Below are 273,601 nucleotides of genomic sequence, written 5' to 3' on the forward strand. Positions count from 1 at the left end.
CAGGGTAGACTGAACCCACGATTGTGGCAGTCTTTCTGGGGCTGTTCAGAGGATGCTGGAGAGTGTGGGGGCTCCTGGGGCTTGGGATGGGCAGTCCCAGTGTTGGTCCAAAATGTCAGCATTTACCCAGACCCTAAAGTCATTTTCCCAATGGGGACTCTGAGGTCCAAAGGATGAGAGTGACTTCTGATTTAATAGGGATTCGTCTATGAGGCCTCCTTACTGTTGGGGAGATGAAGCAGGACGTACCAGTGGCCAGCATAGGAAAGAGGATTGGCTGTAATCATTGGTAGCTGAGGTTAGACTCACCTTGTTTGGTCTGTGCTGCTACAGAAAGACAAGAAGGGGCAGAACGGAAAGGTGTTTTATTAGTGTTTCCTTGGTTGGTTTTATTTGTTTGCTTTAAGACAGAATCTCATACTGTAGCCCAGGCTGGCCTCAAGCCTGAAGCAATCCTCCTGCCTCAGCTTCCTGAGCTTTGGAGGAGTGAGTCTAGTTACTCAGCTTAGAAAGGCTCTTTTACTGAGCACGGGCAAGGCCACGTTTAATCCCTAAAACCATCTTGTTTCAGAGGACTCAGGCTCAACTAGGGGCAATGACCAACCCTGACTTCACTCCTGGCAATCCCAGACTCCCCTGGTATGTGCCAGAACTCTTCCTCCCCAACTAAGGACTAAGTATGTGTTCCAGTCAGAGGGTCATCTCCACCTCAACCCTTTGTGAGAAGAAAGCTGTAAAAGAGCCGATAATCCCAGCACTCGGGAAGCAGAGGCAGTCGGATTTCTGAGTTCGAGGTCAGCCTGGTCTACAAAGTGAATTCCAGGACAGTCAGGGCTATAAAGAGAAACCCTGTCTCGAAAAAAACAAAACAAAAACAAAACAAAACAAAACAAAACAAAAAACCCCAAAACAAACAAACAAACAAAAGAAAAAGAAGAAAAAAAAAAGAAAAGAAAAGAAAGCAAGCAAGCTGTAAGAGGCCTGTGGAGCAGAGACATCGCCTGTCATGCTAGCCCTCCTCCATGACAAGCCCCCCAAGGTGGGAGATGGGGCTCCCATTTTGGAGCAGGTAGTTTGACAGTTTGCTGACAGCATCAAAGAGGGAAGAGATGCGCGTCTGGCCCCAACTTGGCCTCTACTAAAAGCATCCCGGTGTTCGTGCACTCTTCATCCTAAACCGATGGACTTCAAAGGCTGCGCTGGAGGAGGTGAGGCATCACTTAATGGCATCGCAGGCAGAACTGAAGAATTCAGAGACTGCTGCTATGGTTGCCTTCCTAGTATACCTGGTACGGTTCCCACAGCAGTCCCAGAAGACTGGAAGCCCCAGGTTCTACCGCTCTGTTAACCCAAGGATTTGCTTCCCCACTACTCCGGTGTCCCAGACTTTGGCCCCCTGCGGGCAGCGGACAGTGCTGCTGGAGCTCGCTGCTGCGGAGGGCAGCACCACCTGGACCGACGCACATGCGCGGAGCAGCCGCCTGGCCCTGCCGCAGCAGCCCGTGCCCCCCGCCGCCTGTGCACGGAACGCGCGAGCAAAGCAAACAAAGACGTATTGGTTTCTGCTCTATTAGAGGCGCAGGAGGGGGGAAATCAATGTTTAGTAAATGGGAAAAGAGAAAATCGTTCAGGAAAGACAGTCTATTTCCAAGCCGGAGAGAGGTTCGTAAACAGCACAGGCCATTGCGGAGGAAGCACGGCGAGCCATAAAACTCCCCCGAGCGGAGGAATGTTCACTTAGCGCGGCCGGCTGGGCAGGGTGCAGCGCTAACCCGGGTGCCTTAACACTAGACGCCCAGGACTCCTCCAGTAAGCAGAGATGGAGGAAAGGTCCTGGCTTGTCAGTGCAAAGTCCCACCTGGGCACCTCTTGTGTACTGCACGGCTTGCCCCTAATCCCTTTCATGTTCCACCATTGCTCACTGTGTCCTCTCTTAGCTTACTGGAGGCTGCCCAGAGCGGGCAGCGACACATCGCCCTGACTCTCCTTCACCAGCCTCGCCTCAAAACTCTAGTCATCCTAACCTGAACTCGGTTGTGTTCAGAAGGGTCAAGACTGCTTTCCAGAAAGGAGAGTTTAAGCTGGACCTTACTTCTGCAACGTTCTCCAAGTTAAGAAGGGAAGGGATGGGGACCTAAAGTGAAGCAATGTCCTACACAAAGGCCGAGGTTCTTGAAAAGTGATCACAGGCTGTAAGAGGATGAGTCTGGCCCGGGAAGGAGTGGTGTTGCTGGAGAAGAGGAGGCTTGGATTGGAGAAATTAATTGAAGTGGGAGTTGGCATCTTGGTAGTCGGAGGTACCTCAGCCCACACTTGGCCAGGCTGCAATAACTCCAAAGCAACTAGAAAAGCATCATCGCTGGATGGTGTGTACCTAAGGGAAGCTGCAGATATGAGGGTGAAGCTCGAGCATGTCCTGTTGGAGCCTCTTAGGATAGGATGGGTGTTGACCTCCTGCGATGGCTGGGACTCTGCTCCTTCCATCCCCACTGGGTCTTGAGGCTGGCATTCCCTTGCTTTAGAGAGGGAGGCTCAGCAGCACGCTTGCGACAGAGCCTTTGTCCTCTCCATTCATCAAGGCGCAGCAGGCTGCGCAGAGAAGTATTGAATTTTAGCTTAAGATGGATGGCACGACTACAGTCTCCTTTACAAATGAATTATATTTTGTTTACCATTTGTGTGTGTGTTTGTGTGCATGTGTGCCACGTGGGGGTATAGGTTTCAGGTCTATTCTGGTGAGGGGCATGCTCCCACCGGAAGACACAAGTGCTTAGGGATAGGAACTCAGATAAGAAGGAGCAATGAGAATGTAGGCAGCGTTTGCAAGAAATTTGATAAAGAAAACACCCTCGTGGGTGGGGATGAAGGAGGAGGATTTAGGGAAGGGAGGCCATTTTTACTATCAGTGTTGCTGCTACTGCCATATTGTCTCAGGACCACTCTCCTAACCAAGTCCCTTCCAAGTGAGCCCGCTCAGGGCACCGTGTATGATCAGGCCTGCTATTGTCCCATTTCCTGAGGAAACGGAGATCCGGAGAGGTAAGGTGACTCATCTGAGGTCACAGAGTAAGAGACCGGAGCAAAGCTGGATCAGGAAATTATTTCCTTATGGGAAGATGGTAGGAAGAAGGAGAGGGGAAGCAGAGGAGAGAGCTAGAGGTAGGAAGGTAATCGGGGAGGACAGGGAAGAGATGGAGGGATCACAAGAGACTGGTACTCCTCCAGACAGACTATTGAGATCTTGTTTGCACTGGGCAAGAAAGAGCCCTGCAGTGGTGGCACATGCCTTTAATCCCAGTACTTGGGAAGCAGAGGCAGGTGGTTATCTATGAGTTTGAAGCCATCCTGGTCTACATAAAGAGTTCCAGGACAGCCAGGGCTATAAAGGAAAAAAAAAAAAAAAGACTGAAGAGGGATTGGAACCAGGCAAGTGATTTAGGTAGGAGGTTTGCCTTGAAAGCAGCAGGAGACTCCTAGCTCTCTCTAGGACTTTGCAACCCATCTCTCACCAAGGCAACTGCTTGCATTTCACTCCTGTGGGCCTCTGGTCTTTGTCTGCACGAGACACCTACTCTGGGTTACAAAACACTGGTAGACTGTTGGGCCTCTCTGGGCAATATGAGTACATGGAATTTTTGAGGCCAATGGGGTCCATAAGAACAAAGTATTGAGTCCAAGATGATAGAGTATGTGTAGACATGAGCAACCTCTTGGGGCAGGGACATGCTGTGCCTGGCACCCAATATAGTGGAACACAAATGGTCCAGAGAAGGTCCCTGGACTTCACGGCTTAAATGTCCACTCTCATAGCATACGGAAATGCATCCTGGCCCATCTGCTTGGAGTGGGTACAAATGAAAGCGCTTTCCTTAAGCTAGGGCAAGCAGAGGTGGAGACAATAAAGGAACTTCAAGGTGAAAGCCAGAAACATGGGGCCCAGGCTTGGGGGATATGCTCAGAGCAAGAGCATGTTATGAGGAGTAGACTGAGCTAAGGGAGCCTGAGGAGAGAGGACAGAGGGAAAGGTCACCCTGGGGGTCAAATCACTGACAGCTCAAGAGATGTATGGATATATAAGAGCATATAAAGGTATGGAGGCGAGTTCTTGCTCAGTGCCTTTGGGAGCCTGGAGGAGTCATGGACCCTAAGAGACACCCAGGTTCCCAAATTATTGTCTAGCATGGATTCCCAAGGGAGGTAATCATGCTAAATAGTCAGGAAACACACGTGCTGAGAGGAAGGCAGGGTCATGCCTCTGCCAACTGCAATGCTTGTGGAGACTCAATCAAGAAGGGGATGGGGATTCCTGGCACCAGAGGCTACTCCTCTCTTCAGTGTAGGCACCTTCAGCAGATGAGGTGCTCCCAGGCAAGGGGATCAGGCCACAGCACTCCTGAGCCTACTTTCTGATGGGTAAGCAAGTGTCTAAGTCTGAGCCCAATCAGGGCCCATCTAACCAACCTACTTCAGTGTCTCAACTGCCATGGTTTAAGGTCAATCAGGACCTGGCACTAGCCTGTGGAGGTGGGAGCTGTTGGATGAGCAAGGCAAGGGGTTGCAGGTGGTTCTCAATCTGTGGGTCTTCACCTCTATCTCCCCAAATATTACGATTCATAACAGCAGCAAGCTTACAGCTATGATGTAGCAATGAAAACGTTTTATGGTTGGAGCTCCATCACAACAGGAAGAACTTTACTAAAGAGTCACAGTGTTAGGGAGGTTGAGAACCACTCCTTTAGAAAGACAAAAGCCCCAGAATTGCCTGGTCCCTCCAAGGGAGTCCGGGCTGCGTGTGATTATAGGGATGTTTTCTGCCACTCTGTTCGGGGACTCTGTTTGCCTCATTGGATCTAATACCCTCATGCTCTCAATCCAGGAGTATATGGCTGCTTAGTACCTGGCCTTGGCCTTAAGGGGTTGTGGACCTAAGGACAGTATTTCCTAGTGGGAAATGCTGTCTACAAAGAACATAATCTGTCTACCCTGTATTTAGGGCTTCAGTCTATTAGTTTGTCTCTGTCCTTTGTGTGGACACTGCCTAGACAGATGCCTCTCCCGTCTTTCAGTGGGAGAGGAGACCACGAGGATGGGGAAGAAGAATCATTGTAGAAGGTCCCTGGGCAAGGTAAACTGGGTTATGATGGGGACCTCAGTCAAACACAGACTCAGGCAGATAAGAGGGGGCAGAGTCTCTGGCTGTGAAGTGGGGGCAGAGCGGAAGGAGCTGGATGGGAAATGTCCATCAGCACCACGGAGAGCTCCAGAGCCAGCGCGATCCAGGTCCGTCAAGAGCCCAACCACAGCCTTCCACTTGTGAGCCAGTGCCTACTTCTGGTGAGTCTCCAAAACGCTGTGTCCTGCCAAGAGATAAAGCCTCCCCTTATCTCCTCCCTCCTCACTCTGTCCAGGGTAGATCTCAAGGCTCATGTGTGTACTGAACAATGATTTCCTCAGAATACCTCCACCGTGCCCCAGGCTGCTCTCGGATCTTAGGGACCATCTTCCTAGACTCTATTTCCTCTCAAAGTTTTAATTTAACCAAACCGTCCTTTCTTCTCCCTGAAGAATCAATATTTTCTCTGTCTTTTGACACTTATTTTATTTTATTTTTACATGCGGCCTCCCAAAGGCTGTAATTTACGACTAATACCATGCAATCAGAGACAATGGCTAGGCGCCTGTGAGCGGGAGCAGACAGGCTCCCTGCCAGGTGCCCCTACCCTCTCTTGGGGGTACCCATAGCTGCAAGACCTCTGGGTGCAAGGCCCACAGGCAGCCAGAGGCAAACTCAAGCTAAGCCCTCAACTCTTATCTAGAAGGCTCAGAGGATGACTATGAGTGGGAGGTCGCTGGGGAAGCTCAGGGGTCTATGGGTTCCTGTGGGGGTATGATCTTGGTGGAGAGACAGGCGGGTGCTCAGATCCCCCTACAGGGCTGGTTTTAACTGCAAAGAACTCTCCACTCAGATACCAGGGCAATAACTCTAGCCTGTATCTCCTTAATCCCCTCCTATTCCTCCTCTGCCTCTGCGGTGCTGTGGTGCTGAGCCCTCGTGGCTCCCGCACTGTAATCTACAGCGCAGTTGCTCTGTGTCAGTGATTTAAATCCTCAGATGGAGCTGGTGACAGCTTAAATGGCTGCCATCTCCTCCCCATATCCACCGGGCCCTGACGAGGCCCCATGGGGAAAGCAGGGTTTGCTAGGTGGGGTTCAGACAGTATTTTCCAAGTTTGAGGGGTGGTCGGGCTGCTGTCCCTTGCTCCTGTGGAGGGGAGGGAGCCACACACGCTCTCTCTTTTCCTTCACCAGTGATCAAGGAGAGAAAATAAAAACCTCCATAAATACCAAGGAAACAGAGTGTCTAGAACCTGGCGCCTGTGCTGTCCCACCTGCACACAGGGGAAAGGAGAGTGGAGAACACAGGAGCGTGGCACCTGGGGTCCCTCTCTGCAGCCTGTGCTCTATGACAGCAGGGGACAGGATGGGACTGGAACTCATCTTCGCTCAGGCCCAGTCACCCCCAAACACTACCGGTGTTTAAACGCAACCCTCTTGGGCCCCCTTCCCTTCTCTGGGGTCTTTACCACTACACAGATCACTCATCCCTCACCTCCATCTTTGTTCAGAAACTCTGTCTATATTGAGATACTAAGGTGTACAAAGGTAGGGTTTGCTAAGGTTGCCAGTGGGTAGACATCTAGAGAATAAAGATGTCTTCTCCTCCTGGGTTCCTCTCTGTCACTGGGCTGAGGGTGGAGAGTACAGAGGCAGAACAGAGTGCCAGTTGTTACAAAGACTTCCTTGGCCCAGTGCTGTTTGTTTGGTTTTGTTTTGTTTTGTTTTGCTTTGCTTTGCTTTGCTTTGCTTTGCTTTGCTTTGCTTTGCTTTGCTTTGCTTTGCTTTGCTTTGTTTTGCTTTGCTTTGCTTTGCTTTGCTTTGCTTTGCTTTGCTTTGCTTTGCTTTGCCTTGTTTTCCCTCCTGCCTCTTCTCTGTGTAGCCCTGGGCTGTCCTGGGACTCACTCTGTAGACTAGGCTGGCCTTGAACTCACAGACATCCATCTACCTTTGCCTCCTGAGTTCTGGGATTAAAGGCATGCACTACCACCTCCTGGCTTGGTCTTCTGGTTTTAAGATAACTTAAACCAATAGGCCAGACGATATAACTGCAATGCACCTGCTGAAAGACCAGGCTGCTCCAATTAGGAAGGTCCGAGGACTGAGTTGGAGTGGCGCAGGTCTCAAATGGAGGGGGAGCAGTCTCTGCACTGCTTGAAGGGTATCAGAGACAAAATTTGACCTTTCTGGGACCTAAGTTTGATAGGGGAAGATGAAGCTTTTGTTAGCACTGCGCTCCTGCTCCAGATTTAAGGAGGACCACTAAAACAAACAAACAAACAAACAAACAAACAAACACCAGAGGTCTAAAGGAAGGAAAGGTGGAATTTTCTAGAAGAAGGACATGTGGAAATGATAGGTATTTTAGCCAGAGAGAACAGCATAAATAGAGCTGCCCTTTCAAGGAATCAGAGCTTATGAAACCTGGGGGAAGCATGACAGAACTCTAGCTAAGGAAGAATAAACACAGATCTCACGACCTCTCCTTGTCTTGTGTGAGGAGGCAGACTAAAGCACCCTTGTCTTCCAGAAGCGAAAACTGAGGTTCAGTGGGAATTAAATGACTCGTCCAAGGTCAACAGTTTTTGAGTGGCTGAGCTGTGACATATGCCCAGGTCCCAGTGCCATTTTTCAGCTCTGACCTGAGCCAGGATTCAGACTAAACTCAGGCTTGTGGCTTGCCAGCCTCTGAAACCCTTGCAAATCCCTCCTGGGAGTAGGAAGTGTCAGAGGAGTAATTAAATGATTGAATGAGCAGGGCCAGTGACTGGAACGAGGCACCAGGCCACACCAGGTGTCCTTCCAAAGAGCCACATGTCCCCACGTGGGGGCTCCAAGAGCTTGCACTGTAGGGGGGCCTGTCTTCCCATCACAGTGGGAGTCAAGCTGACTCAGTACTCTGTGCAGAACTATGGAACAGCAGGCTCAGGGCTTAGTTGGGCAAACTTCCCTATGCGTAACCAGTTCCTGCCACCAGACTGTTCATAGCATGGAGGGTAGACTCTGGACAGACTGGTTAGTGGCCAGCTGGGCTGGGGGAAGGGGGATGACTTCTCCAGATCCATTCTCAACTTGAATTAGTTCCTTAAACTAAAGCAAGCTTGGGGGGAGGTGGGAAACATACCTGGGGTTTCTTCCCCTATGCAGAACTCTGACCCAATGTCTTAGCCTAGCTCTCCCCCTCTGCCTACCATCCCAACTGCGTTAATGACTTTTTAATAAATTGAAAAATTGTTTCAATACCAGATGCGATCCTGGGACATTGTTCGTGACTGTATTGAGCTTAAGTCAAATGCTTTGCATCCCCAAATCCGACTGATTAATAATTACGAGGAGAAAGTCTGTCTTTACTGTAATGTGTTTAGGAAAACTGATGGATTTAATTTTTTTATCGGCCAAAGTAAGAAAATGTAATCTTTCTGAAAGTATCTAATACAACAATGCACCATAATTAGTTTCTCTGGAAACAGGCATAATGGAATAGAATAATAAATCACTTCTCCCATCCCTTCCTTCTGATGGAGAGAGATTTCCTGTCTGTGGGGCTGGGAATACAGCAGGGAACAGGGTTGGTAGGGACGAGGTGGCCATGGCTGTGTGGCCTCATCTCCTCCCCACTGACTGGGCAGATGTCGGCTCTACTTTTCCAGGGTCACGGGGCACCGCTTCCTCGTTCTCAGGTCAGGCTCCAAGCATTTTGTCAGAGGTCAAGACCCAGGATTTAGGAAGACAGTAACTCCTGCCTGTCTCTTGGCTCCATGTGGGCTGTCTTGACTACCTTCCTTGTCTAGGCAGCCTGGATACAGGGCCTTGAGAGGGCAGTAGTGAAAAAATGATTATTTTGGCTGAGTATTTAGAGATCCTGAGATGAGGGAGGTGAGGCAGGTGGGCAGAGGAGGGTATGTAATTCACAGCTGAGATTGCTCACAATATCTAACCAGCATGGTCCTTAGCCTGAGTTCTTGTGGCAAAAGAGATGTTAAAAGGAGGGAGGGGTAGAAGATGGATCCATCCCATCCCACTAAGAGCTATATGAGGAATGACTTACCCCCACTTCTCCAGGGGTGGCTTTACCAGACAGAATTCAGTCTTCCTGGACCTTACTCCCACTCTGGGGCAGCCCTGCCTGGCAGCTCAAGTCTTTAGTCTTCATCCCCTGCACCCCAACCCTGGGCCAACACCCAAAGTGTGTACTGTTTCCATCAGACTCTGGATTATAGCCTGCCCGGACCCCCCTCCCCCGCCCCCTTTGCTGCCGACAGGCCGCAGGCCTGCAATCAGTAATGACAGGATAATTGTTTGTTTTATTGATCATGGCCACTCTTCTGTGGCTCGGTGATGGATGATGTGAGAGGGGACACACCCTCTCGCTCTCGGCGCAGGCACCCTTCATACCAGGAGAACTAGAGATGCTTTTTCTTGGTCCTATTCAGTTTACCACCTCACTTCCCCCTGCTCTATGACAATGGAGCCTCGAGGCTGAGCCCTACTATCTCAGATCTGCAACCCAATTCCTTCTTTCTCCCCACTCTCTATCCTCGGATTTCTCCCTATAGCTCACACTTCAGGGGGACCCTTACCTAAGTTAGAGGTCCAGAGGAGCAGTGTGTGACTAAGGTATCCCAGAAGGTGTGTTACAAATGCCTGCAGACTGCAGGGTCCGTGAACTTCCCTCTTGAACGCTCTATACACTCTCCCAGCTGGTTTCTGTCTCAGCCTCTCCCATGGTAGGTACCTTGGCTACATTCTGGGCCAAATGTACTGCCTGAGCCCAGGTGAGGCTGCACCTTCACCAGTTCCATTTCTGGGAGACCCTTTGGGAACAGGACAGGTGTTCAAGTGTGCTCAAGTGCTATTCTCTCCTAAGCCTGTCCCCAGAGAGACCTCTGCTCTAGGAATCCCTGAGCCTCCTTGTCTGTCTACCTGAGTGCAGTTTACATTTGAGAGCCAGAAGTGAGAAAAAGGCTCACACAGGAAGATTAGGGACATCTCATTTCACCCCTCAGGATCCTGATGGACCAGTGGCTGGAGAAAGTGGGTATCCAGGACTGGGGGGGGGGGTAAAGGGGAGAAGGAAAGGGGGGGGTGTCATTTGATGCCCTGTCACTTAATCACTTTGCTCAAACTAAAAGTAGGAGTGCACCTTCCTGCCCCCTGGTGGTCAGGTGAGGCTGCATGGTTGGCTCTAGCTATCTAGGCAATGAGAGCAGTAAACAAAACCTGTGCTATTTCTAAGCTGGCCAAAGAATTCATCAACTGATGTGAGTCCTTTAGAGACCCCATCTTCATCTGCCATGACAACAGTCAATCTTCCAGGCTTAGCGGTTTGGTCAGCCCGCTCTCCGTGTGAAGATGGCATGGAGCAGAGAGTCTCAGCTGACCCATGAAGGACATGGAGCAAGGAAAAGAAATAAACCTTCATTATTCTAAGTCACTAAGATTTGGATGACTGTTATTGCAGCCTAACGGAGTCCATCCTGGCTGACATAAGAGGGAAGGTAGGCCCTCCTATATGAATCAGCCTATCTCCACCATTAATGGGCATCCCTCCCTACGCCTTGGTTTCCCTACCAGTGACCTGTCTGTCTTTTGGGACTGTGGGGAGAATCAGATAAGGGGAGAGCGTGAAGTCCTTGAGTCATGGAAGAGTGAACACGGTGTTTGTAGGTGGGGAAGGTGGCAGTGAATTATTGACCCTGGTTGGAAGGTGCTGTTGCCGCTGTGAGAGTGACACAATGTAGTGATAGTCACACTATGACAATAACAGCAGCTCTGAGCTGTTAGTAGTAGTAGTATTGGTGATACTGTTTGTGCTGGTGAAGAGGACAAGATGCACACATAGCCTTGGATGGACGGGAAGGCCTGGAACATTGATTAATTACCTCCACTGGACTGGCTAATTGTCCACTGATCTCTGCTGTTCAGGCACCCTGCCTGTCTGGTCCTGGCAAGCCTTCCAGAGCAGGATTGCATGGTGTCAGGGCAGAGGTTTTCAGACCCAAGACCTCTTTATTTGCCTTAGATGAGCATATCCCAGTGAGCCCAGAGCAGGCTTTTCCTGGGGAGCTGGGTGCTACCTGCCTGGGCAGCTGTACAAGGCATCAGATGGTGTTTTCTTAAAAGCTGATGGGTACAATATGGAATTGCCATGTGCTGAAGGTTTGCTCTGTGTGCAGACTGAGAAAGCGGGGGTGGGACGGCTAGGGGCTGGCCAGCAGAGCCTGCTTCCAGAGCTGCTTCCAGAGCTCAGGGAAACTGCCTTGTACCCATCAGAACCTTTGTCCTTTGACTCAGGATCTCTCATCAGTTCTGGGCAGTACCACAGACTCAGGAGCGATTGCCCTGACTTGCTATCTGGAACTCTCTGGCTACTAGAGGAGGGGGTTCTGCATCAGACACACCCAGAGTGACACATTTGACATGGTTATCTGAGTGAGGGCCAGGACAGAGTAGGTCTTTGGCTATACTTCCATCCCCAACCTACTTCTCTGGTACTGATGGGCAAACTAGGGTCAGAAATGGGTGAGGCAGATTGTGAAGAGCTGGGCCAGAGAGCTGTGTTCCTGCCTCCCAGTCAGGACACCTCACATGACACCTGAGTATGTCATTCTAACTTTTGCTGGAAGATACAGATGAAAATTAGGGGGTAGGAGGGAGAAACAAAACAAAACAAAATCAAAAAAAAAATCAGTACATTCTATTTTTGCTGAGTTGGCATTTCTGTCATCCCATTTTGAGGGGCATGTCTTGTCTGCTCTGAGGAGGTGAGGTGGGAGGGAATAACTCCATTTAAAAGCAGAACTAAAAGAAAACATCCACAGGCCCCATTTCACTGCACCAGACACGATGAGCAAACCATGGTCGTTAACATGATAAAAGTCACTTTGTCTGGGTGTAAAATTCATTTTCCCCATTTAGCACATGGTGCATTTGCCTCCCGCTGCAGTTCCTGGGCTGCAGTCTCTCCCCAAGAACATCCTGAGACTGTCCCCATTCCCATTAGGCAGGGTGCCTAAGACCTAGACCTCGCAAGGCAAGGACCCCAACTCCAAGAGGAACTCACCATATAGTTATTTCTCGGCCACAAGGCAGCTGCCCCACCCCTGAAGCCTTGAGAATGACCTTTAACCTTCTGATTCTGCCAGATCGGGGAATACTTGGCAGGACAGATATGTGGAGCCTTTGAGGACCCCAAAGACCTCCAACTGGCTGGATTGTTGACTTGGTTCTGTCACAGAGCACCTATAGGAGCTTTTTCTGCCTACCATGTACCCCAGCCTTTGCCTGTTCTTTATTAGCCCTGGGGGCCTGCCCTCAGTGTAGGTCTTCACCCCGCTTCCAACTCTCAGAACAGAGAGTTACCAATGCCTTACGCATGCTAGGCAAGGCCTCTATCACTGACCTACATCTCAGCCCCTGGAGGCTCCTTAAACAGTGTATCAGGGTCTCCACGTGGACTTTTCTGGAAAAATAGGACTCCGGCAAGCTTATGGCCCAACCTCGGGAGACCTATAAATTGTCCCCACCTCATCTGTCTGGGAAAAGGGGGTCCCTGTTCTTCAGATTCCACAACTCGCATGTGAAGGAATAGCCCTGGACTCCCGAGCCAGAGGAGCACAGCTCTCAGCTTCAGGGCTGGAGCCTGGGGAGCGAGGAGGCCCCAGCCCCGGTGTCAGGGTGCGGGAGGCGCTGTGTGCATGGCGGGCGGGGCCAGCAACAGCTGTTCACTTACTGAAGCTATTTTATAATATTGCCGGAGCTTTTAAAATAATCCCATTTCTGCGGAATATTCCCAGCTAATTGGAGCTGTCTCTTTCTTATTAAACAGAAAGGTTATAAAAATGTGTGTTGAGGGTTTAAGAGCAATACCTCTCGGCTGCTCTCATTGTTATGACAAAGATCACATACCGGAAGCCTGCACTTGGCGGGCTAGGCCAAGCAGGCTCTGGTAGCTGGGCTGGTATGGAGCAGGCACAGGGGCAGGGGCAGGGGCAGGGGCAGGGCAGGGGCAGGGGCAGGGGCAAGGACAGGATCTGTCAGAATCTCCCGGTGGGACCTTGCACAGCACCGGCTTGAGGAATGGCAGCCCTCCACAGAACAATTGCTCTCTAAACACTTAGGCTGCTGTGACAGGGCTGTCCATCACCCAGGCCTCTGACTGGGAGAATTCGAATAATTTACTGAGAGTCAGAAGGAAAAGGGGGAAAGTGATTCCAATTAGCTGAGCCAGGAAGCAGATGAGCTCGTCAGAGCCTCAGCTCTGGAAGACAGATAAACAGCCTTGGCTACACGATGGGGTGCAGTCCCCAACATCAGTTCCAGCAACTGAGAGACAAGCAGGCCCCGGGGACCAGGAGCCCCCCATTCTTCAGATGGGAGTGTGAAGCCTGCAGCTGCACAAAGGTTACCCCAAGGTCACTCCACAATGAGTGAAAGATGAAATGACTGAGGCCTGCCCAGGACCAGACTTTTCTTGCACCCCAGTCTGGTACAGAAAGTTCTACTTGACTCTGTTCTGGGAACCTTGGGACCCCTTCATTTCCTCCATCAGAGTAACCCCAATTACAGTCTGTCATATATTGGAGTCTTCATCAAATTTAGTTCTAAAAGAACTTCCCTGTTTTTTAAAAAGCTGGGTCTTTGAAGAGGCAGAGCTAATCTCTGAAGATCCGCTTACAGCCTGGCTGTTGTGCTATCTGCCCATGTTCTCAGGGGCAAATATAATCAGTCCCAGAGACTCTCCCGGAGCCTTGCTAACAGAACATTCTAGACTGACCTGGACCCTACCTCCTGGTCCTAGTCTCTTATTTCTCTGTGGGAAACTTTTTGTTCCAACTTCCTTCCCCCGTATTCCCCAACAGCTCCTAAGGTTCTGCCCATGGCTTCCCCTTGACTGAACAGTCACTGAGCAGTATATCCAAGTCCTGGTCCAAGTCACTGCTTGGGGCTCAGTTCCACATTGTCTGAGCCATGGGTGGCTCATGGCATGTATGCAGTGTGTGCAGTGTGTGCAGGGGTGGGGACAGTGTTCATAACATCATGACCCTGGAACACATCAGGAGTATGAAGGTCCCATGATGACTTCCAAACTTATCAGTAGGTCAAGCCCCCAGCCATCTACCAGCAGCGTTGAGAGCCCACTTTCCCTCCAGGAAGACTGGGGTACAGTGATGTTAGGCAACAAGCTCAAGGTTACCTGGGCCCAGTAAGATGCTCCCCTGGCCATGAATCAGAGCAAAACACTAGGATGACTGTCCTTTCCACCCGGTGCTCAAGGGACATTTCTCCCATGATTTGCGGCCACAGCTTGGATGCAGCCACTCGCCTCCTGGCCTCACGGCTGGCAGACTCCAGTGCAGTGGGCTCCTTTATCACAGGGAAGCTTCACTCCTCACAACAGAGCAGACTCTAAATGCTTCACCGGCCTTCTCTGGGGCAGATCTTACCTTGATACCTTTAACCAGCTGTCCAAGGTTCTCATCACCTCAACTGTTCTTTCTTCCACTTCCAGAAAGCAAAAGCAGGAATCCTTAAGCTTACGTTCCTCAGGAGGCAGACATTCAACTCTGCTAGGCTGGGGTAGGATGTTCAAAGGCCTCCTGACTCATTCCTGGGAGCTAAGACCTGTTCACCAACTACACGACATCAAATCCCCAACTTTCTTCTGCAAAGTCCAGCCGACAAGTACCTTGAGCAGGCAGAGCACAGAAGCTCACTGGGGAGGGCAGACTGTCAGATCATTGGTAAAACCCAAAAAAAAAAAAAAAAACAAAAACCCAAAGGCTGCACCGCCACCCTGGAAGCAGGCAGGAAATGCTCATTTGCATGCTATGTGCATAGTTTTGCATATTGAGATAAGATGGGCTTATTAAAAAAAAAAAAGATTACAGCATGCTCCTCTTGCATTAATGAAGGAGGAGCTGAACCGAGAGCCAGCCTATCTACTGCCTCCCAACCAGCTGGAATAAGTTGCTCAGAGATGCTGGAGCCTCAGTTTACTGATCTGCCCAGATGGGCTAATGCTATCTATTCAGAAGGCTCTTTTGAGAATTGGAAATCTTCTGGTTCAGTCTTGGTAGTTATAAAGATGGAGGGATTGGAGCAGAGTGGAGAGGAACGGTGGGTGGGATTACTCTCTCCTCAGGAGGAAACATCTAAGATTCATTTTAAAAAAATATCCAGGGTTGGGGGGGGGACTGTGCTTGGGTGTCAAGTGAATATGTAAATAAATTAATAGAAAAAATATGCCTGTGTGACCAGGACCTCCAAATATGTCACTGAACTTGCTTTCTGTTTACCATCTACTGCCTGCTAGTACACACACACACACACACACACACACACACACATATATATATATATATATAGAGAGAGAGAGCCTGGTTTATAGCCTGCTATGAAGACAGTTTCCCTAGCAAGACTCCCTTGGAGAAAACTAAATTTTCATTTGCAAGTGGTTATCAATTCAAAATAGTTTCTAGGTTAGGGGTGATTCTGTCCTGGGAACCTTGGGACCCCTTTACTTCCTCCATCAGAGCAACCCCATTTCAGTCTGTCATATATTGGAGTCTCCATCAAATTTAGTTCTAAAAGAACTTCCCTGTCTCTTAAAAAGCTGGGTCTTTGATCTCTGTAGACCCCCTTTTACAGCTTGGCTGTTGCTCTATCTGCTCATGTTGCCAGGGGCAAATATAACAGCTCTAGGACCCCATCTGGTGCCGACCCATGCAGGCCCTGTGCATGCTGCCTCAGTCTCTGTCAGTTCAAATGTGTGTGGATCGTGCTGATTTAAATGGCCTTGTTTCTGTGGTGTCCTCCACCCCATCTGACTCTTATATTCTTAACCTCACTGAAGTGGAGGTAAGGTCTTCAGACACTGCTGAAAGCAGATCTAGAGGAGGTAGTCACACAGGGTCCAACCTCACCCCTCAGGACCTCCCAATCAGCCATTCTACCGTTTACCGTCCTGGAGCTACAGAAACCTTCTCATGGCCTTATTTAGCATGAAGACATTCTCTGCTGGTCAGAGACGGCCATGGTTAGCCCCCAAGTCAGTGGCATAGGCATGGTCTTAGAGAAGCCGCTGATTCACGTGTGCTTCTACAGAATCTCTGAGGCCTGGTTAACCCTGTTGTGGGAAGGAGTGAGAGTCTACAGAGGCACTGCTGTTCTTTGAAAGGAATGGTGAGGCGTGGTCATCTCTAGAGTGGTCCAAGTGTTTCCTATCTGCCCATATTCAGGACACGGGGGAGATGGGACCTAGAATTCTTACAAGCCATGATTATTACAGGGCTCATATCCTGACAGTCTCCTCATCCTCACGTCATACCGTCCGAGGCATCCAGGGCCTTCTGTCAGATAGTCTGCTCTAGGGACAATGCTGAGCTAAGGCCCTGACCTCCCCACCCCCACCCCCATTTTTAACTTGGCCACTTTCATCCCTCCTGTTTCCTGCCACACATGCTGCCTGAGATGTTCCATTTGCCCAAATGGGTGCTACTTCTCTCAGGTAGAGGGGGTGGGAAGTGTGTTTCCAGTGGGAAAGGGAAGTCACAGCCCTTTTGACTTTACCCCTTTGTGTGGCCTGAAGAATCAGAGCTCCTGGCCCTGTCACCTGCCTTGACAGCCCATTTCTCTTAGGTGTTGCTCAACTCCTCCGAGTCCCCAAGGTAACAGAGTAGCCCCAGTGTGGCATGACCTTTCCCTGCATGCCCTGGTCAGACATTCCCTTTTTGGACCAGCATCACTGAAGAATTCATGGTAGCTCAATGGAAGAACATTTGTCAAATATGCCTCACTTTCAGAAAGTGTATCTCTTCACTTGTTTAAGCTCTTGTTTAATCCCTTGTGCCAAACAGCAACAAGAACAAAATATATGTCATGGGAGCTGGGGCTAGGAAACATTCCCTTCTTAGGAGGGCTCAAGGGAGTGCTAATAAGAATCCCAAGTTCACTTGAAGTATGTGTGAAGTTGGTGTTCTGGCTCTGGGACAACACACCAGACTGAGGGTGTTCCAACCCTTCAGGGGAGTCCTGTGCTTCCTCCTTCCTGCCTCTTCCCTACCTTACCCCTCTTTTGCCTCCTCCTTTCTGCTTCACCCCATCTTACTTTCATTTAGCCTGTCCGAGGGATAGATGTGAGGTTGGCAGGTGGGACTGAGACCGTAGCAGTGCAAAGCTCCACCTGACCTTAGTACGAAAGCATGTTCAGTTATGAGCTGAGAATGTACCTTCTTGGCTTTGACCCGTGTTCAGAAGAGCCAGTACCTAGCTGGTCAGTGGTGGTGCATCCCTTTAATCCCAGCACTTGGGAGGCAGAGGCAGGCGGATCTCTGAGTTCAAATGCAGTTTGGTCTACAGATCAAGTTCCAGGACAGCCAGGGCTACATAGAGAAGGCCTGCCTTGAAACATAAAACAAAATGAAACAAACGAAAAAAAGAAGCCAGTATAAACCCCAAGAAGTAGAGACCTTACAAATGCGGCAGGGCTGGCTCCAACCTTTTACAACATACCACTCCTACAAGCCATGCTGCCATTTTAAGCAGCCTCAATTTTCCCTCCAGAATTAAAACAGAAGCCTCCAGCCCCACCCATTTGCAATGCTCAACAGATAAAATACTACCAGCCTCTCTCATATCATCAATTAAATGAGCTAATGATGGAATTGGGTCCTGCCCTCCCTTTAACTGGCTTTCAAAGGTCAGAGGTCAATTCACTAAGGGACTGAAAAGCAAAGGCCAGCAGACATGTCCAGCAGACGAAGCAGACAGTTTTAGGAATTTTTCCCAGGGCACCTCCTCCACCTATTGCTGGGGGTTGCACTTCCTCTTTCCTCTTTTTTTTTCCCTCCACAGGTTCTCATGCAGCGCTGGCTGGCCTGGGACTCACTCTGTAAACCAAGCTGGCTTCAAACTCACAGAGATCTGCCTCCGGAGCACTGGAGTTAAAAGCATGCCACCATCTTGCCCCATACTCAGATGCCATCCTCTGGTACCAAGGGGAAGGTGGTTGGTGTGGGGTATGGTTCTGTCCTGGAGAGGCCCTTTTTAGGATGGGGGGGCCCTCACTCCTGCTGCACTGTGCAGAGGTGGCTCATTCAGGTGACACGTCCCTAACTTGTTGGCTTCATCCACCCATTTGTCCAGGTCCTCTTTGCCTCATTTTCTGCACTTGCAAAATGAGCACATCAGAATAAAGCATTTCCAAAATTACTAACTGGGTGCTAGCAACCTGGTGAGGACACAGTCCTGCCCAGGATGAACCTTCTTACCCTTGATGGGGACAGTACCTCACCCTCTTCTGACTGGCATGGAAGGGCAGTTGGTAGAGGCGGGGCAATTCACTGTGGCCACTGGGCAAAGGCACTGATGGGACATTAGGCAGTGATAAAACACTGCCTCTCTCAGAGCCTGACTTAGCCTACCATGGATACCGCTCACTTGCACCTAGAGGCAGAGAACCACATCTTGCAGAGAGTTAGAGCTGCTGTCAGCCTCGGCCGGGGGGCCTGAGGAGACTTTTATTTATTCGAAAACCGTCCAGACACCTAATGCTCTGCTGAGGGGACAATTTCTCTCTTTTATTTGTCCTCATTTTCTCTTGCCAGAGTGGGATGAGGGTCAGAGGAAAGTGAGCGAGACCAGCGTCTGAGCCTTTCTGCCATAGCAGAGAGACTCAGCAATGGTGCCAAGGGCCCCTTCCCACACTGGGCAGACATTGTGCTCAATATCCTCCTAAGGACACAAACTCAAAAGGTCCCAGTAGCCTTTAAGGGAGGGGGCCTAGAGGATAGACCCAAACCTGGGATCATGCTCTCTCTCTCTCTCTCTCTCTCTCTCTCTCTCTCTCTCTCTCTCTCTCTCTCTCTCTCTCTCTCTCTCTCTCTCTCTCTCTCTCTCTCTCTCTCCTCTTTCTCGGTGGTGGTGGTGGTGGTGGTGGTGAGCTTGAGCTCACAGCCTTGCTGTTAACTGGCGAAATAACATTGTAACACTGAGAGAAACATTGCATCACTGAGAGAAATATTGTATCACTGAGAGAAACATTGTATCACTGAGCCACACCCACATCCAGACTGGGCCTTGGATCTTTGTGTTTACTAAACCCTTGGATGAACCCACCTTTCCCTAAGCCTCAGTTTCCACAGGTGTAACATGAGGCATTCTTCAGTGAGATCTTGGTCCAGAACGTCTGCTGTAGGACTACACATGTAACCAAGACAAGAGCTCCCAGGCTATATAACCAAGTCTGTCTATACAGAACCCAAGCTGGGGTGAACCCAGTTACAATCATCCCTAAACTTGCACAATGATTGACATATTTTTGCTTTCCTTCTTATGGATGAGGCTGCCCAGGGTCCTGGAGCCCTGGGTATGATGGTAGACTGCCTGCCTTGATATCTTATCATATTCGCCTAATGCTGTCTATGAGACCACACTGTCTATCTTCCTGTCTCTGCTAGGGGCTCAGTCTTGGTGACTTACACTGCTTTCCTTGGAGAAAGAGTCCAGCTCGCTCCTCCTCAGGCTCTATGCAGTCCGTGTGCCAGACATGTTCTTTTGCCCTCCTTTCTGCAGACTGCACATAGTCTTTCCTGCCCTTTTGTGCCTCATTAGGGATCGTCCCCTTTAGAACACCTCTCCTGGCTGCCCAGGCCTCACAGTGCTGAATAACCATACACATGTTTGATCATGTGCATTTTTAAAACTCATCATGCATGTTTGAGGTGTTTGTCATGTCTTTCCTGTGTGCCGTGGTCCCCCTACAAAGTAGGGAGTTTCCAGGAACAAGCCTAGGCTCTACCTAATTAGCCAGCATTCTCCATTGTATTCAAATGTGGGGCCCCCTTCTGGTTACACGTGGAGGTTACAGTTTATCTGCCCCATGCTTAGACTAGGGCATTTTGGGGAGCATATCCCCGCTCACCTGGCAAGGCTGAGCCATAAACTCTCCTCACTTCCCAGGAAGCATCTACTTGCCTCAGTGAAGAGTCTGCCCTTCCTAGGGGATGTGTGAAACCCGTGTCTTCCTTCATTAAGCACTTGCTAAATGCTGAGTCTTGCCCTCAGGGTATTACATGCTTTGGGTTTTGAGACTCCTACTGCCAGATAAGGCTCAGGTTTGGCACTAGGTGGATGAAGACACAGGCTCACAGAGACGAAGTAGACTTGCCTACATAACCCGTAATGCCTGTTGGCAACATTGATCTGTCTCATTCCCAGGTCAGATACTCTTCCCGAGCATAGCTCTCAGGCTCCTTAACCTGCCACCTGTTTGATTTGTTATCCCAAAATGTCTTTGCTGTCTGAAACGGCCATACTCTATCCTATATAGGACCTGAGTAAGGACTATAGGTGTGTTTCTGACCCCAAGGCAGAAGCCACTGTAGGTATGTGTGACTGTAGAGGGAGCAGGAGAGATAGAGAGGCCCATGCAATTGTGGAGAGGCTTTTTTAGGCCCTTCTTGGTATGAGCATTTGATGGGCTCATGCGCATCCTGGGTCCAAATGGTAGAGAAAAAGGAGCAGGCCCCAGGGAGAAGAAACTGCAGGAGTAAGGCCACAGGGCAAGGGTTTCCATTGAACAGGTTGCTGTCCAGCCCTCAGGCTTGAGTAGGGTGGGGATCTTGCTGCCCTGGCATGATAAACGTTCCTGATAGGCTCCCTCTTCCCTTGGGTAGTATGGCTGAGCCCAGGACCTTCTTAGCACATAGTAGGTTCTCCATAAAGCTCTGTCAGCCTCTCTGGATACTGAGCTGATGTCCTGTAGGCTTACACATGGAGATGGCTCCTACCAGGTCCCCTGCAAGGATGGGTTCCTTTCTGCTGACTGCAATGTTACATGCCCCTGCCATGCCACCATCACTCAGGACAGACACCTTGGCCAGGTGGGTGGTATTAGCCGTTTCCTGCTGAACCTATCTGCCTGCTGTGGGCATCTTATTCTCTGGTAGGCCACAATTTCCCCTCCCGAGACCTTAACCTGCAGCTGGAGCCAGCTGCCAAGAGGCTGAGGATACTGTGAGCCTCCAAAGTTGGAATGTGTAAACTCTTACTACCCATTTACTCTTAATTACCTCCCCTCCTTATTTGTCTTCCTTTAACAGCCTGTCAACCAAAATCTCCCGCCTTTCCCTCGGCGCTAGCGGCCTCAATTAGGTGCACATCTGCGGAGGCTGGGATGGAGACGCTCAACCTCCAACGCTCACTGCCGAACTGACTGGCCCCAGGTGCTTGATGGCCTGGGTGCTCTCCAAGGATAGCACTGGCATCTTTGTATCAAAGGTCAGCCAGCCTGTCTCTGACATGTGTCAGGACATTGCAGTCTGCCTTGGGAAAGTACCCACCCACCCAGAAGGAGCTGCGGACATCTCAGGCCAGTCCTGCCTGCACATGAGGGATGCAGATGTTAGAGACAGGTGTCAGCAGGACAGGAGAGGACTGCTCAGCCCAAACTTACTGACTCTCCAGTGCAGGACACTCTCTTTATCTGTCCTGGTGATGAACTGTTCTGTCCAGATCTGGGGACAAGGAGCGGTGGGTATTCGACATAGTCACACATCTGGCTCAGTGACACCCCTGCTTGCCTCCCTGTAGAGCTGGCCTGATGTGGCCTCCCATTGTTCTCTAGGCCCTTCCAGACCACCAAGTCCCAGAAACTATTTGGAGTGTAGAACTGAGGGCCCTTTTTGATATCGCTGATAGACCCTTATAGTGTTCAGTATAATATACTGAATCTGGCCCGGGAAACTTCACTCAGATCTAGAGAAGAGGAAGATGTGCTCTTGTCAAGCCTTTATTTTTAGGAGTGGGGAAAGATGGGAAGCCCACAGCAGAGTTGAAAGTCAGGAAAGGTTGTCTGAGTCTATATCACTTCTGTACCCCTTGGCCCAGAGGCTACTGTTCTCTCCTCTCTCTGGAAAGTCGGTTGTGAGTAGATGTTGGGTGACCTACCCAGGCATGGGATGAGAGTCCTTGGACATCTCTGAACTGAGCCACCAACCAGTTAATAAGCCCTTAGTGTCTTGTTTGGCAGAGTCTGTGGGCAGCCAAAGGGGGTCCTGTGGCAGGGTGGCAGGGAGCATTCTCACCACTGTGGGTCAGCGTTGGGGGCTGGCAAAGTGGGGCTCAAGGGCCAACCTGAGCAGGTCCTTGGAATGCTCTTCGAAACTGTGAGTGCTTCTGCTACCAGACATTCAACCCCTTTCTCACTGCATCCTGGAAATGGCACTGCAGCCTTACAGGGGTATTCCTATGAAAAGGGAAGGCTCTGAGAAGGTGGCCCACACGCTGAATGTTACACACAGCTCATTGTTGTAACTACAGCAGGAAGATGCCAGGTCCCACCAGGACAAAAGTGAGTGGTTTATGCTAGACTGAGCTTCCTGCCTCTAGACGAGTCTGACCCGAAGCTGTGCAAGTCCAGGGAGCGGAGGCTTGGGCTCCGTGGCCCGTGTTGTCTGGACAGTAAAGTGGAGCAAAGCAAGAGCTGAGGTATCCCGCTTCCTTCAGTCCCCACATCTGTGCCGCTGGACTCTCTTCCAAGGAACTAGGAGAACCAAGATCCGTTTTTCTGCCAAGGGCTGCCCCCCCCACGCCCCCAACCCCCTCACCCCGATCCCCACAGAAAGAAATCTTGAGGTAGCTGGAGCTTCTTCTGTGGGTGTGACAGGACTGCCATTCTCCTCTGTAGTCTGCAGAAGCCTGCCATTCCACCATTTAAACCTGTGACTCCAGGCCTTAAGCCTGTTGAAGGTCGAGTCCCAGAAGGGTCATATGTGCAACTGCCTAGGGAGAGTTCCCACTCGCAGGGCCAAGAGGAGTCCCCCGGTCTGAGGTGTGGGGGCGGGGACGTGCACTGGGCGCTGGGACCACGGCTGGGGCTCAGGACTCGCGAGCTTGGATTCGGATCGGTTTGCGCGAGCCAGTAGGGCAGGCTCCGGGGTGAACGGGGACGAGGGGCGCGCGGGCACAGGCGGGCGCGTGACCGCGGCGGGGGCGCGCGGAGGCGGGCCGGCCAAGGAGAGGGAGGGAGGGAATGAGGGAGGGAGCGACAGGGGAGGGCGGCGCCGGCAGGTTGGCGGCGGCCGCTATTTGAGCGCAGGTCCCGGGCCAGGCGCTCAAAGCGCTTGGAGCCAGCGCGGCGGGGAGATCGCTGCGCGCAGCCCGCAGAGGCGCTGCGGCCAGTGCAGCCCCGGAGGCCCCGCGCGGAGAAGGAGGTGGAGAAGAGGCCGGCTTTCCGCCCGCCGCCCGCGCCCCCCCACCTCCATCCCGCCGCCGCCGTCCCCCCTCCCTCCCCGCGGCGCCGCATCTTGAATGGAAACATGGCGGTGCCGGCTCGGACCTGCGGCGCTTCTTGGCCCGGCCCGGTGCGGACCGCTCGCCCCTGGCCCGGTCGCGGCCCCCGGCCCTGCCCTGACCCCCGGGGCCCAGCGTCCGGGCCCGCACGCCCGCTCTTGCTCTTGCTGCCGCCTCTGTTGCTTTTACCGCTGCTCACCGCCCCCGGCGCCTCTGCCTACAGCTTCCCCCAGCAGCACACGTAAGTGGCCTCAGCCGGCCGCGGGACCCCGCAGAGCCCCGCGCTCCCTTGCGCCCCTCAGCCCGCGTCTGCCCCTCCACTCTCCACTCCGGGTGTCGGGGCGGGGGCTCTGGTTCCCATGGCATGCTGCAAGTGAGGGTGTCGGCTACAAACCCCCGTGGGCTGGCAGCCAGGGTCCCGGAGCTTCTGGCTGCGTCGCGAAACTTCCTTGCGGTGCCCTGCTTCCCATAGACCGCCCCCACCCCACCCCCTGCAACGGGACAGAGCAAAACATCTTCAAGCTTAGGGATGGGGTGGGGGTCGAGTCTGCCAGTTTATACTCCTGCCACTGTCCGGTGATAGAGGAGCCTGAGGTTGGTCGAGAGAATGGCCAACGACCCCTGCCCGGTAGACTTGGAGCCAGGCATCTGCCCAGTGTTTTATCCCTGGTGGGAACCTGGCGCTTTAGAGTCAGACGTGGGGTTACATCCACACCTGTCTTCTTGGGCCTTTTCCTTGGGGGGGGGGAGCGATACTGGATGCAGAGGGTGCCAGCGCCTTCTTGCTTCGGTCAATGTCACCTGTTCTTGATCGCCCACCTGAGGGGACGTCCCTGGATAGCTCAATAAGGAGGTAAAGGTGCTGGGGTTGGGTCAGAAGGTGAATGACAGGGAGGACCCCTGCCTGCTCCTGATGCTGACACTGTCGCTCCTGCTACCAACTGGGTAATAGCATTTCCAGGTTCTGCCAGCTCTTGCTAGTGGTTATTATGGTCAGTCTGAGCCTCTTCACCTTCCCCAAGATCTGGTAGAGTCGGGCAGATGTGTCTGGATAAGGAGTGGGTATTCTGCATGTGGCCTTTAGGACAACATCTGTTTCTTGACACCGTGCCTTAGCCATATGTCAGTGTCCAGACACCCTTTGGGGCATGGCAACCACCGTGCTTCTGTTTCCTGTCCTCAGCTTTAAGGAGCCACCTGTCCCCAGACTCCTTCACGAATGTCCTGGCCTAGGTTTGGGCATGAGAGGGAAGGGTCTGGCCCCAGAAAAGAGCCTGACTAGTCTGCGTCACAAGAGCAGTTCTGCCCTTGGGTAGGAGACCCCGGCTCTGCCACAGAGCCTGTCTACTTCAGCTGGTAGGTTCTCTCAGATGAGGAGAAAACAAACTCAGATGAAGCAGGGCTCGGACTCAGTCTCCCTGTCCTCTCCCTTATCATCACTCTCCTCACACAGCCCGGCCGTGTCCAGGAGGGTGATCAGTTGGCAAATTACAGGTGCCGCACGGACGTGTCCTCTGTCAGCTGTCTGGATTTTTCATGAGTGGATGGGGGGTGGTGCGGGGAAGTTCAAGGGTTGGTGGGTCGTGGTATTGTCTTTCATTTGCTGCGATGAGACTGGATCGAAACTATAATGTTTAGAAAGAGCAAAAGCATGTTTTTTATTGTTCTTTTTTTTTTTCTCAAAGCCAAGCCATTTTTTTTCTTTCCTAGCCATTTCCCAGTCCCTCCAGTGAAGGTTTAAGTAGTTATCTCTTTCTCTCCTCTTTCCTGCGCGTACACTGTCTCCCTTAGGACAATGTCAGACCCCGTTCACAGGGTACACCTGTCCCTCTGCTCTTAGCCAGAAGATGTTAGGTGGGTGTGACTACAGCCGCACATTTCCAGCTGGACACTCTTCCCTTGTTGATGTACTTGGAGTTAATTTGAGGGTTTGGGACATGCCTTGCAAACCATAATTAGGGGGATGAGAGAGGGGCTGAGGCTCTTGGGTCTAGCTGACAAATGTGTGACATCCAGGAGGATTTGCCATGACAGGCAGCGCCCTTCAGCTGCCCTGGTCCCATGAATGCAGATCTCTATTGATCCTTGGAGGGAGGAAGGGGACTCTTGTAGACCCCTCCCAATGACTGCGCTGGTTCTGGGTTAGGGCTTTTGTTAAACTGGCATAAAAGGCTGGGGCTGCTGCCAGGGCCACAGGGCTCTCTCTATGGGCTGCTCAGGGCTGAGTGGCACCCCTTAGCCTTTTCTTGGACCAGAGTAGCCAGGCTAGGAGGACACTGATACAGGTGGATTTTCAAGATGGAAAGTAGGACTGTCAGCCTCATGGTCCCGGGGTAGCAAGCCTTCCATGGGGAGGGCTCTCAGTGATTAAGTATACTCTCCTGAGTGTGGTGCCGTGGGAAGGGAGCTCAGCTTCTCAAACTGCTCGGTTTTAATCAAATGCGGGTTTAGGATCTGGTGGCCGTTATCCCTGTGATCGCTCTGGCAGCGTGGCTGTCTGCTATCGGGTGAAATGAACCAAGCCATTAGATTGCAAAGGGCAGAGGAGTTAGCACTGGAGGGAGGACGGGGACTTTGGTTTTAGGAAGAGGGGCCTCTCTCACCCTACCTGGATCCGCATGGGGGTTTCAGATGCATGTGTCATGCATGGGTGTGTATAGTCTCCTGTCTCGGAGGATGGAGCCCTAGCGTAGCGCACACTCCCTTTTACCTGCTTCGTTCTGTTCCCATTTACACCCACCCCAGTGGTCAGGCCAGCCAGTGCTGCTGGCTGAGAGGCAGTTCTTGCTGCTAATGGCCCTGATGTATTCTGTCTCTCTTTGTTGCCCCACACTCCAGCTATGGGGTTCCCCCCCTTCTCGTCTTACCTCCTCTTACCACTCTGTACCTAACCTGGCCTGCTTGCCTTTTTGTCCTTTCTGTTGGGTTCCTGTACCCAGTCCTGTGCTATCCCTGGGTTCTCTGTCCCCTGCTTAGTAGAGTAATGGTTAAGTGCTGATTAGAGTACCCGCCTGGCTGCACCTCTTCACCTAGCTCTTCTCTAGTGAAGTGATAGGTTTGGTGCCTCCCTTCCTCTGGCATGGTTGGGGAGCAGTGAGGGCCCCCCCCACAGAGGCTTGCACCCCTAACAAATGAATGTCTGTCAGAGTACATAAGTGCTTCTCTTCTGGGTGGGCAAATGAGGAGCAGCGCTGTGACAGGGCATGCGTCAGTCTAGCTACGGTTAATGGTGGGTGACGCGTGTCTGTCTGGGCCTCTGAATAAGTCTCCATCTCTCTGTGGCTCTCCCTGTTGGTGGGAGGCAATATTACATGTGTGGATCCCCCCCCCCCATCCTTCTAACAACCTGCCGCAGCTTTCTCAGGAGGGAGGGGTGAGGCTTCCAGGTCTGCTGTCGATAGAATGCACCACTGCCAGGTGCCTGCACCCCCTCCTGGGGTTGAGAATTTGGGGGAGACCTTTGGTCTTTCTGCCCTCTTATCAGGCTACTCCTCCTGGCTAGAAATGTCGGGCTAATCTCCTGAGAAGGGAAGAGGCCCACTTTAAAGTGGGTATCTTCATAGTCTGAGGAATCTTCTTCCAGATTCCTCACCACAGACGTCTCTGGGGAGACACTGACTCCAAAGTAAAGCGGGCACCACAAGTAGATCAAGTGAGCCCTTCAGCAGTCAGCGTCTCCTTCTCCACTCCACTTGAATGGAGGTGGATGCTACCAGCTCCCAGTGCCTCACAGGCATCCAGTGGTTCCTGTCAGCTTCTTGGAGGACACAGTTTGGAGGCGGGCTGGGTGTCAAGGATAAATAAGCCTTGCATGCTCCATTTTGGTCATCTTTTGAGATGACCTTGCCTTGATTTTCCATACCGAAATAATACAATCTTAAGAGGCTAGTGGGGAGAGCCAGTGGGGGAAGGGCGGCCTCCAGTGGGCAGCTACAACTCAACTTTCTTGGGCAGCAAGGCAGTGACTGTTTATCTCTGCATCAAGTTCACAAGCCAAGGCTGCAGAACCTTAGCTGTCATTTACAGTGCCCCCCTTAACTATTTTTTAATTAGATTTATTTATTTATTTATTTATTTATTTATTTATTTATTTATTTATTGAGACAAGGTCTCACTCTATAGACCAGTACATATGTAGACCTTTGAGTACTGGGATTAAAGTGTGTGTCACCATGCCTGAGTCTGACTTTCTTCCTGTCTCTATTCACCACCACCCTCCATGTCCAACTGTCCTTGGTGACCGGTGGGGGAGGATGCTATGAGGCTCAGGGTGGATTCCCCTCACTGAGCCCAAGATGGGCTGCTTGCCTGTACTACCAGCGTGTCCTCAGAATCCCCAGCCTGGGGTACTGAGCCGCACAGAGAGAAGGACCACCCAAAGCCCACATTTCCTAAAAGGACTGAAGGGCGATGTTCTGTCAACCCCAAGGGGATGCTGGGATGGGAACCCAGGGGAGGTAAGGAGAGGAGCTAAAGACCCAAGTGTTTTAGGAGGAAAATGAAAAGGAGGAGGATGTGGGAGGTGGGTGAACCCTCCCCGTCCCCCTCCACTTTCTCTCCTCCCCTACCACAGCACGCCTCTGTGACCTTGCTTGCTTTGTCCCTCTTTCTCCTCTGGGTCTCCTACAAGCCTGAGGGGCCATCTTTGGCCAAGGCTACCCTGCCAGCTCTACTGTACATGCCACCCTCCTTGTGTGCATGCTGGCCATCATGCAATGGCCCTGGGGCCCAGAACTGTCTTTGTCCTAGTGCTTTCACTGTGGCAAAGCCTGCCGATCAGGGTGCTGAGCCGGGGTGTGTGTGTGTGTGTGTGTGTGTGTGTGTGTGTGTGTGTGTGTGTACTCCATTTCCAGATTCTATTATGATTCTAGAAGGAAAGGTCAGGGGGCTGGTAGGGCCTGGTTTTCAATGCATATATGAAGTTGGAGCCTCTCAGTTATTTTTGCCAGGCCCACAAGACTTCAGAAGACTCTGGCCTTTTAGGTGCTTGAGAGTGTGCTGTCTGCACACAACAGGTGGGGCTGGGGTGGAAGGCCTTAGGTTCTTAAGGAAGGGCCCATTGATATTTCGAGGTTACCTGCAGCTTTAGGGGTCAAGGCAGGCAGGCCCTGCACAGTAGCATTGTGTATGGTATGAGACTGGTCTCTTTCTGGGAAAGGTCCTTTCTGTCTTGCAGCCCTCAACCCATTCCACAATGGCCAGGGAACCCTTGATCTGTGTCTTCCGGTGATTGGGTCCTAGCCCCGGGAGGGGCGCTGGGGCCTAAGGTTCCCAAGGTCCTCAAGGTAATAGTGATGGCTTTCCCATCACAGATGCAGCCTTGCAACTTGCTGAGGAGAGCCTCCTCATGACAGGTTTGTTTTTCCTGGGGCCCACTATCTAAACACGAAGCTACAGAATCAATATTCGGATCCCCGGAGGGAAGCGTATGTGTGATTTGTACTTCTCCCTTTTTTTTCTTAAAAAAAATTTTTTTTTGTTTTGCCTTCCCTTTTTCACTCATTCTTTGCAACCTCAAGAACCGCATTAATGTCACTAAGGACCTCAGGGGTGGGGAAGGTGTCACTACCGATGACCACTGAGACTGAAACGCCCACAAGTGCTTCTGGAGTCCCTGTAGAAGGTTTCTGGGGACTTCCTTAAGGACTCAGGAGTTCTGTCCCTTGGATGCACACAGTTTGAGCCTGACCTTATGCAGACAAGTCCTGTCCTGCTTCTATGAGACTCATCAGTTCATATGGTTGTCCCCATCCCTCAACCTGTCCCTTATCCTGGTCCTGTTGTTCCCTATGGCCCCACAGACACCCTTAGCTAACTGGTCTGGTCTGATTTTCTTTGTCCACAGCTACTGTTCGTGCTAGAGGCTGAGCCTGGTGCCAATGGGGCTTACTAGGAAACCTTGCTTAGCTGTGTGTGTGTGGGGGGGGGGACTCTTTACTTTGGTTGGGTTGCAGCTGTCAAGAGCAAACCCAGCAAACTCAGCCCAGCCCTTCTCAGAGAGCCAGCTTCCTTGGTGACCTTGGGCAGAGGTCCTTCCCTCCTGGGTCTCAGTTTCCTTTCTCCTCAGATCTCTCGACTCTGACATTCCAGCACTCTAAGAAGACAAGTGTGGGAATCTGTCTTCTGTCTCCTTTCTGCACTCCATTCTAGCAGGGATGAAGTGTGACCCACCCCAATCTGGCCCTGCTCTTTTTGTGTGCATGAGGTTGTCTGGGCCTGGTACCTTGGGTGCCTTGAAGTCTCTTTGCTTCTGACTGACCCACTTTGGGTTAGATTAGCCTAATTGTTTAGCAGAGAAAGAGGAGAGGAAATCTTTTCTGTTGGTCATTAACCATCTCTCCCAACCTTAAAAATGATGCTCATCAGACAAAGGGAACAAGAAAGGAGACCTCCCCACCCCAAACAGTCTCCCTTCCATCTCCTTAGATCCTGGACCCCTTGTTTCTACTGGGTTACTCCTTCCCGGATAGATTCTTTCTGAGCAATGCCCTCTCGGTATGTCCCTGAGAGTGCCCCCTCTAGGAGTTCATGACCTTGGGTACTTGCTAGGCTTCTCTGGGTTTTTGAGGTCTCTGTGCTACTTCCTTGAGTAGGGATGGCATGGATCATGAGGGATAGACCTACTTCCAGGCCCTGGATCTAGGAGGGTACACAAATACGGCTGTGCCTGCCCTGAGTGCACCTGTCTCTTTACCTATAGCATCCACTATTCAGTCAGATCCTATAAGGGAACAGCCTGGGGCCAGTTATAGTTTCTGGGGTTTTCCTGTTGTACAGGGAGGGCCCTTACTTTGGCCTGAGTGTATATGTAAGCTTTATGTAGGATTGCTTATATATGTATGCTCATGAATGCCTTTGCAAATGTGTTGGCTGTCCATCATACTTGTTTACACGTCTACTTGTGTGCCTGTGAGTAGGTGTGTGCTTAGGTGTATTTGTGCTAGCAATGGTGTTTGTATGCACATGGGTAGGTGTGCATATGCATACGTGTTTGTATATGTACACAGGCACAGGTGTATGCACACAGGCACATATGACCTCATGCCTCTGTGTGTGTGTGTGTGTGTGTGTGTGATGCAGGCACATGGCAGTTTATCTCTGCAGCCAGAATGTGCTTGCCGTGCCCACCTCCTGTACCTGCCTTTGATGTGAATGCCAGAACTTGGTGGGCGAACGCTGGCAGAGAGAAACAAAGCCCCCTGCTTGTGAAGACCCGTGTTTTGCAAACTTTTATGTCAGGAACAGCCTGAGTTAAGGCTGAGCTGGAAAGTTTGATCATCTACCAACTGGCAGGATGACAGTCTGCAAAGAAAACACACAGAGGCTACGTCCTTGTAATTCAAATTTCTGCGAGCTGAATGGCATTCAGATTCACTGGAGGACTCGGAACTCAGAGGCGCTCTATGCGGCCTTTGAGAAGTGAAGTGTCTTTGTAAGTAGCCCTTGCATGGAGAAAGTCTGTAGGGGTCACGTGGAGAAGGGCAGGGTCCTGGCACTTTGGAAAACCTTTGGCTGTGTGACCTTAGGCTGGTGGGTTTCCATCTCTGCACACTTCTCATTTGCACCCTGAAAGGCAAGGGGCATCTGTAGCAGGTTTCAGGTCCACGTCCAGTGCAAGATGTCCAGGAGGTCAGCAGTCGCCATTCAGAATCTAGACTTGAACCTGTGTGTTCTATTCAGTGTCTCTAGTGAGATTCAAGGATGCATTTTTTTTTATGTGCTGAATCTTTGTGAAATTGGCTGTCCTGGTACCCTACATTAAGGCACTGGCCTTTGGGGCTATCCAGATTGTGGCCCGGTGGTCCTGATGTCTGAAAGAACTGTAAGTTTAATTTTATTGGTGTTCTTAATGTCAGTATGTTGGGAGGTGAGCTGGCCCAAGATTCTATACAATTTGAGAAGTGGTAAATGTAAGGAAAGGCAAAGGTGCCTACAATGGCCCAGGAGCCTTGTGGGGCAGGGGTTTCTCTGAAGGGGCAAGGAACCTGGGTGAAACCGGCTGAGCACTGTGGGCCGTGCATGCATCCTGGACTTAGGAGGGTCACAGCTACCAAAGCTGCAGGAGAGCCAGATGCCCCCATCTGAGGGAAACTGAGGCCCAAGGAGAGGGAGCGAGTCTTTAGACACACATTTATGTTGTGAGCTCAGGCTCAGCACATAGAGCTTGAAGGATGATCCCCCATGTGGCCATCTGCACACTGGGACATGTGGTCATTTGTCTTAAATAGCCATATCTATGGCCTGGGGTGAGAGAGCAGCGGGAACCAACCAGCTCTCCTTGGGCGCGCTTCAGTAGAGGGCCTTTGTGGTGTGATCCTCCAATTCCTAATTTGATTTGAGGGGAGCAGGGGAGGCAAGCACTTGGAGCCAATGTCCCTGTGCTGTTTCAGGGTCACCTAAGACTTCTGGATCACCTTGGGAAGGACGTCTTTGCCACAAGGCAGGAGGGTGGGCACTGAGGGACAGGCGTGTGCTGCCGACAGGTAGAAGCCCCTGCTCTGCCTCGAGTTTCCAGCCTGACGTGGCATTTCAGCCTTGATAACTTCCTTCCGCAGCTGCGTTCTCCCGCTGGCGCTGCCTGAAATGCTGCATTTGAAGCCTTAAAGGTCAGGCTCGGTGCTGCCATCAGCTCCAACAAACAAACAACCAGGCACCCCACTCTGGCCCTGCCCCCAATTTCAGTTATAAGAAACGTGAAGGAGCTGTCAGAGCCTTCAGAAAGATCCTTTCCCTGTCTTCTCTGTGAGCAGGGGCTGCGTGGGCTCCCCTTCTTTCCTGGGACCCCTCCTCCCCATGCTTCAGTGTCCCCTTATGAGGATCAGTGGTGACCTACACTCCAGAAGTCGGCTGCTCAGTCTGGAATTCAAATCCTTGCCAAGGCTGCCTCTAGCCCTGGAATCCCTGTTCTCCAGCTAGGTAGAGCCACTTGCGGGTCCTAGTAGGTTCTCCAGCCTCCCTGACTCCTGGCCTTCACCCGGACATCTCTACTTACGGGGTTTCTGTAACCATGGCAGTTGGTCTTCTGGATGTCAGTGCTGGGGTGAGGACCATTCCTGAACGATGCCCTTCTGCTCCCCACACCTTGTGTGTCTCTCCTATAATCCTACACCAGTAGTGTGCCAATAGCAGGCTACTTTATGGGACCCGTGGAAGGGAGGGGATTGTACTGACTGTCACTACCTTGGACACTGAGTCCGAGGAACGTACGTATTTGGCGATGGAGATGAGGAAACAACACTACATCTGTGTTCACCTTGGCAACCCCTAGATGAGGTTTTCTCTTGTGGCTAGGCCTTGCCTCCTCTGACAAGGTTGCTAAATATGGGCTGTCAATGAGAACCGAGTCCTCCCCTTGGGCTCTGCCTGGCTGGGCTTACTTTGGCTATGGCTGGCTATCTTTGGTCAACTTCCCTAATGGCAACAAGATGGCTGCCACAGCTCCAGGCATCATGTCAGACCCAGATTTTATGTATAGAACAGGAGATATTTCCTCTGAGTTTCTCTTAAGAGGAGTGGAAACCTTGCCTAGAAGCCCCCAGCCTACTTTCCCTTACACCTCATTGGCTAGCACTGGGTCACATGCCCACTCTAAACCAATCACTGGCAGCGGAGAAGGCACTCTGTGATTGGTTCAGGCTAATCAGGATTTACCCTTGAGCTGAGGATGGGGTCACCTTGGGGCTGGAGGAGGAGATTCTGCAGACAGACTTGGGTTCTGTTAGCAAGGAGGCTGGCGTGATGGAAGATAGGAAGACCGTGGCTGCTACAGGCTTAGGCAAGAGGTGCGGGGAGGTGCTAAGAAAGCAGGAGAGGTAGAGAAAAGACGAGATGAAAGGAGATGTAGTCAAGAAAGCAAGAAAGTGGTTATTTTATCCACAACATCGGTTTCTGAGAGCCGGGCCCTGGTGGTGCGTTTCATATATACTGTCCAATGAGGCCAGTTCACATACACCGTGTTTCACACACAAGAGAATGGGGTTCTCGGTGAGGCTAAGTGATGCTGTTGTCTCACAGATAGCAAGTGATGGGTTGGGGTTCCCTTTCTGCACTCAGGACCCAAGCACTCAGATACTCCAGGCAGCTGCTAGCTGCAGGACCTTTGGGGTGTCACCATAACACCCATGTTGTGTCATCACTCGTGGGCATCTGTGAGGGCTGACCCTCTCTGATGAAAGCAGCCCTAGAGATGGAGGCATCTCAGAGATTGAAGGACCCAATAGGACAACCCTGCTCTCACCTGCGGTATAGCCATGGGTCAGTGGCATTTACTGGACCAGCTTGTCCTCTTTAACTCCTGTGTAGATAGAGAAACAGAGCCCTACTAAGAGACGATGCTTGAACCTTCCAGCAGTTGAGGCATAGCTAGACCCCAACCCATCAAGATACTATGTTTTACCAGTTGACGTTGGCCAGTCGTGGCCTGGAGGTCATTCAGACCATTTGTGTTTCTCTGTCAAGGTAAGGACAGGCCATTCTGGGCAGCAGGAAGCTGCTGGGTATTATCACAGCAGAGAGGCATATGCTGCTGCTGTAGAGCCAAGCAGCTGGCCTGCCTAAATGAGCTGCCATAAGTATGCCATGGCCATGACCACGGGGGAGACCCAGGCTTCACTGGGTACTGTCTATGAGACTTCTTCCTCCTTTAAGAGGGAGGGCAGCTGCAGGATGGGCTATAACTGTGTCTATAGTGGGACTGTATTTGTGCCTGGGCACTGGGAAAAGCCTGGGGTATCATGGATTGGCTCTCCGGATGAATAATACACTCTGACAAGCCCTGTTCCCGTGAGCTGATGCCCGCTTTCCCGTTTCTCTCTAGGCTCTTCATTGCACTAGCCCTTGTGTTCTTCCTGGCTCCCGGGTTTGGGTGCCCTTCAGGTTATCGCCCCCCACCCCCCACCCACCCCACCCCACCCCCGTCACATGAGGGTATGGTTCTCCGAAGCTGCTTGGGGTCCAGAGAGGGAAGGACCTGACCTCTGCTGGTCACAGCCGCGAGTCCTGTTCACTACAGGCCTCCTGTGATCCACACCTATTTCTGACACCTGCTGGAAGTTGGTGGCACTGTGTGCATGTGGAGGGAAGGGGAAGAGCTGTCAAGGCTCACTTCTAATTACCCACCTCCATCTCTACCTTTCTCTAGTCCCTCTGCTCCAGGTTGTACCCAGCATCAGGCAGGCAGGGAGGCATGCAGGATGTGAGGCAGCAACCCGATTCCTTAAACTGGACCCTGCTCAGACAGGCCCAGCAACCCCCAGGACTTGTGTAGGAGCATCTCAGGAGTCCCCTCTACCCCTTTTCTCCTGGACCACTTTAGCCTCAGCCTTGCCCAGCTGACTGTGGCAGTCTATGGAAGCCTCCTGGCTCCCTCCTCCCAGCCTCAGGGGTCTCAGCATTTCTAGGCCCTTCCAAAGCAATAATCCTGCAGCAGGTGAAGATACTCTTCATCTGCATGCCTGTCATCTGTATCCTGCCCTGTAAGTTGATGTTCAGGGTGCCTACAGTCCAGGAGTCTGCTTCTGGAAGACACAGGTCTGGGGGGTAACACAGGAGAGAGTCTCTGTCTACTAGGGTACCAGATACCGCCTTCCGCCTACTATGAAGATGGGCAGAGGTGAGAAGGACTTTAGAGGGGCCAACCAGCCCGAAGTAAGCCCACCTGTGGTCCAGCTAATGTCTGCTTGTTTCTTAGTGCCTGGCAAGGAATCACTGTCTGAAGCCTCCCACATGTCCCTGTGAGGGCCATGACAGTCCAGAGTACTTCAGAATCCCCTTCTTCCCGTGTGTGACCATCAAGGCTGCGTGCCCAGGGCCACTGCCTTCAGCTCCTGCATCCTGACTCTCAAGTGCTCAATAAATGTTCACAAAGCAAGTAGCTCATGGGTGCTACTGCATGGGTGGTCCCAGGGGCAAACTCGTCATGTCTGTGAAAACTGGAGCAAGTTTATGCAGGGTTTGGGATGGGCCCTCCTGTAGGCCTGGTTTGGCCGATGGTAGTACAGTTTGTGTCCTGAGTGCCCCCCCCCCCCATCTCTCAGTGATGTTGGTGCAGTGGCTGCTCAGAGGGTGAAAAGGAACTGCAGCATTTAATGTGGGGGTAGGGCATTAGCACGTCCCCCTTTTGTTTGTTTAGAGACAAGGTAGCCCAAGCTGGCTGAAGGCTTCAGACTCACTATGTAGCTAAGAATGACCTTGAACTTCAGGCCCTCCTGCTTCCACCTCCAAGTGCTGGGATTACAGGCATGCATCAGGACACCAGGCTGCTGTGGTGCTGGGGACCGAACACAGGGCCTGATGCATGCTAGGCAAATGCCCTGCCAACTGAGTTTCCTTCCCAAACCAGAACCAGAATTTTTCTAGAGCCCTGCAGGTGAGCCAAGGTAAAGAACTGTGTCCTGAGGAGAAATCGGAAAGTAAATGCCCTGCTGCTTAGCAAGGGTGAGGGGGTGGTGGTGAGCTGGCTCCAAGGAGCTTCCCTGACCACGGGAAGAGGTCATGCTGTCCCCAAATCTCTCTGCATTTCCTGGGGGGCACGGATCCTCTGCAGTGATGCTTGCCCAAACCCCTTCTGTCTTGATGAACACATGGACTGCCTGTCTTTCTAGATTCACCTCCTAACTACCTTCCCCACTTAAGCCCTTCACTGTGTGTTGAGCTAACTGGGTCCCTGCTCTCTGGAGCTCACAGTCTGTGGGGAAGATGGACAGCGTAAGCGTAGCTGAACAAGGGATACCCCTGAAAGGCCAGTACATCATGGGATACCCAGGGAATGTGGAGACATCATACTCTAGGCCACCTATTGTCCCTGGCCATTCCAGTGGCCCTAGACCTTCGTCAGCTGAGGTTGTGGAGGCTCTGGGAAATTACACGGACCCTCCTTCCCTTGAAGATTTCTTGTGGGGCAGGCAGAAAGCAAGAGTAGAATCTGAGGTATACCTCGTGCGTGACTCCAGCCCGAGGTGCTGAAGCCCCTAAGAGGCTGGTCCATCTCTCTTCCCTTGCTCTTAGACACTGCTGCCCCTTTTGGGCAGTTCCTAGAAGCCAGACCATGTGACTGGGGCCAGCGAGCCTGCTGCCCCACAGTCCCGGTTTCTGAGCACAGAGCTTCTGGGAAGTGGGTGGCAGGGAACAATCCCAGAGGCCATTAAATCGAGTGATTTACATGGCTCCTGAGCTAGTGCCGGGAGAAATATATTTCACAGGTGATTTCCAGACTGGTGGCGTACGGACGGGGCCATTACTCTACACTGAAGAAGGGTGGAGACTTCATGTACCCATCTGGAGGGACCTGTAGCTTTGATTTTTGTTTTCTTTGGTGTATATACCTACTACGTGCTAGAAAATCTGAAGCGTGGGCAAGGACTGGGGCGGAAAGGAGCAATGGAACCACAATGTCAGCCTCATAAGTTATGGAGTTCCAATTATTCAGTGTTTTATATCATCTTTAAGAGGGTATTGGATTTTTTTTTTTTGGTCCAGTCATTTAACCCTGTTCTCAACAGCTGAGGTTTTAATGGCATGTAGTTCTTCTGTGCCTGGCCACCATCCTGGAAGTGCCGTTGGAAGTGGAGCCCCTGGGTAGCCCATGAAGCCCCTTCTTGATATACCTCTAGATCCCTAGAACTCTACAGAGGGGATTCACATTGAGTACCAGAAAGTAAGGGAAAAAATACCAGAAAATGCCTTCTGTCAGTAAGAGGGGCAGCAGGGTAGAGTGTAGAGAATAATAGTACTCTAGGCTTGGAATGTAGCTCAGTTGGTAGAGCGCTTGTCTAGCATGCATAAGGTCTTGAGTTTGAGTCCCAGCACCATGCAACCTGGGCATAGAGGCACAGACTTGCAACTCCAGCCCTGCGGATGTAGAGACAGGAGCCTCTGAATTTCAAGGTCATCCTCCAGTATGCACAAAATTTGAATCCAGACTCTGCCACCTGGATGGAGCCTCAGTACCTACAGCCCCCACCTCAGGAATCATGTGACTAGTTACAGAGTATAAGCTGCAATGTTGAAATGCATGGGCCAGCGGGCAACAGTGGGGACCATTTGTAATGTATTTGTATTCTGTGGGGCGACTGAAAGAAGAAATGGAGTCCACTCCTGAGACATGGTGTCCTTGACTGCCAGCCTGTTCATTCCTCCTGACTCAGAGGACCTAGCTTTGTGGTATACAATGGACTGAATGTTGCTGGAGCCCTGTCTAGCACCTGTCTACGTTGGGTACCAGGAATTGATAGGTTCTGAATTTACTACCCTCTGCTTATGTCCATTGTCCTAAGACTCCAACCCTTGTACTTGAAGGTTGGGCTTCTTAGGCTTCCGTGTGGGAGCAGGCTGCTTTGGTGCCATGAATGGCGGGTAGGTACTGATGGCGCATCACTGGGCAGAGCTCACTCGCAGCTCCGCAAGGCCATGCCCTGTGTGCACCGCCTTCCCAACCTGCCCTGGGCTAAGGTCAGACTCCTAAGTAACCATCACGCCGCTGCCCCCCGGGGGGGCTTTCAGGGCCTCTTCCCACCCCATCATGGTCAGAAGTCTTCCTGCTTGGATTCCAAGCTCCCAAGGGCAGGCCTGCATTGCTAACCAGAGTCCCTCCCTTTCGCCCATAGCAGGTGCTCGCTAACCATCCCGATGTGTGGATTAATGGTGAATGAAGCGTGAAACTGCGAGTTAGGACTCTGCAGAGGGGTGGAGATACTGGCGAAGTATTCGGCCAGTTTTGAGTTCTGCCGGTTCACCTGCTTGCCTGTCCTTGAGTCAACCCTGAGGGACAGCATGGGTTCGCCAAGCAAAGTGTTTCCTCTCTGGTCACTCCTCTAGGGATGCCAGAGGAGGAGGGACCTGTGTGAAGTCCCTTCCTCCTTGTGGGTGTGCATCATCGATGCGGGTCTCAGAGGGAGGCTCACACGGAGCTCCCAAGTCGCTAACTAGCCAGTGGTACACAGCAAGGCAGGAGTGGGCTCGTGCTGCTGGTGGCTTGGCTCACTTAGAGAAGCCAGCCTAAAAGGAAGCAAACCCAGAGGAAGTGGGTCTTCTGCATCGGGCTCCTTCTGTGGATTTGGAGGTGCTGTAGAGCAAGCTCTACCCTGCAGAGGCAACACTCACTCCATAACCCCATACATCCGCTGGGATATGAGGAACGGCTTCTTCATTATGCTCAGCTTTGGCTTAGCCTGAGGAGACAAAAGTCTCTGCTGTAGAGATGGAAGAGGTAATCAAGGAAGGACAGCCTTTAGCTGCTCCTCTTCCTTAATTTTAGCTATTGAAAACCACCTTGAAGTTAGAAAGAGGTCTGTAGTCTCAGGGCAAGACCAGGACTCTGAGGCAAGACTTTACCAGGTTCAAATCCGGCTGTACCAACTAGCTGTACATTCTTGGGTAAGTTGGCCCCACCTCTTCAGGCCTCAGAATCTATGTCTGTGAAGTGGGCATGAGTTGGCGTGCACCTGGCGTTTATCTTAGTAGTGATCACAGAGAATACCTAGCACGCAGTGGGTGCTTTACACCCCCGTCTCCTGGGTGTCTGGGTGTTTGCTGAGGGTGAAGCCTCTCTCCCACTGCAGAGGGGAAGGGGTCAGACCTGATACCAGTTTGGGAAGACATCTGTTCCCAGATGTTTCCACAAGACTTCTTTGCTAAACTCTAAACTATGCTCTACAAGAAGGATGGTTATGGACCCACAGACTGCAGTCTCTATGTTAAAATATGTTTAGGACTGTGGATTTGTAGGTCCTTGGTGGTGGTGGTGGTGGTGGTGGTGGTGGTGGTGGTGGTGCTGGTGGTGGTGCTGGTGGTGTGTGTGTGTGTGTGTGTGTGTGTGTGTGTGTGTGTGTGTGTGTCAAGAAAATCCAGGAGGGCTTTCTGGCAGAGGTGACTGGGCCGGATTAGAGGAGGCACAAAGCTAGAAAACAGAGATGTTCTTGACAGGCTGGCCTCTGAGACCTCAGCCTGGGCTTCCCTCTGTACTTGAAGGCCTCCAGGGGGCCTAGGACCTGAGGAGAAGTGAAGGATCTGGATGGGGGTCTCTGTCCTCCTCAAGGCGTGAAACCACACTGAGGACAAACAGAGGACAGCTATTTGTAGCTCAGTGAGGAATTGACTCATACTGGGGGAGGGGAAGAACACGCAGGAGGGGAGATGGGGACGGGTGAATCACAGGCTCTGACCAGAGTGGCTGGTGGAATGTGAGGGGGGTCTGTCCTGACACTCCTAGGGAGGCTTGAGCCCCTGGGTAGGGCAGGGATGGGACGGTGTCACACATGCGTCGCCCCTGGCTCATCCGGTGACCTCTACAGGTGTCTCAGACCGGTTCTGTACCTTCTGAGACCAGCTAGGCTAGCCCATCATGGCGCCTGGCTAGGCACACAGGGCGGTGGCCATATGGCTACCTCCTAGGAGCCAATTTGAGGGACCTCAGCTTACCAGTTTGTGAAATGGGTGTGAGTAGGGCCTGGCGGTAGGGAACACACCCACAGAAGGGGTTTCAGTGCTTGTTGCAGGTAGCTGCAGGCCTGGGAAGTCTGTGACAGAAAGTCGACCCCCAGGAACCATGGCTGGAGTCCTTTGCTCTGTACTGAGGCCTCAGTTACTCCCTGGGTGGTTCTTGCTCATGGTCGAGTCCCAGCTTGGGACTGACAACTTCACAGATAATGACACCTGTGCTGGCAGTCATGAGCCACAGCTACCAGGGAAGTGGCTGGCTTTTCCCAGGACCTCAGGAAAGGACCCTACCCTTATGCAACGGGCTATAAGTCACACACAGATCAGGACCCCTCAGCACAGTGCAGGAGAACTAAAGCATGTACAGCTCTAAACAAGGCGCTGGGGCTCCACATAGAATTTAACTGGAGCATAAAAGATCCCCACTGCCGGGGTTCTTGAAAACCACTCATGTGGCCCAAACTTATCAGTCTGCAGATGGGAAACTGAGGCACAGACAGGAGAGTATGTATACTTGCACAAAGCCAGTACATTTGACTTAGGGCACCAGAACCCAAGTGGACATGAGAGCACCTTGGACCATTGGGTCGGTGAAGGCACGGAATGGCCTTCACTAGGGGTGGGGTCACAGGGTGGAGGACCGTCTCTGTCTGGACGACTTCTCTGCACTTTTCTTTTTGCTTCCTGGAAGAAGTGTCTGTGCCAGCGCACCACCCTTCTGAGAGAGCCATGAATTATGCAGGGAAGCCACAGGCCTGGGCAGGCCCATCATAAATGAGCCTTAATAATTCATACAGAGAGGAGCCAGGGGAAGGGAGGGCCTCCTGGGCTAGGTCCGAGGCAGCTTCATCTGTGAGTGCGTAGAGCTGGCCTCTCACAGGCTGGAGCAGGTCAGCTGGGAGGTCAGCTGGTCTCAGGGGAAGTGTATTTGCTCAGTCAAGGACCTGTTTCTCCAGGCCAGAGATCTGGAACGGCTACCCTCAGGGCTCACAGCCCAAGGCAGAAGCATCTGCAGAGGAGAAAATGGCTAGTGAAAGCACTCACCAGCCAGGAGGAATGGAGACCAGTTGCTGCTAGGGGAGAGATTGCATTTTAAGATGGAATTAAGGGGGCTTTACTGAGCTAGCAGGGTGTAGGTAGAGAGGTCTGGTGGCCCGGAGAGGACTGTGTGCTATTGAGGAGACTGTTCTGGGCTGAGGGAGCCGTGTGTTTTAAGACATGTACTGTGAGCTCAAGGCTGTGTCCAGCCTTGAGGGATATATGTGGTGGCTGCTGGTGAGCTTTGGCTTCTCCTCCAGAGCCAGGAACCAAGCTTGATGCAGACAGGAGGAACACCATTCCTAAAGGATACCCTGGCTGTGTGTGATGAAGAAACTGGGGGGATGAGACGCCAAGGCAAAAGCTGGCAACCAGTGAGCTAGCTGCTGCCAGTCCAAGGGAGACGATGGTCCCCAGGCCAGATTGGAGGTGGGGGCTGGGGGTGGAGGCAGAAAGGTGGTTGGTGGGGATGGGAAGGGGACATTGTGAAGGGAGAGCTGGTAGGGTTTGCACAACAGGTTTGATGTGGGTATGAGAGAAAATAGGTTCCCAGTCACACCCAAAAATTTGGCCTAAATGGAGGGGGTGACCATCAGCAGAGGTGAGAAGCTGAGGGGTGGGGAGTGGCCCCAGAGGCAAGGTCAGGGTCTCAGCTTCATACATACTCAGAGACTTGCTAGATGCCCAAGTAGCCATATCACACCAGCAGCTGGACACTGAAGATTGGTGTCTTGTTCCCCTCTGAGGATTGAGGACAGGGGTTTGGCTGCTGTGGAAGTTAATTAAAACAATCAACAGAGTCTCTGGGAGACCCCTGACAGAAAGAACTGCATCACACTTCTTGATACATGAATCCTCAAATGGTCTGGAGGGCCTTGGGGTACCCCTGCTTGATTAGGAAAACTGAAATTTGCATGTGGTTCATAGATAATGGCCTGCGTTATGGAAAAGATTGGAAGAAAGATGGCCCCTGGTTCTCTACCCACAGGGCTATCACCTTGGCCTGTCCTCTGTCAGAGCCAGGGCCCCTAACCAGTGCTTCCTCACTCTCCCGCACCCCTGTTTTCTTCCCTGCTGCAAACCTTCCTTCTCCTCTGGGTCATCTGCCTTCTCCAGCCCCTCTCCCACAAGTGTCACAGCTACTCTGTAGAATTGCTCTGGAAGCTAGAGCAATCCATTTTAGGGGGTCTCGCAGTGTTACTAGAAAACCTCATCGAGACATGAAAGAGAGGATTAGACCTACACCTGGGAAAGCAGATAGACCTTCAACACCATCCCTAACTAGGCCTTCAACACCACTCCTAACTAGACCTTCAACACCACCCCAACTAGACCTTCAACACCATTCCTAACTAGACCTTCAACACCATTCCTAACTAGACCCTCAACACCACCCCTAACTAGACCTTCAACCCCATCCCTAACTAGACCTTCAACACCATCCCTAACTAGATCTTTTCAACCATTCTTAACTAGACCTTCAGCATCATTCCTAACTAGACCTTCAACACCATCCCTAACTAGACCTTCAACACTATCCCTAACTAGAACTTCAACACCATCCCTAACTAGATCTTTACAACCATCCTTAACTAGACCTTCAGCATCATTCCTAACTAGACCTTCAACACCATCCCTAATTAGACCTTCAACACCATTCCTAACTAGACCTTCAACACCATCCCTAACTAGACCTTCAACACCATCTTTAACTAGATCTTTGACACATCCCTAACAGCCACTGGGAAATCTTTCTCAGTTCCCCTGTCCCTAGCTAAGGTCTTACCCAACTTTCACACTTCTTTCTGCTTGTGAATCAGCTTCCTTAATATTGGTGGTGAGAGACGGTGTTATGGTCATTTGCTCTGTGACCCTGGCTCTCCTCCATGTCTCTCTGGGCCAAGTGGGCCACCTGGACTCTTCTGGCCCTGAGTAAGGAGATTCCCTGGCTCCAGCCCTTGTTCCTTTGCCCCTCCCACCAACCCCCAACAGGTTATTATGAGTAAATATTGGGTGGACCCAGTGCCCTAATTAAAGCTGAAAGACTATTAGTCTGGGGAAGGGTGGGGGTAGGGTCCAGGTACACGTTTGCTGCCTCCCAGCCAAGCACCAATTAGAAAAAAAAGTTCTTTTTCAGCAAAGAAGAGGAAGGGACAGCCCCATAATTAATAACCTCATTAAGGAGCAGTATTTGGGCAGGGTCCCAAGACACACGTAGATAAGTTGACAAAGCGGTGGATTTGTACTAATTCAAGCATCAGCAGCAACCGGCCTCTGCCAACGTCCCAGGGTCTGTGAGTCCCCAGTGACAAATGGACTGCACCGGCTAGGGGAGGTGAAGGTCCCCTTGAGTCACAAATAGGTTGGTGATTTCTAGTCCCTCTTTGAGCCTTGTACCTCAGTTTATCTGCTTGTGAATTTGGAGCGAGGGTGAGGGTGTAAGATGGGAAGTCTTATACCACTGTGATCAGCCCAGCACACATGCTCCCATCTTTCTCTGGCCTCATTCCCACTGTGGCACATGCTGTGTGAAGCCGGTGCCACATCTCTGGTCTTAACTGTCTTTGACAGCTTTGCCCACCTGGCTTCTGGAAAACTAGCCACTTTGACTGGCCTGTTGCCCTCTGCCAGCTTTGTCATCCACAAGAGACCAAATTGGGCTGGGGCCCCCTCCAGTGCTGAATTTTGAAAACTGCCGCAGCCCAGTAGAAGGAAGAGTGCAGTGGGGCCAGCAGTACCTTCTCTTCCCTGGGGCTTTCAGAAACAGGACACAGGGAGGGTGTAGCCTTCCTGGAGGGTGACTAGAAGGCAGGAAGATGACCCTGCAGCCAGAAAGCCTGGAATAGATACATGAGTATATGGGATAGCTGTCCTTTTTAGAGCACCTTGCATGAGGCCAACTTCTTCCACTTGCTTTCTCTTTGGGCCTGGGAGGTGAACAGGACAGTTGGCTTATTCTTCATTTTCCAGATGGAAAAACCTGAGAGCACACATCTGGCTGAAGAATTAGAAAATCAAGGGCTGGACCTAAGCATTCGGGTATAGCCGAAAGTCTGCACACCCAGTGTGGAAGGATGCCAGGGAGGTGACCCTGAGGATGCCATGATTCTCGAGGACAGCCTTGAGTTTCTGCCACCTGTAGTAGGGGTGCAGCCTGGGAGAAGGGACGTGGCTCATAGCTGCTATTAGAGCTCTGAATACCACTGAGGAAAGTCTATCCCTCATGGCCATCACGGAGTCATAGACTCCCTGAATGCCACCTGCTTATCTTCCCCAGGCCAGATTAGCCTGGCTGGGGCTCTTCAGGAATCTTTGGTCGGTTTTCCCATCTCCTGCTCTCGGGCTTGCCCTGTCTTTCTCTCTTCCAGAAGCCTGTGAAGGAGATGAGGTGGAGGTGGCAGGCCAATTGAAATATAATCAGAATAATTGAATAGCACTTTATTTTAAATCGTTGCCTCCCCCAAAGCTGGGAGAATAATTGGCTAGCCTGTCACGAGAGAAGCAAGAGACCTGGGGCCTTTACCAGTGCCAAGCTTGGTTCACTGTGCCCTTGGCAGCCAGAAGCTTCAGCTGTAGCTGCTCCCTCACACCGTTGCCTGCTCCAGCTGAGTGGGTCCTAGCACCTGCCTTCCTGCTCCACTGCTCCACATGCTGTTCCACCCACAGCACGCACCCCTCACTCTTCCGAATGATGGCTGTTCTGCTCAGTTGAAGCCCCTGGTGAAACAGGCTGAGTGGCAGGGGCAGTGGGGTTTTGATGGGGAAAAAAAATACCTCCAAGTGTGGTGAGAAAGGCTTGCAGAGGCAAACTCAGGAGTCTGAGTCCCTTACTCCCCAGCAGGCCTTGGCCTCTTCTGGGCCTGTGTCTGCTCTTGAGCGAAGCCCCCTCCCTCCTTCCTTTCTGGTCCCTCTGCGGGGTCCAAGCTGCCCACGCTGTCCATGCCCTCTGAGGGTGAACCTGCAGTGTCACCTGTCTCTGGTTTTTTGATTTGTTTAATTATAGATGAGTTTTCTGCATAATTTATTCCAAAAGCCTGGATTATACTGTACAATTAAATCACATTCTGATCAACAACTTCACATATAAAATTAACAACCAACAACAGTTTAATCTATGCTTGCTGCATCTGCACACGGGCTCTTTCTGTTTCCCTTGTCCCTTCCCTGCCTCCTCTCCTCCTCCATGCCCTCCTCTCTCCTCCCCTCTCCTCGGGGTGAGCCTTTGCAGCTGGCCCCTGAGCTGGGTACCCCCACCAGAGGTTGGAACTAGAACCTCCCAGCCTTCCAGTAAGTGGGTTCTGGATGGTTCTGCTTACTTAAAGGCTTCTCGGCACCAGCACTTCACCTCACATGTGGTTGACTTTGCTCTCTTGCCTGATGGGGACACTTCCTTCCCTCCCTCCCTTCTCTCTTCTCCCTGCTCCTCTTGGTTCTAGACACCTGAGGCCTGAGGTCCACAGCTCTAAGTAGCAGCTTCTTTCCTAATGAGCTGAGTCAACCTGCCATACCACACTCTCCCTCTGTGCCCCACCATGCCCTCAGTGGGCCCTTAGATCTTATAAAGATCTAAAGGTCATACTGTATGGATGTCTAGCCCTTAGGAGACTGTCCCGTATTGATTACTGCTTATCAAGGGGCCCTGTAGGTGTGTTCTAGCCTGGTCTTGAACTTCTGATCCTCCTGCTTCCACCTCCTGAGTTCTGTCTGCAACTGCAAACATGCTCTACCACAACCGGTTGATACAAGGCTCGGCAAACACTCGACCGACTGAATTCTATCCCCAGCCCTCCCCCATTACAGTATTTAGACAATTATTATTATCCTTGTTGACAGGTGGGAAGGCTGAGATTCCAAGGGGACAGGGCTCTCCAAGACTGCACAGCTGACAGTAGCAGCCTCTCCCCTGAGGCTCCTCAGGAGCTGCCTTGTCCTGGAAGGAGGGACAGGTGGACCCAATGGAGCCGGTTTCTTTTTAAGTGTATGTCCCTATCCCCATCTCACCAGATGTCTTTTTGGTTTTCTTATCCGTAAGGAAGGGCTGCTGTGCCTTTACTCCCCCCCCCCCCCCCAGTTCAGGCACCTGGGAGGACAAGACATAGTCGCCATCCTCTCTGGTTCACGCTGGTCATGAAGTGCTGCAGCCCGGCTGCACGGCCTCAGCCTCCTCCCTCAGACTCACCAGCCTGCTAATTTGGCACTTACAAGCTCTTAGAGATAAGCAGTGTCAATTCATCGAAGAGGATGGAAAAATCCCCAGGATCTGGAGCACTCTTTGTTGGAGTATGACCTGTGAGCAGCACTATCTGGCCAGGGGGCATGGGCATGAACTCAGAGGTCTCAGTCCACAGGAACACGGGCAGGATTTGATCCAATTACCTTTGAGTGAGTGAGACTATGGATTCTCATGTATCTCTCAGTTCTCCCAGAGCCCCCATGCCTTTCTGTGGGATTAAGCCCGGCTATGCCTCTGTCCCGGTTGAACTTGGCTTAGTGTGTGGTTTTTCTGGCCTCAGGACAGGAATGCTTCAGGCATGCTCACTTCATCAGGCTCCTCAGTATTGTGTATCAGCCTCCATCCCAGCTAGCACTGGCCACTGGCCAAACCCTAGAACCCACAAAGTCATATCTCTGTGACAATGAGATGGATTATCTGTCAGGTCCCTTTTAGCTCCTGGACACAGATATTGCCTTCCTAATTTGGCTTGGTTTGGGTGAAGAATCACTTGTTTTCCTTAGCATTGCATGGATAGGCAGGAAGCTAGGGCTACAATCTGCCTCTGAGGCCCAGTATACCATACCACACTAAGAACCAAAGCTACTCCTGAACCCCAGAGAGTGAGGTGGGAGAGACTCAGAAAGAGGGAGCGTGTATGCATGCCCTTTGGAAGAATTTGATTTTGTCCTAAGATTTGGATCTTCTAAAAATTATTTTACTGTTGAGATAGCCTTTTTACACGAAATGATGGTGATTATATAAATGATGTGTCGTCTAAGCAAAGTAAAAACTTGGCACCCATACCTGCTCTTCCAATTAATTGTCTTTTACTTATCTGTGAGATTCCGGAAACAAGGACCCATCTGCATACTAGCAAGGAGTCCATACCCAGGTGGACTCATTGGTGAATTGGTAAATGTGGTCAGTCTGAGAAAAGCCACAAGCAATGAATGGATGGCTCTTAGGGAAGGGAGAATTGGTTTGCTTGAAAGGTGTGATCCCAGGTAGGTGGACCACACTGAGATGGACGGCCCCACACCCCTGAGAATATGGGCAACACAAATGAGACTCACTGAGTTATTTATAAATTAGTGAATAAAAGAAAGACAGGAGAAGAGGAGCCAGGCTGGTGGAACACAACTTTAATCTCTCTGCTCAGGAAGTAGAAGTAGGTGAATCAGATCTGGTCTACATAGAAAGTTCCAGGCTGGCTAGAGCTACATAGCAAGACCCTGCCTAAAATTAAATAATAAATAAATAGGTAAATAAATAAATAAATAAAGTCGGGAGGTAGGGATAGATATGGGAGGAGGTGGAGGGGTAAATATGACCAGAATACATTGTAAGAAATTCTCAAAGAATTTCAAGATGCGTCTCTGTTTGCCACTGGGGTGGGGGTTGGGGTGGGGTTGTGATTGCTGGCCTTTGCCTTTTCCTGTGGTGTAAGTGTCCCCTCTGCGGCTGATTTCAATCACTGAAACTGATGTGCTGAATTGGAAAGAGATGAACACGGTTGGCTCTCCTGTGTCCATTCCTGAGACTCCAGAAAACTGTAACGAGTCTCATGCCCACCCCTTCCTGAATGAATGACCTTGGATAGTGTCTCAGCTTCCTCACCTGGGATTTGGGGATTTTGTTTGCCTCCGTGAAGCTCGAAGCTGGTACTGTGCTTTGTACATAGTGGGCACCCTTCTGTAGACTCATGCAGGAAGGATTATGATGGATAGTCTGTGTCCTAAACCAATGAATGGACGAGGTCAGGCTTAGGGTCAGGGCAGAGCCAATGGGTCTTTTTGAAGCTGGGTCCTTGACCCTGCCCGTTCTGTCCAGATATAGGACGGTGTGAGACTCTGTCCCATTATTAGCCCCCAAGAGTCTGTAGTCTCGGGATTACAAAAGAGCCACCTGCCACATTGTCCAAGTGCCACCAGGGCCAGAACATCAGTGCTGGCGGGCGGACGGGGGTCAGGCTGAGATGCTGATGCTCTCTGGTACCTTTCTCTCCCGGGCTGGCAGCTGAGCTTACAGCCTGTCCTCTACACCAGTTGAGGTTAGATGTTTTTTTCCTCTATGGTGGGGAACAGAGTTGGGGAGTCAGGCTGTGGCTCAGCCCACAACAAGCTGAAGCTAATGCCTCTTTCTTTTGATGTTGATTTTTTTTTCCCCATCACGGTCCTGACATTCAGCTTGGCAAATTGCAATTAGTGATCTGCCCGCCTCCTGCTCTGAGTTCCCATGCCAACCGACCCGGGCACACACAATGGCATGAGCCCAACCCCCCAGCACAGGCCTGAGAAGGAGTGTGGGACAAGGAGCCAGAAGAGAGTCCTGGCCCTAGGTGACCTTAGGGGATGCTGTTGGTCCTAATTAGGTTTTGGGGGACAGTTGCAACTTTTCTGACATCATCCTAGTCCACTGTGGCCTGTGAACCCGTGGCTTCTTTATGTCTCTGTGGTGGGTCCCATATGGGGCTCCAGCATGCCAAGACCATCCAGACACCTGTTCGTCTGGTCCACTTACAGAGATTCCTTTACAGCATCCTTGGCTATATCCTCCCATGGTCTTATGTTTTCTTGTGCCACTCTAAGAGATGACCCCAAATTATCTCCACATTCCAGAAGAGGAAGCTGAGAGAGACAGAGATGGTGTTAAATGGTCCTGTGGTGGTACCAGCGTACCTGTCCAGGCCTGCAGTTCAGAGCCTCTGCTTGCCAGATCTCCAGAAAGGGATGGGATGATTCGTACTGAAACCCTGGGTGGGCTCACGGCAGACATCCAGCCTTGGGTCTCTGAGGAACATCTCCTACTATGGAACTAGAAAGGCAAGGACCATCTGAGTTGGAAGTGCTCTGTCTTCTGCTCAGGTGAGGCCCAGGAGGCAGGTTACCTCTACCTCCTCCTGTTTACATAATGGGTTGGAGGTGACAGCAGTATCCCCTCCCTTTCCTCAAACTTCACCTGTCTTGTCTCTGTCCTCCCTGGTGTCCCCACTTTCAGAACAGACACATCTAAGGACTTGTCTTTATAGTGAACAATAGTCTCCCTGCAGGCTTCTTCCAACCTGCTTAACTCCCTTGGCTAATCCACAATGCCCTTTCCTCTCCTCCCTGGCTGCCAGTCACAGTAAGGAAAGCCTAGGCCACCAGGCCAGACTTCAAAGGGAAAAAAATCACAGGCTCACTCTGGTTCCTGTGTCTGTTCCCTCTCTGGTGAAAATTGAGTTGAGTGAGTAGCTGTCCTGGTCCCCCTGGGTGGCCAGGAATTGGTTGTTGCAGCTGCAGCTCCAGCAGGCCCTCCTGACATCTTTCTCCTCTGGATTGCAGGATGCAGCACTGGGCCCGGCGCCTGGAGCAGGAGATTGACGGTGTGATGCGGATTTTTGGAGGCGTGCAGCAGCTCCGAGAGGTAAGCCTGGTGCACTTGCTTTCCCGCGGAGACCTTCTTCTCAGCGGGAATGAGGGAAGGGTACATAATGCGGGCGTAAGGAGGAGGTGACATTACTGAAGTACCAGATCTCATGGTGAAACCTAGAGTCTCAGTCTGACCTTCCGATACCTGTTGGAATTGTGGTCCACTGTCATGAACCTGGTCCCTGAAAGGGTGTCTTGGCTTTTCAGTTTTTAAGGTTGGTGAGCTCTGTATTCGAGGTAGAGCCTTGAGTGGGAACCCAGAGCCTTGAGGGGCCACAGCTACAGGGTGCACAGAAGTCCAAAAGTCTCATCAGGAAGTACATAGTATGACCAGACCAAGCAAGACCCGGGAAACAGGATGGGAGGCTGGTATTCCAGGCACTGTAGTCTCCGTGGAGTGGCAAGTCTATCTCTGCTAAGTGTCGGGATGAGGGATCAAGGTGCAGGAGGGGTGATTGATTAGGCGCCAGCGACCACATTCATCCTGAGAGATTATGTTAATGTTTGAAATAGCGATGTGAAGAGCAAGCCATTCGTCACCCCCAGAAGGCTGCAAAATGTGTTGCTGTCAGGCTACAGGCTGGAGCTCTTTATGTGGAATGCAGAGGCTCAGAGAGCCAAGATCTTCCAGTAATGGAAGACTCTAATAGGATGGTACCTCTGCTGGGGTCTGTGAGGGAGGTCCTGGCCAGAATCAACGGAAGAATTAATGGAATTCTCCTTCCCATAGTTGGCCTGGGGACAGCAGTGTGACTATTGAGGGTTCAGGTAAGGGTCTAGGCCCAGGGTTCAGTAATTATTGTTTCTGACATCCCCTTGGCCATTGCCAGGGTGAGGAGATGTAACCTGGGGGTGGGGGTGAGCAGGATAGGACCACCCTCAGCTTGTCAGGGTTAGCTTCTATGTACCCAGGAAGTGGTAACTCGGAGGGAATATATTGACATTGCTTATGGACATAAGACCCTTAGCATAAGTGATGCTAATCAGAGATGGCTAATTAGTGGGCGGCATGGTGAGGAGGGCACCCAGGCCTGAAGGTCTGAGCTACTAGCTTGCTCATCGTTCCTCCTGAGATCGCTCAGACCTCTGTTCCTCCCTTTCCTGGTGCTGGGCTTGAACAGCAGTAGCCCCATCCCACTCTCCCTGTGAACTCTCCATGACTCAGCTGCTCTTGGAAGCCTCCAGAGCTTCCAGAGAAAGCACTGTAGGAAAGGCTGTTCCAGAACAGGAGTCAATTTAGGCTCAGGAATAGCACTCTGCACTAACCAGGCTATAAGTGGGCACTGCCAAGTGCAGCGGTGTAGGATAATGGAGGAATGGTGGGTCCCTGGAAGGTGTGGTGTGTGCTTTCCCAAGTTTCCCATGGGGCGTTAGATGTACCAGTGAAGAGCCCTCCAGGATCTTGCACTTATGAGCAACTCAGAGCATTTGTTTATGAAAAAAATAATGTACACACCATGCATGAGATGTGGATCTGTGTGGACTACTGAGCTTCCTGGATGGTGAGGACCAGACGAGAGTCAGTAAACCTGCCGTATGCACCTCTGAGAGACCTGTATCCGTGTGATCCTCCTTCTCCGCCAGGAGGTTTGCCTGGAAGATAAGGTAGTGACAATGGCAACCAACAAACCAATTACACCTCCCCACTCTCTACAAATCAGCAGTGTTTTCTTCATTGGTCATTTTCTCTCCTAGGGCTGTTTTCTCTCCCTTTGGATGGAGTGTGAGCATATCTCTGACTCTCACCAGCTCAGAAGTGAACAGGCTGCCACAGCTGGCTTGTGGCAGAGCTAGGGCTCCTGACTCCTGCTTCAGCCAGTCCTCTGGGTGCATGAGGGATGCCTGGGGCTGTGGGGACCTGGGCAGGGATGTGTTTGGTATGGCAGGTGGGCAAAGAAGTGCTGACCTAGCGTCCCTTTCTCTTGGCAAGCGCTCCGCTGCTCATGGCTGCCAGCTCTCGGGGCCTCTGTCCTGCTCCAGTTTTTCTTACCTGCTTCCTCAGCCTCTTCCTGCTGACAGCTCTGGGACTGCTCCTTGGCACAGGATACGCTGCCAAGATGTGTCTGGGTAGGGTTGGGGGTGGGGGGGGACAGGTGTACAGCTCTAGAGAAAGCGAGCAACCCCGTGGGAAGAGCAGTGACTTAAACAGTGAGCCCCCCACCTGCTCCACAGCTTAAATCTGACCCCGACACTCACACCTTTCCTCTGGGTGAGGGCTGGTGTACCCTGCTTGTGTTTGGCTCTGATGGGCCAGGAGGATGGTTGGTGCAGAGCTGTAAACCAGCTGCCAGTACTATCCCTCTTACTGGTGCTGCCAAGCTGACAATTTAGCGCCCCCCCCCACCTCCCGCACCTGGGGCTGCCCCTCCTCAGACTTCTGAGGCCCCCAAACTCCTGCCACTGGGGTGGTGAGAGCCTCTTCCGTGGCTCCACTTCTTGCCTGCCCTGCTCCTAGAGGCCGCCCCACCCCCCAGAGCTTGGAGCCTCAAGGGCTGGCAGCTGCAAGAGAGCAGAAACTGCAGACAGTGGCATTTGGGAGAGTTTTCCTTGCCTTGGCATTTTCCTCCTCCCGACCTTATCACAACCCCTTGGGGGGCATGGCTGGGGGCAGACTGTGACCCATTTATAGGTTAGAAACCATGGCATACCACAGGGTAAGGACCCCATCCCATTTCCTCAACTGACCCTAGGCCACCTAGTCTGCTCTCTCTGCTCCCTTAATTTAGCCAGACACCCCTGAGCTATGCTCTCTTGGGCACTGTAGCCCCACCCCAGCCCTTGAGCATGCTTGCCTTGTACAGTCCATGAAAGTAGGGACTCTAAGCTGTCTGTCCCCTCTACAGCCCATGGGACTGAGTGAGGTCTCCTGAGCCCCTTCTCCACCCTCCCCCATCAGCACCATATTGTCCCCATCCTAGGGGGGGCAGAGAACATATGCTTGGGCTCAGAGCTCATTTGCATAATGAGGATATCAAATGAATAATACATCAGGTGCCTGGGGGTGTTGCAAGGAGAGGATGAGGAGAAAGAAGGACAGGCCTCTCTTGAAGCCTAGGTCAGGGACATTCCCACTTCTGAATGGATGTCCAGGGTACAAGGAGAACAACTCTGAGGCCCTTGTGAAAAGCGAAGCAGGAGAGTTCTCACCAGGCATGGGACAGTCACCAGGGTCACCAGCCCCGGGACAAGTTTCTGACCTGGTGAGATACTCCCTTCCAGGGGAGAAGACCCTTTGCTTAAACTAGAAGTGAGGAGAAACTGTTGACAGAGCTGGCTTGGAGCAGGGGCCAGAGATGGCCATGTCAGAGGGACCACAGCATATCTTCTGAGAGCATACCGCCCATGTCAAAGTTCACGTACCTCATTGGCTGATCAGGGCAGAGTGCCTATGGCCTTACCTGTATCTCAAACTGCTTTCACCCGCATGATGATCTTAGCCCAGGTGCGTGCTTGCGGGTTATCGTCATAGGCCTATCAGTAAAGAAGGAAAACCAAGGTCCTGTCAGTCATCTCTAGCAGTCAGTCCTGTCCTGGAGTTCAGACAGGCCAGCACGAGTGCTGGGGGCCAAATGGACCAGCTCAGACAGCAACTCCCCAAACTACGAAGCATTCATCCACAAAGAACAGGCTCCCAGGTTTGGAAAACCCCAGTCCCAGTTTCCTTCTGGGTTCCCCCAACTAAGCTGACATCCTTCAAACCAGGTGATTCTGGTGTCTGTGGTGTCGGCCTCTTAGGAGAGCCAAAAATAGCGTTCCTAACCCAGTGTCAGTGGCACCATCCTGCTCCGTCTTGTCCGCCCCTGGCTATTCCTCCTGTTCATCAGCTCAGTGCTCCCAGGAATGTGTAATTAATATTTGCAGAGTGCCACATCTGGAGCTGGCTATCAGCAGGGACCAAAGTCTGAAACCATCCAGGGTCCTCTGTAGATGCCGCTGAGAAAACTCACCCTGTCCCCTCCCCACCTCCTCCCCAGCTGGTGCCTCTGCAAACTCACACACTGGCTTTAGCATATGCTGAAGATGTGCCCTGTCCCCGTCTGAGGAGCGTGCACGCTGGGCATTCAAGGCAAGGTTAGCAGTGCCCTGGGGTGGCATAGAACCTCAGGATCACAGAGCGTGGGATCAGAAGAGGAAGGAAAAAGCTTGGGTGAGGAGAAGCGCCAAAGGTTTGAAAAAGTCCCAAAAGGGCCAGGCAAAGGCAGAGGTTGTGACCCCTGGCCCCACAGTGGGTCCTTCCATCTGGACACTGATTTGTGTGTACCTTTGAAAGGCTGGCAGCAAGCATCTCCTTAGGTATGCCATTCGCTGAGAGTCTGCTGGGGGGGGTGAGGGAACCCCCACACATCCCCTCCCAGATCCTCACTAGCTGCTCCCCCCTCCTCTAAGAATCATTATCCTCGTGGCTGTGGCTCTGCACTTGCTTATCACGCAGACCCCCACCCCTCCATTGAGCTGCCTGCCTCCCGTTGGGGCCCAGTGACACCCTCCTCTCTCCTGGCGCAGATGATGATGTGAGGCGCCGTGTCGTAGTTGTGGGAGGTGGTAAGGGGCTCGGGTGTGAAATATGCCGCTGGGTAGGGATTGCTGTCGCTTGCCTCCCTAAAAACCCACATATATTATTCTTTAATGGAAAGTTAATTGTCTTATTATTCCCTCCATATGGTCCTCTTGCTCGGCACCCAGCGGGGATGCATGGGGCTGAGGGGGGGGCTCCTGGGAGGGCGTCTGAAATGTGATGAGGCCGCCGCTCGAGCGTAATTGGTTACAGAGAGACGGGTGCATCAGAGCCTGGCCAAGCCCTGTCTGGACCTAGCCTTTTCCCTACCTCTTCCCTTTTTCTTCCCTCTTTCCTACCTTTGCTGTAGCAACTCTCCCCTTCCCCCTCCCCCTACATCATGAAGTCTGTAGCACGCTTTCCTGAGTGGAGATGTGTAGTGTTGAATAGCTGCTCTTCTGCTCCACCCGGAAATGCACATTCTCCAATGAGACATAATGGAAAACGATTCCATTTTTGAAGAGTTTTTCTAAAAGCTGTCATATCCATGGCAGGCTCTGCTGCCTGTGGGCCAGCCAGGCTAAGGTCTACTCCCAGCCCCAGGCCTCCCCCTCTTCCTTTTGGGAGTGTGAGGGTGCCATGCCAGAGCTGCCTCAGCAGGTGGAAGATACAGTGACAGGAAAACCCAGAAGGAGCCTAGGCACGATCATGCACCTGCCCTTCACCCCTGGGGTCTCAACAGGGTAAGGCTGAGGCTGGGAGCCTTGCTAGGTGGCTTCTAGGATTCTGGACATGTCTGCAGGAAGGTACTGCTAAGGTTTCTGGGGATCCATAGACACTGAAGGGTCTTGAAGGGAGAGAGGCCTCTGACTTCTAGCTTTTGACAAGAGGTTGCTGTGGAACACATCCAAGGTCAGCTCTAGGGCATGAGAAATAGCTTGGAGTGAGAGAGACGTGTTAGGTGGTTAGTGTCTTCTGAAGGCAGACCCCGCCCTGGGCTCACACTCAGGCTGAGCTGGGATGGAACCTAGGGTCTACGCCATGAGCAGAAAGGATAATGTGGGCTGGAACGACAGGCCTGGACTGTGACTATGGGACCTGGGACGCGTCCTCCTGCCTGTTTGAGCTTCTACTTCCCCCTGGGAAATGGAGATCCAGTCTGTCTTCATGGGAGATGTAGGAGCCTCAGGGGAGCAGAGACAAGGGAAGGTGTGAGGGAGCCCTGCAAGAAGGGATGTTGTCCTTCGGTATGTCCAGAACAAATTGATTGCAGTTTCAAGGGTTGGTCACAGATTTTTTTTTTTAAATTCGGATATCAAAATGTCCTCTCTGCTTTTGAAAATTGGTTTTCTCATCCCAGCTGATCATGACATATTTTGTAGACGTTTTACTGAGAAAAGCATACAGCCACCAAGTTTGGGTAAGGCTGGAATAAATAGCATCTGTGAGCAAATGAAGGGTAGTGGTGTCCTCAGCCAGAAGCCCGGGGCGCCAAATGCAGAGACACCATGGGGAGGAGATAGTAGAAGTTACAGGGTGGGACCCTTACATCCCAGAAGACACTGATGACCTGATTTATCCAGTTAGCTAACAAGTCACCTGCTTGCCTCCCAAGCCCTATAAGAAGAGTATGGCAGCTTGCTTAGCATAGAGTCAGGGACAGTACAAAGCCACCAGGCTCTGGGACAGTCTGGAGGTTGGTAGGTCAGGCCACAGCTAAGATCAGGGGTTCTTTAGGTGGACACTCCAGGGATCTCAGGGTCTCCTGTAGGGGTCCCTCGTCTCAAGGAAGAGACATTCTTGAAAGATATGAGCAGAACCTTCCAGATAGACAGATCTTCCCTGAACTGAAAGCCCCTCGGTCCTGTTGTCTCAGGGATTCTGGAGTTGCCTACCGATACAGAAAGCCTACCCAATGGCTATCTATAAAGCAAGGCACCCCTCAACACACACATACATGGGGAGAATGTTCTGGTGAACACATGGGCTCCCTTTGAAGATCCCCAGAGAGGCCAGCTCTGTGACAGGACAACAGGGCTCAGCGTCTATGAAGACCCAGCCCTTGAAGCTTGTACTCTGGAAAGTAGCCAGGGACTCTGCTCTTCACCCCTCCCCCAGCTTCCGCACTCATCTTTGAAGAGTGACTGAGCTGCTACATCTAGAGCCAGGGGGGAGGGGGGCGCAGGGGAGCTGGTCTTGGTGATCCAGGGTGGGAGATGGGAGATGGGATGGGGGGGGGGCCTATGGGTTTCCATCCTGGGCCATGGGGGACAGTTGACCCAGTCTATATTCCTCCCCATTCCCTTCTTATCTATTGCTGGATCAGTGGCAGCCATGGGGGCACTTGACTCAGATTCGTGGAGCCCCAAGCACTTGGCAGAAGCAGAGAAGTAATTGGTTTTGACAAACCACAGCCGGCCCCCAGGGGTAGCAGAGACAGCGTTTCCCACTCCCCGGACGAAAATGGAGGTGTCCTCTCTTCACCTCTCTTGAGTACAGCTGTGCTCTCTGTATGTGTAGAGATGGCGTGTTTGTAGGAGAAGGTGATGCCACAGATGTGGTCTTCCCTACATGTCTCTCTAGCCTGGAGACCTGGAGACGCTGAAGGGTGACTTATTATTTCCCACAGAGGGAGGAGACCGAAGTGGCTGGATCCTGAGTGGACCCCTAAGGCCCTGTCTTGTCTATCCTTGGCTGTTCATAAGCTAGCCACATGACCGGCACTTAGGCTTGGGTGCCTAGTTTCCAGGTGCACAGCAGGATGAGAAACAGGCTATGCACACACAGGACTCCTGTGTATACTATGCATGCAGGTACTGTGAGGACAGATGATCAACTAATGACCATTCTGTGGATGGATAAGCAAAGGTAGGCAAAGATGGAAGAAGCAGCTGAGCTCTGGGTGTCCCACAAGGCCTTGCGCACCACATAGCCCCTACATGAGGGAAGCTAAGTCAGTGCCTGTATGGGGATGCCAAAACTCAATCTACATACGGGAGGCCCTGGGTGCTTTCTATGAGGAAATGGGCACTGGCTGGGAGAGGCACGCTGGAGAAGAGCTGGCTGCACAGGGTTGCTGGCATCTGCCTGAAGCGAGGGAGCAGGGGCCGTTCTGGAGTGGTGTGCAGTCTTAGCTAAGGGGGAAGCTTCACACAGAGGTAGCAGGAAGCTTTGCTTAGGCCTTTGGGCCTCCCAGATGCCCTGTGCCTGCCCTTAACCTCATTGGACTCTCTTCTAAATCCACCTGCTATCCTTCCTCCCTCACCTTCTCCACCTCTCTGCTGATTTAAACACAGGCCACAGCTCTCCTCTTCCAGAAAGCCCTCTAGGTCAGTGCCAAGGCCCACACTGCCTAAGACTTCCCACCCCCATCAGCTTTTGCATCTTTAACGTACACATAGGCTGCCAGGCACATCTGGGAGACCCGGTCTTGTGATTTCATTATGTGGAGTACAGAAACCATGGCGGGAGGGTAGGGTTATGCCCAGACCTTCCAGAATCCACCAGAACAAACAGGAAGACCACGAGCCCTGGCAACTCACTAAGACACAGTGCCTTCATGCTGTGACTGGCATGAAGTGGCACCTGGGTTGACCACTGTGTACAAAAGGGAGGATAAGATCGGCATGATGCCGAGCGGGAGTGTGAGTGTGCATGTGTGTTCATACTGAACAGATACCTGTGTGTGAGCACTACAAGGGAAGCACGAGCAAACGAGTGTTTGTGTGTCCATAGAAGGGAGTGGCCCTGCCTGCCTGCGTGTATCCCACACAGCAAGCGTGACCAAGCAAGTGGGTGCATGTGGATCAACGCACAGCTCTGAGAGCAGCCTGTGGAAGCCTGTGCAGGCACAGCACAGGGCAGGGTGGGCCTAGAGGAGGCAGATGCCAAGAATTCTGTCACCTAAGCAGGTGAGAACTACTTAACTGATTTGTTAGCCAAGCTGAGAAGTCTCAGTTGTGGCTGAGGCACACACGTTACATACACGCTTTGCCCCCCCTTCTCCCCTCCCTCCAGTCATTTCCCGATAGTGTGTGCATCTTCCCTGCAGTGGGACAGGATGGCATCAGTTGTCCGTGCCCAGGATGAAATGACTCCACAGTGGAGATCAGGGGCTTTGTGTGGGGTAGTTCTTGATGTCCTTGATCCAGTACAAAGGCTGGACCTTGTCCCTGGGAACTGGCCGATCAGAGGGGACAGACAGGTTCTGTGCCTCCCAATGTGTGTAGGGGGCTCTTTAGTCAGCATGCATTGCTGGGCGATTCTTCAGTCAGTTCTACCAGCCCATCATGCTGTCCCTGAGTTAATGCCTGTGCTATCCTATCCCTGCAAGGAGGGCCCCTTACATTTCCCAGTAACCGTAGCCCCACCCTCCTTCCTATGGTTGTAGCTGCTCTGCTTTACCCCTCCCATTCGAGAACAGCTCCGAGACGCTGGTGAGCTCTGTCCCAGAGTCCTACAGTCTGGGTTCAATGCTAGTACCTCCTCCCTCACTCCTCAAAGACCCCCCCCCAACCCCACCCCAGTACTGGAGCACATCATTGCGTAGTCAGCCTGGGTAGCTGGGTCAAGAGGCAACCACTTGCCTCTTGATCAGGTGTTGACAGAAGAGCTTTCATTATGCTCCATCTATAGGCGTGGAATAAATTGGTGTGCAGTGAATTTATTCTTTTTTAAAGAGGGACTTTACCACTGGGGAAAACTTTTAAAAGGAACATTTATATAAAAAGCAATTACCATGCCAGTAATTTTAATGTATTCTCCCCCTTCCATCCATGCCTTTGTGCTTGAACGTGACCGCCTCCTGGGCAGCTGCAGCCTGGCTCCATGGCAGCCTTGCTACAGCTTCCTGCCTGGAGGAGTGGCCTCTTCCAGGAAGGATCAGCACACAGGGCCTGGGCCCAGCAGGGGTGGGAACTCCAGAAGCGTGGCTGGGTGGATTTGTGTTCCAAACTTGAGTCCTTTGGAAATTTCCTCCAGGGTGCTGTTTTGTCCTGAGGTTGCTTCAGTCCCTGTCTCGGGCCGGGCCGGGTACATCCTCTCTTGGCAGCTGCTGAGTACTTAGAGGCCCTGCTTCCCAGCAACCTTGCTGGCCAGCTCCTTGAGGGAGAGGGCACTGGTGCGGGAGCAGGTATTTCCCCTCCCTGGGTGCCACTAGGGGTGCCACTCTAGAGCACCCTGCTTTCCAGCCATTATTGCGCTCGCATGCCATGCCGTGCATTATGTAAATTGTCTCCATTGCTGAGTGGAGGGGGGAGATGCTCTGGGGGAAGGAGGCGGTGGGGTCTTGAGCCTACTTGGGGGGGGGGGGGTGGACGGGAAGCTGAACCCTGAAAACTGCTTTGCTTCAGGGAGGGTCTGAAAGGTTTTCTTTCTGATTAGGACCTCCAGGAGCCTGCACGCCATTTACACCTCAGGGCACAGCTTTTGGGGGCGGAAACTAGGGGTTCCCTGGAAGCTGAATGAGCTGCCTCAATAGATGAGACTTCCCACCTCAGACTAACATCTCCGGTAGGACATATCCCCCTTATCCACAGGGCCACTATTAGAAACTCATCATGTAGCCATGAAAGGTTCAGGGCCGGGAAGATGACTCAGTGGGTAAAGACAAGCGTGAAGAGCTGAGTTTGAATACTCAGAGACCATGTAAAGCTGGGTACAGGAATGTGGGTGTGAAATCTTAGTGAGGTTGAATGCAGCAACAGGAGACTCCTGGGGGGACCACTGGCCAACTAGCCTGGCATCCCCGGCAAAGAAGAACAAAGAGACTATAGCTTGAACAAGATGGAAGGTGAGGTTTGGTACCTGGGGTTGTCCTCTTACTTCCATACATATGTCATGACATACGTGTACTTGCATCATACATGAATGAACACATACACTAATAATGATGATGGTGGTGGTGATAGTGATGATGGTGATGGTGATGATGATTATAGTAATAAAGTTTTTTAAAGGTCATATCTAGCCAAGGAGCTGAGTCATGGGATCCCCTCTTCCATTGAGCCCCTATGAACCACCAGTGACCATATAATGTGAAAAGGTTACTATTTGGGACAATGCCAGCATCCTGGGGCATCAGCAGCTGTGAAGGGTCCTTGTTGGGGCTGTGGTGCCACCAAAGCATATGAGGGCATGGAAGTGACCAGCTCTCATAAAGGCTAGGGCAATGATGGGGCTCTGGAGTAGCCACAATTCCTGTTCCTTTGAAACATGGTCTGCTGTTGAGAACTGAGCCCAACAGTGGATTGGAGTCCAGCGTGTCAGTGCCTGAAGTGCTCCGAGTTTTTTTCTAAAATGCTCATCTGAGCCTGAACTTGGCCTGAGGCTCTACCAGTACAGGCCACATCCTGCTCCTCCTGTCCCAGGACCTGAGCGCCCACTCTGTCCCCCGAATAAAAGGCCTTGAAGTTGAGGGATGGTGAGTTTGTACACTCCCTATACATCATGCAGAATTTTCATTCCACAAGGACTGTGGGAGTTAACAAACTCCATCCTGCTTCCCAGACAGCCACTCTACTTCCCAAACCCTTCCCAGGCTGGATTGCCTATGAGTCTGTATGAGATCTGCCTCTTGACGTTGGTATAAGCTCTGACAGTTATGAAAGCCTTGGGGTGTCTCCAGCCTTCTTTGGCACTGTCCCTCAGCCCCTTGAAATGGGTGGCGTTATCTGCCAGATCACTCCTGTGGTTGCTAGCCCTTTCTGATGACTTCCAACATTGGGGAAATGTAAGCAAGGAACCCCCAGAACAGAGGCCACAAACACCAAATTGGTCTTTTGGACTGCAGAGCCTCGTCTCTATCTGCGGATGAGAGAATGAAAACATCAAGTTGCCTTCACTTTCACACTGAGGAAAATGGTTAGCTCCACCCCTTTTGCAGCCCCTGTCCTGAGGCCAAATCTAAGGTCAAAGTAATTTCCTGTCTCTCATCCTTCTACCTATATTATTTGCTATCTTCTTTCCTTCGCTTTTCTGCCTTCTCCACCCCCCCTGACATTTCGAGATGGATTTCAAAATTTAGGGTGTTTTAAGTCTGCATTACAAGGCACCTGGTGTAAAGTAGCGGTTATGCCAGACAAGCTGTGTTCGCACAGCAGCCCCCTCTGCATTTCCAACTCCCCAGAGGCTGACACTTCCACTCTCCGAGCTCCAGATCCCAGAGTGACATACTTACGCTGCTTCTGTGTAGTTGTTCAGTTTTAGAATTACCACGGGCACCTCACTCTGGGAGATGAGAACTTGCCCCACTCCCAGTCCTGGCCCTCCAGTGTTATTGTGTGAAACCGTTAGATTTGAACTCACTGCTGACCTTATCCTGACCTCGCAAACGCTGTTCAGAACCCTATGCCATAGCACACGCAATGCTTTAGTTGTTTCTAAAGGCGACAGCTGTTGGGGCTTTGTTTCTTCCATGCTTAGTCTTCTGTGATCCTGTACTTTGTTCTGCCTCTGCCTCAGCCTCCTGCCATTTTATCTGACTCTCCTTTCCTTCAAACTGACACCTCTAGGTTCTATTCACAAGAAAAGTTCTTGTCTGAGCCCTTCCGGCTTACCTCCAATGAAGAATGGCTGTTTTCCAAACTGGCAGCCCTCAACACTGCTCGCAGGTCTTTGTCTCTGGGATTTGCTCGACTTCTCTAGGAGGAGTCCACTCTTCCCTGGGTCCTGTGACTTCTTTCTTCTTCCCTGATTTCTTGATTTTTTTTTCTTTTCTTTGTCTGGCAGAGAATGTTCTCATTGCCTTCCTGAGAAAGGTTCGAGAGACGCCAACTCTTGGCTTGCAGGTCTCAGCCTTCCTGCCTCTGTACCCAGCACGGGAATCAGAGGTGGGTTAGTGTCCACCTGGAAGCCCTTTGCCTCCAGTGTATTCAGGCAGTTCCTTCAGCCTCCCTCCTGAGACAGAGTCTCAAAGCGTTCAGAGTCCTGACCTGTTTTGTTTCCTTAACCAGAAAGATATAATGTCCCCTCCGTAGGGTGTTCAAGCAATTCCACACTCACCTTAAAGGTATTTGCTTTCATTCTTAAACTTACACACTGTATACTCATGTCCTTCGCTCTGGGGATTTTAAAAAAAAATCTTTCTTTTGTTTGTTTTTGTTTTTTCGAGACAGGGTTTCTCTGTGTAGCACTGGCTGTCTTGGAACTCGCTCTGTAAACCAGGCTAGCCTCAAACTTGGAGATCTACCTGCCTCTGCCTTCTGAGTGCTGAGATTAAAGGCCTGCACACCAACTCTGGGTTTTTGAGGGTTTCTTCAATGATTTCTTTTACTCTTTTCTTTCATTCCTTTTCTTTGTACTTTAATTATTTTGTTTTGTGAGACCCCTTAACTCAGACACTTCTCTCCCTCTAAGGCTCTCCTCCCCCTCCTCCCTTCTCCTCCCCTCCCCTTCTCTCCTCCCCTCCCCTCCTCCCTCCTCTCTCCTCCCTCCTCCCTCCTCTCCCCTTCCTCCCTCCTCCTTTCCTTTTCCCCTCCTCCCTCCTCTCCCCCTCTCCTCCCCCTCCCTCCTCCTCCCCCTCCCTCTTCCCTCCTTCCCTCCTCCTCTCTCCTCCGTTCTTTACTCCACTCCTCTCCTCTTCTTCCTCCTCTCTAGTTTTCCAAGTCTGTACTTTTGTCTGGCGATTTCTCAGTTGTGTGTTCTATCTTGCTATCAAGCTTTACCTTTTACCACCATGTTTTAAGTTTCTCAGAAGGCTTTTTGCACCTTTTTAAAAATAACCTCTTGTTCTTGTTTCATTGTTGCTGCTGCTCGCAGTTGTGTCCCTTTTTTAGAAAACCTTTTTATTTTGAAAAAAAAAAAAGATAGAAAAGAAACACTTACTGGAGAAGTTGGAGAGACCGTGCAAAAAGCAGCTCTGATGCTTTCCCCAGTTCTTCCAGTTGCCTCGCAGATCCCCAGCACAAATGTCAACCAAGACTCCAGGCAGCACCGCTGGCTGCCGCAGTGAAGACCTGCTAGAGAGCCTTACTAGCTTTTACTAGCATGCCTTTTTCTCTTCCAGGATCAAATTTAAGATAGCCCAATATATTTAGCTGTCCTGTTTCTGTAATCTCTTCTAATCTGTAACAGATTCTAGATCTTTACTTGTCCTTCCTTACTTTTTTTAAAAATTTATTTATTTTTACTTCAGGTGCACTGGTGTTTTGCCCCTCCCCCATCTATCCCTCTGAAGATTCTCCATTATTAGACCGAGGGATTACACTTTACAGAGACATGCGCCCTTCTCGGCATGTTGTACTAGGAATGCATGGTGTCCATATGTCTTGGTACTGGTGGTGTTAGTCTTGGTCATGTGGTTATGGGGGAGGCGGTAGCTGTGTGCTCCCTCCAAAGTGAACTTGCTATTTTTCCATTTATAATTTTAAAAACCTTTCTTGGAGGACATTCTTTGAGGCTGTGCAAATATCCCATTTCTCTGGGACTTGCGCCTGTCAGCTTTAGCCTCCCGCTGCTGCAGCTGGCCTGCAGCGGTTATTACTGGAGTGCTACGATGGTGCTTTCCTATTTCTCTCGTTCCTTCTGCATGTATTAACGGGAATTCTGTAAGAAAGAGCTGTCTCCTTCCCTCTGTTTATTCTTTCAGTTATTTATTTCAGTGTGGACTCCACTGGTCTTTGAAATCTATAGATATAATTCAATAGTATTGGTATTAGGTTTTGGTTTGTTTGTTTGTTTGTTTGTTTGTTTGTTTGTTGAGACAGGGTTTCTCTGTGTGGCCCTGGATGTCCTGGAACTCACTCTGTAGACCAGGCTGGATATGAACTCAGAGCTCTGCCTGCCTTAAAGGCACACACCATTGACATTACTGCCCAGCTATGATTATAGTGTTATTGGGCACATTGCTCTCACTCTGGATCCCTTGCAGGCTGGCTCCTGTGCCCTTTGGGAGTGCCCTTATCCTTGCATGAGCCCTTATTTTAATTTCTGCCATCACAAGATGTTCAAAGCACATCTTGTGTTTTTTCTTTCCCACCCTTGGACTCTGCACTATTCCATCTATTGGAGAATATTTAGACATTAAGATCTGGGCGCTGTGTGTGCTTACTGCTATTGTGTGTTATTACTGCCTCTAGGCCCCTTTGTGATTAGGAGTAGGAAATTAGATGTACATACACACACACACACACACACACACACACACACACACACACACATTCAGCCCAAGTCAGCACAATATCCATAATTACACCTATATCTGTCCTTCACTACACCTTTAAATTGTGAAGCCACAATGGAGTGGCTCCAGTATAGCAACCCAGTGGCTAATTCAATTCTGCTTCATTTCCTTGTAGAGAATTCTTTCTCCAACAGCAAGAACCCAGTTCTCAAGCACAGAAACGCACTTGTTAGTCCAGCCCCGGTGCGCATACTTTATAGCACATCTTGTGTACCTGTGCTTGATTGGTCTCTGGTTCTGAGGCACATCTTCCCTCAGCTTCATGTTGGGGTGTCCCTTGCTCTGTACATCTTTAAGCAGATAAGAGAGATCGTGTGATACAGGACATGACACTGACACAAGCCTAGCGATCCCAAGTCAAATACTGCGAAATGCTGTGTGCAGGAGCTTTGGGTGTGGTGGGGTGGGTGCTCATTGAGTGAAATCTGGACAAATTGCCATCCTGGGCTGCAGGTCACCCCCACCCCCACCCCAGAGAAGATTCTTCTAACATCCCATTTGGGCCTCAGGGTTCCCCAATACTGGGGTTCCCCTGATTCTGGCAGAAGTGAGAGGCAAAGGGCAGTGCCAGCCTTGGAGAGACATTTAGACGGCTTGCTTTTCTCCCTAACTAAGGTCCAGCCCCCTGAGTCTCAGATCCCTACGTGCAGAGAAAGCCCTGACAGGCCTGGCTCGTGCACTCAGTGGGCAGGGCTTTCCTAGAAGAACCCGTTCTGCCTCCGATGGCAAGGCATCAGCTGTTCTTGGGAAGCCCCAGTGTCCAACACCTTTGTAACTATAATCTAGCAAGTAAGACTCCCACGGCCAGAAGCCATTACCCTTTAAGGCAGCTCCCAAATCCTCAACCTGGTTCTGAGTGACCAAATGACAGGTTCTCTTTTCAGTGCACGCGATTCTCTGAGCCCCACCCAGAGCCATCCCTTATCTGAACAATTCTGTCCTCCTGAGAAACTGAAGAAGTGAGGTTGGATAGGGTCTTAAGGATGGCCCGACCAAAATCAACCACTCAGATCAAATGAGGTCTCTGTGTTCTCATCTGTAAAAGGGAACATTGTCTCAGCCCTTGGAACCATGTTGAGACAAGGAAGGAAGTGATGTCACAGGTAAGAGAACCAAGCTGCAAGTGTGTAAAGGCAGTCCAGAAGGGCATGGCACTACAGAGGCAAGAGCTGAAGATACGGCTACACTGAAGCACCCACGGCCTACGGGCAAGTGGGAGCAAGGTGGAGGGTTCTAGGAGCCAGTGGGAGACATTCCTCACTCTCATACAGAGGGCTGGGCTGGCTAGGTGGAGCAGCAGTCTGTTCTTGAAAAGCTCAGAGCTAAGATAATGGAATGAGTTTTTGCAGGCAACCGCTGGTTACAGGGAAAGATGTTTAGAAGGGAAAGAGCCTTCACTTCCAATTTCTCTGATGGCATTTCCAGAGACTGGGCTGGCTGGACCACCTGCCAGAGCAAACTTTATTGCTTTTTGTCCTAGCTTTATTCTGTAAAGGATGGAGGAGGGGACAGAGGCATTTCAGACCTCTAAAGAGGCAGTGCTGAGTGTTGTTTGTTTAGGTTGTGTGTGCGTGTGTGTGTGTGTGTGTGTGTGTGTGCGTGTGTGCGTGTGCGTGTGCGTGCGTGTGTGTGTGTGTGTGTGTGTGCATGTGCGTGTGTGTGTGTGTGTGTGTGTGTGCGTGTGTGTGTGTAAATAAAACCCAGAGCCTCACCTGCGCTCACAAGGACTCCACCACTGAGTTACCTCCCCAGCCCAGCAATGATCTTCTGGGGGAGGCTGTTGTGGAGGCGTGGGGTTGGGATGAGAGGCCAGCCAGGCTCTACTGTGCTCTGCCTATTCTGACCTCTTCATGGTAGGTTGGGGTATCTGAACTGTCTCTCCCTGTTTTTGGTTTTGTTTTTGTTTTTTTTTCTCCTGCAAAATTGATTGGTGATATAGAAGCCACTGTTGTGATTTATGCTCCGGGTCTGGGGTGGTTAGCCACAGAGGAAGGACAGGTGGACAGAGTCAAACTAGGTGGGACTGTGTAAGGAGAGACAAATGGAGGAGCAGACCTAGGGGGGCAGCAGGAGTCCTGATGAGTCCTGGCATGACATTGGGGAACTGTCCTTTTGGGGAATTGGGGTCCAGAGAGGGTCAAGACAAGCTCTCAGTCACACAGCAAGCCGGGGCCAGAACACTAGATCCAGAATCGCATCCCAGGTCAATGGGTGAAAATGATGCAGTCAAACTGTTGTGCTAGTTGCTGTAGGTGAGATACATCTGTATGACAGATGCACTCAGCCGTGAAGGGAGCTGGCCCATCCTGTGAACTCCTCCCCTCCCCCACCCAATAAGCCCTTGCCTTTTTTTGCCCTGTGTTTTATGGGAACCAACCATGAAGACTTTGGTTCAGTGCTTTTTAAAAACCACCACCTCCTGCCTGCCAAGCCCTTCACCTTTGTACCGGACCTTCTCTGATGAGTGCAGCTCTCCGTGCCTCAGTTTCTTCGCCTAGAAAGCCGGGTCTAAGGGTACATGCCCTGATTCTTTTCTGGGGTGTCTCGAATTTTAAACAACACATACTGTTCTGGGCTGATGACAAGAGGAAGTACTGGTCGGTGGCTGATGGACATCCACCATGGTGGCAACTGGAGGGAGGGGGAACGGACGTTGAAACCCTGCCCTCCTGGAATCTGTCGCATGCACGCACGTTGACAATGCTTGGCACTGGGGACAGGCTGGGATGGATGGAGCGGAGCGTGAGGAGGAGTGGGCATGCAGGCCCGAGTGTCTGTTTTGCTGATTGCTCCTTTTGCTTTCAAGGAGATTAAACTATTTTTAGTCCATGCCTACTGCTGGTGAGACGCTGGAGGAAGCCTTTCCATCGTTGAGATTTTCTGGAAGCTGCCAAGTGTGGTCTTCAGCTCAATTCTGGGAGCCTCCCAGAGTGGGAGGGAGGAACATTTCCATCTGGGGGCTTCGGGGACAGGCTAAGATCTTCCCTGGGGTCCTTGCTGCGCTGGCCTCCTCAAACCACGCTGCCTCGGCCTGCATAAAGCAGTAATCTGATGTGCCCGATGTTTGTAACGCTGTGTTTAAAAAAAGTAATTTATTTTCTAATTATTCCTTGTCTTGCATAACCATGCATTGCCAAAGTGTCGCTATTTAAAATATTTATCTCTCCACGCCGCAGGAGCAGCTCTGGAGCGTGGAGGGGGAAGAAATAAAAGTCCGCGTGCCAGTCGCAGGCATATTACTTTGACTCGTCCTGGTGGCTTTGACGTCTCCCTGTAAATACATTTATTTTTCATTAGGACGTTTCTGAGCTTGTGGCCCCCGGAGAGCGGAGTGATTACGCTGTTCATCTGCAAGCGATGCAATAGAGGGGTACTCGCAGAATGACTTCCGCCCAGAGCATCCTGCGCCTGTCTGTGTTGGCAAGGGCCCGGGTGCGGGGCTTGAGGTATATATTTCTGAACTTCATGTGCACTGGATGGACATGTGGTCAGAGGCATTGAACTTCGATTTATTGGGGAAACTGAGGCCCAGAAAGGGACCGCTTTGGAGAGGATTCAATCTTACTGGCAAAATGGGCAGCAGGCCACTGGCCTGTCCTAGCCCTGATGCCAGAAACCTGTCTTTGCAGCTGGAAAGGCTTCTGGGTTGGGGTCAGGGAGATCCTGGGAGATTTCAGAGAGGGCTCATGCAGAGCTCAAGCCGAGGGCCTGAGGGTGCTGCCAAAAAGGCTTCCAGGAGCAGGTCTCCCAACTCTCTCTGTCACTTATCCACAGCGCGGATTTGAGCCACAGCGCAGGGTCTGGTCCAAGCATCCCTCTTCCTCTTCCTCCTCCTCCTCCTCCTCCTCCTCTTCCTCCTCCTCCTCCTCCTGGTAGCCCATTGCCAGCAGAACTAGACCTGACTCCTCCCTCACTAACAGGCTCTTTTCCAATTAAAAAAAAGAAGAATTTAAAAAAAAAAATTTTTTTTTTAGCTCATTGAGTCAAAGAAAGAGTTTTATGCTGAATTTTAAAATACCTTATTTTTTTCCAGTCTCTAAACTGCTAATCTCCCAGGCTAAGGGATTCTGGGACAAAGGCAAGGCCTGGAAGTGGAAATCTGTAAAATTAGCTTCAGCGGTATTAGTGTTTGCAGTTGAAGATTGAAAAACTGCTTTCCCAGGGCCTGATTGGAGGCTCCACTCTCCTCCAGGAAGAGGCAAGGACTCTGGGCTGGCACTGAGGACAAATCCTGGGAGGCTGCTATGGGGCCTGGGAGCCAGGCTGCCTTGTGCTAGAGGCCTAGAGAGTGTCTGTGTCCCAAGTCCCAAGCTACCCCCAGCAGCTAACAGCTTTTCCAGTTCTCAGGCACAGCAGGTGCCAAGATCACGCTCTGGAGTCCAGCTGGGCCCCTTCCTCTTCTTTTTTTTTTTTTTTTTTTAAGACCTCCTGGACACTGTTCCTCTCCCCCCCCCCGTGACCCCCCCCCTCAGTTCTCAAACACGTGAGGGTTGGGGGAGGGTTCCACAGCCAGAGAGAGGGGCCAGCTCTGGTGCCTGTGGGTACGCCCGCCCGTATGGCCCATCAGGCCTCTTGTGTGCTTGATTGCCTCTGATTGGCTGCAGCTGAATTCAGCAAAAGCTATTATTTGCCCTTGATGAGCCAATCAGATGGCCTCATTGGCCATTCAGAGCAGGCACCGGAACCTGAGGGTGGGGTGGGGGGTGGGGGATGGAGATGGGACTCAGTGAGGGGGTGGGAAGCTCTAAAACAGATGCAGGACCTGAGCCTGTCTGTGTCCACCACGACCTTCACACAGGTCACACCCCCTTCCCCTGACTTGTCACCCCAAACCAGGGCTTGTTGCCCAACCCCACCTCACAATTCCCTCACTCTGTAACACCTTTCCATATACCTCTGCATGTCTAAACCCAAGACTTGCTCTATGAAATCCATCTCTCCAACCCAATGTAAGCTAGTTCCTCTGAGGTGCCAGAGTCCCCTGGACAGCCCTCTGGCTTGCTCCACCAGCAATTACAGAAATCCTGGGTATAACAATCAGAAAAATAGTTCAACCTGGTGACTCAGGCCTACAATCCCAGTTACTCTGTAGGCTGAGGTGCAAGAATCACAAGTTCAAAACCAGCCTAGGCAACTTAATGAGACTGAGTCACAAAAAGTAAAGAGAGAAGGTGGGCATGGTGGTGCACAGACCAGCTTCAAGGTCAGCCTGGTCTATGGAGTGAGTTCCAGGACAATCAGCGCAACACAGAGAAACCCTGTCTTGGAGAACAGAAGTAAAGAGAGGGCTAAGGCGATATTACTCAGTGGCAGAGCCCTTGTCTCCCATGCACAAGGTGATAGGGCCAATCTTCAATGCAGGAGGACAAAAGCAGCAGCAGCAGCATCACCACCATCACCATCATCATCATCATCACCACCATCAGACTCAGATAGACTTTCAGTCCTCTTTCCTGAGACTGTGGACTGGAGAATTCCTATCATAAAATTCTTAGAGTTTTCTTTTCCTTGCCTGGACAAGGGCCTTGTAATCAAACCTCTCTGAAGGGGATGTGACCTAGTTTGGGGCTGGGAGATATGAAATGCAGGCCTAGGGAGTAGGGCAGAGGTCCCACAGCCCACAGTTCTCCAGCCTCTCTTGACTGGCTGAGGGTTTGACAGTCCAGGGTCTCTTCCCAAATAAATACACAGGTGATATTTGAATGTCAAGAGACCAGAGCATGTAACATGCTATAGACGGTGTATGCACATGTGTGCGTGCAGGCATACATGTGTATATGTCACAGAGGTTAAGAGGACCTGGTGGGATACACAGACTAACTACTAGGGGGTTAGGAGGCTCTGGAGGCAGCTAGGGCAGAGAGAAGATTTCGTCCAGTGAGAAGCCTGGGCAAAAGCCTGAGAGTGAGGATGGAAGAGAGTGTGGTGCTGGCTACGCAGCGATGTGTAGAGGGATCAGAGGGAGAAAGTGAAGCCTTTGTTTGGGGTCATAGTCCTTAGAAATTAACTCCTAGACATGGGTACAGGAGGCCTTTCCAACAAGTCCGTCACGGGAAGTCTTAGCCTTTCGTGGAATGGTGTCTCTTCTATAGACTCAGAGTTTATGGGACCTCAAAGTTCCCAAGTGCAGTGACCCAGATGCCCCATCCCACGACTCAGGACTCCAGTCTGAGACCTGGCTGTTGTGTCACCGACCCGGTGGGATTGGGACGATAACCCCCCTCGGGATCCTTGACTGTTATAATTAAGCCCTGTGCCTGACCCTCAGCTCCTCTGCCTCTGGCTGCAAGAGATGAGAGAGTCTTTTTATATCCTGCCAAAGGGGCTTCTGGCTTTCACATTTCACCTTAAATTCGTGATTAATCGCACTCGTTCTTTGATTGTCTCTCTCCAAAGTACCAATAGCCTACAGCAACAGTCACCCCATTCCACAGTCCTTATAATTACACTTCCCTGAGCCTCTCAACCGCCTGAAATATTGCGCCCATTCGTAAGTATCCCACCTCTGTTCACGACGAGTGAGCATTTGATCAGTTGTACCTGTCACACGCCAGAATTGCTAGTGCCCTACCTACCTCCACAGTGAGGTTCTCGTTGACAGTTAGACAGTGCCCACTATAGGATCTGCCTTCTGCCACCAGCTATGGTGGGCCAGTTCCCTGGGGTCAGAACTCGAGGTGAAGACGGTCTGCACAGTTTACTTGCTTTGAAGCAGGGTTGATTGGGTAGCTGAATAGGTTTGACTGTGATGTACTCTTGACCAAAGCCTGAACTGGTTCCACCTAGAATGGACCGAGCCCTCAGAGATGTTCCCAGATGAGGCCAGGGGGACCGAGCCTTTGTCGTTTTTTATACTACCCAGAGCACAATGGGTCTGCTCTCTTCTACTCAGGCATGGGCTAGGGAAGGAAGCAGCAGTGTCCCTGGCATAGCCGGGGGCAGAGATGGGCATAAGAAGAACTTGACCTGATAGGTAACTCCTGTCCACATTCTGGATTGTCTCTCACCAGCTCTGAGCCTTCAGGTGAGCCCCTAGGGTCCTCTCAGCCAGTGGCACACATTTCAGCGGCGCACTGCCATACCTTCAGTTCCCAGGATACAGTGAGATCTGAGAGTGGTACCGGAACATGGTGTAAGCTCCGGGCTGCACACACATGGGCCAGGGTCTGAGCTTCATTGGCGGTGTAGCTGGGAGTCTCCTCATGCAGCTAAGCAAGGCCAAGGGCTGTCTGGATCTGAGGAAATGGGAGATGCGAGTCAAGTCTGTCTTGCCAACAAAGCCAAAGTTGTCTGAGTACCCTAGAATCTCATTACCTGGGAGGCAGATAGAATGGTGAGTTCCTGCCCAGCCCGGGCTATAAAGAAATTCTCTGACTCAAAGAAAAAAAAAGTTTTCTGAGTGTTCAGGGAAGAGTGTGTACCGGGCAAGTGGGGAAGTCTGCTCAGCCTGTTCTCTGTGGGTTAATTAATTAGTGGCAGATGGAGACTGGTACTAGTGACACTTGCTCCCCAAAGTGATCAAAGAGTAAAGAGTGGTTAGGTAGCCAGGGAGCTAAGCTTAGAAAGAGCTCTCCCACCCCCCGGGGGTCTGGAGAGATGGCTCAGCGGTTAAGAGCACCGACTGCTCTTCTAGAGGTCCTGAGTTCAAATCCCAGCAACCACATGGTGGCTCACAACCATCTGTAATGGGATCTGATGCCCTCTTCTGGTGAGTCTGAAGAGAGCAATGAGCAATGGTGTACATACATACATACATACATACATACATACATACATACATACATACATACATACAAACAAGAGCCCCTCGGTAAGGAGAAGAATAATCATGATTGGTTAAAGACACTGAAAGCTACCAGAGATTGGTCAAAGAGCCCTTGCCAAGGCCATGGATGGGTTCCTTTGGTTGAAGCCTTGTGAGCAAGGCAGATCTGAGCAGCATGGGCTTATTCCTTGTTTGAAAGAACCCTATGCAGGTCTGAAGGTGGCTCCCAGGTACATCCCATGTCTGTGTTTGGCACACTGGCTATGTATTCCTACAGCATCAGCCTATGACTGGTGTAGAAGGGCGGGAGCATAAGGATTCCTGCCTTACGGGTGTGACCGCGAGTAGGGAAACCTTGGCATTCAAGAGAAAAGGAAAGCTCTGAGCCGGGCATGCGCAGGCTGGCATGCCAGTTGAAAACCATCATCAGACTTAGTGTTCCAACAGCCTCTCTCACTTTGTAAAAGCCTTTTCTTTCAAAAAATAAAAGGAAATTGGAGGCAAGTACAATATTTGGCTGTGGCGGCTGTTAATTTGGCACTAGATGTCACCTCCGCCTTTCTCTTCCAGGATGCCAAGTGCGCCTTTCCCAGCTCTGGGCGGGTGGGTGGGTGAGGTGATGGGGGTGCAGGGCGGGCTCCCTGAGCCTCTTAAGATTCGAGATTCATTTCCTTAAACACACATTGTCTCACTCCAATTTCACGTCCGAGCGGTTCTGGCGAGGAATTAGCAGCCCCTGGGAGAGAGTGCAGGCGGGTTCTGTTTACACGGGGAGGGCGGAGGGCGGGCGGGCAGGCAGGAGGTGAGGGTGCAAGCAGGGGCTTGGGGCTGTTTGCACAAGGAGCCCATGGACAGCCTGGGTCCTGGGTTGAGGCTGCCTTCCTTGGCCAGAGGCTCTCAAAAGGACCCATGTGGTCTCCTATCACAGAACGTGTTAAGTCCCACCCATTTCAGGTGCTTAAAGGAAGACACCGGGCCCTCAAGTCAGAAGGGACCATTCAGCCCAACTGTCAATCAAAGACCAGATAAGACCAGAGGGTCTACTTCTGGTGGACTGCCTTCTGCTTGTGGACTTAATATGTCTAGAAGTCATTCCTTCCCCTGAGTGCAGCCCGTGCCTCCATCTCCATGTCTCCTTTGTGGTCCATGCCCTTGAGAGGCTCCAGACCTGTCATTGTATAGGAGAAGCAGCTACAGGGCATAAGCAGACCCACAGGACCCGGCATCAAGGCCCTCCCTCTGTCTACCAGTTCCTGAGTCCAAGGTGCCATGTAGCAGGTGTGGAGAGCATGACTTGGGGCTCCAACTTGTTTGCTTTCCCCTTCAAAGTCAAACAGCCACAGTACGTGTTGGAAGTGATCCGAAGGGGGTCTGAGGAGGGCTGTGTTCCTCCCTACTCCTCCGTCTTAAAGGTGGCTTTCAGGCTGTGCATGGTGGTGCATGCCTTTAATCCCAGCACTTGGGAGGCAGAGGCAGGCGGATTTCTGAGTTCGAGGCCAACCTGGTCTACAAAGTGCGTTTCAGGACAGCTAGGGCTATACAGAGAAACCCTGTCTTGAAAAACCAAATATATATAAAGGTGCCTTTCAGACAGCAGGACCACAGACAGAGCCTTCCTTCCATTCTACAGGTACACACCCTGGGCTGGGCTGGGCTGGGCTGGGCTGGGCTGGGCTGGGCTGGGCTGGGCTGGGCTGGGCTGGGCTGGGCTGCCCTTTCTGTCTTCCACTTGCCCATAGCCTATAGTCAGCCTCTACCCAAAACTCATATCCCTCTCAGCCTGTCAGACTCGGGTACCCAGAGAGACCAGACAGGGCTGGGCCTGAGGCATGCTGTGAGGGAGGTGGCCCACCCCCCCCAGCTCTCCTGGCCTGCTGCTCATTCATCACCTTTTAGAAGGGAGACCTGCTAATTTGTTAGCCCATTAGCTGGGCACCAGCAGCATATGGGCCTGATTCCTGCTGCCCTTCTCCTGCCTGCCTGCCTGCTGCTTGTCTCAGATGTCATCATCAGGACTCATGGCATTGCAGGCTTGTCATGGGTTGGTGGGAGCTTTATCTTATTCAGATGCGGAGCCCCTCAGTGAGGCATCAGAGCCTTTAAAAGTACACTCTGGGGTTCAACAAGCCTACACTTGGAGTTCAGTGACATCTGCAGTTGAGACAGAGCCTCTTCTAAGCTGTGGACTAAGGAGGAGCCTGCTTTGGGGAAAACAGTCCTTATTCGTAGCGTTCAGAGAAAGGTGGTTTTCTCTAGCCCACCACCAGCAGGCAGCCATTTCCATGCTGTTTCTATATACTCTTGTTGGAAACAGGGGTGGTAGGGAGGATGTTTTGTCTGACAGGTCCTTTATTGTGTCCTGCCCTTGAGTTTCAGTGATAGGGCTCTTTTGCAGCCTGGCATCTTTAGTGGGAGATTCTGAGTTACCTGGAACTGCACATGTGGCAGAGGAAGAGCTCTTGTCTCTAAGACAATGGGTAGAAAGGAAATCGACTCCTGGGTTTGTGCGGAAAGACTCCAGGACATGAGGCTTTGCCCATGGAAGGAAGGATTCCTCACCTGTCAGTCACAGATGTTTTCCCCAGCATGCATAGATGAACCTGGATACAGACACCCCAGGACACACATGTATCCAGAGACATGCATCGTGGCTCTTCCAAGTACCTAAGGCCCACATTCACTGGGACATTTGTTTGGCATGTGCTGCCCACTGAAACATCATCACTCTCCTAATGTACACAAAAGTGTGCCCATGCTGCTAGATACTACCCACACGGTGTGCATTCAACATATGTGTAATAGCCAAGCTTATGTGCAAGTGTGCAGGCTCCGGAGGGAGCACACACACACACACACACACACACACACACACACACACACACACACTGGCTCCTCTATTATCTGGGTTTATGGTGGAAATAAATTTGCAGTTTAGCAGCCCTAAACCTGCCAGGAGTATAACCATAAAGAGCGGATAGCCTGAGCTCCATTGAGCCTCGCTGAGAATGCACTGCACAGGAAGGGTTTCCCAGCCTGCTTTTCGTGACATCCTCCAGGGCAGAATATATATATATACCAGGTCTAACCGGCAGAGGGGCCTATGCAGAGACTGCCTACGTTATGCTGAAGGGAGCGTAGAGCCCAGGCTGCAGGTCACCACCTTGGGACTCCAGCTTGGGACATCTCGTCCTAGGATGGGAAGTGGTAACTGTAGCTCAGGCCGGAGGCAGGACAGTCTATAGGCCATGCGGGGAGGACACAGATGGCCTATCTCCTACCCTGGTTCTAAGGACTGAACAGGAGGAGTACTGGGAACAGTCCTGAGCCGTCCTCTAGTTGGGGATGTGACAGGGCAGACTACAGCTACATCCTGGAAGAACTTCGGGGCCTCTGGTGGCAGAGGTGAGAGCGAAGGGTGCAGCCCAGCCCAGGGTACAGGCAGGAAAGCCGAATGATTGGCTGAGTCCAGCCCACAGCCTTCTCTGGGAAGATCAGGTCACAGACCCTGCTTAGCACAGCTCTTAGCGGGTCCTTTAGGGGGTCTCCCAGCGGGCCCAGTGGGAATGAGATAAGGAAGGACACAGCTGTCCATTCTCCCGTGCCTGCTAAGGAGGAAATGGGGCCGCCTTACATAATTGGGGCAATTTGTTCCACTCTTGTCCTCCTGGTATCATGGCTATCACCCCCTCCTTGCTCAGGGAGTCCTTGATTGAGCGAGAAGCTCAGGCCTCCCTCTCTCCCTCCTGCTGGGGGTTGCTGAACAGAGGGTGTAGGAGCCATAGGCTCTGTCACTGCTGAGATCTGCCAGATGTCTAGGCCAGGAGAAAATGGAAAGGGCTAAGTCACAGCATATGTGGCCACTCAGGCCTATAGCCCCAAATCTGCCTGGTAACCCATTATGTCCCCAGAGAATTTGCATGGGCGGACACCCTCATGCCGGGTCTCAGTAAGGGAAGGGGTGGGAGGCAAAAATATCCCTCCCCACCCTGAATCTCCACCCCCTCCCCCCAGAAACTGACACTTGGCCTTGTCTAAGGATGGGTTTTCCCAAAATCCTTCTGAAAAAAACAGAATTTCAAGAGTCACTCCCTCCGGGTCTCAGCCTAGAACATATGCAGTATCCCCTGACGTCCATAGGGGGAGCCACTGAGCAGACCAAGGCTTCAGCGGATGTCCTGATGAACAAGGACTCTTTGATGTGAGGAGGTTGGCTTTCTGTGGACTATTTCTTCAGCTCTCTGTGAGGAGCAGCTCTCTACAGGATGTTTAAAACGGGATGGACTTGCAAACCCAGGATGCAGCTGTCATAGCCTGAGACAAGTGGCCCAAGATCTATGGCTGAGGGGCCAGTTGAGTGGTTTCCTGAAGACTAGTTGGTGGGGATAGGGCTGGGTCTGGGGCGGGGTCTCTGTCTATGTGCATGGTTAAACCTCATGGTCACTGAGGCGATTAACTGTGTGTCCATTGTCGCATCTATGAAGCAGGGACAGCAACAGGGGATCCTGTGGATGTGACACAGTGAATGACTAAAATGGAGGTTTGCTTCTGTCCTGCCAATATCCCTGCAGTAATCATCAACCCCTTTCAGCTGTCCCCAAAGCTGGATGAGGAAGTGGTCCACATGGAATGTGGGGGTGGGAGAGTGCATAGCATCTGTTCTCCTGAGTACCGCACACTTATTTAGAAGTTCATGACCATTCAGGCTGAGGGCCTGCTAGTGTTTGCCAGCATGTCAGGCTGACAGTCCTGTTTGCACAGTTGGTTTGCATGGCAAACACTGCTCAGGCCCACGGAAGGTAAATGCTGGCTCCGGGCGGTTGCTGGAGGTCTTGCATTCATAGAGAAGGAAGCTGGAGCCACGGGTGTCTGGTGTCCTCCCGCTCCCCGGCAGTGAAATAAGGGGAGACTGAGGTGCTGAGCAGGAGCTGAGCCTGCTGAGGACCCACCAGACGCAGGTCTGCAGCTCACCAGCCCCCGGCTCAGGAAACCTTTGAGTGATGGGCACCAGCATTTTCCAGAATCAGGGTAGGGAGCTTCCTGAGAAGGTTTAGGAAGGCTATGAGTGATGAGAGGGAGAGTGCATGTCCCCTCTGGGTTTGTGTCCCCACTGTGTGTGTGTGTGTGTGTGTGTGTCCTGAGTGCACTCATGTCCCCAAGTGCACCTGTCCTTGGCATATCTTTGGTATGTGCAAAAGGCCCCTGTGTCTGGGTCCTATTGGTTTCTTTGTGCTTTCAACTTGTTCTGCGGAAGATGTAAAGGCACTTACAAGGATACATAAAACTCAAGAAGAGCTATAAACTGAGAGTGGGAAAGAAAGAAAAAGTGAAAAACGGAGCTGGGAGGTACTGACAGAGGAAGTAAGCACCATGGCTCAGGTGTGAGTGCTCCTTGTATCAGGTGTGAGTGCTCCTTGTATCAGGCGTGACTACTCCTCGTACACTCATTAGCACCCTTCATGTGGGCAGCATCAGCTTGGCCCTGGTGCCCGCTGCCTTATTGCTAACTCAGATTTGAGCTATGTGATCAACCTGCATCGAGGACTTGGGGGGCAAGCCCAGTGTCTGCTGGGACCCAGCTCAGAGGCCACTGCTGACTGGGTCATGTCTTTACTCCCACCAGGTCCCCCACATCATTAGGAGCCTCTCCCATAGGAGGACTTAGGGCTGTGACCTTCGGGTAGCCCTGGCCCTCTGGAAGCTGCACCGCTCCGTTGTTTAAAACACTGTCCATGGTTTTGTTTTGTTTTTGATTTATTTATTGTTATACATAAGTACACTGTAGCTGTCTTCAGACACCCCAGAAGAGGGCATCAGATCTCATTATGGGTGGTTGTGAGCCACCATGTGGTTGCTGGAAATTGAACTCAGGACCTTCGGAAGAGCTGTCAGTGCTCCTACCAGCTGAGCCATCTAGCCAGCCCCCTGCCCATGTTTTAAGGTGGCTTTGGAACACCTCTTGAGGTCTGGATTGGAAGAGCCACAGAGCCTTACCCAGGCCTGGGGCTGTCAGCGACAGGCATCTTCTGTCTAAACACAAGATACAAGCGGAATCTGTCAGTGACTCCCTCGGTGCCGGCTGTGAGGGAGGAGTTAAAACCGATATGTGACGTAGGCTCGGGTGTGTGTGCTTTTCTTTCCTTATTTATTTATTTTTTGTTTGTTTTTCGAGACAGAGTTTCTCTGTATAGCCCTGGCTGTCCTGGAACTCACTTTGCAGACCAGGCTGGCCTCGAACTGAGAAATCCCCTGCCTCTGCCTCCAGAGTGCTGGAATTAAAGGCGTACGCCACCATGTCCAGCTTCTTTCCTTAATTTTTAATCATTTTTTATGTGTACCAGTATTTTGTTTGCATTTATGTTGGTGTACCATGTGAATGCCTTGGCTACCGTGGAGGCCAGAAGAGGCTAGCAGATCTCCTGGAATTGGAATTACAGACAGTTAAAGCTTCCACGTGAGTGCTAGGAACTGAACCCGGGTCTTCTCAAGAGCAGCAAATGCTTACAAATCTCTCCATCCCCAGCAGGTGTGTTTGAAGCTGTCTGTGGAGATAGGTGTGAGACAAAAACACTGGGGTGGCCTTGCCCCAGATGGACCTCTTGACGCTGTGTGGGAAGCCGCAGCCACCACACAGGCTTACTGCTATCTCTGCTTTTATGCCCCGCTGTTACCATGTGAAGATCTCATATTTTCACAAAATCAGCCAGCTCCTAGGCTCTGGCAGCCTCTCTCTCACGACAAAGGCTGCAACAGATGTAGTCACTGTTTAGTGACACCTTAATCAGTAAGTCTTAGCAGTAAAGGATAGCCTTTGAGACCAGAAAGTTGGTCCTTGGAGGACAGCGTGTGCAAAGAAGGTCCCTAGGGCGTTGGAAGCAACCCTGCAAGGAGGCCTCACAAGAAGCCTCCATGATCCCACATTCTGACCATCAGTCTTTGAGGAATGTTTGGAGCAGCCGGGCTGAGAAAAATGAATGTCCCTCCTAACGAGCAGGGCTGGAATTCCAACTCACGTCTCTAAACATTCTAGGGCATAGGAACGAGGGATGGGGAGACTTTTCCCTTTGGACAGACTCTGACCCCTGTGGCACCTCAGTTTCTTCATCTTTGGGACAACAAAGTAGCTGGCCTTGTCACCAGTTATGATAGAGTATGAACAAGAAAGCCTAACTGGGGGGGGGCTCTCTCCAAGCAAGGTTTGTTTCTAGCCACTCTAGAGTCTCTGAAGGACTCTTCAGAGATGGTGTAGAGTGGTACACCAGCCCCTGTACCACTAAGTCCCCTCTGCTGGATCATCCCAGTAAGATGGAGGTCAGGCAGGCAGAGGCAGCAGGTCCTATCCTTTGCTCTCTGGCTTCTAGAACCACACATCAAGCCAAACCTCCAACCCATCTTATGTAAGAGTTCCCAGGGTGAATTTCTGCTCACTTTAGGGCACGAGAAATGGGCATCTCCGATGAGATCTGTATAGCCAAGGGGCTTCTCAAAGCCGTCATTTTGAATGAGGTCACATCTTGGATCTAGAAAATAATTAGAAGCCTCCCCAGCCCACCAAGGGCACATTGAGCATCTACCCACCCCAGATCCCAGACCCTTCCCAGCATTCTGCTCCTAAGAGGTCATAGAGAGGCCTCCCTCCAGTCCATTTCATAGACCCCCTCAAGAATGAGGCAGAGAAGAGAAAGGGTTAAAAAAAAAGCCGAGGCAGCAAGGCGGTCATGGGGCCTGGACTCTCTTCTAGGGCTGTCAGTGGAAGAAAGCACATTCCTTCCTCTGAGGGCAAGGTCCTCATGCAGAGGTAAGCTGAGGCAGGGCCACTCAAGTGAACGAGGGTGTACAGGACAGACCTGACTCATCTAGCAGCCAAGAGAATAGCAATGTACCCAGGGTGAGCAATGATGATGGTTCAGAGAAGTCCCCTGCCATGCAGGCATCCTTTAGAGTTTCCAGACAATATACCTGGGTCCCAGATCCTTGATTTCCTCAGCTGTAAAGTGGGAGTAGTGGCCATGGGATTGTTGAGGGGACTTAGGGTTATAAGTCCAAGCCCTGTGGAGCTGCACAGAGGACCTTGTCACCACTGTCACTGTCCTTCTGTGGCTGTTATGATTCCCATGGGAAGAAAATTCGCGCCAACTGGATGGGAAGGCAGTAGGAGAGAGTGCAGCCAGGGTGGGTGGCAAGGGGCCACAGATGCCGACACAAACAATCTGTTTCTCATAAACATGGGCACCCACACCAGCCGGCCGCCACCCGCGACTTGTACGAGTTGGGAAAGTGCGGGTATGTTTACTCTCACTCCCCCGTGCCAGCTGGTATGCTGGGCACAGCTTCACTCCCAGCTGCCTCGACAGCCGGCAGCTCCCAGCTCAGGGAGGGGAGTGTGAGCAGGGGCCCCTGGATCTTGCCTACAGTTTGGTTCACCTCGGGCTTGCGTCGCTGATATTTTCCCAAGACAAAAGTGGAAGACAGGGTGCTGAGAGTCTCCTTGGCAGTCGGTCACATGACTAGGCTGGGTCAGAGCTGGGTTTCTGGTTTTTAAAGCTCCATCTGGGGCTTCAAGGTACCCCTGTATTGAGTTTAAACAACAGGTGCCCCTCCAGTGGGGTCTGAATCCACTCCTTCTATACCTCAGCTACCTTCTTGGCATCTCAGCACCCTCCAGACAGAAAGGTGCATGCTGCAGTAGGTGCTCTGTTGTTGCAATAGGTACAATAGGTGTATGCATGGGCTCTGCTGTTGAGCCCATGTCCTGCGGATGCTGAAGGATGTGTGTTTCCGGTTCTCTGCTCTGTGAGCATCATCTAGACGGTGTTATTGGCAGAAAGACATATCTGCTGAACCCTTGAGGTTGGGCAGATATCCACTGTGAGGTATCCCCATGTCACTGCATCACATACCTCCAGGCCCAGTGGAGAGTTTTGAGTCAAAGAATGGTGGGAACTTGGAGGTAAGGGCTCAGGGATGCTACCCAGGACCTCCTTAGCAAGCATTAAGTGGACCATACTAGAGTTATTGCTTGTGACCTTGGATTTGGGTCATGAGTGGCTTTGGCCAATTAGAATTTGGTCTTGAAGCTGGGCCATGATGGCTCTCACCTTTAATCCCAGCACACAGGAGGCAGAAGTAGGCAGATCTCTATAAGTCTGAGACCAACCTGGTCTATAAGAGCAAGTTCCAGGATAGCCAAGGCTACACAAAGAAACCCTGTCTTGAAAAATCTAGAAAAAAAAAAAAGAAAGAAAGAATTTGGTATTGAAATACACTAAGGTCTACTCTCACCCTATTCCTCAAGGACCGGGCCATTTGGGAGGGTTTGTTATCTTTTTAGTAGAGACATCCATACTTCCTCTCTCAGTTCTGGAGAGATAGCTAGGTGGTTAAGAGTACTTGTTGTTCTTTCAGAGGACCTGAGTTCAACTTCCAGCACCCACATGACAGTTTACAATCATCTGCAGCTCTGGTTCCAGAGTATCACTCTCTTCTGGCCTCTGTGGGCACCAGACACACACATGGTACACAGACATACATGTAAGTAAAACACATACACATAAAACAAAACTAAATATTTTTCCCTCAAGTTTCTTTCATCCTTTGCCTGTCCCAGAACATCCCCTCGGTACAAAGAGAGCCAGGATGTAGGTAAAATTTAGTCACACACTTGAGTATCACATAGGCATATGGCCATGGGAGTATGTTATCTAATTATAGTAGCCTGGAGCCAAGCCACCATGTTGGGTGACTCTATTCGATCCTTTAGCCTCCTTGACAGCCAGGCTTGCATTAGTTCCAGTGACAGGGAACATGTTACTCTCTAAGCAATGAATGCTTCCAGGATTTGGGAATCTTGGATTGTAAGAAAGTTCCTTTAATTTTCCTGGGGTGAGATGGGTTCCTCTGTTCTCAGTAACCCTAGGAACACTGGAGAAAGGACCTCTCATTTTGGAACTCGGTGGTGGAAGCCAAGACTTTTGCCACATGAGATTCAGGCCACAGTAGACAATCAAGTTTACCAAGACTTTAAAGTCATAGTAAGACTGGTAGGACTGAAAGGGTGGTCAATGTCTACAATCACAGGACTTGGGAGTCTAAAGTAACAAGACCAGGAGTTTGAGGGCAGCCTGTGCTACAAAGTAGCAAGGATACTGTCTCAAAAAAGAAACAAACTGAAAATAAATCCCTGTCAAAATCCAGACTTGTTTCGAAAAGCAAAAACAGGGCCACACCCAGGAATAGGCTCTGCTTCCTCTATCCATGTGTAGGGTAGGTCAAGGAGAGGGACTTTCCTAAAGCCACTTTAGGGACATTTCCTCAGACTGGCCCAGGCTGGGATGATTTTTTTTTCCGGTTTATTGTTTTGTGTTGGATTTTGTGTCTTTTGAAAAACAAGAGATTGAGCCTTTTTATGACATGGATTTTACAGCTTAACGAGGCAGCGTAATTTCCCATTCTCAGCGGCAAGTGCACTTTTTACACTAATTGCATAATTAGACATAATGTACTAATTGCAGTAATGGATGACAGTCAACTAAACTTTAACTTTAAAAACAGGGAGGCGTTGCTGGGGGTGGTTGGAGGGACTTTATCCCCCCTCCTTGAGTTTTGTGAAGGAGATGGGGAGCTTACCTATGAAAGGTCTTAGCAGCTGCCTCTTAGGGCCCAAACCAGAGAGCCTCTGGGCCCTTCTCCCCTGCCCGGGCTCACGGAAGAGTATGCCACCAATGTGGTGTGCCCCCTCGGGAATGTGGGCTGTGCAGGTAGGGCAGAGCCAAGAAAGGCATCACCTGTGGCAGAAAGCCCTCCCCTGTGTGCAAGACTGGATTATAATGGGCTGGCTGCATCTGCCTGTGATGTCCTCTAGACAGTGTCCCCAGGCAATCTCTACTCACTTGTTAGCAGCGTAACAACCAATGTCACAGTATACAAACCCTGATTGTGACAATACACCGTGTATGGCTGACCCACCATGGAACCAACCCACCATGGAATGGTGGCAGTTAACAGTTGTGAGCCTGTTAGTTAGGAAGTCTGGTGAGTGGCGCAGGCTGGTGCCCAGACACTGACTGTGTATTGGGGGCTCCAGTGGCTCCTTGCCCTTGCCTGAGTGTAAGTTCTGTCCCTGGCAAGTGAAGCTGCCTGGAGAGTTCTCAGTCACAGACACAATCTAGTCAGAACACCCTGCATTAGGGCTTTCATGTTCCTAATGTGGGGGACCCTCTTAGTCCCAATAAGATGAGGCCTGTACCAGATCTGTCTTAGGTGATTACGTGGGAAAGAACTCCAGGTGCGTGGCCGTGCATCTCTCTTCCCAGTCAATGGTGATTAGTGGGATGTCCTGACTCTTGATGAGGATAGGATCTTGGTTAAGCAGCCTACTGGGGGTGAGGTCAGGGGCTTCACTCTGGCTCTGGTCTTAAACTGGTCACTGCCTGCTCTCCACTCTTCTAACCTACTTGCTGGTCTTGGGCTATCTTTTTTTTTTAAGATTTATTTATTTTATGTTTATGAGTACCCTGTAGCTATAAGGATGGTTGTGAACCTTCATGTGGTTGTTGGGAATTGAATTTAGGACCTCCAGCCCAAATATTTATTTATTATCATAAATAAGTACACTATTACTGTCTTCAGACACACCAGAAGAGGGCGTCAGATCTCATTACAGGTGGTTGTGAGCCACCATATGATTGCTGGGATTTGAACTCAGGACCTTCGAAAGAGCAGTCAGTGAGTGCTCTTACCCACTGAGTCTTCTTGCCAGCCCAGTCTTGGGCTATCTGTGACCCTCACTTTCAGTTTCCCTAATGTCTAGCACACCCAGCCTGGCAGTCAACACCGATCCTTGGTGGCCAACTCCAGGAGCCTCTTCCATAGGAGTGTTAGCTCTGCCATTTACAGTCCATTTCCTGCCCTCTCCATTAGGAACATGGAAGCTTGAGGGGCTGGGTAGTTAAGACACCCACCGTGGCTGTCAGAGATGTGGTAAGAGAAGGTTTAGGGAACGGCTGCTCACCTGGGGAGAGCAGGCTCTGAGTGGGGGCTGGGAAGCTGGAGCACCTGGCTGGGCCCCACGCTGAGCCTGAGCCTTTGAGGAGACAAACAGAAGCGAGGCAAGCCTGCATCAAATCTTTCTTGTTCCATTTTCTCTCTGATTTAATTTTCCAGAGATTAGGGCTCGTTCACCTTCACTGCGGAGAAGCCTCAAGAGTGTGCCTGTTTTTACTCCCAGGGTTATGTGGTTGGTTAGAGGATCCAGCTAAGTCTGCCAGTCCTCTGCCCCCTCCCCTCTGGAGTGGCTGGCTTCCCCCTGCCCCAGCTCTTCAGTATCATCACCATCTTGTCTGCCCCAAGCTCCTTTCTGGTTGGTCAAACTCCCCAGTTCATCTCTTCAAACCCTTATGCCCCCTTTCTCAAAAGTCTTACCTTCAAGTTTAGAGATGGATGCAGAGGCCAGAACTGTGAAGCACCCCAAGGCAAGGGCTTTGGATCAGATGAGCCCCGTTCTGTTCCTAGCTCTTCCATGAGCTTCATTCCCTTCTCTTTGGCTGTTGAATGGGGATGACAAGAATGGACTGTCTTCCAGGGGCCATCGTGAATCGGTGAGGCCAAGCATGCAAAGCACCTGCCCCAGAGTAAGCCAATGGGACACCTTCTATGACCTCCTCCCTTTCCTCTCTTTTCCCTCCTCCCTCTCCCTCCTCCTTTCTCTCCCTCCTCAACCTTCTCACCCTGGGCAGGTTAGTAGCTGGCTCAGGCCTAGGCGCCCCCCCACACACACTGTTGCCAGCTTTCTGGGACTTTATATAGTACCCCTGATGGGGTCTGTCCATGATACTTGTCCTGAGGTCTTTTGTCGCCTGTGGCAGCTTTTTGAATGTCCCTGGCGTTTGGGGATGAGGCTGACTCTTTCTGTCCTGCGGGTGTTCAAGTTTCCCATCCAAGGGTCTACAGGTTCACTTCTTGTTTATGTAGCTGCCCTGGGAAGCAAGAGGTTGAGCAGAGGGTTTGGAACCCCTAAAGGGACCACAGAGCTAGCATGAGTGCCCTAAAGGGAAGAAGGTAGCCCTACTGAGTCACGACTATAGGTAGGAACTGAGACGATGTCTCATAAGCACAAGCATCTGAAGTGAAACTCTAGCACCTTCGTAAACACTGGGGACACTTGTAGAGATGGGAGGACCCCTGGGACTTGCTGGCCAGCCAGTCTATAGTCAAATCAGTGAGCTCCAGGTTCAGTGAGAGACATCCCCCACCTCCACATGAGGTGGAGAGTCACTGAAGGTGCCACCTGGTGTTGGCCTCTGGCCTCCACATGCACACACCTACACATTTTTAAAAATAGTGGTTTGAAAGTACATGGTAAAGGATGGTAGAGGCTCATGATATGAGGGACTCCGTACAACCCCATAAATTGTTCCTTCTGCCTTAACCGTCCCTGCTGTTCCTCAGGCCCTCTGCCACTGTCTCCTTCCCTCCCCCACGTGCCTACATGACTCTGTCTGCCTCCCTGTTCCAGCATCTTTCTTCCATCCCCTGTGGGGTGAAGTCTCTTTGCTCTACTAACATGGATGGCTTAGAGTTGCAGCAGCTTGGGTACCCACTGGTGCCTTTGTTCAAATCAAACCAGCTATCTGGATAAAGGTGAGGACCACTGAGGCAGCGTTGCCATGGGAACTATTACGTGTGGTTTTTTTTCCAAATAACTCTCTGGGACAAGGAAACCAGCAGGCATGTGGTCTTGCTGTGACTGAGGCCTTGCACCTTGTGCCCTGGCCTTTCTGCCATGTCCCAGTTGGTCCCAAGACTAGGGGTTGGTGTTGGTGGGAAACTAGCTAGCAGGATCCAAGCGCCACACTTTCTCTGGTCTCCCTCCTGGGTCCATGCTGGAAATCAGCTCCCTGGACCACATCAATGTGGAGATGACCTATCTCCTGGGTAGGGGCACCTGCTGCACTGTCATTTGGATCTCCCTTGGGCTCAGGACCAAGCTCAGAGCCCTTCCAGGGAACAGAGCAGCTGGAACAGGCCCAAAGGAATCTTGGAAGTGTGAGACACCAAGGGCCTGCCATTCAGGAGTCCCTAAAGGGCTTCATTTGGGAATGGGAGCTGACTGGGCTGGCAGCTTGAACAGCCACTAGGATTCTGTCTTCATTACACCAAAAACCCCTTACAATCCATTTCCTCACTCTAGGCAGGATTTAGAGCTCATAGGAAGACAGATCAATCGGGAGAGCATGGCTTCGAGGCCTGCTAGCAATAGTCCAAAGAAGCCTCAAATGCAGCCACCAGGGCAAGCGGCAAAAGGACCCTGTGATAGGTCCTTGGCAAGAAGTGGAGCAGGAAGAGAGCCTGGCAGAGGCATGCAGGGATGAAACCCATGTCCCAAAGCTCTGCTCTTCAACATGGAATCGGGCATCTGCCTTTGCTGAGTGTCCTCTGCACACAGACATGGTGCTTGGGGGGACAGCAGAAGAGCTAGCTGTCTCTGTGTGCTATCAGTGGCTCCCTGGTGTCTGGGCTCCTCTGTTATCACCTCCAGGGCCGAGAGTGAGGTGTTAGGGAAAAGGACAGGGTGGCTGAGGGAGAGAGTTGAGGGTGTGGGGCCGGACTTGGGTAAAACTCAGGAGAAGGAGGTTGGCTAGCCAGGAATGAAAGCTGATGTCTTTCGAAAGCTCTCAGCGGGCATATCTAGCAGAAGAGTGGGGGCAGGGTGGGGGCTGAAACTACTCTCAGCCTTGGTGATAGTAAAGGCAAGGGCACAGGGTTCCAAAGACATGAACTGGGCTGTTGTTCTTTGGCTTGCAAGGACTCCCATTCTCACACATATATCAAACACTGGGGATTCAGAAACGGTGACTTCAGGAGAACCTCAGACTCCCAGCTCTGTGTCACCTGTTGGGACCTTGGAGTGTGGCCCTGACACCAGATCTTTTCTGGCTACTGGATCCAACCCAGTAGTCACGTAGACTTCAAAGTGTATCCTAAGCCCTAGAAAGGGGTTCCCAGGCTTTTCAAAAAGACGTGCAGTCTTTGGGAAACCTGTGCAGTCCAGCCTCAGAGCCTAGGAATGACCTTGACAAGCGAATCTAATGTGTTGGAACGTCATCCCTTGGCCCTGACAAGCCAGGCAGCTGCGCCCCCTGCTGGCACAGATCGGCTGGGTGCTGCTTCAACTGTGTAGCCCAGACCGCAGTAGTAATACAACCAGACTATGCTCCAAAGCATGGAATGGGGTGTGTGTGTGTGTGTGTGTGTGTGTGTGTGTGTGTGTGTGTGTGTGTGTGTGTGTGTGTGTGTGTGTGTGAGATGTTAAACCTCCAAACCTGAGATGAATATATCAGGGAGGACAGAGCATGTGGCTTTGTCACTCAGTCCTTTGTCCAGAATTGTGTTCGTTTGTCTGATTCTTGGTCCTCCTAACAGGATTCTCTGCTTGCCTTTCCTTTGGTCCCCTGAGGGCCTTGGTCCAGAGGCTGAGCAAGGGTTCTATGGAACAACCTGCCCTGGTGTCCACTCAGCACCTCAGTCCTCCCTGGCTGTACAATCAGGCCTGCCACTCACCCCCCTAATTGCCACAGCTCTGTAGGAAGGAGCGACTTCATACAAATTATTTTGTTCTAAGAGAAGAACAAAAAGAAAAGAAAGCAGAGAGAGAGAGAGAGAGATGGGGATGGCGGGAGAAGATTGCCTGAGCCTGCTTTCTGTGGTGCCTTAACCCTTGCACTGCCAGGCACTAGGCAGTCAGCAGAGCTGAAGCTCTGGCAGCACCGAGCCTCCAGCCCTTCCTCCTGTCAGATGGCAGCGTCCTTATCTCTGCACGTCTTCTGTCACTCTCGACCGTATCGCTCCCTGCCTGCCTGTCTCTCATCAGGTGCCTCTGTCACCTCCTTATGGTCCCCTCACCACCAGTTCTTCCTGTCTCCCCATGCCCCCACTTCTGCACAGCCTGGTGTCGAGGCTCTGTCAGGGTAGCGGGCTTATGACCTCTAATGGTGAAGGTACCAACTTAGGGTACAGACTTCCTGGAATTGTTTGAATGGGGGCACAGACCAGATCAGGCTTGGAGACACTCTCAGGTGTAGAACGCATGCGTATGCATGCACATACCCCAGACCCCGAGCATGAACAAAGATGTCTGCAGAAATCTGCTGCTGGGATTCACATACAGGCTCCCAGGCTACAGCTAGAGGACCCAGCCACACCCAGCCCCAAGCCCACACGCTGGCATGTGCACACAGATGGCAATATCAAGCCATGTCACATACTAACCATCAATTTACACCAACACATGCGTGTGTACTGAGACCGCGTCTCCTAAGGAGGAGGAATGGGCAGATTCATTCTCCCTACCCGGTCTCCATCAATATTCTGTGCCTTGAATGGCAGAGGAGCCCTGGGGGCTCCTAGAACTCTCCGTAGTTTCTGCAAATAGCCCAGGGCAGCCCCCGCAAGAGGAGCACAGCTGCCTGAGGCTATGTGCTAGAGTAACTGTGAGTATGCACACGTGAGAGATACGTTCGCGGAGATGTACATATATGTGTGTGTGTAGGTGTGAGAGCATCCTCATGTGGGGATGTGGTTTATATTATATGCTTTGCGGCTCCCCCTCACTCACCACACACCCCGCCTTCTGCCTCCCATCCGGCCTGCTCTTCCCTGCCGCTGCTCATAGCACACAGGGGGTTGCAAGTCATGACCCCTGAGGCCCAGACAAGGCAAACTTCCCATCAACCACCAGCACTAGCCACCAACTAGCCTATACACTGGACCCTCAGCCCAGATGTAAGCTATAGAGCCCAGGCCTGCATTCCCCTCCCCTGAGATCATGAAGGCCCTGGATTCTGTGCTTGTTGGGGCCAAAACCAATGTCCTCCAGGGATAAGGGCTGAACTGAGGTATGCATACAGCGAGTAGATGAGACCGTGGCGTGGGAGCGATGGACCATTCTGGCCTCACCTTTAACCTCTGCTTCCTTCTAGATCTACAAGGACAATCGGAACCTGTTTGAAGTGCAGGAGAATGAACCACAGAAATTGGTGGAGAAAGTGGCAGGGGACATCGAGAGCCTGCTGGACAGGAAGGTCCAGGCCCTGAAGGTAGGCCAGTGTGTTGGGAGCTTGAGAACATTAAGAGAAGGCAGGGTGGAGTGGCCTTGACTGAAGGCAGTGCTCCAACCCTCGCTCTCACAGAGCACTCGAATCCCTGAATTCCAGCAGGAGAATCAGCAGCAGGCAGTGCTGTGGGGCTGTGGGCAGCCGTGACCGCTTTAATTGGGTTTGGCTGCATGCAAAGTGACCTGGCAGACCTAGGCTGTCCTGCCTCTCCCTCCCGCAGGGCCTGGAGTTTTCTCATTCCTCTTGGTCCCCTGCTTGTCTGTGGAGGGTGGAGTGAGTACCAGGTCAGAACAGTGGCTTGTTGGTCGAGTATGCCACTAGGTGGGCTGCAGGATCTGGTGGGGAGGGGAGGGCACAGAGGCAGCCACAGACAAGGGACGGCTGGAGCCCCTGCTCTGCCCAGATCTTAAATATTTCTCTGCCTGTTCCCGGGCCTCTGTCTTCCCATTTGTACTCAGAGAGGTAGCAGCTCACAGGCGCTGGGTTTTCATGAGTAGTAAGACCTGCCAGGTTAGCCTGATAAAGCAATCAGAGCCCCTGCTCACTCCAAGGACAGCAGGTGGGGAGGGCCCTCAGGAGCTACAGAGACATTCAGAAATGGGCAAGAGGCATCCATTCTGCCCATAGATCAGCAGCCCATGTAGAAGATAGCAATGTCTGGTTGAAAGGAAAGAAGGAAGGAAGGGAGAGAAGCAGGGAGGGAGGGAGAAAGGAAGGCAGGAATAAATATTTTGATGTGCTCTACAACATGGATAAACTCAAATGAATCCCACCAAGTGAAAGAAGCCAGTGACCAAGGCCACGTATGTGATCCCATTTCAATGAAGTATCCAGCAAAGGCAAACACATAAAAATGGGAAACTAGCTTACTGATTGCCACGGGCTAGTGGGGAGGAGACACTGCTGGTGAATACAGGGTTTCTTTTGATGGTAATGAAAATTTCTAAATTTAGATTATGGTGGTAGTTTGCATGACTCTAATTATACTAAGAACCACTGAAATGCGTGTTTAATCTGACTGGATTTGCTGTCAATTAAATCTCAATAAAGCACTTTAAAAAAAATTAGTACATCCATCCACAACTATGGCCAGGGTCAAGGCAAGACAACTCACCTAGATCCTTCATATCTAGACCCGATGGAGAATGAGTCTCCTTTTCCAGTAGCTGGACCCTGCTGTCCCTCACAAGCTCCTTTGTCTTAAGTGACCTATGTGTATGGAAGAGAGTAGTGGGGCTGACCTCTGAGTTTAGAAAAAAAAATGGTTTCTAAGGATCTCCCTATGATTATGAACCCAGCAAACCCCGAGCCGTGCCTAGAAAGCCTAGTCTCATCTGATTTGGGGGACCTCCTGGTCACAGATATGGGGAGTCAGTTGGAATGCAGGCTGTCACAGAAGGGGTCAAAGGTCTCTACCTACGAGTGTCAAGCCATGTCAAGTCTACCCAGCCAGCACACCATCCCCACCCCCTGCCTCTCCCGAATGTGTCCCCTCTCATCCTGTTCTGTCTCCTTGCCCCTCACTCATCCCAGCCCCTGAGTTTACACATTGCTTCCTAGGTTTCCTGCCCCTTCCCAAGTTACAGAACATAGTTGCCTTGTTCAAACTTCTGTTTTAGATAAGTATTTCGTATGTAGCCCAGGCTGGCCCCAACCTTCCAGTCTTCCTACCCCGTGCCTCATGAGCTGCAATTATGAACATATACTTCCAAAACTGGCTTGCCAGCCCAATTAGAGTCCTTCCCTACCCCCTTAACCCAATACTATAAGAACAGCCAACCCTAACAACAGACGAGGTTGGGGCATGGTCAGGGACCTCTCTTTTCCTGTACCCCACATACTCATCCCTGGCTGAGAGACAAGACAGGTACCTGCCTCCTCTCCTCTGAGTCAGGAGCACCAGCCCATTCCCTGGTATTTGTCAATGACAAATACAAAATGATTTTCAGCGGAAGGATGATGGGGCAAGGCGCTCACCACTTGGTCAGCCTATCATGAGCCATTCTCTTGGCACTTCCCATGGGAAGTCTGTGCTACTCCATCTTCGAGAAGGAGACATGAGGCTTGCACGTGTCATGTATCAGGACAGGATGCAAGAGAACCAGAATTTGAACTCAGGGCTTCCTGACTCGGATCCCAGTCTGTGGCTTCCCCACTTTCCTGAGGCATTCATTAAGGCTACAACCCTGGCTGTCCCAGCCCTGTCCTGGCCAGTGTGTTCCTACTACAGCCTGATTCTAGGATTACTCTATATCCCCAGAGAACAGAAGGGCTGCCCATTGCCTTGGTTCTAATTGTTCAAAGTCAGCTTTGAACTTGATTATGTTTTAAATTTGCTTTTAATCAAGTTCTGGTCCTTTTCTTCTTTTCCACATTTGTATGCAGCCTGGACGCAAATGAGAGGAGGAGTTTGGGGGTCTTGACCCTCCTCCCCTATTCCATTGTTCCTCCCTCCCTGGACCCCCATCCAGTAATCCAATTTAAAAATCCCTTGATCCAGTCTTGAATCTTAAGTTGGGGCTTGCAAAGAGAGAACTGAGCAATGCCGGCCACAAATATTGTCCAATCAGCATCGAGCAGATGTCTCTTGACCTGAAGTCAAGAGTCGGCTAGAAACGGGCCAGATCAGGGCCTTGCAAACACAGACGAGCAGTGTCCCCAGGTCCAGGAACCATGCTGATCTTTCTGCTTGGAGAACCTGTCTTGAAACCTTAACTACCCAAAGAGATGAGGCCTTTGAGTCAGGGCTTTCTAGGCTCTTGAGTCCCAGAAGGCACAAGAAGGTGCCTGGGTTCCTGTGACACGCCGTGAGAACTTGGGCAGAGTTGAAGTACAATTGTAAGGTCCCCATCCTCTCAACTGAAGATTTGGAATACAGCCTCTCTTGGAAAGGTTATTTATTCATTATTGTCCCCCTCCCCTCTCTACTCAATGCTGTCACCAACGTTCACTTGTGGCCAGTTATGTGGTAATCTCTGTGCTGGTGCTGAAGGCACAGTAGGGAAGGACATCTCCCTGCCCTCATGTGCCCATGCCTTTCTATCTCAGACCCCAGCTCCCTTCTCTGTGCCACTCGTGCGTGTTACTCAGGAGGCTATGGTAAGAGGATTGCTTGAGTCCCAGAGTACAGAATCACTTGTCAACATCAAGAGGCCATGTCTCAGAAACATACATTAAATCAAGGGCTTGGAAGGGCTTGAGGCTCCTCCCTGTCCAGTACCTCTGGGTCCCCAACTCCAGGGGCTGTCGTTCACAAAGGACAGCAAGTATCCTTGAGTACTATGTTACCACCCATCCCTGGCATCTTTGCTATGTGGCTCAGAGGAGAGGGTTTGGATGAAGTGAGAGACAAGCCCATAGATAAAGCTAAAGGACTGTGGCTCACTGGTTCTCAGAGAATGGGAAGGCCAGGGCCAGGGCCCTTGGGACATGGTACCTAACTCAAAGATGTTACTGTACACATCAGAGTGGAAACCTGCATCCTGCTCCAGGAAGTCTTTTGCCTTTGCCTTCCAACTCAGACAAGCCGGGGGCAGGGGCCTTGCTGGGACTCCCGAACCTAGAAACTCAGGCCACACAAACTGGCAGTACCTTCATATGTGCCACCATTTTATGGCCATGTGGCCTTAGCCATCTACAAAAGGCCAGGACTAAGGACAAAGAAGATGAGGCATTGGCTTCCTCTGACAAGGCCGTGACCTGTGATGACCTAGTGACCCTGGACAAATCTCCACCCCCTCACTTTCTTTCTTAGACAATAAGTGTTCCTTCCAAAGTCCCCTACAAGGATCACGTGGGTGGGGCAGAGAGAAATGCAGCCCTTGGATCTGAGGGTTCCAGTGGGCAGCACCCCCGCCATCAGTGGCCTCTGGAGAATTAGCGTCATTTAAAGAGTAAAATTAAAAACCCTTCTGTGCGCAGTCGCCCTGCTTTTGCCGCTAATGGCCACTTAACCCAATTAAGCTGACGCACGTTGGCAGTGTGGCCGGGTCTGTTCAGGAATGGAGCTCCGAGCTGGGTGTTCAAAGGCTGGAGGTAAAGGGCAAGGGCTCAGGGAGAGGCTACTCTCTCTGTCAGGAAGAAAAGGTTCCTCCCAGTTTTGACTCCATTGCCGCTTCCTTTCTAAAGCTGTGTCTAAAGCAGAGCCTCCCAGCACCAGAGGCATCTTGAACTAGATCAGCCCTTGCAGTGGGGCCTGCTCCGAGCCCTGGAGGGTGTTTGGTAGCATCCTTGCCCTCTACCCACTAGATGCCAGTAGCATACCGCTCTAACAGTTGTGTCTCCAAGGATAGTCTACTGGTCAGAGGCATAAGCGATGTGACAGTGATGAATACAAGTCCCACAGAGAGTGGGACAGCGGGGACCTGAGAGATGTGCAGATGCCATAGGGCAGTTTCAGCAAGAGGAAGATTTCCTTTCTTCTAAAAGGGCAATCGGGAAGATTGCCTGGAAGAGGCAGCAAGGGGATGATGGTTGGGTACTGAGGCAGCTGGAGGCCAGTTCAGCTAGATCCAGTGGGGCAGTCATTGATGGGGGTTCAACAAATAGGTTGGTCCTGGGGAATTCAGGCCAAGAGTCATCCACCTGGCCTCTAGTAGAAGCTTTGCAAACATTTGTGAAACAGATTTGTGTTTCCGGGTTCTGCTGGAGCTCAGCTTCTGGGGTCATGGTTCCGGGTTCTGCTGGAGCTCGGCTTCTCAGGTCAAACTCCAGTTCTGGGAAGCTGAAACTGGCACAGTAATGGCGGGCTGACAGACAAGGGAGTCTGTAGCACCCGCTGCCTCCGCCCACCCCTTCTCCGAGCAATTAAAAGGTGTTTATGTGGGGCTGGCAGTGGCTTCTGCCTCCCTTCCATTACGAACATTAAGAGATCTTGACCCTTCCACTTTCCCCGCTCTTGAAAGGAGCTGCAGACACGTGGAGCCAATTAGGCGCACGCGTGGGCGCCAAGGGCCTGAGCAGCTTTTTCTCCCTGATTGCGGCGTTTACAGCTGATTATTCTCCCCTCACCCAAACAGTGCTGCTTCCTGGCAAGGTGCCACCCAGAGGAGCCGGCTGGGGGCCCCTGGGGACAGGGGAGGACTGGATTAGTAAATGGGCATCTATCGAATGGCTTTCATATGTGTGGCTGGAAGGGAGAAGGGTAGGGCCAGGAATGGTGGCAGCAAGGGCCCAGGTAGCAATGAGGGTTCTTCTAACCCACCATTTAGGGATAGCGATCAGAAAAGGGCCCTCGAGGAGGTGACCTAAATGTGTGTAGAAGCTGACGGCCACTACACACACACACACACACACACACACACATACACAAGCATCCTTGTCCTTGGAGTCGGTCAGCATGAGCAAGAGAAAGATGTTCCCAGTGGCCATGAGAGTGGAGCCCTCCTCCCTACTTACATCCAGGTTGGATGGCCAGGAGATCCTGAGATCCTTCAAGACTCCATGCTGCCCTGGTGGAGCCAAGAGCTAGTCTCCCCGGGTTGTTAGAAGGACCATGCAGGTCTAGTATGGCTATACCCCAGCCAAGGGTCCTCCAGGGTCTCTTCGTTCCTTGGCCTTTACCTGCCCAGTTGACTCAGACCTATCAGGCCTTCGGAAATGCCAGGTTGTCCGTTTGGATCTGGTCCCCTCGGGACTCAAGTGGCCTTTGTGCAGCAGTCTGCTCACCTGGGACCTGCAGAGACGAGGGCCACTGCCATGCTTCAGCATCTGCTAATCAAAGGAAGGGGTTGATGGTTGGGGTGCACCGCTAAGGTCAGAAAGGTGAAACACATACACCCTGGAGCTGAGTTCTCCTGGCTATCAGAAAGGGGCTGCTGGCTTGTAAGTATGGAGCCAGAACCCAGGGGTGGGGGGGTGGGGGGTGGGGGGTGGGGAGTGGGCTAGGGCCAAATGGAGGAAATGACACCAGACACTCTATTCCACTCACTAGACAAGGCCTATGCTTAGGGGAAGACTCCCATCTACTTGGGCCCACACCTCTGAGACGGGTGGGGGTAGGGAGTCCTAGCTGGCAAACGGACAGATCCTAGGAGGTAGAGGGAAAGGACCTACAGGTGCCACAGGGACGAACCAGACTAATTTAGGATCACAGAAGTGAGAAATTTAATTGATTTTTAATAGCATGTGGCCCTTTGTTCTGAAATTATTGTGTGACAGTGCTGGGGAGGGTAGCAGTGTGCCAGCAGGGCTGATCCTGGCCCTCTGGGCCCCAGATTTCAAGGAGACAGACAGTAACCTTTGGGGTGTCAGTGTGCAGGCTTGCTACCATGGGACTAAGAAGTCTAAGAGGACAGCCTGGAGGAGGTGGCAATTTAAACTGAGCCCTAGAAGACAGGTGCAATTGTCAAAGGCAAAAAGGAGTATCCCAGTAATGTCTAGTCCAGCACTGACCCAGTAAAGAACATGAGCAGAAGGTACAGCCTGTGCCTCAGTTTCTACTGCAGGGAAGAAGCGATGTGGCAGAGGTGAAGCGCGGGACAGGACTCAGTGCCTGATGTCTGGAGTGGTTCATGTACATCCTTAAGCATGGTCCGCTTTCCCAGCACGCTCTGGGAGCAGTCTCACCTCACTTTTTTGTTTGTTTGTTTGGTTGGTTTGGTTTGGTTTGTTTTTCAAGACAGGGTTTCTCTGTGTTACCCTGGTTGTCCTGGAACTCACTCTGTAGACCAGGCTGGCCTCGAACTCAGGAATCTGCCTGCCTCTGCCTCCCAAGTCCTGGGATTAAAGGCGTGTGCCACCACTGCCCAGCCTCACCTCACTTTCTAAGCCTCAATCTGTGCAATAGGCAGCGCCTCCCTGGTGACAGTGGCTACCCTTGGGAGAAAGCACTGGTATTAAAGTTGGTGTCACGGTAGACACAGGGGCAGTGAGAAGGGCAGGGGACTGTGGCTTATCATGTCACAGGATACACGGCGTTGCAGGCGCCTGGTTCAGCTTCTGTTTACTGAGTACTGAGGACTTGTCCTGTTGTGTGCAGGCCCAGTCCTAAGTCACCAGGAACACAGGAGTCCAGTCTGCTGACAGTGACAGTGTTGTGATCCGTGTCACCAAGTATGGAACGTGGGGCTAAGGAAGCCCAAGGGACCCGGGGAGAGGAAGATTTAGCCAGGGAGAAGGAAGGAGAGGAAGGAAGGAACACAGAAGTTCAGGGACCAGAAGTCGACTTTCAACCCCACCCAGTCCGCCCTCACTCTTCTGGGGCTTTGACAAGGAACCCCTGTTCCCAACTTGCATCTCTGTGGCTCCCAGTGTCCAGGCTCCGCACTCCTTCCCTCCTGGCACAGGCTGTGGGACTGGTGTTTGGGAGGCTGGTCATAGCCGCTGGCCCTTTGTAGCATCCTCCTCGTGTTTGCCCACTCTGTTCCTCAGTGGATGGGAGTTGTCCAGTGTTTGCCGTGTCAACACCAGCTGGAGTCCAGCTCTGGAGACATGAGGCTGCATCCTCCCGCCGCCCAGGGACCAGGGCTCCGGCCTTTACCTGGCAGGCTCAGGGTCCGTGAGCTAATGGATGTCTTTTCCATTACACAACTCATGCAGGTCCACAAGAATGCCAAGTATAATGAGGCGGAGACCTGGAGCCAAGGAAGGCAGGCTGTCCTGTACACAACTTGGGACTTCAAGGCATATGCAGTCTTCAAGGCCGTGAGGCTAAGTCCAGGGTTCCCTAGCCCTTTGTGCAGGGTCCCACTGACTTCCCATGACGACAAGACCTTTCCTTCCTCCTGTGTGTCCCCAGTCACCAGATCCAAAAGCCTAAAAGAGGTCTAAGCAGCAGGCAAGTGACTAGATGAATAGACAGACAGTAATGAAGAAGCAAGACGAGGGGCAGAGACTCCAGAACTCCAGGAGGCCAGGAAAGCCAATGTCCGTACAAGAGCTGTCTAAGCCCAGCCCAGAGGGAATGAGCCGCTGCCCCAGGAAGGGTGCCGAGGCTTGTTCTCAGAGACAGATGGGAACAGAGGACCAGAGAGCAATGGAGGAGTAGGCTTTCCAGAAGTGTCTTGGAGATGACTTGCTGAGAACAGCTCCTCTGGGGCAAGACCAGGTACCTGGGTAAAGAGGCAGGTGAAGTCGCAAGTGCAGCCCCACCGCATTAGCCAGCATCGGGGAATCCTGCCAGGCGGTTCGTTTCTCTGCTTGGTTCTCTTACCTGTGAGATGGGTGTGGTGAGCCAACAAAGTGGGTTTCCTGACTGATCCCCTCTGACTGAGACTCCACAGAATTGTGCCTGTGGAGATGCCTGGAGGGAGAGTCTTGTGGGCTTTTCTGAACTTACATTTAGAGGCCTGATGAGGAAGGTCTCCTCACTTCACTTTGAGATCCTTCAGAAAGGTGTCCCAGTTTCTTAGAAGCACAAAAAAGTGGCACTGAGCCCAAGGCTAAAGAAAAGAAGGCAGTTTGTGGAGCCTCCAAATATTAATCCTTGGATTCACCAGAAACAAACAAACAAACAAAAACAATTCCACCATTCTGGGCTGGATTTGAAGCAAACTTTATTAAATATTGACCAAAAGATGGACTTTGGTCAGGACCATTCCCTGGAATTTTCCAGCTAAGTGGCAACAAGACATGTGCAACAGGAGTTATAAACACAAACCCATAGGCTACCATACTCTCCCATGAAGCTGCTGTTATGTTCCAAAAACAAACAAACAAACAAAACAAAACACAAAAAAACTACAACTCCCAGCACCCTGGGAGGTTACCTGGTCCTCGGGCATGTGGAGCTTATAGGATAACTTGGGGCATTACATTTGTCCCTCAGAGAGCAGGGGAAAGATTCTGAAAGAGGAAAGAGCCTTAGGATAGTAGATGACCCAGCTGAGTCCAGGACGACTTCATTAGAAGAGAGGAGCAGAGCTAGGTGCCTGAGCTCTAAAGTGAGTGGGCAGTTAGTCTCCAACACAGAAAGTGGGGCACTCACGGGAAGTGGGGCTACTCAGGGGAAAAGAAAGACGATCATAGGTGTCAAGAGAGGGGTTGAAGGCCTACAGCCTTATGTGGAAGAGGGAGGAACCTTAGAATCAAGTGGGGCCTCATGAGTGGATTGGCTGCAGTGGGGCAGGGAGGTAGGAGCCTGGGACACTTCCTGGGGCTGACATGTAAAAGGTAGGAGCGTGGGCTGCATGGTGAGACCTTCCTCAAGTGCCTGCTGGTCTCCTCACCAAGAGGCAAGCCTGGAGCTTATGGGGTGTAGCAGTCGGGCTTTCATGGGCAAGGGGTGGTGAGAGCATAGACTCTCAAATCCCAGGGTCTTGTGTAACTTCACAGTGAATGCATACAGTCTTGCCTGAAGTTCACAGGGCCAGCAGCCCTCCTGACCCCCAGAGCTGGGGGACCTCAGGGTCCTGCTTCTAGCCAGTTTTTAGATAGGCTCTAGGGTCCTAGCAACTTGGAGAGAGTTGGAGCCAGGAGGTCTATGGACTGTAGAGACAACCCAGATTCGTGACTATGGTCTAATTCAGGAGGCCATTGCTCCCGTTCTCCAAGCCTCAGGCAGGAATACCAAGTTCCACAATATCCCAATGACACCGACCTTTTCCTTCCATTGGCCTGCACACCTGGGCTTCCTTTTATCCAAGGTTCCTCTGCTAACCTCATCTCTCTGTGTGACTACCATGTAATTAGTTCATTTCGTAAACTATTACATCTGTCATATTTTCTGTTCACCTTTTTCTCTTCCAGGAAAGGGTGGAAAGGGTTAGGGTAGAGAGAGACTTCTGGGTGTAGGAACATCTCATAGGTCAGCTTTGCCTCCCTCCCCCCACAAGCAGTGACACCCTCCCCCCTTAATACATTCCAGCCCCAGCCTGCTAAGTAAACGGAAATCAGTGAATCGAGCTGAAGATGTCAGAGCTCAACTCATGCCAGGAAAAAGGGACTGCACAGACCTCATAGAGTCTCTTCCCAAGAGAATTTGCCTGTTTTATTCCCACCCAGGCACTGTCCAACTGCAGGGCTCAGACTAGTAAAATGCATGGTGGTGTTGCCCACTCAGGATGCAGCATGTGAGAGATGAGGGTGTGGCAGGCAAGGTGGATGGAAGTAGGCAGAGGTGACAGTTGAACCCTCAGGCAGGGGCTGCTTGGAGCCATCGACTACGGACAGGTTACCCTTAGAATTCCACAGTGGGTGGCATGCACCTAGGCCCTTAGCCAAACATGACATCTCCAGACCAGCCTCATTGTCCTGGGATCAGAAATGTCTGAGGCTAGGCAGAGGGAACAGTTTAAGACCTCAGTTTAAGCTGATTGGTTTTTAATATTGTTTTGAAACAGGGTCATCCTAGGTAGCCCAGGCTGGCCTCCAGTTGGTGATCTTTGTGCCTCAGCCTCCTGAGTGTTAGTAATATGTATGTGCCATCATGACCGGCTTTAAGCTTTTAATCAGAACTGTCTCAGGCCAGCGATCAGAGCCAAGCCCTTCCCTGACTAAGGCTGCGCTGCACAGGGCCCAAGCCCACTGAAGCTGTGCAATGCACAAGGCAACTGGAAGAACTGGTTGGAGCTTTAGCTGGCATGGCCTACTTTTCTGCTCCCTGCCCACCCCTTGTCTCCCCGCCTTTTCTTGCTGTGATTCCCTCGGGATGTGAATCCTTTTAAACTTTTAATTAAAAACATTCTCTTTTCTCCCTTCAAGGGTTACTTCCCCATGACTTCCCTCTTAGAAGATAGAATGGGGGGGAAGGCAAGGAGTGGAGGTCAGGACTGTCTGGGTCTCCTCGGGTGGGTCCTGGGAACCAAGCCCTAGCCCTGAGGAGGCTGCCCCGCCCCTCACCATAGCTTCTCAATTCTGCCAGGGAAATAATTTCCAGTCACGTTCAGTGTGAAGCTTCTGGAGTCCTTGTGTGTGCCACCACTCCGTCCTGTATAGACATTCAGGGACACAGCATGTGCCCATTAAACAGGCCGGGACTTCCCTGAGTAAAGGGGCCACCTGCTTCTCCGTGAAGGTGCTGTTGGCTTGGTGGCCTCAGGGTCATATGTGAGTCCATGGCTTGCAAACTAAGGAAGTACCCACCAAGCAAGTTACAGCTCAGGACTGATACCAGGAATCTCAAGGTCACCAGTGAGGTCACCACAGCATCACATGTCAAATTCCCAAGTTAGAGCTCAGGGGCACATTATCAGATCTTGGCTCACAAGTTCAAGGCCCCGGGGATGCTGAAGATTCAGGTTCATGACATCAGGGAACCAAAACAGAATCTTTAATCACTAGACTGGAGGGGGCTGGTCCAGCTCTTTCTCCGGGCAAGTGACCTGTTAGTCTATGCTGACTCTAGAGGGAGGTGCCACCATGTCTCCAGATCCCTGCTTCACAGTTAGAATTGTTTAAAAGTTCTTTCTTGGGTCAAACCATGATTGCACTTGCTGAAACCTAACCGGTTTCTTGGCCCCATCTCTAGAGAATTTTGGTATAGATACTCTCTCCCAAAAGCTCTTTATCCCAGGAAATGGAGTTGAGTCTCCACCCCCATACTCCTAGTACTCCTCCACACCTCTGCAGTTTGAGTGAGTCATGAACTCACAAATTTACCCAGGGATATCCAGGTATTACCCTGAGATGTTCCCAGTAGGTTCTTTGTCTCTTTGCCCTCAAGGCAGAGGCCCTCCCCACATAGGTCCCCAGATGCCTAGAAACTCCAAATTCAAGCCAGGCAGGCCCCAGCCATGAGAGGAACAGAGGAATTATCAAAGGTTGGAATGCCTTTAGGGGACCCCTTTCTTCCCCCTCCCTCCTCTACTCCCATCTGAAGCAATAGCAATAGTCAAAGCCATGAGGTCCCAGAGAAGGGTCTGAGATGGAGGTATCAGCCCTATGGAGCTATGAAATCATGCGCACACACACACTCACATATACACACTCACTCACACACACACACTCACACACATACACACTCACACACACACACACTCACTCACTCACTTGCCTTCTAGGCTGCCCTCGATATCCCTCCTGAGACACACTGCATGCCTCCTGCTTAGCAGACCCCTGAGAGCACCTCACCTCACCTGTGAGTGAATGCTAAAGGGGATATCTCCACAGTAATAGGGAATTAAAGAAACCCGGGGGCCATTTAGGAAAGGCAGAAAGCAAGCACGGCAGCAAACGCCTGCTATACCAGACCGTGAAAGGTAAAAGCCGAACAGTTAGAAGTTCAAAGTCATCCTCAAGAATATGGTGAGCCGGAGGCTAGCCTGAGCTATTTATTTACTAATAAATAAATGAACAGGAGCTAGGGAGATAGCTCAGTTGGCACAGCAAGCATGAGCACCTACGTTAAGGACCCTGGAGCCCATGTCAAAGGCCAAGCAAGGCGGCACACACCTGTAACCCTGCAGTAGGAAGGTGGAGGCAGGAGGATCAGTAAAGCTTGCTGGTCAACCAGTCTAGCCAATAGGTGGGCTAAAGGTCTAATAAGAGACCTTATCTCGAAAAATAAGACAAGAGACCCAACCATAGCTTCAGGAAGGACAAAGAGGAGCCAGGTCCCAGCTGACTTGGGGAAATCTGGTCTAAGGCTGGGGCTGTAGCACAGCCTAGTGTGTGTGAGGTCCTCTGTTCAGTCTCCACCACTGGGGTGGGGGCGGGGGGACTGGTTCAGAGTGAGCTGTAGCCATAGCAGGGACAAGGGTGCAAAACGAGGGTGACTGAGCTGAAGAGGCCCAGGGATGAGATGGAGAGGAATGGCATTCTGGGCAGAAGGAATGGTCCATTCGAAAGGATAAGGATATCAAAATGTATCCCAGTACACAGACAGTCAGTGCCCCCTGTCTCATACACGTCTAGGCAGCCAAGTCCCTTCTATCCATCCAATCATTTGTTTATTTTTTCTTAAGATGTATTTATTTCATTTATATGAGTACACTGTAGCTGTTTTCAGACACACCAGAAGAGGGCATCAGATCCAATTACAGATGGTTATGAACCACCATGTGGTTACTGAGAATTGAACTCAGGACCTCTAGAAACAGCAGTTGGTGCTCTTAACCACTGAGCCATCTCTCCAGCCCTCATTTGTTTATTTAAGAAGAAATAGTAACTGGGCATTGAGACCACTGTGATTGAAAAGAGGGGGAGAAATACCCCTGCTTCTCACAGAAGGCAGGAAAGATGGCAGAACAAAAAGCTAAGTCCTGTGAGAGCTTGCTAGCATGCAGGCACCTCACAAGCCCTGAGCGGAGGTACAATGGAGACACGTAGAGCCCTGAGAGGGTCTAGCAAGGTCTGGGCCCTGTCCCCAGCTTGTCATTATTTGGTGTTTGGTAGCTCACTTTCAGAGGTTCTCGTACATGGGAAGGCCCATGACAATCCAGGTGTATACCGTTCATTATAAAAATGGTATAACTGCAGCCCTGGACCTAGAACTCAAGTCTCTGGTGCTCCTGTAACAGGAGTATAATTCTATTGGCAAGGCTTTTCCATATCCAAATCCAACCTTGAAGAGGCTCCTGCCGCTCTGCACAGCGCTCCCTACAGCCCAAAGGTTGAATTGCAGGCCTGAGAGGTTCCTTTTGGGGTAGAGCCAGCCCTGGCTAGACACCCTGAAATGGAGATCCAGGGCATCCTCCGGTCCTCCATGGACCCCCCATAGAGTGGCAACATGATTCCTAGCTTGTCTGTCATACTGGGCAGCTGTGAAAGTGGAGAGTGCCGGCTCCTCTGCCCTGTGCTCTTTCTGTTCAGGGGGGCATAGAGCCTGCCTACCTTGTGTGGTGGACCAGTGGCAGGCTTTCCCTCCTCCTCAGTGGCCCTGAGGCCATCCGTCACTTACAAATTCTCTTCATTTCTAAATAAAATGATTTGTTAATTTGAGTGAGTGATCGCCACTCGTCCAAGCCTCTTTGCAGGCCCAGGAACAGCTTGTGGGCTCCCGGAGCCCCGCGCCGCAGGCCTGGCGCAGACTTGCAGGGGTTGTTTTCGATTTAAATGTGAATTGAATGAGGAGAAAAATGTTTCTCTTGGCAATTCCATAGGAGCTCGCTCTTCTGACAGATGTTGGAGTTTATTATCCCATCGGGCTTGCGTTTTGTCGAGCAGAATTGCTAATTATTTCAGAGGCCCGGCCACAGCCAAAGAAGGAAAGAAGGTGGCGGGCGTGGCTTTGGGCGGAGTCTGTTGACGGGCAGGTGCTGAGACAAGAGGCCCCAGCGGGCCCTCCTTGGATCTGCAGACATTTTTGGATTAAGACCTGGCCTGCCCACCCCTAGGTTTCTGTAATGTGTGGTAGTCTGGCGGAGCAGCAAGGCCTTTTGTGTCCGCACCGCTTTGACCTTATAGCAAAGACTCCAGAAGGTCACATTTGGGATACGAACTGCTTGTGTTTAGTGGGTTCACGGGTGGCGGGCGGGGGGTGGGTGTGCGGGGGCACATATCTTTGGAACCACAGCTCTGTGCAGGTCTGCGGGAATTTAGTGTGCCTGAGTGCTGTTTCAAGTCACACAGTCTGGTGTGGTTTTGTGAATCTGATATATATTTGTGGGGCATGGGCCTCAAGGTGTACTGCTGCTGCTATTGCAAGGGGAAGGAAGCCTTGGAAGACAGCAAGGCATAGAGGACTAGACCTCAGAAGGAACGGGCCAGTAACGGCCATGGCACCATTCAGATGCTGCCCGAGAACCCCAGAGTCCAGTGAGGGAAATTGAATTAGGAGGTGGCTTTTGAGGTAGAAACCCTGACCTCTGGTCCATTTCGAATCTGGGCCTGAACCTCAACTGTGACTGCACACGACCGGGGTCTGAATCTTCTGAATTGTCTCTTACACTGGTGGAATGGGGTTGTGGCAGTTCCCCTCTGACACTAGGAGTGGGGGCTTGGCAGTTGCTTTCAGTAGCCTCTGTAAACAGCCCTTTCCTCCGCCCCTCTCCCAGGCCCTCCCCCAGCCACCATCCTGCACCTCCAGACAATAGGCTGGGTGTGCTGCCCATCCCAGCTCTGCCAGCTCAGGGATTCGACCCGGTCCCCACCAGGTCCTTACCCTCTTCCCACCCCCTACCCTGAAGCTCCGGCCAACTAAAGCTCAGCTTCCTGGGTTTAATGTAAAGGCACCCGCAGCTGGGCGGGATTTTATAACCCTAATTAACCAAAGATTCCCTGGGGTCTCTGGCTCTAGAATCCTGGTGCAAACTGAGACCTGCAGAGCACAAAGGGTCCATTGTGGAGTCAGGTGAAGGGGAACAGAAACTCAGCCTTTCCCTGCTCCACTTCTGGGCCCCTGGTAGCCCCTCAATGGAAGACACTAGGGAATGGGGAGGGGTTCCCAGCCACCCTCAAACGGAGATCACACCAGGCATTTCTGATTGACCATGTGTCCCTGGGAACACGCGGTCTCTCCTCTGTATAAAGCCCCACCTTGACATCCTTCCATTAAATAGGGCATGTTCAGAAGAGAAAATTGCTACTATTTTCCCCTCTTACTTCACTGTCATCAAAAATTGATCCCATATTGCATCCTTATTTCAAAGAATGAGCTAAAAAAAAAATAAAATAAAAATTCCCACTCCTCAGAGCAGCAGCTGCATCAAGCTTTCCACCCCACCCCCACCCCACCCCACCCCCACCAAAAACAGAAAGAAAGAAAAAGAAAAGGGAACGTGACCCATTGCAGGAAGGGCGCCCACTGGCCGGCTGAGGCTGCCGAGCTGTCCTGACTTTGGGAAGCACGGGACCTGGAAAGGCTGGGCACTCAGCTGTGAGGGCAGAGAGGGTTTCGATCTGGTGAAATGCGGTGGAGAGCGGGGGGGGGGGGAATGGGGGAGGTTAATTTGGATCTAAATGGAGCGATTCGTTATCTCAATAAGAAGCATCTCGTTTTCCAGGGAGACGGCTGCGCCTGCCAGATGCTGGCCTGCCTCTGTCTAGTCGGGGTGGTGGCTCGGCACAGGGCCCTACAGTCAGTCCAACCTCACCTCACCCACCGCCTCTGCTGCCTGGCTGGTGGGGGAAAGGCGCTTTAATTGGGCCTATTCCTCAGTTCATTTGGCAGCACGTGGAGTGGTTTTTCATATACAATATGAATAATAAAGACGGTGCAAAAGGGACGAGATAAGAGGCTGGGTCCAGGATCAGGCACCCAGCCTAGCTGAGCAGACAGGCTGTGGCACTGGGCCACCTGAAAGCTAAGGGTTTTGTATTTTAACCAGAGGTCAAGTCAGGTTCAGGTCAATTCTCCTGAGAGCCTCATCTAATTTGCCCAGGGGTTAGGGGCTCACAGGATGGTGATGCGGTGTATAGAAACTAGTGGAAGCCCTGTACTATGAGCTCTGTGAGGTTGGGGCCAGAGCCTACTTACCTTCTTGTGTCTCCAGCACCCAACACACACCACAAATAGTGTCGGCCGTTAGCAGAAAGAAGGAGAACCCTCAGGGTCACCTTTTCATTTGTCCCTCATTGTGGTGTTTGTGGCAACAAGATAACACAAAAACCAAGGTGATCAGACGCTAGGGCGAAGGCCAGGAGGGAGGACAAGCGGTAGACAGATGGAGGTTGCATTGGAGAAGGGGACCCCTGGGCCCAAGCCAGGAAAACCCACTTGGCTGCGCCTCAGTAGCAAGGGCTGAGACCTGTGTGTCTAGGACCCAGCGCTAAGTCACCCCTTCCCCTCCATCCCCAGAAGAAAACCCTATCTCCCAGCACCTTAGAAATGGTCAAGCACACAAAGATAGTTGTTCGGCCAAACATGAAGACTCAGATACCATGTGGGCATGCGTACATGGGTGTATGCTTTCCCGTGCTCATACGTGTCTACACACATTCACATATGTTCATACATGCACACTACCTCTTTCTCTAACCCAAAGCCTATCACCCCCAGGATGGCAAAGCTGATGGTCACAGAGTCAGATGAAACCTCGCCCACTCTCTACTAGCCACAAACCCAACATCCCCTTGTATCCCTCAATAGAGAGCCAAGAGACCATAGTCACCCCCTTTCCTGTGGAGGTGGCCTAGGAAGTAAGGTAGCAGCGTAGGACTCCAGAGTGTTGGGAAAGACCTTACCCTGGGAGTGATCTGGGCAAAGCAATGGGCTCTGAATGAGGTGGCCTGGAGGCCTCTACATGGGCTGGATTGTCATGGCGAGCTCCTAGCTCCATGGGTTCAAAGAAGTGAAGCAGACCCTAAGATGAGCATGACCCAGGCCAGCCTTTCTGCTCTCCCTTTGCCTTGGTTTTTCCTTCTCGGAAGTGGGATGAAGATGCGGACAGCATTTTTCTACAAGCCCTTTACAGATGTGCATGGTAGGCCTATGCTGCCTGAGCCCATGACTCTACTGTGTTCCTCCAGGGGGAGCCATTGCAGGCAGTGGCCTCTATCAGGACAGCTGCTGGGGGCTGGACAAATGGCTCAGTGGTTAAGAGCATTCGTGGCTCTTCTAGACCTGGGTTCAGTTCTCAGTCACATGACTGCTAACAACTGTCTGTAACTCCAGTTGCAGGAAATCAAAGGCTCTCTTTGGCTCCGGTGGGTCCTGCACCCATGTGATACATAGACATACATGCAGACAAAACATGCAGACATAGAAAATACAAATGTAAAAAGACAGAGCCCTGGCAGCTGCTTCCAAAGGGTCAGTGATCAACAACTAAACTATAGCAGTGCCCCCAGTCCCGGTCCCTTGTGCCACGAGGGTCCCAAGCTATACCTATCAACAGAGCACTCTTGGAAGAGGTCTTCTGGCTGACCATGGGCAGAACACAACGCTTTATATACCTTCTTTAGAGCCCCTTCCCCCTGTTTTTTATAAAGACATGGTCTCAGTATGTAGCTCTGGCTGTCCTGGAACTCACTATGTAGACTGGGTTGGCCTTGCTCCTGCCTCTGCCTCTCAAGTGGTGGGATTAAAGGTGTGTGCCTCTACACTTGGCCTTCAGGGTCCTCTTGCTGCTTCCAGTCTTAGTCTAGCCTAGGAAAGAGCTTGGGCCACTAAGATGATCTCCTGCCCCTTGAGTCTCTTCCCAGATCCACGGTGTTTCCCTATTCATATTACTGACCCATGGCCAGCTGAAAATCCCTTTCTGCCTGAGAGGAGCTTCGTAGTATCTCTTGAGCTAACCAGCAAGTAGGGTGAGGGATGTACCCACACAGCCCCTGGGAGAACCCCTGAGCTGTGACTGGAGACTGAGGACTTCTGAGCCCCAGCTTCATCTGCACAATGGGGTGAGGATGGATCTGCTTTGAGGGGGGGTTAGTGAGCAGCCCTGCGGCTCGGTGATGTCATCACCTGTTGCAGCACACTGTGGTGCTGAGTCCGATAGGTATGTTCTTCCAGGTGCAGGAATTCCTGAGGCCACGCCCAGCCCCTCACTATGAACCCCAAGTGCTGGGATTATCAGCATGTGGCTTGACACCCAGCTCCTCTGTTTTCTTGTCAGTACAGTCAAAAGTAGATACTTTTATTTTCCCATTTTACAGGGAAGGAAAACTGAGGCTCGAAAAGCTGAAATCTCTCTGGAGGTTCTTTCTCAAACAAAGTCCAACCCAAAAGGCTGAGGAAGCAGAGGCTGAGCCAGCCTGATTTAGGAGTCTCTCTTCCTTAGGTATGGCATAGTGGGGAACTGACTCGCAGACCCTTGTCCCAGTGGGGAGGGGAGCTGAAGTCTGAGTGGAAGCGGGCATGGTATAGATGCCCTAAATAGGCAGGAACATCCTGCACGGCTACCCCCCCCCCACTCACCCTCTCCAGCTGGTACCAAGGCTATGTGGTGGTTGCTAGGCATCTGAAGGGCCCAGGTGGGGCCTACCTGTCATGGAGCGGCTACGCAGCATGAGGTAGGCACGAGGCCCAGGCAGGAGCAAGGCCGCCTCTGCCTGCCCGCCCTCCTCTCACTTGGCAGCAGCACACAGAAGCCATTAGCGCCTGGCAGCCCGTGTCCCACAGCTCTGACAAACGCCTTAAATGTTGTCGCCACGGCTCCAGCTGTCCCGCCGGCCGCCTTTACTCCTCATAATAACCAAGTGTCGTGGCTGATTGCAGCAGCGGGGCGCAGCCAGTATTCAGAACAGCTTTTACACTGGGCGTTTCCACCTGGCAACCAGGCTGTGCCCACCCTGCCTTCCACCTCCGGGCCTTTGTCTGGTTGTCACTTTTGCCAAGGCTCTCAACATGACCCCTGGGCAGCTGGTGCCCAGCCTTATGTCCAGGGTAGTACCCACGTTGCAGCCACCAAAGCTAGCGGGCAGTCTCAGGCATCCACTCAAAGCCACATCCTGGGTGGAAATATATGGCTTCAATTCCCACTCTTCCGGATGACCTCTGTGGGGAGCCCTGGCTTCACCTTGGTCCAGCTTCATCCCTTAGCCTCGCTGCCAGGAAGGCAGTGAGGTCAGAGGCTGGTGCTGGCGTGGATAAAGGCATATTCTGGGTAGAACTCTGCCATTCCATCGCTGCATAGTCTTGGGTAAGTGACTCACATTCTCTGAGTCTTGGTCCCCTTGTCTGTAGAATGAGAATACTGACTGGGGCTCATAGAGCTGAGAGGAAAGATTGGGGTAGAAGTAAGGAGCTCTGTGGAAGAGGCGTGGCCATGCCGTTTAGCAGCTGGGGCCCAAATCCTTGGGCAGAACAAAGGTCTAGCTAAGCTGCTCACCCTGACCTGCCCCCACGCATCTCCAAGCCACACCTCTGTCCCTGCAGAAGCTCCCACTTGGGACCCCTCCCCTCTGTCTGACCTTGTCCCTCAGGTATCATCTGCTGCCCTCCTTCTCAAAACCATCCCGGCTTAGGCTAATCACATCCTCCTCCTGGGAGCTACTGTTGCGCTCAGGTTTCTCCTCATTGGCTCCTTTTACCTTCATCCAGTCTTGCATCAAACTGGTAGAAGGACTGTCTTAGAGGTGAGGTCATCCGGACCCAGCAGCATCAGCCACCCACGCCATGGGTGAGCACCCTGGTCCCTTCTAAATGGAGCCCCAGGTTCTGCTGAAACCAGGGTGTGAACTAAGCCCCATTCTCTCCAGGGCCTCTACCTGTGTGGGTGAACACCTGATCTGAGCTGTAGCGTGGGGTGCTTCCTTCCTGGGGCAGCAGAGATAAGCATAGTATTCAGGCCCGCTTTGGGTTGAAGACGAGGTCTCTGGTCACTGGATCACTGGGGTCAGTAGCAGTGGTGTTACTCACCAGGAGACCTGAAGTGATAGCAAAGGCAGCCACAGAGGTGTAGTAGTGGCTGGGGCAGTGGTGACACTGGCAGTAAAAGGTGGTAATGACGATGATGGTTATAGTGGATGATAACGGTGACAGACAGGGATGAAGTTAGCGATGAGAATGCTGGTGGTGATGGGAAAGATACCAGTAAAGACGCTGTAATAAGAAATGGTGGCGGCAGTCACGAAGGTAATGTTGACCGTGAGTGTGGTGATGGTGGTGTTGGTAGCAGGGAGCAACTGTGAAGACAGAAGTGGAGGGTTGGTGGAATGGCAGTGACACAGGGGAGCCGGCAGGGGTCCCTGGGGGGAGTGTTGAGCAGCCTTGACCCATTGGTGAGTTGTGGTCCAGATGACGGCAGAACACGGTGGGTGGGGGCGTGCCTAGTTCTCTTTTTCTTTTAACCTCCCCGAGAGCACAGCCTTATGGGTAATGAGATGCAAATTGACAGAAAAGACAATGAGCCAGCCTGCGGCCGGTGGGGCAGCCTTCAGAGTCAGACTGATTGCCTTCGTGCCAATTTGCATGGCATTAGCTGTAGGCATCTCTTTCAATAGGCTCGTGCACTTTACCAGAGGTCACCTGTATGGTTACAGTCTACGAAAGGCTGTGATCCCAGACCACAGGACCAGTGCAGGGCCACCCTGACCCTAACCTAAACAGGACTCCATCCAGTATGGGTTCCAAAGGGTCGAGGACTGTGGGAAAATGCAGTAAATTAAGGAGCTTCACAGTCAGCCAAGGAACTGTCTCACAAGGGCTACACCTAGGGTTGCTTTGGTCAATACTATATGTCCCTCTAAGCATGAGGCACAGAAAGGTTACAGAGGCCAGAGGTAGGGGAGAAAACTGGCCCTGGCCTAACATGCCTCAGTATAGACCCAGGTTCTGTCCCTCAGTGCCATGGTGGCTGGCAGTCCTTCCAGGCCTTGGCTCCTCCAGTGTGCTGTGGAGCCAATCGGCTCCAACTTCATGGCCTCCACATTAAAAATGATGGTCATCCCGCAAGGCCTTCTCTGTGGTGTGCTTGGCAAAAGTGGCCTAGGTCCATATCACATGTTGCATCCCTCTGAGTACTATGTCACTGTCACAGTCACTCAAGGCTCTGCCTGAGGTCTGCTTGGATTGTGAACTTAGAAGGACTTAGGTACAGTGGGTGTCAGGTCAGTAGCTAACCCAACCCTATTGGCCACATGCCCAGCTCTAGTCCGTGCCTCTATCCAGGGTACTGAAAGTTTGCTCCAACTGGGCCTTAGGTACCTGCGGCCCTTGCTCAGAGCCCTCTGATCCAGCATAGGCCCAGACTTCAGGCCATGCCTCTTCTCCTTTAACAGGCAGCTATGGGACTGGGGCTCTTCCCCTCTGCCCTTTTGCCCTCCGCCCTCAGCCCAGCCAGAGCCCCCTTCGGCACCTCCCAATGCCTGGCCAGCCCCGCCTCCCTCTTCACTGTCCCACTCCCTCTCCTGAGGTTGGGCCTAATCAGAGCTAATCAGAAAATTATGAGCTGCCTGATTACTGATTAGATTTCTAATGTTAATAGAGTTGAGAAGGGCCTGCTCAGGCTATGTTTTAGGGAAAAGTATAAAAATAACATCGTGAGAAGAGAGCACGGTGGCTGGGTGAGGGCTTTCGTTAGGGTTGGTGGCCCAGGCTCAGCTTCCCGAGAGGAACACTTTCCACAGCTCAGGGTCTGCCTAGCACCCTAAGTTCTGCCAGTGAGTTTTCAAACCCAGGCAGTTCTTACTGTAAGGGTCCTCTGGCAAGTTCTGTGTCCAGTCCAGCTGGGAGAAGTTAGGCGGGAGGTACTGAAAAACTTACTGATGTGCCATACAACTGCGGAGCCGCGCTCACGGGTTCACATGGGCCTAGCACCGGCCAAGCATACAGGAAGTGCTCATTTAGTGACAAGAGAGCCACGTTAATGTCTTTCCTCAGGAGCCACCACCCTTCACCTTCAACCCACGCTGTGATCTCTCAGTCACTTCCTTGAGCCACAGTGAGTGTTAGAGACATCTAGTAGACATTGGGGAGTGTTAGGGATGTGCCAGGAGGATGTAGCAGTACTGGGTCAGGGTGTGGGGTGTCTGCTTCCCAGGGATTCCATGATCCCCAAGGGCTGAACTCCTGAACTGATGAGGTGTGCGTGACACGCACACACTCAGCTTCAGATTCCAACAGACCCCGGTGGCTCTCCTTCCTGATTCCTCACTGACTCAACAGCAGCAAGTGACCTGATCATGTCTAGAGTGAAGTTGGGTCCCAGAGAGACAGGATCAACCATCCTGTCTGCACTGTGCCAGGTAACACTGCGCTTAGACTCAGCCTCTTGCCCTGCCCGCACCTTCCCTTCTGTGTCATCTTGGATCTCTGCTCTGTCATCAGTGCTACTGTGACTTGGTATCTGCCATCTTTATTCCAGAGAAACCCAGAGTCTCTGAGTCAACAGCTCTCTAGGGACCCTCCCGATCTACCTCTGACCCCACTGACCACCATAGAAGCCTGCAGTCACTCAGTACTTCTGGCTGAGTTGGGCCATGTCTAGGACGGAGACTATATAAATTCACAAATCAAGTCCCTGCCCTTAGGATAACATCTGGGATAGAATCAAACACGGTATACTGTGATGTGAGCCCAGAAAGATCTGGAGCCTACCCTAGCAGAGAACCAGGCTTGCTGAAGGGCATTGGTAAACACCAAAAGAAATACAAAGTGCTGATGGTTTAGGCTCAGGGACCAACAAAACAAGAGTGTAGAACCTAAGTGTAAAAGAGAGGTGTTCAAAGTCGTCTCTGGGAGAGTGAAAAGGTTACGACAGCCCTATTAAAAATGGCAACAGAGCCAGGTGGATCTGTGAGTTCGAGGTCATCCTGGCCTACAAAGTGAGTTCCAGGACAGCCAGGGCTTCACAAGAAAACCCTCAGTTGGGGGAAAAATGGTAACAGGATCTAATAGGATGACATATCCCTGCCCATAGTCTCAACTCAAGGGGCAGGGGCAGAAAAATCACCTGGTTTCCATGCTGAATTTCAGCTATCCAGGGCCACATAGCAAGACCTTATCTCAGAGACTACAAACTAATTAATTAGTTAGTTAGTTAGTTAGTTAGTTAGTTAGTTAGTTAGTTAAAAATGCAACAGGAAGGAAGTGTGATCAGAGTATTCAGAAAACACTGGTATAGACATAGGGGCCAACATGGTGGCATAGGCCTGTAGAGATGGATGCATTTATGCCAGACACTTTGGGTATGGGGGTGTCTAAAGTTAGGTTTGGGGGTTCTGGGAGTCTGATCAAGGTGGAAAAAGTCAACATTGGGATGGCCATCAGTGCCAGTTAGAGATCAGGCCAGGGTGTTGGGGGATAATAAACAACACTCAAGAAGATGACACATAAGAGAGGGGCAGTCCATTGGCACAAGGTGCAGAAGTCGGATCAAGCCAAGGCTAGACAGTCAAGTGCACTGAGGAGTAGAACGGAACAGTCATCAGGAACAAGGGAAAGGAAAAGCCAGGACCTGGGGTTTGTGTCCAAAATGAAACCATATCTTCCATCCAGACCTATTCAGTCCATGTCCCCACAGCTTCTAAGGGCTCTGGTTCCCATTATACAGGTGAGAAACTGAGACCAGAGAAGTGATAGCAATTGCTGAGTCTCGGGAACGCAGGCCTCCAGCGTGGGGGACAGGTGAGGGGAGATGACATTGTCACCCACAGGAACACACACAGAACCCTGCATTGCCTGTCTCAAAATGTAGCCTGATGAGAGGGCAACATGCACTGGTGTGCTCCTTGGGAAACTCAGATAATGCCATGCTTCCATGATAGCCCTCCCTGACGCTGTCTGTGTGGCTCAGTAAAGGCAGAGAGAAGCATGGGTGAATATACTATGTCAGAACTCAAAGGAAGCAAATCTGCTAAACTTACTGGACAATCCCCCTGCTCACCGTGGACCAGTTCGCCTGGAGAGATATACGGTGGTCATGCTGTGGTTGAGGCAGGGCAGAGGGTACAAAATTGGGGCTTCTCCTTCATTGACACCCTCAAGGGGTTAGACATCATCTCAGACTGAGCCCCTTCAGTCTTGGAGTGCACGAGACTCAGTCTCAGTGCTGCTTGGTGGAAAGCACTTACCCACAGTGAGGATCTGAAGTTGGAAGTTGGTACCCAAACTCCAACCTAAGGCCGTTTATTGGATATAGTGGTTTATTTCTTACCAGGCACCCTCTAGGGGGGGGTTAGGGGCTAGGGTTAGGGTTAGGGTTAAGGTTGGGTTAGAGAATTACCCTAACCCTAACACCTAATCCTCTAACCTAGAGGTAGGTAACCTTAGGGTACCTAGAGGTAGTACAATGACCTGGTGGGTCAAGGACCTGTGAGACACTACACACAACACACACACACACACACACACACACACACACACACACTGTCCAAGAGCCTGTGTGGCTATCTAGGTCTACACCCAGCCCTCCTAAGGCAGTCCATTGCCAGAGTGGAACTCAGGCTGATCCCAACAGTATGTGCTAAGCCACAGGCCTCCCTTTCCTCATCCTGTGGATAGATTTGGCTGCCGTCCAGTGACACAACCCACTCTTTCTGTGCGGACCAAAGTTCTCGTTAAAGCTAAAGCAATCAAACGGGTGGAACTGATGGCCACCTGTGGGTATACTTGCCTCCTCCGCTTGCTCGCTCGCTCGCTCCCTCCTTCCCTCCCTCAGAAGAAGTGTCTTCAAGCTAATAACTTTCCTCTTCTTAGTGTTAAAATGCACCCTGCCTCTCTCTCTCCCTCTCCCTCTCCCTCTCCCTCTCCCTCCCCCCCTTTTTCTCTCAACATACCTGTTACAAGACAATGTGGTGTTTTGCATGTGTGTCTTCCGTAGGAACCCAGTCTTTAAGGACCCAGTAATTTTCTGGGGAAATTTGTGTGTTCTGAAAGTCATACCTTGGGGACACCAGATAGGGCCATTGTCTTGCCTCCACCCCCGCCCACACCCCAGACCACACCCCGCCCACACCCCAGACCACACCCCGCCCACACCCCAGACCACACCCCGCCCACACCCCAGACCACACTTTATGTCTTTCCTTTTGTTCTGGAAAATTGAAATATAAACTGTCTCTCCCAGATGGTACAGAGAAGTGCGGGAATCAATAGCCAAGCTGGCAGGGCCCACAGGGACCTTGGGGGCCTAGGCAGGAGCAGAGAAGCAGCTTCACACCTGCAGAGAGAGAGACCACCACTCTGATGAGTTTTTCCGTGTTACATGTGTTCTGACCTTTTTATAGGAAAACAAATTCGCTTTACTATTTTATATTATTTTTTAGCAACTCATGTCGCGTGTGCGTGGCCAGTGAAGGAAAAGGTTAGGAAACCTGTCACTGTCAACCACCACAAGCCCCTTTCCTGCAGCACAGGCCATCCTGGGGCTGTTTGCCATTTGCCTCTTTTGGTTGCTGGAACTAGGGTGAGGGGTTTAGGGTTTGTTTTCCATTGTTCTGATGGCAATTTTATCTTTATGTTGGAAGCAGAGTTGGGATGGATGAAGGGAGGGACTGATGTGTCCCAGTCACAGGACAGGTAAGGCATGGGTCTGGCTGGCCTGCTCTGCCCAAACTGACACACGTTCCCTCATCCCTTGGGATTCTATAAAGTAGAAGATTGGGACAAGAAGGTCATGGTCAGTGAGTTCCACATGCAAAGCACTGAGCTGGTTACGCGCTGCAGTAAGAGGTCTGAGCCAGGAAGGCACCAGCAGTCTATGTACCGGACACTGTCCATTTGTGCATGCCCGCTCTCAGACAACAAGAGGTACAGAGGTTGATCTGAGTTGGACTTTCTTCTACTCCCTTACTGGGGTGCTTAGATGGACACACCACTACCTATTCAAGACAGGGTGGCAGGGAGGAGAAGTGCCTGGTGCCCAGCTCCCCAGCTCAGCCTCCACGTCTACTCCTATTGTCAGCCCTGGGTCTCCAACCCCCTCGGTGCTGAGCTGCGTCTTGCTTCGTTATTATGCAGATATTTTAATTATGCAGATATGTTTTTAGACAGTTTTAAATATGTATATTATTTACTCATTAGACCATAACAGCTCTGGAAATTGGAAATCTGTATTTAGTATCTAGCAGTGCACAATATGGATCTAATGTGGGGGCCTCAGGGAAAGAGACAACAGGAGACGGCTGGGCTGGGCGAGGCTACTCGGTGGGGCTGCTGGGCATACCATCATCAGGACAGGACCCAGGGACACCAAGATTAGTTGGTAAACTCTGGACACTTCTTAGGGACCATTTTACTGGTCCTCCTCTTGGATAAAGGACAAGGGAACCACTTAGGGAACAGCAGGTAAGCCAAGCCAGCCAAGCCCACCTGGCCTGATCAGCCCCTGCCCTGAGGGGCCTATAGTCCAACCCTCCTGGGCTGTGGCATTAGGTAGACCTGAAGATGTCTCCTGCACCGCTCCCTGACCAGAGGAAGGTCTGTGGCAGTGGCACTAATACTCTGCCTCAGTCCCCTCGGCCACAAAAGAATCCCGTCTTAGGCACCCTGCAATCCTCCATCTGGCCTATAAACTGCATTAGTCTGTGAAGCCTTGGCCTAGGTAGGTGCTGGGCATGTCTAATGCTAGCTAGGCTGTGACTGCAAACACTCTGATAGCCCTCCTATGGTTTCTCAGAGCATCTCTCTGGTGCTACCACTCTGTTCTGGACCTACTGGCCCTGGCCTCTACCTCAGAGCTCCTCTCTCCATCCCAGCTCCCACGTGGCTCATCCCCACCCACCCCCTGGACCCCAGAGCTCAACATTTGGCTCATCACAAGTTCCCTCTAAGCCTCTCAGATCCTCTTGGAAGCAGCAGTAGCAGTAACTAATTAAAACCCAAAACTCTCTAAAACCTTTCCCTCCTGGCTATGCAATTGAACAAGTCCTGTTTGATGGGCAGTTGCTTCCAGAGCCTTCTGCCACCAGTTCTGATTTGAGGGGCTCCCGGATGAGAGAGGATAGAAAAGGCAAGAAGCGGGGTGCTGTGGGCAGGGTTTTTAGAGGGTGAGCCACCTGAGGGCTCTTCCTCCTTACTATTCCCAAGCCCAGTCCAGCCCAGGATGTAGGGACTCCAACCCTCCAGGTGTTGTCCATGGCCTGGGTCCCTTATCTCACACCATCGTCTGTCTCAGTCCCCCTAAGCTAAAGACGTTTAACTTACTGAAATTTGAAGGTACCGGTGGCCCACTGCTCCCCAGGAGAGTATTGTCCCCAGCCCAGCGCACAGCCTGTCCCCTTCTTTCTTGCCTTTTCTTGCAAGAATAGCTCCCAGAGCTCAGGGAAATTGATTGTTAAGTGAAACTCTCTGATAATTGCCTCTGAAATGCCTGCTGTTATCGTGATGGACTTGGCTGTGAACAGCCCTCCTCAGAATCCCACTGCGGTTCCCTCCATTGCTGACCATGGTGGGGACACCACAGGCCAGGCAAGACACCATCAGCAGCTTCACAGTAGCAGCATGGCCCTAGGGACCCCTTACCCTGCAGGGTGTGGTGAGGAAAAGAGGTCCCCAGAGGCCAAACCACAGGCCTGGGATCACAGCCCTGACTGGCTGGGGCAAAGCTCAAGCCCAGACCTCTATATGGGTTCAGATATCTCTGGCCTTGATTTAACATATGTTTGCTATCTACTCATTATATGCTAGGATCCAAGTTACCCTAAATTTAATAGCAACCAGGCACTGTCCCTCACTGAGCTCAGAGATCAAGATGACAGGCACAAGGAAGGTTCCCTGGGTGTCATAAGGGAACATTTTCTGGTGCCCAGAAGGAGTAGGGATTTGTCACGGGGAGTGGGTGAGTCAGGCTACAGGAATCTAGTCAGAAGTGCATGGAGGGGGGATAGCAGGGCCCTGGTAACAGGAGGATTCAAGAGCATAGCCCAGAGTCTAGACAGGGAGTCACTCCCAGGGCACTGTCACTCACAGCCCAGGCTAAGAACAGAGTGTATCTCCCATACACAGCAGACACCCTGGGGACAGGGACAAACTGAGGCTCTAGCTTGACCCAGAGTTAAGTAGCCTGCCTGCCCCTGGCCCATCCCAGGGGCACTAGAGAGGTGGGAGGAAGGTAAGTCTTGGGGGAGGAGGAGGACCCTTGGCTACCCCAAAGCAGGCCTGACGGTTATGTGCTTTGTAAAGACTGAGGACCAAGGCAGAGAGTGCTAAGCTGAAAGCCCCCACATACACACAATGATGTGCCCTACCAGGTAGACACAACAGGAAGCCTACAGGCTGGGCAAGGGCTAAAGGAAACTTCCAGAAAAGGTGGCTAATCAGGCAGAGGAGCAGTTAAGAGGGGAAAGCCCTCAAGTGGACCAGAGCCTGCAAGAAGAACCCCATTGGACAGGGTACCTGTGAGGGCTGCTAAGTTAGAGAAATGGGGCTGCCTAGAGACTGCTCACCCTCCGTGTGGATCTGTTACTACCCGCAGTTCACAGCAAGACCTGGAGGGCCAGACTGGTGCAGCCCCTGCTTGAGGAAGCCATGCTGAATGCAGGCCAGGCCTTCAGGGGTGGTCCCTCTACCCCACGCCCCCTCGCTCTCAGGCCTGTTGGGACCTTGAGCCCCAGGGGCCTGCCCAATTCACCCTGTCCCACCACCTGGCCCTTCCTTCCCACACCACTAGACCTGGCTGTTTAGCAGTTTCCACACGTCCAGCGCCCGGGGACGGGCTGATTGATCTGTAACACCGAAAAAATAATAATGGCTTGATCGTTACCGAGGATTAAAAGTAATCCTTCTGCTGTGGCTATTGCAACTCCGTTATTCACGAGTCAGCGGGCTGACCCAGGCCTTTGAGCCCAGGGGACTCTGTGAGCTTAAGGAGACCAAGGACTGAACCCTCCCTCCGGGGTGCTCCCTTACCTTGTCTGCTAGGTTTTGAAGCCTGAGGATCCTCGTGTTCTTGGGACCCATGAATCCTAGGGTCAAAGCCGTGTGCTGAGAGCGTGAAAGGGCAAGTGCATAAGTGTGCACTCGCGCGCGCGCGCACACACACACACACACACACACACACACACACACACACACACACACACACACAAAATGGCTGGGGGTAAAAGCAGAAAATCAGTAGAAGAATAAGGGAGCAGATTCCTTAGAGCCATGGTTCAGTTTGGGGCTTCAGCCCAGTTTGTTCTCCATCTTTTCTATACTAAGAGGCCTTAGTCTGGTTCCCACATTGCCTTAGACCCAACAGTTATGAAAAGCAATGGCCTCTACAGAGCCCCCAAGTAGCCTCAAGTCCCACTCTGAGGTACGTCTCAGGTCCCAGGGGAAATAAGGGCCCACTAGATAAGAGGAGGGGAGATGCCCTGGTGACTCGAGGCTCCTGCTTTGAGCGGTACCTCCAGGGGCTACCTCCCTGGACTTGGTGGATCTTGCAGCCCAAGTATAGAGCTTCACAGCTGGTGTAGTGCGGTGCCCACTTAAAATGCCACAAATCCCTTCACAGAAGGGTACTGCAGGATTATGAATTGGGAGGTCTCATCTATCCTAGGGGTTTAAGCCAAAAGGAAAATTCTTTCAGATGAAGAGCTTTGGGGGCTAGTGATATTCAGATCTACTCTCTGAGATAAGGGTCCAGGTCCTGAGTGTGAAATGGATTCAGAAAGACTGGAATTGTGGGGCAGGACCCCACCTGAGTAGGGTAGTGGATGATAGTCATTGGAGCGATGACAATGTGGAAGGCAGGCAGCAGAAGTCTCAAGAGAAGAAAGTTTATACCAGGGCTAAGGAGATGGCTTAGTGGGTAAACACTTGCCACACAAGTGTAAGGGACAGAGTTCGATTCCCAGAACCCACATAAAAGCTGGCAGGTGACGATAAGATCCCTGGACAAGCTGGCTAGCAAGACCCATCACATCAGCAAGCCCTGTGCTCCGCAAGAAACCCTGCCTTATTGAAGTCACAAGCATGCACATATATCCCATGTACATACACCTCCGTGCAACAAAAGGAGAACCTGTTATAGGACACATGGCAAATTGGGTAGACTGAAGATCACCCCAGGGAAGTGGGCCTCTATTAGGTTTTTTTAGACCCTCTTTTCTGGGACCTACATGCAGGCCTGATGGACAGGGATGAGATGTCCTGAATACCCAAGACACTGGGGTCTTCTGATTCAAGTCGGAAACCTAAAGTCAGGACCGGGATAGGTGGGGCCAAAATGAGGAACACTAGGTATAGAGAGCCCTGTGAAGGAGTGGTCTTCGGATCCTATGGGCTAAGCAAGGTGAACGTGATAGTAACGACTGGGTTAGGACTCCAGATTAACCCAGGCTCACTGTGCAGCCTAAGCAAGTTGCTCACTGTCCTGCAGTGTTAGCACGCACAGTGAGCAGTAATGGGTCCACATGTGTCACTGGCCAGAGGAACGGCTTGGCATGCAGTGTCCTCCCCATAAGCTGGACAAACTGGACTCCAGTTCCTGGTGGTGGCAATCACTGTGTCTTAGTTAGGGTTCTAATGCTGTGAACAGTCACCATGACCAAGGCAATTCTTATAAGGATAATATTTAATTGGGGCCAGCTTACAGGTTCAGAGGTCTAGTCCATTATCATCACGGTGGGAACATGGCAGCAATCAGGCAGGCATAGTGCAGGAGGAGCTGAGGGTTCTCTATCTTCCTCTGAAGGCTGCTAGCAGAATACTGACTTCCAGGCAACTAGGATGAGGCCCACACTCACAGTGACACACCTACTCCAACAGGGCCACACCTTCAAATAGTGCCACTCCCTGGGCCAAGCATATACACACCATCGCACACTGCAGTTCTCAAGACATCACTGAATTCTGTTTTTCGAGGAGGTTTCATCCTTGGAGCCTCAGCCCTCCCTGAAGCACAGAATCCTTGAGAGTTTCAGATTTAAGCCCAGAGGGTGGCCAGGTCCAAGGGCCTTTACCATAAGCCTTGGTGATGTGCCCAGTACCAGTACTGAGCCTCAGTTACTCTTGCCTGGTGATGCTCCCTGGTGATATATTACATTACCCCTCCCCACCATAAGAAGTGGGCTGTCTGGGTCTGTCACATGCCCACATCTCTGAAGAGTCTGGCACTAAGCTTGCTTAGTAGCATTAGAGGTTAAGAGAGGCTCCTATGGGTGGAGGCCTGGGAGCCCTATAGGAAGCCTGGGAGAAGACATTGAGTCTGAATGAACGGAACTGGGCAGTAGACAAGTCCTGTGGAGCTTGGTCAAGGCACAGTTGCATAACAAGACACTCAATAACTTGTAGGTTTCACACGTCCTGGGAGAGAAGACAGTAGCTTTCAGTGGCCCTGGAGCTTGGGCAGGAGGGATGTCTAAGCCACCTTCTGGAAGGGCTGCAGGCAATACTGAGGGTCCTGTGGAGAAGCCTCTTAGACCATCAATCAGGCAGGCCTCCTGTCTCCTGTGGGAACCCAGGAGAGGTGTCCCTCCTACAGCTGAGAATTATCTAGGATTTTTGAGGCTCTAATGACATGAGGAAGAGGGAGGTCCTGAGTCGGACTGGTCTTGGGGAGGACGGGGCATGGAGACGGATTTGGGGTGGACATGGGGCAGGCAGCCTGCCTCAGCCTCTGACTTCTGTGTGCTCTGTCCCTCAGAGACTGGCTGACGCTGCAGAGAATTTCCAGAAAGCCCATCGCTGGCAGGACAACATCAAGGTAAGGGTCACAGCCTACGTCGGATCAGCAAGATGGCTCAGTGGATAAAGATGCTTGCCTCTAGCCTAGTGGCATCAAGACCCAGGACCCACTTGGTAAGAGGAGAGGACCCACTCCCACATGTGGCCCTTTGACCTCCATACTGTAGCCTGTGTGCACACAGACACATGCAATAAGCAAACAAACAAATGTAATTCAACAAAACAAAAAAAAAAAAACCCACCGCATCCCACCCTCCAAGCACCCAAGGCGTGACACCTTAGCTAGGATGGCGTGCAGAGGAAGCAATGTGTGCTGCACAGTCACTCTGGAGAGGCACTGGTGGAGTACAGAATCCTTTGTCCAACCCTCAATAAAAACCCCAGCCCCCTCAGTGTTGAGGAATGCAATAAGTCCTGAGTAGTGGCTTGGGGTAGCTCTTGAGTAGAAAAGCTTTGCTAGAATGGCCATTCCCCAAGAAGATACCATGAGTCTTAGAGAGTCCCAGTGTCATAGGTGCCTGGGATGTTAATGCCCTGATCTAAAAGAGGCCCTGGGACAGAGCATTGTCTGTGTCCTCCCTGATTGTGAACAGTGGTCTGTCTCCTTAGCATGTCCTCTAGCTGGGCCCCAGGGACTGGCCTGCCAAAGTCACAAAGCCTTTTCTTTCGCAATGAAAATCCCGAAGGCTCAAACACCTTGGAGCCAAGTGCAGGGCACAGGGTGTAGGGCCCAGAGGGTCAAGCAAAACATAGCACCCACACCAGCCAATTCCTGAAACCAGGGGCCATGACGCCCTCAGTAACCACACCAGTGAATGGGCTCAATGGGTCTGGGTGGTGGCTCCCAATAGTCCCCTTGCTAGAGGAGAGGCTGAGGGAGGCACCAAGAGTTGCCCCCAGGATCTAGTGACAATATACAGGATGGAGGTGAGACATATCTTGCTCCTTCTGGCTCTCAGCCAAGCTGGTCTAGATCTATGTGCCCCAGAAAGCCGGTGGGGTTGTTGGCTCTACTTGCTGAGGTTGCCTATTCGCCTATTGGCAATGGAGATTTATAGCTGCTATCGGCTCCCAAGCATTCCTGTCCATGACCTAGCCCCCTAACCCTGCTCCTCCGGCTCTGCCTCCCCAGACTGCCCTCCCCTGTCTTTGCCTTGCCTTCAGAGTAGCTTCTTTCACCACAGGTTAGGAGGTGCATGGAACTGGAAAGAACAGCTAATTTATTTCTCCTTCCTTCTCCATTTCACTCTTTCACAGAAACCAGCATCTTGAGCACGCTGGACAAACACTCTATGAATGAACTGTACCCCTAACCCAAGATGATCTTTTCAATGAAGAAGTAAAAGTCAGTGACTCCCGCCCCCTAAACGAACTTGACTCCCTAGGACCAGGAGAAACCCTTTCTTTCCCCACTCCATCGTAGTCCTGTCCCTCCTCAGCCATGGTTGTGGAAGCCTGTAGTGACAGCTCTCAGGAAATGGAAGCAGGGGGATAATAAGCCAGCCTCAGCTGCATAGCAAGTTCAAGGCCAGACCCTTGTCTTAAAAATGGGAATGGGTGGGTAGAGAGATGCCTCAGTGGGTAAAGGCACTTGCATGCTCTGTGATACCAAGAACCCATATTAGAGTAGAAAGGGAAAGCTGACTCCACACGGTTGTCCTCTAACCTCTACACCTGCCTCACAGCACAAGTACTACACACACACAAACACGGAAATAAATGCACACAAACACAGAAACACACATATACACACAAATACAAATACGCACACAAATACAGAAACATACACGTACATGCAAACACAAATACATACACTAAACATACATGCACACATGCGCACGCTCTCTAGTAGAGCTCTGACTACTCTTCCAGAGGATCCTGGTTCAATTCTCAGAACACGGCAGCTGTCTCTAACTCCAGTTCTAGAAGATCCAATGCCTTCTTCTGGCCTCTATGGGCATCAGCCATGCATATGGTACACAGACATATATGCAGGCCAAACACTCATACATTTGAAATTAAAAAGTAAAAAGAGATGGGGGTTAGAGAGATGGCTCAGTGGTTAAGAGCACTGGCTGCTCTTCCAGAGGTCCTGAGTTCAATTCCCAGCAACCACATGGTGGCTCACGGCCATCTATAATGAGATCTGGTACCTTCTTCTGGCCTGCAGGCATACACCAAGGCAGAATGCTATATACATAATAAATAAATAAATAAATAAATAAATAAATAAATAAATAAATAGATAAATAGATAAATAAATAAATAAATCTTTTTTAAAAAGAGAGAAAGAAAGAAAGAAGATGCCATTTGGGAGTGGTGCACACCTTTAATCCCAGCACTTGGGAAGCAGAGGCAGTCAGATCTCTGAGTTCAATACCAGCCTGGTCTACAGAGCAAGTTCCAAGACAGTCAGTGCTACACAGGAAAACCCTGTTTCAAAAAACAAAAACAAAGACAAAAAAGAGAGAGAAAGAAAGGTAGATAGGTAGGTAGGTATATAAACAGACAGACAGACAGGTAGGCAGGTAGATAGATAGGTAGACAGGTAGTTAGGTAGGTAGATAAACAGACAGACAATTTGATAGATAGGTCAACAGGGGCTCTTCCTCAGATCCATGCTGCCACACCCAGACAATCCCACTTCACAGCTCCCCTGTCCCACCCCACTACACTTAGGCCACCCATCTGCCCACTCCTGCATCCTTCCATGGCCTGGTTTCTCAGCTCCTCCTCTTGTGCTCCACCACCCTGAGGGCCTCTCCCAAGGCCCCTTCCTGTCCCTGGGCCTCAGTTTCTCCTGGATTCCTTCATGCTCCTAGCATGCTGACCTTCAGCTATGATCTTGTCTCAGCTCGTCATTGGCTCTGTCCTGAGTGTCGGGGACCCTCAACTTCCCGTCAGTTTCCTCATTTTTCTCTCTTCATCAGCTTGTTTTTTCCTATGAGCAGGCCTGTGGAGCAGGGCAGGAGTTGAGAAATAAATGCAGGTCCTGCCCTCCCTTTGGTTTTCTTTCCCCCCTAGTCCAAGCCCCAGAGAGGGAGACAAAGAGGCCACCACAGCATAAAACCTGTTCCTCCTCCAGGTTCTTAAAAAACAAACAAACAAACAAACAAACCTATATTTCCCAGTGCTGTCCTGCCTGGCCCCTGGTCCATGAATCTCAATAGTCTCATTTATTCTGGGCTAAGGTGGGCATTGGGGATCCCTGAGAGACTGCTGGAGCTTAGGGGGACCCAAGAGCACTGAGAGATGCTGCTCAAGGACCCACTTCTATATCACTGGATCACAGTTTTATAGGATACAAGCAGGGCTCCTTTTCCCCATTGGCCAGCTAATGTTGGTGCTACCTATCAGCTTAGTAAGGCCTCTGAAGGGTGCTCACCAGGCCGCATGGGTGCCAAGCCAGTTATTTATGGAACACCTCTGTCCGTGCCTGTCTTGCTTGTAACTGCCCTGGGCTGACACAGAAATGGTCTCTGGCTAACCACCCTCCTGCTTAGCCTGAGCTGCTACAGATGTGGTTGTGGCCACAGGCTGCACTGGCCACAGAGAGAGCAGGGCTTTGTTTGCCCAGTGCCCTCTTCCCTGTGCTGTCAGCCCACCAGTGCGCATGCCTGAGATCCCCAGGGGTAGGGCCTGTGGTCACCTGTTTCTTCCAGACTGCAAGGTCACTGCTGTTCCCATGAAGATCTGCTGCTGCTGTGACTGCCAGGCTGAAAGGCATTAGTGCTAATGGTGGCCCATTAGCCCACCTGCCAGCCAGCACTGCTAGGGAGAACTGGCAGGGGCTGTCCATGACAGGCCATGCAGCAGCCGTGGCTGGGGAAAGGATGTGGTTTGTCCCTTGCAAACATAAAACCCACCCTGAAATCCAATGACCTTGAGAAGGTGAACAACAAGGAGTCACATTCGTCCTCCATGCTTAGGAGAGACAACTGACCCGTGTCGCAATCCCAGCCTCAAGCTCAGGTCCTTCCCCAGGCCCAGCCTTCTCCTGGGAAGATTCTCGTCCCCCAATTCATAAGGCAAAGCCCAGGATTCCCCTTCCCAGCCACAGCCTCAGGGCTGTCACACACACACACACACACACACACACACACACACACACACACACACACACACATACACACACACACACTGCTCACAGCACCTTCTTCTGGGCCTCTATGTCATAGACATACCCAGGCAAGTGTCCCATTTGTCTGTCTCACTCATGACTCCTTCAGATCAGGGGCAGCCAGACCTGTGTCAGTGCCATCTATCACCTGACCTTGTACCCAGTCCTGTGCTCTGGTGGCAAAGTGACCAGGAGTGGTCTTCTTACTTCTGAATGGGGGACATATTATCCAGTAGTTGTGGGCATAGAGTGCTGGGCTCACAGAGCTAGACAGGAAATCACTGCATGGTTAGTAAGGTGTGTATCACCCAGTGTGGACAGTACAGAGCAGGGGACAGAAAATTGTGGTATACTTGTATATACACACATATATCCCTATGACAACCAGCCAGGGACCTAGGAATCCTTGAATCCACTGGATCAGAGCTGTGATACCATCAAGGGGCCAATAAATGGTGGTGGAGGGAGGGGATAAAATACTCTCTAATTCTAGGCCATGACCATACTCATTTGATCCTGGCAGGGTCAGGGATCCAGTAGCCACAGCCTAGAGTTGGGAATACTAGAGAGACCATGGCCTGATTTACAGGCAGCAGCTCCCGTGGCTCTACACAGACGGGCAGCAGGTGGTCTGGTACCCATAACACTTAACAGTAGATGAAGATGGGCCACCTGCTGGACGGTGCCCGGTGCCAACATCACACTGAGCCAACATTGTTTGCCACCTAGGCCGCCACCAAAGAGGATCTGGGCCAGGGCATGGGTTGGGGAGAGAGGGAAGAGAAGACAGCCCCTGGGCCCCAACCTACAGTAGGAGACCTTGGAGTCTGGTGGCAGTAGTGGCCCTTCCTGTCTGATGGGGAAGATAACCCTAGCTACAGAATTTAGAGGGAGACCTGTGAAGTCAGGACTAAGGCCTGAAGAGCCAGCTGGACAAGACAGGTGGCCCCCCTGGCCCAAGGGTCCAACCCAGTCATAGGGCTCACCACCTGTCTCTGTCAAGCCAGCAACAGACGGCTCTCAGGAAAAAAAAAATCCTTTTTGGTCAAGCTGAGCTGGCAGTGGGTCCGGGCAGGAAGGCCACACGACCTCGTTGGGGTGGCTGGGTGCCTGCCTGGGCTCCGCACAGGGGACTGGTGGGCAGGTGACAGTCATGTCTGGGCAGCCTTGGCAGCTGCCTTGCAAGATGCCAAATCTAGACGACAGCCCTCCATCCCACGCATCCCGGGCTCTTCCTCACCCTCCTGCTCCATAGCTTCAAACAGGCTTCATGTCCTCTCAGGCTCGGCTCCTACTAAGAAGCCAAGGTGCCATGCACTCCCGTGCGTACACACTGAGTCCTACCCTCACCAGCCGTTTATGTATACAGGTTCCTGGTGGGGGTCGTGTGTGGGAGTTAGGGAGGCCATTTACCCACCTTTTGCCAAGCTTAAACAAAAAATGAACCCTGAAAGGAGGGAACAGATAAAGCCACCAGGACATGCTTTCAACACTGATGTCACCTATGTCACATCATCCAAGGGTCCTTTCCACACTCAGCCCTTCGTGTGGGCTGTGGGGCTGGCCTCCAGCTCTGATGTCCTCTGTCCTCTTTCTGATTGTAAATTGTATGGTGGGTGACGGACCCCTGGATGCAAAGCTCACTGGGGCTGCATGTTCTTCTTACCTTGCCTTATGGAGAACGTAGGGGTGAGTCCTGAAAATCATCATGGGCCTACTGGGGCAAATCTATCTGGATGGTGCCTTCGGTTTGTGTTTTTGTTTTTATTTCGTCTTGAGACAGGGTCTCACTATGTAGCTCTGCCTACCATGGAACTCACTCTGTAGACCAGGATGGCCTCAGATTTCAGAGAGAGCCACCTGCCTCTGCCTCCCAAGTGCAGGGACTACAGGGCCACCACACCCAGCTTACTCAGACTGTATTGACTCGATGATCGGCGCTAATCAAAACTTGAATCACAGACCCTTCTTCAAGAGCCCCGTGCTCACTCAGTAGATAGTCTTCCTCCTTGTAGTGCTCACTCAGTAGATAGTCTTCCTCCTTGTAGACTATCAGGACGTGAGTCACGAAAGCCAACATTCTGGTGTAGCTCAGGTAAAAGCAGATGTAAGCCTTCCTTCCCAGAGACCTGCTCCCACACACTGGGATGGCTCGACCCGCTGCTCTCACATCCCATCACAAATAGAAATCACAGCTGTGTGTACTGTGTGTTTTCACATGTGACCTTGCCAAGGCTGCCAGCATTGGCAAGGGGCAGGAAGACTGCAGATACCTTGGGCCCCACCCATGGTCTCCAGGAACCTGACAATCCTGCATGCTATTTCCCTTTATCTCTTATGCCAACAACCTTATATCTTCCACTGAGACTGTAAAACAGCAGAAAAAATAAACAGAATCCTGGGAACTGCTGAAGAGACGGCCCAAGTGAGCGCCAAGACACCCTCAGGATGACTAGGGTACAGATGGACCCCCTCTCACAGCCTGACAATGGCCAGCCCCCACCCACGCCCTTTCCCGTCCTTGCAGGAGCTTTGCCGCAAAAGTTGGCAAGTGAAGCCCCAGGTCGTAATCTGCAGTCCTCCCACTGCGCCCGCCTGTTTTCATTACGGCGGGAAAGAGCATCGGAGCCGTGTTTATAACCCCCTTTTAGATAACAAATCACATTTTCTTTTCGCCTGCGAGTGTGTTGAATTGATATTTTTTCCCCCTCAGTTTAATGGGTTTGTGTGTTCAGGAATGATCTTCATCAACCGAAACTCCTTATTGTGTTTGATGTAATGTCAGCTTTCATTACGTGCTTCTGTGTGAGCCAGGCATAGGGAAAGGCTGAGCCCCCTGGAGCCTGGGCTCTGCCCCAGCCCCCTACCCGGGCCTGTCTTCCTAGATGGGTGGGTGGGTGGCAAGTCTGGATGAGGCTGGAGATGAGTTGGAAGGGCAGGTCAAATCCTGGGTATAAAACCTTCTTCTTTGTTCCTGCCCTTGTGTCTCCACGAGGCATATATTAGAGTCACCAGAAGTGCCACACATATTAGACACCTCTTGAGATGTCAGCCTTGTGCCAGGCATTCAGTCGCTAATCCAGAATGCTTAAGTCTCTGTGTCCAGCCAATCACTTGTCCATAACCAGGGAACCCCTGAAGAAGACAGCCTGAGACTATCACCTTAAACATTCTCAAATACTGACCAACTAAAACCATTGGCCACAAACCTGGCATCTGGCCAAACCCTCCCTTGGAGGCATAGGGAGGCTCAGAGAGAAAGTGGTGCAACCCTAAGGTCACACAATATGCTCTAGCTAGGCCTCGGATGGCAGGGTAGCCTACATGGCTTCCACCCCTCATGGAGTGAGTGCTGGCTCTATGCAGGCTGCTTTGTAGGCAGGTCCTAGGGAACAGATCAGGCCACAAAGAAAAGCCCCAGCTGTGTAAGGAACCCCTGGAGCAACACTGAAGGATCTTGTACTATAAAACATGGCTGAGGAGCACCTGGGGAGTGACTTGGACAGTGGCCCTGGCCCTAGAGCCCACCAGGGCAAAGTGGGACGGCCCCTTCTGGGCGAGTGGCACTCACTGACACGAGGCTCACCTTCTGGCGGCCTCTATCAGCTGCACTCGGTTCTGATTAAAGATCATTAAACATGAAATTAGCCCGTTTGTGTTACGGGTCCCCGGGGCGACGAGTGATTATGACGTGCAGATGGCCAAGAACCCAGGCGGCAGGCTGGCAGGCCCGGGCCAGGATGGGCAGGCAGGCACATGCGAGTGAGGGCCACAGGCAGGCATACGGGCCCAGCTTTGTTTATTCCCGCTCCTGTTGTGTAAACCCCTTTGCATTTCACAACAAATCACAGATAATTAATAAGTACATGCTCGTAATGAGCAGGCTTTTTAATAGAAGAAATTGGAAGATGCAGTGTGAAGTCATTATTTCGCTGTCGCCCAGGCTCTGTTCTGATTTCCTATCTTCCTCACTCCCTGGTCCTGCCTCAGCCACAGCCACAGCCCCCTCAGCAGCCAGGCTGGCTCTGACCCTGCCCACAATGGGCCCGCAGGGCAAGGCTCTGGTACTCTATGTCAGGGGACCCTGGAATGCAACATCCTTCCAGAGAGTGGGGAGGACCTGAGGCTAGGCCTTGGGGTTGCGGGGGCAGGGTACCAGCTGTACTGACTCACCCCACTTTTCCTGGGGGTGGCTTTGGGGGGAGGAACGGACTGAATCAGTCCTAGAGGAAGCCAAACTGTTCTAGGGCTTGGCAGACCTGAGGATCCAGACTGTATCTTGGGAGCCCCTGAGCTATGAGCACTAAAGCTTCTCTCTCATCACCAGGAGGAAGACATCATGTACTACGATGCCAAGGCTGACGCCGAGCTGGTAAGTGTCCCCACCTTTGCCGTAGAGGATGGGGAGCAGCCAGAGCCACACCTTGTTCTTCTGGGCCACAACAGTCTCAGCTGTAAAGTGGGTGTTAGGGATCCATGCTCACCTTTCTGAACTCAACCATTCTGTGTCATGCTTGGTCAGCCTCTCCTTGTCCACAGCTCCCTAGAGATCCTTGACCCTCCAGGGCCGTGTCTTCATCACCATTATAGGCTAAGCTCCCCCTGCACCATGTGGAGCAAGCTGTGTCTCCCTCTCTGGGCAGGGTGGTAGAGTGTTGGATATCAGGGTGGTTCCATCCCAGTATGAGGGGCTCTCTGGGCTCCATGGGAGTAGAGAGGAGAAAGAAATAGACTTCAGGACTTCCTGGGGTAGGTACATGGGAGTGAGACATGGTGACATCTAAGCCCTGGCCCAGGACAGTAGAGGCTCCTTTCCTTGTGATTTGGGGAACTTTGCATCAAGCTATGTAGAGAACCCATGGCCTGGCCTCACTATCATTGCTTGGCCCCACATCTCTTGGTGGCTTCAAATACAGAGGCAGCCCAGTTCCTGCATCTGTTTCCAGATGGGGCTCAGCTCGAACCATGATAGTCTCCCAGAAGCAGCAACGCTGAAGCTAAACCATTTTATTTCCATATCCCATGACCTCAGGTCTTCTTGGGTTAGCTTGGAAGGTGGTGAGGTCCCCATCATGAGAGGGCTCAGCAAGAATGACTATGGGGTGACAAAGAGAGCCACAGAGGACACCAACAGTGTCCCTGGGTTCGAGCACTTGGGAGTAGCTAGTGTTCTGTGAACTTACCAGTGTCTGACTCCAAAGCACAGTGGTTGAACCTAACTGTAAACAGCGTGGGTGCAGTGGTATAGTGTCTAGTACTGATTTCTGTTTGCTGATACAAAAAACCCAAGGTCCAGCATCTCCTTTTCTGGCCCGGAGGCCTGGAGGCCTGGAGGCTTTCCTGGCCTATACAGAGGTAGCCTGTGACACAAGGGGTGGGAAGGCTGGAAAGGATACCTGGGCGGGAGGCCATCATGCTAGGTTAGCCTAGGAAGCCTTAGGGAAAGTGGGGGGCCTGAGAAGGAGGGGGTGGGCTCAAGCAGGTGCATTTCCCCTTGGCTGAGCTCCGTGGCTCCCGGAGAAGTTGCTAAAATTAAAGCTGGAATCTGAAATTCAAATGAAGAGCGAACCTTTAATTAGACCCTGAATCTAATTCCTTACCCCCCTCGGCAGCGGGCTGTAATTTTAGCAATCAGTACATTAAATATAAACCAGGAGACTACAGTTGCCCACCGCACTGAACTCCTAGGTTCCGCTAGCACTGAGAGCCCCCCTGGACAGCCTTGTACCCAAATCCTGACCAGGACACAGCTTCCTGCCTCCAGCAGCCCCCAACTCTATCCAGGACCCCAACCCTGGCTCCAAACGCCTCCCGCTCTGCCTCCCGGCCCTGCAGGGGGATTGAACTACCCAGTAGGGAAGCACTGCTCTAGTCAGGCCTGGGCTAGGGTCAGTGAGGCCAGAAGCTCCAAGCCTGATATAAATAACAGCGCTCGTGCATGTGCACTCTCGCGCACACACACACACACACACACACCAAGTCCCCTGCTTAGTGTGTTGTGTTGTTTTGTTTGGTTTGTTTTTAATCTTTGCCAGAGGTACAGTTAGAGATCTTTCTAGACCATTTACTTTTAAATTGCCAGCCAGAAGGTGGGGGTGGGGGAAGAGAAGGAGAAAGTTCGAAGGCTGAAGGCTTATCAGAATGGAATCCAAATGTCACATTAGTTGGGAAAGTTGGGAGATTAAATTTTTCAGTGCCCTTCATCTGCCGCTGACATTTGGGGGGGCTTTCTTCTCCCACGCCTCTCCCTCTGAGTGGAGCATACGTGGCTTACACCTCCCAGACCGCTGGCTCCCTACTCCAGCCCATATGCTCAGCAGCTGCCTACCCTGGCTTTACCCAGCACCTAAGGACATTCCAGGGGCTTCCCAAAGCGGGCAGGAGGTGGGCGTGCCCGGTGAAGGGCAGGAAGGACAATAGACAGCTTGAATGTTGATGTCCAAAACCATCCCTGAAAGATGGGTAGGGGACAGACTCGGGTCACTTCAGAGCTGTGTCCTAGGATGTGGCCTGGTGGAAATGACCTGGGCAGTAACCAAGAGATTGAAATGCTCTAGGAGGGAGAAGTCTGGGCTTCAGGGAGCCAAGGAAGAGCAACCCTGGAGACCCATTGGGAAAAGGATAAATGGAGCCTGCGCTGAACTTACTCAAAAGGGTCTTGGGTGGGGAAACAGGGTGTGGGAGTGTGTGGAGCATTCCACACGTCTCCCTTGCCTCCCTGTCTGGCTTTTTCTTCTTCCTCTGTACTTTCTCCAGCATCTTCCTGCCTTGCTTGCACACCTGCACTGGAGCCTGTTCCCCCATGGGCGGCAGCATCGTCTCTGTAGCCAAGGCGCCACTCCTGCCAGCCTGTAGTAGTAGGCGGCTGGGGGTTGGGGGGCTGCACAGCGCATGCCCAGCTTGCCTGGCCGAGAGATACCATAATTGGCACCTGTCAGGCAGCTGCAGCTTGTTTTAGAAAATCAACGGGGGCCTTTATAGTCCTGCTGCTAGCGGGCATGGTAGACCCTCCCTCTGTAGGTCACTCGGTCTCTGTACTAGCCCCCACTCATCTCTAGAGCTACCCTGCTATGGGAGATGGTTCCCCAAATGGGGCTAGGACTGTCTGGTACTAAAGGAGCCGGTATACGGCGGGGGTGGGGGGGAAGGGTGGGACTCAGCGGGGAGTATGGGGGTGCAAAGCTGCCTGCCAAGGCTTTGCTGTAATTGCACAAGGCGTGTCCTTGGAAGCAGAAGTCTGCAGCCCACTCCTAACTGGCTCTCCTGTTTGCCTCCTTCACTGACAGTTGCCTTTCAAGGATGTAGAGAAGGGGTCATTTGGTTTTGGTTTTAGCTGTGATTTGGCAAATGGATGGGCAAAGGCAGGCAAATTCACCCAGGGAAGCCTTCTGGATAAGGGGTCCATATGCTGTACCCATGTTCTCCCATGTCTCTCCATCTGTCTCTTGTCTCTACAATAACCTCTGCCCTTAAGATGACCCTGTCTTCTGGACTCTGGCCCTCCCTGTCCTCACCTGCGAGCCTAACCAACCCACTCACCATTTTCCTGACACGGGTGGGGGTGCTTTCTGCAGGATGACCCTGAGAGTGAAGATATGGAGAGGGGATCCAAGACCAGCGCCTTAAGGCTGGACTTCATCGAGGACCCAAACTTCAAGAACAAAGTCAACTATTCATACACGGCTGTGCAGATCCCCACAGACATCTACAAAGGCTGTAAGTGTAAGGGGAGGGGGGAAGAGCCCTTCCCACCCACGTGGGGTAGGGCCCACTCCCTGAGCATTCCAGGTCCCTGAGATAGAAAGCTAGTGCCACCTACCTCTGGCCAGTCCCCTGCACCCAAGGTCATACACGTTCATTTCTCTGACCTACCCACATATAGACCTTCACACTTGGCAGAACTTGAAACACAGCTTCTTTGCTGGTATGGTCTAAGCCTATGTGTACACATATCCCACATATACATGCACACATACATCCCTTGCTCTCACTGCTGGGCTGAATGCCCCCAGAACAGCCCCTTGCCGCCCCTGCCCGTCTCTGACTCTATTAAGAGGGGCTGGCTGGGAAATGCCAGCATAAGGTGGACACAGAGATTAAAGGCCGCAAGGCAGCTGCCGTAGACAACAGTCACAGGCCTGACTAACCCACTTCTCTCTATGGCCCAGAGCTGAAAGAATGGGAAATGGTTTCTATCCTGCAATAGCCAAGAGTGTGGTGAAGGGGGACCAGGAAAATATGGTTGAGATTCCAAGTCCCAGGGGTGGGACAGCTTTGCACAGTGGAGTCATTATAGCTCCAGTCTACTGCTGGGGCCCCTCATCTGGTGTTTGGCTCTAGGCATCTTCTCCATATACTGTTCCAGTTCCTTAGGAACTTCCTCCAGCAGTAGATTGAAGGCCCTGCCTGGTTCTGACATTACCATGTGAGCACCTACCTATAGGACAGTCTCAAAATCTGCTGGGTTTGGAGGAGGTGGAGGATGGTGTGCTGGGATGCTGGGGAAATGGGGGCAAAGGAGGCAGAGCTACTGTATAGGTTCCAGGAAAAGGGGGAACCCTAGGGTCTTCCAGGAAGCCCCTGTCGCCCTCAACGTCAGCCAGCCCCGCCCCCAGCAGGATGCCAGCAGATCACCTGCATGAGCCAGTCGAGAGGCACTATCACAGGCAGGCACACTAATTAAAACAGGAGCCACACCACCCTCCCCAGTCACCCCTCGCTACCCACACAAATTACATTTTATATGTTCTTTATTTACTGTGTCACTTTTAATTAAATCTGTAATCGCCTGCCTGAGGGGGCATGGTCCCCATTTCCCAACTCACTGTGATCTGAGGGTGTGCGCATGGGTGTGGCGTGGGCGTGTGTGCATGTGGGGGTATTCGCTTCAGTGTGTCATACAGGTATGTCCTTGTGGTCGCAGATATCTGTAGGGACAATCCACCTGCAGCAAGAGTCACCCCTCTGCTGGCAGCCTGAGGGACTTCCAAGTTTCTCAGACAGGAAGAGGCCCAGGGATGGGTAGGCATGCCATGCAGACTCAAGGACACATGGCATTGTGCGAAACATTTGGGTGCCACGCTTCATTTTTTCCTTAAAAAGAAAAATAGAAGTGTTCAACTCACTAGGCTTCTAAATCAGAAACAGGACCATAACACGCTGCTCAATAGGCAGAGCCAATGGAAGAAAGAGGTTTCATGTTGATATTGTGGTCAGTTAAGAAGAACCAGAGACAGAGAGGGATGAAAGCCAAGCTCAGGGAGCAAGACAGCAGAGACACAGCACAGCCCGCACACAAAGCAAAGGCAGAGGGGCGGGCGAGGGTTGGCAGGCCCCTGGGCACCGGCAGGGCCTGAGAGGCTGTCAGGCACAGCTCATCTGTTCTCAGGGAATCAAAGGCCTGAGAGAACCTTCTCTGCCTGTCACTTGAGATCTCTGATAGGGATCACGGAGGGTAGAGTGGCCTGATCCAGTGTAGAGATAAAAACATGCCACACACACACACACACCAGGTAGACTTCGGGGCACCCTGAGTGATGGGACAAGAATGCCATCCAGGTTGGTCAACAGAGTAGAGATCAGCCTTGGTCGGTGGTAGGCCTGGCAGAAGGGAGGGGCCACCCAAGTGCAGCCACAGGGGTTAATGAGGGTGGGTAACTGGTGGTGAGAGCTCCTGTGTACCCCTCGCCCATGGTAGCAATTGGGTGGGTTTGGGCGTAAGGGGCTGGGGCTCCTACGTTTGGCTGGAAGCACAGAAATTAGAGGCAGCGATGCCTGCCATGGATGCAGGCTGTATGTACGTGCGCATATGTGTGCAAGTGTGTGTGCGCGCCTGTGTCGGAAGAGGATCCTGGCCCCACCCCTGCCCCTCTGCAGCCCCCACTGCTGCCCCTGCCTGCTCCTGGCCCCAGTTGATTAATCATGGAGCTGAGTGGCTTCCAGCTTATCAGGTACCTTAATAGCTGAATAATTCCAGCCCCATCAGCGGGCCCTTAATTGCTTTCTTGTGGCTGCGGCCTGGAGTGCATGCTGAGTGGGTGAGCTCCCTGGGGGCCGGCTGCAGGCTCCAGGCAGCATGCTGGATGGGGGCCCAACTCACAGCTCCCTGCCACCCAGGCGGCCCTTCTCCACAGGCCACAAACCACATCAGCCCTGCTTGCTCACCGAGGCCTGGATGAGGGGTAGGCTGAGATATTCCTTTGATGATTTAGAGGAGGGAGAGCAAGAAAATCTCCCTGGAAGAGCTGGTGTGGCCCCACATGAGATCCTGGGAAATCAAAGAAAGCCTGGGCAGGCAGAAAGCAGGGGAGGCCACGGAGATGGGTTTAGCAGGGGGCGACCCCGAACCTCCCAACCCCAGCCTTCTGCCCTGCCCCTCAGCTACCGTCATCCTCAATGAGCTTAACTGGACAGAGGCCCTGGAGAACGTCTTCATTGAGAACCGTAGGCAAGACCCTACACTGTTGTGGCAAGTCTTTGGCAGTGCCACGGGAGTCACTCGCTATTACCCAGGTAGGCACCACTGTCTCCCTGGCCCATCCAGCACCCGTCTTGCTCCATCTCCAAGCCTACCCATTCTGAGGTCCATGGGGTACAATGAACCAGGTCAATCCCCATCACTCCCGCCTGCTCCAGTCAGACCCTTCTGCCGGGCCGGGCCCCTTCACCCCCTCTTTCCACAGCCACACCATGGCGAGCCCCCAAGAAGATTGACCTGTACGATGTCAGAAGACGACCCTGGTGAGTGAGCAAGGGGGGTGGAGGCGAGACACCCCCTCAACTCCCCATCTTTCGTGCCCGCTCCCCTCCCTCCCAATATCCAGACCTCCGAGCAGGGCGCAGCCAGCTCTATCCAATTTTCATTTCACACATCGCTGCCACTGGAAAATGGATCCCATCGCCCAGGCAAGCCGCCCAGCTGCCTCTGCCCCCACGCGTGTCGTCCACTACCCAGCCCCCCCACACCCACTCAGAACTGAAAGCAGACCAGGGAGGGTGCTTCCAGGGGTAGCTAGAGCCTCCGTCAGGTCAGCCGGCCCCACCTACTCATTTGATCCCTGGACACCCCGACCCTCTGCTCTGCCTCTCTCACACTACTCCATGATCTTCCCTCCCTCCTCCATTACACAGCCAGACTCTCTGGAGTCTCTCTAGGACAGAGGACACAAGCCACTAAAGCCTTCTGTCCCCGTGGATCACCTGCCCCTCCCCCTCACCTCTTGTTTACTTAATGAGGGAACCAGATCACTCACGTCACAAGAAAAAAAAAACTGTCTTTTTTATTGAGCATGGTCTTCCCAGTGCCCAGGCCCATTCCAACCCCCATAGTGCGTGGTCAGTAGAAAGAAGCACAGGAATCAGTAAGTGGGTGGAAGAAGGAAGACCCCGCAGGTCCCGGAGGTGCCGTCCTTAACTGAGTCTTCTCACTGGCAGGTATATACAGGGGGCCTCATCACCCAAGGACATGGTCATCATTGTGGATGTGTGAGTGAGCCTTGTAGGCTGGTGGGATGGGCTAGGACTGGACTCTTCTGCCCGGGCACCTTATGAGGGAAGGACGGGAAAACCCTGAGAGCCCACATGCATGCGCCCCCTCCATGCCTGGTTTCCAGGAGTGGCAGCGTGAGCGGCCTGACTCTGAAGCTGATGAAGACGTCCGTCTGTGAGATGCTAGACACGCTCTCTGATGATGACTATGTGAACGTGGCCTCAGTGAGTGGCAAGGTGGCAGGCAGGATGGGTACCACTCACCCCCATCCAACCTGCTCCCATGACAACCATCAGCCCTGTACAACAGCTGCACACTGTGTGGCCAGCCTGAAGCCACTCACCACCCCCCACTGTCCCCACAGTTCAACGAGAAGGCGCAGCCTGTGTCTTGCTTCACACACCTGGTGCAGGCCAATGTGCGTAACAAGAAGGTGTTCAAGGAAGCTGTGCAGGGCATGGTGGCCAAGGGCACCACAGGCTACAAGGCCGGCTTTGAGTATGCCTTTGACCAGCTACAGAATGTGAGCCCCACGGGTGGGCAAATGGGTAGCAAGGGGTGGGCGAGGGACCAGGCTTAGTGACATGGGAAGATGAAGATGGATTGCCTTGTTAATAGTAAACAGGCAGCTTAGACAGACAGTACCATCTGCCGTGAGGGAGGAAGCCCCACCCTGGACCTGTGAGAGACCAAGGATTGCCTGACTCTGTGTTCATCCTCCACTAGTCCAACATCACGCGGGCTAACTGCAATAAGATGATCATGATGTTCACGGATGGGGGTGAGGATCGCGTGCAGGATGTCTTCGAAAAGTACAATTGGCCCAATCGGACGGTGAGCCTCAGCCCTGGTGGGTGGCTGCCCTGAGCTGGGTCCAGGACGGGAGAGGGCCGTCGTCCTCCGGTGGCCATTGTGATAACCTCATCGTCCCGGCAGGTACGTGTGTTCACGTTCTCCGTAGGACAGCATAACTATGATGTCACACCCTTGCAGTGGATGGCCTGTACTAACAAAGGTACCTCATCGGGTTTCAGCCTCTGCCTGCTGTGTCCTTCTGCTAGCTGTCCATCCATGTGTCCAGCTGTCTGTTCACGCACTGTGTGTCTGTCCTTCCATACATACCCTTTTTCCGGTGCTTTGTCTATTTGGTGGGCTGTCTTGCTTGACCATCTGGCTGTATGTCCCCTGTCTGTCTGTCTCCAGCCTTTCTGCTAATGTCTGTTTGTTGATCAATCCATCTCTGTTGATTGATTGGGTAAAACTCACGTTTCTGACGTCCTCGGATGAGGCTCCTTCCTCCACCCTGTCTCTGTTAACCACTCCCACCTCTGCTGCTTCTTTAGACCCCTACAATCTATCCTCTCCTGTAGCGTTGGTCACAGTGCCAGGGCAGTGACAGGGAGCATAAAGGAGTTGGGGGAGAGTCACAATACACAGAGTGTTGCAGGTGTACCCAGGCGACATTACCCCCTGTGCTGCGGGCCTTGCTGTGCCAGTCAAACCCACATCTCCTCCCTTTGCAGGTTACTATTTTGAGATCCCTTCCATCGGAGCCATCCGCATCAACACACAGGTGAGGTTGTGGAGGAGGCGGCCCCTCCCAGGCCTTGGCTTCCCTCTGGTTGTGGCTGCATGCTTTGCGTGCTTTCCAGCCATGGGCCGATAGCGACCCCTGGTGGCTGCTGTTGTCCATGGCAGCAGATGAGAGAAGAGTGAGTTGGGAAGGACATTTAGTGCCTCTCCTCTCCCAGGAATACCTGGATGTGCTGGGTAGGCCCATGGTACTGGCAGGCAAGGACGCCAAGCAAGTGCAATGGACAAACGTGTATGAAGATGCACTGGTAAGGCTTCTGGGCAAAGAAAGGGGACTAGTGGCCTTCCCCCAAGGATGTCCCCACACAGTCAAGACCCTCGAGGGGCCCCTTATTGGTGTTGACCAAGTAAAAGAAAATGACAGGTGGCCTGTGGCTGGGCCCCTTCTCTGAACACTCACAGTGAAGACAGGGCTGGCCACAGGAGACCCCATCCTTCTCTCCCTTCAGGGGCTGGGGTTGGTGGTAACAGGAACTCTCCCTGTTTTCAACCTGACACAGGATGGCCCTGGGGAAAAGAAGGTGAGTTGCCCAGTGGGTTATCTGGGGAGGAGTTGGCATGCCTGGAGCAGGTCTGGGGATGGAGGAGGGTTAGGGCATGCTACAGATTTGGCAAAGCAGCTCTCCGTATCAGCAGCTTAGCCCTTAGGCCTGGGCCAGGGGGTTCTACTATGGAGTTGACTCATTATAGCATACCTTCCCATTCCTTTGTGTCCAGAACCAGTTAATCCTGGGTGTCATGGGCATCGATGTGGCCTTGAATGACATCAAAAGGCTGACTCCCAACTACACAGTAAGTGTCCACCTGCCCCTCTGCCCTGGTTTGCTGTCCATAGTGACACAAGCCAGACTCAGCAGGGGAGACATGGGGACTGAAAGACCGTCACAGAAAGACTTCCCAAAGGGTTTGGTCTGAAGCTGGGGACAGCAAGCTTCACGGGAAGGACTAGTCTGTGAGTGTTTCAGGCCTTGCTGATCTAAACATCCATTTTCCACGCTAATACTATCATGTGAACACAGCTGCACACAAATCATTGATAAATGGCCCATGCAGATTTGTTTCATTTTTATTGGTTGGTTTTTTGAGACAGGGTCTCTCTATATAGTTCTGACTATCCTGGAACTCACTACATAAACCAGGCTGGCCTCAAATTCACAGTGATCTGCCTACTTCTGCCTCCCAGGTACTGGAATTAAAGGTGTATACCATCATGCCTGATGGCCTATAAGGTTTTATTTGTAGATATTGATATTTGAATTCCATAACATTTTTACAACACAAAGTAATTATTTTTTTATTTTTTTTCAAAAAATACAATGTGTGTGGATATTTTGCCTGGATGTTTTTCTGTGCTGGGTACCTCTGGAGTCCAGAAGAAGACGCTGCATCCCTGGAAGTAGAGTTACAGATGCCCATGAGCTGTTGCATGGGTGCTGGAAGTCAAACCCAGTGCTCTGGGAGAGCAGTTAGTGCTCTTAACTGTAAGCTGCCTCTCCAGTTCCCAACCTTAAAACCCACTGGGCAGTGGTGATCCACTCCTTCAATCTCAGCACTCAGGAAACAGAGGCACACAGATCTCTGAGTTCGAGGCCAGCTTGGTCTACAGAGGGAGTTCCAGGACAAACAGGGCTACACAGAGAGATCCTGTCTCAATAAATAAATCAAGCCATAAAACCCACTTGAGGCTTACAGACAAATTATAGCAACAGGTGGCAGGCCAGATTCAGCCCTGCCCAGAAGTATGCTGGCAGGGGGTAGGGGTGGGGTGGGGCAGAAGGACTCTTCCAAATAAGAGCCTGAGAGTGGAAGGCAGAAACTGGAGCCAAGGAAGGGACAGACAGGATGGTGGTTTGGCTATTCAGAGCCTGTGCTTAGAGAACTTGGGTCTCAACTATGAAAGCAAGAACAAGTGCTAAATGTGTGTGACAACTTCAAGCCTGAACCATGGGAAACCTTTGTTTGGCCTGAGAGGCCCCACATACAGTAAGAAACTCAGAGGCAATGACTTGTTCTTGGATGCCACTCCCGGGTCTTCTGCCAGGCCTGTGGGAGCCTAAGAGTCTCTCCTTCCTGTCCACCACCACTAAAATGGGGACAGGAAAGCAACATTTGAGAAAGTAGTGGATATGAGGGAGCCACACAGCGGCCCAAAAGCAATAGCCTGTGAGCGAGCGTCCTGCAGATACAGAGGTTGGGCTGGCTGGTTCCTCCGTGGGAAATGGGAAATGGAGAATGCCCACCTACCTACAGGGCTAGTCAACCTTGGCGTGGACTGGTGTACAAGGAACACCCAGCCTGTAAAGGCAAGCAGTATGGGAAACAGAATGGAGGGCAGCTCAGAGTCTAAGAAATCCCCACTCAGCCCTCTGAGCCCCCCAACCTGTACCCCACAGCTCGGCGCCAATGGCTATGTGTTCGCCATCGACCTGAACGGCTACGTGTTGCTACATCCCAATCTCAAGCCCCAGGTGAGCCAAGTGAGTAGCCCCCCGAGGGCTGGGAGCCCCTCCAAGACCAGGACTCCTGACTTCCTATCTGGCTTCCTGTAGACTACCAACTTCCGGGAGCCTGTGACCTTGGACTTCCTGGACGCAGAGCTGGAAGATGAGAACAAGGAGGAGGTGAGCTGAAGGCTTGGGGGCGGGGGGGGGGGAGAGCACAAGAAAATAGCTGGCGCGGGAGCAGGGGGTTCACACCTTTGGCCCTTGCAGATCCGTCGCAGCATGATTGACGGCGACAAAGGCCACAAGCAGATCAGAACCTTGGTCAAATCCCTGGATGAGGTATGGAGGCACAGACCAGGGAACAAGGGCATCGGAATGGACACCCATCCCTACCCACCCTCCCCTGCCCGCTCACCCAAGAACCTGATGCAGCCTCCTCTCCCAGAGGTACATAGACGAAGTGATTCGGAACTACACCTGGGTGCCTATAAGGAGTACCAACTACAGGTGAGTGGGCCAAGCTGGGCAGACAGGGAAGGGAGAGAGTGACCCTGACATCTGAACCTGGTTGCTTCTCTCCTCTTGCACCCCCCATCTGCTCACAATCTGCACCATGGCCTCAGAGCCAGTCTTGACCCTCTCAGCATAGGCTGTCTTCACTGTGGCCTATACAGCGGCTCTGGGGTCCATTCTGGAATGCCAGGAGCATTCTCACACCCCAGGACCAGTCCATACTGTTCCCTGGCTCTCATAGGGTTCATGTTCTGCCAGGAGATGGTGGGGCAGATGGGTGCTGAGGTGGGCGGTATGGTTGGGGAGTCACTTTGGAACTAGTAGTTTCGAAGCCTTTGGGAAGGTTTGGGGAGAAGAGAGCTTAGGACCCCTGGTGTCTCCAAGGTGTTCATTCCTAGGATATGCAGTTGTGTAGGGGAATTGTGGCTACCACAGCTTGAGCCTCTTTGGCTCCAAGGCCCTAGGAAAGGAAGGGTGAGTGTGGCATACCTCTCCTCATCAGTGACCTGTGCTCTCCCTTCCCCTCCTCCCCAGCCTGGGGCTGGTGCTCCCACCCTACAGCACCTACTACCTCCAAGCCAACCTCAGCGACCAGATCCTGCAGGTCAAGTGTAAGTGGCCTGGCCCCTGCCTGCGTCCTGCACCCCTGCCTCTGCCCCTGCACCCTTGGCCGGCCCCAGGCAGCACAGCCAGCCGAGCTTTCGGGCAAGGCAGCCCTTCCTGCCCAGTCTGCCCAGCCTCAGGAGTGCCCACAGGCTGGGGAACCAGCCTTCAAAAGTCTGTGGAAATCTGCATGCTTGCCTTTTCTAGGATTTGGCTCTAGACCATTCTCTCATGGTTTCCGTTGAGGATTGTTTTCGATTTTTCCTATCCCGTGTCTTCCGTCCTTAGCCTGCCTGCCCTGAACACTCCTGGGGGCTACATTGCTGGAAGACACCCCTCCCTCCCTTCTCTTCTACTCCCTTTGCCCTGGTCCTCCCTCTGTGGTACCACCTCTGTCCCAAGGTCTCTTGTCCTCTGTTCCTCCTCCCCTCCTTCCCTCTCCTTCTCTCCCTCCTCCCTCTCCTCCTCCCCCTCCCCTTCTCCTTCTCCCTCTACCCCCTTTCTGCCTCCTTCCCTCTCCCCCTCCAGCTCTCTCACTCCTCTGCCTGTGACTCCCCATGCATGCTTGCTCACCATGGGCCTCTCTGGAAAGGCCTGGATCTCAGGCCTGACCCTGCCTGCCCAATGCCAGAGGTCGCTGGGAGGGAGGCTGGGGCTCCGGCCCCACCGGGCGCCCCCCACCTGCCTGGCCGACTGGGGCTCATCTCCTTTGAGTTTCTTGCTCTCTCTTTTCTCTCTCATGTCGTTTTTTTTGCAAGAAGTTTCCTTTCGGTATGATGATGAGACACAATATTTTCATTCAAACAGCCATTGAATAAAATATTGTTTGTGCCCCTCCCCTTCCCCTCCCCCTTTTCGTTTGTTTTTGTGTTTGTGTTTTTGTTTTCCTCGCTTTCTCTCTTGGTGGACTGTCCCAGTGCCAATCAGCAAACTGAAGGGCAAGTATATTCAGAACCAGTGCTCCCTCCTCTCCCCACCCCACCCACCCTCACGCCCCTGCTTGCCCCCCTTCCTGCCCAGGACCAGCCACACCCCTGCCCTCTGGGGCTCCCTCCCAGCATCCCTCGGCTCCTCAGTTCTTGCCTTTCCTCTGATCCTGACACCCCACTAGAGCCAGTAGCCCACTTCTGGGGCTGTCTGCAGAGAGTTCTCCAGTGTGTCCTGGGGGCCCAGACTCCTTCCTCCTATTCCCCAGTCCTGTGGTACCCCATGGGAAGTCCCCTGCCTCCCCAACGTCTCTGGCCCTCCGAGACAACTCAACAGTGAGAACAGAACTGGATGCTTCACCACCACCCACCCAGCAGGGCAGGAGTTTCAAGATGCAGTTGGTAGGGAAGTCCCAGCAGGCACCCTCTAGAAGGCTCTTAGGCCTCTGGGTTCTGGTGTGGCCCCAGAGCTCACAGCCCTAATAGAAGAAAGGTGGCAAGGCTCAGAGCCTTAGTGGGGATCACAGAGGGCAGGCAGCCTGGACACAGGAGGACAAGGTTGTCCCACCATCCTGGGTTAACATGTGCTGTTGCTCCTGCTACTCCCAAGGCCTTGCTAAGGACCCTTGGGCTACCTCTGCCCTTAGGGAGGGCTCATCTGTATGGGGAAAGCTATTCCACTGGGGAAATAAAGGCAGACTCAGGAAACTGTATTCTCCTCCAGGCACAGGGTGGGATCTTTTGGATCCCAAGAGCCAACCAAACGGTCTAGAGGAAGACAGCCTACTGACAAAGCAAAGGGCCCCCAAATCAGTTCCCAGAACAGTGGATAGTGAGCTGCCAGGCCTCATCAGAGAACAGTGGGAGGTAGAGGGGGTGGCAAATGATGAGGCCTTCCTTTGGTAGATAGACTGCTGCCTTTCCAGGGAACATTTGCCCCTGTGAGGCATGGAGAACCACATGAGGATGTCCCCCATTCCTGGAAGCAGAGAACTAACTCCTCAAGAAACCCAGGGGCCTTGTCTAGCCTAGTCCAGCAAAGGGAGTTAAGCTGTGCCTGCTGGCCTGGGTCAGGGTCGGTGCATACCCCAATCCCACTGGCTTGAGTTCTCATTTGTACCATCTCCCACATCCCACCCTCTGACCCTAGAACTTCAAGGCCCTGGTAACATGACAAACATAGTATAGTCTCCCTCCTTCTCCCTCTTCCCTCTCTTTTCTTTCTCCTCTTCCCCTTCTTCCCACCCTACTCCTTCACCTTTGGCTTGTGTCCAAACCCTGCCTCATAGTCCTATCAGAAAGGAACAGTCCAACCAGTGACTGCCAGCCCTTCACAGCAGCCCTAGTTTCCCGGGTTCAGAACCTTGCAGTGCATCATGGGAGTATTCGGGAACCGTGAAAAATCCCTCTTTTGGGGACGACAAAAGCTCTGTGGTAAAAGAGTTTAGGATGTTGGTGAGGATAGGGTAGAGAAAGCCAAGTGTGGTGCAGGCCTAAAATCCCAGCATTCAAGAGGTTCCGGCAAGAACCGGCAGCTAGTCAAGGCAACCGAGACCATCTTTTTTAAAACAAAGGGAGATGGACTGGCAGAACTACACAAGCCCAGGGCCCTCTCGGATTCCCACGATGGCTGGGGAAACAGCTCAGTTGCTTGTCATTGCCTGGCATTTACAAGGTCCCAGGTTCAATCGCCAGCATCACATAAGCCACGTGTGATGGTGCGTGCCCATATCCCAGCATTCTGAAGGTGTGTGCAAGAGAATCAGGAGTTCAAAGTCACCCTCAGCTGTATAAGGGAGGCAAACACGGACTGCAGAGCTTGTCTCAAAAGAATAAAATCTGCACACAGCAGGGTAATCCGGTCCAGATGGGCAGAGAGAGAGGCCACATTCTCAGGTGTGTGAGCACACGCCCGTGCAAAAACAAACATGTACACATACCTATGTATTCACTGCACACACATGCAAGGCTCGTAAGCCCAAGGCACAGGCACAGCTGTTAGACCATCCCCCCCACCCCCCCAGACACTCCCAGCATTCTCCCTTGTCTCTACTCCTTGGAAGGGAGGAGACTAGACCTTCCCTAGGTCCCTGGCTCCTCTCAGCCTGGAAAGCAGGTGTGCAGAGTCCAGCAGCAGCCCTGTCTCATCACACTCCAGAACAGTTCCTACCCCCTGTGGGTTCCCCGTCCCCCAGCATCCTGTTCCAGGAAGAACACCCCAGCCCCAGACCTCCACGATGCACTGCAGTACCTCCACTGCCAGCAGCTGCTCACACCTGTCTCTGGTTGGACTGTCTGTGCCCGTGAGAAACCCTTTCGGTTTGGCCATGTTGATGCCTGACACAGAACAAAAGCAAGACCTACCAAAAATGCAAACAGCTGCGGCAAAGAGAGATTTTTTTTTTAAAAAAAAGAAAAAAAGAAAAAGAAAAAAGAAAAACCCCGCAGCCCAAAGCTGATTCCCTTCCTCAAAGTCTCTTACGGAGGCAAAGGAAGCTCTGCATGCGGTTTTTCCATTATGGATGTGATAAGAGCTAGACCGGCGCCTCCCCCAGACCATGCATATATATAGCAGTGTGTGTATATATATGTGTGTGTGTGTGTCCGTGTATATGTGCTATACAGCAGTATGGAAGCATATACAGCCACGCCAAGGGACTCACTGCCGACAGAGGACCAGGCCCGGGCAACATATTGGCTATAACTGCCCTTCTCCTGCGATGCTGTAGTCTCCACAGGCCCCACACCCTCCTCGCCCTCCCTTCTCTCTGGCTCAAACCTGAACGCGGAAGTGGCGGGTCCCCTCTTTGCCGGTGTCTCCCCCCTCCCTCAGGCTGCCTTGTCCCTACCTGTCCCTCCAGCCCCATCAGCTCTGAGCCCCCTGGCCTCCCGCCTCCCCAGCCCCCGCCGGATAACCCCCCCGTTTCTGTTGCAGATTTTGAGTTCCTGCTTCCCAGCAGCTTTGAGTCTGAAGGACACGTTTTCATTGCTCCGAGGTAGCTTGCGTGTGGCCTTGCTGAGGCGTCCTCCCCCTCCCCTGACCGTCCTGGCCCCACCTCCTGCACTGCTGCCTGGAGCTCTGTGTGTCTATTGTCCTGTGCAGTGTTGCTCCCAACCCCAATACATAGCCCGGTATGTGCGGCTGTGTACATACCCAGGCCATGTAGCCGCACCAGGCAGCAGTAGCCTGTAGCCCACAGACCATCTCCCGCCAGGCCAGGGGCAGGTGGGCTTTGGATTCTCTGCCACCTTCTGTGCCCTCCCAGGCCACCAGGAAGGAGGAGCCCTTTCCACCTTGGGCTGGCTGTCCTCCAGCACACCCTCGATGGGCAGCTGCTGCTCTGGTCTGTGGCATCCTGCCCATACCTGACCCACCCACCCCCTGTTGTTGTCCTTCGTCAGTCAGTGTTTGTGTGGGTCTGAGGGCTGAGCCAGCCAGAGCCCCTGTGGCCATTGCCAGTGCTGCTCATCCTTGGTGTGGTGGCTCACTGAGCATAGGGGAGAAACAGGAGGGAGGGCAAGAAGCTGAGGAGCCGCTCTGGCAAGTGGGGGATCAGAACCCAGAGCCATCCCAGGAGTGCACACCCAGTGTGAACACAGGCATCCTAGTGTGCACACAGTCTGCCTTGAACTACATCTGAGGAGGGCCATGGCCCCTGGTGCTGACGCCCTCTCTTTCAATCTGGGTTTTAAATGAGAGCACTCTCCGGCATAAACGGGGCTCTGGACACTCCTAACCTCCGTGCGTAGGCACGTTGCGTGCATGCACCCACAAATCTCTGACTCTCTGTAGATGTTTGTATCTGTGACTCATTGTGTCCATGTGCAAGAGGCCAGGTGTACATGTGGGGTGGTCTGTGTGCGTTAGTGATCGGAAATGGTCTGGGAGGTGTGACCCTGAAGTAGCTTAGGGAAGAAATGTCTTTTTCATAACTGCTTCAGGAGCACTAGATAAGTGTATATGAGCGAATGAAGTGCCCTACAGATGTGAAATATTTCACGTGTGTGGTATACCTTATGCACAGTTGTGTGACTGCCACTGGGCGTGTCCACACAGACAGTACAGTTTACAGACACGCAGTGGATCAGTGTGGCTACAAATCAAGTGCCAGGTGCCCACACTAAACTATGGGTCCTCCCACAGCCTAGGGAAATTGCTCATTTTTTAAACTGTCCACAGAGTCGCTGTCATCTAGGTCACTGGGGAGATCCCTGGTGGCAGGGTAGTGACTAAGGGATTGAGCAGGAGAGATGGCTCCATGCATCACAGAAAGTCATTGTTCTCCAAGAACCCTACTCAACAAAAACAAAAACAAACAAGAACCCTACTCCAGGTTTGCCACACCCATGTTTTCTGGACCCAGAGCCTGAGTCTGGTGAGGGTCTGCCAGAAACAACCAGTCCAGGGACCCACACATTCCTACTGACACCCCAACTGTGGCATGATGAAAAAAGTAAGCCCCGAGAGACCAGAATGCATTGCCCCAAGGCACAAGGCCAGGAAGAGGCAGGGTGGGGTCCTAGATACTGACAATAGCAAGTGCTGATACTCAACCCCACTCATGCCCACGGGAACACTGGCAGGCATACAGGTGGAGGAGCCACCCACTGGCATTTGCATTTCCTGGGGCTCCATGGGTGTGTCATCTGGGTCCAACTATATGCAAGAGATGGCAGAGCCAAGACCAGGAGAGAGAAAAGCCACCAGGGTGGAGGAGGCAGTCCCCCCTCCTGCCCACTCTGCCCACCCCAACTAAGTCCCAGCAGCCTTCAGGCTCATGGTGACCACAGCCTGTGAGAACTTTCAGGCCCCTCCCTGCAATCTGGACTTCGCCCGGAAGCCTGGATAACCCTCCGCCCAGTATAGCTTCCCAAGCCTGCTCTTCTTGCCCCTCCCCAACCCCCAGAGAGTATTGCAAGGACTTGAACGCCTCGGACAACAACACCGAGTTCCTGAAGAACTTCATCGAGCTCATGGAGAAAGTGACTCCGGACTCCAAGCAGTGTGAGTATAGGGCGGGACCTCTGAGTGTAGGCAGGGTCTGGGGTCAGGGCAAAGAGAAGGGAGGGAGGCCAGTACACAGGTCTGGAGACAAGCAGGCAGGGCCTGGACCAAGGGCGTACAGAAGGCTTTCCCCAGAGCCCTAGAGATGAGAGGCAGGGATGTCATGGCTCTACATTAAGACACCTTTCCATCTGCCCTATTCCAGGTAATAACTTCCTTCTTCATAACTTGATTCTGGACACGGGCATTACACAGCAGTTAGTGGAACGTGTGTGGCGGGACCAAGATCTCAACACGTATGCACCACCACCCAGGCTATTATGGCTATGTATAGCAGGGGGCTGGGGTTGGCCCAGAGGCCCCGGCCTTGCACAATAGAAGACGGTGAGCCTGTGACCCCATCTTCCTGTTGCCCCCAGGTACAGCCTGCTAGCCGTATTTGCTGCCACTGATGGTGGCATCACACGTGTCTTCCCGAACAAGTAAGTGACACGCGGCAACAACTCTCCCTGTCTGGGAATTTGCCATGACTTCACTACCCTGAGGCCTCAGCACTGCCAAGACCATTGTACACCACAAGCTGCCTTATGGTGTGCAGTCGTATGCCCACTGAGCTCTGCCTGTCTTGGGTGCTCTAGGGCAGCCGAAGACTGGACAGAAAACCCTGAACCCTTCAATGCCAGCTTCTACCGTCGCAGCCTGGATAACCATGGTTATATCTTCAAGCCCCCACACCAGGACTGTGAGTGTCTGTCCATACCCAGCAGCAGATGGGGAGGCCTTAACTGAGACCAGGAGGCTGAGGGGCACAGGCTGCCTGATAGTCAAAGAGAAAAGCTAAGCCAGACACTGTATGAGGTGCTATAGGCTTAAGCTGGGTCCAGCCCTGGTTTGGTAGGGCCCAGTTTTAGAGTGGCCAGTACGGTCAGCCATCACTCCTGACTGCTCTATTCATCTACCCCAGCCCTGTTAAGACCACTGGAGCTGGAGAATGACACAGTAGGTGTCCTCGTCAGCACAGCTGTGGAGCTCAGTCTAGGTCGTCGCACACTGAGGCCAGCAGGTGAATGCTGAGACTGAGGTGGGGCTGGGGCAATAGTCAGGATGCTGACCAGGCAGGTAGTCCACATAACCATTGCTCTCTCCCACAGTGGTGGGTGTCAAACTGGACCTAGAGGCTTGGGCTGAAAAGTTCAAGGTGCTGGCCAGCAACCGTACCCATCAGGACCAACCTCAGAAGGTATTTGGGCAGGGGAAGGGGAGTAAGGCCCCTCTGGTGTCTCCATGGACTCCTAACAAGCCTGCCACTCAGACTGGCTCCAGCACCTTTGGGAAGGCAGGAGGTGCCACAGATGGCCTGGGGTAACAGACATGAGGGACACTGGTGGGCATCTTACAGCCCCCATTCTCTGCCCAGCAGTGCGGCCCCAGCAGCCACTGTGAGATGGACTGCGAGGTTAACAACGAGGTGCGTGTGCTCTGACTCTGCCCTGGATCCCAGCTTCCCTCATCCCCAGGCTCCCTGGTCTCAACTGTGACTCCTAGCCTGCCCCTTAGCCTTTCCATCTTGACACCCCTACCCTGACTCCCTCTTCTTGCCAGACCTAGAGGAGTGATGCCCCTCACTCCGAACCATTGGACTGCCAGAGCGTGAAGTAGCCCGAGGTGGGCCCCCTCACCAGTTTTACCTCCCTTCCCTACCTCTTAGGATCTACTCTGTGTCCTCATTGATGACGGAGGGTTCCTGGTGCTGTCAAACCAGAACCATCAGTGGGACCAGGTAAGGGTCAGGAAGAAAATGGAAGGACGGTGTAGGTCAGAGCCTTCTAGAGCATGCCCTGTGACTATGGATCTCTCCCTGCATCCCCAGGTTGGCAGATTCTTCAGTGAGGTGGATGCCAACCTGATGCTGGCACTGTACAATAACTCCTTCTACACCCGAAAGGAATCCTATGACTATCAGGCAGCCTGTGCCCCTCAGCCTCCTGGGAACCTGGGTGCTGCACCCCGGGGTGTCTTTGTGGTAAGCTCCTAGAAATACCCGGAGATTAAGGGTTGGGAAACCCGCCTATAGTGACCTCCCCGCTAACATTTTAGAGAGCCAGGGTGATGTAGAACCAGAGGCGACTGTGCTCCTCTCTCCACTGCAGCCCACCATTGCAGATTTCCTTAACTTGGCCTGGTGGACCTCTGCTGCCGCCTGGTGAGTCCTGGAGGAGAGGTTGGTAAAGGAGGTCTGTAAGGCACTGACCACCTGCTGACCGCCGGTACTCGGTGCCCGGTGCCCTACAGGTCCTTATTCCAGCAGCTACTCTATGGTCTCATCTATCACAGCTGGTTCCAGGCAGGTAAGTAGGGTTTAGGATGCTTGGCCCCAAATCTGTGTCCAGGGCGGGAACAGATGCTCGGATCACAAGGAGAGTGGGGCTTAGGGCTGCGCCAAGCTGAGGCAGACGATTGTCTGTGGGCGGGGCTGAGGCGTCTGGGCCCCGCAGACCCGGCAGAAGCTGAGGGCAGCCCCGAGACGCGCGAGAGCAGCTGCGTCATGAAACAGACCCAGTACTACTTCGGCTCGGTGAACGCATCCTATAATGCCATCATTGACTGCGGAAACTGCAGCAGGTACTTGCAGAGCGAGGGGCGGGGCATGTTAGAAGGGGCGTGGTCTGCGGCGGTTGTGGGCGGGGCGGTGGCTCCAGGGTGGAGCGAACCTCCAAGGCTCCGCCCTCCGATCATCCCTCCAGGCTGTTCCATGCGCAGAGACTGACCAACACCAATCTCCTGTTCGTGGTGGCCGAGAAGCCGCTGTGCAGCCAGTGCGAGGCGGGCCGGCTGCTGCAGAAGGAGACACACTGTATCCTGCCCCCGCCCGCCCCACCGCCCACTCCCCTCCTGCCCTGCACTCCCCCCCACACCCCCACGTCTTTGCCACCGCCTCCTTGACTCCCCACCCATGCCCAGCGGACGGCCCGGAGCAGTGTGAGCTGGTGCAGAGACCGAGATACCGAAGAGGTCCGCACATCTGTTTTGACTACAATGCGACGGTGAGTTGGGGGAGCGACGCTACTGACATCTGCGAGCCTGAGCCGGGTGGATACCGACCGCTTCCTTGTCTTCCATTCCTGCAGGAAGATACCTCAGACTGTGGCCGCGGAGCCTCCTTCCCTCCGTCGCTGGGCGTCTTGGTTTCCTTGCAGCTTTTGCTCCTCCTGGGCCTGCCACCTCGGCCGCAGCCTCAAGTCCACTCCTTCGCTGCCTCTCGCCACCTCTGAGCGACCCACACACACACATCATACCCCCGCCTTGGCCTCCTAGCCTTTCGCTCACCCTCCCATTCCACATTCCCCAATCTAGAGCCTTGGCCACTCTCTCCTGAAGGACCTGGGTCCCTTCCCCCGGAGCCTGTGCCTTGGGGCAGGGGAACCCCAAAGTAAGGTGCCATGGTGTTTGGCACTCAAGATTTAGCTCACCCTTGAACTGTCCAAGTGCCCGCAGTCCCTAGACTCATCCCCGTGGGCTAGGACAGGAGGCCACTAGTACTGATGCCAAACCAGGCCTCCACCGACCCACCTGCCTGGAGATTTCCTCTATGTAGGCAACCCTGCCACTGCTGGGCACCTCTAACTGGCCCTTTGGCCCCACCCAAGCCCAAACTTACCTTCTCTGGGGGAAAAAAAAGGAAAGATGGTAATAGTGAGAGATTCGGGGGGCACCCCCTCCCCATTGGTTTCTGGCCCTTTCAGGCTACAACCCCCCAGCCTTGCAGGTGTCAGAACAGTCTCACAATGACATCAGTTTAGACACATGCCATATACACTTGGATCTCTGAGAGCAGAAACCCAACTCTCACTAGACATACCTGTGATGGAACACACAAACAGACACGCACCATGGGGGGTGGCCCACAAAGCCTTACACAAGGCGAGATGTCAATGAAGGGGTTGGCCTGTGTGTTCCATCTCTGCTCACCTCTGCCTCTACTCTGAGATGCAGCCTGGCTGATCCTCCCATCTCTAAAACTGAATGTCAAACCGTGCCAAATGCTGGGGGGGGGGGGAGACCTCTCTGTTTCACCCCTAGCCACCAGTGTCCCCAAGTGCCCCTCACCCTGCCAGGTGCTCATTGTAACCATCGTTCACCAGTGTCCGGCCCCTAGTAGGACCACACATCACTGCCTGAACTCCTTTGGCAGAAGAACCCCACCAGACATTGAGACATTGTATTTTGCCTTAGCAGGGATGAGTTGGTCTCTCCTGGCTGGGCCATCCCATCCCCAATCTGGTTCTTGCACACTCAGGCCTAATTCCCTCTGCACACACACACACACACACACACACACACACACACACACACACACACAGTCCCTGCCCCTAGGAGGCCAAATTACCCCTCCCTTGCTGAACACACACTTGCACCATGCACATGTCTAACCAACCGTACTGCACACACAGAGGCTGGACCTGGGACACATCTCTTTACACCTTTCATTCTGTCATTTCTCCCAAAGGCATCGTAACTTGGGGGCCAGGAGGGGACTGAGGGGCAGGGGGGAGGGGTGTAGCTGTGAGGCTCAGATGGACTGGGAGGAGGGGGGAGGGTGATACATTAATTAATGGCTTCGTTAATTAATGTCATGTTGCTTGTTGCTTTCTCAGTGTGTGTATGGTCCATGCCCAGTGCTGGTGACAGGGTGGGTATCCATGATGTGTGCCCAGCCTGGATGTCAGCTGTGTCCTGTGGGGGCGTGTGTGTAACTGTAGTGTAGTCAGGTGCTCAACGGAGAATATAAACAAAAAAAAAAGAAACAAACGTATACAGAAAAATAAATATATATTTTAAGTTTAAAGACAAATGAAACCAGACAAAACAATCCCCATCAGGTAGTTGTCCAACCCCCAGCTGGGTTCAACCCTCTCATTACCCACCTGACCTAGCTGTCCCCTTACTGTGGGCTGGGGGACTTGGGGGCCATTTCCTTTGCCCTTTTTTTTTGTTGTTATTCTATTTTGTACAGACAAGTTGGGAAAACAACAGCGACAAAAAAAAGTCGAGAAACTTTGTAAAATATTGTGTGTGTGATTCCTTGTAAAATATTTTCAAATGGTTTATTACAGAAGATCAGTTATTAAATAATGTTCATATTTTCACTTCAAACCAGTTTCTATCCACTGTGTGGGCCTTGGGTTGAGGACTGGGTGGTTATGACCACGGGTGGCCCTGACCACGGGTGGCTCTGATCTCTGAGCACTATCCTGCTCTGCTAGGAGGAAAAGCTTCAGTCCTGTTCCTCAGAGGTTCCTGCCTTGGTCCCACTTTGTTGCGTATCAAGTCACAAGCCTCTAAGAAAGAAACTGTCAAGGGGAGAGGGCAAAACCCCACCAGCCAGAGCCTCAAGGCAAGGCCAGGACTCCAAAAGAAAGACCAATGAGAGATGCTCAGTCAGGCTGCGATCCAGCCTTGGGATCAGACCAGGACCAGACAAGCAGATCCTTCCCCTGGATCGACAAACAGATCTCAGTGCTCAGATACCTGATGATGCCAGGATCAGGCCACCCACCAGCAAGAGCGCACTCCATCATGATTCAGGGAGGTCAGAGGCCAGGATAGTTCCGGCAAATATTTTGACAGATGTACGTACATACTCGCGCGCGGGTGTGTGTGTGTGTGTGTGTGTGTGTGTGTGTGTGTCCCTACATAGGCCAGGGTATGTGTATGTGTAGGTCTCCCTACATAGAACAGGGTGTGTGTGTGTGTGTGTGTGTGTGTGTCCCTACATAGGCCAGGGTATGTGTATGTGTAAGTCTCCCTACATAGGACAGGGTGTGTGTGTGTGTGTAGGTCTCCCTACATAGGACAGGATGTGTGTGTAAGTCTAGGTCTCCCTACATAGAACAGGGTGTGTGTGTGTGTGTGTGTGTGTGTGTGTGTGTGTGTGTGTGTATGGGTATCCCTACATAGGCCAGGGTACGTGTGTCTGTGTGTAGGTCTCCCTACACAGGACAGGATGTGTGTGTGTGTGTGTCTCCCTACATAGGACAGTGTGTGTCCATGTGTGTGTCCCTGCATTAATCAAGCTGTGGTGAGAGGAGACTAGGTCTCCCTATGTAGGCCAGGCTGGCCTGGCTGCCAGGAGGGGCTGCGGCACAAGCACAGGGGTCCGAGGAAAACTGACAGCCTGCAGGGAATCTCTCCTCCCACTGTGTTCTTCCAGTTGTCACACTTGGCCACAAGTGCCGGTACCCAGGCATCCCCCCGCCTGACCCCTGCATTCTCTTCATGGGAAGAAAACTAAGCCACTAACCTAGGCAGTCCTGAACTGGATGCTCGATCTCTTCCACTCTGGGGGCAGGAGAGCCATTCACTCTGTGTTTCTGGAAATTGTCCAGCTAAGTTCTCGTGATCTTAAGTGTGGTTACCAGTAGATTCCCATAGCACAGATGAGCAACCAGGGAGGAGAAATGCCTTCTGTCTCGCCAGGTGAGGCGACTTAAAGAAAATCAGTGAAAGCTGGGTCTAGTGGTGCCTGCCCCATAATCCACGTGAGGTAAGTGGAGGCTGGAGGAACAGGCGTCCACGGACATCCTTAGCTGTACAGGGAGTTCTAAGGCAGCCGGGGCTACACGAGAATCTTCAAAATAAAAATAAGTTCAGCCAAAGTCTCAAGTGGCAGGGCTTAGATGTCCCAGTTAGTAAAGAGCCTGCTCTGCAAACATGAAGACCTCAGTTCAGTTTCTCAGGACGCGTGTAAAAAGTCCCGTGCAGTGGACTGTAACCACTGCATTGGGGGCGGGAGGCACGAAGAGTGGGGACAGGCAAAAACCCAGAGGTCATCAAACCCAAAGCCTAGCTGGACCCATGAGCTCCAGACTCAGCGAGGAGAGTCCCTTCTCAAAATAGAAGGTAAATGGTGGTGCTCCTTTAAGTCCAGCACTGAGGAAGCCAAAGCAGGCAGGTCTGTTGGTCTGAGAACAGTCTGGTCTACACAGTGAGTTCCAGGCCACCCATGACTGCTCGCTGGGATCCTACAGGGTAGAAAATGATAGAGGACACCATCCAACATTCATTTCAAACTACTATACACATGTGCACACGAGCACGTGCGCGTGTGCACACACACACACAGGAGAGAGAAACACAGAGACAGACAGACAGACAGAGACAGAAAGACAGAAAGAGAGTGTTTGTGTGCCTTTTAGGCTGGCTGGAGGAAAACTTGGATACTAAACATGACAAAGGACATTCCAGGATTAGCCATGGCGAGGTTTCCCTCGCTCCTCTGCAGGGGCTGACCTAGAGCAACGCACGTCTGAACTACTCTCATGCCCCCAAAACAGTTCCCGTGCCTTGGAACAACACACATGGTTTGGAGTGGGGTTGTCAGATAAAGTCCAGTCAATTCTCATTTGCAGTTAATTTGTCTGTTTGTTCCTTTGCTTATTGCTTTTGAAAAGTCTCACGTAGTCTAGCCTGGCTTCAAACTCACTCTATCACCATAAATGGCCTTGATCCCCCTGCCTCAGCCATCCCAGTGCTGGATTATAGGCAAATACCACCACCCAGACTCTAAGACATTTTTAAATGATTGATTGATTGATTGATTGATTTTATGAGCATTGGTGTTTTGCCTGCATGTATTTCTGTGTGAGGATGTCAGATGCCCTGGAACTGGAGTTACAAACAGTTGTGAGCCACCATGTGGGTGCTGGGAACTGGGCCAGGGTCCTTTGGAAGAGCATCCAATGCTCTTAACCTCTGAACCATCTTTCCAGCCCCAGATTCTGATAATTTTTTAATAAGGTTTTTGGTACTTGGTTACTATCGTCCCTGTGGCCCATGGTTATTACTGACAGTGTCATTATAATTTGTGCTATTACTGTACTCTGAATAAATTTATTCTTGCTTCTATAGGAACAAATGAGTTGTTTTAGTTTTGTTTTGTTTTGTTTTGTTTTGTTTTGTTTTGGGGTGTGTGTGTGTGTGTGTGTGTGTAATATGGCATGGGATGTCCCTCTCCTGAAAATTGTTTATTCAAAAATCAAATCTGATTAAGTATTTGACTCTATTTTGTTTTGGGTTTTGGTTTTTAGTTTGGGTTTTGTTTTAGGGAGTTTTTTGTATAGCCTTTGCTGTCCTAGAGCTAACTCTGTAGACCAGGCTGGCCTCCAATTCACAGAGATCAACCTTAAAGGCTTGAACCACCACTGCCCAGTAACTCTGTATTTTGATTTGCTAAGTCAAACTTAGCAAACACTGGTATATGGCATACAGTAGGAACCCTAACCCCAGACAAAAATAAAAGGTGAAAGGTAGTTTTGAACACACAGGCAGTTGTACTGAGATCAATAGCTAAAAGGGGATTTTATAATAAAGTCCCTTGTAATATAATTAATCACATTTAAAAATATGCATATATATGTGTGTATATATATATGTGTGTGTATATATATATATATATATATATAACAAAAATCTCAGGGTTGGGGAGATGACTCCATAGTTAATAATGCCTGATGCTCTTACAGAGAACCTGTACCCCAGCACCCACATCTGGTGGCTCAGAAATCCAGCTTCCGACATGCTGTGGCCTCTGTGGTGGCTTGCACACTTAACGGCATATACACACAAAGACACACATACATGTAAATAAAATAACTTTTTTGGGGGTGGGGGAGGGTCGAGACAGGGTTTCTCTGTATAGCCCTGGCTGTCCTAAAACTCACTTTGTAGACCAGGCTGGCCTCGAACTCAGAAATCCACCTGCCTCTTCCTCCCGAGTGCTGGGATTAAAGGTGTGTGCCACCACGCCCGGCTATAAAATAACTTTTAAATACATCTCAAACACCCTGTTGACAGCCACTATAGCATAAAGTTGAGCCTAGACCAACTTGGCACTTATAGAGAGACTTAAATATATTTTTTCTTTAATGTTCATTGGTGTTTTGCCTGCATGTGTGTCTGTGTAAGGGTGTCAGAAACCCTGGAACTGGAGTTACAGTTATGAGCTGCCATGTGGTTGCTGGGAATTGAACCCAGGTCCTCTAGAAGAGCAGTCAGTGCTCTTAACCGCTAATCCATCGCTCCAGCTCAAGGGAGATTTCTCTGTCCAGTGGAATCAAGTGGGAAAAGAGTCGCTGAAGTAGCACAGCCTTGACCCTTATTCCCCCTTAGGTGGAAAGTTCATGTACAATTACAAGTACAATTCGCTGGAACAAGGACAATGTGAACGAACACCCAATACAACAATGGCAAGTCGTTTACACAGTTGCCTTCTTTGATCGTTAAGATAGGAAGAGCCTGCCATCATCATCATTTTTAAGGCTCCTGAAATTGCAGCGGGGAACTTGGTCAATAACACAGTGACTACAAATGACTGAACAAGCCCATCTTAGGCTTCACTTGCCAGACGACAGTTTCTGGTTAGTTCACACACGTTGGTACAACTCATCAGAACCGTTCACATTCTTATGTACCTGCTTACAAAGACACTGCTGTACCTGTACAAATCCTAAATAGAGCCAATCTCCTCCAAAGAATTGAGCAAGTGTGTGTGGCCCAAGGCGGTGCTACCTCTTGAACCCGCCCACTTAACACCTCCCTTTACTGCATCAGGAATACTGATCTCAACTTCCATAACTCCTAAGAACTGGAGGAGTAAGCACTGAAAACTACAACTCCCAAGCTCCCTAGCCCGTACACTCTACGGGACCGGTCGGCGCACAGCTTCTGGGACTTGTGGTTCTATGAAGAAACCGGTCGGCTAGGTCCCAAGGACTCCGTATCCCAGCATGCCGAGAAGCCGGAAGGCAAGCGCTCAGAGGGCGTACTGCCGCGGCCGCCGGCGGGGGCGCGCAGGCGCGGCGCCCCTGTTTGTCGGCCCCGGAGAGGGGAGGAGGTACCGTCAAGCCAAAACCCTAGCCCAGCCGGAGCTAAACGGGCTTGACTTGGGCCGGAACGAGGCACCAGTTCCCCGCAGATCGCAGAGTCTCAGAGTGGATGGAGGAAGCCTAGCCTTGAGATTAACGCTAGCCTGGCCGCTGGGCCGACGGAACCCGCAGGCAGGCGAGCCCAAGCTACCCAGGGCCTAACGACAGGTCCCCGGCAAGAAGACTTTCTCCTCGCTTTGGAACTACAACCGGATCAAACCGGAACCAGAGCCTTCCCACGGAACAGAAGCCAGTGAAGTAGCCGGGCCCGGGCCTCCCGTCGGGGCCGAACTGGGACGAGGCCCCGGGGAGGCCCCTAGGCCACCTTCCACACATTCCCTTAAGCCAACGTCCGCCAGGAAGATGCAACGCGCCCTACCTGGTGCCCGCCAACATCTGGGGGCCATCCTGGCCAGCGCCAGCGTGGTGGTGAAGGCACTGTGCGCCGTGGTACTGTTTCTCTACCTGCTTTCCTTCGCTGTGGACACGGGCTGCCTGGCCGTCACCCCAGGCTACCTTTTCCCACCCAACTTCTGGATCTGGACCCTGGCCACCCACGGGCTCATGGAACAGCACGTGTGGGACGTGGCCATTAGCCTGGCCACAGTGGTTGTGGCCGGGCGATTACTGGAGCCCCTCTGGGGAGCCTTGGAGCTGCTCATCTTCTTCTCGGTGGTGAATGTGTCAGTGGGGCTTCTGGGGGCCCTCGCCTACCTCCTCACCTACATGGCTTCCTTCAACTTGGTTTACCTGTTCACTATTCGTATCCACGGCGCCCTGGGTTTCCTAGGTGGTGTTCTGGTAGCCCTCAAGCAAACTATGGGAGACTGTGTGGTTCTGCGAGTGCCCCAGGTCCGCGTCAGCGTCGTTCCCATGCTGTTGCTGGCGTTGCTGCTACTCCTCCGGTTGGCCACGCTGCTCCAGAGCCCAGCCCTGGCTTCCTACGGCTTTGGGCTGCTATCCAGTTGGGTGTATCTTCGCTTCTATCAGCGCCATAGCCGGGGCCGAGGGGACATGGCTGACCATTTTGCTTTTGCCACCTTCTTCCCGGAGATCCTGCAACCGGTGGTGGGGCTGCTAGCGAACTTGGTGCACGGCCTCCTGGTGAAAGTAAAGATATGCCAGAAGACAGTGAAGCGCTACGATGTGGGAGCGCCGTCGTCCATCACTATCAGCCTCCCAGGCACAGACCCTCAAGATGCGGAGCGCAGAAGGTACTGGGAACTTCTCTAAAATCTTGGTAGCTAGACTGTTGGTGTGGCCACATAACCAGCCATTGAGATGTTTGCTCTATATAGGCTGGAGAGCTACAGGCAGGTGTTGGGAGCGGCTTCAGAAAAGGGATTCAGGTCTTGGCCTCGAGGGAACTGAATGTGTAGGTTTCTGGACTCTGTGTACCTCACAACTCGGACCACTAAACCTGGCTACAGAATGCCCAGTTACCTTTGGTCTTGCCTCAGAATTTCCAAATTCTAAGCACTGGTCCAGTGATAGACAGAAACTGTGGCTCTTTTCTCCTGTGATGGGAAATGGGGAAGGAGGTCTTTGTCCTTAAGTCTTTCCCTTCTTAATGTAGGATGATTGGGGTATTACTAAATTTACCCCAATCACCAACGGAGACAGGTTGTGTGCCTCACTGCGAGAGCCTCCTGACCACACCAGGCAGGTCAGAGACCTCTGCATCACCTGCTCAAGTGCAGCATCAGTAATCTCACTGCATTATTCACTGAACACGTTAGCCAAGGCAGGAGAATGCTCTTTGAATTCAGGTCTTACTTTCTGAGACCTATGGACTCTCTACAGTGTTCCCAGCTCCCAGGAGACCCAGTGTCCAGTGTTCTTCCTGAGACTGTTGAGGAAGTTTCTCGCCAACCTTATTCCTTAGCATTTATCACGGGCTCCTGCTTTTGCTCCCCTGTGAAAGGGGTTCCTGACCTCAGGGGAAGAATTCTCTCAGCTCATTCCCCACTGAGGCTCTATAGCTGAGTGTAGCCTCCTTCCTTGAAGGAGTTAGCAGCTGGCAGGTGTGGGAACACAGCCAGGCCATGCTGCAGGCCTAAGTTTGGGCACTACAGCTTGAGTTTTTGGGGAGTGTCCTAAAGACCACTCCATCTTGACCTTACTTAGTAGAGGAAATGGGCTGGGGGCTGAGTTTTTAAGGACAAAGCTGTCCTTAGAGCTGTTCAGATGGGACTGGGCCAGAGCTTGCCCTTGCCCCAGTGAGAAGTCTTGAATTGTGACAGTTGACTGGTCATTCAGAAAGCCTCTCTCCAGGATCAAGAAAGTGGATAGAAAGCCGGGCATGGTGGTGCATGCCTTTAATCCCAGCACTCAGCAGAGGCAGGTGGATTTCTGAGTTCAAGGCCAGCCTGGTCTACAGAGTGAGCTCCAGGACAGCCAGGGCTATACAGAGAAACCCTGTCTCGAGAAAAAAAAAAAGTGGATAGAAAAGGAAGAGTGGGGACTGGCCCAGTCACATGGGGTGGGTGACAACTCCCAGACAACTGTCATGCAACTGCATGCCACTCTCGGACCCAAAGGGCTACAAGGAGGAAAGAGGATTCCACAAAGTGACTGCTGGCAAGGACATCTCCAAGAGTAGTCTGTGGAGTGACAGGGAAGACCTGCTACTGGGCTAGGCTGGAGCACATTAGTGTTTTCAGTGCCTGTATCCCTGCTGCTTTTCCTGTCTATTTTCTTGGCGTGGTAGAAATTTTAGATCTTAGAACGCCATAGGGTGGCGTGTCTGCCTGTAGCAGCAAAGAGGTAAGCCATCGGGATCCACGGACACTTCACCTTCTGTGGGCAAGAGTGCTGAACACTTGGAAACTTGTCCTTCACTGAGGCTGGGTAGCTTGGTGTGTAGGGTGTGTCTTCCTTAAAAGAGTTTACAGCTGGTGTCCAAGGGGTGGGAAAGCACTCAAGGCATGCTGCAGGCCCTACAGCTTGAGACTTCTCGGGTGTCCTAAAGAAAATTTCCAAGGGTATTTTCCCACCTTTTCTCAAAATAATGCCTGCAGAAGTCTACCCTGTGGAAACAACAGACCCTGCTCTCTGGCCTTCCCACATGGCTGTTTCTGCTACAAAGGCTCTGCTAAGGTCTGGGTGGCTTTGAGAAAAGCTTCTAGAAAAATTGTCATAGGAAGGGCCATGCAAGTTGAGGCTGCTTCATTAAGAGCCCTTCGCTGAGGGAGCCTGGTGATACAGGCTCTAATCCTGTTACTCGGGAGGCTGAGACAGGAGATCCAAGGGCTGCCTGTGCTACAGAGCTAGTTTGAAGCAGTATGGACCTGCCTAAAAAAAAAAGTGTTTAAGGGCTGGGGACAGCTCTGTGGTGGAGTGCTGGCCTTCGCTTTAATCCCTAGTACCACAAAGCCAAATAACCCTGCCCTTGGAAATGACACCAGCGCACGTGGGACGCATTTCTAGGGACTGAAACACGCCACTCCTGACAGAAGCACTACACCCACCCGTCTTTAGCTAGCAAACTCAGAAGTATCCGTGGTGGCTGGCCTGCTAGGTAGGCTGCCAACATCTAGGTAGCCTTCTCAGTCTGGAGGTGCCTTGGGTCCTCATTCAATTGCCAAAGCAGATCCTGGCCCAGGCTCTTAGACGCGGCACGGGGATGGGAAACGTGGGATTTGGAGGCAAACCTCTTTGGTAGGAGGATTTGGCCTTATTGAAGAAGGTTGCAGAGTATGTTGGTCTCCCAAACCCAGTGTAACCTGCCTTTTCTCTTCTGGCTCCAGGCAACTAGCCCTAAAGGCTCTCAATGAGCGGCTGAAGAGAGTGGAGGATCAGTCAGCCTGGCCCAGCATGGATGATGACGAAGAGGAAGCTGGGGCAAAAACGGACAGTCCTCTGCCCTTAGAAGAAGCTTCCACGCCCCCAGGGAAGGTGACCGTCCCGGAATCCAGTCTCATCACCTTGGAGACAGCTCCCCTACTCTAGACCACTTTGAGTGCAGTTCTTCTACTCCCATGCCTTCCCGATCCGTCTCGGCTACTGCAGAGCACTGACTGCTCTGAGGAGAGGGAAGAGGGTCTGCTGGGGGTTCCTGTGGCCTTCCGCTGTGTCTGGACAACACTAACACAGGACCCTTGTTGCTACCTGGTTCTGACTCCAGACAACCACAATGCCAGGTACGGGGTCTCTGAGCAGCAGCCAGTGCAGATCCCCATTTGCAGTAAGATTGTACCTCAGCGGTACAATTCCTCACCAAGGAAGTGGCTGCAGGGACACTGGTGCCACGGCTCCTGGGCCAGCCCTTATGTCTGAAACTGGTTGCCAACAGCCCCGAGCCAAGGCAAGGATTTGTGTTTGCCAAAAATGTTCTGGGGACCCAGCCAGTGTGGGTCTGAACATCCCCGCCCACCCCCAGACTGCATTCTCATCAGGGTTTCTTGTGCCCTTCTGCTGTGGCAGTGACAACTGTGCCTAGCCGGGGCTGCCACAGCTCCCAGGTATTTTCTACAGGACCATCTGAGCGGGCAGCCAAACCTGCTTCACAGTATCAATAAAGCGGTTCTTTGAGGTCTGGCTCCTGGGCTCCGTCAGACCACCTTGTGCAGCCCTCTCATCTTTATCAGATGCAAAGTTAAATGTGTTTTCTGGGTTCTAGGGCTCAGTTCCATGACACCTCCACCTGGCTAAGAATCCCACTGCCCATACCTCTTGTCTATTAATACACACCTGCTGCTGGGCAGTCTTGCCTGAGCCATCACCTTAGTCCCTTTCTCCTTTTCCCTCTCCTCGGTCTACTGGGGAGACCCTCAGCCAGTGGACCTGACAGACTTCTCCATCAGTAGGTGCTGGCTTAGGCAGGGCATGGTGGCACATATCTATAATCCATGTCGCAAACAAACAAAACCAGGCGCTGAAGGCATAGCTTGGATGACAGAACACTTGCTTAGCATTTCAGAGCTCTGGGTTTGGGTCCCAGCACTACATAAGTGGGGCATGGTATGGACATACATGGTACATACATCTATAATCCTAGCACTGCGGTGAAACAGGAGAATCTGAAGTCTGTCATCCTAGGCCATGTTGTGAGTTCAAAGCCCACCTGGGAGACTTGAAACCTTGTCTCAGAAACAGAAGGCAAATTTCTCTTGTTCATGATTCTACTTTCTTTTTCCCTTTTGAGACAGGATCTTACTATGTAGCCTTGGTTGGCTTAGAGCTCACAGAGATCTGCCCGCCACCACAAATGACCATGGTTCAACTTCTAAGTCCATCTCCTGTCACTGGCCATAGTCTCCAGACTCTAGCACAATTAGCTGGAAATAGCTGTGCCGTCCACACTTAGCCCCCCAATGCACTGGGATCAGAGGAAGTTTCACAGCAGGCTCTGAGGACTCCCATTCAAGGAGGGGCCCCTCCTTACCCAGCTGACCATTTTCTTACCATGATGCATTAGCAAGAACCATCCTCAACTCTGCGCTGCTCCTCCCGACAGGTTTTCAGGATTCTGTTTGTTTATTTTACTTTTCTTTCCTCCATGATTTCTGGACATACCAGTACAAATATAAGCTGTATGGCTGCTGGGGAGACTGTTGCAACTCCAACTTCACCCAGACACATGACCATGCTCCCCTGGGTTGACAGCAAGAAAAGGGAGACACTCTAGTGTGAGGAGATCTACCCCTGAGTGCCCTAGTCCCTGAAATGTCCCCAGACCCTGTCAGTTGTGAGAGTCCAACAGGTTCCGAGCTCCTGGTCCGAAGCTGAGGTGCAAATCCAGCCTTCGTAATAACTGGTGAGTGCTCATGGCTGGATCCTCTTGCGGTACAGGTAGGCATTGCTCACTTGGTTCATGATTACCAAACTGGTGAGGATGGGGCACAACACAGCCAGGTACCAGGCACCACCAGTGACAGTGGCAGTGAACCAGAGTGAGAACATGCCCAACAGGAGGCTGGCACTGCCCAGCAGGTAGCCCACCAACCCAGAAGTGGCGTGGTAGAGTTTCAGCTTTGCCAGGGGCCATCGGGGCAGCAACTTGGGGTAGAGCAGCCCCATGCCCCCTGAACACTGCAGACCTGCCCACAGCACAGCTAACAGCCCTGCCTGCCCATGCCGAGTGGTCAGGTGTGCTTTGCCAAGCTGCTCTTTGTGGAGGATGACAAGACCTAGACCCAGCAGAGCACAGAGTAGGGCCAGCAGCTGGAGCACCCAGTGGCAGCGTGCGCGGACCTTCCGAGAGAGGGACCGCAGCAGGGAACTCTCAGGAGAGAACATCAGGAGTGCCTCGGTCATCAGGAAGGAGAACTGAGGAGACAAAAACTCAAGTGAGCTCTGAGCACTTAACCCTCCACAAAGGTGCACCCCCTTCCGTCCCCTTCCCCCAAGGACAAAATGCTGCACTTGATAAGATGAAGGCCCTGTGTGGCACAAAATGGCTGCCCTGAGTAGTTAGAGCTGCCTCTCCAGACTTCTTCCTGGGTGTTTTTCTGAAATGTCACCTCGGCTATGTGACCCAGCAAACAAGGTTTGAGACATGGCAGTTATAAATGATTCACAAGCTTTGTCTCCCTTCCATGGGGCAGGATACAATTTCTTGGCAAGAGCTAGCCACACGGGTGCACTGTTTCAGGGACAATTAGATGCATCACCAGAAATTAAGGTTTTTAGGGACAGAGCAGCCTCCAAATGCCATTTCTCAGCTTCCTAGCTGGAGGTGAGAGAAGCCGCCCTTTTGTGCTTGGGTGAGCTTCATCTGTTCGTCCTGGGTCATGAATACCGTTTTCAAGCCTTGGATATTCGTCAGAAGCAGGAGTGAGGACATACAGCTCGTCTACACTGGCACTAAATGCCTACAAGGATTCTGAGAGCCACCAACAACGCCCACATTCTACCCCTAAAAGCTACCCAAACCCACTACTTACAGCCAGAGACATAAGAACGGGGTGCCAGGAGAACAGACCTGGAATGAGAAGAGGGCGCCTCATGGAACTAGGGAAAAAGAAACCAGCATACCAGGCTCTATAGCCGGGATGGACAGCCCATCCATCACCCAAGGAGGGGTCAAAATGCGAGCCTCCTCCAGTAACAAGCTCATCTTACCCACCCCCTGTTCTCTTCCCTGGACAGAAAGCACGCTCTGCCACTCCTCTGGCGGCTCCTTCCTCCAGCATCCCCACAAGTCAGGAATGAAATGCCAAATCAAAGGAAGAGAAGCCATGTACTTAAAGCTTGCCCTGGCGGGCAGAGCCCCCACACTGGTCTGCTCTTCCCACGACGTTAAATACGTTCAACAGAGAATATCCTTCAGCCAGTCAATCCTGTTCTCAGGAGTTACGCCCATCGTTTCCTACTGCCCCCTGTTCCCCAAGAGAAGTAGCTTTTCCCTTCCCATAAGTGGACTATGAATTCTACTTACTGGAGCCAGGTCTGGCAAGCACAGCAACAAAGATGGTAAAGCCTAACGCCACGAGGTGGGCTGCAGCCCCAGAGGCAGTGCGCAGAGCTCGGTAGATATGCGACTCCGTCTCCACAGAAAGGGCCATGGTCAGCCCAGCCGATAGCTGCACAGCCTGAAAGCATCGTAGGCGTTGGCAAGAGTGCCCACTGTCCACGCCCCTCACTGGGGACAGTAACTCAGGACAGAAATGGCACCTTTTCCCGGAGAAGTTATGACAGGAGCAGAGTAGTGCCGGCACTAACAGTCCCAACTTAGCAGTCTACCTGTCAAACACCTGTATTTGAAGTGGTAACGATCGCACCTTCCAAGTGGGAGGAGGAAGACTACAAATCCCAGAATGCAGCACGTCATCGTTAGCCGGAACGGAAGGCGTGGAGCACTACGGGAATTGTATTTCCCAGCTGCTTCCCTACCTAAGCGTGAATTTCTTTGCACACTGCCTCCCCATGTGCACCTGACACGCTGTACCTCCACCGTAGAATTTTGCCCTCCTCACCTGCTTCTCAGGTTCTACGCAGTGACTTCCTCCAAAATAAACTGGACCCTCGGCCCCGCCAGCCGCGCCACCGCTCCGTTACGGAGTAGCTTCACTTCCGGGTGCGATGTCTACCCACCCGAGACTTCCTGGGACAAGCCCCCTCCCATCCCATCCAGCGGCAACCACGCCCCCTGAGTCGCCCTGCGCAGGCGCTGTTGAGTTGACGGCTCGTTGGGTTTGCGCTCACAAACCTGTGTGACCTACCCGGGCCTCTTTCTCTTTTTGACAGGGTATTCCAAGGCGTAGAGGCGATCCCCACACGAAAAACAGGGATTACAGACTTGGATCCAGACAGCGCCATGGGCAGCAGCTGCCGCATCGAATGTATATTCTTCAGCGAGTTCCACCCAACGCTGGGACCCAAAATTACCTATCAGGTGCCTTCCACACTCCCGGACTAGGCGAGGGGAGGGATGCTCTCTGGAGCTCAGCTGGCCGCCTGGAGGGGTTGTGGTTCATCCACGCGTGTCTCTTCCATTGAATGGAGAGGGTACACAGACCCAGGTCTCCGGTTTCTAGTGTGGGGGAGGAGTTTTGTCCCCCAAACTGAATCAGGTTCTAGTGTGGGGGAGGAGTTTTGTCCCCCAAACAGAATCAGGCTATAGGTTTCGGGGAGGTGCTAAGGCTCATGAAGGTTTAGATGACCCAAGAGAAACACTGGACCAAGACAAATGATATATAAAAGTTAGGTGAGGGTAGAAAGGGGTATTCCAGGTAGTGGGAATAGTGAACGCAAAAGCCAAGGGAGCTTGCCAAAACATAGCATGTGTTTGGAAGCACAAAGTAGACCACTGGGTGGATGAGGGAAGAAAACGGTAGAGGGACTTGTGCCTGGGTGGGCTGTAAAAATCTGCCCGGACCCAACGTCCACTGAGGGAGCTCTCTCTCATGGCTGCCTTCTCCAGGTCCCTGAGGATTTCATCTCGCGAGAACTGTTTGACACGGTCCAGGTGTACATCATCACCAAGCCCGAGTTACAGAACAAGCTCATCACTGTGTGAGGCTTTAGTTGGGTGGGAGGAGAGGGGTCCCAGCCTGGCTTGGGGGTGGGGGTGGGGGCGGGGCAGGCTGACTCTGTTCTACCTCTCCAGCACAGCCATGGAGAAGAAGCTGATTGGCTGCCCCGTGTGCATTGAACACAAGAAGTACAGCCGCAATGCTCTCCTCTTCAACCTGGGCTTTGTGTGTGACGCTCAGGCTAAGACTTGTGCCCTGGAACCCATCGTTAAAAAGCTGGCCGGCTACTTGACCACGCTGGAGGTCTGCAGCAAGATGGGGCCAGGGTGGGTGGGTGGGTGCGTCCGTGGTGGGCACAGGTGGGGAGAGAGTTCCTGTGTCTTGAATCCCCAGCCTCCAGCAGCTAGCTCCATGTTGCTGCAGCAGGGAGCCTGAGGTGTGGTCACTCACTGTGCTGTCTGTGTCTTCCCCAGCTTGAGAGCAGCTTTGTATCCAACGAGGAGAGCAAGCAGAAGCTGGTGCCCATCATGACCATCCTGCTGGAAGAGCTGAATGCCTCCGGCCGCTGCACTCTGCCCATTGGTACGGCCGCCTCTGCCAGGACGGCAGATGAACAAGGGAAGGTTGGGGAAGTAGCAGGACACAGCCACTGGCAGAGGCAAAGATTCTTGAATAAGCTGGTGGGCAGGAAATAGCCATGGGTTGACACAGTGACATCTGAGGGTCCAGGGAACAATGGGGCTGGGGTTGGGGGAGCAGCCAGCAGAGCTCTTCAGCTCTTCTTCTTGTCATCCCCCTCTCTGGACCTCAGCTTCTCACTCCATAAAAGAGGACTAATGGGGCCAGGCGAGGTGGCGCACGCCTTTAAACCCAGCACTCGGGAGGCAGAGGCAGGCCGATTTCTGAGTTCGAGGCCAGCCTGGTCTACAGAGTAAGTTCCAGGCCAGCCAGGGCTACACAGAGAAACCCTGTCTTGAAAAACAAACAACAACAACAACAACAAAAGGACTAATGACCCTCCCGAGATCCACCTCAGTTAGTGCTAGGAGATTTTAGATAGTAATTGAGGGCTCCCTGGGAAAGATGACGCTGAGGATGTGGGTGGGGTCCCCTGCAGATGAATCCAACACCATCCACTTGAAGGTGATCGAGCAGCGGCCAGACCCTCCTGTTGCGCAGGAGTATGATGTGCCCGTCTTTACAAAGGACAAGGAGGATTTCTTCAGCTCACAGTGGGACCTTACCACACAGCAGGTATGCTAGCCCTCTCTTAGGAGATGCCCACCTTGGGCTATCCACAACTTTCGCCTTGGTGACCCTTGCTGACCCTGCCTTGCCCGGTACAGATCCTGCCCTACATTGACGGGTTTCGCCATGTCCAGAAGATCTCCGCTGAGGCAGACGTGGAACTCAACCTGGTGCGCATCGCCATTCAGAACCTGCTGTGAGTGAAGATCCGGTTAATGCCTGTTACGGAGCCGTGCCCGAGGAGACCTAAAGGATGCTCAGTATGAGGGAGGGTAGGCTCGCCGCCTAGAAGCTAAGCAGAGCTCTTTCTCACTAGGTACTATGGTGTTGTGACACTGGTATCCATCCTCCAGGTAGGTGAGTCTGGGATGCAGTTAAGTAAAATGTGACCCGTATGGCTGAGCCAGATCAAGCCAGACTCCCAAGGACATCCCTCAGGCCCTTGTGACCCCTGCTGTGTTCTAGTACTCCAATGTGTATTGCCCAACACCAAAAGTCCAGGATCTGGTGGATGACAAGTCCCTGCAGGAGGCATGTCTGTCCTACGTCACCAAGCAAGGTAATGGCAGTCCCTGGCGGGAGACTAATCCGGGAAGGACAGGACCATGTCGGACTAACCCTGGCACCCGCAGGACACAAAAGGGCCAGTCTCCGAGATGTGTTCCAGCTATACTGCAGCCTGAGCCCTGGTACCACTGTGCGAGACCTCATTGGCCGCCACCCCCAGCAGTTACAACACGTTGATGAAAGGTCAGACGGGCACTCTCGGGCATGGCGGGTTGGACTGTCTTGGGTCTCTCTGGAAGAGCCTTGAGTCAAATAAGAAGCAGGGGATTCCCTGAGGGTAGAAGTATGAAGCCTGCTTGTCCAGGCAGAGGGTGTGCTTGGAGGTCTCTCTAGCCCATAACGTACCACAGGGCTAGCGTGTCCGGGATATCACCTCTCTCCCCCACAATCGCTCAGGAAGCTGATCCAGTTTGGGCTGATGAAGAACCTTATCCGGAGACTACAGAAATATCCAGTCCGAGTGTCTCGGGAGGAGCGGAGCCACCCTGCCAGGCTTTACACGGGCTGTCACAGCTATGATGAGATCTGCTGCAAGACAGGTGGAGGCAGGCAGGGCAGGCTGGGTGAGGTGAGGGCTGAGTGGCCATGCCAGGGCAGCTGACCTTGCCTTGCTCACACCTCCTCCCCACCCCCCTGCCCCAGGCATGAGCTACCATGAGCTGGACGAGCGACTAGAAAATGACCCCAACATCATCATCTGCTGGAAGTGAGGCTGGCTAGCTGGAACATGTTACTATGGCTACTTGCCCCTACTAAGGCCTCCTTGGTCCACTGGAGCTAGACAAGTATGGTTGTACATATGGTCTGGAGGGTGAGACTCGGTTTTGTAAATAAAGTTATGTGTTTCATCCTGTGGAATATTGAGTACTGCTTCAGCCAACAACTAAAGACCAGTGAATGTGAAAGCCATGCCAACTGGCCTGGGCTGGCTGGAGCGCCATCTAGTGGGCAAAAATGTCAAACAGGCTGAAGGTTTTTGTTTGTTGATTGGTTGGTTTGTTTTGGGTTTTGAGGGATGAAGGAGGTTGATTTTTCTGAGACAAAGTCTCACTATGTAACTCTGGCTGTCCTGGGATTCACTACGTAGCCCAGGCTGGCCTACTCAGTCAGGGAGCTGACTACCTCTGCCTCTGAGTGCTGGGATTAAAGGTGGGCGCTGGAATGCCTGGCCACACTTAGATTTTTAACTTTTTGTTTGTTTGTTTTTTTATTTTTATTTTTTGGCGGTCAGTACGAGGTGGAGCTAAGACGGGCTGTTATAAAGCACAGAGTGGCCTGGAACTTCCTGATTTGAACTTCTGATTCTCCTGCCTTGGTCTCCTGAGTTAGTTAATTAGGATTATAGATTTATGTTCCCACACCCCACGTATGCAGTCCTGGGGACTGAAGCCAAGGCTCTGTGCATGCTAGACAGGCAAGTTCTCAGCTATGAGCACTGCTCTGGCCTATAAACCGAAAGAACTAGAATCAGGTAAGATGGATATAATATATTGGGACAGGAGCAAAAATTGCTCTGTATTAGATGGCCAAGGAGGATCTGAGTGACTGAGCCTTGAAGGAGTAAGACTATTCCAGAAGAAATAAGGCAAGGGCCCAAACATGGTGGCGCATGCTTGTGATGCTAACACTAAGGAGGCTGACACAAGTGAATTAGTTCAAAGACAGCTTGGACTATACAGAGTTAAAGCCAGCCTGGCTGACATAGTCAAACCCTGTCTCAGAAAGCCTGTAGGAGGAACTCAGGGAAAGCTCATGAGGTTGGGACGTGGAAAACAAGCACGGTGGTGCACGCCTCAATCCACAACACTGGGGAAGCCGACCAAGAAGAAGGAAAGCTTAAACCAGCCCTGGCTCTATAGCGAGCTCCGTGTCGGTCTTGGCTATATAATGAGAATCCATCTCAAAGAGAGGATGGGGTTCTGGGGAGATGGCTCACACACAAACGTTTTTAAAATAAAAGAGAATGGGACAAAAAAAATGAAGCACGTGGGTAGGAGAGAGGGCGGGAGGAAGGTTCTTCCTGGTAAGCCGCTGTGGTCTGGTATTTTGGGAGCCAGCGCCATTCTGGAGGGAGGTATGTTAGGTGCACATCATTAGGACTCCTGGCTGCGGGCCTGAGCCTGGTAACGCATGCCTTAATTTCAGCACTAGAAAGACAGAGCACACAGAGGCCAGTGGAACCCTTTGATTTGAAGGCCAGCTCGGTATAAATAGGAAGTTCCACGCCAGCCTATGTCATAAAAACGAAAAACTGAAAGACTCAGCTGCTGAGACCGCGGTAGCTACCCTATTGAGGGGCTAAGACAGTGCAGCTGCAGGAGTTGCACACTCACAGCTGTGCAAGCCCTGGGGAGGTGTGGCGAGTGGGTCTGGCATCTGGGGCTGCTTATTGGCGGTGAGGTAGGCGTGGCAAGAGCGGTATCGAGACAAAACTACGCAGGCGCCAAGCTCCCTCGTTTCCATGGCGACGACGACTCAAGCGCTTCAACGGCTTGGCAACTGCCCTGTCCCAAGACTTTGGTCCTACCGCTGGACTCTGTAGTCCTAAGTGTTTCAGTTTTCCCTATTCGGGTTGCTTCCCAAAACCAAAGGAATCTTAGCCCCTGGCATGGGTGACCTGGAACTGCTGCTGCCTGGGGAGGCTGAGGTGCTGGTGCGGGGCCTGCGCAGCTTCCAGCTTCGGGAGATGGGCTCTGAAGGGTGAGGCAGCCGCCACAGGTGGAGTCACTGGTCTTTTAGTGGAGGAGCTTGGAACTGACATTGGAGAAGGGGTTGCCAGTGTGGAGGGGCCTCCAGGTGGGTAGGCAAAGCTCTCTGAGATAGAAGCGTATGGCCCCCGTGCCCCTCTGGCCCCAGGACAGGATCATGGTAGTCTTCAGTAGGATCCAACCCCACCCTCACTCCCGTTGCACATCTGGTCACCCAATGTACATACATCCCTTCGGGGGCAGGTGGAATAAGCAGCATGAGAGCCTGGAGAAGCTGAACATGCAAGCCATCCTTGATGCAACTATCAGCCAGGCTGAGCCCATCCAGGAACTGCTAATCAACCATGGGAAGGTACGTCCAGGTCCCAGGCAGGATTCCTGCCTTCTATTGTACCTCTTGGGGACACTAGGCAGCACCTGTTCTTCCTTCAGGCCTGGTACACCTAAGTGGGAAAGAAAAATATGTTTGTTTTATTTTGAGATAAGGTGTTGATCTGTAGCCCAGATGGCCATTAGCCTAACTGTGTCTGCCTCCCAAGTGCCGGGGCTGCAGGCATGCCTCGCTGTACCTGGCTGGCTACATTTCCTATTGTACCCTCAGTGGATGCGAGAGTGGATGGAGCCATGGATCCTAGGCTCCAGGGGGAGTGCTCAAGTGCTGACATGAGCCTGAATTGACTGTAAGGCCAAAGAGATCCTCTCTAAGGAGGAAGTGAGGCTTTCCAAATGGGGAAGGTAGCACACTAGGAGAAAGTAGAAGCCGGGAAAGATGCCTGGCTGGAGGCTGGGCCAAGGGCGGCCCTAGTTCTCCTGCAAGAGAAAGGCAGAGCTGGGTAGCAGGGATTGGTCTAGGAACAGGGCTCAGTAAAGGGCTGAAGTAAGAGTAAGGCCAGGTGACAAAGACCAGAATAAGGACAGGAAGAGCAGAGCTGCCCTAAAGTGGGGTATCCCTGGACGGAGGGTGGGGTAAGGTGCAAGAGGGCAATGGCAGTAAAGGCCATTCAGAGGAAACCCAAGAGAGTTGGAGACTTAAGACAGGCTAAAGCTGGGACAGGAAAGCTGAGGGACCAAGGCAGGGCCATTTCACCCCTGCTTCTCCCCCGTCCTCCGCAGATCCCAACGCTGGTGGAGGAGCTGATTGCGGTGGAGATGTGGAAACAGAAGGTTTTCCCTGTGCTGTGCCGGCTGGAGGACTTCAAGCCCCAGAATACCTTCCCCATATACATGGTGGTGAGCTGGGCCCTCAGAGTCCTGAGCCGAGAAAGATAGCTAACAGCCAGTCCCTGTCTCTCCCTCTCAGCCCAGCCCCGTCCTCTTCGACAGGTACACCATGAGGCCTCCATCATCAATCTCCTAGAGACAGTGTTCTTCCACAAGGTGAGACACTACTCTGCAGGCCTGAGCCTGGTGGGCTATGTCGGCCGGGGAGGGCATCGAACCCCAGAAATATCCCCTCCCTGAACCCCCCCAGGAGGTGTGTGAGTCAGCTGATGACAAGGTCTTGGACCTAGTAGACTATTGCCACCGCAAGCTGATACTGCTAGTGGCCCGGAAAGGCGGTGGTGACCTGTCTGAAGAAGAACAGTTCCAGGACAGTACCCCTATGCAAGTAAGCTACGGTTTCCTGGACTTAACAAAATCTCGATGTGAGTTCTCTCCAGCCTCCACAGGCAGGGTGAATGCTATGTGCCTGTGCCCCTACCCCCCTCTCCCGCACCATCAGGAGCTGCAAAAGCAGGCGGAGATGATGGAATTTGAGATATCCCTGAAAGCCCTCTCGGTGCTTCGCTACATCACAGACTGCGTGGATAGGTGGGCCACCCTCCAAGGCCCGGGGGCGAGCACACAACAAGGGGCTGTGTGTCCTGGCCCGTGGCCTCTGCTGACCACCCTTCTACCCTACCTCTAGCCTTTCCCTGAGCACACTGAACCGCATGCTCAGGACTCACAACTTGCCCTGCCTCTTGGTGGAACTGCTGGAGCACAGTCCCTGGAGCCGGCGGGTAGGAGGTAAGGCTCCCCCTCCCATTTGCCTAAGATGTAACTGGCTGCTTCCAGAACACCCTTCAGGATCAGTGTGAAGGGTACAGGGTACACATTTAGGATTCTGGGATACCTCACCCGAGATGGGACTAGAGTTTGACTCTGAGGCAGACAAGTCCTGTGAACCATTTGTTGAAGACTCCACCTTGTTCTGACGTCTGGTGGCCCAGGCTTTCTAACCTTGCCAGGCAGTGGTGGACAGTCCTCCGGACCACACACTCTCAAAGATAACACAACACCCACCGGCATCCGGTGGGCTCCTTCTCCTCCCCCAGGCAAGCTGCAGCATTTTGAGAGTGGCCGATGGCAGACGGTGGCCCCCTCAGAGCAGCAAAAGCTGAATAAACTGGATGGGCAAGTATGGATCGCCCTGTACAATCTACTGCTCAGCCCTGAGGCCCGAGCCCGTTACTGCCTTACAAGCTTTGCCAAGGGACAGCTGCTTAAGGTGGAGAACTCAATGACCCCGCCCAGCCCCACTGCCCCCCTGCCCAGACCCACCCCCCAGGGCATCCTGGCCTGTCCCTGTCCCCTTTCCACAACTTGGGCTTCAGGCATCGACAGGGGAGCTGGTAAGATGCAAACCCTCCAAGGACGCTCAGCCCAATTTCAGGACTTCCTGTCTCTTGGCCCTCTGGCTAGGAACAGTTAGTTTCTCAATGGCCTTCCCTGGATCTCTTGCAGCTTCAGGCCTTCCTCACTGACACACTACTCGACCAGTTGCCCAATCTTGCCGATCTGAAGGGTTTCCTGGCCCACCTGTCCCTGGCTGAAACCCAGCCCCCTAAGAAGGACCTAGTGTTAGAACAGGTAAGGCCCTAGAACATGCTTGGGAGTGCTTGGGACGGTGGTCCACTTTTCCGGCTCCTTCCTCCCTGTCTCCATTACACTTTTTTAGATCCCAGAAATCTGGGATCGCCTGGAGAGAGAGAACAAAGGGAAATGGCAGGCTATCGCCAAGCACCAGCTTCAGCACGTATTCAGCCTCTCGGAGAAGGATCTTCGTCAACAAGCACAGAGGTAAAGTCCACTGAGTGGCTGAAGTCACGTGCATAGGACCAAGGAGGGAAGGTCACCTAGTGCTTCTGTGCACCTACCTGCCCGGTCCGTCCATTCAGCTCTTCTCGACTCCTCCCCCAGGTGGGCTGAAACCTACAGGCTGGATGTCCTAGAGGCAGTAGCTCCGGAGAGGCCCCGCTGCGGCTACTGCAACGCAGAGGCCTCCAAGCGCTGCTCCAGATGCCAGAATGTGTGGTATTGCTGCAGGTGAGGCGATCCTGGGACCTTAGTTGCCCCCCTAAGCTCCAACCCTGGGTTCTCCTACAAGCCCTGTCATTGTCATGCAACCCACCCCGCTGCAGGGAGTGTCAAGTCAAGCACTGGGAGAAGCACGGAAAGACATGTGTTCTAGCAGCCCAAGGTGACAGAGCCAAGTGAAGGCCGTAGCTGCCGAGGGCCGACAGAAGAGCGCACCCAGACTGTGACTGAGCTTCAGGGACTCGTGGCTCGCCCCTGTCAGACCTCAATTTCCCTGGTGAGCACAGCTGAGTCAAGTAGAGCTGCAAACCACCACACTCTTCACTTCCTGCCCCACCCAGCGAATACGCAGAGGACCAGGCCACAGCATCAGCAAACTGGCAGACAGGGTTGGGGGGTGTAAGCAAGGGCCGGATGTGGAGACCCTCTTCCTTTCGCACAATAAAGCAGACTCATGAAACGCAACAGTGTGGCGCTGTACAGTCATCCTTGGGGTCGGGGGAGAAGACTGGACGGAAAGATTGGGAAGGGGCTCTTTGAAAGGGCCCACCCCTGTGCCGTGCCCCGCCCACAAGTCCACACGGTCGGCTCGCCTAGGGTTCCAGCGCGTCCTCCTCGGCTCTTTCCCGCCGCCCTGCCTGGATCCTGGGGGCGGTGCCGAAGTCGCGGCCCGCCCTGCGGCCTCGCCCGCTCGGTACTCACTAGCTGCTAGTCCGCTACAGCACCGGCCTGACCGGGCCATGTCGGCGGAGCCAGAACTCATTGAACTACGCGAGCTGGCACCGTCCGGGCGCATCGGTCCAGGCCGTACCCGGCTGGAGCGTGCCAACGCTCTGCGCATCGCCCCGGGTACAACACGCAATCCGTCACAGCAGCACGTCCCGGGTCGTGGCCACCGTTTCCAGCCTGCAGGGCCCACCACGCACACGTGGTGCGACCTCTGTGGAGACTTCATCTGGGGCGTCGTGCGCAAGGGCCTACAGTGCGCGCGTGAGTAAGCGGCCCCACACAGCCAGCGACTACGGAAAGGGAGGCAGCACCATAGTTGCGGGTCAAGCGGCAGTGGAGGGCTGGTCAGTTGTGATGATCCTGCAGACCAGATCTCCTGGCCTTGCTCCATCAGGGAGAGTGCTTGAGAAAATGGTTTATCACTTGTCACGCTCTGTCCGTGCACAGTTGGGCAGAGTTAGTTGTCTGTGAATAAGAAGGTGCTTCAAGTTTGTCTTTAAAGTGCTTGTGCCCTTTCTTGAAAAGCCTTTGTGCCTGCTGAGCTCTGAGCCTACATTCCGAGGCCCGCCTCTTCCCAACGATTGGCTCACTGTGTTCCCCCTCTAGATTCCTGGGTGACGTCTCCCACATTAATAGGGGGCCAGAAAAAGTTAGAACCTTAGTTAGGCTCCTTGTTAGTAGGAATTCTATTGAAACTTCAGTCAAGGTTGTTTTGAGTCAAGGATGCAGAGGCTAAAACATGGAGTCCAGCCACACACACAATGAGTGGTCCTTCTGACCTAGGAATTACCAGCAAACAGAACCACGCAGGACAATATATACCTTCCAGTCTCCTCGCGCCTACTTCTCCTCTCAGACTTGTTGACTCCGTTGTTGAAAGTGGACCTTAGGCATCCTGGTTTTTCTGTTTTGGTTTGGTTTTTTGGTTGTTTTGTTGTGTTTTAAGACAGGGTTTCACTCTGCAGCCCTGGCTTGCCTAGAACTCTCTATGCAGACCAGGCTGTGACAAGCAACCCACCTGCCCCTGCCTCCCAAGTTCTGATGTATAGTTTTGAGTTGAGAATCGGTGCTTTGGGCCATATAGGAACTTAAAAATGGCACTGTAGGCCTGTGTGTGCCTCCAGATCATCTCATTCACTATACAAGTATGTCACAAACTCAGCTAGTGTAGCAGTTTGTGACAGAATGCCACATGAGAGCAAGAGCTGCGGCATCTCAGCATTCACAAGGAGAAAGAAAGCTGCTCTGGGGTTCTTGTCTAGGAAGCAAGACAGTTTGGGAGATAAGGAAGAAACCAAAGGCAAATGGAGGGTTTGCTTCAGATTGGGCTTACAGTGATAACTTGTTGAGATAGGAACCCTGGGGTGGAGTGAAGTGGGGAAAAAAATGACATTTTGGCCATATTCATTAGAAATCTTCATTAGACATTAATGTGAAGGCACTGCACATAGGATTTGGTCTGAAGAGGCCGATCAGTGCTGCCTGGGATCTGGATCAGGTGAGTGTAGTCAGAGCTGGGACAGTACCCAGGTGAGAAACCTGGACATCAACTATGAGACCTGGGCCTTTATAGAACTAAGGAGAGGCTGCTGGCAAGAGCGGCAGAGGAGTGAGAAGGAAGCCTGGCCAGTGGGTGCTGCCCCTGGGAGTCAGGAGGAGCAAGCAGGAACTGAAGGATTTAACAATCCAGATAATGGGTACAGAAGTCAAAACGTTAGACATGTCCACTGGACATTGTGGCTCGTGGACAATAATCCTAACACTGGAGCTGTTGGAGGCAGGAGGATCACCAAGTTCAAGGTTACCATTTGGGGCTAACCTGAACTCTATGAGATTCTTTCTCAAAAACCAAAATAGACTTGTGTAAACAAGTGGAGACTAATAGGTTTTTTTCGGCCGAAGAAGTAAGCCAATTCAAGCGGAATTGAGAGTATGAAAGGAGGTTTATTGGGGGCGGCAGGTTCACCGATCCCAAGGAAGGAGGCTAGGGAAGTCGCCATGCAGACAGGGTAAGAGGGAGGATGTGTACGCAAGGAGAAAGAAATGCAGAGACAGAAAAAGAGACAGAGGAGGGGAACGAGGACAAAATGTCTGGATTATATAGGTAAGAGCCTTTGGGGGAGGGGAAGCCCAGTTCTGGTATGCCAGCTATATCCTGCAAGAGGTGTGGGCTAAGGGATGCTCGGGGAATCTGGAGGCCAGGTCTGCTTTGATGCGTTACATATGCACCTCTGCCGCTCGTCTGAAACCCAACAACAGGGGCAGAGGACAAATACAGGAAGTCGTAAATTAAATGCCTTTGTTTTCAAGTTAATGGCAAAGCTAAGTAATAGCTCGGCACAAGTGTTAAGCATGCTTGGATCCCTAACCGCCTGAGGCCTCCCAGCAAGTGTCCAGAGGTGCCTAACCGAGGCCTCTGGGATCGGTGTAGCAGTGGGCGGTAACCGGCTGGAGAAAAGGCCAGTGAGCCCCAAAACCTGTTAACAGAGGCTCCCTCATTCAGTGGGTCACTTCGCCGAGCTCCCCCGCCTCACGGCCAGCCCTTTCTGCAGACTGCAAGTTCACCTGCCATTACCGTTGTCGCGCGCTCGTCTGCTTGGACTGCTGCGGGCCCCGAGACCTGGGCTGGGACTCTGCACTAGAGCGGGATACGAACGTGGTGAGCGCGGGGTCGGGGGAGGGCGGGCCGGGAGGGAAGCCGAGACTCGGCGGAGGTGTGCAGGGTTAATCCCTACGCCGTGCATAATGAACACCCCAGTGATCAATTTCCCGGCATCAGAGATGCTAGTTTCGCTGGGTTTGTCAGGCGAAGGCGCTCCCTGGCTGGGAGCACGCGCACCTCTCACACCCCGCTTCCGGCCCTAAGGGCAGCGGCGGTGCACATGCGCACACGCCCCGGCCCGCTGGGAGGCGGGACCTGAGAGGCGGAGCCGAGTGGAGATGCCTCTGCGATGAGGTCATCCGTCGAGCTGTAGCGTCGTGGCCCCGCCCCTCGACGTCTTCACCCCCTCACCCCCCTCGACACCAGAGCTAAAGTCGGGCTGTCTACGTTTCAGTCCTAACGGTTGCCGCGCGGCGCTGGCCTCCGCGCAAGCGCGACCTGACACACTCACACGCACGCACGCACGCACGCGCCCGAGGCGGTGGTTAGAGGCTCTCCACGCAGTGGACTAGGGATCGGGCGGGTAAGGCGATGGGCGAGGCTGAAACACCTTCCTTCGAAATGACCTGGAGCAGCACAACCAGCAGTGGCTACTGCAGCCAGGAGGACTCGGACTCGGAGCTCGAGCAGTACTTCACGGCGCGTACCTCGCTGGTCCGCAGGCCGCGTCGGGACCAGGTGGGGAGCCCGGGGGGTGCCGCCGGCGGGTGAGGGGCGGTCGCTGGAACCCCGCCCCTCCCCGGTAAGTTGCGGCCTGGAAAGTTAGGTGATGGGCAGCCTCCCCGCCTCTCCATAGCGAGCCACTCGGAGGGTCCTGACAAAAGCGAGGAAGCGTACGTAGGGTTCTCTGTCCCGAGTAGAAGCCCAGTTCCAGCGCGATGGTACTGAGGACCCAGGCTACCCTGCCCTTGCAGTCACAGACCGGTTGAGCCAGGGGGAAGCAACTCTGAAGCTTGAAGGGTGGACCACAGGCGGGCGTTTTTCACCCATGACTAAAGCCAGACTCGCAATCCAAACCGGCGTCTTGATTTCGCATTTGGGCGCTCCCACTCCCTCCCTGGGGGAAATGAGGAAGTGGAGGAGGAGTCCACCGGGAAGTGAGAAGTTAGTTTGGGAGGGGACTCTGGCCGTGCCGTGATGCGGTCTTGGATCAGCCAGCAAAGTGCCCAGCCGTTGCTCGACCAACTCTTTGACACCAGCTGCTGGACTCGATCTTTCTTTCCTCCATGGTGGAACTGTGCAGAGGGATTTGGGGAATTCAGGAAGAGGGCCTTAAAAGACTATTAAAAAAAAAAAAGTGTGGTACCAGGGCAGCTGAACCTCTTTAAAAAGTCTAGATGTGCCCAAATTATCCGACTTTCTGGGAATATCATAGTTGTGGCCACCAAGCTCGGATAACTTGTTCTGGAGCGGGAATCCCTCGGAACAGCACAGAGGCCAGCGAATCAGGAAAGTGAGGACGGAGACTGAGGTTAGAAAACTTAGTAGCACTGAACTAGAACTCCTTATTTGAGCCAAGAAAGTGGAATTGTCTGTGATGCTGTAGGTGAGATTTGATATAAATTTCCTACAGGTGGACTGCTACTTGACACCTCCAAAACCTTAGTCCAGACTTTAGACTCAATGTGGGGTGGGAGTGGGGGCGGGAGGGTGTCTCTGGGATTGTCTCCATACCACTCAACCTGAGTCATCTTCTATTATGGAGAGGTGGGGGAAAATATAAGATACTGGCCAGTTGAAAGGCATACAAAGAGAAGAATTGTTTAAAAGCAGCTGAAGTTTATAGCTGACTTAGCTGTAGAGTGCTTAGCATTATATGTGTGATGGATGGCCTGACTTCCAACCATTAAGGAACCAAAAAATAAGAAAGAAGAAAAGGAAGCTAAGAAGTCCCAAAGAGCAGAGTAAAAGCCTGAGGGCTGGGGCTGGGCTGCAGGTTCAATCCCCAACCCAGACCCTCCTAGAATTCTCCTGGGACCAGGCACTGCCTAGCGGTGATCCCAGCTGTGTTTGTTCCAATTGCATTCCAATTTAGGGCCTTTCTGAAACCAACAGGAAGTAAGACTCACACTGGGAGTTGAGGACTGACTGCTCTTCCAGAGGTCCTGAGTTCAATTCCCAGGAACCACATGGTGGCTCACAACCATCTGTAATAGGATCTGATGCCCTCTTCTGATGCATCAGAAAACAGCTACAGTGTATTCACACATATATAAAATAAGTAAATAAATCTTAAAAAACAAAACCAAACCAGGAAGTAAGACTCAGGCAGTTAGGTCAAGTGAGTCCTGGCTGCCCTGAGCAGCAGGGTGACTCCACCCTCCCGCAGTTCCTGAAGAACCTTGTCTCTGGGCTAAGTCTTCAGACAGCGAGGGGGAAGAACAGCAGCCTCCCTGCTTGCTGCTGGTAGGACAGGCTCTGCTGGGAAATTGCCTGTACACCTCTGGCAGATGAGAACCTGGATTGAAGCTGCCTTCTATGTAGCTTGAGTCGGGGGGTAAATGGTATGTCCCAGTGTTACTTCACTATATAAGATGTGGTGTGGCTGGTCCCAAGAAACCCACTAAGGCATCTTACATTACAGAGATCAGCTTTCCTCTCCTGTCTACTGTAGTTAGACTGCTGGTGCACCAGCTCCCGTGCTGCCTACCCTCTCTCGGGTCATGTTCTGTGCTGCTGCACTGTGGGAGAGTGGGCTTTCTTCTCCAGAACAAACTGACCAAACTAGTGTTCTGGGTTCAGCTCTACAGTGGAGATGTGATTGTGTTGTGGTTTTAATTTTTGTATGTGGTGGGGGTGGAAATCAAAGGGCCTTGTACATTCTGGGAAATTACTCTATCACTGAGCTACATTTTATCCCCCAAAGTGTTTATACTTTAAACAAGATTTTTCCCTTACAGTCCTTCATGGTTTCCTGGCCCCTGGACATGTGCCTTCATTTATCTGTTTCTGTGATGTCGTTAGGGGCCACAACCAGTGCTGAGGTGGCCCCAGATAGCAGAAAGCCAAACGGATTCTACCTGTCCTTGCTCTCTCCATCTATAGCATGTAAAACCAGGAGCAATGATGGCTTCAGGATGTATGGGTTTGGTGACAGGACCAAAATCAAGTTCCAAGCCAGAAGGACCATCCCCATCCCCACCCCACCCACCAAAGAGCCTTGGCCTTTTCAAGGGCCCTGTATCTATGCTGGCCTGTCTTTCAGGATGAGGCTGTAGAGCGGGAGACACCCGATCTTTCTCAAGCTGAGACTGAGCAGAAAATCAAGGACTACAATGGCCAGATCAACAGCAACCTCTTCATGAGCCTGGTGAGTTGGCTGTTCAGGAATGTGGGAGAACAGAAGCCCAGCTCTGGGCCAGATGTCCAGAGAGTCAGAGCAAAGTATTCTGGGGTGTACCCAAGCAGCTATCTGTGCAGACCTGGCTTTACCCTGCCCCTGGACGACTCAACCTAACTCTTCCATCTCCAGTAGAACTTCCTGACATGGCATGGTTCTCCTTTTCCTTTCTTTCTTTTCAGAATAAGGATGGCTCCTACACAGGCTTCATCAAGGTTCAGCTGAAACTAGTGCGTCCTGTTTCAGTGCCTTCCAGCAAGAAACCACCTTCCTTACAGGACGCCCGGAGAGGTACGGGGCGGAGCACAGCCGTGAAGCGCCGCACCTCTTTTTACTTGCCTAAGGATGCTATTAAGCATCTGCATGTTCTATCACGAACACGGGCACGTGAGGTCATTGAGGCCCTGCTTCGAAAATTCATGGTCGTAGATGATCCTCGCAAGTTTGCACTCTTTGAGCGAACTGAACGGCATGGCCAAGGTAGGTTTCCAGTCTCAGCACTCCCTGTGTAAGGGTTATAGATCACATACCTGTGTATTAAGGGGCTGAGCCACCTGAGTCTGTCTTTAATTGTTTATTTTCCCCCGCCCAACCTCCAGTATACCTCCGGAAGCTGTCGGATGACGAGCAGCCCTTGAAGCTGCGGCTTCTTGCAGGGCCCAGTGAAAAAGCCCTGAGCTTTGTCCTGAAGGAAAATGACTCGGGAGAGGTGAACGTGAGTCCGTAGTCCTTCTTACTTACTTTCTTACTTTCTTATCACTAACAAAGCTAGTGGGGTGTAGCCATGGTGAGGATTTCAGGAGAAACCGGGCTAGAGGACAAGCCCCGCACAGCCTGTCCAAGAATACGCAGGTCCTCTAATGGAAGTTTAGGCTTCCAGGACTCTTTGTTTTGTTTTGTTTTTTGAAACAGGGTTTCTCTGTATAGCCCTGGCTGTTCTGGAACTCACTTTGTAGACCAGGATGGCCTCGAACTCAGAAATCCGCCTGCCTTTGCCTCCCAAGTGCTAGGATTAAAGGCGTGCGCTACCTCTGCCAAACAGCTTCTGGGACTCTTAAGCCAAGGTCTAGAGCCTATCCCAAGAAACTATAGGAAGAAGCTGAATCTAGTGGTTCATGTTATAATCACTGTACTGGGGAGGCTGAAACTGGAGGATTGTTACGAGTTTGAGATCAGTCTGGACTACCAAAACAAACAAACAAAAACAAAAAACACACAAGCTAGGAAGAATTGTCTTCAGGCTTTGTTGTTTCCTGGTGTTGAAAATGAGAACTTGACTAACTCATAGTGAGCCAAGACCAGTTCAGAGCTCCATATATATGGGCTCAGAGATGGCTCCACAGTGCAGAGTGCTCACTGAATTTCCTGAGGATCCACATTCTGTTTGAAGCACTCATATCAAGTGGCTCCCACTCACCTGCAACTCCAGCGCCAAAGGATTTGTCTTCCTCTGCTGGCATCAGAGGGTGCCTGGAGTTATGTGCCTGTGACCCCACGCGCATGCGCAAGCACACAACTAGGACAATAGGAAAGATGGCTCAGTGGTTAAAAACATGTATTGTTCATGCAGAGGACCTGGATTTGGTTCTTAGACGCATGTAAAAGCTTACAGTTGCCAATAATTGCAGACCATACACACAATGTGCATACGTGCGTGCAAGCAACACACTTATACACATAAAACAGATTTTTTTTTAAAGACTTTGTGTATGAATGTTTTGCCTGCATGTATATATGTGTACACATGCCCACAGAAGTAAGAAGAAGGTGTTGGCTCTCCTAGAACAGAGTTACAGATGATGGAACCCACCATGTTGGTCTAGGAATTGAACTCTGGTCCTCTTCAAGAGCAACCAATGCTCTTAACCACTGAACTATCTTTCGAGCCCCTGAAACAAACCTTAAAACAAAAAGAAAAAGAAAAAAGCTTTGCAGGTATAACCTGAAAAACATAAAGGCCTCTTGGAAGCATTGAGACGGTCTGCCAGCTAGGACAGATGGCACAGGCCTATAATCTCATCTACTTGGGAAGCTAAAGCAGGAGGATTGCCTCAAGTTCAAGACTAGGCTGGCCTGTATAGCAAGATCCTATCTCACAAACAAACAAACCACTCTTCCTAGCAAGGCCTAGGGACAGTGGCTTATACTCTCAACTACTTGGAATGCTAAAGTGGGAGGATCACTAGTTCAAAGCCTTCCTGGGCTACAGAGTGACTTAAAGGGCAATCTACGCTAACTTAATGAGATCCTGTCTCAAAAGTAAAAAGGCTTGGGACTGTAGTTCAGTGGTAAAGTGTTGAGCAAGCTTAGCCCTTTGTTCATGTCTTAGTTAGGTCTTCTATTGCTTTGATGAAACACTATGACCAAAACCAAGTTGGTGGGGAAAAGGTTTATTTATTTGGATTACAGTTCCATATGATAATCCATCATTGAAGGAAGTCAGGGCAGGAACTCAAACAGGACAGGAACCTGAAGGCAGGAGCTGAAGTGGAAGCCATGGTGGGCGCTGCTTACTGGCTTGCTCAGCCTGCTTTCTTATAGAACCCATGACCACCAGCCCAGGGGTGGCACCATACACAATGGGCTAGGCCCTCCCCTATCAGTCACTCATTAAGAAAATGCCTTAAAGCTATAGCTTGTGGGGGCATTGTTTTCAATTAATAGAGAATTAATATTCCCTATTTTCAGATAACTTTAACTTGTGTCAAGTTAGCCGAAAACTAGATAGCACAGTGCAATTTCCAGTAATGTAAAAAGAAAGAAAAAAAAGGACAATGACTTTTTACATCGGGGTTAGTTGTGGCTTAGTGGTAAGAATAGACGCTCAGCATGCACAGAGCTCGGCAGCAAAAAAAAGAAAAGAAAAAGAATAGGGTGGGTACAAGGGCTGTATGGGAATGTAGCTTGGTAAAAGGTAATTTGCTAACATTTATGAGACCCTAGGTTTGAATCAGAGCCCATTATATTGAGGGAGAGAATATGAGACTATGCAGGAGAATACACCTAACAACAGATAGAGATATTTCACTACAAGGAGACTGTTTTGTAGGATCTGTTTTCTATACAGACTGCTCATGAGGATCCTAGCACAGACCATTTAGTGAAAAGCCTAACACCAAGGCTAGCATTGTGATAAATACTTGTAATCTCAGCGTTCCGGAAGCAGAAGCAGGAGAATCACAAGTTTGAGACTAGCCTGGACTACATAGCATGTTAAAGGCCAACCTTTGATATGTAGAAAGACTATGACTCAAAAAAACAACAAAAAAAATAGGGGACTTAAAGAGTTGGCTTAGCAGGGCTGGAGAGATGGGTCAACAATTAAAAGTACCGGCTGCTCTTCTGAAGGACCCGGGTTCAATACCTGGGGTTCAGTTCCCAATACCCACATGGCAGCTCACAACTGTCTGTAATTCCAGTTCCAGGGGATCTGATGCCCTCACAGTCTTACATGCAGGCAGAATACCAATGCACATAAATAAATTATAAAACCATTAAACAACAACAAAAGGAGTTGGCTTAGTGGTTAAGAGTACATGTTGTTCTTACAGAGGACATGGGTTTGATGCCTAGCACCCAGATGGCAGCTCACAACCATCTGTAACTCTTAATTCTGGGGGGTCTGATACCTTCTTCTGACCTCTATGTGGAAACATGCATACACATAAGATAATAATAAAATGAAAAGGAGGTAATGTCAGGAGCGCAGACCTGCTCATGGGAGAACCATCATGGACCAGTCTTGGAGGAGGGTCTGCCAACTTAGCTATTCATTGCTGCAGCCCGTGTATCTCTCCTCTGCCCTTTCCAGTGGGATGCCTTCAGCATGCCTGAACTGCACAATTTCCTACGAATCCTGCAGCGGGAAGAAGAGGAACACCTTCGCCAGATCCTGCAGAAGTATTCTCGTTGTCGCCAGAAGATCCAGGAGGCTCTGCACGCCTGTCCTTTGGGGTGACCTTGGGTCTCCATGGATGACAGGAGGAGAACAGGCAGTGCAAAGAGCGTGCCGTGTGAGTGTGACAGGGCCTGTGGGGCCTGAGGAGTGCGTGTGCATGGAGGTCCTCCTCTGCTGACCGGGATGAGCCCAGAGAACAGGGAAAGAGCCAGCCGTCTACCTGTGGATATAGTGGGGCGGGGCTTTGCATCCCTCTGCCCGTATGTACTGGGTCATACTCTGCGTAGCTGCTCAAGTCACAGGGTCGCAGCTGTGAGAATCTTAGAGACTCTACAGACAAAACAAGGTTATATTTTCACGGGTAAGAGACCTTACCTATGGAGAAAGATTGTTTTGAGTCATGAATGGGTCTCAGGATAGCCCTATCAGAGCCAAGGGTAGCTGCTCAGAATAATACAAGCAATTAAGGTAGAGTCTGGGGTTCCCTCTTACCGTGCCTTCTGACTTCCAAACAAACACCCTGGGGTCAGAGAGGGCTGGCCAGTACAACAACTACAGTGGCTCAGTCAGTGCCTCCTCTAAGGGAAAGGTTGCTGGACCAGACCCTCTTCTTGTTTGCCAAAGCCAGAGTCTCCCTCAGATATTTTTGATGGAAGTGTATGAATGTATGTAATGTTTTGTGGCCTCAACTGAATGTGGGGAAGGGATGGGGGTGTGACAGTCATCATCAGGGCCTGATGCCTGAGAGAATTGGCTGAATAAAGATGTAAGAATTTTTCTGGTTTTGGACTCTATAGATGTGGGCCCCCAGTCGGGGTAACACCTAATGAAAGACTGCCAACAAAGATTGACACATCCAGAGTGCACCCTCTCCAAGGTCGCAGTGGGACCAATATGTTCAGGAAATGTATGCCTGTGGATTCAGGTGTCTTTCAACCCTCCAGGGCTCAGGTCATGAAGAGACAAGAATAAGCTACAGTTACTACACAGGAAACTTTTTTCTCCAGGCCAACTCAGAGAAACCATAGCAGTAACCCCTTCTCCAAAAAACTACTCGTGGGTCCCACACTTCACATGCTACCAGGGGAAAGCTGGTAATAATTATTTTCCTGAAGAATGTTCTCTGGTGAACTTACAACACTTAGTTTAGGTTCCTTCAGACCTCAAATATACTCTTAAGAAATTGATCAAAAAAGTTTTAAAAAGAAGTTTGGCTCCCTGTGCGGTTGGTCACTCCTTTAATCCCAGTATTCGGGAGACAGGCATTTGAGCGTCAGCCATTTATACATGGCAAGTGCCAGGCCAGCTAAGGCTACATAGTGAGACCCTGTCTCCAAAAGAAAAAAGAAAACAAAAACATTAAGCAAGATCCGTAGTTTCTTTACAGGCAAATGTGACAACTGCAAAGACACAGTTGTGAAAACAGCCAACCTTAGCCTCAGACAGGCCTAAGGTCCCTTAGGGGTGGAGGGGTGACCTAATTGACTATTGCTACTGGGCCGGAGTTTTGGGCGTGTCAGGGACGTAGAGACAACTATACCGGGTCCGACCTTAAAGTCAACAACAACACATTACCTCCGCCTTTCTGGAAGGGAGCTGTCCCAGCTGACCCTTGGGACCCATAGGCTTCTGGGACCTGGAGGCAGCGCATCCTGTGGTGGTCAGCCTCTGAGAGTGGCCATTGGTTCTACACCACAGACTGACGAGACCTTTAGCCACTCAGAGGAGGCACCGTGCAGGACGCGCGGAAGCGGAAGTGAGGTTTCCGTGGAGACAGCAGAGCCTGCGGAAGGCGGCGGCGGCGGCACCTGCGAGTGGAAGCTGGGGCAGGGCATGGTCGCGCCCGCCGCGCTGTGAGAGCGGAGCGGCCGCTGGGTCCGCCATGCGCCCGCGGCGCTGACATGGGCGCCAGCGGCTCCAAAGCTCGGGGCCTCTGGCCCTTTGCCTCCACTCCGGGGGGCGGCGGCCCAGAGGCGGCAGGCTCCGAGCAGTCTCTGGTGCGGTCTCGAGCCCGAGCAGTGCCTCCCTTCGTATTCACGCGCCGCGGGTAAGGGCATGGGTATCTGCCTTTGGGAGGACATCCGGGAATGAGAAACGCCCCCCTACATTTGAATCAGACGACTGTCATATTTTGGGTCCCAGTCAAAGCAAGGAGAAGGGAAAACCAAGCGGCGTTCAGCTCTTGACCGCCCAGATGGTCTTTTTAGAGAATTGCCTGAGGTTCGTCTCTTAGGGAGCAGCTCCATAATTCAGCTAAGACGGCCTCTAAGAGTCTTAAAACCTCCCTTTCATCCAACTCAGCCTGCAAATTAAAGGCATTTATGTCCCTTCTGTTCTTCTAAGCCTTAGAAGAAATCTAAGGGAAGATGACCTTCTGTTTAGGTGTCTTGCCTTCCTCACTGTGAAGTTGGACCTCCGAGAATAGTGTCTGGAAAAGCAGAGAAAGGCGTCAGTGTTGAAGGTGGGGCCACAACAAAAAAAGTGCCCTCAGCCAGTTGGGTTCTCTAGATCTGGAACACTAACCTAACCTTCTTTTTTCCCAGGTGCTCACACAAAATGGCCTGGACCTAGTGAGCTCCTAGGGACTGGCATTCCCTGTGATGGAAATTTGACCGTAAATACCAGAAAGACCCAACAGTGTCGATTAGACAGTGCCAGCCACTGGGGAATGACTTGGAGTGCAGCCTTCTGGGCTCAGACATCCACCATCTTGGTCTTTGGCCCTGGACCAGCAGTGTCTTTAGAAGTGAGACCAGTATGCCCAGGCCACTACCCCACCCACTCCATAAATAAGCCCTAGGTGAAGGGCCTGCTACTAGAATCATGACCTTTGTGAAACAGACCAGTGGTGAGGACTAACTTTAGTTGCCTAGAGAGGGTGCTCTGATGTGACATCCTGTTGGTATGACAGGGCAACAGTGGCCTTGTCACACTGCCTGCTTCCCTCCGGGCACCAAGCAAAGAGTTCTTCCACGGAGAACGCACGTTGTGCGTCTTCTCTTGGGGTTCAGCGTACTTCCCTGTGGTCTGTGGCCCTTGCCAAGGCCAGGGATGAGGCTCCAATCCAGCCTGTTCCCCTTCTCTCCACAGCTCCATGTTCTACGATGAAGATGGAGATCTGGCTCACGAATTCTATGAGGAGACAATCGTCACCAAGAATGGGCAGAAGCGAGCCAAGCTGAGGCGGGTACATAAGAATCTGATTCCTCAGGTGAGGGTCCGAGCAGTGATCATAAAGCCTACATCAGTATGTCAACGGAGATACAGATGGGGCTTTCTGGGGGAAGAGCTGGGAAGAACAGAGAGGCTCTTAGCATAGAGGCCCAGAGCTGATCTTCACTAGCCTCTGTTTCCATGGCAGGGCATCGTGAAGCTGGATCCTCCCCGAATCCACGTGGATTTCCCCGTGATCCTCTATGAAGTATGAACCTGTGTGTGGCATGGCAGACACGAGCACCCACTGCCCCAGCAAGAAACTCCCAGGATCAAGGTGTAGCTTCCATTCAGGAGTCCAGGCTGGTGCCACAACCTTGAATAAACTAAACTCCGTTGGCCCAGAACCTTCAGTTGTAAGAGGGGTTGTCCCTCAGTGTTAACTGGTATTGGCGGATGTCTGAACAATAAGAGGTTGGTGGCTGGTGAGGGCTAAGGACAGAATTACCAGCCCGTCTCCCCCAGCCGCTTGTGGGAGAAGCATGACAGGAGACACGTGCCGGTCAGGAATGCCTGGTTCCTGGTTACCTGCCTGACCTGCTTTCTTCCAAGCTTGCCTAGGGCCCAGCCCTCCTAGAAGCTACAGCACTTTACAAGCAGAGTCTGCCTTCTTCCAGCCCCTGGGCTGTAGGGGCTCTACCCAAGTGGGAACTTCCTTTTCCTCACTCCCCTTCCCCCCTAGTCAGAGCATTTCAGCCGTTTGCTACCTCGATTCCTCCTGTATCGGACAGACTGGAGATACATACCAGCCTCACCCTTCCTGCCTACCTACCACATGCTCCCGCTCTTAAGCTGGACACTTTGCTGGCTGTTCAATAAGAATGAGGACCAGTGTGGGAGGCTTCTCCTTTCACCCAGGGCTGGACTGATCTCTCTTGATTTCAACCAGTTGCCCTCAAGTTGAGAGGGTACAGGCCGGGGTCAGGACAGGCTACTGACGCCTGTACCTGTGGGGACTTGCCCCAAACCACATATTCGTCGTCTCCCTTGTCTTTGCACCAGTCCCACAAATCCCCAGTTGTAGGGGAGAGGCAGTCCACCACCTAGTGGTAAGAAACGACTGGGGCTGGTGCCAGTAGCTATGAGGAGCCCATCCCCCCCCTTCTCCTTACAGTATCTTTACCCCTTCAGGGTCTGTTAAGAGAAAGTACTGGAGCTCCTTGGTAAGGATAGAAAGGAGGGGAAAATACTTAAGAGGCATAATTAAAATGTGAAGGTTTGTAAATAGTCTAGACTATGATAATGTTGGGGCAGAGTCTGATTTCTATACAGAGATGGCTTTAAAAAAATACTTCCTTGTGGAAGCTCTGTGCTTCTAGAGTGTGGGAAATGGCTTGGGACGAGTGATCCCCAGCACAGGAAGGCTGTTGTGTTATTTGTTCAATTTCAATAAAAGTTATTTGTAGACCCTGCACACGAGAGTGGCGTCCAGTGAGACTTTAACATCCAGTTTCTAGACTGCTGATCCGGTAAGGCTAGCAAACCCTTGCCTGAACATTGCCTGTAGCAATACCAGCCGTGGCCAACAGGTGGCTGTGTCCAAGAACTGTCTCCAGCCCTCTCAAGACGCAGAGGGCCACTCACCTGTCCATTCTGTCTGGGAATTTGGAAACAGAAGGTCGTGTGGGATCCTAGGGAGATTGCCCTAGTCTGAGGTGTGAGTGTAGCCACACAGTTGTGAGATGGTTCTGGTCCCAACAATACCAGATTATGTGAAGTGAGGTTACAGCCTAAACCCCACAGATCAAGGCCTAGCTATACTTGAACAACAGACACTTCCCACCATGGCCTTGGCCTCCTTCCAGGCTCTGAAGTCCACACTCACCTGACTTCCCAGGCAGCCATCAGAAGGGAGAGCACAGGCTCCTGCTGCAGCCTCTATCGTAGGGCTCGGCCCAACACCTCCTCCGCCCTCTGCCGCCAATGGACGTTCTGCCTACGTTTCTCAAGGTCGGCTATGAGCAGGTTCTCTGCTCGCCTAGCCTTTGGCCATAATAAACTCAAGACGTTTTTAAAAAGCAAAAACAAAACAAACAAACAAAAAAACCCAATTAGGAAGCAGGAGTTCATCAACTCAGGGCAGTTGGCCTTCAAGTTGCTCAAAGCTGGAACTGGTCAAGTCTTAGCCTGTTCAACATAGATTTGCGGTTCTGTAGACCAACTGTCATCCCTGTAAAAAGCCAGGAGTTAGGTTCCTGTCCAGGAGCCAAGGCTCCCCATATCAGGCAGTATCCTATCTCACCACTACCATCCTGCTCGGGAAACTCCCTGTCCTGGACCTGCCTAGCTAACCCCAAAGCTATGAACAATAGGAGAGTCAGGGCAGTGTTTCCCTACTCCATCCGGCTGGGCTAGGCTCACTTCCTTCCTGCTGGCAGCCTAAGGAAGTGTCCCTGCCCTGGACAGTCTCGCCTGGACTTTGTTTTCCCAGTAGTCCCCACCCTTGGAGCTTCCTAGATTTTTGTCCCTTGTGAAGCCAACACAATGGTGACCACAGCCTAGGCTATACACCCAGCTCCCCTGCTTTCTATTGGCAGAGGGACTCCCTAGCACTGGGGAGGTGAGCCCCTTGGACGGTGAGGGGTTGTCAGTTTAGGTAGATTTGAGAGCAGGCAAATTTGCCTGGACCTCCAAAGAGGTCTTCCAGGAATTCGTATTGTGAGCTTCCTCTCCCATAGGGACACAATTCTCCCCCCACCCCATATCACACAGCCACAGGCATCAACACATTGTCACATTGTCTTTGTCACAGGTTGGATACTTCTGCTCTTGATGGAAAAAAAACTGACTCAGCTACTGGAAGAGCCCACCACCCCCACCCCACCCGTTTTCCCCTCGTGCAGGATGGTTTCTTCTTTGGCACCTGCTCTAGGGGACCATTCGCTCAACCACCCAGCAAATTGACTCCCATGAATACAGCCAGCCACTTGGGCCCCCTCACACCCTACTGGATTTGAGGATGATGCAAAACTTGGAGAAAGATGAGCCCTTGGTTCCTAGGCCCATATCCTTCCCATCACCTGGCACAACTCATGCAGACCTTCCTGAGAGGAAGGGTGCAAAGGGCAGCCAGCCACCAAGGGAAACAGGGTCAAGGGGCTCTCCTCCCCGCCCCCCTGGCCCTTTCCGCCTGGAGGGCAGCAGGAAGTGAGGAGAAAGAGCAGGGATGGGAGGCGGGAGGGAGTGGGTGGGAAGGAATGGGGTTTATCAAATCCCCAGCAGACTGCCCAGAGGGCAGCAGCTGGCGCAAGGAACCTGGCTGGAGAGACTCTACTCAGGTGAGCGCAGAGTAGTACATAAAGCTAGTCCGCACTGCCATAAATGCGTGTACTCCTGCGGCGCTCCCTAGCTTCCAAGCTTGCGGTAGGGAAAGGGGCTGGCGGCCAGAAGCGGACTTTCGGAGATTTGAGTCGTGCATTGGAGAGCAGATCTAAGAGGCGAGGGTACAGGTCTAAACCTAGTCCTCACTGGAAGGGGATTGCAAGGCAGAAAGGTTCAGAATATGGAGTCGGGGTACTAGGGAGACACTGAAGCCTCCTTTCTACGAAGTCAGGCCCGAAACTTTGGCAAATTGCTCTTTATTTGGAGTTGAGTGGGTACCCCTATGGACAACCATCCCACCTTCACCTCGTCGCAGAGACTGGTCCGGGGAGAATCCAGTAAATTGGCAAGCCCTGGCGTGGATCCGGTGAAAGTGGCTAGATCACTTTCCCCTTTGGCCCGACTGAACTTCAATCCCTTTGGCAAGGCAGCGACCCACCCCCCTGGTTACCAGGACAACCACTATGTCTGCTTTGCCAAAGGAGGGCTCAGAAGCTGTACTAGGCCCCCTCCTCTAGACGGGCAAAACAAAAGGCGGGGCTTCCTTCTGACCGCAGACAGACTAGTGGAGGGAACCTGGGCTCAGCGAAGGCGGGTCATTAATGTTCCAAGAGGTTCTGGATCCACTCGTGTCAAAATCTCTTACACTAGACAAAGGGCCCACTTTGCTAGAGTCCATATTCAGACAGGTGGGATTGAATCCGCAGCTACCCCCAGTCAAGGCTTCAGCTATAAGCTTTTATTTCAAATGCCATTACCACCACTACCCCCTCATTCCGCTCGCGCCCGCCCCATCCAATGTTCTATCCCTTTAAGAGGCCAGCTGCAAAGAGTGGATTGTTCCACTGACGACAGATTGTGGGGGTAATATCTCAGGCTGGTTAGCTCTGGTGGCTAAAACCAGCGGGAATCCCCATTCCAGGAGGTATTCAATCTCAGATACATAACTATGTTCCTCTACAGAAGATCTAAGGGTCCTCGAACTCGAAACGCAGCACTGGCAAAAAGGAAGAGAAACACACCCTCCCTACGAGGCCGTAAATTCTGCCATCCACCCACCTCCGAGGCAGGATTCTTAAAGGGCCCGCGGGCCTCGGGGCGGAGCCAACAGAGGCTCGAGCTGGGGCAGTGCTTGGGCGAAGGGCCGGATCGGGCTTGGTTGGTACCAGGATGGCGGCGGCCCTGGCGTGGGTCCTGGTGGCGCCTGGTTCGAGGTGAGGGCGGGCGTCGCAAGCCTGGTGACTCTCTTCCTGTGAGATGGGCTCTGAATCTCTAGGGGCGCCCTCATAAGTGACCCAGGAACCCCACCCCCACCCGGCTGAACTCTGGCCCCACGTGCGGGGCGGGGGCGGGGTCCCGCACAAAGACCGGAGTGGAATACTCTTTACCCGGGACCCCTTGTGCTGGGAGGTGAGGGTGTGGGCCGGTCGCGAAGTGCTCACACAGATTCTTGGTGGCTGTGGTGGGAAGGGCAGGTCGGCGAGCACCGCGGTGGGAAGTCCGCTGCCCCTTTGTCCCCGGGGCGCCTCCTCCTATCCTAAGAGTGTCGGTGCCCGAGACTAAGTCCTGACGTTCTTGCTCTTCTGCTTGGCGCACATTGCACAGATACCAGTTCCTCTGCAGTGTACCTAACAGCTTCCCAGCTTCTGTATGCGTTGTGCCCCAAATGCTGTCTCTTCTCAGAATCAATTCTGAGTTCGTAATGAGGGTGGGGGACATGGGGTGTTCAGAGTGTTTTAAAACTATTTACTGTATGGTATACAGGCATGTAAGTGACTCTAGCAGTGAGTCGGTAGCCTAATCAGTCCCTTTTTCAGAAAGGACATGGACCTAAAGGAGATTCTTGCCCAACCACGGGCAGCTCCCTGCTCTAGAAAGAGCTCTGTGGTTTCGGTAAATTCCCTAAGGTCTTTTGCCTACCCATCAGCATCCTGCTATCTCCCAAACCTGTTACAGCCTCGGCCATCTGAGCAGGAGCATGGTGTGCCGCACAGTATGGGTTTGGGGAGTTTATGTGGGATGAAGGTGCGTACACATCTCTGGAATTTGCTAGACTGACTTGTTCTCTCTCACACTTTCTTCAGTTCCTGAGCTGCTACCAGGCAGGTAACACTTCCTGTAGCCCCCAGCATGCGGGCAGGACTAGGTCCCATCATCACACTGGCCCTAGTGCTGGAGGTAGCATGGGCCGGGGAGCTTAAGCCCACAGCGCCGCCCATCTTCACTGGCCGACCCTTTGTGGTAGCATGGAACGTGCCCACACAAGAATGTGCCCCACGCCACAAAGTGCCACTGGACCTTAGGGCCTTCGATGTGAAGGCTACACCGAATGAGGGTTTTTTCAACCAGAATATCACCACCTTCTACTACGACCGTCTAGGCCTGTATCCACGTTTTGATGCAGCCGGGACATCTGTGCATGGCGGTGTGCCTCAGAACGGCAGCCTCTGTGCACACCTGCCCATGCTGAAGGAATCTGTGGAACGCTACATCCAGACCCAGGAGCCTGGGGGGCTGGCAGTCATTGACTGGGAGGAATGGCGGCCTGTATGGGTTCGAAACTGGCAGGAGAAAGATGTTTACCGACAGTCTTCACGCCAGCTGGTGGCCAGTCGGCACCCTGACTGGCCATCAGACAGAGTAATGAAGCAGGCCCAGTACGAGTTTGAGTTCGCCGCTCGGCAGTTCATGTTGAACACTCTCCGTTACGTCAAGGCAGTCAGACCCCAGCACCTGTGGGGCTTCTACCTCTTTCCTGACTGCTACAATCACGATTATGTACAGAACTGGGAGAGCTACACGGGCCGCTGTCCCGATGTGGAGGTGGCACGGAACGACCAGCTGGCCTGGCTCTGGGCTGAGAGCACGGCTCTCTTTCCCTCTGTGTACCTGGACGAGACACTGGCGTCCTCCGTACACAGCCGCAACTTTGTCAGTTTCCGTGTTCGGGAGGCCCTTCGAGTGGCTCACACCCACCATGCCAACCACGCCCTCCCCGTGTACGTCTTCACGCGTCCCACATACACCCGAGGACTCACGGGACTGAGCCAGGTACGTGTTCTCCCTTCCTCCGGGAGCCACTGCATGCTTGTGTTATCGGGGACCAGAAGTACTGTTCCATATCTGTTTTAGTCTTGTGGAAGGGTGATGTCACCCCCATTCTGTAGATAAGACCGAGGCCCAGAGATGCTGAGAGGTAGCCAGGAGCCTGTAGCAAGTCCATGAAAAGTGCACAGAACTAAACCAGGCATCCTGACTTTGGGGTCAGAATGTGTAACCTTTGACTTTGTGGGTTCATGCGTGGGCTCTTGGCCTTGGAGACTAAGGTCCAAGGTGAGGATAGAAATGGGCAGAGCGGCCTCTGCCTGTCTAGAACTGTCCTAAGGTCAGCAGGTTAGAGCAGGTCTGTTCTGAGTCTCCTGCGACACCGTCTGGTGCCAGTCTTGCTCAGGAACCATCCCTCCCCACACAGGTGGACCTTATCTCTACCATCGGTGAGAGTGCCGCCCTGGGCTCAGCTGGCGTCATCTTCTGGGGCGACTCGGAAGACGCTTCAAGTATGGTAAGGGAGACCCACCCGGCCTTCCAGGGCTGATGAAGAGTGTATACTTTGGCTTCTGCCCCCCACCTGGGTGTACACACTGAGTATAGCTTATCTCCTAAGCATAGCAGCTTTGTCCCTGGACCCAAGAGGGAAGAAGGGCACCCCCACCCTGTTCCCAGGAAGAGGAAATGCTATCTTGAACAGCTGGAGTTCCGCCCTTCCTCATCCACACAGCTGGGCTCCAGTCTGTCTCAACCCCGCTTCTCACTAGGGACAGGGGACTGACTATAAAGGCTCGGGAACTCTGTGTATATGTTTACATACATATACAAATAAATATGCCAGGGATGTGCCTCAGTAGAGTGCTTGCCTAGTCTAGGGTTCAAACTCCACCACTACCAAAAGAAAGAGGCGCTATCACCACAGTTTCCGTCGGGGCTTGGGCAAAGGTAGCTAACATCAGACACTCACTCCTTAACCTTGGCCTTTTCCAGGAGACCTGCCAATACCTCAAGAATTACCTAACTCAGCTGCTGGTTCCCTACATAGTCAACGTGTCCTGGGCCACCCAGTATTGCAGTTGGACCCAGTGCCATGGCCATGGGCGATGTGTGCGCCGCAACCCCAGCGCCAATACCTTCCTGCACCTCAATGCCAGCAGCTTCCGCCTAGTGCCTGGCCATACCCCCAGTGAACCCCAGCTTCGACCCGAGGGGCAGCTCAGCGAAGCCGACCTCAACTACCTGCAGAAGCACTTTCGCTGCCAGTGCTATCTGGGCTGGGGTGGCGAGCAGTGCCAACGGAACTATAAGGGGGCAGCTGGAAATGCCAGCAGAGCCTGGGCTGGATCCCACCTCACCAGCCTGCTGGGTTTGGTAGCTGTGGCTCTCACCTGGACCTTATGAGGGATCTCTCCCCCTGGATATCAGTCCAGCTGGCCTCTGGTGCAAGGATCTCCTTGGCATGAGGGGCCTGTTAGGGGGGAGACAAAAGTCTGGAGTAGGCAGTGCTCCCAGGATGCTTAGCAGAGCACCCATACCATCTGTCACCCCCCTGTTCTAAGGGGGAGAGAAACATCCCCTGAGATGCCCTCATCTTGCCAGAGAAGATGGAGAATCGAGCTAGGCCAGAGAAGGCCTGACTCTACTCCCTGCTCCTGGATAGTTTATAATTTTGGGGTCTCTTTTGTAAATTAAATATAAAACAACTCCTGTGCTTCTTGTCTTTTTCTGCTTCGAGGTTAGTGTGTGAGAGCGCTCAGGGCTGCCCAGGAGGTGGAGCTCAGCTCTTTGAATCCACATGCTGGAACGTCTCAGCAGTGTGTTCACTGGGGCCTAGGGAAGAAGGGCTACTGAGTCTGCACTTGTGCTGGGGCAGGGCTCACTAGAATAAAATTCATACTCTACCCTAACATCAACTCCACTTTATCTTGATAGAAATAGAGTGGGGCCCACCATTGTATGACTGATAGAACTAGCTCTTTTATCTGCCACCTGCCCCAGTATCCCAAGCAGGGTCAGCACTAGCTTCCTTACCTCAACCACACATAGAAAAGGGGACATGATCTTCCCTGATGTTCCTACAATAGAGCAGCATTTCTTTTCCTTTTTTTTTTTTTTTTTTTTTTTTGTTTTTTGAGACAGGGTTTCTCTGCGTAGCCCTGGCTGTCCTGAAACTCACTCTGTAAACCAGGCTGGCCTCGAACTCAGAAATCCACCAGCCTCTGCCTCCCAAGTGCTGGAATCAAAGGCATGCGCCACCACTGCCTGGCACAGTTGAGCATTTCTGTTCCCTGCTCCCAAGGGCAGTGGACCTGTTCCTCTCCCTGTCTGGTTCATACCCTTCCCTTGAGGCTGGCAGGTAAGGAGGCTGGCAGGGGATTAAGATGTCAGTCTTGAGCTGTCAGTCTGTCACTATGAGTGTGAGGTGGTGCTGTTGGGTACTATCCAGATCTGGGGAGCAGGGTCACCCTCAAAGGTCAGCTTTGGAGCTAGAATGTGTGTGTGTGTGTGTGTGTGTGTGTGTGTGTGTGTGTGTGTGTGTGTATCAGTGATAAAGCACTTGCTTGGCATGTGCAAGGCCCTGGGATTGATCACTAGCACTATCTTGAAAAATTAAATTAACCTAACAAGAATGTTGAGACAAGAGTCTCACTGTACAGCCCTAGCTGGCGTAGCACTCAGTATGTGTAGATGAATCTGGTCTTGAATTCAGAGATCCACCTGCCTCTGCTTCCCATTCACTGGAATTACAGGCCTGTGTACACCAGACTTAATAAGTTAAAACCTGAAGAAGAGGGCTGGAGAGATGGCTCAGCGGTTGAGAACACTGACTGCTCTTCCAGAGGTCCTGAGTTCAATTCCCAGCAACCACATGGTGGCTCACGACCATCTGTAACAGGGTCTGGTGCCCTCTTCAGGAGCGTCTGAAGAATGCAATGGTGGTGTACTCATGCATAAAATAAGTAAGTCTTTAAAAAAAAAATCTGACCAGTCGTGGTGGCGCACACCTTTAATCCCAACACTTGGGAGGCAGAGGCAGGCCGATTTCTGAGTTTGAGGCCAGCCTGGTCTACAGAGTGAGTTCCAGGACAGCTAGGGCTATACAAAGAAACCCTGTCTCAAAAAACTAATTAATTAATTAATTAATTAATTAATTAATTAATTAAATCTGAAGAAGACCACTCAAAAAACCAACCAAAAAGATAAAAAAAAATAAAAGAGGAGGAGGAGGAGGAGGAGGAGAAGGAGAAGGAGAAGGAGAAGGAGAAGGGGAAGGGGAAGGGGAAGGGGAAGAGGAAGAAGAAGAAGAAGAAGAAGAAGAAGAAGAAGAAGAAGAAGAAGAAGAAGAAGAAGAAGAAGAAGAAGAAGAAGAAGAAGAAGACAGACTAAAAGCAATGGAGCTTGGCAAAGGACGGCAAAGACAAGGGAGACCTCTTGTCTTCCTCACACCTGTGACTCATTCTGTTGTAACCTTTTCTATTCATCCATGTTCTCTATGGTACCTGTCAACCTTCTATGAACATTGACCCCCCCCAATATGTATGGATACACACACAACTGTTAGCCCAAGGGTGGGCATGGAGGACAGAAGAAACATCTGCACTTTCCCCATGCCTGTAATCTGTCCTACAAGTTGTGACCTATGTCCATCTAGCTTTGAACACACTCTTGGGGCAAATCCTGTCCACCACTTCACATTTCTTCCCCTGAAACCCCAGGGACTATGTAGCTACTTCCTCTAACTTAAAAACATTCCCTCCAAGAAGGTTAAACAAGGCACATAAAACTCAGCTGCCAAGTGATGGTGGCAGCGGCACAGGCCTTTGATCCCACCACTCTGGAGGCAGAGGCAGGCGAATCTCTGAGTTTGAGGCCAGCCTGGTTCCTGAGTTCCAGGACAGAGAAACCCTGCCTCAAACAAACTCCTTAGAAAGCTAAGGAAACTTCCCTAAGCTCTGGAGATTCAAGAAGTTAATAATTTGGGTGAGCAAAATGGCTCAGAGGGTAAAGGCACGTGAGACCTGATGACCTAAGCTCAATGCCCAGAGTCGGGGTGACAGAGGAGAAAACTACTGACTCACAGGCCTTCCATTGACCTGTGTGTATGACTGTGATTATATGTCACCTCTGTGCCAGAAGAAGATGTCAGCATCTCTGGAACTAGTTGCAAGCCACTTGGCACGGGTGCTGAGAACTGAGCTCCAGTCCTCTGGAAGAGCAGCTAAATTCTCTTGATAATTAAAAAAATAAATAAAAAATATACATGCACACATAATATTAAAAAATTATAAGATTCACAAGGCCCCTCTCCAAAACTAAAAAGTAATAAATAATTGCTGGAGAGGCGCTACCTACAAGCTGGCAAGCTGTACCAAAGCTACAACTTTTGTCAACTGTTGTTCTGGCCTAGGGTCGACCTTTTGGTGATGCAGCTGTCTTTGAGTGTCCCATGTTTCTGTAAGCAGCTCCCTATGTTCCTCCGGTAATGTGGCCCCGAAACCTCATTGATTTACCAAGCTAGACTTAGAATCAATTCTCTCACCTGTGGTCACCTGTGGTGTCTGGAAATGAATAGAAGATTGTTCACGGAAAAAGTCACGTGACACCACAGTCTCTGAGGGCTAGGGGAAAGGTCAGGTTAGGAAGGTGGGGTAGATCAAAGGCACTAAGCACACACTGCCAGGGAGGCCACGCCTATATGGTAGCCCCAAGGTGAATGCCTAAGGGGTTCGGTCATTCAGAATCAGACACAACTGCAGGCCCAGACAACTGCTTTATTCTGGGCGGGGCCATGCCTTTCCCTTCTACTTTCCTAACTTGGCAGGCAAGCCCGGACCTGAGCAACCAGATCATCTCAGTAAGCAGCCTGTGATTCAGTGAACTTGTAACTCACAACTGCATGAACACACACGTTACTTATGCGTGTACTCACTAATACACCCCTGCTCATTTCCACGGCCATGCAGATCCAGGGTCTCACGATCACCAAACAGCAAGGTCTCGTACATCATCCCAGGAACTGAGTCCTCACACTTGCAGGTATAAATACCTGGGAATTTGGGCACGAGCCCAGTTACCAACTAGAGCGTCACAAAGATGCAATCACTGACCTAGAATAGACAGAGCATGATGACACAACTCAACTTCATGAACACAGAACCTTCCAGAAACAAACAAGGACAGGTTAACCATTAGGCACAGCAGGCACAGACAGGACTTAAGAACAAAAGGTTTATTTGTTTGGCTTGTGTACGTGTGTGTGTGTGTGTGTGTGTGTGTGTGTGTGTGTATACATGTGTAAAGTAAAAGCCAAGGGTCAATTCAATGCGTTCCTCTATTGCTCTTCACACGTTTTCCTTCCTAAGGTAGCGTTTTACATTTACTTATATGTCCACGTGGGCATGTGCGGGCCCGTGGAGCTTGGATAGCAGGAAATGCCTTTTGGACGGGATTAGGGACAGAGCTCAGCAGTAAAGCACTTGGCTAGCAAACAGGAGATCCCAGCCCAAAACAAGCAAAACCCAAACTGTTGGAGCAATGTTTTTGTACCCTGTGTGAAGACAGTCTCTGACCTTTCTTGCCTGCCTAAGGCAAAAACAAACAAAAAACCCAACTTGTTTCAATGAGGAGGGGGTCCCACAAAGACAAAAGTGCCTAGGGCCAAAACTGTCACAGTGAGGAGAAAGTACTCTGGAAGCATATAGTCCTCAGGGACCACACTGCGGGACCACACATTTGCTTGCCCGGCTGTCCACACAAAGAGTGTTGTCTGAGTAGGAGGGGCTGTTTGCTAGTCCAGCCCCAGTCCCGCCCCGCCCCGTGCCAAGGCCAGCCTATTGGTTGGGTGGGGTGACTATCTCCAAAAGCTCCAAGTTTCCCTGAGCAGCAGCCGCCGCAGCTTCTCTAAGCTGGTGCAACTAGGACCAGCTTGCGGGACAGAATCCGGCCAAGACATGCTTGGGCTTACACAGCATGCTCAGAAAGTTTGGAGAATGAAGCCCTTCAGTCCTGAGGTCAGCAGGGACCAGTGGGCAGCTGGAGGGTCTCCAGGGCTGGGCTGGTTTTGGCCGCTTGAGCATCTCTTTCCCCCAGTGGCTGCCAGTTTTTCTGGTGGAAGAAACGGAATAGTCTCCCTTGTTCACCAGGTCGGCCAGGACCTAGGGCCTAGGTCTCAGCTCCTCTTTCAGGACCGATGTAATGGGTTCCTCTGGCCCCTGGGAGGAAAGTGGGTAAGGTCAGGCCAAGGCAAAGCTTGAGGGGACGCAGATGGCAGGTTCCTGGCCACAGAGGAGATTCACTTATACCCTTCATGGCAATGCCCCTTTCCAAGTCTCCGGTCTGCTCTCTGACCTTGCTGATCCCTGCAGATCAGTGTCCAGCTGACATCTCAGCAGGGACAAAACTGTGATCAAGGGACTGGACCCAGCTACTTTAAGTAGGGGTCAAAAAGTTTGAGACATGCCTTGAACTCTGCCTCCCTTGGCCAGGTTTCCCCAGGCTCATCCCCTGCCACCGCAGGCCACCTGCTTCGCATCTCTACTCTCTTCCTGACTTTGCTCGAGTTGGCCCAAGTCTGCAGAGGTTCCGTGGTATCCAACCGGCCATTCATCACTGTTTGGAATGGAGACACTCATTGGTGCCTGACGGAGTATGGAGTGGATGTGGATGTCAGTGTCTTCGATGTGGTTGCCAACAAGGAGCAGAGTTTCCAAGGCTCTAACATGACAATTTTCTACAGAGAGGAATTGGGCACCTACCCCTACTATACACCCACAGGGGAACCCGTATTTGGTGGTCTGCCCCAGAATGCCAGCCTGGTTACCCACCTTGCTCACACATTCCAGGACATCAAGGCTGCCATGCCTGAACCTGACTTCTCAGGACTGGCAGTCATTGATTGGGAGGCTTGGCGCCCACGGTGGGCCTTCAACTGGGACAGCAAGGACATTTATCGGCAGCGCTCAATGGAACTGGTCCAGGCAGAGCACCCTGATTGGCCAGAAACTTTAGTGGAGGCAGCAGCCAAAAACCAGTTCCAGGAAGCTGCAGAGGCCTGGATGGCAGGCACCCTCCAACTGGGGCAGGTACTGCGTCCCCGTGGCCTCTGGGGCTACTATGGCTTCCCTGACTGCTACAACAACGACTTTCTAAGTCTCAACTACACAGGCCAGTGCCCAGTATTCGTCCGTGATCAGAACGACCAGCTAGGGTGGTTGTGGAACCAGAGCTATGCCCTTTACCCCAGTATTTATTTGCCTGCAGCACTGATGGGCACAGAGAAGTCACAGATGTACGTTCGACACCGTGTGCAAGAGGCGCTCCGTGTGGCTATAGTTTCCAGAGACCCCCATGTGCCCGTAATGCCCTACGTCCAGATCTTCTATGAAATGACAGATTATCTTCTGCCCCTGGTGAGTCCTCTGTGACTTTGTCAGCCGTCCTTGTTAGGTAATATGGTAATAGTCCAACCGCTGAGTCCACTTGACTTCAGAGTATTACAATCTTTGGGGAAAGTAGGGGAGGTTCTTGGGGCTTCGTCCAAATTGTTTTACTCCTGACTTAAATACTCCAGTGCTTTGTCCATTCATTCCCCCCCCCCCACCCCCCCCCCCACAAAACATCTACTTTATGCTAAATTCTGTATGAAGCATGAGAAATTCAGAACAGAGAACAGGCTTGCCCCTGGCCACCAACACTAGAGCGGCCTCAGGTGAAGGTTAGAGATTATTTGTCCCATCCAGTGATGTCCCAGCAGTTCCCACAGGGAGGAAGGACAGTAAGCCTTATACAACCGTGCCTGCAATCTCCTTCCCAGGAGGAACTGGAGCACAGCCTGGGGGAGAGTGCAGCCCAGGGAGTGGCAGGAGCAGTGCTCTGGCTAAGCTCAGACAAAACAAGTACCAAGGTAAGTGGAGGCCTGGGAGTAGGGCAGGGATGAGGGGAGACTGGCTTCCTCTCGCTACTCCTGACATCCTGGCTAAGCACCAGGCAAGCACATGGCTGTGGTGGTCCTTATGATCCCCTTCCCACTCAGGAATCATGCCAGGCCATTAAAGCATACATGGATTCCACACTTGGGCCCTTCATCGTGAACGTGACCAGTGCAGCTCTTTTGTGCAGCGAAGCTCTGTGTTCCGGCCATGGTCGCTGTGTCCGCCATCCAAGTTATCCTGAGGCTCTCCTCACCCTCAACCCTGCCAGTTTCTCCATTGAGCTAACACATGATGGCAGGCCCCCGAGCCTCAAGGGTACCCTCTCACTTAAGGACCGGGCGCAGATGGCTATGAAATTCAGGTGCCGATGCTACCGTGGATGGAGAGGCAAGTGGTGTGACAAGCGGGGTATGTGATGATTAGCTGCACCCAACTGCACACACTGAACACCTGACATACCCAGGGCCTACCTAGGACTTCCTCAAATACAGTCACATGCCCATAAGTCACAGGAGTACACTCCACCACTGACATGGCCACAGGCACATAGGCACAGTCACGGGAATAGTCACATAGTGAATCAGAGTTTAGGACAGGCACTATCCATTCTGAGCCTAGAAGGACCTAATTGTCAGCAGGATCACAGGCAGTTCCTCCAGAATCTATGAGTCAGCAGACACAAAAGCTGGCATTTGCCATATGTCAGCTCTGTGCCAAGCCCTATGCTAATAAGCAAGCACTAGAAGTGGGCTAACTCATTCAGTCTTTGCAATGGACATGCAGGGAAGCTGAGCCTTTTTCATTCACTTACCTCACACAAGCTACCCAGCCACTGAGGGTTGCCCAGCAAGAAGAGACAAGCAAGGCCAGGCATGGATGATGCACACCTTAGATCCCAGTACTTGGGAGGCAAGGCCAGCCTGGTCTACATATTGAGCTCCAGGACAGCCAGGACTACACAGAGAGACACTGTTGGCGCATGCCTTTAATCCCAGCACTTGGGAGGCAGAGGCAGGCCAATTTCTGAGTTTGAGGCCAGCCTCGTCTACAGAGTGAGTTCCAGGACAGCCAGGGCTACACAGAGAAACCCTGTCTCAAAAACAAAAAAAACAAACAAAAAAAACCAAACAAACAAAAAACAAAACAAAACAACCAACCAACCAGGAGAGATGCATTTTGAAATCTAGGCTATCTAGCTCCAAAGATAGAACCTTGCACACCTACTGCATGCTGATGGTACCCTCAGAGGGCTGGGGAAACACAAGCATCACTCTATAGGATCCCTGAATCTGCTCAGAGTACTAGCATCACTCAACCCGGCAAACAAAGCTGTCTTATATTACTTAGCTGTTTAATTAGCTCCTAAAATAGGCAGGTCTCAGAACCCAGAAGGCACTGGAAAGGCTCTATACTTTCATCCAATTGTGTTGTCTGAAGACGACTGCTTTCCATGATCAGGAGGAAGTTCCACCTGATCAGGCCATTTCCACCAACCCACGAGGACTGGAGACCCTACAAGAGCGGAAACAAAGTGAAACTCTCATTTCTTTGAGCCTGGAGCTAGGAGAGGGGCAGGCGGAGCTGAACACAGGCAAGCTGCTAGAAGCCGGCTAGAGCCAAGAGGAGGCGGAGCCAACGAAAGGAAACTACGGGCCTAGTTGCCAGTCACCACCGGAAGGGAAGAAGCCAGGGACAGAATGGGCCTACAGGAGTTCTGTTGTGACGCTCAGAACCAGGGGCGGGGTGTCTAGGTAGGGACGTTCCGGGCGGGCACTGAGAACTTAGGAGGAGGTGCTCTGTCTCCTGCGAAGACTGCAGTGAGTCCTCCGTACTGCTGGGACCAGCGTAGGCAGACCGAGGAGTTGGAGCCAGAGACAGCGAGTTACCCGACCGAGCGCAGGCAGGACGTGGATCATCCCGGAATTCGGCTTTAACATGTCAGTATCACCCTCACTTCTCACATGCTGCCCGTTTATCCACCCTGCGCCTGTGGTCCCCAAAGTTACAGTGTCGCTCAAGTCTTCCCAGTGTTTCCCTTTCCCTTAGAGCTTAGTGCTTGTTAAGCCACACCCACCATAATCGAGCTTTCAAAACCCCCACTCCCAAAAGATCCATGGCCCATGGCCCACAAGGGGTAAGTGCAGACTCTCCCTGAAGACCCGAAGCTTCGCTCCACTTACAGTGGTGGGGTCCGCAATGAAGGGGTTAAACCTGTCTGGGGGGGGAACCCTGGCGCTCTGAGCTAGGGGCGGACCCTAAGGTTCCTCCTTCCTGGCCTTACTTAGAAGGTGTGGGAGCTGGGGAGGGAGTACTGTGTCTGCGGAGCCACCTGAGCCAGGTAAGAGGCTTAAAGCCTGGTGTTTGAGATTTGGGGGGAAGGGGGGAGAGGGCTGTCCTCAGGCTCAGGGAAATTTGGGAAAGGGAGTCAGGAGGCCCGTCCTACAGTAAATGAGTAAAGGAGTGGGACCCACTGTCCATCCACTGCAAGAAATCCCCCAACATAGACCCTCCTGCCAGCAGATCCTAGAATAAGGCAGGTAAACAATGGAGTTTCTAGCTGGAGCATTATGGTCTACACCTTTCATCCCAGCACTAGAGGCAAAGACAGGCAGATCTTTGTTGCCTACAAGTGAGTTCCAGGTCAGCCAGGTCAGTTACACATAGAAACCCTGTCTCAAAAAAACAAACAAACAAAAAAACCAAAAAAAAAAAAAAAAAAAAAACAGTGCAGTGGAGTTTCAGCAGGGAGGCCCAGGTCCCCAAAGTAGTGGCCGTTGGACACCTGTAGATTTAGGAAGGAAGCCATGGTCCTTATCAGGGTGACTATGAAACTCAGACCAGAGGCAAGCAGACTTGCAAAAGCCACATTCTATGTAATGGGCCAAGCTCCACGGCAGTACCATCAGAGCCCCATGTGTAGGGACAGAAGGACCCAAGGCCAAAGTGTCCTGAATTGGACGGATTGGAACGGAGGGCCACAGGTTCCGTGTCCCGAGGAGGGAAAGCAGTAAGGGGTTGGGGGGGTTGAGCCTGTTTGGGGTGGGTGTGAGTGTCCCAGGAGCCACTTTTGTGGCTCAGATAACTGAAAAAGCTCAGGGTTGGAGGAGAGCTGACCTGTCTGTATAGGGGGAGGAGGGGTGTGGGAGGTGGGGGTGACTCCTGGGAGAGGTCTTCTGAAAAACTCAGGTGGGGGCAAGCTAAAAGTATGATGGCTGGTTTGCACTGTCTGCCAAGGCCAGCAAGCTACAGTCATGGGCTACTAGGAGGCTGAGGCACTTAAGTCACTATTTTGAGGCAAACACAGGCTATACATACCCTGGAGAAGTGGGGGGGACGGGGAGAGGGAACCCAAGCAAAACAAAAAATGGTGAGCAAGTGGGCTAGGGTGGCAAGCCTGACATAGTGAGGTGTGACAAATGATAGGAGATTTGTAGCCAGAGCCCAGCCTTCAGCATTTCTTAGTACTGCCAGCTTCCCTCCAGTGTTGGGTCAGGACACTCAGCTAGTCTCCATGAGTTCTCCTCACAGGGGTTGGGATGGGTCTCCTCTAGACTGCAGGTGCTTTCAAGTGCATGTGGGACAAGGTGAAGCATACCATCCCCCAATCCCAGGATGCACACCCCTCCCCCTCCTCTCATCAGTCCTTCCCTGCCCCAACTGTATCTTCCTGACACAGCCTCGCATGGCTGTTATACCCAGGAGGTAATCCCTTATATAAGGAGATGCCACTTCCTGGAGACTGTGGCCTTACCCTCCAGCCAGGCATTAAGCCATCTGAAACCTAACAGAAAGTGACCTTGGCTTCTTGCCTGACACAGCTAGCTGAGCCTGGATTCCACCTGTAGGCCGGAGCTGACTCTGAGCCCTGGCCCAGTCAAGCTGACCCCTACCTTAGACCCCGTGCACCGGATGGAGCTGATCCTGAGTACCAGCCCAGCAAAGCTGACTCTAGATCCTGCACGCCAGCCAGAGTTGACCCTGAGATTCAACCTGTCCAAGCTAACCCTGGATCCTGCACGCCAGCCAGAGCTGTCGCTGAGTCCTAGGCTAGCTGAGCTGACCCTGGATCCCACATGCCACCCAGAGATGAGCCTCAGTCCTGGCCCAGCTGAGCTTACCCTGGATCCTCAACACCAGGCAAAGGAGCTCCCAGTTCCCAAGCTGCCTGAATTAATCCTGGAGCCTGTACACTGCCGACCCGAGCTCATGAGTGCCTGTGCTGATCTCATCAATGACCAGTGGCCCCGCAGTCGTGCCTCCCGTCTCCACTCCCTGGGCCAGTCCTCAGATGCCTTCCCCCTCTGCCTGATGCTGCTGAGCCCCCAACCCACACCTGGAGCAGCCCCTGTTGTGGTGGGCCATGCCCGCTTATCACGGGTACTAGACCAACCCCACAGCCTCTTAGTAGAGACAGTGGTGGTAGCCCGGCCTCTGAGGGGCCGTGGCTTTGGTCGCCGCCTCATGGAAGGCTTGGAGGCCTTTGCCAGAGCCCGGGGTTTCCGACGGCTACACCTCACCACTCATGACCAGCTGTACTTCTATGCCCATCTGGGCTACCAACTGGGTGAGCCTGTGCAGGGTTTGGCCTTCACCAACCGTCGACTGTCCACCACTGTCCTACGTGCCTTCTCTAAGCCACCCTGCCCCCAGCCACCCTGCAAGGAGCCTATCCTAGCTGCCCAAGCTGTCCCAAGGAGCTCCAAGGGACCCCCATTGCCACCACCTCCTCCCCTACCCCAGTCTCTGACCGCCTCACCGCCTCCTTCACCCGAGCCCCTTCCTCAAAGCCCACTAGAGACATGCTATCGAGATCTGAAGGGGTGCCCTATATTCTGGATGGAAAAAGACATCTGATGGCTCTGTCTCTCTGGGACACTGGATTGCCCAGAACAGAGCCAGCCTCAGCCCACAGGCCATACTTCAGCCCCCACAACCCCCTGTGGACAACCTTACCCTGTGTATCTTTCATGGGTCCCAGCAGGCCAGGGGGTGGCTTTGGAGCTCTGGCTCAGAGCTGTCAGTGTGGCTGAATAAAGGCTTCCATTAGGTATGGCTGTGACAGTTTATTGGTTGACTCCCATTCCCAGATCCCCTATGACTGACAGAACCCTTACTACCCAAGTTGGCTATTGATGAGGTAATATCTGTCTTTTGTGCCTCCTCTCCCACACCCAGGGTAACTGTTCCTTTCCCCTTCCACTCATTATCACTCACAGAGCACTTCCGATGTGACCCATCGGAGGTCCTGCACTGGACACAGGCAATGAGGAATCTGTAGACAGGCCAAGGTGAAGAGAGCAGCAGGGCTCATGCTAGGAGCCCAGGCACCCTCACTTCCCTAAGGGATCTGGGAAGTTCCCTGATCTGAGAGGTGATGTGAGAGACCTGAGTGCTGACTATGGATGAAGCAAGGAGGCAAGAACGGAGTGTTACTGAAACAGAGGCAATGTGGGCAGGGGAAGGAAAAGGATTTATGATGTCCATGAGTCTGTGAGGCCTCAGAGTACCCTGTACTCTCTGTACCCTGACAGAGATGGAGGACCCTGGAGGGGAGCAGCCCAGGATGCTAAGGGTATGGGTTCTTTGGGAGACCCGTGGAATACTTGGAGGCCATATTTACCCCATCCCTGCCCCCACCCCCCAGCTTGGTCCCATTCCCTGAGGAGAGCAACGAGGGGAAGCTTTGCTTGCTGTGCAAAAGGCAGTTTGTCTCTTTGGCCATGGACTCTAAGCCCATACCCCCTTTCCTGCAGGTCTCCATCTCTGTGGCATGATCATGCACCTAGGCCTAATGATGGTGGTGGGGTTAACCCTGTGCCTGATGCATGGCCAAGCTTTGCTGCAGGTTCCTGAACATCCTTTTTCTGTGGTATGGAATGTACCCTCAGCAAGATGTAAGGCCCATTTTGGTGTGCATCTGCCTCTCGATGCCCTCGGCATTGTAGCCAACCACGGCCAACATTTTCACGGCCAAAACATCTCCATCTTCTACAAGAACCAGTTTGGTCTTTATCCTTACTTTGGACCTAGAGGTACAGCCCACAATGGGGGAATCCCTCAGGCTGTGTCCTTAGACCACCACTTGGCACGAGCTGCCCACCAGATCCTACACAGCCTAGGATCTAGCTTTGCTGGCTTGGCAGTGCTGGACTGGGAAGAATGGTACCCACTCTGGGCTGGGAACTGGGGCCCCCATCGACAAGTCTACCTGGCAGCCTCCTGGGTTTGGACACAGCAGATGTTCCCTGGCTTGGATCCTCAGGAACAGCTCCACAAAGCCCATACTAGCTTTGAGCAGGCTGCCCGTGCACTCATGGAATACACTCTGCAGCTGGGCCGGACACTTCGCCCGAGTGGCCTCTGGGGCTTTTACAGATATCCAGCCTGTGGCAATGGCTGGCATAAGATGGCTTCCAACTACACAGGCCACTGCCATGCAGCCATCACCACCCGAAACACCCAACTGCGTTGGCTCTGGGCTGCCTCCAGTGCTCTCTTCCCTAGCATCTACCTCCCACCCAGACTGCCACTTGCCTACCGTCAGGCCTTTGTCCGACACCGCCTGGAGGAAGCCTTCCGTGTAGCCCTTTTGGAGCATTCACACCCTCTACCTGTTCTGGCTTATTCTCGCCTCACACACCGGAGCTCTGGGAGATTCCTGTCTCTGGTAAGGAGAAGCTCAGGTCTAAGGATCAGAGTCTAGAGAAACAGCCATGTCCTAGAAAGGTCTGAAGAGAAAACTTTCCCAAAAGGACTTGGAGGTAGTCATGATCTGGGGGTTTTTTAAAAGACCCTAGCTGGGCGTGGTGGCACACAGCTTTAATCCCAGCACCTGGGAGGCAGAGGCAGGCTGATTTCTGAGTTCAAGACCAGCCTGGTCTACAAAGTGAGTTCCAGGACAGCTAGGGATACAGAGAAACCCTGTCTCGGAAAAACCAAAAATAAATAAATAAATTAATTAATTAATTAAAAAAAAAAAAGACCCTATCCTAGTCCAGGCAGTGGTAATGCACACCTTTAATCCCAGTACTGGGGAGGCAGAAGCAGGTGGATCTCTGTGAGTTTGAGGCCATTCTGGTCTACAGAGCAAGTTCCAGGACAGCCAGGGCTACTCAGAGAAACCCTGTCTTGAAAGTCAAAACAACAAAAAGACCCTGTCCTGGACTAGGGAGGTATGGTGATGTACTGGGAGATATCAGTGGTCCCTGGTCTAAGGACTGTTATTCTCTGAATGGAAGTTCTAAGAAATTACTTAGAGGCTCTGTTAAAAGCGCTCTACTCTAGAGGCAGAATCATAGCAGTAAACCAAATGGTGTCGTGGTAAAGTTGGGCCCTGATGGATCTGGCCAGTCAAGCTTGGGCTTAACAGTTCTCTGCCTGCAGGACGACCTGATGCAGACTATTGGAGTGAGTGCCGCACTGGGAACAGCTGGAGTGGTACTCTGGGGGGACCTGAGCTTCTCTAGCTCTGAGGTGAGCGTTGCCCCTCATCGTGCACATGCTGGAGCCCCAAGATAGGGGAGAAGCCATGCCAAGTCATAGAAAAGGAGCTTTGACCTATCTTTTCTCTGTGTAGGAAAAGTGCTGGCGTCTCCATGACTACTTAGTGGGCACTTTAGGCCCCTATGTGATCAATGTGACCAAGGCTGCCATGGCTTGCAGTCACCAGCGATGTCATGGCCATGGTCGATGTGCCCGGAAAGACCCAGGACAAATGGAAGCCTTTCTACATCTGCAGCCAGATGACAGTCTTGGAGCTTGGAATTCCTTCAGATGCCATTGTTATTCGGGTTGGGCTGGCCCTACCTGCCTGGAGCCTAAACCCTGAGCCCAACATAGAGTCAGGAGTCCCTGCCTTTGCTACTTGACCCTGCTGTCATTTTCCCAGTCCTAGAGGAATTCCCCTTTATGCTTTGTTTAGCTTATGGGACTTTCCCAAGTACATATCCCACTTCCACCAATACAACTTCCATAGAAATTCCTGAGGAGCCGGGCATGGTGGCGCACGCCTTTAATCCCAGCACTCGGGAGGCAGAGGCAGGCCGATTTCTGAGTTCGAGGCCAGCCTGATCTACAAAGTGAGTTCCAGGACAGCCAGGGCTATACAGAGAAACCCTGTCTCAGAAAAAAAAAAAAAAAAAAAAAAGAAGCTTCCGGGTCAGTTCCAGGCATTTAAGGTGACTAGCCTAGGACTTTGTTCCTATACCCCAGCGTATCTATAGAGAAGTAAAATCTAGGTTCAGACAACCCCTACATGCCTCCCAACACACATCCCCCCCAAAAAAAATTAAGCTAAGGTCTGTTAAACGCTAAGCTATTATCTGTATTTTTATCCATAAAGTCACTCTTTCATTACTTGAAGTTTGTCCTCACCATTCTATCTAGGGCCAAACCTGGCGCCTCCAAGCAGGTGCTTCGTTATCAGGCCCTGCAGACGCTTCTAGTGAGAAAGGAAACTACTGAGTTAACTATGAACCGCGCGGGCGGGGGTAGGGGAAGGAGGGGCGAAGTGGGTACGCAGGGCATTGTGGGTACATAGTTTAGCTAGAGCGGCGTCGGCTTATGTGTCTCCGGAATGGACTACTACTCCCGTCGTGCACTGCGCACAACTTGGGCGGTGCTAATCTGTGTACGCTGATGCCTGGGGATAGTAGTTTCGGCCGCGTGTATGTGGATCTGAACTTGGTGGCCGGGAACTCACCTTCCCAGCGACCCATTTGACAGGGCGGGGCGCCTCACGAAGATGGTGGCGCGCGCGGCGTGTGGCTCCTGTCGTCCTCGCCAGTCTCAGCTCAGCACACGGGCCAGCGTTTCGCTGGTTTGGAGTCCCCGCCCTCCGGGTCCCTGACCCCGCGCCCCATTCCCGTGTTCCCAATTCTCGGTTCCAGGAATGCCTCGTGCTCGGAAGGGCAATGCGCTCCGCAAGGGCGGTCAGCGCCGTGGAGGAGGTGAGTCCGGGGGCTCCAGTAGACTTGTTCAGTAGTGAGCGGGGGTGTTCCGTGATTCCCCTTCGATGTCATTGAGGGACCTGAGTTGATGAATCTTCCCAGATCAGCCCAGCGTGACCTCCCAGAACTCTGCTAAGGCTCGCACGTGCCCCAGCTGGCATTGGCCACGTGTGCGCCTCACTTGAGCACATTGCCAGCTGTTTTTCGAAATCCCGCGCCGCAACGATGACTTGACCAGCATTAAGGACCTAGGTTTTCCCATCGCTACTGGGGTAGAAAACCACACCAGAAAGAGCGTGAAGCCAACCCTTTTGCCAAATACTAGTAGTGCATTTGGTAGGCTGCACAAGGAAATTAGCAGAGAGACCTTGTCTGTTCTGTAAAACGGGGAAGTGTGATTGGAAAGGTAGAGAATTGGGGCCCTGTCAATTGGACTAGAGACCGGGAGGACATCCAGAGAGACCGAAGCAGCCTGGAGACTTCTTATCAGACTCAACCAGAAGCATGACCTGTTGCATTAAACAAACAACTGCTGAAAAAGAGTGCCTGCCCAGCATATTTTTGACCTGACAGCCACTTTAATGTGGCTTGGGTCTCGGGGCATTTAATAGGGTGGTGACAGTTCCACAAGAACTAGTACTGAAAGCATATACTTACCGAGAGTGGTCTTAGAATTATGGCAGGCCCTGTGAGGGGAGCTTCTGAGACGGTAAAGAATCTGGCGCAAGGGCCCAGCAGCCAAAGGGACCACAATACAGTGCGGCAGATGAGACCGTCCGGGCAGTTTTGACAAGTAGGATAGTAAGAGAAGAGGTGAACAGAAATCAACGTGTGGGCTGAACGTTTTTTTACAAGCAAGTAATGTTAGTGGTCCCTAAGGTGTAAGGACTCCTACTGGGTCAGAACCTGTCCAGGGTGCCTACCATAGTAGCTGCCCTATTTAAGGCCAGTCTTCAGCCCTGGAGAGAGCTCACAGGCCGTCTCTCTGTTCCTGCCCTACTGACACTTTGAGAGTCCCTATGTTTACTTTTTCAGACACCCGGTCAAGAGCTTCTTCTGGTCTTCCAAGGCTCAGAGGCACCATCGTGTCTATACCTAAAGTTGGTGGCCCTGAGTGGACCAAAGGAAGCTCAGAAAACAATATATTTGAAACACAGAGTGCCCAGCACACCCACAGGGACCTGGGCCTCTGCTGCTCCCAGAGTTGGTAGCCTAGTGAGTGCCGTGGCCTGGAGCAGAGCTATTGCCAGTTACATGTCTTTACCTGCTAGACCGAGGGGCGTACTTTGTTGTCCACACCGTAGAGGCTGGGCAACTGGTCAAATTTTACCTCTGCCCTAATGAGGGGCAGGGGGCACTAATGGTATAGCCCAATGGAGAACATAAGACCTAGGCTCGGTTTAAACCCCTGAGTCTGCCTAGTTCTATAACCTGAGCCCTAACCTTTACATTATCTACTTTTGACCATAACCTAAAGTGGGCCAAAGGCCTCCCTGGGACTCATCCCAGTCCCTTCTGCCACTCTGTGGTTCCTGCTGTCCTTAAAGCAGACTGTGTCCACCAAGCAGAGATAGCACACGACTTTAATCCTAGCACTGGAGAAGCAGAGGCAGGTGGATCTCTGTGAGTTCAAAACCAGCCTGGTCCACAGAGCTAGTTCCAGGACAGCCGACGCTACACAAAGAAACCCTATCTGGGAGAGGAAAAACAAAGGCTATGCCTTCCTGGAGTTCCCACTCGCCGAGTCTGCCAGGTTGTCCCTGAGTAGGCCTAGCTCCTGTGTTCTCTAGCAGATAGGCTTTCTTCCCTTTTTTTCTGCTTCCTAATTCAAGTCCCAGGTTTCAGGCCTTGGTTTGCTCATCTCTGAGATGGGATAGCATTGATGAAGTTAACTGAGGTGCCCTGAGTCACCCTTCACAGGTAGAAGCTGGTCAGATTGGGATTTTATGTCCCCAGGTGCCAGGAGCAGTACCCAGGCTGACTCTGGCTCCAGTGAGGATGAAGCGGCCAGTGAGGCCCGGAGCACCACCAGTGACTGTCCCAGCCTTCTCAGCGCCACCACAGAGGACTGCCTGGGTGAGAGCAAATTGACATTTGACAGGGGCTCAGTGAGGGCTCCACTGGACGGGGCAGGATCCAGTGATGACCAGCTGGCTTTGCAGGTGGCGAAGCGGTGGACGAACAGAGCCAGCAGGAAAACCTGGAGGAGAAGCTGAAAGGTTATGTGGACTGCCTGACTGACAAGAGGTACCTCTGGCTGCTGGCCAGCCTCGACACTTGGGGCCCCGTTCAGCCGATGACAAATGGAACCAAGGGTGTGTCACCCACATGAACCCTTTATCGCCTCCCAGTGCCAAGACCCGTCAAGGAGCCCTGGAGAGCCTGCGCCTGGCCCTGGCCTCCCGCCTACTTCCGGACTTTCTGCTGGAGCGCAGCCTCACTCTGGCGGATGCCCTGGAAAAGTGCCTTAAGAAAGGTCGATTCCTGGGCACTTGGGGAACCCTAGCTAGGCAGGTGTTGCCGCTTGCCGCATGCGCTAACTGGAAAGCATCCTGTAGGGAAGGGTGAAGAACAGGCTCTGGCTGCTGCTGTGCTAGGCATTCTCTGTGTGCAGTTGGGCCCTGGACCCAAGGGCGAGGAGCTGTTCCGTAGCCTGCAGCCCTTGCTCATCTCGGTGCTCAGTGACAGTACAGCAAGCCCCACTGCCCGGCTCCATGTGAGTATTTCCATGCCCGTCGGTCCCTCATGCCCAGGCAGGGGGTTGGGCTCTACCTGTCTTCAGATTCTCCACTCATATGATGTTCCTGATGTTGACCCGTGGTGGCCTAGCTTTGTCCTCTTTCCAACAGTGTGCTTCTGCTCTTGGCTTGGGTTGCTATGTGGCTGCCACCGACGTCCAGGTAAGTGGACTTTGGGCACAAGTGGTAGAGCAACTTGGCTCAGTAGCTCTGTCTGAGAGCCACGCCTATCTCCCTGTGCTCCTAGGACCTGGTCTCTTGCTTGGCCTGCTTGGAAGGTGTTTTCAGCTGGTCCTGTGGCACTAGTGGCTCTGCGGCGTCTCTGGTTCCCGCCAGCCTCCATGGCCTTCTCTGTGCTGCCCTGCAGGCCTGGGCATTGCTGCTCACCATCTGTCCTGGTACCCACATCAGCCATATCCTTGACAGGTAGGGGCTGCTGTCTATTGGGAGGGAGAGGGTGTTTGTGAAGGGACCCTCAACCCATCTACGAAGCTTAGCTTGCCTGCCCTTTCTGTAGGCAGCTGCCCCGGCTGCCCCAGCTCTTGTCCAGTGAAAGTGTGAACCTGCGGATTGCTGCTGGTGAAGCCATCGCGCTACTCTTTGAGCTTGCCCGGGACCTTGAGGTGCGAGGGACAGTAGGAAGAGCCCGCTGGCACCAGTGACCATCCCAGGCTGTTTGCAGGGGAGGTGACCCCCAACTCTTAACTCACACACATGCTAGTCTACAGTGGAGGTTTTGAGTAGAGGTGAACTGCCTGCCGGGAGAGGCCTAGGAGGGGTTAGGGGGAGGAGAGCAGTGAGTGGAAGAAAAGCTCTGGGGAGCACCTCGCTCAGTTCCAGCAGAACTCAAGCTCCCACGCCATACCTCCATTGTCCCACACAGGAGGACTTCGTCTATGAAGACATGGAGGCCCTCTGTGGATCTCTGCGTACCCTAGCCACCGACAGCAATAAGTACCGTGCCAAGGTTGACCGGCGGCGCCAGCGCTCCATTTTCCGAGCTGTGCTGCACTTTGTTGAGGTGTGTGTGAGGACATGAGTGACCCTTAAAAATGTATCCCCAAGCCGGACGTGGTGGCGCACGCCTTTAATCCCAGCACTCAGGAGGCAGAGGCAGGTGGATTTCTGAGTTTGAGGACAGCCAGGGCTACACAGAGAAACCCTGTCTGGGGGGGGGGGGAGTGTCCCCAGGGCATAGTGATCCACACCTGTAATCCTAGCACTTAGGAGGCAGGGGCATGCTGGCAAGTAAATTCCGGGACAGCTAGGGCTTCGTAGACCCTGCCTGTCTGTCTGTCTGTCTCTCTTTCTCTCATGTACTCATGCGCATATACACACACCTGTCCCAGGCATGGCAGCCAATCCCAGTCATGGGCCCTCTCCTCTACAGGGTGGTGAATGTGAGGAGGAGACAGTCCGCTTCGGACTGGAAGTGCTCTACATAGACAGCTGGGCTCGCCACCGCATCTACACAGCCTTCAAAGATGTGTTGGGCTCTGGCATACACTATCACCTCCAGGTGAGGGGACACGGGGAGGGCCACCTAGCCTGACTGCTTCAGACTGGCCGTAGCTAATTGCCTTGTTTTCAGAACAATGAGCTTCTCCGTGACATCTTTGGCCTGGGCCCCGTGCTAGTGTTGGATGCTGCTGCCCTGAAGGCCTGCAAGATTTCACGCTTTGAAAAGGTTTGCCCCTTGGACACCTTTATCTTGCCTTCTGTTACCCAGGGGCATAGCTCTGCAAGTAGGCTCTCGGTTCACCGTGCTCCCTTCTTTGCCTCTTTGACAGCACCTGTACAATGCTGCAGCCTTCAAAGCCCGGACCAAGGCCCGTAGTCGTGCAAGGGACAAGCGGGCAGATATCTTGTGAATCAGACTGGCCAACGAGAAGGCTACCCATACCATACCATATTTTTAACAGAAGACAGTGCAAGAACTGGTCCCTGCCAGTGATTGTCACTTTATTTTTTTAATGATGAAACCAAAAATAGACAAATGTGGGAGGGTCAAGGGATCAGGACACTTAGACTCAAGCCCTTTGTATGTGCACTCAGCTCTGTGGCTGTGGCCTCTTCCTGTCCTGTCTCAGGTAAAACCAAATGTGTGCCGGTCCTGGAGGGCTAACGGTCCTAGAGGACTAACCTAGGACCAACGGGCAGGGTGGGTGGTGAGAAAGGACCATCCCTGTTTTATAGACCTTGCCCCACTCCCCCACCCCCACCCCCGACCGGGGCTGCTTCCCTTGGGGGTCTGGCACCTGGCCTCCATGGCATAGGGTAGGCAAAGCTGCCTATAATGGATGTGTGTGCTGGTTTATTAAAGATAAGAGAGAATTAAACGATACTTAGCCCCCTGTGGCCTTTATCCTGAGTCTTGCCTTCCCTCCCTCCCTCCCTCCTTGTCTCCCACCCCAGGCTTGTCTGCAGCTAAGATCTCTACCTCACCTTTGTCCTCCATGGCAGGACACTTAGTTCCCCAGGTCAGCGCTGAGAGCTGAGACTGGACCCCCCACTGGGAGGCCTGGCAGAGTGGGTGGCTGAGCCAGGGCAGCTATTTCTAGACTTCTGAACCTCCTATCTGGGGGTGGCCAGAGGGTGCTGACAGGAGGTGCCAGGAAAAGACTGGTGCCCCATCCTCTGACCTTTGGCTATCCAAAGCAGGGCCCTGGCACCAGAAGGCTTGGTCAGGCCTGGCCTGAAGAGGTCAAGAGAGACAGGAAGCTGTGGAGTTCTATCAGGCTTGTACAGAAATCTCACCAAGGAGTAGTGTAAATGAAGCCATCAGTGAGAGAACAGAGACCTGCTAAAAGCCTCTTTCCCCCTCCCCACAGTCTCACATACAGATGGCATCTCAGCTGGGTGCCCGAGCCTCACTGGAGTTGAGCCTTCTTAGCTGGCTGAGGCTAGCCAGACGCAATTTGAGCAGAGTCTCCTCTTGTGTGCGCAGTGTGTGAGCCAACACCCTCAGGGATTCGCTCTGCAGCACTGGGAATGAGAAGACATTTGTGGGACCTTGTCATGATTGCATGCCTCCCCAGATCCCCAAACAGCCCTTCGTCAGGGTTTGCCCACTGGCCCGTGCCCCACCCTTTATTGCTTCATTTCCAGTTGCCCTGGGTTCCTGGTCCTGCCTGTTCCTACCACTTAGATAGACAGCCACGGTGGCCAGCGCCAGGCAGGTGAACACCAGCAGTACCAGCAGCAGAAGGAAGCCCCCACGGCCACACACAGGGCTGCAACCAGCTTGGGTGCACAGCGATGGTGGTAAGACACCCAGAAGCTCCTCCCATGCCTGTGCCTCCTCCACCAGACAGGGTCGTAGTGAGCCTGCAAGGAGAACCGGTCCATCGGGAAGGTGGTACCCACAGCATCCATCTCACTCCCTGTCTGAGCTCCCTTACCTCCGCTGTGTAGGTCACTGATGGACTCCACTCGGTGCAGACGCACCTCCTGCACGTGGTTAGGAGCCAGTGCTCCCCTGTTCCTCTGGTTCTGCATTGGCAACACGGTGTCTACAGGGGCGGTGGGACAATTGGAGCAATCAGTTCCTTTGTAGGTTGCGGAGACTTGGGACATATGGGAACTGCACCTGTGACATTTGGTTCCAAATTCCCTACAATTTCAGGGGTGACCCTAAGTTTGGGTCCAGGGCTCCAAAGGGTCCAGGGACTCCATGCTCCCATGTCACATTTGAGCATTTCCCAGGTCTGCCTGCTTATTCCTCCTGGCCTCTGGTCTGCCTTCACAGTGATTCGGCCTCTCTTATGGGAGGGAGTCCTGCTGTTTGCACTCAACGGCGCCGCAGGAGTCCACTTTTATTCTTAACAGTTTCAATCTAACTTTGAGGGCTCCTCCCTCTGGCCTCCCTCTGAGGCTATCTGGGCATTTAGGTAGTTTCCAATTCTCAGTGGAAATTAACCCCCAGGACATCCATCATTAAACATGAAGGTTTTCCCCACTTTCCTGAAAGTTACTGAGGACAATTCTCAGAAGTGGAAATCATGGGGCCCAAAGAACTGAGAGTTCTCTTTGAAGCTATCATCAAAACTATCTTCTAAAAGGCCTGTCCAGAGCCCAGCAGTACAACATGGCCACCATTAGCCATCCCACTGTGGGGAAAATGTGTGTGTGTGTGTGTGTGTGGTGCAGAAGCCAAAGGTCTTGCTGACCTGGCACTGGAACCCAATAAATAACCTAGACTCACTAACTACGGAGCCCCAGGAACTCTCTCTACCTCACCAGACCTGCCTGGGATCAGAAGTGTGTACCCCGAGATCTGTAGTCCCCCTCCCAGACATAAAGACTGGCAGACAGTATCTGCTTTTGGACTTGCTTCTGAGCATGTCGTGGGACAGTCTTCACACACATCCTGGCCCCGGAGAAATAAAACTCAGGTCTTTCAAGCATGCTAGACAAGTTCTTCACAGAACTATCCCCAGACTCTGTATGCCCACACCTTTACATATATTTGCTAACTTGAGAGATGAGAAACAGCTTGTCTTGATTGCTGCCTAGGGAGCCTGACCAACGTGTGTGTAATTACCGTTTACAGGTTCTGCCTATTTAGCCGCTGACTGTGGTTCCCTTATGGTTATATTTATTTCAGGTTTTGTTTTGTTTTGTCTTGTTTTGTTTTGTTTTGAGATAGTGACTCACTGTGCTGGCCTGGAACTCATTGCGTAGCCTAAGCTAGGATGGGCTTAAACTCGAAATTCTTTTGCCTCGGCCTACCTATTACTGGCATTAAGTGTGTGCATCTCGCTGGGCAGTGGTGGCTCACGCCTTTGATCCCAGCACTTGGGAGGCAGAGGCAGACCGATTTCTGAGTTCGAGGCCAGCCTGGTCTACAAAGTGAGTTCCAGGACAGCCAGGGCTATGCAGAGAAACCCTGTCTCGAAAAAAAAAAAAAAAGGTGTGTGCATCTCTACCCAGCTTTGCTATTTGGTTTGTTTGTTTGTTTGGGTGTTTTTGTTTTTTAACAAGGGTAGCAACCAGTAAGCTCCATTGTCCTTCCTATCCTCATGTCCCAGTGCACACAGCACTGGGGTTATAAGGCACACAAGACCACACCTGGCTTGTTCCGTGGTCACTGGGGTCTGAATTCAGATCTTCTGGTTATACAGCAAGTGCTTTCAATCACTGAGCCATCTTGTCCCTCCTCCCACCTCCCCTGTTTAAGACAGTCTCAGAAAGTTCCCAGACTGGTTTTGAGTACCTGGTTAATTCAAGTGATCCTTCTGCCTCAGCATTTCAACTATTATCAAAATATTTGTGATTTCTAAATAACTATAATTACACTTTCTGCTGATGTTGACTGGGTATTTAGTTTTGAAACAGGGATTCCCTATGTGGACCTGGCTGCCTAGAATTCAGAATATAGACCAGACTGGCCTTGAACTCACAGAGATCCTCCTGTCTCTGCCTCTTGAGTGTGCACTGTCAAGGTCTTTTATTGGATGTTGTTGTTTGGTTTGGTTTTGCCCCAACTCCAGATGCCTGCCAGGAACGCAGGTTACAGTGTAGCCCAGCACTGGGGATGGATGGCTTTGGGTCCTCCCATCTCCGGACAGTAACTCAGCCTTTATGACGTGCTTGAAGCTGCCCCATGCCATGCTCACAAGCAATTCAAACAAAACCAGAAGCTGTCAGTCCTTGAGCCTGGGCGGCGGACCGCAAGTCACATTACATCCCCTCTGCTCCTCACTGTGCGTCTCCCATACTTTATATGTGAACATGTTTCATTTGCTATAGAAAAAGACACATGGTAGATGTTATAGTTAGGTCTCCCCCTCTCACCCCAAAAAGGTTAACATCCCTTAGCAGAGGGCAGGCCCTTTCTCGGCAGTGTAAAATATTTAGGAGGGACAGGATGGCTCAGCAGGTAAAGGCACTTGACCGGCTAAGTGCCAGTCTTGAGCAGGCTAAGACACTCGGGGCAGGCCTGCCTACTTCATCGCCTCCTGGGCCAGATATCCAAATGCTCCCCAGAACCGGTCTTCACCCCAATCCTGGCTCCTTCGCTGAAGGAAGATCTGAACTGCTTGGGAGCTCCCCCAGATGCCCACACCCACTTGGGCACAGCCTATAGCTGACCCACTCCTAAGTGGAGAGCTTTGAATCCCTCCCTGAGGCAGGACCTTAGGTGGGGAGGAGTTCTAAGTATAACGGATACATTCTTTCTCCATGCATAGGGGTAGGTCCCTAGGAGTGCGGTACAAAAAGACCGAGAGGTCTCCCCATGAAGCCAGGTCTCTCTGTGAGCAGAACTAGAGCCTTGTCCTCCCCAGTGGCCACCCTCTCCTACCTTCTAGGGTCTCCTCAGGCATGGCAGTTGGTAGGTAGTCAGGGCCCAATGAGAGTGCCCAGTAGCAAAACTTGACAAAGAGAGCAATGGCTCCTTTCAGATTCCGGGAGAGGCCTGGCTGCCTCCCAACCTGCCCTTAAAATAGGCCTGAGCTCACTTTTCCTGGACTATATTTAGAGGGGGCAGCTCCGATCCATGAAAGGGGCAGAGTGACCTAGATGGGCTGCCCTAGACTACCTACTTGGTGAAGGGGCTCAGCCAAGAGCTGCTAGCACATGGGCACAAGGAACTTCTCAGAAAACCATACCAACTCTATACCCACCTAGACTTTGGGGGCTTTCATCCTGAAGATCAGCATGTAGCATGCACCGTGTCGCATGCACCATGTTGCATGGTAGAAAAGGATGCCTGCACAGTCCACTCAGCCATCCCTCACTCCCACATACCAGCCATCTCCTTCCAGCAAACGGGAGATAACCACCCACCACTGTGTGACCATCTAATACCAGATAGTGGGGGTAGGGTGGGACACAACTGGAGCCCAATGAATGCCATAGGGATCTGGTAGCCCTACAAGTGGGCACCCATGCTGGCCAGTGGACAGAACTGGGATTAGAAACTGCTATGTCTAGTATTAAACTATAACCTTAGGTTAAAAGAACTTCAGGAGTGGCTTCCACTTTTCCATCTGTAAAACAGGAACAAAGGTTCCTGGCCAACTGTACTGAGAATAAAAATGAAGAAGCATGGCTAAAGCACTTAAGAGGTTTTGGGTCCTCCCTCTCCTCTTCACAAGGGCTTGACAGGCCACGGAGAGAGAGGCACGTGGCTCTCTTGAAGGGTGCTGGTCCAGCTTGCAGGCCTTAGTCTGGGTGGACTCTGTTCTGTTTCTCAACGGTGAAAAGCAGGGCTGGTGGGATCTACCTTCCAAACCATCAGGAGTCCATAGTGCCATAACACCATATCAGCCTCCTGGTTGTTCCGCAGACTTGGAGGGTCTGTCCCCTGCTCCACGACGTTGTTGCCCTGGTTCTTCTATCCCGGAATGTTCTGTCACCAGACATTGGTGATTGGCTCCTTCTTATTCAGCTCAAACACCACCCGTTCAGTGAATTAATACATCCTTGCCCACAACAGCCAGTATTGGTTTTACTTCAGAGAGCTTGGTCCTGCCACTAATGCACTGTGTATTGCCAGTACCCCAGAGGCTCACTGGAACCAGCGTAGTCGTCTACTAACACGTTTAATCTTCACTTTAGCATTCTTGGATGAGGAAAATGCAGGTCTTGAGACCCCTAGGGCGATACCCAAGAGCCCCCAGCAAGGTCTAGGACTACCTGTTGTCTGCTGGGGCCATTCCAATGTCAGCTGATAATGTGTTTATTGCGTTACTTTAGTACAGTTGGCCTGCCTCACCCCATACCCAACGGTCTAATCTGTTCACAGCTTGCTGCTTGCTGCCCAAGAAAGAGAATTCTTTCCCCAGGGCTGCCACCCAAGACAACTCTCTGGTCCTGGTCCACTCTGGAACCCCACGTCTCTGTCCCCTCCCTCCTGGTTAGATCCTGAATTGAGCTTAGGCCACTCTTTGAGGCTACATCCACGGGTTATCTTGTTAATAAATAAGCTACCCTTTGGCCAGGGCCTATGTAAGGGTTAGGTGTCTCTGTTGGCCCAAGGACCTCAGTGTGGCCCAGCCATAACTCATTTGTCTTCCTGGCATCTGTCTGCCCCTCTTTGGAGTGTCATATTCAGCCTCGTCCCATTGTGGGGACAGCCGAGTCACCAGTGAGCTGCACTACGTGGTCCACGCTCAGCACGGAGCTCAGAGACATGCATCCGTCTGTTGCGACCCTTACGACGTGAATCTGCTGCCACAGAGTGGTGCCCGGGCTGCGGGCGGCACATTCGCAGGGAGTTTGCACCTCCGCCACCGCCTGGCTCCACCAACTGCAGAAAGTCCCGGTACCAGAGTTTAGGGCCAGGAGGTGCAGGAGCGGCTGCTTCCTCTGCCCGTGCCAGTCGTTCAGCCTGCGCCGCACTCAACACATGCAGCACCAGGCGACGCAGTGGTTGTGAAAAGCCTTGTTCAACCGCGACGCAAAGATACACGCCAGAGTCCTGGCGCCGCAGCCCCCGCAACAGCAGCCCCCGCGCAGTGCGCTCTACTCTCTCCTCAGCCAGCACCTGTGTGTGAGGGAAGGGACAGAAACAAGGATCATTGGAAGCCAAAGGTGGACAAGGAAAATGGGTGCTGGCATTGACTCACTTTAAAGGGTATGTGAACTTAGCCTTCGGAGGATGAGTCCATCTAGGTGAGTGGGGGATTGGGTAGACTAGAAACCTCAGTGCGCGCGTGGGGGGTTGAGGGCTTTCTCTCTCCAGATGGTAGAGGGTGGGTCAGGAGTCTAGGTGGGCACAGTTGGGGCATCACTAGGTTGTGGAGCTAAGGACAGTAGAGGATGAGACAAACTATGATAAGGGAATCTGACTCACTGAACGGTATGAGGTACAGGCCAAAGGCCTCCTTAGGCAGGGCATAGCTTCTCTTAAATGGGCCTGGTTAGGAAGGGTGGAGCAAGGCACACCTGGGTGTGAGCTGCCTCCCCTGCACCTTGGAAGGTCCACTGCACATGCGCCTGGAGCGAGCGGGGCTCACACTCCAGAAACGCGCTGCCGCTCTCCACACCCAACACCTTCTTCTCCAGCAGCACAGAGTGAGAAGAGTCTTGAGACAAAAGATGTAAAAGTTCAGACAAGGCTTGGGTGTGGCAATTTCAAGGGCCGAGGACAGAAGCTGATTGGGGTACTCACCTCCAGAGCATAGGGTGCTGGGGTCGCCATTCCTTATGTCTTGCCTCCGGAACCGTCTGAGGGAGGCATTAAAACCTATGAGCCCTTCTCTGCTGGTAGCAGAGACTCCCTTCCCAGTAGCCCAATCCAGACTCCAAACCAACCCACCTCTTGGCCGTAGGCTGGAAGCGTGTGCAAGCTGATCCATCCCAGGCGCAGTAAGGATCACGGGCCAAGCAGCATTCTGCGCAGGCGCGGCCTAGGGCAGTGCAGCGATGCAAAGCAATCTGGGCCACTGCGCTGCGCGATGCTATGTAGAGTTGTTGCTAGAGGGCACAAGAGTCTCCAGTCTGATGGAGGACAGCCCTTACCTGGTTCCCTTCAGTCAGATAGCCTTTCCCCCTCTGGACAGGTGGGAACACTGAGGTTCGCATTGTCTAGCAAAGAGAAGCTAGACCTGAAACTCGGGGCTTTGAAAACCAAGGAGAAGCTAGACAGCTGGGGGGCTGTGGGACAGGGTCACTTCTTCCCCAAGTTGAGTTACTCACCCTTTTAGAGGAGATTTGCATGCTGGTGATAGCGGCAGAGTCCTGAAAGGGAGGCGGGGCAAGCGGATCAGGGCGTAGTGGCTTCAGGTGATATGTCCTAGGGTGACTAAGGATGAGGCCTTACCTCGAACACCTGCAGCTCTTCCAGGAGAAGTCCTTCAGAATTAGGTCGGCTGCCTTTGGGGACTGAGATCACTTTCAGCACTGTGCCCACATCTGAAGAAATGAAAAGAAAGAGACTGTTGGTTTTCCCTAACAAGCTGTGTGTGTGTCTGTGTGTGTGTATGCGCATGCGTGCCCTGTCTCCACCATCATCATGATTGGGTCATGAAAAAGTAACAGTTATGGGTTGAAACAATGACCAGAGCCTCCAGAAAGTGGGGCCACAGCCCAGGCAAAGATGTAGATATTAGACTTATCAGGGACAACTGCTACCTCCCGGCCAAGGAACCTGGAGGGGACTCTCTGTCCTATGGGCCATTGTGATGAGACCCTGACCTGTACCAATGAAGAGAACATCGTAGTGTCCATCGGCAGCTGCTACTCGGTCTGCGGCGATTTGGGTGAAGGTGTACCCAGCTCCCACTTGTAGGAAGAGAGGGCGCCCCCCCATGGGCAGGACTGGGTTGTACATGAGAGGGTGGTTCCGAGCAAACTGGATAACGTCATCTGGGAAGTCCTTGGTGGAGCTGAAGGTGCCAAAGGTCTTGCTGGGGCACTAGAAGGCAAGGTGCGTCAGGCAGAGATACAGGGTTTTGTGGTCAGCCCTCCGTTCAAAGCCTCTGGGATCGTGAAAGGTAAGATGTGACAAGGACCCTAAGTATCTATCTGAGCCTTTCCTTGGCGAACCTCAGGCTCTGAGGGGCACAGCTCTATCTTTTATGATGGTGACATTTCCCCACCCTTCCAAAAGGACGGAATCACACTGCACCCTCACCCCCAGCAAAACTCCCAGGGCCGGGCTGAGTCAAATTCTCCACCCTTGAGACTTTGAAGTGGATTACTGCAAGCGGTCCCTAGCAACGCACCATGCCAGGTCTTGGGTAGGGGACACGACCCTGGTAGGACACCCACTGGTGTGTAGGCCCCTCTTTGTGAGCAAAAGGTCCCAAGAAGGCTCGGCGCACATCGTTCATGCTGTACACGCACACAGCAGAGCCCTGGAAGACACCACTGCAGGCAATGGAGAGAGCAGAGTGAGGAACCCCGGCAAACTCAACTGGCTGCCCAAGGGAACTGCTTCCTGCCCCTCACCTGGAGGTGGAGAAGACAGCATAGAGAAGAGGTGTCTGGCGGTCTCGGGAGGACAGAAGGAAAACATCCTCTGCAGGGAAAGACAAGGGTGGTGGGGCAATGCTCACACACCTCAGGCTCCTGGACTCTTCACCCCGACTCCTCCCCTGATGTTACCCCTCATTCAAGACACTCACGAAGTTGGTCAAAGTGGGTGTCACCCTCAACTCCAGGTACTGAGCACACAAGCCGCGCCTTCAGAAATGTGGTCCATTTGTTGACCAAGCTCCGCTGGCCACCCAGGTCATTCTGCTCACAGGATCAGAAGGGATGAGAGCAAGACCATCGCAGGCAAAGGGTCAGGGGCAAAGGTAGAATTGGCCTAGTGTCTCCTTACCCTGCAGATCTGGCCAACACGAGACACAGACATGCGCCCCATTGCTGGTGCTGCTTCCACAGCGGACTCGCGGAAGAAGAAATAGATTTTATCGTCATCAGGGTTCTCACTCTCTGGGATCCAAAAGACCTTGACAAACTTGGGTTCTAGCAAAACAGGAGGCACGGTATCAGCGGGCCTGGTCCTGGTCCATGACAAGGATCTCACAACCAGAGCCTCCAAGACCCACCCTATGATCGGCATCTGCAAGGCAAGAAGCAGCCACGAGGGGGCAGTAGAGACCATAGCTACGAGCGCAAGCGGGCTGCTCCTCTCCCCTTTACAGGGCTTTCTGACCATGCCACACTTCCTTAATTTGCCAGGAAAAGAGGGAGATCGGGTATCTGTTTTCACCTTCATTCACAAATCTTCCTCCCTAGCAGATCAAATACTCCCTGTTCCTGTTTCGGTTTCTCATGCTGTCCCATGCTAAAGGACTCCAGCCCTTGAGAGTCTGAGTTTCCTATCAATGCTAGTTGCTTGAGCCTTATCTTTGCTGGTTTTTTGCCTCAGGGCCTTTGCGCTCATCATTTCCCTTACCTAGAATGCTCATCCAGTTCTGTTGGCTGGCTTTCTTGTGTTCTGGAAGCTATTAATAACCCACAGCCCCTCCCAACAATAGCTTCCCTTATTCAACCCAGACACCTTTTTCCTTTTCTGTTCTTTCATCTTGCACGGCCACTGGCATGTACCTCAGCATATCCTGGCTCCAAGACCCATGGGCTCAAAGACTCCTGCCTGCCTCTGCCTCTGTGCCTCTGGCTCAGGGATTATAGTAGATACATGGAGAGACTTCAATGTGGCTCCCTCATTCTGTGGCACCTTCCCTATCGGAGGAGGGCAGCCCCCTCCCAGGGTCCCCACCAGTGTCTCACCATTGAGCCAGCGGGAATCATGGGGCTCTGTTCGGAGACTCGGATTCTGACCAAGGCTTCGAAAGATGGTAAAGTCCCGGCCCATAAGGTCTGCTGTCACCCCAGAATACAGTTCTTCCCCTGCAGACAGGACAAAGGGGTACTCAGCCAGCTATGAGCTCTGGGGGGGGGGTGCTCCTGGGACACGTGAAGTTCTAGAACTTCTAAAGGGTTCTAGAGTTCTATTGGGTGCCAGCCTTTGGACTCACCCACCAGCACCGAGGCAGCCCGATGCCTTGGGTCATAAGGAGTCTTCCCCTTGCCGTCCTCAAGTTTCCTCCGGTCCAGTTGAAGCATGGGTTCCTGGGGGCAGGGCAGGGGAGTTGTTAATGTCAGGTCCTTTGTCACCCTTCCCATCTCTCCACTGTTTAGTCCTGGTCTTACCTCCAGCCGGTGGCCCACCTCCACAAAGGCACAGGTTGGGTGGAAAGCCCCTGTGCCACAGGCCAGCAAGTGGGTGTGGTTGTAGGTGTGCAGCAGCTTCACGAAGTTCATGCACTCGGTCTGGTGGGCAGGTGGGGCGGGTGCAGTCAGGCTTTCCCCAGGGAGGCAGCCCGAAGGAGTTGCAGGTCACTAGGGGCATCCCCATCCTGTCTCTCTTCTGCATCAGCCCAGGGAAGTACTAACATGAGTTACAGGGACCTGAGTGGCCTTCGTGACAATCTACCTTCACAGGGTAACTACATGAGGAAGTATAGATACACACAGCTCCCCCTGTGACTCAGAGCCCCCCCCCAAGAAGAATCATATAAGCTCCCACCCTGAGTCACTGCCTTATCTGCCTTGACCTCCCTGCCCCTACCCCAGCCATAACAGGCTAGCCTCTCTCTCAGCCCTGGGATGGGGGGGCCCAACTCTCTTCTGCACACTCCCCTTCGAGTAGCCCACACTCACACCAATGTCCTTCCCTGCCCAGTTGCATTCTTCACGCCATTCCACGGGGGCGGGCCAGGCCAGCTATGGGGAGGGAACACAGGTTAGGGATTTGGGGCGCTCTTTATTTTGGGGGTTTCTCTATTCAGTTGCCCACCCCTTGGAGATTCTCTAGAGTCTAGACAGACTGGATTGGGACCCTAAGGCTTTTTCCTGAGCCAGCACTGACGCTGAGTAAGGTTAGGGGTCCCGGGCACCTTCTTGGCTCGCTTGCTGATGTTGTCCAGGCTGAGGGAAGCCACGTGGTTCTCAGCACCCACAAACAGGCGTCCACGCTCCTCATCCACCAGCAAGGCTTCATAACAGCAGGTCCGCTCCAGCCTGAAGGTTCGGACACCATGCCGGGCCTGTAATTCTGCAGGGAGAGATACTTCTCAGTACGTAACAGTGCCAGGAACTTCCTCAAGGCCCTGCCTGGTCGTCTATCTGCAGACCAAGGTTATTTGTGTGACCCAAGACACACACATGGACACGTAGGTGGATGTGAGCTTACACATATGAAGACTGGCCCACCCGGGTGCATGTACAGAGTCACAGGGTGGGTGGTGCATGCCCCCCGGAAAGGGGAAAACAGGTTTGGGAAAACATGTGTAGGCAAGTGGGCTGGCATGCTGGAAGGCAGGCTTATGGACAGCAGGGTTCTAGGAGAGGCAAAAGGAAGACAACTGACAGGACAGAATCCATCCCTAAAATGTCAGGCTGGGGGTCCCTTCCCTGTCATCCTACCGCTAGCTTGGATTTAGCAGAATTGACCAGCAAATGCCACTCTGTGCCCAGGGACCACCCCTGTGTGCAAGGAGTATAAGAAAGGGGCTCTGACAGTCCCCAAACCTGGACTTAACTACTGAAGAGTCATGGAATGCTTTGGGATGGGGGGGGGGGGGATGAGTCGGAGGCAGGGACTGTTGCTATGGAGACAGTAGGGGTCCTCCTTGGGAAAACATGAGCAGAATGTGGGCAGAGAGGTTGGGGGCTGAGGCTAGGACAGGGTTAACTGGAGATGGCCCAAGAAAACCCACAACCCAACAAGTAGTGAGGATGCGCATACTGGCACCAGCAAGTCTTTCCATATCGGGCCCTTTTCCTGTTCAAGCCGGCCCCTCCATCTGCCAGGTGCACCTACCTTGAAAGGAGAGCCGAAGGCGGGGAAGGTTAGGGGCAGTATCCCCTAGCCCTGCTACCCAGAGAAGGGCCAGGCCTGGGATCATGGCGGCGGCCTCAGCCCGCCCCATGCCGGCAGCTCAGGGCGCTCAGGGTTCAGCAGGCGTGTGTGGAGGAGCCTTCAGCAGTCCTGGACTCTGCCCCAGGATCTGGAAGAGAAGAGTCCGCAGCAAAGCAGAGAGGGTAAGGGCGGGTGGGAGGGCACGGGGGAGTCCCAAGGGATCAGATTACAGCCCCTAGGGATAGAGGCTGGGGGGTCGCATACCGTTTCCTCTCCACCAAGGGTGCCCCGCCTGGCCACAATCAGAGACACACCCACACCGGGCACACCCTCAGGGTCACCCTGCATTGGCAGGCACCCGCCCCACCACGTCACCCTCAGTAACCTCCCCTCCGCACACACACTCACAGACGTTAATTCACAAACACTGTGCACCCACTTCATGCCAGCCTGGGGCAGAGACAAGGATACTGATGATGCGGACAAGGTCCCCAGGCAGTAAAGGGCGAAGAGCCGACAGATGAGAGTCAGATCCTGTGGTCATTCCAGAGGGCACCAAGTGCAAAGAGCAAAGCAGTTGCTGCAGGAGAGTGGGTGGAGGGGGGGGCGAGGCCTCAGGAGGTGGCCGTGTACCCACAGACCGGCAGGCAGGGAAATGCAGGGGCACTTTGGGGACTGGATCCAAGGTTGTGGGTGACTACGGATATGAATATATTTCTGAGGGTCCCTTTGTGAACACACATACCCGAACACATGTATGTATACATGAGCGTGTGTGCGTGTCCATATGCATACATGTCTATGAGCAAGCAGGTGTCACACCTATGTAGATATAAGCTGACGTACAAATCTGTATACTTAACACGCGGTGCCGTGTGTATACATCTAGTCAAGTGTGTGCCAGCATTAAATCTGCCTGTTCAGCACATGAATCACATATGTGCACATGGGCAGGTGTGTGTGCAGGCACAGCGGACATGCAAGTGAACACAAAAGCCGCATCGATCGCTTCCGTTGACAAGTGCCATCTATTCTTCTCAGGGCCCTGATCCAGACTCAGGCCAAATCCAGCAGACCCAGTTTTTGTGACCGATTCCTCTCTGTAGCCTGAGGGTTAGAAGGAGCCGGGCACACAGAGACCCAAGCGAGGACTGAGGCCCATGGACGGTTCTGGCTCACTTAAATTAAAGCTCCAGGTGGAACAATTATTTGCCCTCAAAGTCCCTGCCATTTCAGGGTCTTAAGTTTCCCTGTCATTGTTGAGCCCCTCCACTGAACCAGACGCCTTGCCTGGCACACTCAGGTAGATCCAGGCTCTGGCTCCTACAGCTCTCCCTTACAGAAGTACACAGGACAGTGGGGCACTCGAGCCAAGGTCCCAGTGTGATTAAAGAAGGAAATTAGCTGCTGGCTGGGTTGAAGCTCTCCCCTCAATTCACTTTCTACCCCCCCCTCCCAACACACACACCAGTTCCTGGACCCCTCCCAGGCCAGGACCCGATTCTCCCCTGCCCCCCTTTCCTTTCATCTGGTCACACTTGCCTGCACCTTTTCTCAGGTACTAGAAGTCTGTGAGGCTGACAAGGCTGCCTTCCCACACTCCACCAAGAACTCTGACAGGGGTCTCCCACCTTGACCCCTCTTGTCCTGGGGAAGGGAAGAAGGCTAGGGCCCACAGGGCACCCTCTGACGGTTCCTTTAAGTAAAAGCCCCCGCCTCCACCAGGCCAGCCACCGCCCCGAATACCATAAAGTTTGCAGGGCTACAGGGTGGATCGGGTGACCGGCACAGGCAGCTGGGACTGGCTGGAGACCGGTGGCCCCGCAGGAGTGGAATGAGAGCAAGGGTTGGGCAGGTAAAGATGGCCCTCTCCTTCTGGGTTTCAAGGTGAAGGGTGCCCCAAGGATATAGTTCCAGAAACCTGTCACTAAGATAAGGCAAAGCAGGAAGAATCAGCCGAGACCATCCCTGACAGTTCTGTGCAGCAGGCAGCAGGAATGGTGGGCCAGGCACCCCAGGTCCTTACCTGTCCCTCCACAGCTAAGGGATGACTGTACACTCCACAGCAAGCTCAGGTCCCAGGAGCTGGCTAGGACAGTGGTCAGAGGTCAGGGAAGGAGCTCTCCTCTCCTCTTCTGGGCCCCAGCCTGTCACTTTCTTACCAATTGGACCTCAGCTGTCTGCCCCCCCACACACACACACACAATGACAGCCAGGCAGGAAAGGGGGAGGAGGGGGGAGGGGAGGCTCAGGAGATGCTGAGAATGTGGGCCCATCCTCAGAGCCCAGCTAGGGTGGAGCTTGGGGCAGATGTTGGAAAGGTGAATGACCCATGGACTCCCGCTCTCTTCCAAGCTGGCAAGACTGCCCTATCCATCAAACCCAGAACCATGTACCCGAGAGGGGTTTGTAGGGTTGCTTTTGTTTGTTTGAAGGCCAGGGTCTTCTATAGCCTGGGCTGGCCTCGAACTTATCATTAATCAAGGATGGCCCTCAACTTCTTGCTTTACCTACCCCTGCTTCTCAGGGGCTGGGCCAGGAGTGTGGCAGACAGTTTTCAGACAGGAAGGACTCCTACAATTGACTTTGGTGCCCAGGCTGGGAAGTACTTAGGGTTTTGTTGTATAGCTTATTCTGAAAACCACTCCCTGTTTGAAGTCTTGGGAGCACTTTAAAGGGCTGGATGTTGCCTCACTCTCCCCAAGACTGCCCTCAGGGGTCAGAAGGCCCCCAGCCACGGCTGTACGGTTGTATGGCACAGGTGCCTTGGCGCTGCAACTGTGCAGTTTTGTTAATACCGCCTGGACGTCATCCAATCAGAGATAAGGGGACACAGACAGAGATAAGGGGAGACTTATCTCTCCAGGAGCTTTAGGATCTAGTGTTCTTGGCCTACCTGTCTAGCCGCTGGGGGACAAGGGCCAGGGGTGTTCAGAAAGGAGCCTAGGTTTCTAGGATAAGGCCCTACTCTGCTCCTGGGCTCGCTGCCTCTCTCCAAGGACCTGGGCAGCCTCCCCTGGCCTCATGCAAGCAAACAACATTCTTTGGCTGTTTACAATTTTCCACCCAGCAGCAAGTGCCGCCTGGAGGCCCCTGGTCACCCCTGCTGTGTCCCTGGTCTGCCCAGACTGACTCCAGTTCTCCAGACTCAAGGACCCAATCTCTTTTCTTTTATGCCAGGCACCAGCGCTGGTATTCACACCAGGAGGCAGTGCCAGAGGCCCCCCCCCCCACCTTTCTGACAACCGGGGGCTCTCACTTCCCAGCTCAAGGGCACGAGCTGCCTCTGGCCCTCTTTAGCCAGGTGACTTGCTCCCGTAGCTATGTCTCCTCCCTTGAAGAGTGAGAGGTGAGAGGATCTCTTTCCTGCTCCCTACTGCTGGGTTTCATCCTGTTGGATTTAAGGTGGGGCTCCCCTAAAAGGCAGCACTTCAGATGCCAGTACCCGGGTGTCATAACTGGACTTTCTAAAGATTCTGGAATAAGGCAGTCTTGGTCTGAAACCCAGAGAGGCAGCTGGGGTCCCTACTCCTGCTTGAGCCTCTATCTTGGGGACATCCACTAGCACAGGTCTGCTTGGGTTCTCCCTGCGGACTGTGCATTGACAGTACAGCCTACCAAAGCTCTGTCTTTTCCTTTTGGAGATAACTGGATAGTTGCACCAAGTCTCTGCACTTGCCTGCCCACCTTGCCTCACTACCGAGCCACCTCTGCACCATGCCTGGGCTCCCTGTGGTAGCGTGGTGGCTCCGTAGGACACCCAACACCCTTTTGATGGTGGCTGTGCTGGTCGGTCATGCCAGTGTCCTGGGCTGGGTGGGATTGCAGGCTCCCTACTGACACCTGCTTTTGCAATCAACGATGGCTCCACCTTGCAACCTTCCCCCCGCTGGCCACGTGGGCACTAGGTCATGAGACTCTGAGAACTGGAGCTTAGTGCCAGGGGGTGGTAAGGCACTGCCACGAGGACTAGGAGCCCCAGGAAGCCTAATTCCCCCAACAGTATACCACCTGCCCCCAGGCAATCTGGGAAAAAGTCAAGGGTCTGTCAGGACATTCCCCACCCACAAACCCCAAGCCTGGCCACCATGGTCCAGGGGACCCCCGGCCCACCTTTTGGAAAGATCAGTTCCTCCCCTCCTTGCCTCTTGCCCTTCCCTTCAGTGGGCCATGTCAGAGCTGAGGTGGAGGGGTGGCAGGAGGGGCCACCACCAGGAGCCTTGGGCCTTTCACTGTGGCCCTCCCCCTACTGGCTCCACCCCTGCGTTCCCGCCCTCCCTCCCTCCCTCGTGCACATTCCTCCCAGGCTGAGGTCAGCCCCTCTGGGATGGGGAGTCCCCCCCCCTCAACCAGCCACATCACAGTTCCACACTCCTGTTTTCTTCATTGCCCAGTAGAGTGGGATGGGGAAGCCGGGGAGTGGGGGTGGGGCCCCGTTCTTTACAGCCTTTGAGGAAGGGGCTATACCAGGAAAGCTGCAAAAAATACTGTAGAGCACTCTGTACTGATCAACAGCCATTTACATAAATGGCATTTACATAAATACTACATCCCCTAAGTTGGATAGAGAGAGCCTTCCTGGAAACCCTGACTTATGCGTGTGTGGGGCATCCTCTGTATGCTCTGATAGGAGTTGAAGATGCTGAGGGGACTGCCCAGAACCTGTGTAGTGATCAACTAACCCCTCCCCCACATCCCCAAGACAGGATTTCTCTGTAAAGCTCTGGCTTTTCTAGAACTTGGTTTGTAGACCAAGCTAGCTTTGAACTCCCAAATGCTGGCATTAAAGGCACGCGCCACCACCTGCCAACCTTACAGGCTCACTCTTCCTAGCTATCCCTGGTCAGTCGCTTCTATAACCCCCTCGGCTGAGCAGGCTGGTGCACGCTAGAGGCACAGTGCAGATGAGTGCTATTGCCAGCACAGCTCTGGGCCTCTTCTGATGAGGGAAACCCTGCTAGGTCATGGCTACCATCTTAGCCTCAGGCTCAGCTCCTCTCCCACTTCCTACTCTGCATAGCTACTTTTCTCCACCCTCCAATCCTTGTGCTCAGGGATCCCTCCCCTAGGGATCCCCCAGAATTCTCAAAAGTTCACTCCTAGCAGCACCCAAAAACATTCCTCAGGGATCCTATTCTAAGTCTTGTTGAAGATAGGATAAGATCCTACCTGCCTCTTGCCTCTGGGCTGGGACCCTGGGGTCACCCTCCACAGTGCCTTCTTGCTTCTACATCCTGACTTGACTCACAGGAGTTCACAGGGATGAAGCTCCTGGCCCGGGGTCCACAGCACCACCCTAGCTCCGTCTTGCCAGCCTTCTAGCCTCCCGGCTGGCCCGGCCTGTTTCTGAATGCATGGAGCTTTTGTTGCCAAAATATCACCTGGGCTGTGCCTTGAACCCTTTAGTGTCACCCACTGGACTGTCACAACTCGCTACCCATCTCAGCTTTTTTTCTTCCTCTGTGAAAGACTTCTGTTGAAGCTCAGGACCAGGCCTTAGGTTCTCCATTGTGGGGACAATGAAGAGACCCTCCAGCTCTGGGGATGCCCAGCATAAAGAAGGAAGAGAGCATGTCTGTAGAAAACCCTTCCACTCTCCTGGGCTTGCTGGGTCTTCATGAGGCTCAGGAAATAATGAGGAAGACACATAGCAGGTCCCTCTTTTCCTCTGCCCCTGGCCTCTCAATGAGACCAGAAAGTGGAGATGGGAGATAATACTAAACTATGATTTTTCTCCAGACTAAAATTACCTGCAAGGTTGCCTCTCCGCTGAGTGAGAAACTAGAACAAGAAGCTAGGAGGACCCATGTTTCCTCACCTCTGCCCACCTTGAACCCTGATATCTCATGTGTGACTAAGACTGAATGTCTGGCAAGCTTGCACATCCTTGCTGTAACCCAGCTGTGTACAAGTCCCAACTGGCTGGAGGCCATTACATTCTCTTCTGATTGAAATGGGGGGAGATGCAGACCCCCATGGCAGTGATGAAGGTCCTAGGTTTTCTTTTAGTCATAAGGATTCAGGTCATAGGGAGGGGCTTAAACATCAGCCCACACTCAGCCAAGAGACACTGTAGTTTTTGGTTTTAGTTTTTAGGTTTTTTTTGAGACAGGGATTCTCTGTGTAGCCTTGGCTATAACGGAACTCACTCTTCAGACCAGGATGCCCTTGAACTCGGAGACCCACTTGCCTCTACCTCTCAAGTGCTTTATTTAAAGGTGTGCGCCACCACGCCTGGCTGGGACATTGTAGTCTGGTTCCCATCCCTTTCTATCACCCAAAGCCATACACATGCACATACGCATACTATCAGAGAGATACAAAATACTAAAAAATCTTGGTCTGCTCTGAAAGGCAGTTGGAGATTCCATCAGAACTAGACAGCTCCTGTTGTCTCAGAAGCTCTGGCCCCAGGAAGGGCCCCTTTCCTGTTCCGAACAGGACATCTGTCCCCACCTGCCTGTAGGGCCTGCCTCTTCCCCACAGAGGCTCCCATAAGCTCCCTTCTTTAGGCTTCTGACTCTTAAGGGCTTATTCATCTCTCTGGTCCCAGCTGTTCCGCTGCCCTACAAACAGGTTAAAAATACCAAGGCTACCACCACCAACCACATTCGTGGTTCCAGCGACTATTTCAAGTGAGCCAAGCTCTCTTGAAGGCCGACCAGCCTCGTGGCAGTCCTCATAGGCTGGGGAACTGCCCATCCTACACTGAAAACAGAAGCTCAGGCCCCTACTTGGCTCTGCACTTCCTGCTAAAGGGTCTTAGGCCTCATACTGCAGCTGCCCATGGGTGTGGACATGGGGAGACTTCTAGGGAAAGGACTCAATCTCTCTCTCCTCACTCAGCTGTTTCCCAAGAAAGGAGGAACTGCTGAGACCCAGCCAAGAACAGCTCCAAGCAGTAGGGGATGCCTCCCTCACTGGGTACCTCCAGTCAGGGTGCAGGATACCTAAGAGGTCCTTCTTGCCTCCCCTTTGCCCCCCAAGCATGGCTGGGAATTTCCCACCAGCAAAGAAAGGCTGAATTGAGAAGCCGCCCCCACCAGTCCTGGGACAATGGAGCCTTATGCCCTCCAAGTCAGAGCTGAAGTAGAAAGGCCAAAGGCAGGTGGGGGCCTAACTGTCTACCAGGGTAAGCCCTGCTTGCCAGAACCACACCCAGACCCAGTGCCAAGTGAGATCCTAGGGGATACAGGACAGAGCCCTAAATGGCCCACCCAGGCAGGGAGGCACCGGGTGCATCAGGCAGACAATGCCAGTTTCTCAATGGCCCTCTGTGCGGGGTTCCCCTCAGGACAGAAGGAAGGAACCATCTCCGGTGTTTGCTTCCTGATGGGCGGGTATGGTGACTCTGGAATAGCTCCAGCCCGCCTGCGCACATTGGGGTTCAGGCCCGAGCCTCTAAAGAAAGACAGGGATTTGGGGATGGCACAGGATCCTGTTCTTGTCAGTTGTACCCTGTGGCAGAGGTAGCCGGAATGGCCTGAGGAACTGGGGCGGGGGAGAAGCCGAGGGAAGAGCAGGCACTCCTTCCGACTCGCCGCCACAACCTTTCATCTCCTGCCAGTATCAGAGGCCCGGTGGCCTGTGGCCACTGACAGGTGTAAGGAGGCGAAGTCCCAGGTCCCGGGTCCAATCCCTCCCTCCCTCCCCCGCCTCCGCGGCGCCGACCCCCGCCCGCCCCAGGACCCAGCCGCTTTGTCAGGCCGCGGGCGCGGAGCCTCCAATGCCACACAAAGCTGCTTTTGTGTCAAGCGTCCTCCACGGGACCCGGTGACGTCAGCCTGCGTGACCAGCTCAGCAGCTGCGGAGAGGACGGGCTGAGGCGCCCCCTGGCGGCCGGCGGCAGAGGCCTCGGAGCTCCGCCCAGCTGGGGCCGGTCTTTCGCCTAGCCGTCCCGGTAGCAGGCGCTGCCCGCGGCTGCCCCTGCAGTTCCTGGAAGAAAACCCAGGCATTTAGCGCTGCGCTCCGCCCAGTACTCAGCACTTCCCTTAGCTTTGTTTTCCACATCAACCTTCCAATGCAGCCAATGACAGACCCCCATGAACCCTTCCTTGACAGCCTGTCCCCACCCCTCTGATTTGGCGACGTGGTATTCTGGCACTTATTACACAAAATGAATTTCGTTATAACGTTTCAGCACGTATAAAACGCACTTTTGTCTTACTAACACCTATTACCTATTACTCTCTTGCTGACCCCCGGCCCTTTCCAACTGCCCCTTCCTCCACTTTCAAAGAGTTTCTCCACAGGGTTGCTTCCAGGACTATGGATACCTTACCAGGAGCTACAATACTGAAGACAATGTCTCTTCCTTCCTCAATCACTCAGTTAGGGGGACAGTTGGGGGTGAGCCACCTCCTCATTCCATGACAGGATGTTAACCAGCCCCATCCAGTGGGAAGAGTGCTTTACTACATCCTATCTTTCTGCAATTATATTCTTCGTCCCGATTTTACAATGTTCCTTGAGTCTTAGAGGCAACTTGGTTTTTGTTTTTTGTTTTTTTAAAATTTATTATATATAAGTACACTGTAGCTGTCCTCAGACACTCCAGAAGAGGGAGTCAGATCTCGTTAAGGATGGTTGTGAGCCACCATGTGGTTGCTGGGATTTGAACTCCGGACCTTCGGAAGAGCAGTCCGCTGCTCTTACCCACTGAGCCATCTCACCAGCCCGCAACTTGGTTTTTTTGAGTTTCAATATATAGCCCAGGCTGGTCTAGAACTCTTGGTCAATCTCCTGCCTCACCTTCTTGTAGGCTACAATTAAATGCATATGCCACCACCCCTAGTTTTCTGAGTCTGTTAAGCCAAGGAGTGCAGCCTACTTATCTGTGCTATCTCTGCTCCTCCGAACTTTCAAGAACCCTCTAGAAGAGTTCCCAAGGTTCAGAAGGTCTGAAGGCTGCCCCAGGCCACAAACTGCAAAATTAGGACTAGAAGGCTGCATAGCCTCTAACATGTAAGTTGACCAGTCCAGAGGGCAAACTAAAGCTAGAGAACTGGGATGGAACTCTGCCTAGAAAGCTGATGTCCAGGGGCCCATCCCAGGTGTGGCACTAAGGTGTGGGATATCTTCTTCTTGCTCAGTCCCCAGGAGAAAAGAACACGGAAGTTTTTGGTGTTTTCTTTCTACATTTTATTATTTCAAATCATGTGAACAATTCCATAAAACATGTGAAAAAAGCAAGGAAGTGTTCAACGCTGGAGGACCCGGGCCTGGGGCGAGGGCGTGAGGGGCCTGGCCCTCAGCAGGCAGCGGCGGTTCCTAGATTAGCGCTAAGGAGCTACATTTAGGTTAATGGAGCCAGGGCCCAGGGCTTCAGAGCAGGGCCCTCAGTGACGTTGGCAGTTGTCTGGAACAGCCCTTGGAATCCAATTCCGTGGAGGGCAGAGCAGGGGGCCGCCCAAAGAGGGATGGGTGTAAACACGCAGACACACTCAAGGCACGGAATCGCTGGAAAGGGGTGGGGCTGGGGCTGGGCTGGGGTGGGGGTGCTGGTCAGGACCTGACAGTTTTAAATAGGTTTCTCTAAAAAGTTTTCTAGATTTGCAGTTTTCCTTATTTTTCCTTTTTCTTTTTCTTTAAAGCTACGAGAATGAGCAGGTGGGCTTTGTCTCCAGGAATGGCGGTATCTCTCACGCTTCTTGTGCTTTTTCCTTTGGGGCCTCCGAGCGGCAGAGAGTGGGGTAGGCAGGAGGCTCCCTGTAAACATTTGGACTTGGGTCAGGGCTGGTGTTGGACAAAGCCAGGGGTCTAGGCTGGAGGAGTTGGTACCCTCCAGACATAGGCCTTGGGATCTCTGCATGCGCTCCCCGCTCACCCCAGAACAAGACAACGGTTAGAAAACCCGAACGGATGCCCAGGAAGGGGGTACCATGGCTACTCCCGGCACCTCAGACAAAGGTGGGTTTTAGACTGGGAGGCCTGTGGCAACCCCTCCCCCAAGTCTAGAGCCGAGGGAGGGGACAGGGGAGCTGAGAACAGAGAGAAAAGATGGGAGAAGCAGCTGGGGGAACAGGCAGGGAACATGGTCTTCTTGCCCCCATCTTCCTCAGGGGTAGTGGGGAGCACAGTCAGCGGTGGCCCTGGAGGTGGATGACAGACACAGCCTGGGTTACATGTGGCTCCTCTTCTTGCCTCTCTAAACAATGACCTTCTTCTCCCCCACCTCCTTGTTACCAGGGACACAGCTGTGCCCAGAGGCCAGCTTCTGTTGCTGGGTTACAGGATGTGTATATCAGTGACACTGCGGTCACTGAATGTACGCCAGGGCCAGTGGGGCTGGCCTGGGCCTAGGACTCTCAGGTCTGAGAGACAGAAGTCTAAGAACAAGAGTGAACCTGGTCAGTGAGCAGCGGGGTGCCTGGGTCTCCTGCATCTAGATTAGGCTAGAATACCATGGAGGCAAGGAAGCAACTCCTTCCAAAGAACACTGACCACCCCTCTAGCTCTGTCCAGGAGAGTGCCAGGACCCTTTTTTATTCCCTCTCCTCTGGTCCCTGACTGCCCTGCCTGACCCTTTCTCTCCAGGCTGAGTACTCCCAAATGACTTCCCCCAATTCCCCAGACCCCTGTTGTTTGACAACCCCCTGACTCACCATCCTGCCAGGTCCACTGCCCCTCAGAAGAGGCCACAGTCCTTCAGGTTGTTCTTGATGATGACGTCAGTGACGGCATCGAACACAAACTGCACGTTCTTGGTGTCGGTGGCGCACGTGAAGTGCGTGTAGATCTCCTTGGTGTCTTTGCGCTTATTTAGATCCTCAAACTTGCTCTGGATGTAGCTGGCTGCCTCGTCGTACTTGTTGGCCCCTAAGGAAGACGAATGAAGACTTGTGTATGTGCATGTACAGCAGAACTCTGTGCCCACAACAGACAAGCATGTAATGTGCACAGCACGGTCATGTGTAAGTGCGTGTGCTGTATGAAGGATGTTTCCTATGTACGTATGCTCAACGGTAGAGGCCCATGGGTGGTAACAAGCCTTTTGTGTGTAGACACAGTGCATTCCTGAGTGAGGTCCCACAGGTCCTGTGTTTTTCCTTCTGTCCAGATTGGGGCATCCATGGGCCACCAGAGCCCCAGTGGTGTCTATTGGGATGGCCACCCCACACCCCCATGAGCTAGTCTTCAAAGAGTACCCGTGTACTCAGGGAAACAGATGGTCAGGGAGCTCTGTGTGATCTTTTCTTCAAACAGGTCCTTCTTGTTGAGGAAGAGGATGATGGAGGTGTCTGTGAACCACTTGTTGTTGCAGATGCTGTCAAACAGCTTCATGCTCTCATGCATGCGGTTCTAAGGAGAAGGAAGTGAAGTCAGTACTGACACCACCCCCCACCCCCGTCGCTGCCTACCAGGCTCAGCCCCCACCCGCCACCACCAGTGCTCCTGGACTCTCACCATCTCCTCATCCTCAGCCAGCACCAAGTCATAAGCGCTCAAGGCGACACAGAAGATGATGGCCGTGACGCCCTCAAAGCAGTGGATCCACTTCTTGCGCTCAGACCGCTGACCACCCACATCAAACATCCTGTGGACATCGAGTCAACTTAATCCAGGGAGCAGAGCCCCGCGGGGGGGTGGGGGGGTGTCCTTGCACTTCACAGGCCAGCTGGCTAGGGACAGAGACCTGGCCAAGGCAGGACAGGTCCTTCTTGTGTGCCACCATGTAGTCATGGAACGTCCCTTACCACAATCCTGGTTTTGAGTCTGGTCAGAGGGACAGGCTAGAGCCACATGGGACAGGCAGGAGAAGCTATTAGTAGGTCACTACTGATGCCTAGGTGACAGACCTTGAGGACATGCCTTCCCAACACAATCCCAGGACTGGGCTACCCCAGCAGCTAGCAGCTATGGCCCTTAACCCTGTACACACACACACACACACACACACACACACACACACACACACACACACTCACTTGAAGTGTAAGTCCTTGAAGGTGAAGTGTGTTTCCACGATGCCCGTGGTCTTCACACGGGTCCGCAGCACATCCTGCTGTGTAGGGATGTAGTCACTCTGTGCAATGCGCTCCAGATCATTCAGGTAGCTGCAAGGAGGCAGGAAATCAGACAGGTCAAAAGCAGCATCCTGACCTGGACCCTGAACAGACAAAACCCTTCTTCTTCCTTCCCTTCTCCCTTCCCTCTACTCCAGGCAGGGTCTGGTTTATGTAGTCTAATCTTATCTCAAACCTATAATTCTCCTGCCTCAGCCCCAAGCACTGCGATTACAGGTGTGCACTGCTGTGCCTGCTATCCTTGCTTCTTTAAGAAACATGGGCTCAGCTGGGCAGTGGTGACACACACCTTTAATCCCAGCACTTGGGAGGCAGAGGCAGGTGGATTTCTGAGTTCAAGGCCAGCCTGGTCTACAGAGTGAGTTCCAGGACAGCCAGGGCTACACAGAGAAAACCTGCCTCAAAAAAAAAAAAAAACAAAACAAAAAAAAAAAACAAAAAAAAAAGACACACACACACACACACAAGGCTCCCCCCCCCCAAAAAAAGAAACATGGGATGGGGCTGGAGAGATGGTTCAGTTGTTAAGAGCACTGACTGTTCTTCCAAAGGTCCTGAGTTCAATTCCTGACAACCACATGGTAGCTCACAACCATCTGCAATAGGATCTGACGCCCTCTTCTGGTATGTCTGAAGACAACAACAGTGTACTCATATACATAAAATAAATTTTTTTTTTCGAGATAGGAAATAAATAAACCTTTAAAAAAAAAAAAAGAAAGAAAGAAATGTGGCCTCAGTCCTCATGTTTCCCATCTGTACAATGGGACTGGGGGATTACAGCTCTATGACCCTAGCAGTCAGGTTCTCACTTGACCTGCATCCAAGAGACGCCAGAATGTTAGGACTCACAGGTAAAAAGTGGGAGGGAGAAATTAGTCCTTTAGGGAGAGATCAAGATGCTAACCGGTGTAATTAAGGTCCCACTGCAGAGCAACCTGGTGTGGTCCCTTCATAGGACTAAACATGTCGGGGCCTGCCAGGCCCAGTGGGTCCTTCACCTAACACTCAGTAAAATTTGAGCTGAGGTGGGAGCACAGACACCTGCTTGGCAGAGATCCCTGGGGCCCTTCATCACACAGTCCTTTAATTAGTATCAATGCCTCTCCCGCAGTGTCTGACTCGATATCCCCGCTATGCTTTCAGGCTGGGTCCAGGCCTTGAAGTGTCTCCCTTCTATTGGTCTTTTGTTCTTGGGGCAGGGGTGCTGGGGCCAGCAGGCAGCCAAACCAGACCAAAGGGAAATGATCTCAGAGAAGCAGGGATAGAACAGAATAACAGGAAGGGCCACAGGGGACCATGACGCACTTGCTGTGACCTGCGTACCAGGCTCCATCCCCTGTGGACGGAGCCCCTAGCCTGAAACCTCAAGGTGAGTTCCACACCAATTTCTATCTTCTCAGCAGGTGGCCTCACCCTAGGAGCCTCTGCTCTCCTGGGGTCTAGCCTGTGGTAAAGCTTAGAGTATCGCCCCATACTCCTCCTGAAGATGAGCCTGTGGAGGCAAAAAGCACTCTGGCTGAGCAGGCCCTGTGGTGACCACCCCAACTCCTAGAGCAGAGGCAGGCGTGCAATAGGAAGAAGGTGGAGAATAAAGAAAAAGGAAAGCGGAGGAAGTGGAGAGGGGGCAGGACATGGCGCCATCCTTCCCTCCTTGAGTACTGGGGACAACGAAGTAGTTTTGGTTGTCAACTAGTAAGTTGACAGGGCTCACCCCCTCCCTGCCTCTGTAATTCAGCTGGTGGCTAAGCCCGTGATTTCGGGGTGGGGCAGTGCTGAAGCCCGGAGGCCTCCGCAGATTTGGCTATGATCCCAAAACTCCCCGAGGGTAGGAATGACACAAGGGAAGTTAGAGAGGACAGAAGAAGCCTGGTCACGTGACTGAAGCAGGACTTGGGAATCCTAACTAGGCAGATCTACCTAACTCCTGTGAGGTCTAGCCTTGCTGAGCAGGCTCAAGATCTGATGGGCAATAGGGACCTGGAGGGGCAGGGCTGGGCTGGAGGCTGGCTGGCTAAGAGAAGCAGAAGCAGGGACAGGGAGTTCAGCACCCTGCCCAGTCCTGACAGACACACTGCTGGACTGCAGGGGAATTCAGAATTGTGTTCTGGCCTAAAGGATCCAGGCCTGCTGCGCCTCTGAAATTCCTGGGACACTCTGATTCTCTAGCTGAGTCCTGGGCTTGGCTCAGATCCAGAAAAGGTCAGAAGCAAAGTCCAGGCTCCAGCTTGTGCACACATCCGTCACCTCAAAGACAGCCTCTTCCGTCTCTGTGGGGCTCTGAGCAACAGGCCTGAACTCCTGTATCCTCAGTGACAGCCTGGAGTTTAACATATGTCATGCCCCGGCCTCAAACCCCTCCCACTCTTGATTTCCTACTGACACCTTCAGCTGTCATTGCTTAAGGACCTGTTCTTTGCACTCATCACTGTGTCCCTGACACTCTGCACGGAGCAGGTGGCTGCAAACGTTCTTCAGAACGATCATGTGTGAAGACAGATAAGGAGCCTGAAAGCCACCATGGCTGTCGTTTCTCCAGGCCTTCCGACAGCATGCTATCCCAGAGTTTCCATCCAACCTACTCCACTCCCAAAGCCTCGGTGGGCAGTCATCAGCTTCTACCCTGGGAGCGCCTGCCGTGCCCAGTCCCTTGCGGTACTCACTAAGCGGCTGAGTCATTGAGCTGGTATTCTCGTGAGCGGCCAAAGCAGGCTTGCACACCGTGGTCAGCCCAGAGCCTCCGGATGACACCGGACAGGTCTTCAGGAAGCATCCCTTGTTCCTCTGCAGCACAGGACAGGGCGAACAGCTGCCTGGCATCATCCTGAGCACAGAAATGGAGGTCAGACAGACAGACAGGTAAAGGAACAAACGCCCTCCCGATGATTAGAGAGCAGGGAATATTCTAGAACAGGGCCCAGACTGGTGTACTCTCAGGCTCCCTAGGACAAGACTTGCCCTGAAGGCTTCTGGGAGCCAGGCAGAGAGGAAGGGGTGGAGGAAGGGCACGCACCGCACGCTGGGGATCAGCAAAGTCGATCTGCAGGTTGCCCATGGCCTTCACGATGGCCATGATAGACTGGATGGTGTTGCTGTAGACCACGGCACGGTACTGCCGGCACTCCTCTTCTGAGTAGCCATCTTCATGGATGATCCTGATAAACAGAGGTCATAAGTTATGATCCACCAGCCACAAGAAATCCCACAGCTACCCGGGAACTGCCGGGGACTACTCCAAAGAGGGGGAACAGCCCCTGGCCTACAGAGTCATATTGATATAAGTAGCAATGGGGCCCTCTGGGACAGGTGGAGACCAAGCAGGGGAGACGGGACAGGCCCAGAGGAAGATGATGGTCAAACTTTGGTGACTTCTGCACACCACTTACTTCATCTGCTTGACGATGGTGCTCTTCCCTGACTCTCCAGCACCTGGAACAGAGGGCAGAGATGAGGAGGAGAGGACAAGCCCAGTGGGCTCCATATGCAAACAGCCTTGCCATTATCACTGAAGGTACTTCCTACCTTCTACACATCGGTGGCACAGTGAGACAGCCGGTGGCTTACAGGGGCCACAGTGACTAAGGAAACCTATAGCTTCTGCTCCTTGGCAGGCTCCATGCAGGCCTCTGCTTCCCTAAGGTCCACTGTCTGTCAGGGATCCCGCCATGCCCCCACCTCTGTCCTGTATGAGTTCAGGGAGTTAGCCAAGGTCTTAGGTCCACATTCTCTACTCTCACAAACACAGGCTTACCACCCTGTGCAAGAGCAAGGCAGGGGGGCTGGCGAGATGGCTTGGCGGGTAAGAGCACTGACTGCTCTTCCGAAGGTCTTGAGTTCAAATTCCAGCAACCACGTGATGGCTCACAACCACCCATAATGAGATCTGATGCCCTCTTCTGGTGTGTCTGAAGTCAGCTACAGTGTATTTACATATAATAATAAATAAATCTTAAAAAAAAAAGAGCAAGGCAGGGCTGGCTGGAAGGTACCCTGCATATTGCAAAAGGGCAGGAAATGCTCCTGTTCCCAAACTCTGAGATTTAGCTGCTAAGTAACCTACAAGGACCAGAGTCACATTCCTGTCCTTTGGACATGGCCCAAGACCTAGCCCTCTGCTTTCTGGATCAGCTCTGTCCTAAACAGATGGAAAATAGAAACACACACACACACACACACACAAACACTGACTCAAGCCTCTCTAGGTTGGCAGAACCCCTGTCCTCATTTCTCTGTGACTGGTTCTGAGGTTTGTTGGTCTCTTCTGTGTTTGCCACAGCAACTCCATTAAACCAATCTTTTCTGATCTCACTTTACAGAAGGCACTGAAGTTCAGAAGCGAACATTCTTGGAGCAGGATCATGCAGCCCGCATTTAAGATGACACCATAATGCCAAGATGAGCCCAGCCTCCATCCCAGCCTCTGCCTGTCCCCTCACCAGCTTCATTCCTGTACCTTCCAGGTACTGCCTGCTTCTTGCTATTCATCCTGTCCTCTTTCCTGGGAAACCCTGCCCTGTGTTCTGTTCACAGGACTGACCTATGAGTGGGTTGAACTTGGGAACTCTGTCCTTCTATCCAGATCATATAATAGGGCTAACGTATTAACAAAAACACCATCAATAATAATGACGGCAAAGTTGTGACAAGCACCCACTGTGTGCCAAGGTTTCATGTAGACCAGGTTGGCTTCAAATTTGTAATGCAGTCAAAGATGACCTTAAATTTCTCAACTTCCCGCCTGGAATTACCAACTGTTCATCAACATGGCCAATTTTTTTCATTCTTATAATTCTTTTGTTTTGTTTTGTTTTTTGAGACAGGGTTTCTCTGTGTAGCCCTGGCTGTCCCAGAACTCACTCTGTAGATCAGGCTGGCCTTGAACTCAGAAATCTGCCTGCCTCTGCCTCCTGAGTGCTGAGATTAAAGGTGTGTGCCACCACACCCGGCCCCATTCTTATAGTTTTAAGGCAGGGTCTACTATGTAGCCCTGGTTGGCCTAGAACTCTATAAGTAGTTCAGGCTGGCTTCAAACTCCCAGATACACCTGCCTCTGCCTCCCAGGTGCTAGGTTTGCAGGCACCCACCAGTATACCTAGCCATTTGGTTACAGGTTTTAAAAGGTTTTATTTTGGACTAGAGAGGTGACTCAGAGGCTAAGAGCATGTACTGCTCTCCCAGGAGGCCTAGGTTTGGTTCTCAGCACCCATATGATAGATGACAACTGTGTGTGAACACAGTTCTGGGGGATTTGATGCCGACTTCTGGCCTCTGTGGGCACCTACACACATGGTGCATATATATACACATACAGGCAAACACTCATACATCTAAACTTTTATGCCTACATCACATGTGTGCCTGATGACCACAGAGACAGTAAAGGCTGTTAGATTTCTTGGAACTAGAGTTACAGATGGTTGTGAGCCACAGTTCCATGTGGGCACTAGAACTGAACGTGGGTCCTTGGGAAGAGCAGCCAGTGCTCGTAACTGTGGAGTCACTGCTCCAGCTTCCTATGTGTATAAGCGTTTGTGTCAGTGCAGGTGCCTGCCCAGAAACTTCGAGACAAGGCGTCAGCTCCTCTGAAGCTGGAGCTAAAAGTGGTTATGAGCCACCAAAATGGGTGCTGGGAGCCAAATCTGGATCCTCTAAAAGAAAAACAAAACCAAACAACAACAACAAAAAACTTTTGAAAAGATTTATTTATTTAATGTATGTGAGTATACTGTTGCTCTCTTCAGACACACCAGAAGAGAACATCGGATCCCATTGCAGATGGTTGTGAGCTAAGTGGTTGCTGGGAATTGAACTCAGGACCTCTGGAAGAGTAGTGCTCTTAACCGCTGAGCCATCTCTCCAGCCCCCACATTTAAAAATTATGTGTGCACATGCATGCTCGTCAGTGTGTGTACATGCTCGTCAGCACGCGTGCATTCACCTGCAGCAGTTAGTTCTTGCCTCCCACCATGTGGGTCTCAGGGATCAAATTCAAGTTATCCAGCTTGGTAGCAAGACTTTCACTGGCTAAGCTGTCTTACCAGCCCCCATGTCCAGTTTTTTTTAAACTTAAAATTTTTATTTTTGTATTTTTAATTATGTGTATATATTTGTGTGTGTGTTATGTGCACATGCATGCAGGTACCCACAGAGGCCACTTGATGTGGGTGCTGAGAACTGAACTCAGGTCATCTGAAAGCAAGAAGCAGGCTATACTGCTGTGCCATCTCTCCAGCCAAGCCATGCCTAGTTTTGTTATGTGGTACTGGGTTCCAACTGAACCCCAGGGGTTCACACACACCAGTTCAGCATTCTACCACACCTATAGAATGCTACTGTATTTACTAGGTGCCTTTTATTGTTGTTGTCTGAGACAAGGTTTCTTTGTGTAGCCCTGGCTGTCCTAGAACTCACTCTGTAGACCAGGCTAGCCTCACACTCACTGATATCCGCCTGTCTCTGTCTCCTGAGTGCTGGGATTAAAAGTGTAGGTCACCACTGCCTGGCTTACTAAGTACTTTTATCTACACAGCAAACCGAGGCACACGCTGTAATATAATTAGTCCTATCTGAGAGTCGGGCACCTTGCTCTACACAATCCCTCCTAAAGACCAGTCTGAGGTGCCCAAGAGGCAGCAGGCACCAAACAAGTGAAGACCGGATAGGCTGACAGACCTCATCAAGTTTCAGTTTCCCCTTCCCAAACCCATATCTCATTGGGGGAACTGAGGCACAGTTGTGACCCACATGAGTAGGTCTGGATCTATTCCCCAATCCAGCAGCTGCTCTGAGGGGAAGGTCTGAGTCCTTACAAATGCTGGCAGGTGCCTAAAATTACTGAGTACCTGACTATCCTAAGCCTGCTTCCCAAGATGGTGTGAGAACTATTATGGGACAAACCCCGAAGCTTGGGCAGGCTTCTGTGGGACAGTGTTCTCTCCGGCTATGATCAATCCACCAAATGGGGCTGTGCACAGCAGTGCAATGAGGCTCCGTCACATCCTACAAGCCCAGAGGGGTGTTCAGAAGGTCTATAAACCCTGCCCACACTACCCAATCACTGAGTACTAGGCCCACAGGGCCTCAGTATCTACCTAGAGAAAAAAGGGCACAATGGCCCTAGCTAGCCTTCCTACTTGCTTCCACAGAGCAGAAGGAAGGAGACTCATCTTGGAGCAGCAGGACTGAGGTGACCCCATTGACCGGACTCAAGGACAGGTAGGAAGGGTGGAAGCAGCAGACATCCAGGGCACAGGAAAGCTCAATGAAGGGTGTCCCCTTACATGACTTTGGAATTCCTGGCTATGGGAAACATTGGTTTCTCTACTGGTCACTGTGGGTAAAAAGGGCATCTAATCCTTTGACCACTCTCCTCAGAGGTGCTGTGGGCTACCTGTGACCCTGCTCAGTGCCAGGGACGATGGCACAAACTTGCTTTGCATTTCATTTCCCTAGCAAAGCTGGCAGACACCAAAAGGGCCACAGCTGAGCAAGCCAAGCCAGGAACCTGGGTCACATACTTCTTGTCTCAGCCAGCCGAAGGCCTGCTCCCACACTTCCCTCAGTTTCCCTTTCAGATTCTGAGTTAGAGCATTCTCCCTACCTAGCAGGGGTCACTGCAAACAGCCCCTTCTGACAGGCAGACAAAGCAAAGCAATGGGGTTTCCATCCCTGGGACTTAAGGAGGTTCCTTTGTCGTTGCAGCAGCTGTGACTCAGGCAGGAAGTAGCAAGAGGCAGGACAAGGGTGTGGTTGGCAACCAAGCAGGAAGTAGAGACATCAGGACAGAGCTGGGGAAGTCTGAAGCGGGACACCCAGTGAAAGGTGCATGGTGAAGACCTTGGAGCTCAGGTAGACTGCAGCAGACTCGGGGTTTCAGGAGCCCTGGAGCCACATCTTTCTTACGCCCCCAAATGCCCTTTCTCCATTACGGTGCATCACTCCTACCATCTGGACTGGAGGGTGCTTGTACTCAGTCAGGATCCTTCCCTGCCAGCCCTGTGCCTACCTCAGGGAGAGCTCCCCCAGACTGAGGCAGAGGAGCCAGCAGGGAAGGCAGCTGAACAGAGAGAAGCAGGAGTCAGCCTCGCTTGTCTCCACCAGCTGCTCCATCCCCAGCTGGATGAGGCCAGTGGGGATCCACAGAGGGTCCCTGGAGTTGGCCTTGACATTCCCACTAGGCTACACCTCTTCCCACCAAAGAAAACACCTCTGTAGCTTTTGTCCTGAGTCCAGCTGCTGGGCCCACTGCAGGAGGGCAGTGATCTCAGAGGCTCCTCTGCCTAGATCATCTGCTTCTACATGCATGCAGCACGGAGCTGTTCCCGTGGAGGGAACAGACTGAGGGGAAGACAGTACTACCTCGCTGCCTGGCAAGACCCAAAAAGCCTCACCACAGTTGGGCCTGTAAGTTCAAACACTTGATGTTCATCTAGGCCCCAGCACGTACGTGAGACTGCTATTTGTCCATCTTGGGCCCGCCACCTCCTACCTCACGCTTAGGTCTGACCTGTGGGGAGGCTGTGACCTACTCTAGTCCTTTCTGGCCTCAGTTTCTTCAAGCAGGCAACCGGTCTGGTACAACCCTGCGGCCCACACTGATCCTTCCTGAAATTTCCATTAGCTTCAGCCCTTGCAGGTCTCTGGTATCTCATCTGTAAAATAGAACACTGCATCTTCTAACAGGAGAGGGGTGAGAACTGGAACCAAAGCTCCTCTCAAGGCTCCTCACGCAAGGCTATGTGCAGGTAACACTTGTTACTGTGGCTGGAGTTGGCTCAGCAGCTAAGAGTACTGGCTGCTCTTCCAGAGGATCCTGGGTTGACTCCCCACATTCGCAAGGCAGCTCCCAACTATCTGTAACCACAAGTGCAGGAGCTCTGATGCCCTCTTCTGGCCTCTGAGGTATCAGGCAAGCATGTACTACACAGACATACATGCAGGCAAACACACATACACTTAAAAGTAATAATTAAAAAGATACATTGTACGAAATTATCCAAGAATTAAATAAAAATATTTTTAAGAAGATAGTGTCTGGGCATGGTGGCGCATGTCTATAGTCCTGACACCCAGAAGGCAAGGTTGGCTACACAGTGAGACCCTTACCAGAAGGAAGTCAGTTGCCACTATTTTCCTATTTGGTGGAAGAGTACAGATTTCCCCAAACCTCACTTCCAACAGTGTGCACAATGGCCAGCTGCTCTGGTCGGTCACTGGTCACTAATAGCAAGGCCCAGAGTGGAGTACCACAGTCATCTCATTTCAAGTACAGCTTCTGAAGACTCCGAGAGAGCGGGGTAACAGGCCAATACAGGGCGGGGAGGGCGGAGCACCATCCACCCGGGATAAGGGTGAGAGCTGTCTCCTGCCACTGGCACTGTGCTCTGAGCCCGTCGCTTCTTACACACACACACACACACACACACACACACACACACACACACACACACACACACACACACACATCCTACCAGAGACTTCTGCATAGAAACCTCCCAGCTGGTGTAGCCCACTGACCCCACAACTCCAATGCTGGGAAAAGGCCTCCTCTGAGGCAGCTCCTGAGCTGGTGGGCTCCGGTGGAATTCACGGGCTAAGGAGAGGCAGCTGACGTGGCAGCCCCGAGGGCAGAGATTCTCATGAGCAGCTGGGACCACAGGGTAGGCTTGGGCAGCAGCCCAGCTCCAAGCCACAGCACCAGGCCCGCCCACGCTGCCACCATCCCAGTGGGGCACAGTGGAGATGGGATTGAGCACTGAGATGCCCACCTCACAGGTAACCCAACTACGAGAGAGGTACCACACCCTCACTGCCCGGTGACCCCTGCCATTCTGGATCCTGTCTGTCACCTCCTTGCCCCACAGCCCAGGGTCTTAGGCTCAGCTACCACCAGGGGGAGCCCAGCTGCCAGAGACAAAGCAGAGGAGGTGGGGGGCTGGGCAGCATGGGGAATGTTTTGTTTCAGCAAAGCAGCCTTCCCAGCTAGGGGTGGCTGGGGGAGGTGCCAAGACCCTCAGCCACAACCTCCGCCCTGGGAAGCCCCCAGCCAGCTCCAGAGTCTGAATTCACAGGAACAATGGAAACAGGAGGGAAGAAAGGAGGGGGGAGGGCCCAGCCAGACAAAGGCCCTCTAGGCCCCACCCCAGGCCTCTCTTCCTTCCTCCAGGTGCCTTTCTTTGACCCCCTTAAGCCCTCCAAGGAGGCTCAGCACAGCCTCACACTGGGAGGGGTGGAGGGGAGGGGGAGGGGGATGACAAGGAGGTGGGGTTTTCGAAGGATCCTGCAACACTTCCACCCAAGACTGTGGCCCCCACCTTCCACCAGATGCCCCAACAAATCAGCCCTGCATGCCCTGCTTCCTCAGGTTGTAGGTCTTACCACCTGTAAATCAATCGCCAGGAGGTGCCAAACAGGCCCCAGATCATTGGTACACCCTTCTTCCTAACAGCTTTTCAAAAAGACTCCTTTAGCTATGTTTTCAAGAGCCTGAACAATGGATATCTGTCCTGAATTGCGGTGGCAGACCAGAGGCGAGGTGCCCGAATCCCAGGCCTCAGTGTCCCCATCTGTGAAATGTACCCCTGGTGGGAATGTGCCAGGCCCAAGGCCTGCCCAGAGCAGTTTTCCTATGGTTTTCAGGAACTCCAAACTGCCTCAGCACCCAACTCAAGCCAGCAGTTGTTCATGTCCTTGTAAGTCCCAGTGCTAAGCACAAAGGCAGGGACAGCCTGAGATCACACACACAGTGGATGGGTCCTTCTGTACCCAGGCCGGTGATAAGGAGGAGCAGGCTCCGCGGCTTCTGCACGGCCACCTAGCCACGGGGGCTGTTCTGACAAGGCAGCAGAATCCCCTGGAACCTCCCACGGAAGGATAAGCCCCACAGACACGAGACCTGGGGGTCAAGAAGCACGAGCATGTGGTGCCACTGCTCCCAGCCCACACAGCAGCCACATTCAGCCAGCACACAGCACAGCACCTCTACACTGAGGGCGCCATTGACAACAGTCATGACAAGCCTTGTAGGATAGCCTGCCTTTCCACCCCTGGCCGCTTCCCAGCGTTCCTCTGGTCCAGTCTGTTTCCCTCAGACTGGAGGTTAGGGGAGGAAGAGGCACAACGGGGAAGGCGCAAATTCGAAGTTACTGAGTGTGACATGAACGCTGTGAGGAAGGTGGGCTGAGAGGAGAGGTGGGGAGGGGCTCCGGAGTAGCCACATGTGCAAAGGAGCCCTGGCAGCAGGCAGGCTTCTGTCAGAACGGCAGAAAGGCTAAAAGGATTCAAGACTCAAGGTGCCAGGTAGTGGTGCACACTTTTAATCCCAGCACTCAGGAGACTGAGGCAGGCGGAACTCCAGCCTGGTCTACAGAGTGAGTTCCAGGACATTTAAGGCTATACACTCAGAAACCCTGTCTCAAAAAAGCAAAATAAGAAAGCAAACATATAAACAAACAAGACTCCTACACCAGGCAAGATCCACAAACCCCACCCCCACCCCCCAGCATGTATGCACCCAGAGCAGGTGCTCCAGCATTGGCCTGTCACCCCAACACCAATCCCGGCAGCAGGGCACAGACCAAGGGCCACAGTGGCAGGACAGGGTCAGTGATTGCTTGAGTCCTCTAGCTGAGCATCTCTGCTTCTCTGCCCTCAGTCTCTCCTGCCTCACAAGATGAAATAGCAGAGGCATCTGCTGCTATGAGAAGGGACACTGAGGCACAGCGACAGCATCCGGGTTCTGCAACCCCCAGGCAGGGGAAACCCAAAGTGAGCTAATACAGGACTGCCGCTCCGCTTCCAGGCATTCATGTCCGCCTGCGGCTGGCCTTCCTGCTTGGAGGGCAACAGCCGCTCGGGAATCTAAGAGCAGTTCTTGGCCTTCCTGCTGGACCTCCCACTGGTGTCCCCTCTCCCAGCCACCACTTCCTGTGGCCAAAGGAGGGGCTTAGACTCCTTCTCAGAAGCACCGCCTCTGACATCCCGGTCCCAGCACTTAGGACAGGACAAGGCTAGCACCTGGTACTGGCCCTAACTCAGGGATGGCGTGTGTGTGTGTGTGTGTGTGTGTGTGTGTGTGTGTGTGTGTGTGTGTGTGTGTGTAGAGGCCTGCGGAAGCTCACAGGTGAGTCTGGGCAGGTGTGACCCTTCCAGGCCTTCTGGCTGGCAGAGACCTGGGTGACTCAGGACCCACCTTCTGCAGCCCGCTGGCCTCTTCCCCTTTTGGGCTCCTCCTCCCCCTCCTCCCCCAGCTGCTTCCTCCTTCTTCTCTGATGTGGACACCATTTCCCTAAGAGGCCTAACTACATGACTGTCCCCACGCCTGCCTAGGCACGGCAGGCACTCTGAAGCAATTGGGTCAGGAGCAGCATCCTCCAAGGCCCAAAGACACCTCAAACTGGCCCTGATGAAAATCCTGAGTGCCAACCCTGCAGGTAGCCCAGCGGTCAAGGCTCAGCCCCAGGATATTATCGTTCTCAAACCACCAAGCTACAGGCCCCAGAAGCACCAACGAGGTGAGGGTGGGGTTGGGTTTAGTAGAGAGCTCTAGGCAAAAGACAGGGTGTGGCCAGACAGTGGAGGCCCCACCCTGCACCTGTAGCTGAGGCAGGGGCTTCCTGAGAGCATCGGATATGACACAGGGCCACATATACTAAAGGGTCCAATCCTTTGCTCACACCAGGGCACCCTGAAGAACAATCTTAGAAATGATCCAAAAAAAAAAAAAAAAAGAAATGATCCAAGTTGTGTGACCTGGCAACAACCTACTGACCCCTACTCTCTTACCAAACTCCTAGGTCGAACCCAGGGAGCTGAGAAGGCTGCCAGGCCTGTACCCCATCCCTCCGGCCCACTCCTCCTCCTCCTGTCTCAGCAAGTGGGTGGGCGGAGGCAGCAGCACTCCAGGGCACACCTGGCAGCCTCTGCTGGTGGCAGTGATGGGTGGCCCTGGTCCCTCGGTAGCTAAAAGCTTCGTGGGTAAATAAAGTTGTTTCCTGCCAAGAGAACCAGGAACTTTTAGAGACAGTCTGAGAGACAGCAGTGAGGGCAGAATCCTGAGGGCGGGGCCTACGGCGGGTTCAGTGGTCCAAGTGCCCCATCCATCCACTAGCCGTCTACTAAAGAGGCCTGGAGCCCTCGCTGCAACAGATCACGGCAGCCACAGTCCGGGCTGTCACTTGGTGAACAAATAAACAAATGTTCACCTTCCTTCTCAGATCCCAGGGCCAGCCCTGCCAGCTCGCTCGCACAGACTCAAAAGGAGCCCTGACTGGGCTCCGGCTGACTTGACAACAGTAAGTGGCTTGAAGCTGCCCGAGGGCTTGTGAGGAATCCTGTGTCCCTCAGCTGGCCCTCCAGTCACAGCCACAGCTCAGTCCCAGTACAGACTCCCTGTTAGACTCTGTTCAAAGCCCCAACCTCCACCCCCACACCCCCACCAGGGATGCCCCTGGCTGAGCTGTCCTGATTCACCAGCTCAGAAACACCCCTTAAAACACCTAGTCTCTACTGGTTCCTATGCCTGCCCAGGACAGTGTATAGCTTTTTCTATTTTTTCTAGCAGTTCTGGAGTGATGAGCAGGGCTGAGAGGCAGACAGAGGAGGTTAGAAATGGCTCAGACCCCCCCCCAACTCCCTCCCTAGCGTGGGAGCTCATCCAGGCCCGCCTGGGCAGACAAAGCCTTGCCCAGCCTGGGGGAGGGGTGGGAAGAGACTTTGAGGCCCAAGCCAACCAGCCCCCCATTCAAGTGCTAATGAGCTCCAGCAGGGGAGAAGTGGGTTAGGGAAGGGAGGCTGCCTCTGGACCAGCCCACCTGGCTCGCAGAGCTGGGCCACACCCCCAAGGCTCGCTCCCCAGAGGTTAGGCCTTAAGTCCCTGGAATGGTCAGTTACTCTTCTTTACAAACCTTGGCCTCCAACTTGCTGTGAGCTTCCTGGGGACAAGGAAGGGAGTCCCCAGGAGGGCCCCCATACTGTATGTACCTAGGCAGCTCTGTCAGAGATAGGAGAGGGTCCCTCACCTGGTTTTTTGTTTGTTTGTTCACCTCCAGGCTCGGGTGCACTATGCCCACGGCCCCCTGAGTTATACAGAACAGGCAGCTCTCTTGGCAGGGCTTCACCTGGCGCAGATTTCTCAGTGAGGCAGAAGATGGGACCAGGATTCTAACTTTTTTAAAGTTAGAATTTTTTGCCTGCATGAGGACGTCAGATTCCCTCAAACTGGAGTTAACAGACAGATATGAGCAGCCAATGTGGGTGCTGGGAATTGAACCCCGGTCCTCTGGAAGAACAGTCAGTGCTCTCAAGCGCTGAGCCATCTCTCCAACCTCAGGATTCTAACTTATATCTACATGACCCCTGGGGTGGTCCAATCATGGCGAGCCTCCAGCCTCATACTAAGAAACATCTACCAGCGTCTTGGGAATCTAGGCTACATCTCCCATCTCAGTGCCCTTAGTAAACTGGGTCTCTGCTCTCAGTGCCTAGCGTGCCAGTTTCCCAGGCTAGCCCTCCCGTGTGTCTCTCAGTTGGCAGCCTAAGACTACCCTTTTGTTCTCTCGTTCCTGTTATACTCTCTCCCATTCCCTAAGGACATGGCCTGCTCCAAGATGTGATCAGGAGCGTCGTTCTCCACACATACTTAGTATGCACCAATGCCAAAATGCCTTTTGCTAGTCAGACAGGACGCAGGCTACAAAACTCCCTTCCTTTTGTAAATCTACAAAGGCCTGCCTTTGACTAACAAGCCTGGGGCTCCTGCAGCAAGGTTGAGCCCCAGAGCTCTCAGTTGTCCCCAAATAGAGGAGAACTGAGTCTGTACAGGCACTTTCACATATAGTCCTACTGTGTGCTGCGCTCCCGCACAGGCTGCAGTCTGGGCAGCAGGGGATCTGCAGGGGACAGAGTGAGGACTGCCCCGGGGCACCTGCACAGCCTGTGATGGCCAAGAAGAACCAAAGGGCTTTTCTTTCAGCATCTCCTCAATCTTGGTCACTGGTCTTCCAAAGAGCACTTGTCACCTGCTCACACAGTGTGCCAAACTGTGACCCGGTAAACTCTACCTACTCACCCCCCAACCCAAGTTCACCACATACACCCTTCACTCAGCGCACAAATGAAAAGGACCCCGCTCTGCCTTGTCTCAGGGGCCAAAACCACACTCTAGTGGGAAAGCGGGAACCCAGGGGGCAGAGAGGCCACATTAGCCTTGGTGGGACCTCAGGACGGATTCTGGAAGGAGATCCATGGATGGAATGTTAAGGAACAATTATGTAGGGGAGATACAAAGTCCTGCAGCCAGACAGACGCAGCTGTACTCTGAGACTTTGTAGAGTCCATGGTGGACACTGTTTCTCGTGATGTGTCCAGCTCAGGTTGTCACCAGAGCCCCCCAAATCTATCTGGGCCTAGCTAGTCTGTCTGGTTAAAGTGTGTGTGTGTGTGGGAGGTGTCTAGGGGGTTGCCCTGCAGGGAGACTGGTATCAGCTTCTCTACTTGCCTGACCAAGCTGCCAGGGGAAACTATCTTGCTAGAGTGTACCACATCTGCCTCTGCCCTGGTGACAGTGACTGTGCCCGCCTTCTGGCAGGGATACAGGGTATGGAGGGAGACATTGTGCGGCGGGTGGGGCAGCAGGCGTGGTTCTGGCTGGGAGGGAAGATTGGCACTTTCCCAGTTTAAGTCCCCGTTGCCTGGACAGAGTCTCCGGCTATGTAGAACTGGTGCCCAGAATCCCTAACCTGCTACAGCTGGGGTCCTGTTGTCACCTTATTCCTTGATGGGGAGTTGATTAGCTCAAGTCAAGATCCCTTCCCAGGTAGCAGTGACAGACTGGTCATGAAGACTGGGTTGTCCATTTCAGACAGAGCTCTGAGCCCTTGGCTGCACACCCTTTGCAGGGTCTTAGTCTCACCGCGGGTACTCCGCTGACACAAGGCAGGAATTCCATTTTAGAGGAAGAAAAGGCCAGAGGGACAGGATCCTGGGATGGACTGTTGTGTGAGAAAGTGCTAAGCCAGACCCTATATCACTGGCTACTGCCAGCCTAGGGTAGGAAAGGATACCAGGTATCGCCTAGCCGGGCCCAAAAGCTGAGCTGAGCTCTAAGGGACAAGCCTGTCTGCATAGAGGAAACCGTGTGTTACAGAACAGGCCAGGCGTCCTGTGCAGCCCCCTTCCCCCTGCTCTCTGGTCCAGATCCACATCTCCTTGGCCACCACAATAACTGCCAATAAACCTGGGAGGGGTTGGTAAGGGGCTCCGGGCTGGGCACTGGGAGGTAGCGGTCCCGGAAGTGCCCTCCCTAGGCCCAGCAGCAACGGACATTCCGCCGCTGCCGCTGCCGCCGCCGCGTCGACACCCACTCACTGCTCGCCGCACTCGCAGCAGAGACAGGAAGAGGCAAGCGCCCAACGCAAAGCAGCCCAGGAGGCTGGGCCGCCGCCCCTTCCCGCCCCTTCTCTTCCTCCCCGCGGCAGCAGTGGAGCGGATGCCATTTTGAAACCTCCGGGGCTGTGCCCCCAGGCCGGGTCCGCCGGGACAGTCAACAGATGGATCCATAAAGACGTACATGTTTCTCGGCCACAGGCCTGGCCAAAAAATAAAAAATAAAAAAAGCCAGGCTTTTCACAGCATGCAGGCCCCCAAGGCGGCCCTGGGGCTGAGGGGCCACACCCCCCCACATACTATCCAGCCGATTACGCTGCTGCGCGGCTTCTGCTGCTGCTAGGGCCTTGCTCCCCACAATCCAGAGGAACTGGTCTTCTCAAGTCAGGCTTCCACAGGGAGCCACTCTGACGACCGGTGTGGGTCTGGACACAAGCATCAGGCCCACTGCCTCTGCCAAAGCCTAGCTGGGATGCTTGAGCGCACACGGGGCTACAGGCAGCAGACTCCTTACCAGCCCCTCATTCAGCTTGCCCACCACCCCCACATCACAGTATTCCTCTGGGGAACCAACAGGTCTACTCAGTATCCTAGGCCATATCCCTGGCGTTCCAGCCCCGAGTGTGAGAAGCCCAGCAGCCGTCAGCAGATCTCTCCAGGCCGGCACACAGGGGCAGCAATATGTCGGTTGGTTCACTACTTCCACTTCCCCCCCATCCCAGCAGCCACCATCTTCCTTGGCCTTGGAAGTGACAACAACCCTAACTCCTCCATGTTCCCTCCTATTGCCCAGACTCCCCTGGCCCTGGCCCAGACAAGCCTTGGATCCCAGGGAATGGAACTTCCCGCAAATGCTAGAGGCCTGGCCCCTGTTTCCCAGTGTGACTCTCAGAGTCAGACCAACCTCTTGCAAAGGGTCTGCCCAGCTCAGCCTAGGCCCACCCCAGCCCCTGGTGCCCCTCCTCCTATCAACAAGGCCCACCTGGGGCAGGAGGGCGCAGAAGCAAGGGAACGGCAGAGTGTGAGAAAAGCCTTAAAAGAGGGGCAGATGATTTGGGGGTTGATACCTGCAGAGAGAGGGAGGGAGAGAGACAGAGAGAGAGAGAGAGACACACACACACAGAGAGAAAGAGAGATCTGGTGACCTGGAACAGAGGCCCTGCGGGGAATCCTGCTACAGAGAACTTGAGAGTAGTCAGTTTCCCTCTTAAAGAGGTTCTTGAAGGGTCAGAGTGCAAAGAGGGAGAATACAGATCCCAGAGTAAGGAAAAGAGGGAGTGGGTCGAGGCTTGACCAGGGTCCCAAGGAATGCTCGTGCCAAGAGAAATAGAACAGGTGGGGCTTGAAGGTGGGAGCCGGCAGGGTGCTGAGGGTTTAAGAAAAGCCTGAGAAAGTGCGGAAATACACGGCAGGGTCTGAGTTCTCTTGAGACTGGATAACAAGGGGGGGGGGAGATAGTCATACAAGGTTTGGTGTGTGGGATCTGGGATGAGTTGAGGGTCTGAATGAAGTCTGGACTAGGATTATAAATCTAGACCAATCCAGAGTTTCGGATCTTAAAAGGGTGGCTCCTACTGGTTTCAAGCGCAGGTGTAGGGTGCAAGGCCAGGCTGAGCAGTTTCAGGTCCTTGTCTGGGGATTAGCGTAGAGAGTCAAGGGTCCCAGAACGGGGCGCTGCCTCACCTAACAGAAGCAACTTCACCTCCCGCGCCGCCTTCTCGCCGTCCTCCCGCAGGTTCTTGTCGATCATTTTAGAGCGCTCGGCTGCCGCCTTGTCCTCGGCGCTCACGGTGCAGCCCATCCTGCCGTCCGCCGGCCCGGCCTGGCCCCCACACGGCCCACGGCCCGGCTCGGCCCCGCCCGACCCACTCCGCTCCCACCGCCGGCCCTCTGCGGGAAGCTCTCAGGTCCGCAGTTCCGAGCGACTGCGGGAGGCGCCTTCCCGGCCGCCGCGCACCGACGGCGGGGCGGGCCAGGGGTGGGGCCCGGGCGAACCAAGCCCGCGACTGGGCCGGGGCGGGTCTGGAGGAGGGGCCGAAGGAAATTTAGGGATGGTGATTGGTTGGAGGGCGGAGCCAAGGGAGAAGTTAGGCTCAGTCCAGCCTTAGGCGCAAGCTGAGAGCGGGGCCGCAACGAGGGAAGACACCAAGGGTAGAGCTAACACAGGCTTAGGCCTCTGGGCGGGCTGCAGGAGGAGCTAGTCTCCGATTGGATGCTGAGAGCCTGAGGCTCTGTTTCTGGACTGTAGGACTAGTTGATCTAGTAGCCCAAGGGTCAGGACTACCTGCCCTCGCCACAGGCCAAATAGAAACCAGGACTCTGAGCATTTGTGAATTATGAGAGTAAGATGGAGGAGGTGTGTCTTCTTCACTTGCTAAAACTGAGCCTATAAACTTATTTGGAGATCTACTAAACTCTGCGGAGGGTCACATGATCTCTTTCTGGACCTCGATTTTCTTTAAAGCAGCGCCCCCTCCTCTTCTGTGTAGGTTGCACCACATTAAAAACAAAAAGAGTTCACTGCCGCCTTTACACCTTTGAGTGGACTATCTTCTGTCATCTAAACGTCGTCCTTTTGCCTGATAGGTTGGGAACCTTTCTCCTGCAGGCAGCAATCCGGGGCTTCAACCAGAGACCAATGAGACTGGACTCTAGGAGAGATAGACAAGAGAGAGTTGTCATTGGACTTAAGGAAACAAACGTTGCCATGATCCTATAATCTGTTCCTTCCATCCTCTGTCAGCTTCTAGAGGCTTCTTCAGTTCCATGTCTCTTCTGGGTAGTGGCTGTGATCCTGTGGCTGTGCAAAGGTGGAAGTGGAGCTATTTCCAATCTTTGTGATCTGCTTTTTAAGAGGGGCCTATGACCCACCAACTTTGATTGGACGATTGAAGTGTGCAAGGTGTTCTGAGTGGCCCCAGACTAAAGCCAGAGAAGGACACTGCCATTAAGAGTTGGTCACAGGGCTGGAGAGATGACTCAGCGGTTAAGAGTGCCGACTGCTCTTCTGGAGATCCTGAGTTCAAATCCCAGTACCCACATGGTGGCTCACAACCATCCTTAATGAGATCTGACACCTTCTTCTGGTGTGTCTGAAGACAGCTACAGTGTACTTACATGTAATAATAAATAAATGGGGGGCGGGAGGGATGGCTCAGCGGTTAAGAGCATTGACTGCTCTTCCGCAGGTCCCGAGTTCAAATCCCAGCAACCACATGGTGGCTCACAACCATCTATAATGAGATCTGAGACCCTCTTCTGGGGTGTCTGAAGACAGCTACAGTGTACTTACATATAATAATAAATAAATGTTTAAAAAAAAAAGAGTTGGACACAGCCTCCTGTGAGAACAGCACTACCTGGACAAAGCGCGTGTTCCAGCTTCTACCCTCCAACTTGCTGGCTTGCTCTGGAGTGTCCGTGTGTCTCAATCATCAGAATGTCTTCCCTGTGGAGGTGTCATTAGCCTGTAATCATCCAGTGGTTCCCTCGGGGAACCTACCTGAAGCCTAAGCGGGCCCTGCCCTAGGCATGCAAGAAATAGGATAAGAACACATACTGCTACCTGTGGACAGTGCTGTTCTCTATCTATCTATCTATCTATCTATCTATCTATCTATCTATCTATCTATCTATCTATCTATCCACTTGTAGGACTTACCTCCAACGTGACAGATTCACAGAACACACCATGGACATGAGCACACACAGCCGAGCACAGTCTACTACACGCTGAAGACAGACAGATCCCTCTTCCAGCCAGCCCCTTCCCCCTCGGCCCAGCCCTGTGCTTTAGAGCTTTGCTCCTCTGGCCTCCCTAGTCTGCTCCTAGCAACAGCCAACAGCTCTCTCAGTTGCCAGGCAACGAGCGAACCTGTCAGCCCCTTGGAGGCCCCACTCTAGGGAGGTGGGCAGCATCCAGACCCCAGTCAATGGAGGAAGAGCAAGAATGCATTGCCTTCCCCAGGCCTGAGCTAGATCCTGTAGCCCTTGCTCCCTTCCTCGCAGCCAGCCCTGCCTTCCCAGTTCCATATTCTTCCTAGGGAGTCTGGCAACTCCGACTTCCAAGGCTTTGGCTGCTCTTTCTTTTTCATTTCCATGTGAGTCCCCAGGGATATGGCAAGGCCTCTGTCACTCCAGTCACCCTCAGTTCCCTCCATTCTACCCTCAGTTCCCGTCCATTCTGAACTACTCGCATGGTTATCTCCTCTGATTTCTTCCTGTCTGTTAGCCTCTCCCAGATACCTCAGACTCCCTCAAATCCATGGTGCCCAGAACTGAGTCTATCCTGCCCTACTGGTACCCATTCCTGGGCAGTCACTTCATGGTCCTTCCCACTAGCCAGAGCTAGCACTTCACACCCACCAAATATGCCACTGTTAGGATGACTGAGAGAAAGCGTGTCACTTCCATTCTACAAACCTCTGGCTCCCTGAGGATAAAAACCTTGCAAAAGGCTGCTTTAAACTTCGTTAGAAGTCAGAGGAGTAGTGGTGGATACCTTCAATCTCAGCACTCAGGAGGCAGAGGCAGATGGATCTCTGTGTGTTCAAGGCCAGCCTGATCGACAAAAAAAGAGTTCCAGGTCAGCCAGGGATACATAGAGAGACTCTGTCTCAAACAAACAAACAAACTTTGCTGGAGGTAGAGCAGTTGTTGCCTGAAAGAACTCTGGGGTGCTTCTGACTGTGTCTTACTTGAGACAAGTGCCAGATGGCTTCTATACCCTGGCTTCCTTACCTGCAAAGCGGGTCTATTCTCAATGCACAGGACCAAGGAATGTGGGTAAATTGTTAAAATAGTGATTTTTTTTTTTAAGACTCAAAGGACAACTTCAAATTCTCTATGTTAATCAGGCCGACCTGGGTATGTGCACGCCTTCAGTCCCAGTACTGAGGAGGCAGAGGCAGGCAGATCTCTGAGTTTTGGGCCAGCCTGATCTACATAGTAGTTCCAGGACAGCCAGGGCTGTTACACAGAAAAACCCTGTCTCATCATCATCATCATCATCATCATCATAATAATAATAGTAATAAATTGTTGGGATTTAGACCCTGTACAAACAGCTGAGGGGCATATTTTTACCTATATTTTACCTACCAAGGTAGACCTGGCCTCCAGGTTCTCCCAGCATCCCAAAGTCCTTACCTGTTACAGGCCATACCCCACCCTCTGCTCTGAACTTTCCAGCCCCTAGGAAGCTCTTTTGTATATAATCCAGACATCTTAGTCTCTTCCCTCACCCCTGCATTTTCTCTCCCTCCTCCCCTCTGTCTCCTTCCCCATCGTCACTTGGGACCAGTGACCATGAGAATGGGTTTCCAATAAACTGCTTCTATGTACTCTAATTCGGCTTGACTTGGCTCATTTCACTGGCAGAGAAATAAAATAATAATAATAATAACAATAATAATAATAATAATGATGATGATGATAAATCAGGCTTACCTTAGGCTGACCTTGTGGCAATCCTCCTGCTTCCAGCTACTCTGTGTGTGTGTGTGTGTGTGTGTGTGTGTGTGTGTGTGTATGTGTGTGTGTGTGTGTGTGTGTGTGTGTGTGTGTGTGTGTGTGTATACAACACTGAGATGGTATTTCAGGATCAAGGCGGGGTCTGTCCACCCTGGGATTATAGGAATGGGCCACTAAAACAGCACCCTTGCCTGACTACTTCATCCTCTGTCCTGTTAACCACCACCACCATCCCCAACTGTTTTCTTGGTCTCCTGGCCTGTGGACTAGGTCTCTCTGGCATTCACTGCCCCTTCTCACGGGAGTGAGTCTGGTGGTAGATTTCGGCAACCCAGGTTCCTGCTTCCAGGTTGTACATGGACGGTCAAGATGGGGTAAGTTAATGAATTACCCAAAATCTACTCTATGCTATCTGGGATACCCTTATCTTAGAGATGAATGTAGACCCTAGGCTGCCTGTAGTGTCCATACCTGTAATCCCAGCAATGCAGAGGTGGAGGCTGGAGTTTCAGAAGCCTGAGGTCATCCTCAGCTAACACATCTTATGACCAGCCTGGGTTATACAGTGAGCACCTTGTTTCAGATCTTCCCACGACAATAAGAAAAGCGAAAAGCACACCATAATAGCCCATGCAGAGAGAAAGAAAACTAAAGTTGCCAGGGAAGTCCAGGGAACTTTCTTGGTGGAAGAGATAGCCTGAATGCTTACAGGAAAACAGTGGGGGGAGCATTATGGAACAGAACGAGGCCTGGTGAGCTGCAGAGGTGGCTCAGCAGTTAGGAGCACCCACATAGTGGCTCACAGCCCTCTCAACTACAGTTCCAGGGGGTCCTACATCCTCTTCTGACCTCCTCAGACACTGCACCATAAGTGGTACCCAAACATACACGCAGGCAAAGCACTCCTACCCATGAACTAAAATAAATAAATCTAAAAAAAAATTAAAATTTAAAACGTTTAAGGGTGAAGGAAGAAGAGAGGAAGGAACCACACATGTAAAGGAGAAAGGACAGGAAAATGGGAAATTGAGGGTTAGAGGAGGAGAAACCGCTTATTTATAACTGGACCAACTGGGGACCAGGATGAACCAGCCTCTCTGTCCAGTCGCCATGAGGCTAGGAGAGGAATCCAGGAATGTCTCAGAGGAGGTCATGCTGGTGTGTGTGTGTGTGTGTGTGTGTGTGTGTGTGTGTGTGTGTGTGTGTGTGTAAACATAACAGTCATGAGCACTAGAGGAAACCTGAATTTTCCCTGGCCCAGTGAGCCCAGCACCACCTAGACTTGATCCTAAAAGGAGTGAGCCTAGGTCCAGCAGTGGGAGTGAACAGTCCCCAGATAGAGAGTGCTTAGGGAACTGCTGTCTCACCCCCAGAGCCAGAACAGCCTTGTGGCTCACCACAGGCCACAGAGCGTGTGTCCAGCTTGTCCTGAGTTCCTGTCAATCCACAGTCCTGACAGGGTGAGGAACAGAGACCCCCTTCAGTGGGCTGTGACACTGAAGCCTACAGACGCCAGGAAGAGGAAGCTGCTAGCACTTCCCCAAAGCCAGTTTCAGACCGGGTGTGTCTGCCACCCTGGACCCGAGATCCCGAAGACCCCACCTCCATCGTGATTAGGTTTCTTCAGGAATCGCCAGATAAAAACCTGTGACCATCAAATCACCACTTTGGAGACAAGGCCTTGGTGACTCCTGCTTGAGGAACTCCTGTCCTGTCTGCCTACACACACACACACACACACATACACACACACACACACACACACACACACACACACACACACACACAGCCGCACCCCCCTTCCCCTACCCTGACCAAGCTCCACCTCCTGGTCTATCCCCTGAACTTCCTTCCCCCTTTGTGCTTCTTGGCCTAGCAGTGTTTCTGAGATTGGAGTGAGTTACCTCCCCTGTCTTTCCAGTCCCTGCCAGGGTACTTTTCTCCCAAAAGGAATGACCAAGCCTGGGGGGGGGCCTAGACCCTAAATTTCCCCTTCTTGATCATCTCTTCACAAATAATTAACTAACTTCAGCTTAGAGAACTGAAGACTCAGAACTCTGCCCAGAAGTTTCTGGATTTGAAACGTTTCTACTCCCTCCCTCCTCCCACCCTCTCCCCCCAGCATACGGGGAAATTTCACCTGCTCATCTGCTCAAGCACTGGGAACCGACTGAGTGTCAACAATGGGGCTGAGAACGCTAGGGCAGGAAAGGCAGGGGGACCCCCCACCTTCAGGAGCATATACTGAACAACAAGTACACAGGGTAGACATGTGCGGAGATGCCAGCTTGAGGAAGGAACTGTGTATCACGAAAGGGATCCATTCTGTGACAAGCAGAGGAGGGGATCCGCTCAGCCTGTAGTATTGAGATAGGAGGGAGCTGGCTGCTCCTGGACCAGAACAGAGTCTGGCCAGTGATTGAAACATGAGTAAGAGTATCAATGTGAGAGATGTCTCTGAGGAGGAAGAACACCTAGCATCTACAAACTAGGGACCTGTGTCAAAAATGTCGATCCTTGTAAATCCCATGTGTTCAGGCATTCAGTGGCATGGCACATCCGATGTAAATAGGAGGAATGACCCTAGAACTTGCAAGAGAACTCAGAGGCCACTCAGGGTTTTACGCCCTGAGCCTCCTTTCTCTTAGTGCTCAAGGAGTTCATGGCCCAGTCTCTCACTGTGCCTGCCCAACATACAGCCTCAGAAGGCTGCCTCTCATGGCCCAGTCTCTCACTGTGCCTGCCCAACATACAGCCTCAGAAGGCTGCCTCTCATGGGAAGCCCAGGGTCCTTGGAGGGCCTCAGAAATGGTAATGAGTCTTATCCCAGGAGCCCCGGCTTTGCTCAGGTTGTTGCCCTGTCCTTTTTCTGTGCTGTCCAAAGGCTGGGGCTGCTAGCCTCTCCCGTGACTCGTTAGTGCGGTCATTAGCACTGCTTCCTGGAATTTAATTTAATGAAGAGGCAAAAACAGCTCTAATGAAGGTGATGTAACAACAGCAATCGAGCAGCGTGCACCTTGCCATGCGGGCAAGAGAGCTTTCTGTAGACGGGGATCTGGGACAGAGAGGGAGGAAAGAGAGGGGAGCTTGTGTGGGGAGGAAAGCTGGTCACTGGGCCAAGCCAGGCCATTGAGCTGTCCTGTAGGAAGCAAGACACTACAAGCAAAGTGAATCAGACAGTTGAGAGAAGCCTAGTGAAGAGCTAAGGAGGCTGCTGGAGACGCTGCCTCTCCAGGAAGCCATTAGCCAGTAAAAAGGCCCTAAGATGAGGACATCACAGCAGGCCAGCCTGCAAACTAGCACCAGAGAGGAGGAGGTCAGATCATAAAAGGCCACAGGGTGAGAAAGCATCAAACCTATGACTCTTAATGGTAGGGGGAAAAAAGGCAGCCAGGCAGCCAGTGATGTACACCTTTAATCCCAGCACTTCAAGACAGAAGCAGGTTGCTCTCTGTAAGTTCAAAGTCAGCCTGGTCTACAGTGTGAGTTCCACAACAGCCAGGGCTACACAGAGAAACCCTGTTTGAAAAAAAAAATCCAACCAAACAGTGTCAGACTGTATTATGACTTCTAAGCACCTCAGACAGAGTGCCAGGATCTGACACTGTGTTTTAAGATTTGTTTTTCAATGAACTAATTAATTATTTATACAGTGTCTCACTATGTAGCCCTGACTGGCCTGGAACTCACTATGTAGACCAGGCTGGCCTTGAACTTACAGAGATATGCCTGTTTTGTCTCCCAAATGTTGGTATTAAGGCATGTGCCACTGCACCCGGTCTTTTTGTTTTGTTTTGTTTTTTCTGGCTGTCCTGGAACTCACTCTGTACACCAGGCTGGCCTCAAAATCTGCCTGCCTCTGCCTCCCAAGTCTGGGATTAAAGGCGTGCGCCCTTTTTGTTTTATTATTATTATTATTAACATTTATCTATGTTTTGTCGGCATGCATGTATGTGCATCATGTGTGTGTGTCTGGTACCTATGGAGGCCAGAAGACTATGGGACATCCCCTGGAATTGGAGTTACACTGTGAGCTGCCTTGAGGGTGCTGAGCCTGGGTCTTCTGCAAGAACAAATGCTCTCAGCCAGTGAGCCATCTCTCCAGTCCCAGTTTTAATTTTTGAAAAAAAAAAAAAAAGATTTAAGTCCAGCTGGAGAGATGGCTCAGCGGTTAAGACCACTGGCTGCTCTTCGAGAGGATCTGGCTTCGGTCCCCAGCACCCACATGGCAGCTCACAGCTGTCTGTAACTCCAGTTCCAGAGGATCTGACACCCTCAAACAGACATAAATGTAGGCAAAACATCAATGCACATGAAAAAAAAAAATCTAAGTTGGGCACCATAGCACACACCTTTAATCCCAGTACTTGGGGGGTAGAGGCAGGCAGACCTCTGAGTTTGAGGCCAGCCTGGTCTACAAATGAGTTCCAGGACAGCCAAAGCTACTTAGTGAGACCCTGTTTCAAAAAAAACAAAACAAAACAAAACAAAAAGAGGAATTATTTATGTGAGGGTTTGCCTACATGCATGCATGTATCTAAAGGTCAGAAAAGGGTGTAGGATTCCCTGAAACTGGAGCTACAAAAATGTGGGTGCTGGCGACCAAACCCCAGTCCTCTTGAAGACTAGCCAGTGCTTTTAGTCACTGAGCCATCTCTCCTGCCCCTCCGTCTAACATTTTAAAATGATCGTGCGTATGTATAAAAATATCTTCATGTAAGTACATGTATGTGAATATAGGTGCCCTCAGAGGTCAGAAGAGGGTGTCAGTTCCCCCACGAGCTGGAGTTAATGGCATTTGTGAGTTGCCCAACCTGGGTGCTGGGAACTGAACTCTGTTATCTGCAAGAAGCAGCAAGTGCTCTAAACTGATGAGAAATCTCTCCGGCTCCCAAATCTAATATTTTAAAGATCTCTCTGGCTTCTATGAAAAATATAGCCTACTGACAAGAAGGAAGGCCGGGAGGCAGGGAGTAGCCATCAAAGGAGGGTGTTGTAGTGAAGCCGGTCCCACAGGGCTGTGCGGTGTCTCCTAGGAAAAGAAGGCTTAGGTGTGTGTATACAAATACATTAAGAAGCTGTTTTTTTTCTGCTTCCTCCAGCCGGCCTGGGATTGGTTGGTCTCCCTTTTAGCCTTCCCCGAAGGCTTAGCCTTTTCTCCAAATATAGGCAGTTCATTACAAAGAAAAACCTTTTAAGGCTGGGCGTGGTGGCTATTGCTTTAGTTTCAGCGTTTAGGAAGCAGAAGCAGGCAGATCTCTGTAAAGTCGAGGCTAGCCTGGTCTATATAATGAGTTCCAGGCTAGTAGGGGCTACATGGTAAGATCTGGTCTTAAACGAACAAACAAATTATTGTAGATAATGTGTGTGGTGGATAATGAAAGACAGCTTTGTGGAGTCGGTCCCCGCACTCTATCTTTAAGTTTAAAGATATCCTTAAGGTTTCAGGGATTTAACTCAGACGTCAGGTTTGCACCCGTGGGCCTTAACCGATTGAGCCATGTAGTCGGCCCAAGAACACTTCTAAAGTCCCCATAATGGTGTTTTCACCTTTCTGCACCCCTTCATCTACAGGAAGTATTTCTGCCAGCCTGACAGAGTCCACCGGAGTATTTCACTCTGTTAAAAGCTGGGGGCTGCTCAGGCATGGATCATAGAACTGCGCGATGAACACCCACAATGGGGTACCGCTTGTCTTCAGACTTTGCATCATAAGTCCCCGTTGGCGACATCCTAAGTTCTCTCATTGCATCCCCACAAAACCAAGCTCCCGGCCGAGTTGAAGCCGGAAGTGGTCTCCTGGAGAGCTGCCCGCCTCTTCCGGGATCGCTAGGCCACAGCGCGCGACTTCAGAGGCTTCCTCCGCGGAGGAGCGGCGCCCCCTGGCGGGCACAGAGCGATACGGCTCAGCAACCGTGGCGGCCGGGCTTCTCATCTTCCTCTCTCTATAGTCTTCACTTGCCTTCGGCTACCACTTGTGGCTTCTTCCACCTTCCTGGTCTTCTTGTTTCTTGCCTTGGGCTCTAGTCTCCCCTCCGCGGAAGCGTCGGTACGTGGCCGTTGAAGCCTAGTTCCACAGAGCAGCCCTTGTTTGGCATCTTCTTGCTTGCCCCGCACCCTATTGCTCTCCTCTTCTCTTGCCTGGTACCAGAATCCATCCATCCATCCAAGCCGGCGTTCCTTGTAGCCATTATTAGCTGGTCCTTAGAACGCCTCCAGTGACAACTCTCTTTCCTGGTGCTTCTTACACTCTGTTTAGGACTCTCCCTCTCTTTCTGTTTTTACTTCACAATTGAGATCGGAGATTAGAAAGTGATTTATGTAGTTCTCCACTGGATATCTTGCCTGCTTCCTGAAGACCAAGGCTTGGGGTGGGTCAAAGTGTCCAGCCCGAGACGTGCGCTGTGGGTGTTGGAATGCACTGTGGAGTTTGACCCTAAAGTCAATGGGTAGGATAAGGACAGAAACTGAGTTCTACCTGAAGGCGCTCAGTGGGACTGGGTTGAAAGCAATCCATCCCCACCAAGTGAGAGAGGGGATCTGGGTATTGGTTGAGAATATAGCTGAATTCTCAATTGGTAGAGGGCTTTGTAGCATGCGTGAAAAACCCGTCCCTGGCACTACATAAACTGGACAGGATACCGAATGAGAATGTGTGTGATCCTAGCATCTGGTAGATGGAGGCTCGGAGAAAGGGTCTCATGCAAGGTTAGCTAGCAAGTGGATCCAGACTGGATCCCTGTGGTATTTACCTGCCCACACTACCCAAGTGGAGATGCAAGCCTGGGATCAATCAGCTCTTTCACCCTTTTCAGCCAGCTTTTTTCTTCGTGTATTATCTGGGTCCCCGCACAAGCTTGACTCTGGCTATTGACCACCAGAGGGCAGCAGAGGCCGCCAGCTGAAAGTTTGGGGGCCTCAGTGCTCACGGCTCAGGCTGAGCAGGCTGGCTGTGCTTGGGTTTGAGATGTAAAGGCCTTGGGTTTGTTGTTTGTTTGTTTGTTTGTTTGTTTGTTTGTTTGTAGGTTTGCCTAGGACTCCCTGTGTGAACTATACTTACTACCTTGAACTTGTGTCTATCTTCCCGTCTCCGATTAGGATTGGAAATTTACCACTGCCTCACCTAGCTCTTGTGAGGGTTTTGTTTTTTGTTTTGGTTTTGTTTTGGTTTTGGTTTGGTTTTTCAAGACAGGGTTTCTCTGTGTAGCTCTGTCTGTCCTGGAACTCACTTTGTACACCAGGCTGGCTTCAAACTCAGAAATCCACCTGCCTCTGCCTCTGCCTCCCAAGTGCTGGGATTAAAGGCGTGCACCATCCCCCCCCTCTTGTGAGGTTTTGAAAGCAGGTTTCTCTCTCTCTCTCTCTCTCTCCCTATCTCTCTCTCTCTCTCTCTCTCTCTCTCTCTCTCTCTCTCTCTCTCTCTCACACACACACACACACACACACACGCTCTGTTTGTGCAGGTTCCTATAGAAGTCAGAAAAGGTGTCAGATGCCTGCAACCAGAGTCTCAAGTGGCGGTGGTGAATCACCAGGTGTAGGTGCTAGGAACTAGACTCAGGTTTTCTGGAAGAGCAGCCAGTGCTCCTTCCTACCTGCTGGGCCTTCTCCAGCTCTCTCTCTCTCCAAAAGCAATGTTATCTTTCAGATTTTTGTTGTTGTCGTTGTTCAGGGCTTTTCTTTCTAAGTCATTCACTGGTAATCAAGTCTCACAGCTACAAGTTGTTTGAAAGAAAGGCGTTTGCTTAGAGTTTACACTGAGATCAGAGCAAACTCCTGCATGTGTCCTCTAGCGTCTTGCCACATGTCCCTTACTGTACTGGGCTCATCTGGGGCTCGGTGTGTGCTGGCTTCCATACTTGTCAGGGGGTCCCCAGTCACACCACACTCTCTGATTCCCAGCTGTCACTGTCCCCCTTCTTTTACTGTCTTTCAGCTCAGTTCCTCCACATCCTTCTACCTAACTCCAGCCCATCCCCCAGCCAAGCTTCTGTCTCTAGTTTCCTTTCAGCAGTGAATTCTGGTCTGTTTTTCTTTCTTCCTTTTTTTTTCCATTTCATTTTATGTTTTAAACTTTAAAAAAAAATGTGTATAAACGCATACGTGCAAGTGCCATGAAGGACAGAGGCTTGGGAACTCTCTGAAGCTGGAGTTTGAGGCTGTTGTGGGCCCGCTGATGTAGATGCTGGGAATCAGTTTGGGTTCTCTGGAAGAGCAGTACAGATGTTAAACCTCTGAGTCATTTCTCAGTTCAGCCACTAGGGCAATCTATGTAACACTTATATTTACTAGCTAAAAAAAAAAAAAAAAAAGGTGTGTACATCTTTAATCTTTAATCCTAGGACTAGAGAGTCAGAGGCAGGTGGATGCGTATGAGTTCAAGGTCAGCCTGGTCAAAAGAGAGTGTTTTAGTCTAATTAAAGTTACATATCAGGGGCTGGTGAGATGGCTCAGTGTGTAAGAGCACCGGACTGCTCTTCCGAAGGTCCAGAGTTCAAATCCCAGCAACCACATGGTGGCTCACAACCATGTGTAAGGAGCTCTGATGCCCTCTTCTGGTGTGTCTGAAGACAGCTACAGTGTACTTACATATAATAAATAAATAAATCTTTTAAAAAAAAGTTACATATCAGAGGCTAGGCGATGGTGGCGCACGCCTTTAATCCCAGCACTTGGGAGGCAGAGGCAGGCGGATTTCTGAGTTCGAGGCCAGCCTGGTCTACAAAGTGAGTTCCAGGACAGCCAGGGTTACACAGAGAAACCCTGTCTCGAAAAACAAAACCAACCAATCAAACAAACAAGCAAAAAGTTTGGCAGATGGGAGATCTTGTCTCAAAAGATTGGGAGACAGGGAGAGGTTGGAGAGATGGCTCAGTGGTTAAGAGCACTGGTTGCTCTTCCAGAGGACCTGAGTTCAATTCCCAGCAACCACAGGGTGTCTCACAACCATCTGTAATGGGATATGATGCCCTCTTCTGTCATGCAGGCATACATGCAAATAGAGCACTCAATGCATAAATAAATAAATCTTAAATATATATATATATATATATATATATATATATATATATATATATATATCATCTGTTTTTTAAAAATGACCATCCAAAAACATAAAGCAAAACAACAACAAAAAACCCCCAAAAATCAAAACAAAAGAAAACTTAAAACTCTTTGAGTCCCACTGAATCAGATCTCACTCCTCTTACATTTCAGGGCCCAGAGCACCTCCCCTCCAGTGCCCACTGGACACATCTATTTCCATCTGCTTCATCCAGACTCAGCTCAGTGACCTCCAGGCTGTCCCTCCTATTCTCAGGCATATGAGGATCTCAAGCCTTTCTATTGGCTGGCCCTGCTCACTACAGAATTTCTGAACTTAATTTTTTTTTATTGTTGTTGTTTTGATTGTCAAAACAGGGTTTCTCTGTGTGGCCCTGAGTGGCCTGCAACGTACGCTGTAGATCAGGCTGGCCTGGAACTCACAGAGATCCACCTGCCTCTGCCTCCTGCCTGAGGTCTGGGACTGAAAAGTGTGTGCCATGATGTCCTGCTCATACTAAGTATCTTCTAACAAGTGAGATAACTGTGTTCATTACTAATGCCTCTCTGCTAAAGGTGCCTTTATCCATGGTCACTGTCATTTAAGAGTGTTTGGCATGTAGAAAAGTCTCCATAAAAATTTGAGGATGGGGCTGGAGAGATGGCTCAGTGGTTAAGAGCAGTGTCTGCTCTTCCAGAGGTCCTGAGTTCAATTCCCAGGAACCACATGGTGGCTCACAACCATCTGTAATGAGATCTGATGCCCTCTTCTGGTGTGTCTGAAGACAGCTACAGTGAACTCATATAAATAAAATAAATATGTATCTTTTAAAAAAATTGTGATGACAGTGATATAGCTTGGTATTTGACCCTGTGCCTACCCTGTGTGAGTCCTTGGGTTTATCCCCAGCACCCTCCCCAGAAATGGGACTGAAGATCTAGCTCTTTTGTAGAGCACTTGCCTAACATACGTAAGACTCTGGGGTCAATATCCAACACCACAATAGCAAAGCAAAACCTTGGGGAATGAATGGGTGAGTCACTCTCCAGGAATGTACACATGGGCGAGCAGAGGTGGGCAAAGCTGGCTGCTGGGCAGGGACTCTATGTAGTCCTCAGACTCAGGGTCTTCCTGCCCTAGCCTCCAGAATGCTAAGCATGTCGTCTCATTTCTATGACAAGCAGGCATTAGAAAACAGTGACCACATGAGGGTCTGGTGCAGGGGCACACACCTGTAATCCCTTCTCTCAGGGGAGAACTGAAAGCTTGAGTCTGCCTTGAGCTACATGGTGAGATTTTTTTTTTAAGATTTATTTTATACATGAGTACACTACCATCGCTCTCTTCAGACACACCAGAACAGGTCACTAGACCCCCATTACAGATGGTTGTGAGCCATCATGTGGTTGCTGGGAATTGAACTCAGGTCCTTTAGAAGAGCAACCAGTGCTCTTAACCACTGTGCTATCTCTCCAGCCACCACACGGTGAGATCTAATCGTCTGTCTCTCCGAGAAAGAACGAGTGAAGGAAATATGGGTGGCAGCTGTGCTAGGCTTTTGGGGTGCTCTAACATCAATATTTCAAATAAGACAATTTTTCCCAGAGCCACTGAGTATGTGCTTGTGTGTCTCCTCTCACATGCTAGACAAACACTTGATAACTAGGCTTCCAAGAAGAGAACATTTTTCCCCCTCAAAAGCATAAAGAATGGGGGGCGGGAACCTTGGAAGTTATTCAAAACGTAAGATAATCCCTAAGGATATCCAAAGGGCCATGGACCTATCCTCACGGAGGCTGTTCTCAGACTTGGCGGCCAGTGACAGGAATCCTCACTTTACAGTCATGGGGATACATGACTCCTGAATCTAGTACAGTGTCTTACATCGCTTGCCCCATTCTTCCTGGAGCCTGCCACCCTTGCTCTAGTTGAGCGAGCAGAGAGGGGTGCTAAGGTGAGGGCCCTCTTTCATACCCTGGCTCTGTGTGGGGGCTACTGTTATCACATCTGGACTGAGAAGCCTGCAGCCTTGGCTGATGTCCCGCTGCTCTGTTGTCCTGCATCCTCTTTGAATAGGGAATATGAAAAGGCTCACAGGATAACATCTCCCCTTGATTATCCACCACCACCCCAGTGAACCAGGCATTCCAGGCAAGACTATGCGCCCATCTAATGGAGAAGAAATCGGTGGCTCATGGGCGGTCCCTTCTGACAGTCTACCTTAGGTCGCATCTACCACTAGGTCAGTGTCCAGATGTTTCTTGTGGCCACAGGGCTCATGGTTGAAGTCAGGCTCCTGGGAC

General features: G+C 52.3%; 15 protein-coding genes and 3 long non-coding RNA genes across 70 annotated transcripts; 11 read left to right on the forward strand and 7 right to left on the reverse strand.

The window, feature by feature from the left end:
- The first annotated feature begins 23,099 nt into the window (after nucleotides 1-23,099).
- Cacna2d2 (calcium channel, voltage-dependent, alpha 2/delta subunit 2) lies at nucleotides 23,100-152,713 on the forward strand. Of its 8 annotated transcripts, none has more exons than XM_017313496.2 (39): nucleotides 23,100-23,650; nucleotides 49,420-49,501; nucleotides 88,920-89,036; nucleotides 120,827-120,886; nucleotides 129,315-129,359; nucleotides 132,562-132,703; nucleotides 135,368-135,499; nucleotides 135,670-135,727; nucleotides 136,421-136,471; nucleotides 136,600-136,699; nucleotides 136,840-136,998; nucleotides 137,202-137,309; nucleotides 137,412-137,490; nucleotides 137,999-138,048; nucleotides 138,227-138,316; nucleotides 138,518-138,589; nucleotides 138,786-138,860; nucleotides 140,462-140,545; nucleotides 140,618-140,689; nucleotides 140,780-140,851; nucleotides 140,958-141,019; nucleotides 141,560-141,636; nucleotides 142,546-142,566; nucleotides 145,490-145,550; nucleotides 147,462-147,559; nucleotides 147,765-147,855; nucleotides 147,979-148,041; nucleotides 148,198-148,301; nucleotides 148,524-148,622; nucleotides 148,711-148,799; nucleotides 148,977-149,027; nucleotides 149,268-149,339; nucleotides 149,430-149,582; nucleotides 149,710-149,762; nucleotides 149,852-149,907; nucleotides 150,055-150,181; nucleotides 150,304-150,413; nucleotides 150,515-150,603; nucleotides 150,688-152,713. In XM_017313496.2, exons 1-39 carry the CDS (start codon nucleotides 23,436-23,438, stop codon nucleotides 150,829-150,831), a joined length of 3,483 nt encoding a protein of 1,160 aa, XP_017168985.1. In that variant the 5' UTR covers nucleotides 23,100-23,435; the 3' UTR covers nucleotides 150,832-152,713. The 8 variants fall into 8 exon arrangements, with proteins under 8 accessions (XP_017168985.1, XP_011241201.1, XP_017168986.1 ...); XM_011242899.3 differs by having other exon boundaries at nucleotides 140,462-140,536; NM_001174047.1 differs by having other exon boundaries at nucleotides 23,247-23,650; nucleotides 140,462-140,536; nucleotides 148,980-149,027; nucleotides 150,688-152,710.
- Nucleotides 97,533-114,150, reverse strand: Gm34037. 3 transcript variants are annotated; one of them, XR_871152.3, is made up of 3 exons: nucleotides 114,033-114,147; nucleotides 109,174-109,439; nucleotides 97,533-108,492 (listed from the first exon to the last, which is right to left on the reverse strand). It is a non-coding gene; the product is annotated as a predicted gene, 34037 (long non-coding RNA). The 3 variants fall into 3 exon arrangements; XR_379825.4 differs by having other exon boundaries at nucleotides 97,533-108,527; XR_871151.3 differs by having other exon boundaries at nucleotides 97,533-109,439; nucleotides 114,033-114,150.
- Nucleotides 152,714-157,311: 4,598 nt separating the features above from the next.
- Nucleotides 157,312-162,023, forward strand: Tmem115 (transmembrane protein 115). Its single transcript, NM_019704.2, has 2 exons — nucleotides 157,312-158,696; nucleotides 161,232-162,023. Exons 1-2 carry the CDS (start codon nucleotides 157,846-157,848, stop codon nucleotides 161,431-161,433), a joined length of 1,053 nt encoding a protein of 350 aa, NP_062678.1. The 5' UTR covers nucleotides 157,312-157,845; the 3' UTR covers nucleotides 161,434-162,023.
- A 348-nt stretch (nucleotides 162,024-162,371) lies between these two features.
- Cyb561d2 (cytochrome b-561 domain containing 2) lies at nucleotides 162,372-165,560 on the reverse strand. Of its 6 annotated transcripts, none has more exons than XM_030244461.1 (4): nucleotides 165,169-165,342; nucleotides 164,864-165,017; nucleotides 164,370-164,436; nucleotides 162,372-163,752 (listed from the first exon to the last, which is right to left on the reverse strand). In XM_030244461.1, the coding sequence occupies exons 1-4, from the start codon at nucleotides 165,254-165,256 to the stop codon at nucleotides 163,249-163,251; spliced, it is 813 nt and encodes a 270-aa protein (XP_030100321.1). In that variant the 5' UTR covers nucleotides 165,257-165,342; the 3' UTR covers nucleotides 162,372-163,248. The 6 variants fall into 6 exon arrangements, with proteins under 6 accessions (XP_030100321.1, XP_006511839.1, NP_001344218.1 ...); XM_006511776.4 differs by having other exon boundaries at nucleotides 164,370-164,407; nucleotides 165,169-165,207; NM_001357289.1 differs by lacking the exon at nucleotides 165,169-165,342 and adding an exon at nucleotides 165,402-165,560 and having other exon boundaries at nucleotides 162,378-163,752; nucleotides 164,370-164,407.
- Nprl2 (NPR2 like, GATOR1 complex subunit) lies at nucleotides 165,544-169,073 on the forward strand. 6 transcript variants are annotated; one of them, XR_003947955.1, is made up of 11 exons: nucleotides 165,544-165,820; nucleotides 166,349-166,440; nucleotides 166,535-166,703; nucleotides 166,874-166,982; nucleotides 167,518-167,654; nucleotides 167,747-167,844; nucleotides 167,965-168,005; nucleotides 168,114-168,207; nucleotides 168,281-168,398; nucleotides 168,612-168,754; nucleotides 168,858-169,073. XR_003947955.1 is itself a non-coding variant. In XM_006511768.2 (11 exons), exons 1-10 carry the CDS (start codon nucleotides 165,743-165,745, stop codon nucleotides 168,732-168,734), a joined length of 1,101 nt encoding a protein of 366 aa, XP_006511831.1. In that variant the 5' UTR covers nucleotides 165,544-165,742; the 3' UTR covers nucleotides 168,735-168,754; nucleotides 168,858-169,073. The 6 variants fall into 6 exon arrangements, 4 of the variants coding, with proteins under 4 accessions (XP_006511831.1, XP_011241200.1, XP_006511832.1 ...); XM_006511768.2 differs by having other exon boundaries at nucleotides 167,965-168,001; nucleotides 168,566-168,754; XM_006511769.4 differs by having other exon boundaries at nucleotides 165,568-165,820; nucleotides 167,544-167,654; nucleotides 167,965-168,001.
- A 1,165-nt stretch (nucleotides 169,074-170,238) lies between these two features.
- Nucleotides 170,239-174,688, forward strand: Zmynd10 (zinc finger, MYND domain containing 10). 8 transcript variants are annotated; one of them, NM_001379079.1, is made up of 12 exons: nucleotides 170,671-171,011; nucleotides 171,167-171,275; nucleotides 172,037-172,153; nucleotides 172,247-172,300; nucleotides 172,395-172,532; nucleotides 172,647-172,735; nucleotides 172,833-172,933; nucleotides 173,242-173,414; nucleotides 173,651-173,776; nucleotides 173,865-173,986; nucleotides 174,107-174,232; nucleotides 174,328-174,688. In NM_001379079.1, exons 2-12 carry the CDS (start codon nucleotides 171,204-171,206, stop codon nucleotides 174,401-174,403), a joined length of 1,194 nt encoding a protein of 397 aa, NP_001366008.1. In that variant the 5' UTR covers nucleotides 170,671-171,011; nucleotides 171,167-171,203; the 3' UTR covers nucleotides 174,404-174,688. The 8 variants fall into 8 exon arrangements, 7 of the variants coding, with proteins under 7 accessions (XP_006511693.1, XP_030099884.1, XP_017168594.1 ...); NM_053253.4 differs by having other exon boundaries at nucleotides 170,671-170,915; NM_001379080.1 differs by having other exon boundaries at nucleotides 170,671-170,862.
- Gm34106 (predicted gene, 34106) lies at nucleotides 170,935-174,204 on the reverse strand. The gene is made up of 2 exons (NR_168657.1): nucleotides 174,064-174,204; nucleotides 170,935-171,366 (listed from the first exon to the last, which is right to left on the reverse strand). It is a non-coding gene; the product is annotated as a predicted gene, 34106 (long non-coding RNA).
- A 112-nt stretch (nucleotides 174,689-174,800) lies between the features above and the next one.
- On the forward strand, nucleotides 174,801-185,634 carry Rassf1 (Ras association (RalGDS/AF-6) domain family member 1). 3 transcript variants are annotated; one of them, NM_001243748.1, is made up of 6 exons: nucleotides 174,922-175,213; nucleotides 177,505-177,611; nucleotides 180,820-180,924; nucleotides 181,137-181,434; nucleotides 181,554-181,669; nucleotides 184,766-185,634. In NM_001243748.1, the coding sequence occupies exons 1-6, from the start codon at nucleotides 174,964-174,966 to the stop codon at nucleotides 184,910-184,912; spliced, it is 1,023 nt and encodes a 340-aa protein (NP_001230677.1). In that variant the 5' UTR covers nucleotides 174,922-174,963; the 3' UTR covers nucleotides 184,913-185,634. The 3 variants fall into 3 exon arrangements, with proteins under 3 accessions (XP_006511833.1, NP_001230677.1, NP_062687.1); XM_006511770.3 differs by lacking the exon at nucleotides 177,505-177,611 and having other exon boundaries at nucleotides 174,801-175,213; nucleotides 184,766-185,631; NM_019713.4 differs by lacking the exons at nucleotides 174,922-175,213; nucleotides 177,505-177,611 and adding an exon at nucleotides 177,950-178,292.
- Gm9917 (predicted gene 9917) lies at nucleotides 182,493-190,332 on the reverse strand. The gene is made up of 2 exons (NR_166687.1): nucleotides 189,891-190,332; nucleotides 182,493-187,280 (listed from the first exon to the last, which is right to left on the reverse strand). It is a non-coding gene; the product is annotated as a predicted gene 9917 (long non-coding RNA).
- Tusc2 (tumor suppressor 2, mitochondrial calcium regulator) lies at nucleotides 186,622-189,475 on the forward strand. Its single transcript, NM_019742.4, has 3 exons — nucleotides 186,622-186,899; nucleotides 187,943-188,063; nucleotides 188,214-189,475. The coding sequence occupies exons 1-3, from the start codon at nucleotides 186,754-186,756 to the stop codon at nucleotides 188,277-188,279; spliced, it is 333 nt and encodes a 110-aa protein (NP_062716.1). The 5' UTR covers nucleotides 186,622-186,753; the 3' UTR covers nucleotides 188,280-189,475.
- A 907-nt stretch (nucleotides 190,333-191,239) lies between the features above and the next one.
- Hyal2 (hyaluronoglucosaminidase 2) lies at nucleotides 191,240-196,145 on the forward strand. Of its 4 annotated transcripts, XM_006511643.4 has the most exons (5): nucleotides 191,264-191,343; nucleotides 192,350-192,600; nucleotides 193,471-194,437; nucleotides 194,859-194,948; nucleotides 195,425-196,143. In XM_006511643.4, exons 3-5 carry the CDS (start codon nucleotides 193,517-193,519, stop codon nucleotides 195,833-195,835), a joined length of 1,422 nt encoding a protein of 473 aa, XP_006511706.1. In that variant the 5' UTR covers nucleotides 191,264-191,343; nucleotides 192,350-192,600; nucleotides 193,471-193,516; the 3' UTR covers nucleotides 195,836-196,143. The 4 variants fall into 4 exon arrangements, with proteins under 4 accessions (XP_006511707.1, XP_006511706.1, NP_034619.2 ...); XM_006511644.4 differs by lacking the exon at nucleotides 192,350-192,600 and having other exon boundaries at nucleotides 191,240-191,343; NM_010489.2 differs by lacking the exon at nucleotides 191,264-191,343 and having other exon boundaries at nucleotides 192,530-192,600; nucleotides 195,425-196,145.
- A 4,171-nt stretch (nucleotides 196,146-200,316) lies between these two features.
- Hyal1 (hyaluronoglucosaminidase 1) lies at nucleotides 200,317-205,066 on the forward strand. Of its 2 annotated transcripts, NM_001331161.2 has the most exons (5): nucleotides 200,317-200,445; nucleotides 200,920-201,843; nucleotides 202,248-202,337; nucleotides 202,467-202,752; nucleotides 203,824-205,066. In NM_001331161.2, exons 1-5 carry the CDS (start codon nucleotides 200,425-200,427, stop codon nucleotides 203,838-203,840), a joined length of 1,338 nt encoding a protein of 445 aa, NP_001318090.2. In that variant the 5' UTR covers nucleotides 200,317-200,424; the 3' UTR covers nucleotides 203,841-205,066. The 2 variants fall into 2 exon arrangements, with proteins under 2 accessions (NP_001318090.2, NP_032343.3); NM_008317.6 differs by having other exon boundaries at nucleotides 202,467-204,318.
- Naa80 (N(alpha)-acetyltransferase 80, NatH catalytic subunit) lies at nucleotides 204,036-207,415 on the forward strand. Its single transcript, NM_019750.4, has 2 exons — nucleotides 204,036-204,302; nucleotides 206,184-207,415. The coding sequence occupies exon 2, from the start codon at nucleotides 206,275-206,277 to the stop codon at nucleotides 207,217-207,219; it is 945 nt and encodes a 314-aa protein (NP_062724.1). The 5' UTR covers nucleotides 204,036-204,302; nucleotides 206,184-206,274; the 3' UTR covers nucleotides 207,220-207,415.
- Nucleotides 204,663-210,726, forward strand: Hyal3 (hyaluronoglucosaminidase 3). The gene is made up of 4 exons (NM_178020.3): nucleotides 204,663-204,703; nucleotides 208,119-209,032; nucleotides 209,749-209,838; nucleotides 209,942-210,726. The coding sequence occupies exons 2-4, from the start codon at nucleotides 208,136-208,138 to the stop codon at nucleotides 210,191-210,193; spliced, it is 1,239 nt and encodes a 412-aa protein (NP_821139.2). The 5' UTR covers nucleotides 204,663-204,703; nucleotides 208,119-208,135; the 3' UTR covers nucleotides 210,194-210,726.
- A 358-nt stretch (nucleotides 210,727-211,084) lies between these two features.
- Nucleotides 211,085-216,405, forward strand: Ifrd2 (interferon-related developmental regulator 2). The gene is made up of 12 exons (NM_025903.2): nucleotides 211,085-211,313; nucleotides 213,270-213,389; nucleotides 213,476-213,560; nucleotides 213,665-213,789; nucleotides 213,872-214,029; nucleotides 214,163-214,213; nucleotides 214,299-214,477; nucleotides 214,569-214,674; nucleotides 214,935-215,072; nucleotides 215,442-215,570; nucleotides 215,643-215,738; nucleotides 215,842-216,405. Exons 1-12 carry the CDS (start codon nucleotides 211,256-211,258, stop codon nucleotides 215,920-215,922), a joined length of 1,326 nt encoding a protein of 441 aa, NP_080179.1. The 5' UTR covers nucleotides 211,085-211,255; the 3' UTR covers nucleotides 215,923-216,405.
- Lsmem2 (leucine-rich single-pass membrane protein 2) lies at nucleotides 215,993-221,357 on the reverse strand. Of its 3 annotated transcripts, none has more exons than XM_030244443.1 (4): nucleotides 221,280-221,357; nucleotides 217,453-217,563; nucleotides 217,193-217,378; nucleotides 215,993-217,036 (listed from the first exon to the last, which is right to left on the reverse strand). In XM_030244443.1, the coding sequence occupies exons 1-4, from the start codon at nucleotides 221,308-221,310 to the stop codon at nucleotides 216,903-216,905; spliced, it is 462 nt and encodes a 153-aa protein (XP_030100303.1). In that variant the 5' UTR covers nucleotides 221,311-221,357; the 3' UTR covers nucleotides 215,993-216,902. The 3 variants fall into 3 exon arrangements, with proteins under 3 accessions (XP_030100303.1, XP_030100302.1, NP_001357806.1); XM_030244442.1 differs by lacking the exon at nucleotides 221,280-221,357 and adding an exon at nucleotides 220,678-221,273; NM_001370877.1 differs by lacking the exon at nucleotides 221,280-221,357 and adding an exon at nucleotides 220,356-220,442 and having other exon boundaries at nucleotides 216,440-217,036.
- Sema3b (sema domain, immunoglobulin domain (Ig), short basic domain, secreted, (semaphorin) 3B) lies at nucleotides 221,041-232,608 on the reverse strand. Of its 18 annotated transcripts, XM_017313225.2 has the most exons (22): nucleotides 232,488-232,606; nucleotides 230,401-230,459; nucleotides 230,121-230,301; nucleotides 229,923-230,021; nucleotides 228,814-228,954; nucleotides 228,336-228,522; nucleotides 227,410-227,567; nucleotides 227,174-227,236; nucleotides 226,664-226,783; nucleotides 226,489-226,582; nucleotides 226,241-226,360; nucleotides 225,327-225,472; nucleotides 225,127-225,238; nucleotides 224,951-225,020; nucleotides 224,725-224,869; nucleotides 224,195-224,414; nucleotides 223,821-223,912; nucleotides 223,697-223,738; nucleotides 223,317-223,474; nucleotides 223,170-223,225; nucleotides 222,944-223,083; nucleotides 221,583-222,542 (listed from the first exon to the last, which is right to left on the reverse strand). In XM_017313225.2, exons 6-22 carry the CDS (start codon nucleotides 228,442-228,444, stop codon nucleotides 222,138-222,140), a joined length of 2,250 nt encoding a protein of 749 aa, XP_017168714.1. In that variant the 5' UTR covers nucleotides 228,445-228,522; nucleotides 228,814-228,954; nucleotides 229,923-230,021; nucleotides 230,121-230,301; nucleotides 230,401-230,459; nucleotides 232,488-232,606; the 3' UTR covers nucleotides 221,583-222,137. The 18 variants fall into 18 exon arrangements, 17 of the variants coding, with proteins under 17 accessions (NP_001036244.1, NP_001278467.1, NP_001278466.1 ...); XM_011242862.3 differs by lacking the exon at nucleotides 229,923-230,021; XM_011242863.3 differs by having other exon boundaries at nucleotides 228,783-228,954; nucleotides 229,923-230,301.
- A 4,883-nt stretch (nucleotides 232,609-237,491) lies between these two features.
- Nucleotides 237,492-258,758, reverse strand: Gnai2 (guanine nucleotide binding protein (G protein), alpha inhibiting 2). 2 transcript variants are annotated; one of them, NM_008138.5, is made up of 9 exons: nucleotides 258,467-258,710; nucleotides 243,787-243,829; nucleotides 243,414-243,555; nucleotides 243,064-243,224; nucleotides 240,302-240,430; nucleotides 239,781-239,910; nucleotides 239,522-239,675; nucleotides 238,979-239,192; nucleotides 237,492-238,465 (listed from the first exon to the last, which is right to left on the reverse strand). In NM_008138.5, the coding sequence occupies exons 1-8, from the start codon at nucleotides 258,582-258,584 to the stop codon at nucleotides 239,002-239,004; spliced, it is 1,068 nt and encodes a 355-aa protein (NP_032164.2). In that variant the 5' UTR covers nucleotides 258,585-258,710; the 3' UTR covers nucleotides 237,492-238,465; nucleotides 238,979-239,001. The 2 variants fall into 2 exon arrangements, with proteins under 2 accessions (NP_032164.2, XP_006511700.1); XM_006511637.3 differs by having other exon boundaries at nucleotides 237,499-238,082; nucleotides 258,467-258,758.
- Nucleotides 258,759-273,601: the final 14,843 nt, after the last annotated feature.

The sequence above is a fragment of the Mus musculus genome, chromosome 9 (assembly GCF_000001635.26).
Source record: "Mus musculus strain C57BL/6J chromosome 9, GRCm38.p6 C57BL/6J".
NCBI lineage: Eukaryota > Metazoa > Chordata > Mammalia > Rodentia > Muridae > Mus > Mus musculus.

Bases quoted from the DNA above. Each gene is read 5' to 3' on its own strand.
- Zmynd10 (XM_017313105.2), top strand. From the start codon at position 171,045: ATGGCCCCCGTGCCCCTCTGGCCCCAGGACAGGATCATGGTAGTCTTC. The intron at 172,301-172,394 runs GTGAGACACTAC...GAACCCCCCCAG, and splicing joins AGACAGTGTTCTTCCACAAG to GAGGTGTGTGAGTCAGCTGA. The intron at 174,233-174,327 runs GTGAGGCGATCC...ACCCCGCTGCAG, and splicing joins AATGTGTGGTATTGCTGCAG to GGAGTGTCAAGTCAAGCACT.
- Cacna2d2 (XM_017313496.2), top strand. From the start codon at position 23,436: ATGGCGGTGCCGGCTCGGACCTGCGGCGCTTCTTGGCCCGGCCCGGTG. The intron at 148,302-148,523 runs GTGAGTGTCTGT...CATCTACCCCAG, and splicing joins CAAGCCCCCACACCAGGACT to CCCTGTTAAGACCACTGGAG. The intron at 149,028-149,267 runs GTGCGTGTGCTC...CCTACCTCTTAG, and splicing joins ACTGCGAGGTTAACAACGAG to GATCTACTCTGTGTCCTCAT.
- Nprl2 (NM_018879.2), top strand. From the start codon at position 165,743: ATGGGCAGCAGCTGCCGCATCGAATGTATATTCTTCAGCGAGTTCCAC. The intron at 166,704-166,873 runs GTCTGCAGCAAG...TGTCTTCCCCAG, and splicing joins GCTACTTGACCACGCTGGAG to CTTGAGAGCAGCTTTGTATC. The intron at 167,655-167,746 runs GTATGCTAGCCC...TGCCCGGTACAG, and splicing joins GGGACCTTACCACACAGCAG to ATCCTGCCCTACATTGACGG.
- Cyb561d2 (XM_030244461.1), bottom strand. From the start codon at position 165,256: ATGACGTGCTGCATTCTGGGATTTGTAGTCTTCCTCCTCCCACTTGGA. The intron at 164,437-164,863 runs GTAAGTAGAATT...CTTTTTCCCTAG, and splicing joins GCTTGCCAGACCTGGCTCCA to TTCCATGAGGCGCCCTCTTC. The intron at 163,753-164,369 runs GTAAGTAGTGGG...TTGTCTCCTCAG, and splicing joins CCGTTCTTATGTCTCTGGCT to TTCTCCTTCCTGATGACCGA.
- Lsmem2 (XM_030244442.1), bottom strand. From the start codon at position 220,741: ATGGTGCATGCGACACGGTGCATGCTACATGCTGATCTTCAGGATGAA. The intron at 217,564-220,677 runs GTGGGTATAGAG...CCGCCCCTGTAG, and splicing joins TGAAAGCCCCCAAAGTCTAG to ACACCGTGTTGCCAATGCAG. The intron at 217,379-217,452 runs GTAAGGGAGCTC...TTCTCCTTGCAG, and splicing joins CAGTGACCTACACAGCGGAG to GCTCACTACGACCCTGTCTG.
- Naa80 (NM_019750.4), top strand. From the start codon at position 206,275: ATGGAGCTGATCCTGAGTACCAGCCCAGCAAAGCTGACTCTAGATCCT.
- Gnai2 (NM_008138.5), bottom strand. From the start codon at position 258,584: ATGGGCTGCACCGTGAGCGCCGAGGACAAGGCGGCAGCCGAGCGCTCT. The intron at 243,830-258,466 runs GTGAGGCAGCGC...CCTCTGTTCCAG, and splicing joins GGTGAAGTTGCTTCTGTTAG to GTGCTGGAGAGTCAGGGAAG. The intron at 239,911-240,301 runs GTGAGTGTGTGT...CGATGTCCACAG, and splicing joins TTCAAGGACTTACACTTCAA to GATGTTTGATGTGGGTGGTC.
- Rassf1 (NM_001243748.1), top strand. From the start codon at position 174,964: ATGTCGGCGGAGCCAGAACTCATTGAACTACGCGAGCTGGCACCGTCC. The intron at 175,214-177,504 runs GTGAGTAAGCGG...CCCTTTCTGCAG, and splicing joins CAAGGGCCTACAGTGCGCGC to ACTGCAAGTTCACCTGCCAT. The intron at 181,435-181,553 runs GTAGGTTTCCAG...CCCAACCTCCAG, and splicing joins AACTGAACGGCATGGCCAAG to TATACCTCCGGAAGCTGTCG.
- Hyal3 (NM_178020.3), top strand. From the start codon at position 208,136: ATGATCATGCACCTAGGCCTAATGATGGTGGTGGGGTTAACCCTGTGC. The intron at 209,033-209,748 runs GTAAGGAGAAGC...CTCTGCCTGCAG, and splicing joins CTGGGAGATTCCTGTCTCTG to GACGACCTGATGCAGACTAT. The intron at 209,839-209,941 runs GTGAGCGTTGCC...TTCTCTGTGTAG, and splicing joins TGAGCTTCTCTAGCTCTGAG to GAAAAGTGCTGGCGTCTCCA.
- Tmem115 (NM_019704.2), top strand. From the start codon at position 157,846: ATGCAACGCGCCCTACCTGGTGCCCGCCAACATCTGGGGGCCATCCTG. The intron at 158,697-161,231 runs GTACTGGGAACT...TTCTGGCTCCAG, and splicing joins CAAGATGCGGAGCGCAGAAG to GCAACTAGCCCTAAAGGCTC.
- Hyal2 (XM_006511644.4), top strand. From the start codon at position 193,517: ATGCGGGCAGGACTAGGTCCCATCATCACACTGGCCCTAGTGCTGGAG. The intron at 194,438-194,858 runs GTACGTGTTCTC...CTCCCCACACAG, and splicing joins GACTCACGGGACTGAGCCAG to GTGGACCTTATCTCTACCAT. The intron at 194,949-195,424 runs GTAAGGGAGACC...GGCCTTTTCCAG, and splicing joins CGGAAGACGCTTCAAGTATG to GAGACCTGCCAATACCTCAA.
- Ifrd2 (NM_025903.2), top strand. From the start codon at position 211,256: ATGCCTCGTGCTCGGAAGGGCAATGCGCTCCGCAAGGGCGGTCAGCGC. The intron at 214,478-214,568 runs GTAGGGGCTGCT...CCCTTTCTGTAG, and splicing joins ATCAGCCATATCCTTGACAG to GCAGCTGCCCCGGCTGCCCC. The intron at 214,675-214,934 runs GTGCGAGGGACA...TGTCCCACACAG, and splicing joins AGCTTGCCCGGGACCTTGAG to GAGGACTTCGTCTATGAAGA.
- Tusc2 (NM_019742.4), top strand. From the start codon at position 186,754: ATGGGCGCCAGCGGCTCCAAAGCTCGGGGCCTCTGGCCCTTTGCCTCC. The intron at 186,900-187,942 runs GTAAGGGCATGG...TTCTCTCCACAG, and splicing joins TTCGTATTCACGCGCCGCGG to CTCCATGTTCTACGATGAAG. The intron at 188,064-188,213 runs GTGAGGGTCCGA...TTTCCATGGCAG, and splicing joins ATAAGAATCTGATTCCTCAG to GGCATCGTGAAGCTGGATCC.
- Sema3b (NM_001291539.1), bottom strand. From the start codon at position 228,444: ATGGGGCGGGCTGAGGCCGCCGCCATGATCCCAGGCCTGGCCCTTCTC. The intron at 226,583-226,663 runs GTAAGACCAGGA...CCCTGCCCCCAG, and splicing joins AGGTGGGCCACCGGCTGGAG to GAACCCATGCTTCAACTGGA. The intron at 223,739-223,820 runs GTAAGGCCTCAT...CCTCCCTTTCAG, and splicing joins AAGAGCTGCAGGTGTTCGAG to GACTCTGCCGCTATCACCAG.
- Hyal1 (NM_008317.6), top strand. From the start codon at position 200,425: ATGAAGCCCTTCAGTCCTGAG. The intron at 201,844-202,247 runs GTGAGTCCTCTG...TCTCCTTCCCAG, and splicing joins CAGATTATCTTCTGCCCCTG to GAGGAACTGGAGCACAGCCT. The intron at 202,338-202,466 runs GTAAGTGGAGGC...CTTCCCACTCAG, and splicing joins CAGACAAAACAAGTACCAAG to GAATCATGCCAGGCCATTAA.